The sequence below is a fragment of the Castor canadensis genome, chromosome 5 (assembly GCF_047511655.1).
Source record: "Castor canadensis chromosome 5, mCasCan1.hap1v2, whole genome shotgun sequence".
Classification (NCBI taxonomy): Eukaryota; Metazoa; Chordata; class Mammalia; order Rodentia; family Castoridae; genus Castor; species Castor canadensis.
Window position 1 is genome coordinate 174382543 of NC_133390.1, and position 288358 is coordinate 174670900.

The 288358-nt window shown below is 40.1% G+C and overlaps 1 protein-coding gene and 1 non-coding gene across 5 annotated transcripts; one reads left to right on the forward strand and one right to left on the reverse strand.

Moving 5' to 3' along the window:
• The first annotated feature begins 20005 nt into the window (after positions 1-20005).
• Positions 20006-163893, forward strand: Dok5 (docking protein 5). 4 transcript variants are annotated; one of them, XM_020176797.2, is made up of 8 exons: positions 20006-20390; positions 91826-91933; positions 115117-115231; positions 115315-115434; positions 118473-118662; positions 131449-131584; positions 157353-157473; positions 163111-163893. In XM_020176797.2, the coding sequence occupies exons 1-8, from the start codon at positions 20325-20327 to the stop codon at positions 163173-163175; spliced, it is 921 nt and encodes a 306-aa protein (XP_020032386.1). In that variant the 5' UTR covers positions 20006-20324; the 3' UTR covers positions 163176-163893. The 4 variants fall into 4 exon arrangements, with proteins under 4 accessions (XP_020032386.1, XP_073931107.1, XP_073931106.1 ...); XM_074075006.1 differs by lacking the exon at positions 20006-20390 and adding an exon at positions 20926-21132; XM_074075005.1 differs by lacking the exon at positions 20006-20390 and adding an exon at positions 47243-47362.
• On the reverse strand, positions 28249-28371 carry LOC141423687 (small nucleolar RNA SNORD22). Its single transcript, XR_012448514.1, has one exon. It is a non-coding gene; the product is annotated as a small nucleolar RNA SNORD22 (small nucleolar RNA).
• Positions 163894-288358: the final 124465 nt, after the last annotated feature.

The window sequence follows — 288358 nt, forward strand, 5'->3', positions numbered from 1 at the left end:
ACTGCATTGGAGAAAGAATTTGGAGTAGGTTTTATTCAAATTCTCTGTTATAGGACTGGATTGGCTATGAAGAGGAATTTATGGTAATCTTATTTCCTAGAAGTTGCTGTTTTTATTCAGATGGTAGAAGCTCCTATATTTTTTTCCACCTTGTATGTGTTGAACCTCAAATGTCTTTAGCTTCAAATGATCTTCATACCAACTCTGGGGTCTGAGTGGGTCCCCATAAGAGTATTGACTGCTGACTCTCTAGAGAAGCAATCAAGTGACCCAAGGACCAAGCAAAGCCAAGGCTGCAGTTTGTAGCGAGAGACGCAGAGGCTCAGTAGCGTCTGTATCAGGAAAGTAGAAGAGGGCTCTACTGCTGTGATGGTGAACTTGCTGGAGCGGGAGATGGAAAGTCTTTGTGTCTGATTTAAGGGACTTGAAAAAATTTGTGATCTAATGGCTGAGAACAGATGGCTGTGTAGACATGAAGATTTTGAGGTGCATCAACTTGGGAAATCTCCTGATAAGGTTGTTTGCAAGTTCACTTTTCTGAGCAAGAATCTCCTGTCCTTGAACTGGAGATGTGGCTCAAGTGGCAAAGTGCCTGTGCCTCCAAGCATGAAATCCTGAGTTCAAACCCCAGTACCACCAAAAAAAAATTTCCTCCCCAGAAATATATGTATAATATAAAGTCACAATAAAATGGCTAACAAGTTCTGAGGATGTTTATGAGATCATGGGTCAGCAATATTTTTTAGCATTTACATTATTAAAAATGAAAAGAAAATACAGCTTTTTTAGGAAAAAAGGAAAGATGAAACAAAAAATGAGTATAAAATCAGAAAGCAAAAATAAAGGCAGAAGGAAGAATAAATACCCAATAACTATGGCCATAAGATTAGAATCTTTGTTAATTTTCAGCTTTAGGTGACTGTCTATGGGTCATAAAATCTTTGGGCCAAAACCTTGATTAAATAAATTTGCCACTCTCTTATTAACCTGTCTTACTTTTATGGAAGCATCAACCATGACCCTTATTGTGGGTGAGGAAGAATAAGATGTCTTTCTGTCACCACACAGGTTTGTAGAGAGAAGGAAAAGGTAGGTTGGAGAGGGATGGAGAAGGTGTCAGGAGATAGCCTTTCAGGTAAAATGTGGAAAAACAAGATTGAAAGGGATACCATTTTGAACTTCAGTAAGAGTTGTGTGGTCCAAGGAGAGAAAGTAATGCAAGAATTAAGGATTCCCAAGAACACATTTGCTGGTATTTAGACCTAGATAGAACACATTTACAGATTTGGGGTGCAGAGGAGAAAAAAACAGTATTTGTCCTTACCCCTTACAAGGCTCATGGCTGAGACTCCAATAATAAAAGACAGATGAGGAAGGGAGAAATGGTGTTAATTTTCCATTGCTATGACAGATCACTGAGAGAAACAATTTAAGGGAGGAAAGATTTATTGTGGTTCACAGTTTCAGAAGTCTCAGTCCGTAGTTGGCCAACTCCATTGCTTTGGACATGAGTAGAAGCAGAGCATCATGGCAGAGAGGGCGTAATGGGGCAAAGCTGCTCAATTCATGGAAGCCAGGAAGCAGAGAGGCAGACAGAAAGGGTCCAGGGACAAGATAACTTCAAAGGCGCATGCCCAGTGACTTATTTCTTCTAGCCAGGCTGCGTCTTCTATCACCTCCCAATAATGGCATCAAATTCTGACTCTGTCAATGGATCGATCTATAGGTTAGGTTGATGACATTAGTGCCTCTCAATGATTAGACTCACCAGCTGGGAACCAAGCCTTTTGGGACTTCATATCCAAACCACAATAAAAGCGTAACACATTTGTTTAATACATATTTTATGTGACATAGAAGCCTTCTTTTCCCTAAAGAAACAGGGAAAATGGTGTACTTTTATAATTAGATTTGGTTAAGAGAGGACGACTGTAGAAACACAATGAACAAAAAGAGCGTGACCTAACTGTAACACACTGGGGGAACTTAGCAAAGCTGGTTCGTTCAGATTCTTCTGGCCTCTAAGTGTAACAGGGAGGAGAGAAAAATCTCACTCTACCATCTACAGGTTCAGTAATAATTGAGTCTATGAAACAATTTGATCAACAGGAGAAAAACCATTTTAATTATGTACATATGCATGGAAACTGACCAAACAGGAAAGTCAAAGAAGGGCCAGCTAATGGAAGTTTAGATAATATCCTGAGCTCTCCAGAAAGGAGTGGGTGGGGAAGGAGAGGCAGCCACAAGCCACAGAGGGCAGGGGACTGAGTGTGATGTGCCTGAAGGCTATGCTGCTGAGCAGATTGACCTTATCTCAAGGGACAGACCTTGTCCCAAAGCAACCTCCTCTTCATAATGATGCTTTGTAAATGTTGGTTTCCTGTAGAGATGAGCATTGCTGTTACCAGACAGCTTTTCAGATCTCCCCGTGGCTGCAGCTTCTTCAAATAACCAGCCTCAAACGGGCCAACAAAGTGTATTTGGATGGTGCATTCTGGCTTTCTACAGTCATTTTGGGTGGTATGTCCTGAGCCCCAACATTTCCTTCTCTGGAGGACATTGTAAGTGAGATGGTGATATAGACCTGATGTTAGGGTTCCACCATTCGTTCAACATCTGACGACATGTGGAATATCAGATAGTAGCCTCTGGGCTCTGTGCATGCTGCTGGAGCATCTTTATTTTATGTCGTTGCCCTGCTCATGCTTATTCTAATGGGGAGTGGAGGATAGTTAGAAGATATTTCAACATTTCACTGAGCAAGATTTCAAATACAACAGCTGTTTTGAAAAAAGTAGAGTTTCATGAGGGTACGTGATTTGTTTGGAGGTGTGAAAAATCAGGATGAAAGCCACTTTAGCTCCAAAGTGGAGTGGGCAGGCCATTGATGAAGAGGACTGGGCAGGTCTCAACCTGCTGCAGAGTACCACGCGCATTGGTCACCTCCACCCTTGGGTTGCAGACCTCTGAACTGACTGGATCATTCTTTCATTGTGCCCAGAAAGGCAAGATGCATACCAAGAAGCTAGGGACTCGTGGTTTATGGACATGTTTACTAAACATATGCATTCTTTTGGACCTGGTGGTGTTACCATCTGGTAACACCTTTTGGTTGTGAACATTCCAAATTCTTGGTGAGTTGAACAGAGAATTGGACCTAACACACAGAAGTAGAAAAAGAAGCAAAGATTTATTGAAAGCAGAGCAGACAAAGACTTGAGTAACAGAGCTTGTCATAGGCCTGAATTCCCCTGATGCTTGGGATGAGAGGGGCTGAGAGGGTGGTTACTCTTATGATTGACAGCTTTGATTGACAGAAGATTGGTATGCAACTTGTTTTGTACTGTGCATGTCCCTACCCACAGTCCATTCTGTTACAATTACATGCATGAGATGCAGTTCTCATTTATGAAGCTTTGAGTAAGGACTTTTTCCTCAGAGGTCAGCTATTCTATACATTCAAGCAAAATTCTGTACATTGCATGTTTGTGCACTCCAGGGAAGTCCCTTTGTGGTTTTTTGGTTAGGAGACATCTTGTTGGCAGTTGCAGATATCCTGCTGGAAGTTCACCAGTTTCCTAGCTAGCTGGGAGGAGTCACTTAGGGGATATGGGAAAACGTCTAGGGTTTTCTATTCTCTTGCCTCAATGGTGCACATGGTGCACATCTAGAATTCCAACACTCAGGAGCCTAAGGATGGAGGATCGTGAGTTGAGGCCAGCTGAGGTTACATAGTAAGTTCAGGCAGGCTGAGCTAAGCAGTGAGACCTGATGTTCAAAAAACAAACAAATGGCTATACAAGGTAGTGGGTTTGATCCTCAGTACCACAAAAAATGAATAAACAAATTAATTACTACATGCATTCTTTTCTTATCTTCTATCTGCTCATGCAGCCCTTGTAGACTTCTCATTCTTTTCCAAGTTCAATAGAAGTTTCACTTCAGATAACTTTAATTAACCTGTAATGACTTAAGAGTTTTTCCCCCAGCTTTCCCTGCTTACCCTACAGCACCTAGCTTTCTAAACCTATCTCTCCTGAATTGCAATTCCTAAGACCCCCCCAAATACTGGGGTTTGAATTCAGGGTTTTGTGCAAAACAGACACTACCACTTAAGCTACTCTTCCAACCCATAAAGGCCTTTACTTTACAGTCTCTGAGTCCAGATTGGTTGTCAGAGGGAGAGTGTTAATACACATGGAGAGGTCAAGGAAGAGTTCTCACAGTAGGTAACACAGATGAGCCTTAAATGACAGAGTCATTTAAAAATGTGAAAATCTGATAGAGGAGTGTACTAAAGAAGAGGCAGGCAAATACTATGCTGAGGTGGGAGTGAGTTTGGTTTATTTTAGGGATGGAAAGAAAGTTTTCCTGATGGTGGGTAGTACAGTAACAGGGCAAGAGAAAGGCTAAGATGTCAGTGAAGAGGAAGGTGAATGAGGACCCAAGCATATCTGACCTTGTAGGCCATTCCAGGGGAAGAGAATTCATTTTATGTGCTAAGAAAATATAAACAGTTGAGGTCACTTCAAAAGGAAGGAAAAGCCATCCCAGCACTCAGGAGGTTGAGGCTAGAGGATTGCAAGTTTGGGGCCAGCCTGGTCTACATAGCAAGATCCTGCTTCAAGCAAACAAACACCACCAATTGTTAGCTTTCATTCAGTGAAAATTCTAGTGCAATGTCCTTGTTTTATCATTCATAGTTATATGCTTGCAGATATTTAAATATACTGATTTGAGAGTTAAGATTTGCAGACTATAAGGGAAATCAAAGAATATTTAAAGGATATTAGTTTAGTTTAGATTCTCCCTGCAGAGTTTCTGAAAAGAGTTTTTTTTTTTAATTGTACTAGTTCCTTAGAGAGTATATTGAATTTTTGATTTCATTTTTAAAAAGCCCAGGAGCACCTATATTTTTTAAGAATTCTGGTGGTGAGTGCCAATGACTGTCAGTGGCTCTCAGACATTTTTTAGAAAGATATTATTATAGTGATGATCTTATTTCATGTTTTAGTCATAACAATTTATGGTCTATTCTTTGTAAAAGGGATAAAATGGAGCTAATTTAAATGTCCATCAATGAAGAAACAAGAACTGAAATGTGTTTTTGTCGTAAGATGGACTCTGATCCAGCATTTTAATAAATTACATTTGTGAGTACCAACTTGTTAGGTCTCCACAGAAAGAGGTGAGGGAAAAGGAAGGTTGGAGAAAGATAGGTCTAGAAACATGATTTTTAAATGCAAAATAATTAGTTAACCACATATATTTTATGTGTTAGAAAGAGACATATGGTGTCACCGACTGGGCTGCAAATTAGGAAAGAAGGGCATGAACTGGGGAAGGATAAAAGGAATTTTCAAGTTTATGGGTAACATTTTATTTATGTTAAGAATGATTTGAAAGTGCTGAGAGTGGAGCTTAGAGATAGAGCACTGGGTTAGCATGCACAAAGTTGTCAGTTCAATCCCAAGCACTGGAGGGAAAAAAAGCTGAAGTGAATATGAAAAAAACCTAAAGTCTGCTAATTCTAAGGTCTAATCTGGGTGCTTGTTATTTTATATTTTTAACTTTTTCCAAAGTCAGTAATTCGCAACAATATCATTCACTTACCATTACCTTGGATGCACACTTTATAGAGGGCTCCGCGGGTCAAGGACCGGTCTGTGTCTCCATGGAGAGACCATGATCTAAAAATATATGATGAACATAAAAATGGACTCTGCATCCTGTACATCAAAGAAACAAAAATGTAATCTTGTGAGAAATACCTTTCCCTGCTCTGAGAGTGGCTACGATTAGAAATGACTGATGAGAGCAAACCTCGGTAAGGAGGAGGAGTAACCATCACCTCGAAGAACCCAAAGTTTCACCTAAGTTAAGATGCCTCATGACTCAGCAGTTGTGTTCCTAAGAATTCGCCCAAGAGCAATGAAAAAGATATGTCCATACAAAGACTTGTACAAAAAATCTTCTCAGTGATGGTGTTCTTAACAGCATAAACTGGAAACAAGTCAGATTTCACCAACAGGAGCGTGTATAAGAAATGCACACAGTGGAGTTGCTCTTCTTTGGATGTGGATTGTCCCCCAGATGACCAGGTATTAAAGGCTTGTTCCCCAACTTAGTGGTGGGAACTTTAAGAGACAGCCACTTTGGAGGTATTTTTATTTATTTATTTTTTATTTTTGTGTACTGGATTTTGAAGTCAGGGCCCTGTCAATCACTCTACCACTTGAGCCACACCCCCAGCCCTTTTTGCTTTGGTTTAGTTTTTAGATAGGGTCTCTTACTTTTGCCCAGGGCGGGCCTCCTATCTCTGCCTCCTGAGTAGCTGGGATTACAGGTGTACACCACCAATCCTAGCCCCTATGTGGAGGTTTTAAGTCATTGGGGTCTTGCCCTCAAAGGGGATTTATGAGACACCTCCGCCCTCCCCCCAGCTCTCTCTTTGCTCCCTGGGCATCAGGTGAGTAGTTTTTCTCTGGACCCACCACCATTGTGATGACCTACCTCTCCATGGGCCCAAAGCAATGGGGATAACCAATCATGGACTAGACCTCCAAAGCTGTGAGACAAACAAACCTTTTCATTTTGTAAAATGATTATTTCAGGTATTTTTTGATAAAACAGGAAGATAACACAGGAACATCATAAAATAATGAAAAGAAATTAGCTATTGAAATACAGAATGACATTGGTGATTCTCAAAAACATGTTAAGAAGCAGGAAAAAAAGAATAACCTCTGGTTTCATTTATGTGGATTTCAATTCTAAGAAACTGAAACAGTGGCTGCTCCCTGGGCAAGGGGGAGATGGCGGAAAAGGGACACGAAAGGACTCTGACTAATGGAAATGCTCTCTATATGGACTGAGGTGTTGGCCACATGGGTGTGTGTATGTTGAAACTTCTCCACTGCATTTTAACTTCTTTGTATTTTATTGAATGTAAATTTTGCCAAAAAAGCTCAGCAAAGAAAGAGAAGACATCTTATGGCAAAAAAGGAAAATATCTCATGTAGCATAGTATCATGACTCCAAAATTCCATATTTTGGATTTGTTCCTAGAAAAAGAAAGCAAGCTCAAAAACAGAGTAATATTCACTTACTGACCAAATATTTTTGAACACCTTATGTGCCAGGCACTCAGGGTAGAGGGACAGCTAAAAACAACAAAAATAATAAATGAACAAAAATAAGCAATGTGTAGAGTTCAATGAGAAAGAAAGTCATTTGACATAAAGTCAGCTAAATCCACATAGGTTGCACCTGTGCTAGGTGTGGGAAGGGAATGGGTCATGGTGACACAGAGTTGAAAATGCTGACTTTGTCAGGTCAGAAAAAGTTTCTGTGAAGCAAAAAAGTGGGGTTGCAATGTAGGCAAGTAGGAGTGTGAGAAGTAAGAGTGGAAGATTTTTGCATGCACAGGGAATAGCATTTAAAAACATCCTGACACCAGTTTGGGTCTTCTAAGAAGCAGAAGATAAGATGAGGTTATATTTATGAGGGACCCATTATGAAAAACACCTGTGAAAGAAGGGAGTGCATAGCCAGGACTGTCCAGAACAGAGCTCAACACACAGGGTATTTATGTTTACCCATAGTTATCTCTGTCATGGGAATTGGCTCACGGGGTCATGGAAGTTGACAAGTCCCAAGATCTGACATGCAGGGACCCACAGTGAAGAAACAGGAAGAATCTGAAAATAGGAAGCAACCAGTGCCCCAACTCAGCAGGTAGGTGGATGAAGCTCTTCCCACTCAGTCTTTATCTTCTCTTAAGGCTTTCACCTGGTTATATGGGGCCCAACCATATCAAGGAGAGCTATGGATCCAAACGTTATCTGACAGGAACATCCTCACAAACACACCAGAATAATGCTTAACCAAATATCTAGACAGCTGCACACCCAGTCAAGTTGACACATAAAATTAATCATTACAGGAAAGAAAGCATAGACTGGGAGAAGCTTCAGGCCAAAATGCTTCCCTAATACCTGTAGAAGGGGAGAGGGAAGGAAGGAAATATTGGGGAGGAAGAGCCTCAGACCTCAGCAGAGAACTGAGAAGGTCTCAGGCTGAAGGAACACCTGAGTCAAAGTTGCCCTATTCAACTGAATAGTCCTAACTCCAGCAGAAATGGGCTGATTTTAGCAGTCCTGCCTCACTGTCTTGGCTGGGGGTAGCTAAGGAGAATGCTTACTGATACGAAGAGTGCAAGAGAACTGAAGTTTTGGCAGCTGGCGGATGTCACCAAAGATGGTTCTGCATGTGGTTGTGTGGCCATCACAGACCTGCTACAGTGAAAGGCAATGGTGACCAGGACAGATTGTAGAGGGGCCAATGTGGTTGGCATACACGAAGCAGGGTGCTGAGAAAAGGGGGATGCCCAGATAGCCAGGAAGAAGCCTTGACCTCTATGCTGTGAATATACACTAAGGTATGGGTGTGATATTAAAACACTGGGAAGTAATTAGACTTATTTGAAAAACTCCCTGGCGGCTCCATGGAGAAAGGATTGGACATGTGTCAGAAGAGCAAAGAGCACTTTATTGGTCCAGCCAAGAGATGCAGGTATCGTGGTCTAAGGGAATAGAAATGGAAACACAGGGGAATGGAAGCATCTAAGGAGAGTGTGAGCATTAAAAAGAAACAGTTGGTGACAGATGCAACTGTGGTCATTGAAGGAATTGCAAGTACATGAGATGCTTCCCAGGTTTTCTGGATTCTGCAGGTGGACTGATAGATGGTGGTAGCAGTTTTTGATTTGGGGTGGGGGGTAATGTTGGCTGGCTCTTCAAAAACCATTCTTGATATTTCTTTTTTCATTATAGAGCCAAACCTGGCCAAACAGTTATTTCTTCATCTTCCCTTGTAGCTATGAGGTAACAAAATAAGTAAGGGGGTTGTGTTGGAGGACTTCTGGGGACATTTATTCCCAAATAAAAGGGGAGAGACAAAAACTAGCATAAGACAAATACTTATTGCTACAAGGGAATAAAAAGGAGTCATAAAAATTTCAGTAATGGAAAGGGTAAAAGAAAAGAAATCTACAAAGAATAGATGGGACAAACAGAAACCAAGTATCCAGATGACAGACGTAAAGCCAACCACATCCGAATCACATTGCATTATCATGGCCTAAGCATTTCACATGAAAGGAAGAGATGGTCAGACAGTGTAAGCCATGTATGAGCTGCCTAAAAACAACCAAAAGGCCGGGCACCATGGCTCACGCCTGCCATCCTAGCTATGCAGGAGGTAGACATCAAGAAGATTTGGGTTAGAAGCCAGCCCAGGCTAAAAGTCAGCAAGACCCCATCTTAATCAATAGGTGAGTGTGGTGGTTCACACATGTCATCCCAGTACATGGGAGGTATAACTAGGCGGATCACAGTCTAGGCAGGCTGGGACACAAATGCAAGACCTTATTCCAAAAATAACTAAAAAGCAAAAAGGTCTGGAGGTCTGGCTCAAGTGGCAGTGTACCTGCCTAGCAAACAGAAGACCTTAAAATCAATCCTCAATATTGCCAGAGAAGAACAAAACAAAACAAACACACATACATGCACAACCTACTTTAAATTTTAAAAAAGACACAAATAGGGTAAACGTACAATGGACAAAGACACATGAGGCTAACTCTGGTCAAAACAAAGCCGAAATGACTATTAGTATATTTAACAAAATAGATTTTATAACAGAGAATATTACCAGGGATGGAAATAAAGGGGTCAATTCTTAAAATCCTAAATGTTTATGCACCTAATAATAGCATTTCAAAATACATGAAGAAAAATAGCAAAAAGAAACAGACAATTGCACAATTATAGTGAGAAACTCAATACTCTTCTCAATAACCAACAAAGCAAGTAGACAGAAAATCATCAACTTGACCTGGTATTTACACATGTCTGCCCCCTGTCACAGCAGAAGCAACCCATAAAACCCGCAAATCCACAGAGAACACTTTCCAAAATAGATCATATTCTGGGCCACAAAGGAGGTCTCAATAAATATAAAAGGACTTAAATATACAAAATATTTTCTTTCACAGTAATAGTATTAAACTAGAAATTGATAACAGAAAGGCTGTTGGAGCCGGGTACTGTGGCCCACGCCTGTAATCCCAGCTACTCAGGAGGCAGAGATCAGGAGGATTGAGGTTCAAAGCCAGCCTGGGCAAATAGTTTGAGAGTCCCTATCTCTAAAAGAACCCTTCACAAAAAAGGACTCAAGGGATAGGCCCTGAGTTCAAACCCCAGTACCACACACACACCAAAAAAAAAAAAAAAAAAAAAAGAAAAGAAAAGAAAGAAAAAATAAAGATTTCTGGGAAATCCTCAAACCAAGTAATACTTTACCTAATTCAAGGGTTAAGGAAGAAATCAAAATAGAAAACATTTTGAATTTAATATGATAAAATGTGACTCATTAAAGTTTGGTGGGTAGCACTCAAACAGAAATTAGAGGGAAATTTATAGCATTACATGCAGTATCAGAAAAGAAGAAAGTCTGCAATCAACTCAGCTCCATGTTAAGAAGGAGAGAGAGAGGGAGGAGGAGGGGGAAGGGAGAAGGTAGGAGAGAAGAAAGAGAGGGACAGAGGGAGAGGGAAGGAAAGGGAGGAAGTAAGAAGGGGGGAGAGAGAGAGAGAGAGAGAGAGAGAAGAAATCAGTAAAATAGGTAAAAGGAAAATGATGTGTAATAGCCCAAGTGGTAAACAACCTGCAAATCCATAGTGGGTGAAAGGATGACCATGATATGTTATATCCATACAATAGGATACTACTGTACAACTAAGAAAAGTAACTTTTGAGTCACTCAGTAATGTGGATGAATCTCAGAATAATCATGCTGACTGAAAGGAGCCACTCAAATAGAACACATATGTATGATTCTATTTGTAGATAAGTCCACAAGATGTACAAGTAACATAGTGACCGAGAGACAGAGCAGAGTTGCTTGGGGACTGGAGTCTAGTGAGGCAAGTATTATCAAGAAGGCTGAGGATTTTGGAGGGTAATGGATATATCTGTTATCTTGTTTGATGGTGATAATTTCACTGGTGTATACTTAAGTCATTTTATACCTTACATATGTGCAATTTGTTGTATATCAGTTATATCGCAATAAAGCTGCTTTTTTAAATGTGTGATTGCCAATAGATATGAAAAGTTAAGTTGGCTGTATTTTTTTTCTATAGTTCATACAATGGGTGTGTGTGTTAAAATTCATAGAATTTCAGATTGTTAAAAATGTAGCAATAAATGGCTTAGGTCTGAGATTCTGACTGCTGAACTTTGTGGTAATTTGAGCTATACACAGGCTAATGATACAACAGGAAACACCAGAGGTGGATAATGTTGGGAAGACTCAATTTGTTTTGGGACACGTTAAGATTAGGGCATCCTCACAGCTTCCTAACTGGTCACTATAGCTTCTCACATACTCTCTGATCCAATAGCCACCTGTATGACAATCCTTCTTCTGTGGCAATAGACTTTCACACATGGCTGCGTTGAAGAAAGTCTACATTCCCCCCTCTTTGCAAGACAAGGCCATGTGACTAAGTTCTGGCCAATGGGCTAAAAGTGGAACTGACATGTGCAGCTAATTACAGCCATCAGTCTACAAAAGGAGTCCCTAAAATTGTAAATGGCTCCTATCACTTTCTATTGTACCTGTGGCTGTTTGTTTGTTTTTTTCCTTCTGTCTATAACATAGAAATGACGTTTTTAAAAACAAAAACATTCCAGACAGAATTTAGTAGTATTTTCAAAGTGAAGTTGAGATGCTTCTTCCCTGGAAGCCAGTATTGCCAATGGCCAGCTCACATCCAAGCAGGCTCCTCTGTGTCTTTCCATACGTCATTTAGTCTTCTGTTTGAGGTCCCTCCACTCTGAAATGTGGGTGACATTGCAGGGCGTGGGGGTGTCTTGAGGAAGACTGCCCTCTTGATGCATTTGTTGAAGGACCTCACTCGAACTGCACCAGAAGGGCTGGTCCCATTTGTCTCTGTTTCAGATCAGGTTTTGAGGCAGGGAACAGTCACTGGGTAAGCGAGGGGAACAGCCCGAGGAACCTTTGCAACCCTCACTTCTAATCTTCCCACAACAACAACCAGGTATGTGCTCCATTTTGAACAAGGTCCCTGTCAGCATGGCAAGCCTTTGTCATCTCGTTAGTTCTCCCTGACCTAGATTTTCTTGAATTGGTTTTGCAGTGACCTATGGGAAGAAGGGCTCTTCTCACTAGAAAGACGCTCGCAGTCTGCCTGGGAGAAGCCCACTGTCACAAGACTCTTCTCTGTGTGCCAGTCAAGTTCACTAGACGTCTGTGTTTGCTTTTGTGTCCTTAGATATAAAACTCAGGACACACGATTCACCTGTGCAAAAAGAAACAGTCTTTTTGGCACTTTAAAATGGTATTGGAAACTAATTTTAAAAATCACCCAGGAGAAGATGAAAATCTCTATTACTCCTGCCAAAAAATAGTAACTCCTACTAATATTTAGTGCAGATATATCTAGCCTGGTTGTTGGTCTGTATAAAAAACACATTATTTAAAAAAACAAGACCTTTTTGAACAGACAACCTACAATGTGTTGATCACTGTGTAAGAAAATCTTTTATCCTCTCTGGCCTCGTTGACCACCCTCTTCCCGCTCTCCCAGATCCTGCCCCCTGGCCTGCCTTCTTTCTGTCCTCACTCACCTTGGCCATCCTTCCTCGTACCACTCCCTCTCTAGCCTGGCCTAGTTAACAGCACCTCCTGCTTCCTATCTCAGCCCCCTGACTCCCCCATCTCATTCTATCCTTGCATACCTTTTCTCCCTGCATAATTGTGCACTTATTTGTCTGTTTCGTAGCATCTCTTGCTCCCCGTGACAGCCGATATCACGAGGGCACAGAGTCTGATCTCTTTCCATCCACTGTATCAGCTCCCCTGTGCCTAGCATGCCTGGTTCACATAGCAGCTCAAATAGCATTTGCCGCATGAACGAATAGGTGACATATTTTCTGTCCATTTTCAGGGTTGTGATATGGATTTGTAACAGAATGGCGATGTGATTTTCCTGTTGACTTCGTTTTAGCAGAAACCTTTGAGGCCTAGCAGTGGAAAGCATTTAGAAAACATTCTAAATTCAAGGTGCTATGCCATCAGTGCAAAACTGATGACGAGAGTATCGAAACCATTTTGTCTGCAGCCTCACCATGCACCTTCTGCCTAAATAAGACGCGGTGGATAGAGAGATTAAGGAAAGGATATTCCTTGCAGGGAACTGGGCTTCTCTGCTTGTGGAGTAGAGAGGAGAGCTTAACCTTACCTTAAGCAAGGGAATCATGCAGTCTATTGAGTGCAGAGGACACAGAGACAGGTGGTTCACCCACCTCTCAATAGTCTAAAGATGAGACCTGGGGTGGGCTAGCTGCTCCTTGGTGGCAGAGCTTAGTGTGGTAACCACCCTGGAAGTGAGGTCACTGTGTTACAGAGGCAGCACTGCGAGACTTTTTCCTCCATTTAGTTACATACACACAGAGGGAACAGCCAGAGGCTGTCACAGGATAGATGCCACCAAGAGGACCACCCAGAAGGGCAAAGAGAACCCAGCATAGCCTTGGGCACTTGGAGTCTTGGGGGTGGACCAGGATAAAGAGTAGCCTGATCTAGAAGGGAATGGCAGGGGTCTCAGCAGGTGGTCTGTAATGAACTCACAAAAACAAAGAGAGAGAGAGAGAGAGAGAGAGAAGGTGCACACAAACATTCCATCACACACCTGCTCCCTATAGCACACCAACTCTTAAGGGCAAAACGTCCCTGTAATTTTATTACAATCCCACTGTGGTGTGCATTTTAAAAATTATTTATTTACTCATTGTTTGCAGTGCTGGGGTGGAACCCAGGCCTTATGCATGCTAGACTAGCACCCTAGCACTGAACCATATCCCCCAGACCTTGTTTTTTTGAGGAGTTACTAGTTGACCCCTCATTCACAATCCTCCTGCCTCAGCCTCCCAAGTGCTGGAATTACAGATGTGCAGTACAATGCCTGGCTTAGTGGCCACTCTTATAACTAAATATTTTTGCCTTAGTATGCATTTCCAGAGTTGGAATTGTTGAGGACAAGGGTAAACAACTATTGCAGGTTTAATTCTTTAAGAGCTATCATCACAGTGCTCATTTATATCTGTTGATTTTCATGCACATTCTTGTAGCAGTTTTATCTCTCTTTCTCTGAAGACTTTTGAGTAACAGCCTCTAGAAGTGGATTTTTGTATGAGCTCACCATTTCCGGTCCAATCCCTTTTAATGCATTTTCTTGTTCATCAGATAAGCTGATATTTAAAATATATAAATCAGAGCCCCTTCATTATTTCTTTCTTTTGAATAAGGTGCAATCTCCTCTCTGTGCCCTGCAGGGATGAGGATTTTGCTCATTTTTACCTTCAGGACTACAATTTGTGTCATCTCCTCCTCTCTGGGTTTAAGAGGAACTACTCTGTCTGCAGCTACTTGAACTTGCCAAGCTCTGTCCTGCATCTCACGGCCTTCTGAAGAGCTGGAATGTTCCCCAACGCTCCACATAGCTGCTTCTCATCTTTCCTATGTTAGCTTAAAGGTCTCTCCCTCTGAGAAGTCATGCCTGCCTCTCTTATCTGAAACACCTTCTTATTTCCCCCCACGTGGCACACCAGTATTTTCCATCTTGTGGCCACCTATAACTATTCAAATGTTTCATTTACTTGTTTGTTTGTCTCTCTCCAACTGGGATATAAACTTCATGGGACTGGAACCACACTTATCTGCTTGCATGCGTGTGTGTGTGTGTGTGTACATGTGTGTGTGTGAGTGAAAGCTCATGGTGGATATGCCCTGCCCACAGCGGGTTTTTGATAAACTTTTGTTGAATGCAGGAAGGATGCAATGAATAACAAAACAGACCTGTTCCAGGTTTTCTCAACCTGATTGGGCATAGTGTCCAAGTCATACTTTTTCTGGGTAAGGCTGGTAGAAGGAGACCTGGTGCAGAGCAACCACCCCCTCCTTGGTGACAGTCAAATCACTTTCATTAGCGCTGTGTCACCTTGCCAAAGGAAAGACATATGCTTCTGTGACACTCCCACTGAGAACAGCAGGCTGCAGGGCAAAGCTCAAGTTATTTTTGGTAAGGGTACTGGACCAATGCCATGCCAGCCTTGGCCTGGGTGCTTTGTGGCACTTGGTGGAAATACAGCCTCCTTTGGCAACCCTTGGGAGTTGATCATCTGCTCTGGAAAAGTGCACAAGCCTCTGAAATTCTGCACCTATGTTTCTTTCCTGAGTAGCTTGAGAATAAGTTGTTGATAATGGTAATTGGCTGAATGGAACGCAGTGCAGAGCAGGAGTAGCTTATGCATTTGAGCTCGGGTGAATTTCAGCTTTGAATGTGGTGGTCCAAGTAACACTGCCTTAATTGCTGGCTCTGCAATGCTATGGGTAGAAGGTTCTATTTTAGTGCATGGCATAGTTTTGCATCCTATCAACCAGCTGTCCATATAGGAGACTGCTACTGTCTGGATTCTCTTCTGAACACACACTCATTCCTTTTTAATTAATATTTTGATAATAAGGACAGTATCAGGGCCATGACCACCCTGAGGCAAGGGAATGAATTAAGGAAGCACACATTCTCAGCGTCATGCAAATATAAGCTCGGTATTCACACAGCCCAGATAGTGAGAGCCTGCTTGAGATTTATGCCCTTCTACCTCTCATATTCCCCACCCCCCAACCTCCTGGCCCAGTCCTGGGAAGTATGTTTTCTATAACCCTAACCAAATGGGCTCAAATAAACAACAAAAAACAAAAGTGACTGGAGTCACTGGGAAGTCCAAGGGGTCTTTCTAATTCCAGCATCATTGTAGCTCTAGGATTACGTTCTCCTTGCTTGGCGTTATTCTCAATGGGGCTCTCATCTTGGAAAATGCCACAGGTATTTTTGGAATTTTCTTGAGTAATCTGGGATTACTTAATCAAGTCACAGCGGGCATTGTGCCTTAGACAGGACTCTTTTTGTGGCAAGTGTTAGAAATAAGACCCCTGAAGACCACCAGAGTCACAATTGAGTGCACAGAAATGGAGAATCACCTGGGCAAGGCAAAATTGACTGCTGCAGAAGGGTGTGCAGGCACACGGGCACAGCAAGCACGAGGAGCAGGCAGGCTGTCCTCTTTTTATTCCTAACAGTGGGTTTTGACCCTTTACTTGAATTGGTTGAGCTCAGGTTCACAATCTGCTCACCATTGGCTGAAATTTGACACAGGCTGGGGGTGGGGGGCTAACATTTGCACTTTGGCAGTGAGTTTGGCTGGCAAATGGGGCTTAACAAGAATTCTCAAGAAGAGCCCCAAACTGCAAGCAATTAAGATGACCACACACTTTGATAGAAAATACTGCTTCCCTCTCCCAAGTGACAGAATATCTTGATCTTGGGTGGTTTAAGCAGGAAAGGGAATTCCCTTGTGTGGTTAAGTGATGTCAAGTGGCACTGGTGCAGTAGGACTGACCCACCTATTATAAATTCTGCAGCGATAGACCCATGATCAACTGGAGATGCTAGGGTTTGTATATGAAGTGTCCTCTAAATAGTTCATGTGTTAAAGGCTTGTTCCCAGCTGGTGGATGCAATCATTGAGAGATGATTGGATCATGACGGTCTGACTTAATCAGTGGATTAATCCCCTGATGGATTTATAATTGGATGTCATTATTGGGAAGTGGTGGAAGCTGGGAGATGGAGCCTGGTTGGAGGAAGTAGGTCACTGGGAATGTATTCTTGGGAGCTGTATCCCCTCTGTTTCTCTGCTTCCTGGCCACCATGAGGTGAACAACTTTTATCTACCATGTCTTTTTACATGAGGCTCTGCCTCACGTCAGCCCAGAATGAAGCTGCTGACCGTGAACTGAAACCTCTGAAAGCCTTTTTCCTTTTAAATTGTTTCAGGCATTTGTCTCAGCAACAAAAAGCTAGCTAATGCAGGAGACTATACTCTTCCTTCTCCTTGGAGCCAGATGTGGCCATGTGGCAAAAAAAATTGGCCCATGGGATGCAAGAGAAAGGTATTTGCAACATCTGGATCACATTCAACCCTACCTGCTCTCTTTCCCTTTTCTGGGCTGTGGCAATAACTCGATTGCAGAATGTCAATCATGACATGAGGAGCCAGAGCTGACATAAGAGCCTGGTCTCTGGATGTCCTCATGGGACCAACCTTCCTACCTGACCAGGACAATCCTGGTCAGCCTGGATTGTTGTATAAAAAATAAGTAAGTTTTATGCAACTTCAGTCATTGCCTTTTGGGGTCTAATTGTTATAACAGCTTCATTTGCACTTTAATTGGGGGCCTAGATGAGGGATATCTGACAGTGTCATCAGGTTAAGGTCTGCTTCCCTTTAGTTCTTGGTTCTGCTTTTTTTGGATGCCCCACCCCCATAAGTCCTCCTCTGGGATCTCATGATGGTACCCATGGATCCTGGGCTTCTATCCAGGCTTCACTTCAGTCAACAGGGTGAGACTCTTTGTCCAAGGACTAAGTGAAAGTAACCAGTTAACTCCCAGGCAACCAGCTGAGGGCAAGTGCCCATGTCTGAACCAACCACGAATCTCCCCAACAAGGCAATTGCCAGGACTGTACACATGGGAGCAGGGACAGGGGTGCTCAACATGGAAACGGTCACCACTATTGGACAAAGGGAGACAGGAAGCCAAGGAAGCAAAGAGGAAGGTATACTACAAATGAGAAGTCATAAGTGTTGAAAACTGAATTACAAACAAGGATTGAAATAATCATTTTTTTGTCAGGCTTATCTCCAGAGAAACTAAATTGTGTGTGCCTCTGTCTCGTAGGATAGAGCTGAGCAAGGTGCGTGATGTGTGACTCCATAAGCATTCCTATATGTTGTATCTCTGTGGATGCCCCCTTTCCCTTGCCGTTGCCATTTTTATTATATGATTTGGAGAAGTGTAAGTGGTTCACCTATGAATAGCATGTCATGGTCCGTATATTTTGCATGTACGTTAGTTTGATTTTTACCAAGCAAAATCACATACTGGATTTAATCTAGTTTAATAATTTATGGATGTGTATTATACTAAACATTAACTGTCAAGGGATAGATTTCCCAGCCCATTTTTATCAATTATTATTTCTGTTATTGTGCCTTCAAGCTTCTTATGCCTTAATTTCTTTATTCCTTGTTTCTATGACACTATAGATTTGGTCTACAAATGATGTGTTGGACAAATACCTTCTATGAACAACTCTGTTTCATGGCAGCTGTGGACAGTTTTCTTTCCTTCCTTCCTTCTTTCCTCCCTCCCTCCCTCTTTCCTTCCTTCCTTCCTAGTTCTTAACTTTCACAAAGAGCTCTCTGAATGATCTTACCATTTTCTCCTGTTTGGGTAAGAGATTAACTTAAAGTATCATTTTTATAGGATGGCAACATGAAGACAGAGAAGATGGATTATACGGAAAACAAGAGAACTCTCCCTGTCAGAATATTTGCATTTTGTCTGTCCCAATTTAGTCTCAGTTCTCCATTGACACATTCTTGGGTGATTCTCCTCTTTGACTAACATCCATCAAGCCAGAGTGACTAAAATGAGTATTCCCTTTGAGAAAGGCAAATTTCAGATAATCTTGGAGCTGAAAGGTCTCCCACGTCATTGAGTCAAACAATTCACTCCATGGATGAGTCCTTTTCTCAGTAGCCCTAGCAAAGGTCACCTGCAGAGACCAAGAATGGTCTAATTTCTGACATCCGCTCTGCACAAATGATTAGAAAGATCTTCCTGGAAGACCAGCTAGTAATCTCTCTTCCTTATGACATCAGCTCCTCCAAAGAGGCAGAGGATGCTGTTTTAGAACCAAGTTGTGTGTGTGTGTGGGGGGAGGAAAGGATCACACACACCTCCCTTCTGTCCTGGATTTGGTAATGAACAGTTGTGGAACAGTGGGCAAGTCCCAATCAGCTTTAGTTTGTGTGAAACATGGAGATAGTACCTCACCCACTCAGTCCTTAGCAATGCCCAGCAGATGTGCTCAGTGGGTCAGTTTGCTTCAGGAAGGTAACACAGTCAGGAGCGCTGGGTGTCAATCTCCCCTCCCCCATCTTAATATGATAGGCGTGTTTACAGTACCCACTAGTGCTTATGAGGGTGAGCTCTCTTGTCAGGATCTGGAGGATTAAATAGATTTGGTATTTACACAAGGGTGCCCCACTTCAAAGGGGGCAAGGGAGTTTAACTATGTTAATCCATGCCAAGGGCTCAGAGCCTGGCACCCAGTGACCGGATAACCACTGGGAATTTACTGAGCACCTACTTAAGGTTGGGCTCTGGGGACACAGGTAGTAAAGAGGCCAAGTCTTAGCCTCTGGGAAATATAAGAGTCTCACGGAATGGACAGACCCAAACACGAAAACATATGGCAACTAAAACCACCCAAGCCCGGACCCTGGATACCAGGGAAAACCCCAGGAAGGTCTGAGCTTAAGCCATGGACCATATCGCTCGTCTCATATGCCAAAGTCAAGGCAAACCAAGGTAATACGACCTCTTGGGATACATGCACCCCTACTCAAGTCTTCCTGGGAAAAGGATCAAGGATGAACGGAGAGGTTGGGGAGGCAGAGGCTGAAAAAGAGGGAAATTTCCTTTCCTTCCAAAAGAAGCCACTGCGCGACAGGAGAGCAAGCGTCCTCTCCGCCGGTGTCAGCTAGGTGCGGGGGTGGCCCTGGCGTGCAATGAAAGGGGAAGCTGTAAGAAAGGTGGGCGGGCGCCTCGGGGAGGGGTACGAGCCGATCCAGTGGGTCTGCTCCAGGGTGGCCACAGCGGGGTGCTGGGACCCGAGAGCTCCTCCCCCCCGACCCCCTCCCGCTTTTCTCCTCCTCTTCCTCCCCGCCCCCTCCCCCTGTGCTCCCCCTCCCCTCCTCCTGGGCCTGGAAGAGACTGGGCTGGCTCCTCAGCAGCGCCACTCCTCCTCCTGGCAGGCTGGTGTGGAGTCAGCTGACGCGGAGCTCCAGCCTCGCCTCCCCGCCCGCCGCGATCCCCCAAAGTGGCTGCAAGCTGGCCACCCACTTTCAGGATTCGGGGGACAGGGAAAGTGATGAGCGCCTTCTAACGCCTGGCCGAGCTGCAGCTCCAGCAACGTCACCTCCCTAACTTTCTCCCTCCGCCTCGCAACCCCCACCCTTTCTCTTGACTCTGTCCGCGACCCTCCCCAAAGCCACTTAGGGTGTGCGCGCCTGGGCCAGGGTGGTCGCTGGCTGTCTGGGATGGCTTCCAATTTTAATGACATCGTGAAGCAAGGGTACGTGAGGATCCGGAGCAGACGCCTAGGGGTAAGTATCGATCCGATTCTTTCTCTTTTTTCTGCTCACGCGTCCTGTGGTCTGGATCCTCTGCCAGCATCCCGGGAGGTGGACCCAGGTCCCCGGCCGCGCGCGCTGGGGAATTGCGCCGTGACTTTCGCAGCCCGCAGCAGAAATCCACATCTCTCGGGATTGCCGCGGTAAGGCCAGCGTCTAGGTACGCAATGGATCTATCTTTATCTCTCGGATGACTTGGCTTTCTCGTGGTGACCGTGTGTTCGGCTTCAGTAGCCACTGGAGCCCATCGACTCGGAATAAATATTTCCCGGTAGCCATGGGAGTTGGAGCTGAGCAGCGGGCGGGTGGGGAGTCTGACTGATGCCCCCCGGGCCCCTCGTCCCACTTGCCACAACTTAACTTTTCCAAGAGACAGATCGAGGCCGGGAACGAGGGCCCGAAGGTCTCGGTGGGAACAAGGTCAGTGACCCTGTGACCCCAGGGAGAGGTTTCTGCCAAGGGAACGGGAACAGCCTCTTCGGACTCCCGGTGTTGGACAGTGACCGCTCTGCCCCAGGTGTTGGCCCAGGCGGGTTGGGCTAGCCTGCGGGTAGATGTCCAAATCTGAATTTTCCCTCCTCCTTAATCTGGGCTGTGGATTTCCATTTTAGAGTCCACTCACAAACCCACTGGCAGATTGTTTGGTGTGGAACGGTACCTGACATTGAGAATTAAGTGCTTCATAAAAGTGAGCTGAAAAAAAGAATGAATGAATGTAAGGTATCTGGGGACCGATGTGGACACAGGATGGCTTCCTTTCTTAAAACTCCCTCTCTTTGCCACTTTCTCTCTTTGGTCTTGATTTGGGGGACCTAGGAGAGAATGGACCTGCCTATATTTGGGCTTAAGTGATTGGGGAAGAAATTCTTAAAAGGGGAGATACTGGAATGATTGCTTTTTTAAAATTTCAAACTACCTCATTTCTCCTTGCCTTGAATCAAATACTGTAGCTGTTTTCATTGATGATTTGCATTTCGGGGAGGAGGTGGGGTAGCAAAGTTTGCTTAGCCCAGTCTGAAGCAATATTGTCAGTGATGATGTGGAATGGCCTCACTGAGGGAGACTGATAAGTTGACTATCTTTATCTACAAATATATGTCATCTGGCACCTTTCCTTTATTAAGCTGTTGGACTTTTTTTTTTTTTTTAATGTGCCAGGTAATTTTACTGAAAATTGAAAAGAAATTTATTTCATGGTAGTAAACCAAGCTAAGGACGAATGTCTGGTAGGGAGAAACGACTCTAATTATTATAAAACTCTTGCCTGATTCGTTTGGTGTTTTTCTTTCTTTCGTTTCCCCCTGCTGGTTACCATATTTTAGCAATTATGTCCTTTTAGCAATTATGCTTTGGGGAGTGTATAAATATATAATTAGAGAGAAATGTAACAGAACTAACCATCTCTATGAGTTTTGCAAAAGTTCATTGATTCTCTTCTCTGCCATGCAAGATCAACCCTTGCTGGGGTACTTAACCAAGGGACTCCCATGTAAAGGGCAAGGAATAATAGGAACTTTATATTTTTGATAACCTTATGGGCTGGTTGAGTATTGCAATTTTAAAGGAGCACTAAGAGCTTCATTCTGATTTTACACTTACCCCATCATGTCAATTGAGGGAATTGGCAGTGGACATTCATTCTCTGTTAGAGATCATTCCAACAAGAAATGACATACATTACTAATGCACAAAATATGAATTATTCATAAGGATCAGAGTTTATGCCAAATTGTGACGTGATAATTTATCAGAAAAACTGGTTACAATCACCTTTGAGTTTTGATAATTGAGACTTTTTTCTATGTTATTATAATTAACACGATATATTTTTATGTGTGTCAACATTTATGGGTAGAGATTTGAAGAGGAAGGAGAGGAAACATAGTTTAGTCTGCCTTTGTTTTATTTTGTATAGTATTTTGGGTTCTGAACTGTATACCTCCTCAAGACTGATTCATGTCTCTGACGATACATAGATATGAGAATATTCATTGAATTATGGTTATTGCTCATGGAGAGAAAAGATCAAAAATGTGATCGAATGAATCTGGTCTTATTTGTTAACATTGTTTTTATCAATAGTTAGTATTTTAAAATGTTCTGGTGGAATACTTTACAGAAGAGGCTGATTACATAGTTGTTAGAGCACAATGCAAATTAAAGTTTTGGCAGACGCTGTTTTTTTTTTAATTTTTATTTTATTCATATGTGCATACATTGTTTGGGTCATTTCTCCCCCCTTTCCCCTGCCCTCTCCCTTCCCCTTCATTCTCTCCCTTACCCCCCCTTACCCCTTGCTACCAGGCAGAAACTATTCTGCCCTTATCTCTAATTTTGTTGAAGAGAGACTATAAGCAATAATAGGAAGGACCAAGGGTTTTTGCTAGTTGAGATAAGAATAGCTATACATTAATGGTGAAGTGGCTCAGTGAGATGACTAGGGACCTTCTGTCCAAAGTCAGGAATGCTATTGGCTTTAGTCTAGGCTACATATAGCCTAGAACAGCACCCGCCATGTATATATTCTAGGCGCTTGTGTAAGTCTTAGGGAGAGGTGGGCCAGTGTGCCTGCACACAGTAGGCATGCAGTAAGTGCATGTTGCATGCAGTAAGTGCATGTCACATACAGCGAACTACAGGCGTGACCTTGCAATTCGTAACCCTCTTTAGGGACTAAAGTGACTGTAGTTTTATTAGTCAAATCCAGACAAGCTTCTGTGGACTGCAAACCATGTTTGGAGGGTTTATAATTAACTAAGAAAACAGCATTTCATGGTAAGCAGTTGTTGTGTCAGGAATGCTCTGTCGGGTTTGGAACAAGAGGAAATGGGAAGAAGTTCTGCTTGTATTACTTGTTAGTCCTGTGACCCTGACCCTTGACCTTCACTGGTCTCAGTTTTCTAATCCAAACAGTGAATACTATTTAATGGTGTTTTTGGGAGCATTCAATAAAATAATAGATAGCTATGAACAAGCACTGGAAGTATAGAGCACTGATTCTGATTATATTATTGTTTTTAATATAATAAAGATGAGTTAGCATTGGTGGAAGTTTATAGGGTTATTGATTTCCTTGTCTTTCTATTTGGCAGTGCCCGGAGGCATGCTTTTTATTATTTGAGTTTATTTTAACTGATACAGGAAAATTGTTCATATTTGTGGGACAGGAAGTACTCTGGGAACAGCCTCACTCAAATGGATCACAGATACATGTCATATTTAATTGAGATCCTAAATTTTGTAAGTGATAAGTGAATCACATATGCAGAAACTGATTCTTTTCTTTAAACATCCAAAAGCTTAATGAAACCCAACTAATTTAATCAGAGGCCTCAGTGTCTGCAGCTCTATTTTCTCTACCTTAGTCTGCATTGGCTCATGGAGGTCTCAGGCTGTGCCCTGGGTACAATATTTGTTCTGGAATGTTGAAGTCACTATTTGGGGAGCTGATGGAGACTGGAGGGGAGCAGCTTTCTATAATTATCTAATTCTCCAAAGACACTAAAACTTTCTGCTTAGATGAGTGGTGCAACAGGTGGTTCACACATCGTTAACCTGCTGAGTGTGTTATTTAGATGGATGGTCTTAACAGTCTTCACATAGCTTCTTCCCTTGCAACGGAGAGAATTTTCCCATTGCTTGGGCTGGTCCACAGTGCAAACCTCGCTGCTTAAACTCAGGCCTATTGTCTTTATCTATACACAATCCTCAGTTACTTGTCTTTCAGTAACCTTTCTCTGTACTTGTCTATTAAGAATTATCAGCTTGGTACACTGAAACTCCACTACTCTAGCAAATTCTGCTGTCTACCCCAGGAATCCACTTGGATGTCTAACTGAGCCTTAGACTTAATGCATCCAAATCCTTCATTGTTTCATTCCTACTTGCTTCTCCTAGAGTCATCTCCACCTATGCCACTAGAAGTCCCAAAGTTTTCATTGCCCAGGTCAAAACTCAATCATCAAGCAGGCAAGTAAGCAAAAAATCTTGGTGTCATTTCTCTTCTCCCCAAATCATGTACCACCTAACCCTACCACCCCTCCATGTATTAGTCTGGATATTTTATTTATTTGTTTATTGCCTGTATATCCCATTGACCATGTGAGTCTCCTGAGCCCTGGGATTTCTCTTTTCCTTCATCATACCGCCTACAGCAGAGCACTAGAGTGGGCACCTGATGACGATTGTGGAGTGAGAGAATGAAGGAAGGACTCCACCACTATGCAGTGTTTAAGAGCACAGGCTCTGATGGAAGACTGCATTGAACTCCTAACTCAGTGACTCGGCACATGACTTCTTGAATTTTTAAATATTTTCAACCTCAGTCTTCTGTAAAAGTATTCACAATGCCCACTTAATACATGGTCATCATAGGGGCCACCATAATGGTTGACATTATTGGCAGCCAAAGCACAGTTAATATTCATTTGTTCTTGGCTCTCACTCCTACTACAGTAGCTTCTACTGCAGTAACTCTTATCCTCAAAGAGATTGCTGTATAGTTAGGAAACCCAGCTTACCATCTGTGAAAGAATTTATGTAGGAGCAAATATATGGCGTGCCCTTCATGTTAGGTGTAGAAGGAATGCTTGACTTTATAAGATTTTCCACACTCCTTACATAAATGGTGGTGATGCCCAGTAAGCAGATGCACGACCCCACAGAATTGCAACTTGAATGAACACACTGGTTGAGGAGGTACTTCTCCTTAGTTTGGGGGCCTTTCTCTTGGATGAGTGGCAGAGAATAGATTTGAAAATGCTCAGTTAAGGACCAGATTTGAGAAAGAACATTTTCTAACTCTTTGATTTCCTGTTTAACCTGGCCAAGTTTGCCAGAGAAGTTTTAGTATTTCATTTGGGATTTTTTTTATTTCAATGTTCAGGAATCTATACACCTTATTTATGATAAGTGAAATCTATACACCTTATTTATAATATGTGAAAGTCATAGAAACAGAATTGGATCTTTATATGGCTTTATTGCAAAAGTTTATAAAGGTATACACACATACACACACACACCCCACTCAGTGAGATATGTGAAGTACTGCTTTTCTTCCTTAAGAGAAAGAAGGCTTGGGCTGACTTTGCCCATAGTGAAGTTTCTGATTGGAGGGAGAACAAGCACACAAGTGCGGGTCAAGACCTCTCAGTGTTCTGGTTCCAGTTGACTTAATTTCACTGATGAGGTTTTCACATCAAGAACTTTCCAGCTGGTATCTCAGCAATCTTCACCCATTGTCCCTGTGGACAACAAAATTGATATGCATTCACTCAGCCTTTGATCATCAACAAATGGCCAAGTTACAAATGGTCAAGTTAGTGGCTTTGTGTGTAGAACTAAATTAAATTACAGATATGATAATATCACCCACATCTGCGTGTGTATTGCTTAATCATGTACGTGAGATGAGTAGAAATATTTATTTTTTTTAAGCAGCTTTGTAACTTTTGTGAGGAATCATTTATCTTTGGTATTTTAAGAATTTAGTGTTCATTTGAGGTACATTTGCGGTCACTCTTTTGTCATTCATTAAATATTCTTTGAGTGCCTACTAGTGTTAAGCTTGATGAACCACCTTAAATAAGATAGATGTAGTCATGTCTTCAAGAAACTGGCAGTCAAATGGAGGCTTTGTATTGTTAGCAACAGGTTAACATAGTCATAGAGGTTAAGAGTAAACTAGGCTGAGTAACAGGTCAAATATTCCAGAGGAAAGATATCTCTCTATTCCGAGTTTGTGGATTATCCTCTTACTCCAGGAATGTGATTTCAGTAGGGTGGAAATCAAACCTTTGGAGATTCTAAGCCAAGAAGAAATTATGCTGTCTTTCTCCAGTAGCCTGTTCCTGTGAAATTCAAAATAAAGTTGTGAGTATCAAAATGCCAGAAGATTTATGTGAATGTTGGGATTAAAATAGTGCCTTTCTAGAATGCAGATGGCCAAGTTTTGGGTAAGTAGCTGGAAGCTGGTTTTTGGAGCAGTTGGAGGCCCTCCTGATTTTACTAGAGTGCTAAGCCACCGTAAGTGTCTTGCATCTTAGACACATGAATGCTAAGCAAATGAATATGTTGTGTTCTGGGGTGGAGGAGCAGCCGAGCTCCAGGGATGGGACAGAGGCTGCTTCTCTGAGGTGACATGTCCTAGTGAGTCAGATTCTTACAGAGGTCTGCACCTCTCTGTACCAGGTCGCCCCCTGTCCTCTTCCAAAAGGTTAAGAATTACTATCTCATTTTTAAGTGGGACCTTCTATTTTTAGACCCATGCAGTTTGTAAGAAATTAAAATGGAGAGAGATACCCCATGACCTTTACTCAGTTACCCCAGTGGATACCATCTTCCAACTCTGTAGGACAGTGTCATGACCAGGACACTGATACTGATGCATCCATATAGGACATTTCAGCCATCTGTAATCCTAGCTACTCAGGAGGCAGAGATCAGGAGGATTGTAGTTTGAAGCCAGCAGTTTGTGAGACCCTATGTTGAAAAAACCCATCACAAAAAAGGGCTGTTGGAGTGGCTCAAGGTGTAGGCCCTGAGTTTAAACCCCAGTACCACAAGAAAAGAGAAACTGAATAGGACATTTTCCTTACCACAGTATCCATTATGGTGTCCTACCCTCTCCCCCAAACCTTCCCAAATCTCTGCCCATACTAATCTGTCTTTCTGCTGAATAATTTTGTCATTTCTGGCATGTTACATAAGGAAGTGGACCTACACATATGTATCCTTTGGGATTTTTTTTTTTTTAACTTAAGATAATTCTCTGAAGAGTCATTCAGGTTGTTGTGGGAATCAGGGTTGTTATGTTTATTTACTGCTGAGCAGCATTCCATGTTATAGATACACCAGAGTTCACTTCGCTACTCACCTGTTGAAGAATAATTGGGTCAATTCCAGTTCAGGCTATTATAAACAAAGTTGATTTTAAACATTTTTGAACAGGTTTTGGTGTGAATATAAGTTTTCATAGCTCTGGATAAATACCCAAGACTGCTGTTGCTTGGCTGTATGATAGTTGCCTGTGTAGTTAGTCATTTTCACCGCCAAACTGTCTCGCCACTTTACATTCACATCAGCAGTGTGTGAGTGACCGTTTGTCTGCGTCCTTCGCAGGGTTTGGTGTTGCCAGTATCTATCTTTCCGTCCTTCCTTCCTTCCTTCCTTTCCTCCCTCCCTCCCTCCCTCCTTCCTTCCTTCTTTCCTTCTTTCTGTCTCCCTCCCTCTCTCTCTCCCTTCCTTCCTTTTCTTTCTTTGCAGTCCTGGGATTTGAACCCAAGGGCCTTATGCTTGTTAGGCAGGTGCTCTACTACTCGAGCCACGTCCTCAGTCCTCATTCTGGTCATTCTCATGGAAGTGCAGTGATAGCTCATTGTAGTTTTGATTTGCATCCCTCCAGTGGGCTAGTAATGCTGAGTACCTTTCAGGTTCTTATTGGCCATCTGTATACACAGCTCAGTAAAATGCCTGGATTGTCTTTAGACAATATATAAAGAGGGTTCTTTCTATAGATTATGTATATATATATGCTTTATGTACCTCAGTCTCTTTTCAGTGGTTTACAAATATTTTGTCTCAGTCTATAGCTTAACTTTGTTTTTTCTTAAAAATAAGCAGTTTTATTAGAAGATGAAAATGACAGTATGGTAATTTGAACAGCTAGATTGTATAAGGAGAGGTCTGAAAATTCCTTTTTTGATGTTATCCAACATCCAAGACGTGATTGCATTTATATGCACCTTGGTCTTTCTTCAGACATGGAAAAAAATAACCACATTTCCAGAAGTGATAGTTTTTCCCTTTCCTATGTGCAGAAATTCTAATGATCCTTTAGACAGTTCCTTCTAGAGCAAGTTTTCTCTTCTCCCCAGCCAGCCCTAGTGGGTTCACCTTTACAGGCTCTGGGCTAGGACAGGAAGTAAGCCATGTGAGTGTTTCTTCATTGGGTTGTAACTTAACTTCCTACCTTTTACTCTGTGAAAGAAGAAAGAGTGTTCAGAGAATAAAAAATTATTAAATCTGATGAAATCCAATTTACCACTTTTTTCTTTCTTGAATTATACTTTAGTTGCTTAACTCTTTGGCTCCAGATAAAGATTTTTTTCCTAAAATTTTTATAGTTTTGTCTTTTGCATTTAAATCCATCATCAATTTGAGTTAATCTTTATGCAAGGTGTGCATTTTAGGTTCAAGCTCATTTTTTGCCTATACATGTCCAGTTGCTCCAGCAGCCTCTGTTGCAAAGGCTGCCTTTGCCTTCTCCATATGTGATGTGCTCAGTTCTCATCCTCCATTCTGTTCCATTGTTCTGGGTGCTTATATTTGTGCAACAGTGTCTCTGTACAGGTCTATATTAGCAGCTCTACAGTGAGTTTCGAAGTGGGGTAAACTGATTTCTCCCAACTTGTTCCTTTTAAAAAGTTTGCTATTTTAGTTTTTTTGCCATACAATATAAATTTCAGATTAATTTCTCTAACTACTAGAGTCTCCCTGGGAACACTGTCTCCTTTTTTTCATATATATATTGGAATTGATTTATTAGTTTTTTTCACAACAGAAATAGCAAAAGTTTGTGACTCAGATTTTATTCTGACTCTTGTCTTGGCCACTTTCTGGCTCTGGGAAAAATTGCTTATTTTTTCTGTTAACTCCTGCAGATATAAAAACAAGGACAATCTTTACTTCTTATCAAAGGTAAGTACGTCTAACTTTTGGTTCAGTGCCTGACTCATAGTAGAATCTGAATAAATGGTCATAGTATTGATTTTTGTTTTTTACAGCTAATAGGTTGAGGTGCATTTGTTGTGCATTTGCTGTAGGAACTGTGATCTGGTATAAAGTAATTCACTCATCCCCTCAGGAAAGTCCTGACTGTGGTAATGAAAAGCAAGTAGTATCCTCCCTAATGCTTGCTGTTGACTTCAGGATATGCTTTTCAAACATCAGGTTTATTTAGGAACTCTAATGAAAGCTGCCTTAGAAAACATACTGTACATATACTAGCCAAACCAGAAGACCTTTGAGTAAAAGACCGGCAAAATGTTTTCACCTACTAATTCTGGCAACGTTGCCAATATATGGGAATTATGTATCTAGAGAGGTAATTTTAGGGAAATATGTAACACTAAACCATAAACTGAGAAAAAGTGTAATTTATTATTCAATGTAGCTCAAGCAGTTTTGGTTACTCAGTCTTTTTTTTTTTGTGTTACTGGGTATCAAACCCCAGAGCCTCATTCATACTAGGCAAACACTTAACCACCGAGCTACATCTCCAGCTCTCTAGTCAACCTTTCAATAGAGAAAAAAATCATCCTTGATCGCCAAGTCTTCAAATTAATATTTCACTGCATTAATTAAATTTACCTTATATTAAATTTGACATAATACTGTTTTGGAGTTTAAGAGAACAACTATGGCTTACTTTTTAAATAAGCTGATTTAATATAAAAGGTGAAATGATTTAATAGATAATTAAAGTGCAGTGTAGATGTTACCAGGAAGTAGTAGAGCTCAATGGATTTGTCAGATACAGGGCAAATCCAAATGGTAACCCATGCGTGACCGAAGTTTGGGAAACTCAGGCCCCTTGCTCTTACTTTTTAAGGTACATAATCTAAAATTCCTTTCTTTGTAGCTGCCATATGGCTTTATTTAATTTTAAATGTTAACAGCTTAAAAATCTGGCATTCAGGCTAAAACATCTCATCCATTCAATGACATCCTCTTAGGCACTTCTGACATCCCAGGGGGTATACATGCTTCCTTTCACCCGAAAGCCTGCACAAACTTACTTCCAACCTCCCCCGAGCATTTGCTTGACTTCCTTTCATTCAGATACACACTGCATACGTCAGTGGCTAACTGAGGAACCAGTGTAAGTCTTATGAAGGACTAACTCAAATTGAACACTTGTGTTGAGTTCAAAGCTTGTACTTACTACAGGGTTCGTTTTTCAGGAGGGCTATTAACTCTTCAAAAGAGTTTATCATCTCAACATTGTATTCGAAAACTAAATTTATTTTCGAAACTTATATAAACAGTCCTACATCTTTGACTCCTCTGGCAACACTCTCTTCATATGAATTATTTCTGTGTTTCTAGGCTTCTGTTTACCAATATGCAGACATTTCGGTGAACTTGCAAGAGATCCACATGGTGAGCTTAGGCTGTTTTCTATCAACAGGGGACCTAAATCCTCATGTTATGCTGAAGTGAATCTAGTCTCCAATATCCATTAATTCAGATGTAAAGTGTATTGACCTGTGAGGGGCATTTCCTGTTGATCTTGTCCCTTGGCTAGGGCTTAGTTGATTTGAATCCATCTTTTCTTTTTGGCTGGCTTTTGGTATACAGATTCTTGCCTCAGAATAACCTGCCTGGGTCCTATATCCATTGTTATCCCCCAGATGCCTCTAGAACATCACACTATTTAGGTCTATGCATAGGATTTTTTTAAAAAATAATTTTCTTTTTTGCAGCACTGGGGCTTGAACTCAAAAATTAATTTTCTTACTTTTGTGCTAGATATTTTGCACACACACACACACACGCACGCACACACACACAGCACATGTATGGTAATTTCTTCTCACCCTAGGATATAGGTCTATAGGATCATAGACTCTGGCTGTGACTCTCATGATGGTATCCATAGTTCTTAGCCTGTAGTAAACATTCAATATTTTTTGATTGAATATATGGTTTTGCTTAAAGTCAGAATAATCAAATGAGAGCTTCACAAGTAAGAAGACAAATAGGAAGCTGTGAGTGTTTTCCACCTAGTTTTGTTGTAGATTCTGTTCTGAGTAGGAGGATGTGCTGGAATCACTCACAGTTTTTTAGTGTGTTACCTGCAAGTTCAGCATCAGGTCTAAAGCAATGCTGAAGGTTTGGATCGACACTCTTAAAATTGAAATTTTATTTGATCATTTTGAATAAATAATATGAGTTCTTAGTATAGACTTTGAAGGCAGAAAGTTTATACATTAAACAGTAAGCTTTCCTCTCATCTCAATTCTCAAGAATCATCTGGTTCCCTATTCCAGACTCATCACTGTGTATTGAGCGGTTTCTTCCAGAATAGTCTACATGAAGTTTTACGTGTGTGAGTGCATGTGGCTGTATGCGTGTGTGAGTGTAATATGTAATTATAGACTCTTCTGAACGAGTTTTCTTTTAAAAATTAAATATTTTAACTGTGTTTGAATTTTTTTTCTTTTGGCAGTACTGGGGATTGAATCAGGGCCTTGTGTTTGCTAGGCAGGTGCTCTACCACTTGAGCACTGCAGTCCTACAGTTTTCTTATTTAATATTATGTCAGTAATGCTTTCCGATAGTTAGATAGGATTCCATTGTGTAGCTGTATCTTATATTTATTTGTGCTTCCTCCTTATTTATTTATTTATTCATTTACTCATGCTTTCTCCTTATTACACTTATTAAGTATGTTGACTATCCATTTTACTGATCATGACCCTGAGACACTAAAAGGCCAAGTTTTTGGTCAAGTCTCACAGCTATATGTGGCAGATCCTGGATTTGAACCCAAGCTGCATCTCTTTTGTGGAGCATTGGGGTAATTCCATTTTGTTTTCTTTGGACATTTCTGTGGACATTATTGGGGCTGGGAATGTAGCTCAGTGACAGAGCACTTGCCTAGCATGCACAAGACCCTTGTTTTGATCCACAGTAACACACACACACACACACACACACACACACACAAGAGAAGTGGAACTTACTGTCCAAAGGTGGTCGTAACGGACACTGTGTGAGTGAAAGTTGCTGTGGAAGTTGTCTTGCTCTGCTGTGTGAGAAACCCCATGTCCTCACCTTTAACAGTGTCTTGAGAGCTTTACCAACATTTTGTCACTCTGTGAGCTGAAGAATAGATCGATCTCTGGGTAGATTTTGTTACATGAGAATGAGTTTTTAGATCCTTCAGTTTTACAGTTGTTTCTTTTTTTTAAAGAATAATGCTATTCAACTTGAAAAGTAGCTATTAAGTAAGCATTTAGAAACATATAAATCATGGTTTATTTCTTAAAACAAAAAAATACCTTCCTGGAAAATGGCTAGAGAGAAACTGTTCACCTAAAAGATACAATAAATCATATGGTGACCATGACTGTATTTATTTTTATTCTAAAAATAAGTTTATACATTTGAAATTCTGATTGACATGTATTGGGTGAAAAGATACATGCTTTCATTGGATTAAATAACTATTGGCTAATGTATCCTAGCTACATTTTTACTGTCCTGGTCGACCTTGTAAAATGCTTCAAGTGAACCTAGCTAGGGGGAGGGGACATGTAGGAGAGTGACACAGTGTCTCCATTGGTGACTAGATACAGTTTGTGAATGTTACAAGTATGTTGTTGCTTGATAATCAGAACCACAGTGGCTTGCTTCATCTTGTAACTTGAGCCCCCTTTCTACTCTATATAAACTCCAACTGCACTAATTCTCTTCTGCCTTCAGATGGCAAGTCTTTCCCCTTCGGTTTCCTTTCCTCTGGTGGCTCTGACCTCATTATCTGCTCAAAAGACACTTCCCCAGAGACCTGTTTGACCATCCAATGCCAAGAGGCTCTCCTTGGGGCCTTTTGATTTTATTCATGATCTCTTTTCATATTTAAAATGATTAATCTCTTCGTTGCTTATTTCTTTTACTTACCTACAAGCACTGAGAGAGTAAGGGCTTTTTCTGTTTTGTTTATGGCTGAATTCTCCATGGTCAGAATGGTGTTTTCAGTACAGAGTAGTCAGTAAATATTTAAGTGAATGAAAACCTGAAATGACACTATGCATATTAAGTCACGAAACAGATAAGAAACCTGAGCATAGAAGGAGCATACATATATAGAAATCCCAAGAAATTCCAAGGGTTTTAGTCTGTTTTTAGTTTATAGCACTTGGCTACGTCCAAACTGCAGTCCCCAGGGCAGGCCAAACAAGTTGAGGAGAGAAACCTGTCTAGAATAAGGAGGTCCTGCTTTGTAGCCCTGTCCTACTTCTGGCCATCTGCTGTGACTGGAGCATGTCACTGAACTGCTCACACCTCAGCTTCCATTATAGCAAGACAGAGATGTAAAGCCTCACCCCCTTTCTCACCACCTGAAGTGCACACCCAAGTGCACAAAGCTTTCTGTGTGGCCCCAGCTTGGGCTCCCCAGTGCCCCCCCATTGGCTTCCTGAGTGGAAAGCAGCAGAAAAATCTTGATTTTTCTCCAAATTTGCTACAGCTTGCATCAGACCCCAACTAAGTGCTTATAGCTTTTAGTTTATTATTCATTTTAGATTCCAAAAGTTACCTTATTTTAGAAAAAGGAAGAATTTACTTTCTAGATCAAAAAGAAGGAAAGAGAGAGACAGAGACAGAAATAGTCAGACTGACTGAGAGGAAGGTCCCATTCTATCTACAAAAAGAATGACATATATATTATTTTTTTAAGCGCTAGTATTTTATATTACACGTGTATGGGAAAGCAATAAGACAAGACATAGAGGATAAATGAAGAGAAAATTTCCTCCCACACGGATTTGTCTCACTTCTTCAGAATAACCATGCTTAGCAGATTCTGTCATATTTGTGCGGCATTTTTATGTATAGACATGCATAAAAGTGTGTGTATGTCTATAAATAATCTGGTCTACTCATATGGGTCCATATTATTGTTATATTCTTTGTTTCTTGTAACTTATATTAGAGCAGTTTCAAGAAATTTTCTGGATGCTCATTCTTCATTCATTTGGTGACCCCACAGCTTCTTTAATAAGTCACTAACTATAGACATTTTTCGATCATGTCTAGTAGTGTTTATTTCAGCAGTGAAGCAGTGACATCCTTGGGCATTGTGCTCCATTTCTAAGATAAATCTTAAAAAAGAAGTTGCTTTTACAAAGTTGTATACGTTTACAATTTAGAGAAATAGAATGAGAGATCACAGAGAGTGCTCGTGAGTGTTTGTTTCGGCTGGTTCTAACTCAGTGTGTACTAACTTGTGTGTGTGTGTCTGTGGATGTGTGCACATGTGTGTTTAACTTTTAAAGATGCTCTTGCCCCTCTTTTTTTTGTTGTTGTTCAATCCCTTACTCCCCCAACTCTATTCTACTTATGGCACATTGGTCACTTAAAAAATTAAATCTAATCCTATCTCACCTTTGCTTAAAGCTCTACAATGCTTTTCTCTTACACGTACTCAAGACACTGTGATACAGACTTGCCTGGCTTCACCTACCATGTGTCACAGCACACACTCCAACATCATTGTAGAAGCACTCTCTGTCCTCCCATGGTTAAACTGTGTCTGCTGTTGCTGCCCTTAGGTTTTCCATTGACTGGAACGCTCTCCTCCCTCTTTGTTTCTCTAATTCCATTTCGTCCTGAAAGATGGGATGTCACTGATTTGGTGTTGATGCTTTTCCTGACACCATCTCCCATCCAGATGGTGAGGGCGGCCACACACCATAGGTAGACATTCAAATTGAAATAAAAAAAAATTAAAACCCAAGTCTATAATATACTAGCCACATTTTATTTTAAGTGGTACATGGTGACATAAATTGTGGCCACTACACTGGACAACACTGATATAAAATATCTACATTCTAGATAGAGGACTCTATCGGACTACTTTATATTATTTCCTCATAAGACTTACAGACATTTTAAATGATGTGCTTTGTTGATTTTAGCTCACCTGGCTGTGAGCTCCACAAGGACGCAGCTTATTTCTGGCTTCTTCCTTGCTTATTTTCATAAAGTAGTCCAATAACTATTTGTTGAATAGAAAAGTGAATGAATCATGAGCAAATTAAAGAATTCTCTCTACCTGCTAGCTTTATAGTTGTGCCTTACTGAACCCTCCATTCTTTTACCTGTGTCCTTTTCAACATTCTACTTAGTTAAGATGCTAATTCTTTCACCATTATTGCCTGGGACTATTTAAACTTTCTCATTGCCTAGATATGAAAAGGTTGACAATCACTGGCCTTGACCTATCTGGTGGGCATCACCATGTGCTTCCCAGACCTTTCTTCTCTCACCTCCTTCAAGACTGAAGCATCTTTACCTCAGCTGCTAAAAGTGTTGCTCACCCACAATTTGACCTCAGCTGGCACTGCAGAGAGCAGCATGGCCCAAATTCAAATCCCTTTCTAATGATTGCCCGGTTTAGGATGACTCTGAGAGCATCCAGATTCCCGGGTGGAGCAAAGGATCTTCGGAGGCCATTGTTGAGAGTGTGTCACAGCTGGCCTGTGTCCTGGAGTCCCTCCAATGTGTTAGTCCTGAGAGCTCTCCTAGGTTAATATGCTTGCTGCAAATGTCCTTCCTGAAACTCAGTCAGCTACAGGTCTATGTGTAATTGAAAAATCTACAGCCTTAGTTATTTATTTACATGTTTATATATATTTTGGTAGTGCTGGGATTTGAACTTAGGACCTCAAGCTTGCTAGTTAGGTAGTCTACCACTTGAGCCATGTCCTAAGCCCCCCATTCCCTCTTTTTTGGGGTTACTTTTCTAATAAGTTCTCATATTTTTTGCCCAGGGCTGGCCTTGGAGCTCAATCCTCATACCTTTGTTTCCCACACAGCTGTCATATTAGATGTGTACCATTACAGCCTAGCTTATTAGTTGAGATGGGTTTCACTAACTTTTTGCCTAAGACGGCCTTATCTTTCCAATCTCTGTCTCTGGGTAGCTGCTATTACAGGGGTAAGCACTGTACTCAGCCCTGAAAATCTACAGCTTTAGCCCAACTTTCCAAAGGGTTGTTGAAGTGTTTGTAAGGATCTTGCTTGATTTATTGGCCCATGGTTTCTCCTGTATTTGGCCTAGTATTCTCAAAACTAAAGTGGTTCTTTGATTTTCATAAAATGGAAACTTAGTGGCTTGTCTCATTTATTATGTTGTTAAGACACCCCAGTCTCTTCAATAGAGTCATCTATTGAATAAAGAAGTCAACACTAACTAGTTCATTCTATTGAAACTGGATGGGGTTAGTTATTAGTATCAATCGTGTTTTCCTCCAGGAAGAAGAAACTCCAAATGCAAAGGGTTAGGTGTGATTTATGTGCATATTACTTGTGTTTTTCTTCTTTTTTTCTTGAAAGGCCTGATTAGAGCTCTTTTTCCTGCATATTTGCTTATACCATTATAGAAAGGGAATTCTGGCTATAGCTTGTGCAGCCAGAGGGAAGGAAAATGCTTTTGTCAGTGGATTTGATTCTGCTTTCATCCTGGGCATTTGGTCAGCCCAGTCACCAAAGAAGAGACAATATGATTTTTTTTCCTTCTCATAACTGCATTCTTTGAGTGACTGAAGTTTTGGGGACATTTATATAATAGATGGAAAGATGGGTTACAAAGATATTTTGAGATTGATTAAAGATTTGGAAGGAAATACATTCCCCAGCTGCTGGGCTACCCCCTAATGAGATTGACAACCTTTCACATAGAATGGCAAGAGTTCTTTATCATCCACAGATAAATTTCTGAAGTTAAATTCATTTAGAGAGATAGTGGTCAAGTATATGTTGGGGAGACTGGATGTTTTATTGGCTTTTAATTTTGGAGCTTATTTTCAGAGACAGATGAAGTAGCATATTTCAAGGCAAAAAAAATCCTTTATTAGACTAATTGCTCTAATATTAACTCAAAGAGTAGATCAGCTTCCTTCAAGTGAAGGTCATGCATTCCAGGGACTTTTTAATTTTGATTTTGGTAGGCATTAGGCATGTGAAGTTAGATACAGCACTTTTTAATTTTCTTCTAAAGGGTCAAACTGAGAAATGCATGGGCTTATTATTGGAGAAAAGATCAACAGAGAAAATGTAAGAATTGTTTGAAAAAGTTTCTTGCTTGGTGTGGAGTCTTACACAGTAATCCTAGCTACCTGGGAAATAGAGATGAAGAGGATCAAAGTTCGAGGCTAGCCTGGACAAAGAGTTCACAAGACCTCATCTTAACCAGTGATTGGGTGCACTTGTCACACCAGCTACCTGGGGAAGCAGAAATAGGATTGCAGTCCAGGCTGGCCCAGGCATAAAGTAAGAACCTGTTGCAAAGTCGTCAACCCCAAAAGGGCTTGAGGTGTGGCTCAAGTGGTAGAATGTCTGTCTAGCAAGTGTGAGGTCCTGAGTTTAACCTCAGTACTGCACACCCACCCCAAAAGGCACTAATCCATTCACAAGGGCAGAGTCCTCATGTCCTTTCCAAAGGCCACATCTTTTAACATTGCTGCACCAGGAGTAGTTTCAACATGAATTTTGAAGGAGATACAAATGATCAAACCATAACAGACATCTCTAAGTGGAGGAGTGGGTGCTTGGAAGGTGGTGAAATCTACGTAATGTGAAAGATCACCTCTGATGAATCTGATGTCTTCGTGGATGGATGATTAGTGAATTCAAAGACTGATGTACTTCACACCATTGCTGTATCTTGTAGAGAAGACTCCTAACATATTGTGAATGTGTCAGAAAAGCAGAATTTTGGCACAAATGTGTGCACCTACATATTTCTACTGGTGAAGAAAAATGAAGACAGGAATGGTTTCTGGTATAAAGTAGTGTGTTTGCCTCTAAAAAAGGAGAACTAGGTGGAGGTAAAGTGAGTTGGGTGGTCATTTGCTATTTTAGTTTTATGTTTTTTATTTGTTGACTTATTTATCTAATTATCTTTGTATTTGCTTTTACAATGCACACTCATATTTTTTGTAGTGCAGTGAAACAAATATTATGACCTTCCTTGGCCAGAGACAAGGACTACTGATTGGGAAATAGTTTTTGGTAAGCCCATTTTATTTAAGATGTGTTCAAAGTCTGTTTTCTGTGTGATAAGGGCACATATTCATATATCACGTTGTCCTGACAACATTGTGCAATAACATCACCAACCTTTTCTTTTATGTATCTCTTGGGACCTCGGAGAGTGACAGATCAAGCTCATCCATATGTAAATTTACCCATTTGTCACTCTCATTGTATATTTCCTATTGCAGGGGAGGCAGCCAGGCACCTTAGCATAATTATTGTGGCTTTGTCAAAACATTATAAGACATCTTGACAATTACACTGACATTTGTTTTTCCTTTAGTGACCATTATTAATGTTGTTTTAATTAAGAGCATTGATAACTCAGGGTTTCAGCAACGTCTCTCTCAATGTCATAAATTAGGAGATTAAAATTTCTCTTCACATATCACGCTAAGTTTATGAAGGGAAAAACAGCAGCCCCAGTTGGTCAAGGGACTGAAAGATGAGACTTGGATTCATACACTCACTTAATTAAATATTGCAGCTTGTGACTATGCATTGGTTTTCCAATATTTTCCCCTTAAAGATTATATAAAACTATTACATCAATACAAAAAATTTTAGTAGACCTGTTTTCATTTTTCTCCTAAATGTAAAAATTTCTCATGGTTTCAAGTAGTATATATTTATAATTTCATATCATGTGTATGTACAGGTTTAAAATGTACAGAAGGTCCTCAGTATCATTGTGGTTTGCATCCACAGATTTAACCAACTATTAACATAAAATATTTTTTAAAAATTGCATCTGTACTGAATATATACAGATGTTTTCATGTCATTGTTCCCTAACTAATATAATACATCAACTATTTATGTAATGGTTGAATTGTATTATGTAATGTGTGACCTAGAGATGGTTTAGAGGACACAGGAAAATGTGCATGGGTCCTGTACAAATACCATGTCGTTTTATGGAAGAGATTTGAGCATCCTTGGATTTATGATTCTGTAGGGAATCCTGAAATATCCCTTGGGGATACTGAGTGACTACTGTATTGTATTTGGTGGGATTACCACAAATGAGTCTATCATCTTTAAAATCATAATTTCGGAGTCTTTTATGACTAGTTTCATCATTTACTTGACAATTAAAGCATTTTAGGGTCTTAAACCTTGACTATTTTTTGGATTGTTTCCTTGGGATGGATGTGATGAGGAGGCTAGAATTTGGATATTTTCTGTCCATACATACATATAATAAATTAACTTCCCTGGGCACCATGACAATTGACACTGCTGCCCACAGTGTCTGAGAGGACAGAGATCAGATGAGAATCCTGGCAGCATGCCACAGGTGACACTCACATCCTGTTTGCTTTGCAGTCATCTGCATTCTGGTTACAGAACTTGGCTCAGGATCCCAAACTAAGAAATACAACAAAGTCATCCCTACCACCCTCTGCATGTTAGTGTGAAGATATGTACAGCATTTCTGACTTCCATGATTTATAGCCTCTGCAAATTCTTTAATTCACTTAGGAGTTTCATTACAATCAGAGAAGAATTAAACATACACTCAGCAAGGGTGAGTGGTGGTGTCTTCAGCACCACATCAATAATGACCACCAAATAATTTCAGTGAACATCTGCATTTCACTTGGTTCAGAACTGGACAGAGGACACACGATATCAATTTCTGAATCTTGAGCAAATTTTAGTTCCTCAGTTATTGCAGTGGATGCAGTATATTTGTTATATATTTTGGTAGTGGAGAATGTTGAACTTGGTGATGTGGTTTATGTCATTTGTCAGTTATACTCCAACTATATGTGTGCAGCTGTATGTCTGCACACAATGTGGGGAAGGCTGGTAACAGTGTGCACAACTTCTTTTTTTTTTTTAATTTAATTTAATTTTATTATTCATATGTGCATACAAGGCTTGGGTCATTTCTCCCCCCTGCCCCCCCCTTACCACCCACTCCGCCCCCTCCCTCTCCCCCTACCCTCTCAATACCCAGCAGAAACTATTTTGCCCTTGTTTCTAATTTTGTTGTAGAGAGAGTATAAGCCATAATAGGAAGGAACAAGGGTTTTTGCTGGTTGAGATGAGGATAGCTATACAGGGAGTTGACTCACATTAATTTCCTGTGCGTGTGTGTTACCTTCTAGGTTAATTCTTTTTGATCTCACCTTTTCTCTAGTTCCTGGTCCCCTTTTCCTATTGGCCTCAGTTGCTTTTAAGGTATCTGCTTTAGTTTCTCTGAGTTAAGGGCAACAAATGCTAGCTAATTTTTTTGGTGTCTTACCTATCCTCACCTCTCCCTTGTGTGTGCAAACTTCTGTACACCTATATCTATTTGTGCTGTACGCATGGCAGTAGCAAACCACATTAACAATCAAGATCAAATTAATAATCATTATACCACTGACCAGATTGTTCTTGTAGCTTAAAATATTTACTGCACTTAAATCCATTTGCAGATCCATGCACTCCACAATTCATCAATTCATTCCACAACCTTTTCATTGAGTACTTACTGTGTGTTGAGACTCAGTTCGTGGTACCAGCAGGTAACTAAAGAATCAGAAAATAGATTAATGGTGCATGTTGTTCTTTTGCTAGGCATTTGCTCAACCAGTCATATAAAAGTTACTATACTTATTAACACTATTTGAATAAAGATTTTACAATTATTCAGGTACAGTTTACATGGCTTTACATTCTAGTGTAAAAGTTTTAAAATAAATAAATTGAAGAAACTCTTTCTCTTACTCCTACGCCCATAGTCACTCAATTGTCTCCAAAGTGGCTGTCAATATTAGAGCTCCTTCTGCACTTCCCCATCTATATTTCTAGTATATGTCAGCATGGACACATATGTACATATGTATGTATATCATTATAGGTTCACATATGTGTTATTTGTGTGCATTCCATTTCCCCTCCTGGAACTAACATATATATTGCATATGTTATTCTTTACTTACCTTGTGTCCCGAATACATTTTGAAAATCCCTCATTACATAAAGACAGCCTCATTTCATTTTTCTTCTGGATGAATGGCATTCAATATGATATTAATTTTGAAATCTTAAGTTTGATATTTCCTTTTATTGTTAGTGTAAATAACATCACAACAAATAACTTTATGCATAGATTTTTTTCCTTTTTAAAAAAAATTTGTGAATATAAAATAGAGCAAATTTTTATGGCTATTGAAAAATACTTTTCAAATGATAACCTCCAGTGTGTGTGGAATAATCTATTTTGTGTGAGAAGGGGGAGATATAGTTCTATATTTATATTTGCATATGTGTGCGTGTCTTTGCACAAGGAACTAATAAATGCTTTTGCAAGTCAGTGACAAAGATTGGTGCAGAGGTGGGAGTTTTCAGTTTCAAGCCATGGAACCATAATGCTTTTTCAAAAGAACTCGATTTTAGCTGTGAGGTGAAAAATTAAGGTAGAATTCATTATTACACTGCCGTTTCGATGTGTTTTGCTGCAAATGGCTTATTTGGTTCTGAAGGCTGGGGTATAGGAAGTATCCTACCATCAGGTGAAGTATGGAAAGTTGAGAAGTAGACACGGTCATGGAGTTGTCCACTGGTTAGGTCTAATTCAGAACTTTATTGCTTTTACTCCTGCTGCTTGTAAAGAATGGAAATATAATGGAGTGGTTCCCAGCTGTCAGTCATCCCCACATTACCTCACAGTTTTTGTCCTATCTATGCACAGTTTTCACTGATATTTACTCTCTATTTATCCATTAAAATATTTTACCATGTGCTCTGTTGAAATTTTGTTGCAGTTCCAATTATGAACACATAGAATTTTGTAATTTTCTACAAACAGAAGCTGTACCCCAACAATTGGGGTATCCTGCAAGGAAGTGGAGCCTGTCAGTAAGGAGCTAATGGGTGCCTGGCCCAGATTTCTGAGGGGCTGATGGAAGATCTGGCAGAAGCTGAAGAAGTTGCAGCCTTGCCATTACCCAGGCCAAACCAGCAGATCAGAGGCAATGTGCATAAGTGCAGCAGCACGTACTGCTCTGGCCTCCCCAAAGTGTACAAGAAATGTGGCTGCCTCCCTTCCACCTCCCAGATGTCATGGTGCACACCAATGAGGACCTATCCAGGGAAGACAGTTCCTCAAAAAGTAGTTCCACCTTAATTTAGTTGAAATCAAAGGAATCCATAACAATAGATAAGTGTAAAAATAAGTACAATGAAAACTAAACACTATCACTAAGTTCTAAATAGACACATGACTCAGTGAATGCAACAAGCCTAAGGGTTTCTTTGTTGAAAATGAAGATTGGCAAGTTTCAGAGGGGATTAAAACCATTATTTCCACTGAATGGAACATTCTCCTTGACTCATCAGAACTGACATGACAAAATGAATATCCTCACTACATGATTGCGTTATTTACTGCCTTCCCAACATAATTTCTTCTGCTGGTCCTACAGTTTGAGGAATATGTGGTGGTGAGTGGAGTTGGTTTGATGGTGGGCACAGCCTCCTCTGCCTCTCCACTTCTTCAATGAAGGAAATGATGAGATGGAAATTGATTTGGTAGAGGGTTTGGAAAAGAACAGAACCTCAGGATGTAATTTTATTCATCTGTAGACCTGCTTTATTGAAGATCTGTCTTGACCATATATCAAAGACTAAGATTGTCTACATCAGAGACAGGTTTGTCTTTTTGGTAGTGGACAAGAAAAGACCCTCGCCTGGCTCATATCGTCAAGGGTTGATGGCTCACTACCCTTTGGAGAACTGCAGGAGGCTGGAGAAAGCTCAAGGCTCTGTATCTGAGGGACCTTCTTGGTAATTGTGAAGTGACTTCTCACTGAGATTCTTCCATTTCATATTTGTCCCAGTGGTGTCTGTGGGATATCTCCTGGATCCTCTGCATCCTTGAATTTCTGCTTTGCCCTACACCAGACTGCACAGGTTGGGATTGGTTCTGCAGTTTATCAGCAGTTTGATTTGGAGCAAGTCATTTAAAGTCTCTGCACAGTGGGGGTATTACACTCTCCAAATCAATGGGGAACTCTAAGATTAAATTAAGGATTGGCACACTGTGATCCAAGGTCCAGAGACTCCCCTCTCTCCAGCCTGTTCTTGCAAATTTTCATTGGGACATAGTGATGCCACTTGTTAACATATTGTCTTTGGGCTGCTTTTGAGCTATATGGCCAAGTTGAGTGGTTGTGGCAGACACCTTTTGTTTTCACAAAGCATAAGATATTTTCTGAGAAAGCTGGTTGACTCTTGAATAAGAAAGTTAAAACATGTAAGTTCAACTCACTAATGTTTATTGGCTACTAGGTTGAGATATAAAGAATGAAGAAACAACAGACAAAATCCCTGTCTTTATAAGCTTACAGTCCAAAGGGGAAGGGACAGTAAACAAAAAGCAAAACAAAATGTGAGACAGTTCTGGTTATCCAGTGGTATGGAGGAGAAAAGGTAGAAAAGGGAGGGAAAGTGGGGTGTGTGTTTGTGTGCGTGTGTGTGTGCATGTATGTGTACTTGTAGGAAGTGAATTGTAATTTTAATTGGGGTGATCAGATAATCCTAATTGAAATATCCCAAAAAAGGACATGGAGCCATGTGGGCACAGGAGAAGGAATGCTCCAGGCAGAAGGAGAACAAAAGCCTGAGGTGGGAGTGTGTCTGGAGTGTTCGAGGACCAGCAGGGAGCCTGGCGTGTTCCTGAAGCAGGGTGAGCAGTGGAGAAGTGCAGAAGATGTGGTCAGTGGGGTGGGACTTCCTCAACCATTGCAAGGACATTATATTGTGTTCTGCAAGGGAAGTAAGGACTGGAGGATTATGACCTAAATCTTGCTTTGGATTGATTTTTTTTTTTTTTGATGGACTGGGATTTGAACTGAATCCTTCACCCTTGTAAAGCAGGTGCTCTACTGCTCGAGCCAAACCTCCAGTTCATTTTGCCCTGGTTATTTTGGAGATGGGGTCTGGGAATCTAAGCAGGGGTACCCAGCTTAGATTGCATTTTAAAAACACCAATCTAAGGAGGTTCATGCAGGAGCTGGGAATTTGATAGTGACCACTGCAGCGCTCATAGCGGCTTGGACTGAGGTTGTAGCTGTGCAGGTGGTGAAAAGCAGCCAGTTTCTGCACAGTGCTAAAATAAAGCTACAAGATTTCCTGGCAGATGAAGAGTGCATGGAGAAAGAAAGAAAGAAGTCAGGGATGAGTTTGAGGCTTTGACTTGGTCAACTGCAGTAGTGAGATTACTGTGAACTGAAATGTGGAAGCAGCTTTTGTGGCAGGGGTTAGGAATTCAGACTTGAGCATTTAATTTTGAAGCACCTGTTAGACAGCTAGATGGGAATGTAAATGCCTAGAACCATGCCTGCTGTGTAGTGAAATGTTTGTGTTGTTATTACCATAATTGATGCTATTATGGAGGACTCATTTGGTACATAGTTTTGACTTCCTATCTTTGTGTCAGCACTAGAGAAGCAACAATGTGTTCCTGCCTGTCTTCCTGTGGAGATAGATGCACACCTGGAGGTTATGTGTGAGAGCCCTGCTCTGGGGCGGTGAGGCTTTAGGAGAATCACACAGACTTACCTGGTCTGGACCACGATTTCTTTGAGTTTAGTCATGGGTTTTTATTAGCATATATTAGTTGTATGAAGGGGTTTCATTGTGATACTTCCCTTTCATACATTGCAGTGTACCTTGATCAAATTCACCCCCTTTATCCCTCCTACTCACTCCCCTTAAAAAATTTCAACAAGTATTGTAGTTCTGTTTTCATACAGGGGTAAAATGTACTTATAGCAGCACTATTCACAATAGCCAAAATATGCAATCAGCCTAGGTGTCCAAAAATCGATGAGTGGATAAAGAAAATATACACAATGGAGTATTATTCAGGCATGAAGAAGAATGAAATGATGTCATTTGCAGAAAAATGAATGGAATTAAAGATGATTATGTAAAGTGAAAAAAGCAGACTGAGAAAGATGAATACTGCATGTTCTCTCTTGTGTAGAATGTAGTTTTATGAAATGAATAACAGCAATGTATAATGGTCCTATTTAATGGTAGGTACCAATGAGAGGGAGAGGGCAACAAGAGATGGTGAAGGGGGGTGGTGAATATGGTGAAGTCAGTTATTTATAGCTTACTATATTTCTTTATATTCTTGTCCTTACGTATAAAAGAGTGACATTCACTTTATTTAGATTGTGCGCCTCAGGAATCCATACACCTTAGCTCTCAGTATAAAAGATGCTATAAAATCTCTCATTTGCTTCACAAATATTTGTTGAGCATTTTCCACGTTCCAGAGGTTCAATGGCATTGAAGCCAGAGTGAACAAGACAAGACAAAGAGCTTGCCTTCCAGGAGATCCTAGCGGGGCTGGGTAAGGAACAGATGGCAAAGAAATGAAATGGTAAGAATTACGTACACGGTTAAAACATGTAGGTTCTAGAGCAGTGCTGTCCAACAGAAATGCAATAGGAGGGCACACAGGTGAGCCACGCGCGCAGTCTTAAATTCCATGTTAAAAAGTAAAACAAAATAGGTGAAATTAACTTTAATATCATACTTTACTTAATTCTAGTATAGCCAAAATACTTTCATTTGAACCAATAATGGTCATAAAAATTATTAATAAAACTCTTTGCACTCTTCTCTCTACTAAGTCTTCAGAAAAAATTCCATGAGTATTTTACCCTTAATGGCACAATTCCTTTTGGTGGAGATCCATGTCAGGTGCTTGAATGCTCCCTGTGCCCAATCGCTGCTATATTGGGCAGCACAGGTCTCAAGTGACTCAGTGTCTGCTTAGATTGAGAGGTGAAGGAAAGCTGAGTCCTTATGACAAGAAGGACCTGGCCATGCAAAGATTTGGAGGCAGCCTCTGGGTAGAGAGAGGCTACAAGGTAGTAAGAGCTTAGGGCAAGAGTGAGCTTCCTAAGATAACTGAGAACACTGGGTAGGGCACTGGGGCTATAACCTGGAGGACAAAGAGGATGGAAGTGTGACATCAGAGAGTTCACAAGGCCAGATCCTGCAGGAAGTTTAAAAATTCCATGGTAGAAAGTGTGGAAGAATTTTAAAAGTGCTGAGAACCAGTGGAAGGCAGTAAGGAGAGAGGAAGATGGTGAACCTCCCACTCTGCTGTGCAATGTTAAGGGGTGAGTTCTGCTTCGGAAGGCCAAAGACAGCTTGCCTTGAATAGGACTTATCCAGGCAAAGCTGGGTTGAGTTGTAACAGACAGAGGGTGAGACTGTCTTCAACCTTTTGGTTACACAATTCATCCAATTAAACAAAGCAACTCCTAATATCATTATTTTACTCATTACACATGCATTTTATTATCAATGCACGTATCACAGCATTGTATGGTACTGAAACTTGTTTTTTATTTGTTTTTGTTATTGTTGTACTGGGGGTAAGCTGTGACATTTACAGAAGTTCTTATAATATATCATAGTTAAATTTACCCCTCCATCATTCTCCTTTATTCCCTCACCCCCATTCCTGGAATAGTTTCAACAGGTCTCATTTTTCCATTTTCATACATGAATACATAATATTTGCACCATATTCACCCTCCTCCACCCTTTCTTTATATCCTTCCCCTCACACGGGTATCAACCCCCAGATAGGACCTGTTTTACCTTCCTGTTCTCCGTTTTGGAAAAAGACATTTTTGTTTGTATAAGACAGCTATACAGGGAGTTTCACTGTGACATTTCCATTTTGTTTCTTATTTGTGCCAGATATACTTATATGCATGCATGCACATGTGCACACAAAGTTTTTTATGTGTGTATGAACACATAAAAGTTTTAATATTTTTTCTTCATTTCACTGCAGTCTATTTTGGGAATGTTTCTTGTAGGCAGGCAGGATTGCCCAGGCAAAGGCCTGCAAATAGGGTGAAGCACGATGCACATGGGAGGTGGAGTAGATCGACACCTCTAGAGGGAAGGGTGTGAACAGGGAGGGGGTGTGGGGAGTGTGACGGAGTGTTCAGAGCTGCTTCTGAAGAGCTCTGCTGGGGCCACATCACAAGATCCTGTGGACCATGGGGAGGATTTCAATATATTTCTACATGTGACCTGAGGTGAATGAGGAGTTTGAGGCAAGAGAGATGTCTAGCATTTTGGTAAGTACTTCACACTCATTTTTGTAGTGGGCCTTAACATGTACAGTGCAAGAGTGAATGAAAGACTTTAAGCAAGATGGTGACACAAGCATTTATTATGGAACAGATAACTCTCTTTTCTTTCCTCTCTACTTTCTTCAATTAAATTCTGTAAGTTGAAAACTCATGCTGATGAAGGCCAAGCTTTAATCACAGAGAGAAATGTCCTTCCAGAACAGACTGCTTGCTACCTCACCCTTGACCCTACCTCCTCCTTTCCAGAAGACAGATGCTGCCTAGGGCCCATCCACTAAGCACTGTACAGTTATACCAAGATCTGAAAACATCCACGGGAAGCTTTCAGACAATAGCATGGGTACTTTTACAGGTACTGATTTGCATTTTCTTTTGTTTGCATTCATTATTTGTTCACATGAAAATTCTTTGGAAAAGATGCTGCTATGATAAACAATGGTATTCATTTCTCTTTACTGTAACTTCTTTTTCTTCTTCATTGATAAGACAAGGCTGTCAGGGTCGGAACTGTTTTTCTGTTTACAAATGCTCAGTAATGAAGTTGTACTTCATACTTGATCCTAAGTATATGTAGGTCAAATAACATGATATATTTTTAAAAGAGCCAGTTTTAAACTTTGCACATGTACAATTTTTAGCTTCTTATTAGATTTAAGGGAGAACAAAACATTTGTTGTTACATTTCTGGGCTTGGTTACGGGGAAGTGTTTTGTTTCTAATCTCTTCAAAACACAGCCAGAGGTGTGTGCTCTGAATGTTGTGCTATTATTATGACTAACCAGAGAAACTGACCATGTCTTCGAAACATTGAGGGAAATTTCTTGGGGGCTTTCAAGGTGGGCTTGACACAAGATCTCATGGCCTGGTTTGCGAGCAACAATCTCTACTCCTAATCACCCAGTCAGCCATTCCTCCCATTTTGCTTTGCTTGAGTTTTCTTACATCGCCCTGGGTCCGGAAGGACCGGGAAGGCTCACCAGTCCTGAATTACTGTCCATGCTCTGCCTTTGGGAACACATGTCATCTCCAAATGCATCCACTTGACGTCACTTTTAGGCTTCTCGAGTTGAAAAGGCCTCCAGTTAAGATGAGAATAAGCCAGTGTGCTCAGAGAGGCTGGCTTGATGGACACCTCTGTCCACTGGGCTTAGCAAGACAGGACAGAGTAGCATCTGTGTCTGAGAATGATCAAATCTGTCAGACTTCAGTAACGACATTTACCAGACTAATAACTACCATTTATAGAGCATCTCTGTGTGTTTAACGTTGAACTAAACATTTTCATGTGTGTTTTCATTAAGCCTTACCAAGACCTTCTTAGCTGGCTAGCTTCTCTTTAGACAGTGAGAGTTCTTCAGTTCACATACTTCCTGGTGACAATGTTAAGTTAACTATCTCCTAGCTCTGGGACTTTGGCCAAATGACCTAACTCCTGGAAACTCATGTTTATTCATCTTTAAAATGGGGATAACACTACCTAGAACTTCTCTGTTAACTAGGATAGAATAGTGCCCAGCACATGGTGGGTATTCAGTGAAGGTGTTGAAATTGCTTGGGTAATGAGAACAGTGAGGTGTAGGAAAGTGGGATGACTTGTTTAACTGGCTCATGTTCAACAGTATTTCCTCTGGCCATACCAACAGGTGCAGGCAAAGAAACGCCAGTAGAAAAGTTGAGAGACATCTGACAATTTAAAAAATGTTTCTTCAATGAGCTCATGGGTTAACCATTGCTCCCTGGAGAATTCAGCAGCTATTGGCTTGGTGTTGAACAACTCTGGGTAAAGCTTCAGAGCTGGCAGAAAAGTCCAACCTAAACTGAGCAAAATGAAGGTGTTGGCTCATGAGAGTCAAAATGTCAGAGGTCATCTGACTGGAGGAGTGGCCTGGGGCTGGAGGTCAATTATAGGGACAGGATGTGATTCCCTCTTGGCTTTGTTTTCCTTCTCAGATGGGCTCTTCTTAAGGTTGCAAAATAATGGCAACAGGCCCAAGACTCAACTCCTTCCAAATTCTTGTGCAATGGCAGAGAGAGAGAGAGAGAGAGAGAGAGAGAGAGAAAGACATTCTAAGCCTGGGTCTGACTAGCCGGAATTAGGTCATTTATCCACTATTTATTGAACTCATGTGGCTTAGATAATAAGGTAGAAACAACGGGCGAGGACAGTCAGGTTACTCTGTTGGCTCTGTGTCTGGAGCTGCCGTACCCAATAGCTTTGCAAGGGAATTTTAGAGTCCTGCTTACCCGTGACAATGAATGCACACCAAAGGACACAAACGGTAGAAATCTGGTAGCCTGCTGAATAAATACTGAGTAGAATCACCCCTGAACCTTCAGAGGCTTTCCTCTCTGTTCCCTTAAGTTGCTTTCTGAAGAATATACTTTTCTGAGAGGAAAGGGGAAAAATGACTCATCCCCCTCAAGGGGAAATAGCCAGTTATTAGGCAACAATTTTTTTTTTTAAATTTTCTGACTATTGTGATGTCACTTATACTCAGATCATCATGGCTTTAAAATGACTTGGCAGAAACTTAACAAGAATATTTTTATTAAAAAATAAGAATTGTGAATTTCTTAATTTGGGGACCACCAATTTGGGAAGGTGTTTAGCCATTTCTATACTATTGAGTAATGGTGACCATAGCTAATGGCTTAAATACATAGGTCCACTAACTGGTTACCTTTGGTACAGTGAAGGTGGTAAAATGTGGACTTAGTGAGTAAATATGTCATTTTAATAATATTCTCTCATGTTAAATTCCTTTACTTTGCTTTACTATTTCAGAAAAGTATTTTTTCCTTAGATACTTTTTTTTTTGTCTATAGAGAAATTTGCTATGAAGAATAAACTTGATTACAGTGATGTGTGCTAGATTTTGGCCTCAGTTTCCACGTAGTTTCTACAAGAGCGCCTACCATCTGGAAGAAAGAAGAGGGAAGGAAAGGGAGGAAGGAAGGAGCGAGGGACAAGAGCAAACATTTGTGGTGTGCTCTGCATGTTTCAGAAGTGCTGTGTCCATGATGTATTGGACATCTAATGGGCGTCTCTTATCTTCGGGTTATTTGAAGTCATGGTGCACCTAGCTGAAGTAACTACATTCCCTAGCTTCTTAGCTTGGGCTCAGTCATCTGATAGGGCTTCTGTTAAAACCCTTAAATAAGATATGCCGGGAAGCTGGGCAGCTATCTTGGATTGTGGGCTAATAAGCCTCAGTAATTGCATTTCTAGTGCATTCAGCTCAACACAACTCCCAGTAAGTAAAATAACACTAATCACAATGAATTGAGCTTTACTGAGTGTGTGTGACCTTCCAGGCCCTATGCCAGACACTTAAGTCATTATTTCATTTAGTCCTTACTCAAAGATATTGTTACTAATAGTTACAGCAAGATCTCTGTTTTACAAATGAGAAAACTGAGGTTTAATCATTGTAAGTAACTTGTGTTTGAATGATTACATGTGAACATGAGTGTGTTCTGTAGCAAAGTCTCTACTTTAAAGCAAGATATATGCTTCCCTTTTATAATTAATTATGTGAGTTGTTAAAAATGAAAAAAGTTATAAGCTAAACAGTTGTCCTCTAGGAAGTGTTTATGGCTATTCTTAAGTTCAGAAGAAATATGATAATATAGTAAAAAAGCAGACTACTTAAAATCATTTGTGGAAACTTTTTTTTTTGGTGGTACTAAGGTTTGAACTCAGGGCTTTGTACTTGCTAGGCAGGTGCTCTATCACCTGCCATTCTTCCACCCCTTTTTGTGTTGTTTATTTTTGAAATAGGATCTCCCCTTTATGCCTGGCCATCCTGTAGTATGATGTTCCTATTTGTGCTTCCCAGTGTAGCTGGACTGACAGGTATAACCACCGTGCCCAGCCATTGGTTGAGATGGGTCTCTTGCACTTTTTGCCTGAGCTGGCTTTGAACCAAGATCCTACTGTTTTCTGCTTACCGAGTAGCTAGGATTATAGGTGTGCGCCACCATGCCTGACCATTTGTCCCAAACCTTAAAGCTGGTCAGTATCTATAGTGAATAATTGCCTCCAGGGTTCTTACCACTACTTAATAAGCTGTGGGTAAATTGCCTATCAGTGGGAATTAACCAAACTGATCCTTTTCATTATCTACTATGACCTCTCTGTTACTGACAACCCTTAAAAATCTGCCTTTTAGGCTCCATGTCAGAATTTGTTCATTTAATCTCCACGACATTGGCAAACCCTTACTCCAAGTGGGAGTTTGCTCAGTGCAGAGGAAATGCATGCTTTTGAGTTTCCTAATCTCAGAACCTTAGTTCTACAAAGTAGTAATCACCATGATATTAAACCAATTGGACTATTGTGAAAATTGTGGGAATTAATGGGTAATTTACATGTAGTAGATAATTTTAATTCCAGGTGACTGACACATAGTCGGTGCTCAAAAGTGAGCTATCATTGTTGAAGACTGTATTCCAAAGAGCCAATAACCTCAAATATCTTGGGGCAAATTTTCAACAAATAAGAAGAGGACTGGTAGGGACTGAGGTAAAATAGAGGGTTCGTCTCTATGGTAACAAAGCAGCCCATCTCAGATGCAGGCTGGGGACCTGGCTTTGTCAGTTTTTCCATGGTTCTAAAGCAAAATTGGAAATTGGATTTTCTGTGAAATTTGATTGAATCTTTTTTCAATGTTGTACGGAACCCCTCCCCCCCAAAATCCCAAAATATCCATCTGCTGGCCACCATCTTGCCATCACTGACCATTCATGTTTTCATTTGTTCACTCAACAAACTGGGGAGATTAAAAGTAATTCAAAAGTGAGTCACAGAGCAGCTATCCAATAAGGCTGCCAAATAAGAGAGGAGAAACTGGGTTATGAAAATGGGAGAGCAGAGGGCTGTAAGTTGACTTGTTAATACTTTGCAAATCCATGACACTGATGTTGACTCTTTACCTTTGTCTTCTGGAGACAAAGAGAAGATGGGTTTACTTTTAAGGAGCAGCATTTTAAGTGGGAAAAAATCTGTGCATCCTGAGAGTTACTGATTTTTTAGACTGAACAGGGAAAAGGCTATGAACCTTTGTTTTATAAAGGGGTTGTATTAGCTTTTCGTCGCTGTTAAATACCTGAACAGTTTAAAGGAGAAAAATTTGTTTTGACTCATGGTTTCAGACTGTAGTCAGCTTGTTCCATTGCTGTGGGACTGTAGTGAGGTAGAACATCATGGTAGCAAAAGGGTGTGGTAGGACAAAGATGCCCACCTCCTAGTGGCTAGGAAACACAGAGAGAGCCAGAAGAAGGCTCCATCTCCTAGTTTCCACCACTTCCTAATAATGGCAGCAATTTATTTATTCATCAGGGGAGGAATCCACTGATTAGGTCAGACCCTCATGATCCAGTCACTTCTCAATGATTGATTCTAGCAGCTGGAAACAAGTCTTCCATACAAGAACCTTTTGGGGGAATTCTACATATCCCAACCGTAACAGTTATTTTTAAAAACAGTGCAGGTTATTAGAGAGAGATTTGTTTGCAAAATTTGGATGACCTTGGAATAAGCCCCTATTTGAAACTTTGTGGCCGTGAATGCTTATTCTGAAGGGATTCAGTAGCTGTACCCAACTTTTTATACTTGCTCTTCATGCAAGGTTCAGTTGGAGAGGTTAATTAAGAAGTTGGTGATTGGGTTTCTGATTACTTGAGGGTTTGCCACTTATCTACCATAATGCACCATTTGTTGGACGTGTACCTTTGAATATAGGGCTCCTTATGGAGTCTCCCCTGGGAAATCACATCTTCTGGCTTGACAGGTACCGACTTGACATTTTTCTCCTCTTTCATTATTCTGAATAATTCTGCACAGCCCTCCTCATCCTGGTTCAGTACTTAGCATGAGAATTTGCCTTTCCCACTTGTCAAAAGATGTCAGCAGCTTCTAGGAGTCCAAGGTAGTACTGCAGTTTTCAGACAGAGGAGGAATTCCAAGGATTCCAGAAATGGCAGCTGAACTCTTTTCTTGCTAACTTTGGTTCAGGTGTGCTTTAAAAATTCAAAGCTTAATGGGGTCTTAAATATTCTTTTGCCCTTTTGCCAAAGAACTTCAAGTTATTTTAAAATATGTAGAGGGTTGCCTAGTAACCACAGTTTTACTAGCTTTCTGAGAGAAATTTTACTTTTTTTTTTTTTCCTTTTACTGCAGAAGGGCAGTCAGAAAGGAGCAATGGGAAATGCAGTTCATAAGGAAATGAGTGAGGAATGAGGCATCTCTTTGGGACTGGAGGTCATATAAAACTGACTTTAGAAGGAACAGGTAATATGAGGTCTGTGTCTGAGGCAATGAGGAGCAAGTTGAAGGAAATCTCTTCTATGTTACCTTTGCTTATGTTGAACAGTTTGAAGTGTCTGGAAGAAAGCTGAATTATGGAAATGCGCTCTCTGTCTTCCTCCTTCTCTTCCTTCATCTTTTTAAAAACCACACAGATAATCAGTGCTTCGTGGACCTGGCTTCAGGCTCTGAGTTTAAAGTTAGTTATAGCTGATTTTCTTTTTTGTCCTCTTCTTAATTCTGCTTTTTAAAAACTAGTGGGAAAGACCACTGGTCCAGATGACAGTTTGTTTTTCTGAGCCCAACTTTGTAACTTACTGGTGAATTACTTCAACATTGAACATTGAACTTTGAACTTTGCCGAATTGGGAACATGGGAATTTCATGAAGTACAGTCTTGGTGCTTGGCATCCCTTTCCATACTTCAGGGCTGCTCTGCTTCTTCTTCTTTTTTTTTTTTCTGTCTTTAAAAGAAAAATACACGCTTTGACCTGTGAAGAAGAAAACGGGAAATGTGACTTAAGTAAGGAATCCACTTCTGCTGTGTGACAGGAATCTTAGGTATCACTCACTTCAAAACATGTGTTAATTGCTATCTCTTAGCTAGGTCTGTGTTCGGGGGACACTGTGATGAATGAGACAAGTGAGGTTCTTGCCTCTGGAACATTCTTTCCAAGTTGATTAAGTCTTCTAGAAATAGGAGGGCATTTAACCTTGAAAGAAGTGTTTTTTAGGGAAGTTAAGATGCATTAATAATTTTCCAGGGCCTGGCTGATAACGAGAGGTTTAGATATGCCCTACCAGAGTATGTTTTAGGGAAAGCCCAGCTGCTTTTTAGCTTTTCAGACAAGCTGACCTTGGTCTTCTAAGCAGATGTTCTCTGGAGTGTCTGTTAGGATTTTTGTTTCTTTGTAACCCCAGGCCTCTCCTTTCTGTGCTGACTGACTCTTCAAGTTACACCCAGGTCAGGCCTCCTCACTCTGAGTTAAGAACATATGCTGCTGTAATGTTTCATTATTTACTTTCATTACGTGAATAATACATAGGCATTCTCAGTGTGGGGAGTTAAAACTGTACAAATACATACCAGGACTAATATCTCCTAGCAGTATCCTCCTGCCTTTGGTTCTTTCCTAGGGGTAACCATTGCTGTCAATTTGCCTAATGTAATTACAGATGATTTCTTTGCATTTACATAAATTTGCATATCCCTAGAAATACAGTTTTTTGCTCTGAGTATTCTTTTTTGTTTGGCTTTTGTGTGCAGTCTACAGTTCTCCGCTCTACCAGTTGAGCTATTGAAGGGTGCGCTTTTGTTTGGTTTTTGAAACAGGGTCTCACTGTAGAGCCCAGGCTAGCCTCAGACCTGTGATCTTCCTGCCTCAGCCCTGGGCGTTGGGATTATAGATGAGCACCACTGTGTCTTGCTTGGTATGTATCTTCTCTTCTGAAAAGGGTGTTCTATAAGATTTTTAAAATTTAATTATCTAGCAGGAAATCAAATCCCATGTACACAAACAGAGCTATAAGAGGGTAATTTTGTGTCACTGTAGTGGTGAACACGTCAAAGCAACATATATGCCCATAAGAAAACTGAAAACAATCTGTCCCCAGCTTCCTTCCTTGTTTTCTTGCCTTTTCTCCATTCTGGAAGCTTTCTTCATGACTGGCTCTTGACTGTCCCTTCACCTTCAAATGCATCACCCCAGCCTTTGCTAACAGTCACATCTCCTTTCTCCCATGTTGGCTCTTTTGTTTGTCTGGTGTGAGGATGCTTATCATTACAGTGCACCCACTATCATAAACAAAGGTAATCTCCCCATTGCGCAGTCCTTAATTTAACCATATCTGCAGACCATCTTTTACCATATAAGGCAACATCTTAACGTGGGATTAGGACAAAGATATCTTAGGGGGACCTTTTCTTGTGTATACATCACATTAATACCAATTACTAAATTCTACTTTAAGATCTTATAACTGAAAACCTTCTACCAATGTCAGTTCAGATACAGATTTGTAGAGTTGTGAGCTTGTGTTTTCTCTTGTTAGGAATAAGACCCCCGAAGACCACTGGGGTCACAATTGAAGACACAGAAACAGAGAATTGTCTCGGCAAGGCAAAATTTACTTCTGCAGAAGGGTGCGCAGGCACACGGGCACAGCAAACATGAGGAGCAGGCAGTCTGTCTCTCCTTATATTCCTGACACACTGACCCTGCCTCTTGACCTGGATTGGCTCAGATCAGAAGTACACAGTCTTCATGATTGTCTGAAATTCTATGATAACTTGGGAGAAGGGTTAAGCTACACAGCGTGTTGGGCAATTTTCCAGGGCAAAGGGGCTTAGTAAGAATCCAGAAGAACCCAGAACTACAGACAATGCAGGTAATTAAAATGGAGACACACACTTTGATAGAAAAGATGGCTTTCTCACACTCTTGATTAATTCATTTCAGAAAGTTAATTTACTCAGCAAGAAAATAATCATTTCTTTTATTGGTTGCCAATGAACAATGGCATGGTTTGACCTCAGGGAACAGGAAAGGTTTGAACATGAATACGTTTTGCACTTCCTGAGGAGATGCTTGCTGTTCAGAAGGTTGGCTAGAGCTGTGGAGACCTTGGGTTGCCAGCAGCAAGCCAGTTTTGTCAGGTGATGGCATACCTGTCCAGAGAAGGCTTTAAGCAATTCTCTGGTGCTGCAGTAATTGGGGAAGGCTTTGGCTAACAGCCCTCCCTGACATAATTCATCTCTTTCTGACTTTTGTTACTCCTGATTCTTCAAGTGGACAGGGAAAGATAAAAGGAAGTGTGTATAATAGTAAAATGTTCACTTGGTGTGTCGAGCACCCTTAGGCTAAAGATAGACAGCATCTCAGGATCCAGCTCCCATCTTCTTATTTCCTTGTATGTAATTCTGTAATTGGGCAGAAGCGTGTCTGGTTATATAATCCTGTTATAGTGGGAAGAGGAGCTATATTGAAATATGCATGTGGAGATACATGCATATTGTATGTCAGCTACAGATACATATTTAATTACCGTAAGAAAAAAAATCTATGAGCTTGGATATGATGTGGGGTTGATTTTATTCAAATTAGGATTCTAATTCAGTCTGAAAAGAATTGAGCAGTGTTGACTAAATGCTGCTTCTTAGGAGATCCTATGTGTGTATGCATTCTGTAGACCTGACTTATTGAAAGACATGTTTACAGCAGATGGAAAGACAAGTAAGAGAAGAGAATAATTCAAATTTTACCCTTTGGAAATACTCTTGTTTTATGGGACATTTTCTTTTCTTGGGTCTTTGGTAGAGCATGCTATTGTTTCTGAGCTGTATCTTCTTTAACAGCCTTTTGAAAAGCTTTAGCCTGACAAATATTCAGGTCCCTCCAAGTGTTGGAAGTTAAATCCAGCTCAGATAACTTGACACCAGGTATGTGCTCTATATAGACCCAACGTCTAGTCCAGCAACAAACAATGAAAAAATTAACATAGTTAATCGCTCATTTATTCAGTTACCACATAGTACTAAAAACATGAAAATAATTTACTGGATCTGCAAATACAGAAGGTGGAATTAGTTCCTGTCCTCAAAGACATTATGGTCTAAGGGGAAGAGCCACAGTGAACTATTAAGTCTTTAACATCTTCTCATTTGTTCTGTACCACTGCCTCCTGGGTTCAAGGTCCCTGGTATCACCAAGTTTCTTAAAAGCCATGCTTTCACTTCTACATACAGAAAATTTTAGGATTCATGTTTTTTCTATGTAATAATTTTTCAATTTTGCTTTGTTTGAGAATTTAAAAATAATATTGCTGTGTACAAAACCCCTAAAGAATTAGCAGAGTTGATTTGATTCAAATGTAACTTGATACTCTGTGTACATTATTATTCCCCTGAATTTAATACACTTGAGTTCTAACCCCTCTGCTTTTCCTCAGGGTTTATTAGCATTCAGTGAACTCACCTGGGCTAACCTGGCCTCAGGTTCATCACCTGAGTAGCGTAGGTTATGGACTGTCACAAGGATCGGATGCTATTTTGCGGTGCTATGTGAAGCAAGGTAACGCCAAACAGGTTTACATTCAGATGTAAATCTAAAGTAACACGGGATAAAACAGTTCAATCTCTGTGTATACTGGAGTCATGCAACTTGAGTTTTAATTATATAATCTTTGATGTTACATTGGTCTAGTCTGAAGGCTTGCTTTGCCATTTAGAAGTCACTGTGTGGTTTGTGATAATTTATTTAATACCTCAAAGTCTGAATTTCCTCATCAGAAAGTAGAATAATCATCAGTTTTCCTTAGAAGACTGATAATGATAACGAAGGTGCTGATAGGAAAGATGGCGTGCTGATGGTGGGGATGGTGGTGTCTGTGCAATGGACTGAGTGTTTATACCACCGATGTTGAAATCCTAACCCCTAAGGTGGTGGTGTTAGCAGGCAGGCCTGTGGGAGATGACCAAGGCCCTCAAGCATGGGATAAGAGCCCCTATAAAGGAGACCTGAGAGAGCTCCATAACCTAGCTTCTATGTGAGGACACGGCCAAGAGACCACCAGGAAATGGGTCTTCACCAGACACAGAACCAGCCTCAGTTTTGGACTTCCCAGTCTCCAGAACTTTGAGAAATAAGTTTGTTGTAAGCCACCCAGTCTGGGGTTTGAACTCAGGTCTTCATGCTTGTGAGTCAGGCACTCTACTGCTTGAGCCATGTCCCCAGCCCTTTTGGCTATAATTATTTTGGAGATAGGGTCTCTCTTTTTGCCCACCCTGGATATCAGTCCTTCTATTTATGCTTCCTTGCTGTAACTGGAATGATAGGCGGGTGCCACCACATCCAGCTTTTTTCCAGCTTTTTTGTATGAGTTGGGCTCTTACAAACATTTTTACCCTGGCTGGTCTGGAGCCACCATTCTCACAATCTCAGCCATCCTCTGTGTAGTTTGAAATGGAAGGCACAAACCACAGATGAAGTCTCACTAACTTTTTACAGGTCTGTCCTCAAACCCTCCTGATTTCAGCCTCCCAAACAGCTAGAGTTACAGGTGTTTGTCAGTCACTGATGCTTGGCTTGGTGTCTTATTATAGCAGCCTGAATGAAATAAGGCAGCTTAACAGTTACTAAGACTTGCTTTTAGCCAGGGACTGCAGTAAGTACTCTACATGCATTCCCTTCTAGTGTTTTCAGTGACTCTGTGGTAGCTACAATCAGAATCCTATTTTTTAAAGAGGAACTTAAGACTTAGTGGAGTTCGTTAACATATCTAGGCTACCTAGGTAGAAGTGAGCGCATGTAAAATTTCAATGTAATTTGGCTAGTTTTTGGTACATACTTTGTCTCAGTTAATGTTTTTATTGTGCTCTGGTAGTTGGAACTGCATTCTCTTAGATGAAGAAGTCCAATGTTACAAAGACTAAAAGAGACACAGTGTAGGTTAGAGGTTCAACCGCTTTCTAATAATAAATGCTGAAAAAATGCAAGGCATTTAATTAATATTCAGATCTATTTCTTTTTAAAAACTTCTTAATTATAATCTTTATTGTTTTAGTTTGTATCACTACCTCTAAAATTTAAAACCATCCAGAAGTTATGAAATTTTTTATTCTGTCAGGGTGTAAAATTCGGTAGTAACCATAGTACAGTAGATGAGAGATTGACAAAATTTCTGTAGTATCTACAGAAAGAAATATATTCCCATTGTACTCAAGGTTTCAAGTCTGAAGGTGACTTGCAGTCATTTGTTTTAATTAACTAGCATGTTTTTAAAATTAATATCATTAAGTCTATAACACTAGCCTCTAGTAATTTGGTTAAGAAAGAGAAACAAACTTTTAAACATGGTGCTGTACCAGTCCATTTGAAAATGAATGATGCATTCAATAACTGAATTTATGAATTTGGCTCTATACTATGAAATAACCAATTTGCCTTGTTTTATCTTTGAATTAATATTTGTTTTGACTTCAAGGAGATATGAAGCATTAGAAATTGCAGATAATCTGTGGCAAATCTGACTTGAAGCTTTTAGTAACACCTCACCTCATTTTCTCAGGAGAGAATGGTTTGAACATTTTGGTCTTCAACAATGGAGTGTGTTCTAATTCTGCAGTGCCCAGAAGTGCTCACCAATGCTGCTTGACTTGTGGGGCTGCACAACTGGACTCTCGTTCCCTCCCCTTCCTGCCCCAGTTGATTGGACCCAAGACATCCCAGTAGAACTCCTAACCCACTTCCTCAGATCTGCTTCTCATAAGGCCTTCCCATCTCATCAAATGGCCACTCCCTCTTTCTACCCTTGACTTGAAAGGTTTTTCCCTGCAAAGGAATCAGCTTTCTACCTTCCCTCACCTGGCTCTCTGGTTCTGAGTGTCCTCTGAAGCAGCATGTGACTTCTCCCATGGCCCTTGGCCTCCATCATCTGGTTTCATGGTACTTATCACTAGTTGTGTTCTTTTTAAAGACATGACTCTGACACCAAACACATGCTATCTTTTTTCCACACAAATTCTCCAACTAACAGGGTTGGAGTCAGTTCTGATGCTGATCTGATACTGATCTGATACTGGTACTGATGGGATACTGATGCACAGATGACACGCAGAGGAATTTCAGGTGCTCAGGGTTCTTGAGCCTGCTCTGAGAATGAAAGCACAGACAGACTCTAACAGCAGAGGTTGGACAGATTTTATTTGTAGAGAATTTATTTGTAGAGAAGAGAAGAGAAAGACTGCATATTGGGGAGTGCAGGGGGACCTGGAAACCAGTGATCCTGTGGGTCAGGGTAGGGAGTGGGTTTTATAGCCTTTTTGCTTTGCCTGATGGTGGAGATGCCTTTTAGATGCAAATGGGCATTTCCTAGGGAGGAGAAGTGTCTCCTTGACCACTTACCACCTTTTGGGACCTCCTGCAGTCCCTCCTTCAGTCCTTCATTCCTCCTCTCAATAGGGACTATGAAGTCTATTCAGTAACTGCTTCCTGCTGACAGGGGGTGATGAAGGGGCCCACAGCATCAGGGCTGACCACCAGATGGGTTGTCCAGGGGACCATGATAGTAGGTTATTTTCATTTCCATCAGATGCATTTGTAGTGTGATGGATTCTAGGCGAGAAGAAACAAACTTGACAAGTAAGTTTAAAATGCAAGGCCCAAACACAAACAAGAGAATAATGGCAACTATAGGTCCCAGAAAGGGTAGGAACCAAGTCCTGGAGGGAAGCCAGGATTTTATTTGGTCGCATACCTGTATGGAAACCTGTTTCAAGAGATTGCTCCCGGAGCCACTTAGCCTCTTGGAGAATGTAATCTGCCCATTCCTCTACAATGCCTGAAGTGTTTATGTATGTGCAACAGGAAGTATTGGCAATGGCACATACCCCTCCTTTGTTTGGCCAAAAGAAAATCTAGGGCCAGGGGGTGGTCCACTACCATACAGGCAAGGGACGACAAAGGCCTTTGCATGTCCTTAATGACAAGGCCTATCTGGTCTGAGGTGTCCTCCACCACATTGACTAGGTTTTTTTGCGGGTTACATGATTGGCAATCACCCCAGGGCTCCAAAACTATTAAAGTAACCTCTCTTTTATCTTTATGGGAAGCTGTTCCTGTTCATAGTTAGCATTTCTCTTCTTCCAAATGGCTGCATGAGCATGCAGGATCAGGAAGGCATACTTAGAATCTGTATAGATGTTGACTCTCTGTTCTTTTGACAGTCTTAGGGCTTCTGTTAGGGCCACTAATTCTGCCAATTGAGCACTTGTATTAGGAGGAAGAGGACCTGATTTGAGGGTGCCAAATTCTGTCACAAATGCACAGCCTGCATGTCTGACACCATTCTTGACAAAGGAACTGCCATCAGTGTATAATTCTAGATCTGGGTTTTTTAAGGGCCGATCCGTTAAGTCAGGTAGGGCAGCATAATTTTCCATAAGTACCTCCTCACATGAGTATTCAGGATTTCCCTCTGCCTCTGGTAGAAGGGATGCAGGATTTAGGCTCTGACAGGTCCTTAAAGTTATTTCTGTCCCTCCCAGAACCTGGGCCTGGTATTTAAGTAGATGGCTGTCAGATAGCCAAAGTTCTCCTTTTGAGTTTAAAATTTCCCCTAGGTCATGTGGGGTATAAACTGTTAGGGGGCGGTTTAGGATTAGTTTCTGAGCTTCAAGTACTAGAAGGCTTACTGTGGCCATTGCTCTGAGGCATCCTGGTCATCCCTTGGCTACCTGATCTAACTCTTTGCTTAAGTAGCCTACTGGCTGGGGAGTGATGCCCTGGAGCTGAGTCACCACTCCCAAGGCCAGTCCTTCCTTTTCATAGACATATAATCGACACTTGTCTTGTACTGGGAGACCCAGGGCAGGAGTTGTTATAAGAGCCTTTTTTTAACCTGTGGAATACATTTTCTGACTTGTCACCCCATTCAATAAAGGGCTGGGTATCCTTCTGTGCTTCCTTAAGGATTTGATATAAGGGCCTGGCTAGATCTGCATATCCCAGGATCCAAATTCTACAGTATCCTGTGACCCCCAAAAAGGCCCTCAATTGCTTTAGAGTTTTAGGTAGAGGAAACATCAGGATTGGACGGATTCTGTCTTCTCCTAGAGACCTCATTTCTTTCTCCAGGACAAGACCTAAATATGTAACCCTAGACTGACACAATTGGGCTTTTTCTTTAGAGATCTTATAACCTCTGTCTGCTAAGAAGTTTAGTAAGGACTCAGTGGCTCGTGAAATGACAGGCTCATTTGGTCCACAGAGCAGGAGGTCATCTACATATTGTAGCAGAGTAGCTTGTGGATATTGCCATTTTGCCAAGTCTTGGGGTCTGTCTCTGAATCCCTGGGGGAGGACAGTCCAAGTGACCTGTCCAGACTCTCTTTTGGGGGTCCTCAAAGGCAAAGATAGGTTGACTTTTAGGGTATAAGAGAATGCAAAAGAAGGCATCCTTTAAATCCAGGACAGAGTAGTAAGCGATACCTGGAGGTATTTGGGCTAAAAGTGTACAAGGATTTGGAACTACAGGGTAGAGAGGCAGTGCTGCTTCATTGATCAAGCGGAGATCCTGGACTAGCCTCCATTTGTTAGGTCCCTTCCTGACACCGAGAATAGATGTATTATATGGGCTGGAGCATTCTATTAGCAGTCCCTGTCTCTTTAAGTCTTTGATTATGGGAATTAGCCCATCCTTAACTTCTGGCTTTAAAGGATATTGTTTTTGATGGGGAAACCAGGAGGGATCCTTGAGATGAATTAGGACTGGGGCAGCTCTTCTGGCCCATCCCACAGTGTGTGCATCTGTCTGGCCCATCCCACAGTGTGTGCACTGTGGGGTCTACTTGTTCCTCTATTAGGGGCAAGCAAAAGTACTCTCCTGGAGGTAAAAGGAGCTGTACCCCCAATTTAAATAGAAGGTCGTACTCTAGCAGAGGAGTAGGGGTTCCTGGGACAATTCAGAAGGAGTAACAGAAATGGAAATCTCCCCAGGAGCAGGCTAAAGGCTGAGTGAAATGACGTTCTAGAGGCTGGCCTGATATGCCTCGAACAGTAACTTTCTTGGAGGACCTGGGTCCGGGAGAAAGGAAGAGCTGAGATGCTGGTTCCAGTAGTGATGGAGGCTGACCTTGTGCTTAACCCAGGGCTCCTCTGCTTTTACGATGGTTACAGAGCCTGGATGGGAGACCCGGGGACCCATCATCGGGTGGGAGACTCCGGCTTCAGTTCCCAGGGGAAGCAGGGACAGTGTGCCTTCCAGTGTTTTCCCTGACAAATGGGGCAGGGTCCTGGAGGTAGCTTTCTCGGGGGGCACTCCGTCCTAAAATGGCTGGCCTGTCCACATTGAAAGCATGTCCTCGGGTTTGGACTTGGCCCCAGGGAAGCCTCTCGGAGCACTGCGATCAGAGCCTCCTGCCTCTTATCCTTTCTCTTTTCCTTTTCCAGGTTCTTCCTTTCTTCTTCTAAGTCCCTGTTATGGTGTACAGATGTGGCTACACGGACCAATTGGTTCAGATCTCTGCTCCCTTCAGCCACCAGTTTCTGAAGCTTTTTACGGATATCTGGTGCTGTTAGAAATTTATGTTTTAGGGCGATTTCCTCTTCCTGTGACTCTGGTACAATGTTGGTATGCTTTTGTAAAGCATTCTTAACTCTGTAGGAAAGCTACTGGGGTTTCTACAGGTCCTTCCTGTACAGCCATGACTTGGGAGTAATTAAAGGTTTTACCTCGGCTCTCCTTAGACCCTCAAGAATGCAGTGGATGAAATGGTTATGACTCCCTTCATCCTTGTCATTTTCAGGGTCCTACTGAGGGTCATACCTAGGCACTGCCTGATCTCCTGTTGGGATTGGGAATCGAGGTTCCCTTCTAGGTATCCAGTGTCTTTGTCTTTCTTCTCCCTCCCCCTCCTCCTCCTCCTGTGAGGGCCCAGTCTGAGTCAGGCCTGTATGGCCACTTTTATCTAAGTGATAATTGTCTCCAGCTATGACTGCCTGATCTAGAACCCGCTGTTTCTCCAGAGAAGTGAGGGTCTGAGATAGCAATAGCATTGTATCTTTCCAGCTCAGTTCAAAGTTTTGGCTGACTTCTCTAAATGCCTGGATGTACTGATCTGGGTTTTCTGTGTAATTTCCTAAATCCTTTTTTATTTCTTTAAGTTCACTCACTCTAAAAGGAACATGAGCCCCATGCCCTCCAGGAATTAACTGGAGGGGGAACAGTCCTGTGGGACGATGTCTAGTGTGTGAGGTAGCTGAGTAAGGGGGAAGAGGGGGAGCTGATGGAACATCAGATTGGGTTTTTGGTTCAAGGGAGTTTGGGGGCTTTTTGCAAAGGGTTACCATGGTCTGGGTATCTAGCCTGTATTTGCTCAGCCATTCTGGGTGATCTCTTAGGACAAAGAACAGTTGAATATATGGAACTTCAGCCCATTTTCCCTTCTTTTTACAGAACATATCTAATTGAAGAATGGTATTATAATTAATGCTCCCTTCTTCTGGCCATCTTTCCTCATCTCCCAGAGAATACTGTGGCCAAGCCTGGGTGCAGTAAAACTTGAGTTGCTTCTGCTGATGACTTTTTGGATTAAGATCTTTCCAATGTTTTAATAAGCAGGCAAAGGGGGATCCTTCCTGGATCCTTGAGTCTTGATTTCCCATCTAAAAGAGGGAAACAAGGGAAAATTGGTCACCTTAACAGAGGTTTCTCCTTTTATCTAAGCATCCCCAAGTGAGGAGAAACTCTAGTGGAAGAGGGTGTCCCGCTCTCCCTTGCTTCTTCCACTGCCACTCATGGGTAAAGTCGTGGAACATTTACAGATATCTCAGTTGCACCCACCCCCTGAGATTATCTTTGACCAAGCTCTTACCTATTTTGACTTGCCTGTTTGCCCTGTGACCCAAGGCCTAGTTCACTTCTACCAGCTGAACACTTATAATTTAAAAAAATAAGTCTATCAAAGTAACCAAGAGGGCTTGCATATCCAGAAGGAGGACCCCTGTAGAGGCATGGATGGGGACTCCTGATGAAGTAGACCTTTGTCCCCCTCTATATTCTGTGAGGCATACATTCTCTTTATGAAAAGAGAGAGTGAGAGCATCTGGAGGCTTTTGTTCTGGTAAGGGGCTAAAACAGAGAAGACCTGAGGTTTTTGCCTTTTAACTGTTTTTTTTTTTTTTCTCTCCCTGAGGGCAGGCTGTGGAACCTGTTTAACCAGTTAACCTGATGCTTGACAAAGACAGTTAAACCTAAATTAGAGACTAGCACTTTCTGGTGCCTGTAAGGATTTTTTCCCAAACTCCTTGAAGAAAGAAGCTCACTGCTATTTACAGCAAAGGTGGGGAGGGGGCAGCCATCCTGAACTGCCTGGAAAAGGGGAAGGAGAGGCTGAGGGTTGGGGAAAGAGGGTTTCCAGGCTCAATGCATGAGGGATTATTGGTCATCAATGCTGTCCAGGTCGATCCTGCCCAAAGGCAGTACTGGAGCACTGGAAGCAAGGGGTGACCTCCACTCTTGGGCCACAGAAACCATGAAGGAAGCGTAAGAGATCTGATTGTCTGTTTGCTGCAGACCTGGCTGGAGGGGTCTGAGACTTAGCCACTTTGGAGCCTCAGTGCAGGTCAGGGAGTTGTGTCTTCAGCCTTTGGGTGACACCGGGGAGTGCCCCGGCCAGAACACCTTTTGTGGCTTGAAGACAAACTTTCCTTCCAACGGCTGTTTTCGGACTTCCTCTTAAGCTGGTCAGATCTTGAAAGAGAGAATGAGAGTTTAAGGAGAGGAAAAAAGAAAAAAAGCCTCGGTACACTGAAGTTGGGTTCCGCCCATGTAGCATTGGCAGTACAGTATAATCCCCCATCTGGTGTCCAAGTTCCCTCAGATTGCCTGCCTTACAGGTGTAATGGGCTCAGAGCTTTTCGTCAGTTTCCCAAGGGAGAAATCCTCCTTAACAAGGTAGAGAGAGAGAGAGAAAAGGTCGACCTGAGAGTTCCACCATAGCTAGGCCATGGTTGGGGGCTCTCCTGGAAAATAGACTCCACCAGAGTGCCGGATGCTCACAGTCACATTCCTAGGTAGCCTTTCCCAGTTTGGCACAATCTATACCAACCTCGGGTGATGGTTTGTCCATTCATATGTCGCCAAATATGATGCACGGATGACAAGCACAGGAATTTCAGGCGCTCAGGGTTCTTGAGCCTGCTCTGAGAATAAAAGCACAGACAGACTCTAACAGCAGAGGTCAGAAAGATTTTATTTGTAGAAAATTTATTTGTAGAGAAGAGAAGAAAAAGACTGCATATTGGGGAATGCAGGGGGACCCAGAAACCTGTGATCCCATGGGTCAGGGTGGGGAGTGGGTTTTACAGCCTTTTTGCATTGCCTGATGGTGGAGATGCCTTTCAGATGCAAATGGGCATTTCCTAGGGAGGTGAAGTGTCTCCTTGACCACTTATCACCTTTTGGGACCTCCTGCAGTCCATCCTTTAGTCCTTCAATACTGATCTGATACTGATAAGATGCAGTCAGTTCTGATACTAACTCCCGGAGCCTCTGGGAGATCCCTCAGGTGAAGGTGTCCATTTACAAGTTTGTTCCTGCTTCAAACACCAACCACAAATGGGATATTGGGGCTACCCACACTTTATCCTGACCAAATACAAATTTGGTGATGCCTATGTCTCCCTTCTCAGATTCATTAACAGAGTAGAACAACTGATTCATAAGACTCAGGAAAACACTTTACTTGCTTTTCCTGTGTTATTATAAAGGATAGAGCTCAAGAATAGCCAAATATAACAGGTACAAAGGGCAAGGTACAGGTGTTCCAGGAGTTCTCATGCCTTCTTTGGGGGTGCCACCCTTCCTGTACCTTGTGTGCTCACCAACCAAGAAACTCTCCAACCCCTGTTGCTTAGGGATTTTTATGAAGGTTTCATTGTATGGGCATGACTAATTAGGTTATCCATCAGCTACTTATGATGAACTTGATTTCCAGCCCCTTTCCTCTCCTAGAAGTAGGGTTGATGTTAACAGTTCCAACCCTTGAATCACATAGTTGGTTCCTCTGGCCACCAAGAGTCAGGTCTTTTGAAAGGGGTAAGTTATAAATAATAAAAAAACTTCCAGTCACTCCAGAAATTCCAAGGATTTTAGCTGTGTGCCAGTAGTCAGGGACAAAGGAAAAATATGTATGTCTTCTTGTGTCACACAGTCAACAGTGAGGTATTGGTTGACTGTCTCCTCCTGCTAGAAGTAAGTTCTTTTTAGCAGGTTACTTTTCCCAGTTTTGTTACTGCTCTTATTTAGCACCCAACACAGTGCCTGCTCTGGCCAGTAAAGTCCTGAATAAATTGCTTAATTGAATTAATGTGGCTATCAGTTAATTCAATAATTAATGGAGGAAGGCCCCAGATAGAGGCAGACATGAGTGAACATATGCTCTGGGAGAGTCAGAGGCAGGGAAAGGAAGAACATGATGCTTCCTGCAAAGCATTCCAGGTTTGGTTTTAGTCCTTGATGACACTTTTACTTTTCTCTGTAGGAAAATCCCTGAGCTTTGCCTTTCTCCTGGAAAGCATTCTACCACTGAACTACACCCCGTAGCCCTTCCCTTTTCTTAACGGCTGAGGGGTTTTTCCATTTGCCGCAAGCCAAAGTACCTGAGCTAATCTAACTGTTGTAAGCCTGCAAGAGTGAAGGAAGTATGTCTGGCACAGAATTGGTGCTCAATAATATTTTTGCAAAATTTCCTATTGACTAAAGAGAGAAAGCTCCCACACATTTGATTCTTAGCTATTGTGGAGTGAATTTGCAAACTCATTAAACCACCAACCATGGCCTCTGAGTGCTCTTAACTTCAAACTTCAATAGAAATCTTCCAACAATTAATTAAATAAATGTACGTAAGGTCATCATGAGGGAGGGGAAAGAGGGGTCATTTTCTTCTAACCCCAGAATTGAAGAAGATTTTGGATATTGTCTTGCTAATGGCTGGATTACCAGGACTAAAATGTTGTGAAATGCAGGTTAGCTATGGTTTACCCCACTCACCTCTCCACCTTGCCCCCACCAGATCTAACCAGACCTTCCATTCTGAGGTGGTGGAGTGCTGAGGGTAAAGTAGTGTGGTGGAATGGGGAAGCAAAGATTTCATGAGTGAATCTGGGGTGGAGAAGGGGGTGGCATTAGCCCTTAAGCAGGAAGTGTTGAAGGGCAGCCCTTTTTCAGGTCAAGATGCATCTTGGGACTCTTCTCACTTTCCCCTTGAGGCAGTCTGGCCCACTTGTTAGCACGAATGTCCTCAAGAGAATGTAATGAAAATTAGCAGGACCTACCCTTTGAAACCTCTGCTGTTCCAAGCAGCCCCTAGCTCTCTTACTGAGCACATGCTCACCTTGAGTCATCTGATTTTAGGAATACCTGTTACCTGCGACTAAGCCAATTAAATACTGTTGAGACCTACCCTGTCTCCTGTCACTAGACTGTGGGACTGCTAGGAAGATGCTGCTTGTGTTTTTTTCATTATTCAGTGGGAAAATTTAGACAGAGGAGTTACGGAAGGTATTTGTACAAGGTCACACACATAGTTGAAGAAGAGATGGACTTCAGACTCACCTTCCTACCTTTCTCCCATCCCCTCCTCTCCCCTCCCCTGCTATTCTTTTCCCTCCCCTTCTAACTATTTAGCATTCTAATCCATTGGAAAGGAGCCATGCAAACACTGAGATGACTATTTTTGTAATTTAAAAATTGTCATTTTTTAAAAAGGTCATTTAGGCTCTCATTTCATCTTTACTGAAATTATAGAGGGTTTCCAGAACTTTTGATGCTTCCCATTTGGTGACTCAATTTGTGTTGAAAATTTCTCTGCAGATTTGGGGCTAAATATTAAGAAATACATTAACTTTAGAAACATTGTGTGTCTGAGTGTGAGACCTTTCTCCCATGCTGTCCCCGTCGCAGGCCGCATCAGCTCCTTGCACTACTGCCCTTTCCCAAGTTAAGTTTGCCCTTTCAGTTTGGTTCTTCCTCTCCCTCTTCACTGATCTCTGTCCCAGAAGCCTGTAGGAAAGCACACCAAGACTTATTTTTTTTAACCATTTCCTGCATTCTTCTCTTTTAGGTTTGATGAGGTCAGATTTCTGAATTACCACATTCACCGTTTTCTCTTTTTTCTGCTAATGATGTAGGATAAAGACAGGCTGTTTAAAGAAAACTGTCAGTCTGTGGGGCATCTTTTCTTTTCATTGTGAAGGGCGAGATCCCTAAGCTGGGATCAGACAGCTTGGCGCCAATATCCACAGAGTTCTAACCAGTGAATATTCAGGAAAGAAATATATTTGTTCCCTTTGATCTAGAGCTGGCTGCAAAGGGAAGGCAAGCTTGAAGGCAAAGCAAAAGGGCATTGTTAACAATGCGAGGAGTCCTGACTGTCTCCTTAGGATTCAAACTTTCTTACTGTGGTCTGCAGATTCATTATGAACCAAAATGAGTATTTGGCAGAAACCAAGAATACATGGTTTGAAAAAAAAAAGGCAACTTGAGAATACAAAAAAAAGACATTCAATTGCTGGATGTCTCCTAGAGCTATGTAATTAAATTAAACTGTGTTTTTCAGAAATACCTGGAGCAATTCCGTCTTCTGATAATAGATATCTCTTTGTCCACATGGCTATGTCTAAACTCCCAGAAAAAGCATTGGGGCTGTCTGTTAAGGAAAGCAGCCCTTTTTTCTCTTCTTTTCTTTTCTTTTCAAATGTTACTGTGACTGCCAAGTGAATTTCTTATTCAGAGGCAGAGGTGATTCAAGATCAGTTGCTCTCCACAAACAGGTGCTGTCTAGGAAATTGTATTTGTCATAGACAGTGTTTATTAAGATACTGAATGCCTGGTTTATTATTTTACTGAGAAGTGGTTCAAAATAGTTGAGGTACCTGTATAGGCTTGATAAGAGCACTGAAATAATTGTACTTTCAGCAGAAAGAATAGCCCACAGATGTCTTATGTTAATATTTTCCTCTAAAATGGAAAGCCTGAGCAACTTGCCTAAAAACATGGATTTGGCCCTTGAATGATATGTGAGGTCTGTTCTACCCATACAGTTGTGATTCTAGTTCCAACGGCAAACTGGAAATGTGCTTTCTTTTTGGGTGTGGTCTCATTAAAAGTTTTTTTGTGGACAACTGATAACAGTCCTGTGGTTTGACTCATGACATGAAGGTGGATTTTTAATACGACCCTGTGCTGAGAATGGCATGGAATTTCTTTACACTTGTAGTTCCTCGGTTGCTTCCAGGAAGCAACCCTTAGCTGCTTCCTCTTGCAGCCACCCACGTTGTCTTGGGACTCATGACTAGTGCAAGTCCAAGGCCAAGAGCAGACCTCTCAGATGGAAGTGTTATTGGCGGGCTCCAGTACCCACTGTGGGGGATGCGAAGCTCAGAGAACTTTCTGTTAGTGTCCAAGGGGAGGTGGGAATCAAAGATGTTCCCTTAAGGACAGATGGGACTGTGTGGACATGGATTTTTTTCCCTCTTTTTTTTTTTTAAAGAAAAGCATTAAAAAAGAATTTAACAAAGAAATGAAGGAATGCAAGAACAATTTGTGTCCATCCATTGGTGTTAAGATACAAAAAGTGTGGTACACCCTTGCTATGGAAAGCTTTGTATCCACCAAAAATAGTTATAGCTATGCATATTCAAGCGGAAAGACACCTTTGACTTTGATAGATTTGCTTTCAAGTGGAAAAGTAAAGGAGAAATTCATATATAATACTTGATGTGACCCTCTTTTAGTTTTCTTTCTTTCCTTCCTTTTTTTTTTTTTAAATTAATTTTTAGATTATGTTTCTCTATGTAGGCCAGGCTGGTCTTGAACCTGTGGTCCTCCTGTCTCAGCCTCCCAAGTGCTGGAATTGCAGGCATGCTGATGTGATCCTCTTTATCATGTTTTTAAAAAACACACATTTATACACAGATAAAAAATTAGAATTATATATCCATTTGAATTGGGTTTGGTTGCATATATCCCAAACTCACAATATCAGTGTTTCCATCTTGCTCTGACTGAGCCCAGGGACTCCGTGTTATTATTTTGAGGAGTGACAATCAGTGGAGAAGGAAAGCAAGTAAAGCAGGAGATTTATTGAGATAGAAAAGCAGCAGAGAATAGAGCCTCCAGTGCTGGGAGGGGACAGAGGGCTGACAGAGAAGGGACATGGTCTAGGGTTTTTATCCATTCACCCCAGACTGTTGCTCAATCTCTATGCTAATTAGGTGTACAGAAAGCAGCATTCTGGTTGGCTGTGCCTGCAATGTTCTAATTGGTTGTGTCCTTTATTCTGTGGGGTTTTGAAATTTCTACTAGCTGGCAGAGTGGTACCAGTGGTAGAGCGCCTGCCTAGCATGCATGATGGCCCTGAGATCAAACCCCAGTGCAGCCAAAATAAATAAATAAATAAATAAAAGTAAATAAAAAGAAATTCCTACTAGTCCTCCTGGTGTCCTTATTCTGGTCTGCCCTGCTTTTCCTTCTTTCTGCCTTTTAAGTTTACAGGGAGGTTCTAATTGAGCTTTCCAGGGGACCTTCTGTCCTCATTATACTAACTTTACTAACTGCCTAACCTACTTGCTCAATAGTGACTTATTTTGTTTACTTTCCTTTCAAGGAAAAAAGGGCAAAGATAGTATAAAAGTTCCACCGTCAACAGGAAACCAAGTTTCTTTATGTGTCTACTCCACCATTCTAATATATGGCTTCCACCTAAAAATTACCTCATTGTCTAAAGGTGGCTGCAGGAGCTCCATGCATCATGTACTTAAAGACAAAAGAAAGGAGGAAAGGTAGCAAGGCAAACTTAATTTTGTCCTCTCCTATTTTAAGCTGTACTTAGAAGTGCACAAAGCTTCTTATAGCTTTTCACCTAGTGTTTTGTCCCCTGGAAGCCTAGAAAATAGTCCCTCAGCTGGCACATTCCCCCCAGGGTCTTGTTGCTGTTGAATAAGAAGAAAAGGGCTATGGAGAGGTTACTTTCTGGAAATGATGTGAGTGACAATGTCTGATCACAGAAGTGGAGACAAGCAGCATGAAGCTGTCTGTCATCTTCTTTATACACTAATGTGTTGCTGACTCTTTAAATGAACATCTTTTAATTAGTGAAAAACTAAAGAAGAAATAAAAATGTAAGGAGACATGTGATTACCCCATCAGTCCAAGATTGGCAGCATGGTAGAACTGCTAGGTCTCTCTCTCTCCTTGGACCTGCTGTTTGTATCTTGGAGTGGATGGCTTCACTCCTGAACCCATGCTGAGTCCTGAATGGGGTCAGACAGTGGTACGTGCACAGTTTGGTTTTCGTATTCTTTCAAACTATTTGCAGAGATATAACTTTAATCACAAGTACAGATTATCAGCTGCTTGTTAGTTTCCTTGTGGTTAAAAAGTCCTTTAAGTGTTAAAGAGGACAAACTACTTATGAGACTAAAGTATGTGGAAGGCTTTGTTGAGCTTGTGTAGTCCTGGGGAGAGGAATATGGGTTCTTCAGTCACAGTGGCTTTTTAATTGTAGTTTTAATGTTCTAAACTCAGTTTCTCTAAAAGGGTAATAATAGGTCATTTCTCTATCTTGGAATTGTTCTAAGAATTAAAGAAGATAATTTGGATCAGGTGACTGACTGGTCCCTTGTAAATGCTCAGAAATGTGAAATGGGTGGTTTTATTCCTAGTGCACTGTGCCCTGGACATTTTATAATTATTTTGGATTTTATTCCCCCACAAGTTGATGAGGGTAACTTTAAAAAATAACAGTTTTATTGAGTTACGATTTGCATACTATAAAATTCACCCTTTAAGTATACATTTTTGAAAGTATATTCATGGACTTATGTAGTCACCATCACGAGCAAAATTTAAATGTTTCCATCACTCCAAGGAGAAATCCTCTCCCCACTAATGGCAGTCACCCCCATCTGTCGCTCCCCTCTGTCTCTCCAAACAAACTACTACTCTTCTTTCTGTTCCTGTGAATCTGCTTTTTATTTTTTGACAATTAAATAACTTGGATCCCATACATGTGATCTTTTCCCTATGGTTTCTTTTTCTTATTATAATGTTTTTGAGCTTCATCTATGGTGTAGCATGTATCAGGTCCTTCATTCCTTTTTAAGACTGAATAATGTTCCACTGGATAGGTAGACCATGGTGGTAGATCTGCTTATCTGCTGACGTACACTTGGCTTGTTTCTACTTTTTGACTATTACGCGTAAAGTTGCTAAGCACATTTATGTAGGGACCAGTTCTTATTGCTAGGCTCAGAACTGCTTCAGGCTTCAAAGCAAATGTGTCATCTTCCATAACAGTCTGTGTTACTTCAGCAGTCTCCTAATGGTGGAAATTCCTCTTTTACTATTACAAAAGGTACTCTAATGAATCTCTGTGTAAATCTGTTACCTCCCACATTTGAGTGTAAGGAGAAGCTAAAGTTCCTACAAGTAGAATTTCTGGATCAAAGGATGCAGGCCTTTGGGGGAAAGAATTTAGCAAATTGTCCCTCATGGAGGTCCTCCAAACCACACTCTTGCTATGAAGACCCCAAGGCAAATTTTCTGTCTGGGTCTAGCATAAAGAGCAGTTGTGACTCTCTGGAGTTGGTTTAATTTTATCTTATGGGGAATGTGAGTCCTAACTCATCATGCTTGTGTTATGTTTCTTGGTTAGAGCCAAGTCTGTGGTCCTCTGCCATTAATGAGTATATGAAATGATACTGCGGAGTTTCATTTAGTATCTTTCCACTTACACCTATCAGTTCACGCTGGAAAAGCATTCCATTAAAGCTTCGAATTTGCATTCAGATGAGTCTTAAATCAATTTCAGTTACAGAACCTCAGCGCCCCAAAAGACTGAAAGTGCAAAAGAACCTGGAAAGTTCTAAAATTTTGGGTGAGTTAAGAGTAAAATCCAGCATGGATAGGATCCTTAGGGATAAACTGATATTATAGGGGAAAGATATCACCAGCTTTTCTTCATTTCATAATAAAACCAGACTCCTGCAGTGTGCTAGTTTCCCACACAGATGCTTCTCAGCCTAGATAAAGGGCATAGACGTTATACCTCTTGCCTCCACTTGTTACTATTGCAGACGTAGTCTGGCGGGGTGGGGGACGGGGGATTTTAATTTGTTTCTAGTGGGTTTCCACTTTTCTTTGGATCCATTCTAAGGCAAAGGCAATTCCAGTAAATTTTTGCAGAGTCAAGTTTCCAAGAAAGCATAAAGAGGGGTTGATGGGAATGCTGTTGGCTACCAACAGTGATATTTATTCTTTAAGTGAATATCTGCCCCTCACAGAACTGACAATCTAAAGAGAGATCATTACACAAACAATCGCCTAGAAGACAGCTGGTTTCTAATGGGGGAAGGTCAAGGTGATTTGATTGCAGATGTGAGGGGCCTCTCACAGAGTCCACTGACGCAGCAAATATTTACTTAGTACCTACAGCTGGCCAGCATTGGGCTGAAGATGGCGATAATGCAATGAAGAATACAGACAAGCCCCCCCCCCGTGACGTAACAGTGTCATTTATTAAATGTTTATTATAAGCCAGGTGTTGTCCTATGTTGCTTTAAGTGCACTAACACCGTTGATCCTCTCACAGAGCAAAGAGGTAGGTACTATCACAGTTATTCCAGGAAGAACAGAGACATTAAATAACCTGCATAAGGCTGCAATTTGAAATCAACATTGAAACCAGGCAGTTGGGTTCCCGAGGCTGCATTCTTGGCATGCACTGTGCACAACTCTGTGCTCTGTGTGAATATTCACATAGGAGTGTCAGGCAGGAGATGTTAGGGAAGGCTTTCTAGAAGGAGCAACGAGATACAAAGCCAAGGAGCCAGGTAGCAGGCTGTGGAATGGGAAGGTTGCCCCTTACCCTCAGGTGCAAGAGAGAAGGCAGCGGTGGTTTCTGAAAGAAAAGAGCCTGGTGGCGTGGGAGGCTGCAGGTGGGTCCGGCTCAGCAGCCTGGCAGAAGTCTTGTAAGTGGCATGCAGACTTGAGACTGCTGCTGTTCTGTTGTTTCTTTCCTTCTGATGGATCTGCACCAGCCACTTTTTCTCTTGTTTTCCGTGTCTGGGTGGTTGGCAATGACTGTTTAGAGTGAGGCTCATGTTTGGGCAAGATGCCAGAGGGCTCTAAGACCTGCGGCTTGAGTGGCATTTCCTCGGGCTTTGGCCAAATCTCTTGGCCCAGAACTAATTACTGCCACCTGAGTTTGAAAAGTGTTTGAAGTTCTGAATATTTTTCTCCCAGGACAGTAGGTAGTAGGCATGTCTCAGCTTGAAAAACAAGTTGGCATCCTGTGAACCTGACCTTAAAGCGGTGTCTGCTTTATCAGAAGGTCTCAGTCATCTTGATGTTTGGCTTCCAACTTGACAAATACTTGGTTTTACTGCATTTTAGAACACGTGTTTTATACAGTCACCAGGTAGCACTGACTTTTATCAAATCATTCCTTTTCAATCTGAGGTACTGCAGACAGCCCTGATTTCACATGTTGACTCCATAGGGTATGTGACCTGGTCATGAAGTCTCTGAGGCTGTCTTTAAAAATTAATCTAGATAGAGGATACATTAGTAGGTTCTGGGTCACACAATTTGGGTGACACTTGAATGAAAAACTACATGTGGAATAATTGATTGAGTGGCTGTCATTTAGGAAGCAGTGAGGAAGGAAGGAGGAGGAAGAAGAGAATGAGAGGAGGGGGAGGAGGAGTTGTCACAAATTCTTAATATGCTGACAGCATTTAATTTCTCGTATCCTTAAGAAACAAAATGAAGCAAAAGTTCTTTGCAGATACCGTCACTATCACCTCCCTTCACAGGGAGAAGAGATTTGAAAACAGGTTTCTTCCCTGCAAATTGTCCATGAAAATCTGCAATTGCGTGCAGCTTGACCACCCAGGTTTCTTTCTCTTCCATTCTTGGCTTAATGTATTTTACAACGTGACTATAATCCTTCACCTTTCTACCCTTTCCTGGTAACATCTGTTCCTTGTGTTTTTTTTTTTTTTTTCTTAAACAGGCTTTCTCAACCATGGAATTCATTTCTCTTCCTTTCTTTGAGAGTGACATTCTAATTTTCTGTACTAAGCCCTTGCACGGAATGGCTTTTACTCTGTGTTGCTCCAGTGATGTGGAGGTGTGGGGTGTGAACCCCGCTGAAATGTTTCCTTCAAAAATCGTTACCGCAATTGGTTTCAGAAGAGGCATTTTAAATGAAAAAGTCCCTAATTTGAAGTTTTAACATTTTGCCACTGTAGACAGACGTTTCTCCAATTTTTAGAACCAATTCTAATTATAGAAAGGTTTGTTTTAGTCTATATGGAAATTTATTCATTTTGAGGTTTTATGGTTTTTGAACAAAACCCACTGGTGTTTGAAAATACTGATGTGACAAATGGCTACCATCAAGGGAGGACATTTCCATGGTATAGAAAAATAGTCTTTTGTGGAATGAACTTTTTAAGGAAAAATCATGTATAATCATTTAAGGTAATGTTTCTTTGAAGCATTGTCCATCAATATGAGTGATTATTTGTATTCTGTGTGTCCGGGGCTTGCTTCTCCCTCTCTCTCTCTCTCTCCCCCATGCCCTTGGATGTCAAGGATTTTAAGGCTTGTTTAGACATGCCAGGTCCATTCTAGTATTCTTTGATATCCAGGTCCATTATTTATGGAATTCCGTGAATTTCATGAATTTGTAGTATGACTTTTTTCCATTCATTTATTTGCTCACTTGTTTATTTCTTTAGTCACTCAAAAGTAAAAAATGAGAACTTAGTGTTCTTTAAGGCCTTTCAAGATTTGACATGATTAAGATAAGTTAAAATGTTTTTATAGTGTAAGGAGGAGGGCATAGAGGCAAATAATAAAATAATAAGCAAACTATCAGACGAGACAGGCGCGTTCAGGGTGGTATGGCCGCAGACAAAGCAAACTATCAGACAGTGGTCTGAAGTCAATGTGTGGAGGTCTGGGGGTTACTTTAGATGTGGTTAGTGGGAGAACTTTTCTGAGAAGGTGACATCATGGCAGATGGTGAGAACATTAATGACCCCGATTCCCTTCATAATCTTTGCTCTGAGAATTTTTTGTCCCCATCCACTCTGACTCTGAGTTTAGCCCTGTGAGATGAAATATTAGCACGAGGGCTTATGATAGTGTTTTAGATTTCTACTTCAAAGAAGAGTGAGGAGATGTACCTTCCCCTATTCTTCCCACTGCAACTGTAAACCTAAGTCATTATACATAAATCAAACCTAGGAGGTCTCTGGAAGGTGGAGAGACTGGCTATCTTACTTTTGCTTCCACACCCGTAGGTGAAGACACTAGCAATCCAGAAATGCCAATAGACACAGACAGAACAAAAGCCCTGACAAATGTTTGCTCTCTCTGGCCAAAGTATCAGGAAACGGGGCAGGCTAGCAAGAAAGAAAACTTTAAGATAATAACTGCTCTACTCTAGCTGAACACCACAGAAAAGCCATGGACCCATCCTCACCCATGAAACCAGGTGGGAACCTTGTCTTTACTCTGTAGGATTGTAATGAATTGTCCCAGGGCACCATCCATATAGAATCTATGAAGGCCAAGTGGAGAGCTGGGACAAGTTAGTGACAAACCCTTCTCTTCCCACTGCTCAGCAATTCTCCCCACTTCTTCCCACTGAGGTGTGTCAGAGGAGACCTGGTAGGGTAGAGTTGCTATCTTCTCCCAGAGATAATGACCTCCCCACTCCATGTGTAATCAGCGGAGGCCACATGAGCAGATAGAGCTCCATCACCCACCAACAATGAGGGGTCCCCTCAAGTACCACTGATTCTGATAGGAAACCTGGGTTTCTACTGCAGAAATAATGAGGCATCTTCTCCTATTGCAGCATTAGAGGAATCTAGCTGGAATCAATTTAATTAAGATCCAGAATCTCATAGCACAATACCCCAAATGCCTATGTTTCCATAAAAGTTACTCATAATAAGAATCAGGAAAATCTCAATGGGTGCCAATAAGGAGAGGAGAGAGATGACAGGAAAAGATACTGAAGGAACCCCAATGAACATTTACAAATATGCCCAAAACATGTGAAAAAAAGCCAAGAATCTCAGTAAAGAAAAGGATTTTTTTTCCCCCCATAAAGGAATAAGACATAAAGAAGAGCCAAATTAAAAGTTTGGAACTGAAAAATACAATAATCAAAATGAAATGTTGAGTGAATATAGAACCTAGTGGAGTAATATAGAACCACAGTGAGACAAAAGAGAGAAAATAGGCTGAAAATCAATTCACAAAGATTCAGAAACCTGTCAGATTCCAACAAAAGATCTAACATTCATGTTATCAGACCCCAAAGGGACAGGGAAGGGATGAAAACAAAGAAATAATGACTATAAGGAATCTCAAGTGCTAAAAGAAGAAAACTACCAACACATAATCTCAGATCTCACAAAAATATCCTTCAGGGATGAAGGGGAAATCAAGACATTGTCAGATGACAGCAAAGGAGGATTTTCTACCAGCGTATCTGCCAGAAAAGAATTACTAATGGAAGATTCCTAAACAAAAAGAAAATGAGACAAGATAAAATCTAGAGTCACATCAGAAGGGAAGAAAGAACTCAGTGGGTATAAAATACAGTATAATAGTCCCCTAAAGTATTTAAATTAATCTTTGAAGGTCAAAGCAAAAATTATAACAATATCTGTCATAGCTCTAAACATACCTAGAGCAAATATTTAAGACAGTTACAAACAGAAAGGTTGTAAGGTTTATCTCAGAGAAATGGTAATATATACCAAAATCTGTATACAAATATTTAGTCACAACAGCCAAAAGCTAGAAACAACCTGAGTGTCTTCCAGGGAGTGAATGGGTAACAAGCTTAGCTACATTGGAATCGTGCTAGGTGAAAAAGCCAACCCAGACCGGCATAAATTGTATGATTGCATTTTTACAACATCCTTGAAATGTCAGAACTCTGTAAAAGGAGATCAGGGTGGTACTTGTCCAGGGATCAACACCATGGCAAAGTGGTTGTGGTGACGAAAGGGTGATTGAGGCATCCTTGTGGTGATAGAAATGTTCTGTATCTAACTGCGTCAATTTCTGTCTGGAGTGTGATACTGTACTAAAGTTTTGCAAGATGTTCATTGTAGGTGAAATTGGTAAAGGGTACACAGGATCTCTCTGCAGTATTTTCTACAACTGTGTGTGAATCTATCATTATCTCTAGTTAGAAAGGTTAAGTAAAAGGTGAAAAACATTTACATTTTCTGCTTACTCTCCTGCTTGCTCCTATCAGAAAAAGTCCTGGACTTCAGAGACCATATCATACAGAGGCAGGTTATTCCATGCAAGCTTAAGGTCACCTGTGATTTGACTGTTCATGTGTGAATAAAACCACCCATGATTAGTGAAGCCAGGTCAGATCAGCACAACTGCCCATTTGGCTGTTGTACTCATGAAAAGTGATAAATGGTGTTGTTTTAAGCTAGTAAGCTTTGAGATGATTTGTCATACAGCAGTAGCTAACTGTTGCAGAAACTCCACCTAAGACCTGAAGGATAGGAAGGTATCAGCTATGAGAAGTACAGGGAAGGAGAGTTCAGACATTTTCTCTTATCCCTGGTCAGAGGGTCAGAGAACAGACTGTTTTGGAGGCTTGAAGGTCTTGAGCAAAGCAAGAAAAGCAAGTAGTGGGAGATGAGGTCTGATAACTAGGCAGGGATCAGATTGTATAGTGAGTGGCAGGGTAGGAAACTGGAACTTGGTCTTGGTAAATTTGGTTTGGTGATTACTCAAAGACTGCTGTGGATGTTGCTTTGGAAGCCCTGGTGAAATCCTCTCCCTCCCTCCCTTTCTTCCTTCCTTCCCTTCTTCCTGTCTTGGGAATCGAACCCAGGGCTTCTCTTATGTTAGGCAAGCACTCTACCACTGGGCTATATACTCAGCTCTATTGTTTCTTTTTCTTCTCCTCCTTCTTCACCTCCTCCTCCTCTTCCTCCATCAAATACAGGATGTACACTACCAAAAGGCAGTCTCTTGCAGATAGTCTATAATCATAATTTCCCCGTGCCGTGCCCTATCCCCACATCCTGGGTACTTGGGTATCTGTCTCTGCACACTAGAAACCAGGCTCATGTACACAACATATACAGAATTGCCTTTCGTTATGCTTAATAACACAATGTTTTGTAAACTTCTGTGTTTAAGAGGCATGACAAACTCAATGTATCTCTCATCAAACTCAACATCCTCCTACTATTCTTGGTTTTCTTCCAAGCTTTCTCAGCTCGTGGGAAGGCCATCCCTCTACTTGCTGGAGCTAGAAATCTTGGGATTATCTTTGAGTTCTGCTTAGTCTAATCCCTATGTCCAATCTCATCAGTAAATCCTATTGATTACATTTTCAGAATATACCCAGATTTTGAGCATTCCTCACCCCTTCTCCACTCCCATCCTGGTCTAGGTCACCATCACTCCTCCCTCACAGATGGTGTATTGACAAAAGCCTTCTAGTTAGGTACCCTGTTTTTTGTTACTGCTCCACGGTACACTTCACATGCTTGGATTATATCATGTCCTTGTAAACTCTTCAGCTCACTTAGCGAAAAAAGCCAGTGTTTACAGTGAGACCCTGAAAGCCTGCTCTGTCTGGCCCACATTGGCTACACTGCCAATCTGGCTTTTTTCATCTACTGGCCTCCTTATGCTTCCTTCCCGCACCAGGCATGTGTCTGTCCCAAGGCTGATTTGCTTCTTCCTATGTCTAAAAGTCCTTTCCCCCGTAGCTCACTCTGTGTACTCCCTTGTCTCTTTCCATCCCTTGTTCAGCTGTCACATTCCCTGAGAGACCTCCTGAGTACCCTATTTCAAACCTCAGTACCTGCCACTGCAATTCCCATCTACTTTCCTTCGTTTGTTTTCCTCTATCGTACTTAACTCCTCATGCTGTAACACTTATGTCGTATAAGATACACACATGCACGCATGCACGTGTACACACACACACTTGTAAGCATGTATGCCATATTGATTTTAGACTAATGAAGGTAGTAGATTTTCTCCACTTTGTTTACAGCCATATCCCTTGGGCCTCAATCATGCCTGGATGAATATCTGTTGAATGAATTAATGAATGATATCACCTCCCGATTTTCACCCAGTAGATCAGACTTTCCAGTGGCTCTCTTGCTTATTTTCTCTATAAAGCTAACTGGAAATAGAAGCCAGACCAATAAATTTAATTCTCTTGGCTTCTTTCTGCCATTTTTCTCCTCACTTTCCTGTGTCTCATTTTGCACATCTGGAAGACTGAACACCATTGCAGAGAGAGAGAAGGAAAAGGATACCTAACTTTCTTTTTTAGTACTGACCTTCTTGACATTGGTCAGTTATTTCTGATCAGGGAAGGGTTTCCTATATGTGGTGAAATTAACAAATACTTAAGGCAACAAAATCTATGTTGTCTTCGTTTGTACCACCCATTTGGATAGTATGAGCACCTAAGATCTTTTAAGGCATTAACTCATTCAAGACAACCCTATAGAGAAGATCGTATGTCTAGGCTCATATACACAATGTACATAGAATTGCCTTTCGTTATGCTTAATAACACAATGTTCATGCCAGACACTGATTCATGAATGTTTTCCCAAAATATTACTTTTTCCCTCCACGGTTATGGGGATCCAACCCAGGGCCTCGTGCATGCTAGGCAAACATTCTACATTCCTTTTAACTCTAGAGTGAATATTTACTACTAAATTTTCTAAAGAGTATTTAGAGTGAATATTTACTAAAGAATGAATATTTACTACAGGACATATAGTTGTAATTGAAAAATTTACTATGGTATATCCTGAAGAATCAGAAGCAGCTAGCCTGAGAAAGGTTATGTTAGAGAATGCACAGGTTTCCACTGAAGCATCGATTTTCCCTTAGGATTGCTTGTGCATGCATATGGGGTGTGTGTGTGTGAGAGAGAAAGAGAGAGAGATTTGCACTAGCACAGTGTGGGGGGGAAGGAAGAGATTATAACCTTGCATGAACAACTTGGCCATATGTACTGAATGAATACACTCATGAATAAAGGAGAAGAGAAACATTACAAAGTGAGGACTGCTTCCTTTGTGTATTTAATTGTTTGTAATAATTTGCTGTTAGCATTTTCTATGGCTATATATAAGTGACATTTTACACTGATAAATTCAAAATTAGAATAGAATATTGGGGCATGGTTGAACTGTGGAAAATGAGATGTACTTGAACAAAGTGAGTCATGCCTTTGAAGGGTATATCTTGGGCTTGTTCCCTTCTCTCTTTCTCTGTCTCTCTCTACTCTGGCTGCTATGAGGTGAGCAACTTTGCTCTGTCACACGCTCTTGCCATCATGATATTCTGCCCCAGCACAGGCCCACAGTAATGGAGCAAGTTGACCGTGAAGGAAAACCTCTGGAATCAGGAGCTAAAAACAACTCCTCCATTAAATTGTTTCTCTCAGGTTTTGTCGCAATGAAGAAAAGTCTGACTAACATAGAAGATCTTCACGGGTCACGCTAGACTAGGTCGTACCAGACTAGAGAAAGACTGTTGGCTTCCTTCACCACTGGGGTTGTGTTGGGATGAGGGGCAGATATAGTTCCTGGGGTCTCTTAGATTTGTCTTGCTCTGGAGATGTTCTCTAATTCAGCACAGGCTCTTTTGGCAGTTACAGTGAAAACACTTCAACTTTCAAGTTACAGCTCCAAACTGGAGAATGTACTCAATCAACCCTCAAATACTTATGCACAGTAGTGTCCTCAATAATAAAATGATAATTTATGAAAAAAAAGTGACATTTTACAGCATCATCTTTAATGGTGGACATTTACGATTTATAGATATGCCATAATTAATTGAAGCAATCCCCTGGAAGTTTTGGAGTATTTCCAGTTGTTGCTCCCAAAACTCTATTTCCATGTTTGCATATTTTCTTAATTGCTTCCTCAGGGGGAATTTCCTAGTAGTATTTCTGGGTCAAAGTGCGGGCATCACTTGGCCTCTGGAAGTGTTGTGTTGCTTTACTTCACCATCAATAAAGGCTTGCCTTAGCTGATTTGTTGCCTGTAGGTGCTTTTCAAGTATTTTAAATCTTCTTTATACATATTTTATTTTATGACTAATTATCTCAGTTTTGCTGGTGTTTTTCTTTACAGTGAATTTAAAATGTACCTTGTTAACCAGAGTGCATTCTTCTCCAAATTAGCATTTCTTTCCTTATAAATGAAAGGTATACACAAATAATAGGCATAGAATCATGTTGTTTACTCATTAAAAGATTTCTTTCCTTCATAAAATACATGACTCTGACCCAGCTCATTATTTTGGGAAGTGGGGTTGGTAACAGCCTGCAAATTTGGATTCAAGGAAGCCAAACAACTCCCTCTTGTACTCTTCATGTACTAATCTCTGAAATCCTGTCATGACAGAGTCATTCATAGGACTGGAATGTTTTTACCATCTTGCTCTTACAGATCATCCAGGCCAAAGCTCTTGTTTTTAGAAGCTCATGTATTGTAAGTCAGTGGCTGACAGGATGAGGAGGAACAATTGTTGGGTGCAGTTCTATTTCCCCTTTCTCCTTGGATAAAGCCCCCTCCTTTGCCTTTCAGATTATATTAATCAGCACCATCTTCTACTGACATTGGGAGCTGGGGGGTTCTTGGATTGTGGCATTTTACCAGTCTCAAAGTGACAGAGGAGCCTGACTCTGGAAGGAAAGTGTTGGCCAAATGGGAGGGTCAAACACTCATGGAAAAGTGACCAGTCAGCTGTGGGTAGTGGATGGCACAGGCCAGCAAGGAGTCTGAACCTGGACACCAGTTTGCTGTGACTAAGGAAGCTTAGGGGTGAGAGTTAGAGAGGCAAGAGAAACCCAGGAAAACTGAGAACCTGCATGAGATACTTCCAATATGGTTAGACATACTTAGCATGCTTGGGTTTTTAGACTTCTATCAAAGATGCTGCATTTGTAGTCACTTAAGGAGAAATAGTGTGAACTCCTTGTCAAAGCAAACACTTTTTCCAGACTGCCAGGAGTCCCAGGAGTCTTGGATTAGTTTTCTAGGACCCCCAGTTTTAAAAACACTCCCTTAAGACCTGTCCCTGTGAGTGAATACTTGCTACCATCCAACTTAAAACCACAAATTCAAATGTCACACTGAAATAGATTAGCCATAAAGGAGTCGTCCAGATGAAAGAGCATATGGTTACAACTAGATGTCTCTTTTTAGATCACGATAAGTATGAAAATAAACTTCCTACAGATGGCTCGACCCTCAGTATCAGTTTGTTCATCCCTGCGAATTTAGCTTTTCTGGAAAAATCCTGGAGTAATGGTTAAGAGCTTATTTTCCAGAGCCAGGCAAACCAAAATTGGATTTTTGACTGGTTCCTACTAGCTTCAGGTCCCTGAGTAAGATGTTTATCTTTACCATCTGCAATATCAGCACCTACTCCATAGGATGATCTGGAGGATTCATTGAAGTAATGCACACCAAGGGCTCAGCCTTCAGCAATACCCTGGGGAAGAACTCAGCGAATGCTTGCCACTGCTGTTAACATCTGGATGACAAAAATACTTGTTTTGAAGAGGTGGTGGAAATTAGGTTAGAGCATGAGAAGGAGAGGGTATTATAGCACTAATGTCTTTAGACATTGGGACCAATGATCTAGAAAGAGAAAACTGATGTGAATACAGAAAAGGAATGCTGGCAAAATAGGAAACAATCATGACGTATTTTTCCTGTCCTAATGTGCACTTAAACTTCATAGAATAAGGTAATGATGGAAACCTAGCCACATCCCATGGTGAAAGACAAGTTGTTCAAATCTCTCCATGAGAACATGCTCTTTGGGATGGCACCTGCATTGACTATGGAACAGTAATTCCCAATCTTCAATAGGGAGACTAGAAATTTGGTGGAGGGGGTTGAAAAAGCCTCAGGTCAAATTGAAGTCAAATTTTGGCTTGTGGGGAGATAGGGGTCTGAGATCTCACACAAGGCACATTCACTCTGTTCCCCCAGGAGGGATCTGTCAAATAGGTTCTGTATTCACTGAAGGTGATAAGAGCTAAAAGAGTTGAGAAGTCCTACCACAGATCAGAGGTCAACAAACCATGGCCCACAAGCCAAAATTTGGCCTACTGCTTAATTTTGTAAATTAAGTTTTACTGGAAGATAGCCACATGCCTTCATTTACATGTGGATAGTCCATGCCTGCTTTCATGTTAGCTGCCAGAGCTGAGCAGTTGCAACAGTGACCTTATGGCCCTCAAAGGGGAACATACCTATTTCCTGGCCCTTTATAGAAAACGTTTGCTCACATTTGACAGCACATCATAATAAAGACCTAAAGGATCAACCTTACCTCGATTTCTCATCCCTGGAGCTTATGTGTATGTAGTGTATTATTTCCTTTCAACAGGAGTTTTTTGACCAAAATTTGCTCTGTTATTTCATCTTTGTAATGGTCCATGCATCCTCCAGAAGTATAATTGCCAGAAAGCTGATGTGAATACAGAAAAGGAAAGCTGACATTCTGTTAATGAATTTAATGATTGACTTAAAAACAAAATCTGCCCTGAACTATTATGTGGATGGGGTTATTTTTGAATTGTCAGCCTTTGAAACAGTGTCAGTGCTTTAACAACTAGTCTCTACCTTACCGTGTTTAGTGAGTCCTTCTGGTTGTTTTCTCCTGATAATACTGAGTCATTTAGGGTCTGGATGTCAGATGGCTCTTCCTGTGTTCTCAGGGCAACGAATGGCAGCAGTTGAAAAATTACAAGCTTATTAAGGCTTAACAAGTCTAACTTCACCCTGAGTGTGTGTGTCTCGATCTCAAGATGACGTTTACACGACTCTAGCTCAATATCACCAATGTCCCTTCCTGGAAACCCCTCACCTCATAGGGCCTCATGGTGAAGCACTTGTTGGAGAATTTGTCAGAAGCCCTAGGTAGTAGGTTTGATACTGAATGGAAGTGCTTCATGAATATTTATGAAATTCGCTTGCAAATTAAAAGGAAAATGCCTGGGAACATGTTAAAGAGCAAATTTGTCTGGCCTTCCCTCAAGAGATTTTGATTCAGGAGACCTCATCTAATTTCTAGGAATCTGAGTCTGGACCACATTCAGAGTCACTGACGTGTGTGATGGATGACAGAATAAAGGAAAGATCTCCACTGCACACACTGTTCTCAACTTCTGTACTGACTACTTGGGTACCATGTGTTAGTATGTTAAAATTGATATCCTAAACTGCTTTTCCATAAGCGAACTTCAAACTTTCTTTATCTCCTGATGAATGGACATGTTTTAATGTATTTCACAGTGGCTTTCCAGCAAGGCTGCATGTATGTGAATTTGCTTTTATTTGACTATGATGTTGTACTTTTGTCTTTACTGCTTAGTAAAAACAAAAGAAACAAAGTGAGAAACAACAGTCTCCTAAATTTAATACAAATAGGCCAAAGATGGAAGTCCTCAGACAGGCTGAAACTGGGGAATCTGTAGCTTACACTCAATAGACTTTGGAAAGAAGCCAGTTCAGTCCTGGTTCAATTGAAAATAAAATGAACAGATTTAAAAAATAAAATTAGAAATGCTCTCATTAAAAATTGGGTCTGAAAATTGAGGCATGATTAGGAAATTTGGAGTATCTTTCTAAGTAAAAATATCTAAGTAAAAATAATAGTGGTTGTAGTTTTTGCATACCTCTGGAATGTTTGGTTTCTGAGCACATTTTTAGGGGCATGCACGAAAGCAAGAGGTTCCAATAATAGAATGACAGTGAGAAACCTATTTCCTGTACCCTTTATTTGAACAAGAAGACTGACAGTCTTTCCCACCGTAATTACAGTCCTCAGGTGGTGGTACAATTTTCAGGGAGTCAATTGACTCATCTGTTCCTCAGATGTAAGCAGGATGTTGACGAGACTGTCTTAGCCAGCCATAGCACGAAGAATGCTAATTTTCATGGATGAATCTCCACCCTGAAGAGGATTTTGTGCTTGAATTCTTACCAATGGCTCTTATAAACTTGCCTTCTTAAAGTTATTTAATCAGATGGTTAATTAGACTGTGATATTATGGCCAAAGGGGGATGGGGAAGGACTGCAGAAGAATGTAGATGACAACTATTAGATCTGGCTGTAATTTTCAGATCTTGGTTAAATATCTCTATATGTTTCCACTAAAAATAAGTAAACATTTTGCTGGCAGAGTGGCTAAAGTGGTAGAGAGTGCCTGCCTAGCAAGTGTGGGGCCCAGAGTTCAAACCCCTGGACTGCTGGGGAAAAAAATTATTGAACATTTTATTTTGGAGATAATTTTAGATTTAGATTCAGTTGTAAGAAATATTACACAAAGATTCTATATTCTTTTCCTACTTTCTCTGGTAGTAAAGTCTTCTAAAATGCAGTACAATATCATAAATAAGATATTAACATTGATGCAGTCAAGATAACAACAGTTTATTGCCATAAACATCCCTCTCGTTGACCCTGTATAGCCACACCCAGTTCGCTTCACCCTCCCTCCGCATCCCATTACGAAACTGCTACTTAGGTCCTTCCGCTCTACTCCGACAGAAATCAGAAGTAGATGAGAAATAGCTCTTCTAGTGTTGGCGGACATGGGCCTTGAGTATCAAATACTTATGGACTGGGCTGACAGATTCAGAGAATTATAGCTCCAAGGCCTGACAACTAGAAGCTTATGGCTCCAGGCTTTAGAGACCAGATCACAGCTCTAGGTGTTGGAGGGTTTTTACTCTGGGCTTTGACTACCAGTGGCCAGGCTCTCGGTAGCTGCTGGGATCCTCAGCTCTTAGCAGCAGTCTGTGCCAGCTAGTGTTACAGCTTCCAAACCATAGGTTTGGGACCCACGGGTCCTAACAGCAGCTAGTGTCACAATTCTCAAGTTTCAGGTGTTGGGATCCTAGCCTCTTACAGTGACTAAGGTCACAGCTCTTGAGCCTAGGTTATTGGGACACCTGCAGTTTCCCTTTCTCACCTTCTCTATATTTCTGCTATCCCTCATCTCTGCTGCTCTGCTCCCCATTATTTATGTTCCCAGCTGCTCTCTGGAACTCTTCAGCCTCTCTCTTGTTGCTTCTTTTGTGACCGCTCTGCTGCTAGTTCTGCTGTTTCCTCTTTATGATACCAGCCCAGCCAGCTCTACCAAAAGCTGGCTATTATAAAGACCAAAAGCAGGCCGAAAAGACCACGCAAGAGAAACCTTTCCGTGAGCTTAACGTTGCAACATTAGGGGCAGCACGGGGGGTGTCTTGGACTGACTTAAAAAGTGAGCCTAACAGCCTGCTATACCCAGAAAGGGAGAGGGTGAGAAGGGTGTTTGTACAAATCACAGGACTTCTGTTAGGCCCCCTGGGGGATATACACCCCTGCTGGCTTGAGTAAAAATGGCTGCAAGAGTTCACCAAGGCTTATGATGGCAAAAAGTCCTGTGCAGGCTGTTTGCAAGTCATGGCTGGGACAGTGCCTCTGGAGCAGGAGTTGTGCTCCAGAAGGGAGTGATTGTGGTTGCATTGTAGCTTCCTCAAGGTGTCCATGGAGTGTTCCAAGGAGCCAGCCTGCCATGAATGCAATCTGACCTGCTGCCAACAAAGGGGTTCCTTGGCTAACAGTCAGTGCGCTAAGACTCAGGACACCTGGGCACCAAGGGAAGGGACTAACAACGATCAATTAGGGAGTCAAATTGCCAGACCTACAACATCTTAGCTTAATTAAAGGAAAGATAAACATTAAGAGAGATGCTTACAAACAAAGGTCTATCATATCATTAACATTAATGATGCATTAATGGTATTTAACAGTGCTCTACTCTTAACCTTGGAGAGAATTGGGTCATTTTATTTATCCTGTAACCTCCAACAACCACTGATCTGACTCCTACTTTATACTTTTGTCATGTCAAAAATGCTAGATCAGGCTGAGGATACAGTTCAGTGGTAGAGTATTTGCTTAGAATGCATGAGGCCCTGGGTTCAGTCCCTAGCACTGTAAAACTAATATGTTGGGTTCGGCTTTTTTTTTTTTTTAATTCAGAGTAATTCTCTGGAGATTCATTCAAATTGTCGTGCATGGGATACTACACCTAAGTAGTACTGCTAAGTAGTATTGCATGGGACGGATGTACCACGCTTGTTTAACCATGCACCTGTGGAAGGAATAGAGGTTGTTCCTAAGTTTTGGCTTTTATGAGTAAAGCTGCAATGAATACTCACGTTCAGATTTTTTTTAATGTGGAGATATAAGTTTGCATTTCTGTGTGATGAATTCCTGAGTGTGCAACTGCTGGTCATATGTTGCTTGTGTGGTGTTCAAAGAAAATGCCACTTGTTTTTCAGCGTGATTGTATCATTTTACATTTCCACCAGCAAGGTGTGGGTTGACCAGTTTTTCCACATCCTTGTTAGCATTTGGTGGCAATATTGTTATTTTTAGCACGTGTTATTTCAGCCAATCTGATGGGTATGTTGTGATGCCTCCTTGTAGCTTTAATTTACTTTTCCCTTATTGGTAATGGTGTTGGCGTATTTTCATGTTCCTCTTTGGTGAAATGTCTGATCATGTCTCTCGTTCATTTGGTTTTACCCTTTAAAATTGGATTGTTTTGTGACCATTGAGATTTGAGAGTTAGTTATCTATTCCAGATACCAGTCCTTTGTCTGATATGGTTTGCAAATATTTCTGCCAGTTTAGAGCTTGTCTTTGCATCCTCTTACCAAGGTTTTACATGTAACAAAGGTCTTTAATTTTGATAAGATCCAAAAGTCTTCCTCATACGGATTGTGCTCTTGATGTGAAGTCTAAGCACTCTTTACCCAGACCATGATTTCACACATTTTCTTTTCTTTTCCTAGTAATCTTATCTTTTAGTTTGTATATATGACAATTTTCAGTTACTTTATGTTTAGGGTGGGTATTTTAACTTCCAAGTCAATGTAGGTTTCTTTTTCCCTCTTCTTTCCATTTTTTTTTTTTTTTTGCCTATGGCTGTCTAGTTGCACTAGCAATTTATAGAAAAAGTTTTGTTTTTGAGAGTGACCTTTACTGAAAAGGTGATATTCCACCACTGAGTTGCCTCTCCACCCCACCTCCATGTTTTTATATCCTTTACTGGACTCTAGAACTATGCAAGATGAAAGCCAATCGAATTGCTTTGACTTAATACCTCCGGGTGTTTAAGAACTAGCCTCTGATTTAATTACAATACAAACTTTTATTAAGCAAAACAAAAAATGACCTTCTAAAGCCTGTTCCCCTGACCCAGAGAAACACTGCTAGTGTTTTGGTATGTTTTCTTTGTCTTTTTTTAATGCATTTTTAATACAGTAGTGATTACAACATAAAGTGTTCTATCCTGTTTCCTCTCATAACATGGCATGAACGCTTTTCCCATGTCATTAGAAATTCTTTTTGGAAATTATTTCAAGAAGCTACTGATGTTAACCTATTGCTAGATAACACATGTATTATAGATCAAGTGTACTTCACAATAAAAGCATTACATATGCTATCTGTACTACTGTAGTTTTATATCATAACTACCTATGTCATATAGTAGATGTATGAATATTTTAGATGTGTATTATATATATATATATATATACTACATTACATCTTTACTCTATTTATGGATACCATATTTCCTATACATAACAGCTACTTATATTGCCCTGTACATCAATAACACGTTGTATTAGGTATTGCAGAAATATTGTAATTTACTTTGTCACTCCTGATTGTTGAAAACTGAGTAGTTTCTAATTCTCATTATTATAAAACATACTTGTAACATTTTAGTATACATTCAGTGGGATCAGGCACATCTAACATACTGTATTCAGAGCTAAACTTCAAGGAAGAGTATACTCATTTTTTTAACCACCCCAAACAAGAAGATTAATGTATGTTAGGTTACTGGGATGGAAGAGTAACAGGGGATTTATTAATCATTGCTGACAAGTTGCTGCAAACCTTAATTCCACACCATTTATCAGGTATTGATAGAATTGCAAGAGGCTTTTTAAATAAACTGTGCATGAATGACCGAAAGGTTTATGTAACTTTCTTTCTTTGTAGGGGTCTATGATACACAAGGGCTCTCTCATTTTAGACTGGCAGTGAGATCTCCAGAATATCACTAAGCCCATGATTTTCATATCTCACTGCATTTGAAATTACAGCATGTGTCATGAATAAACATTCATGTTATTTGTATTGATTTGAGATTTTTAGCTCTAAGACTTTTTCTGAAATATGCCTAGTGATAATTGTTACCAATATGAAGAAATATCCCTTGAAATACTTATTTTTTTTGATTCCAGTAATTGTCTGGTCATATAGTTTGGCCATTGTGGAAACAGTTTTGGTTTCTTAAATTTTATTTTCCCAAAGCAGTATTATATTTCTGGCTTGTGAATATTTTACAGGTGAAAACATCAAAAAGTAAATGTTTATATACAAGTGTCAGTAACTGGTCAGCGGAGATGCTGAGCTGTCTTTGTGTTTCCTTCCAGATTTATCAGCGATGCTGGTTAGTATTCAAGAAAGCTTCCAGCAAGGGTCCAAAAAGACTGGAGAAATTTTCTGACGAACGTGCTGCGTATTTTAGATGTTATCATAAGGTAAGACTCCATTACTGCAGCATTGAGAATCAATTTAGTCAGAGGTAGCTTGAACTCATTGTTTGTTTGTTTTTTGGCAGTATTGGGGTTTGAACTCAGGGCCTCCTTACCACTTGAGCCATGCCTCCAGACCTTTTTGCTTTTGTTTGTTTTTAGATAGGTTATTGTGCTTTTTGCCTGGGCTAACCTTGGACTGTGAGCCTCTTACCTGAGCCTCCCAAGTAGCTGGGATTATAGACATGTGCCATTGTGCCTGGCCCTGGACTGGTAGCTAACAGACAGTAGACACTGGTATAAATAAGTAAATAAGTAAATAAATATTATTAATAGGGAAAAGGATACATAATAGTTTTTTTTTTATATGACATCTTTTATTTAGTTTACCAACAGAAATCTGAGGCATATAAAAGTCAGGAAAGAAATTTTGATTTGAAGGGCAAACACAACAAGGGGATTGGACTTTGAGCACATGATAAAAGCGAGAGCACACAAGGGAGGGGTGAGGATAGGTAAGACACCTAAAAAATTAGTTAGCATTTGTTGCCCTTAACGCAGAGAAACTAAAGCAATACCTTAAAGCAACTGAGGCCAATAGGAAAAGGGGACCAGGAACTAGAGAAAAGGTTAGATCAAAAAGAATTAACCTAGAAGGTAACACCCACGCACAGGAAATCAATGTGAGTCAATGCCCTGTATAGCTATCCTTATCTCAACCAGCAAAAACCCTTGTTCCTTCCTATTATTGCTTATACTCTCTCTACAACAAAATTAGAAATAAGGGCAAAATAGTTTCTGCTGGGTATTGAGGGGGGGGAGCGGGAGGGAGCGGAGTGGGTGGTAAGGGAGGGGGTGGGGGCAGGGGGGAGAAATGACCCAAGCCTTGTATGCACATAGGAATAATAAAAAAAAAGTAATAAAATAAAAAAAAAAGAAATTTTGATTTGGAGGAAACAGGATGCAGAATCGTGCCAGCAAAAAAAACCCCAAAAAGCCAGAACTGAAAAGTTTTAGGGCAGATTCAAATGTAAAATCAAAATGGATTGAAAAATTCTGCCTTGAGTGTAAAAAGTACCGAAAGGTTGGGGACAAACTCACACTATTTCAGATTTCTACCTGCTGGCTTTGGAATTTAATATGCAAATCTTTGGGGAGCATGGTAAGCCATATTCTCTTTCATCTGTAATGATCATTTACCAAAGTTCAAAGCATTAGAGCTGAAGAATTATCTACATTAAGCCTCCAGCCCTTGATGAGTGGCCGAGTCTATTCATTCTGTTCATGCTTGTTCCTCTTTCAGATCTGATGTATTTAGTATTAATCTCTTGGGAGTATAGAAAAAGCTGGAGTCATTCTGAGATGTGCAGTTTTTATCTCAATGCTGTGCAATTCATGAATCTTGATAATAAAATACTGAGCTTATAAGCAGTGCACCGTGATCAGATTTCAGAGTTGATTCTAAGATAAATAAAGCAATTTCCAGAAGAGATGAGGAGATGGACATGGTGCCATTTAGACACAGATGGCATGGCATGAATGGACACACCTGTCTGGTAGGAAATCTGTAACATTTGTGAGAGCACATTTCAGTGTTCGAGATTTTGTCTTAAAAATGCCAGCTTTGCATGTTGAAATCTTTTTAGAAGTTTTAACATAAAAAAAAAATTTAAATTGCTACATTCTTCCCTGAGAATGTGGCTAAAGGGAATGTCAGGCAAAAATTGGAAAATAAATACATGAATAATGCACAAGCAGAATGATCCATTTCTTTACCTCCTATGTGAAGTGTTCCTTCAAGCCCCCCCGAGCTGTCAGAGATGGCTATGAATTTGATTAGCTGTAATTGCAGCAGCATTAGGACTCCAGTGGCTTTAAATACAGTTCCCAACCTTCTTGTTGAACATGAACTCCCTCTTTTCTATCAGGAAGTAAAGTTGCTCACACTAACCAGAGGAATGGAGGGTTTCCTTACATAGCTTTACTTTGGGGATGGAAAATAATTGGGACAAAATCTAAGTAAAAGGAAGACTGGCTTCTGATTTTTGACCAAGAAAAATGTCGTGGTGGGAAGTACACAGACCTGGATTTGGGAAACTCGGTTGTAATCCTGGCTGCATCCCTGCATGTGCCTGTTGAGCTGCTTGTCTTAATGTACAGGTGATTTCTAAGGCATGTCACATCTTAGCTTCCTATATCAGGGGGACAATTCCAACAAGTTCTCTAGTACAGCATTTCCCAAAATGTATACTAAAGATGGTGGCAAAAGAGTTTTGTGATTAGCAAGGTTATATGGTCAAAGACATCCAGGAGCTGAAACACTGATGATCCCATCCTTGAGATCCATAGTCCACTGCACCTTATCACAGGCTCTGGAAAATTCTACACACAAAAATCTGAGGAATGTTGAGCTAGCATTTCCAAAATTGATTGGGTCTGGAATTTTTTTTCATTTTTTTTGAATAATGTGTTCCACAGAACAAATAAATGTAATTCTATGGACAACCATCTGGAATATGCTGTGTTTATGACTTCTTTAATTATTGAATTATTATTGCTGTTTCAACAGTAAACAGCTAGGGATGGTTGTTCCAGCTTCATTAAAATCCTGGGGTTAACCTGTATGTGAGGTAACATACTTTATGAATATATTTGGAAAGTGGAAGACCCTCTAACTACAGGGAATAATTGGCATAATTATTTTTGTCATTTTGCCAAACCCCTTTAGGCTTATTGGTTCTGTCATTCTGTCCTTTCCTTAGAGAATAATTCTTTCTTGTGTCTTTCAAAGTCAGTGCTAGACTTTGTTCTTGGTTTCTGGGAAAAAGAAAAAAAAAAGTTTCTCTAGGTTCCTAGAGAAATTATTTCTCTGGAATTTCTGACAACCCATCTCTCTCTCTCTCATGTGTATGTGTATGTGTATCAGAACTTTTTCAGTACTAATGACTTCTTCCTTTTTTGCTTCGTTTTTTCTCCTCTAAAATATTTCCTCTTCTGATGTAGTTGTCTGCAATATGTGTTTTCACAATCTTAAAACATCCATAGCCTTTTCTTTAGATGCTCAAATGTCCACTTTGGAGTCATCCCCTACTTGTGTAAGAAACTACCCATCAAGTCATGGTCTGCAAGAGGACAAGATGCTTCATATTTCCATAAATTAAATTACAACTTTGCAATGATGCTTTCTCCATATGGTAAAGTGGTAAATGCTCCCATACTGATGATTCTAAGGCACAGGCAGAGTGAGTGGATAGAGGAGATTGACTGTGATACAGAAAACCTTCCTTTTCCCCATTTACATATTTTTCTTGGTCCAGAAGTACGAGGTCCAAAACCCTCCTGAAACGTTCAGAACAGAAGTAACGTTTTCCTGACTAAGCTTGGCTCCTTTCTACGGTTCCCTGTCTTGTTGTATGGCACTGAGATCCAGTCTGTTATATAAGGCAGAGGGCAAGGAGTCCCCTCTTCTTTATTTCCTCCCGTGTCCAGTCCAATGCCGGGTTTGCATGCACTCTTTCTCATGCATGGACGCTCTTCCTTTCTTGGTCCATGTGGCAACAATTTATCATCCTTCAAAATCTCCACTTTGTCTTCACTTTCCCTGTGACTTTTCTTTGCCACTCTGAGTTAGCTCATCTACCAGGACTGTTTTCGTGGATGCCCTGGTTACACTGGAAGCCATGATTTATTTTCATGATGAAGGCAGATCCTGCTGAGTTGGTACTAACCCAGTTGTCACATCCTTCTTCCGGAAATGTGTGTCTGAGTTTTAGGTGGACTCAAAGCTATCCAATGTAAAGACCCCTATGTGGTGAAGTGTGGTCATGTGACTGAATCCTGGCCTCGGGGGGATAAGCAGGGAAGATGCCATCCTCCTTCATTTCTTTCCTGCTGATTAGAAAATAGGTGACCGCCATCTTGGTCCAGGATACTGTAAAGTCCATGGATTCAGGATGGTGCATAAATGGGCTATGTCATGTAAAGAAAGCCTAGAGCTTGGTGTCCAGGCTGGTCTGTGCTCGTTGACACCATAGAACCAGGTCTATCTTGTACTACCTATCTCTAGATTTCTTTTATCAGATAGTAATAAACTTCAATCTTGTTTAAGCTTATATAATTTTGATTTTCTCTCATCTACAGCAGAACCTAATCCTAACTATTAGAGACAAAACAAGAGCTCCTCATCCTCCAAAGCACTCTAGGTGAGGAATTCTGTCAGTCAGGACAGAGACATAATTGCTCTCTGTTGGATTGTGAATTCTTTGAAGATAAGAACTGTGTTTATTCATCTTTCGTCCTAAGGTCCCAGTACAGTGTGTGGCACCAAAGTGGAAGCTTTGTACCTCAAGGACACTTGGGAAATGGTTTGTTCCCTCCTCACACTAATAGCACAAAGTGGAAACGTTAAGCAGACCTTTGGTATTTTGAGAATAAAAAGACTGTACATCATATGTGAAACTCTGTCATCTAAACTTGTGCAAGTTCTGTCTTACATGCACAGTATGGTCTAATAACAGACAACTTCATCGTATTTATATATCTGTTTACACTTCCATAATCCATGTAAAACATACACAAGGGGATTACAAAAATCAAATGATATCAAAGAGCTTATAGTGAAAAGTCCCTGGTTATTTCATCCTTCTCTTCCTGTTGTGGAATTTATCTACTATTTTAGAATGTGTAAATTATAAATGAAACTGCCATCATACTGTATTTGTGATGAATCTGACCTCTTATTTTATTTCAGCTATTTATATTAGTTTACCTGTACACATACGCTGTGATGGAAAACATCACAAACACTTGAGCTGTCATAAGACTTTCATCAGTCACACATATTCTCCATGAAATACTATTTTAGTCAAGAACACCACTGAATCAGCCAAGGATGAATTTGTTCTCTGTGCCTCCTCTTATAGGAGTTGCCTACTTGTGATTCAAAAACTGTGTATATTTATATATCGGATGACAGGTTTCCAGGAGGACACACAGAAGAAAAACAGGGAGAAGGAATAAACATACCAGGTAATGTAGCCAAGGTTAGAACAGGATTGGAGGTAGGGTCAACCCCATGATGTTGCCAACATTGGACCATATGTCACCTGTAAGGTGCAAGGATTTCAAAGATATGTGGTTGAAATATATTTTTAAATATCTTTGTTATCACTCTGAGAATTATACCAAAATTTGCTGCCATTATCATGGACTCCAAAGCCTTGCACGGTTCTGCTTAGCACATGGCTCAGACAATATCTGATGTCACTTGCCACCCTTCTGCACTGGACTTCACTCGCTCGTCCCCTCTCAGCTGCTTATCTTGCTATTCCTTCAGTCAATAAAGCTTTCCTCATGGTATCTTCTCCTTTGGATACTGACTTAAATGTCATTGCCTTGCAACAGCCTTATTTGAACATGGTCCACCCAAATCACATTTCCCTTCTCTTCCCTTCCCTTTTCCATTCCCTTTCCTTCTCCATTCCCTTTCCTTCTCCATTCCTTTCCCTTTTCTTTTGTGGTATTTGTGACAGTAACTAATGGTAGAACTTAGGACCCTGTGCTTACAGCAAGCACTCTATTATTTGAGCCATTCTGTAGTTCCTTTTACTATTTTTAATTTGTTTTTCAGATAGGCTCTCAAGGTAAGTGTGCCAGGACTGGTCTTGCACTGAGATCCTCCTACCTTTACCTCCCAAGTGACTAGAATTATCAGCTTTTGCCACCACACTTGGCCTCCAAAACACATTTCTCTAGTATGTTAAATTCATAGTCTTACTACTTAAAAATTTTCTCTTTTACTCCTGTTCTAGGAGCATGTATTTTTAGTGGTGTATATTAAATTGTACATGGTAAGGGATTCCATCATGATATTTCCATACATGCAAATAATATCTTTGATCATATTCACCCCTCTATGTCTCTCTCTTATCCCCCTCTTAATTTTGTTGATGTTCTCTTTATGAATGTTTACTTTTATGGATCAACTTAGTGTCAATTTGAAGAGCTTTTTCATTGGCTTTTGATCTGTGTTTTCCCTTTTATTTCCTAAAACAATGTAGTGTAAGGTGTACATTTAAATCCGTGATTTGCTTTAAGTTTTATTGTTGTATAAGGTATGAGATTTAGTTTGAGTTTCATTCTTATTTACTTGTGATTTAACAACTGTCCTAGTGCCATTTGTTGAAAAGGGTATTGCTTCCCACATGGAATCGGCTTTTTCATCTTCATCAGAAATAATTTAGGCATATTTGTGTGCTTCTATTTTTGGATTCTCTGTTCTTCCATTGATCTTCATATCTATCTGCCTGCTAGTATCATTCTCTCTTCATTGCTATAGCTCTATAGTAATCCTTGATATTGAGTAGAGTGATTCATTCCACTTTATCCTACTTTTCAAGGTTGTTTTAGTCATTCTTGTACCTGTGCCTTTTATAAAATTTAAAAATCAGCTTCTGTATGTTTCTAAAATCCTTTGTTGGGATTTTGGGGAACATTATATTAAACCTATAAATCAAATTGAGGGAGAACTAACATCTTTCCTATGTTAAGCCAGTCCAAGAATAGGGTATGATTCTGTAATTTATTTCATCAGCATCTTTTAATATTCATCTCTCACACCCTGCACATGTTTTGTTAAGTTTATATCTGATTAGTTTATTTAATTTGTATTGAATTTAAAGTATTTTTGAATGAAGTACTTAACTTGCAAAAAATACCTCTTTTTGGCCTTTAGTCTGAAGGCCAAAAATCATTTACTAATCCTTATGTATGATTAGTTGTTCTTGCATTTTGGTTAAGGATTCAGGTTTCTGAGGGCTTGTGGAAATTTAATCTGCTTAGTTTGATGCCAGACTATTAGTTTGTTTGACTTACAGTTTTAACTTATATTTTTATATTAATATAACAAAATAAAAACTAAACAATCTTTACGTATAAATTTCATTAATCACAGATGCCTTTATTTCTTACGTTAAGTTCTTACTTTTTCCTTACACGAATTTCTTACTGACATACATATCTAGGGTTCAATCTCTCTGGTTCACATGTGTGTGTCAGTGTGTGTGTGTAACACTTGAATGTAACCCAAGTGCAAAGAGAAGCTCTCTTAAATGATGCCAAAAGAAAAAAAGTGTCTTTTCTCCAGACACTGGGAGAAATCATAGACTGTTATTAGCTAATGGAGTCACTACTCACAAAGTTTTATTGGAAAGCCTAAAAAATCCACTTAGCTTAACTATTTTGCAGATTTCTTCTTCTTTTATCTCTTCAAAGAATAAAACTCACACATGTTCCATAAAACAAATTTAAACAATTCTGAAATGTATGTAATAAGATAAGAAAAAAATATGATGTTGGGCCATAGTTGCTGTCTTTGGGAAAAGAATAGTAATAGCTGATAAATCCTTTTCAGACTCTTTCCTTTGCCTACAAAAATAGAAACATATTCTCATGCATATAAGGATTATACTTTTAGAACAGAACTGAAGTAATTAATTAGATATATTTAAGGAGCCCATAAATCCAGGTTTCCCCAGCACACTCCTGGAGAGCCTGTGGTTTGTGCATTGATTTTACTGGCAATTCCTTTGACATCTAAAATATTCTGGCATAAGAAATAAATTATATGGTCACACCAATTTTACTAGTCCCTCTCCCCCACCATATTTTGACTATAATTCTCGGGTGATGATTAGTGGCTATACCTCATTGATTTAATGACTCTATAATATTCTTTACTATAAATGTACTGCTGTCTCTGTAAGCATACCTGAATTGACAAAGGGGCTTGCCACGTTTTATTGACATAAATTCTGTTATAGTCAAGAACTTGTGCAGATGGTAGTCTTAGAAGTGAGACTGTCAGTAACACCCTGAAACTTTCTGTTCCCATTGCAGATTGTTTGTGGAAAGTTTGTTCAGAATCACACCCATCGAGAGCTTATGAAAGTGCCCCTCAGGCCAGATTCCATTCTATAAGTTTCAGATGTAATCTTTTCTGTTTATACACCTGAACAAAGAAAGACACAATGCACAAATGGATTAATTCAGTTATTTCACACGTACAAATAAAGATCCACCCATAAGGGAGACAGTCCAAATTTAAAACTCATGTGGTATTTGTCCAGTTTATTTTAAGTGACCAAGGGCGTGTAGATATTTTGGGAAGGAGTGAAACCACTTAATATAGGGGTTGGGATCTGACTGTCTAGACTGGTTCTTTTAAGGAATCTTTTTAGAAAATGCTGGCTTAAACTGCTGTGTTCAAGTGTTCTGAGAGACGACGTGTTTATGCAATGTTCTGTGCTCAAAACTTGTCTTTCCTTGTTTGCTTGTCTCTAACTATTGATCTTTATCTTTAACTCATTCTTGCTTTTCTAGAGAAAACAATATGAAACAATTAAAAGTTTTGGAATATATTATACAATTAAAATGGAAAAATTTGCATGAGTATTCTGAAATTTTAAACACAACAATTATGTAATAATAACAAACATAATTTAATTGGCTATTTTTTAATATTGCAGAAAGCATTGCAGATGCAGAAATGGATTGTGTTCATATGACTTTTATTTTTAAGACAACCTATGAAAGTAAAAGGGCCTGTGCCTCTTCCTTTTCAGTAGGATAATGGCTTTAATTTTTTTTTAAAGAATGAAGTAATTTGAAGCTTGTGCAGAGCTGTGCAATTTGCATACACAAAGTGAATTGTTCACTTAATTCATTTGCTCCCACAAGGGAAAAAATAATTAGAATACAGCCTACAAAAGCAAGGCAGAAAATTGCCTTTAGGTAGCAGTCTCATTCTCACATGTAAACATAAATAAATCACTGTTCGTAAATCACCATCAACAGGAGAACGCAAGAAACTGGAGATGAAATCTGCTTTCCTAAATGGCTCCGAACTGCAGCACACGAGGGGTATGCCTCATGTCCCCACACACTGCCCATGACCTGTGTGATTCTGACAGGAACGCTCCAGTTTCTCTAGGGAATGTGCTCTCTCAAATCCCATTGTCATCTTCCTTTGGAACACCTAGATGAAACTTCAGGTCTCTCCATCTACTACAAAATGATCCATTTGGAAAATTGAATTTTGTAATTTGCAGTTGTTTACCAAGTCTTTCAGGCAAAACTTATTAGTAGCAAATTAAGCTTTCAAAGTATGACCACTTTTGTTTATTGCTGGCTGTTAAATATTTATTTCAATGAATGCTACATTTATGATGAACATGACATCTGGAGTATAGCTTTCAAACTGACAAATTACTTTGCTGTCTATTTTTGGAAATTCTTAATTGAATGACATGTGTAAAGATGAATCAGAAATTTAGGAGTTGGTTATTTTTTTCCTTTAATGGAACCAAGATACTTTGTTTATTTGGTACTCAGAAAGCTAGATACCAGGAACCGCACAGACAGTTGATAATTCCTAAATTCCTTCCTTCCCAAGTGAAAGTATTAATCACTTATTGGCCAGTTCTCTGCTGGGCTCCCCCAACCTCATTTCTTGATCTCAGGTCCTGTTCCCGTTATCTGTAAGGGTAAGATGACTATCTCTGACTTTCTCCAGACACTGTCGGCATGGACAGTGAGTGACCCTTCCAATAGTTGCATGCTGCAGTACTCCTGTCCACTACATACCAGTAGCTTCGAAAAGCATCTTCAGACATTGCCAAAACTTTCCCCAGATTGAGAACTACTAGCTTGTGGAATAACCTTTGCAAAGCACCACCCCACTTGCCTCCATTTCAATGGAGTCATTGGTAATGGTATCGATAAAACTGCCATGTGTAGCTGAAGGGAGGGTGGGAGTGAGCTAGTGCATTTGGAGAGGAAGTGTTTCCAGGTGGAAAAGAGCAAGTACAAAGTCCCTGTGCGGGGAGTGCATTTGTTCAGTGGGACAGAAAAGACTCCATAAATGAGAAAATTTAAAGCTGAGATAAAGTTGGGTGTTTAAGATGATGAAGTCCATTGCTTGTTGGCTTTACTAAATGATGGCCTCTAGTAAGGTCACTTGAATAATGAGGCTGAGTTTACAGACAGGTGAGTAAGCACGCTCAAAGTCCCAAGGAACTGCCCTCCAGACACACAGAACTTTAGTGTGCAGCTCTGTTTCTTCCCATGATAGAGAGCCATTTCTCTGAGAGGAACTCAGAGTGTGTGGGAAGAAAACACACAGTTGGAACTTATCTTGATACGACTGCAGGAATCAGAGTTTTTTCAGAATGACTTTTAGGCAGTGCCATCCAACATAATCACCCACTGGAGCCAAAAAGCACACCACCAACAAGGTAGCCTTCTGTCATTTCCTGCATTGCTCCAGGAAAGGTGAGCTGGACCGCCCTCACCATCTGCCCAGAGTGTCTGCTGAAGGGAAGATGCTGCGATTCGGGGGATGACTTGAGCGCTCTGCTCATGATGGAACACAAGTGCCCCCAAATGACTTAAGAAGCAAAGCTTCACCTATCTCCCTTATCAGTAGGTCCTAGAAATGTAACCTAAATGGACCCTCATATCCACCTGTGCTTGGTTTTCTTCCCATCCTAAATAAGCGTACTTAGAACTTGCAGTTGTGCTAATGGCTAGCTGGCAGCATCTACTGACATGCCCAGATGATGGCTATGTGAATGCCAGTGGCATGGGTCCCTCCCTGAGCAGGCTACCTGAGAGTACAACAGCTCACCTGTGGACAAATCTAAATTGGACACGGAGAATAGGATGCCCAGGTGTTTACGGACAGTGTGGTGGGCATTTCTATCAGCTAAACTAAGCATACAGAGTGCATTCTAGAGAATGGAACCTGCTCACCCTATTGAAAGCAGTGGCTATGCATTGTTCGAAATTAAAAATTAATTATTACTAATGGCTCTAAATAATAATTGGGATCTGTGTTTCCAAAGCAAGTTGATAAAAAGTAGTGTGAATGTGGCAATGATAGATATGTGGGTTTAGGTTAAAAACCAGAAGGATCTGGCTAGCACGTAGAGTGCCTCAAGTGGAAAGAGTGCCTGCCTAGCAAGTGTGAGACCCTGAGGGGGCTTTCTGTGGACACTAAGAGTATTTGCTGGAATGTGGTTGAAGAACAGGGTGCTCCCTGTTGCCAAAGCATCACAAGTTCCAATTATAAATAGGAAAATTGGTATCTTTTTGAAGAGGGAAATGGCAGCTACCTCCCCATGATCAATCTGAGTCTCACTAATGAAAGGACCATCTGACATTGTGGTTGCCACGCTTGGCTACAGTCACTGCATCCAAGGATTCAGCCATCAATGACTGGAAATAGTAGGAAACATTACATTGCTGTGTACTGTGCAGTTAGGCCTATAAAGGCTGTGTCTGTACTGAACATGTGCAGACTTACTTCCTTTTCTTTTTCTCTTCTTTGCGGTACTGGGGCTTGAACTCAGGGCCTTCACCTTGAGCCACTCCACCAGCCCTATTTTTGTGAAGGGTGTTTTAAGATAGGGTGTCACGCACTATTTGTCCTGGCTGGCTTCAAATTGCAATCCCCTTGATCTGTACCTCCTGAGAAACTAGGATTGCAGGCGTGAGCCACCGGTGCCTGGCCTTACTTCCTTTTCTCACTCCCTAAACAATACTATGCAACGTTTGCATAGCATTTACATTGTATTAGGAATTACAAATCCTCTAGAGGTGATTAAAGCATATGAAAGGATGTGTGTAGATTTCATGCCAGTGCTACATTATCATGCATAAGGGACTTGAACCTCTGTAGATTTTGGTGTTCATGTAGTCCTGGATCCAATTCCCTATAGATGCTGAGGGATGACTGCATTCACCTCCAGAGGGGATGCAGTGTGAAATCCACTGCATCTTTTACAATGTATTAACAAAACTGTTTATCTGCATCTCACCTAAACTTTTATTTATATATCTATCTATCTATTTACTTACTGAGGTACTGGGTTTGGAACCCAGAGCTTTGTGCATGCTAGGTTAGTGCTCTACCACTGAGCTCCATCCCTAGCTCTTCATCTCCACTTTTGGACATAGCTTCCATTCTAAAAGTGTGGGGGCACCATGGGAAAAACAGACAAATGTAGACCATGGAACATCCTACAAGAACATAGGCATGATCTTTTCTAAAGGAAAGCATCATTTACAAATGCAGGGGGCTCTTCCAGAGTAAAAGAGGCCCAGCGAACAAGAGGAAACGCAATGCACATATCCTTGGATCCTGGGCTGGAGTGATGTGGGTGGGTGTGGACATGGCTCTATAAAACTGTTTTGGAGATTTTCAGGGAACTTTGTACATGGGATATAAATGAAATAATACAAGGAGTTTTGCCTGTTTTCTTAGCTGTAAGATGGTGGTGAATCTTGCTGTTTGTAAGAAATATTTGCTGAAGTTGTAGAAATGTTTTACATGAAGACTTATAGTTTACATTCAAATACTTCAGCCAAAACCAAATGTTAATGCACAGACACAAAAAACCCAAGTACTTGTTGTGTTTGCATAGGAAGACAGACATAAAGCAAATAAAAATCAAGATGGAAAGTGCTAATAATCCTGTATAGACAGAGGATACGTTGCTGCTTATTGATTTATTCTTTCAGCCTTTCTGTGTTTGAAAATCTTCAAAGTAAAATTGTGGAGAAGAAAATCATACAGACAAAATTCCTGGAGAAAAGACTAATAAGCTAAAGACAAAGAAAACATTTTTTTAAATGGAGCATTAAAGGATTTAGAAAGACTAAAACATGAGTGAGATATTTCCCAAAATGTCAGTCATAATATATTTTTTTTGAGACAGGGTCTCACTATATATCCCAGGCTAACCTTGAACTCTCTATGCAGCCCAGGCTGGCCCTGAAATTGCAATCTTCCTGCAGCTGCTTCTGGCACAATAATTAATTTAGATAGATTTAACCTCTGTAGCAAAAATAATTAATAGGTCAGGTATACATGAAATAATCTAGCTATATGTTTTTTATAATCAGTTACAGGTTTCTATAAGACATACTTCTAAAATTAAAGCAAATAAAAATTTAAAAATAAAATGTTCATTCACCTAATGGAATACTAAACAGAAAACAATTTAATATATTCAAAACATGGATGAATCTTATAAACATGATGTTGGATGAAATAATACAGACACTGAAAAATGCATATGGTGTTATATGGTATGATCCCATTTACATAAAATTTTTAAGAAGACTGACTTAACTAATGGTAGTGGACAGTACTGACCAGGAAGAGGTGGTATTAGCTGAAGGTGTTTTTATACACTGATTTGGGTGGTGGTCACAAAGGTGTTGTACACATCATGGGACTGTCGCCTGGAGATTTCTGTTCTTTCCTGAATGTGTTTGGTCCACAAGACCTGTGCTGGGACTGTCAGGCAGGATTTTACTTCCAAAGTAGCTTGGGCTGCAAAGCAGTGGTGCTGTGTATCCACATCAAAGAGAGTGGTTTAAAGAGTGGTTTAAGGACATTTTAAAGTTCAAGTAGGAAATTTGATCTTAGTCTGCCTTCTTTTTTTATTTTTTTGTGGGACTGGGCTTTGAATGCTGAGCTTCATGCTTTGCAAAGTTGTGGCTGCTTGAGCCACGTCTCCAGTCCATTTTGCTCTGATTGTTTTGGAGATGGGGGTCTCACAAATTATTTATTCAGGCTGGCCTCAAACTGTGATCCTCCCAATCTCACTCTCCCAAGTAACTAAGATTATACAGACATGAATCACTGACACCTGACTGGGACTGCTTTCTTTTGAACTGACAGATACATTCTCCTTATTTAGAAATTAAGATTTACATTCTTTGTTTTCCCATTCTGAGTGATACATCTTTAAGGATGAAACTTATAATTCATGGAAATACCTTTTAAGATAGTGTCTATTAAAGATCTTGAATCTTCAGTTTTATTCATTTTTCATGTATACATTCAGCCACTTGTTATTGTTTGTTTTCTAAGGAGTACATGCTATGGAGTATAGAATTAGGAAAAACATCACCACTTATAATAAACTCAAAGTTCTAGGTTTACGAGTAGCCCCACCTCTCCTTTTTATCTGTGAGATCATAATTAGGTTACTTCTTTGATTCTCACTTTTTTCATCTGGGTAATTTGTTTAGTAGGAGTACCAGAGAAGATGCATCATCCACAGAATTTAGTATCTTGTTGTAATCACTCAGTGTGCTGTGGTTGATTGACATGAGGGCCTTCCTTCTGAGAAGTTCATGTGTAAGTGACTTTTGGGATGGGGAGTAGGGTTGGATCTCTTTCTTCATTTAATTAAAGTAGCTGCACTTATGTATGTTTGTATATTACAGAAGATTTCCTTTGAGAAATTAAACAAAAATGATTCAACTGCTAAAGGAGAACTGATAACCAGTGTTGTAGTAGAGTTCCTTGATTATTGTATATTTGGGTAGTAAATCTGGCCTCCTAAAACAAGAAGCAATATTGTTATACAATATTGATTTGAGATTTGAGAGAAAAATTCCATGAAAATTCTTGGCAAAAAGGAAATCAAACAGAGGGTGTATTAGCCAACATCTGCTGAGGCAGTAATTCCAATGTCTTGGTAGCTTACAGCAACTCGATTTTACCTCTTGCTCTTCATCTCTTACATGAGGGCGGTCCAACTTGGCTATGGGTGCATGGAGGGCAGTTGGAGTAGATTGACTCAGCTGAGATTCACATATCTGCTGAGAGCTTCGGGAAGAAGGGGGTGAATGTTGTTCTTGTGGAGGATGGAAACTCAAGAAGGGAGGAGCTATCTAATGACATATGCATTTAAAGTGTTTTCTTGAACATGGCTCAGCTCATACTATTTTGGCCAAAGCAAGTTGTATGGCCAAGTCCAAAGTCAACCGGTAAGGGAACAAATCATTATGGATAAATAATTCAGTCTATGACAGAAAACAAAGCTGGCTGTGAGCTGCAGTATTTAGCTTCGGTTTGATTCAAACACTTCCACATCTTACAGAGATTTTTTTTATCAAGTCCTATCTTTTCCCTATCTTTTCTGGGCTTCAGGCTCAGAAGTATACTTTATGCATAAGTAAATTTCTTAATGAGACATCATCTTCATTTGCCAACTGAATTTCCAAGGAGCCACTATCTTCTGTGAATTCTTAGACCATGGTAATTTCTGTAATGAATGACCCCAGGATATCCAAAATTACATTAAATATGAAGCTCTACTATGTTGGACTTTTTAAAGTAAACAATCAATTTCTGGAGAAAATCAAGCATTTCAGAGGTCCTAATATTGACATTTTCAGTAAACCATATAGACGTTTCTGGTCTTCTTTTATAGATACTAACTCCATTTCCAGAGAAAGCCTCTGGAGCTAGTAATTTAAAACATGTTCTGGAAAAAGAAAAGAATGCTGAGTGGTTGAAGGGGTCATATAATTACATCAAACAACCAGATGGGCAGCAGCCCAGAAAATAAATAGAAGTTATTTTAATTGTCTAACTTGACCTGTTATTGTTTTAATATGGAGATTAACAAAAAAAGTAGGTAAAAATACTTATACTCAGTTTATTTACCCTTACAAATCACAAAGTTGGACTCGCCTTTCTTTTCTGCTGTAAAAATTCTGAAAGAAATGAAATTAGTAACTGACTCTCATATTCTCTCTCCTTATGGCAGACCTTTTGTCCATTAAGCCATAATTCTCAGAGATATTTCATGACGCTGGAAATGCTTTGTCGTCTTTTTTCACTTGGAAATATATTGTGAAATGGGTTAAAGAGGCACAAAGAAAACAAATGGCCCTATTCACGTTGGTGACCTTTGGGGTATCAGTGGGAACCAAATCTTTGCCAGGTTTCTACTGTAATCTACCAGGCTTCTGCCAGGCAAATGAGATTTTATGATCTTATTGATTATCCCTTGGGCTGTTGACTCAGTAGGTACTTAAATGCAAAGAAAGTCAATTTCATAATAGTAGAATTAGATTAGTGGTAATAGATTTATAATGCTCGCTCTAATGTCTAGTCATTTTCCTTTTCTTAATTTTTCTCATCAGTATTACCTCTACTTTTATTTACTTAATATTATGCTTAAATGAACTTAGATTTTTTTGTTTTAATAAATTCACTGTAAGAGAAAACATTTTTACCTAATAGAAGCCAATAGTACTGGCAATGAATAAAAATAACATTGAAAAAGAAATATAATGAAAGAGAATAATATGAAATTATGGATATTTTTGCTGCCTTCTGGTAGTCTTTTTGAATTTGTATGTGGTAAAACACACACACACACACACACACACACACACACACACACACACACACATATCCTAATATAAACCCTTTTAACAAAGTTTTCTTACTCTTTCTGTGGTGCCAGGGATCAAACCCAGATCCTCACATGTGCTATGAAAGTCTGGAACCCAATCCCTGTCTTAACAAATTATAAATGTGCTGTACACTATTGTTAATGCAAATTCAGCAGATTTCCAGACCTTGTAAATTTTACATGACTGGGGCTCTGGACCCATTCAATAGCAACTCCCCATTCCCCCCTTCTCCCCTGGCAGCCACCCTACTTTCACGAGTTAGACTACCTTAGGTACCACGTGTGAGTGGAATCTTGGAGTATTGACCCTTCTGTGATGATCTCATTTCACATGAGATAATGTCCTCAAGGTGTCATATCATGTGATTTTCTTCTTTTCCAAGCTGAACAATGTCCTGTTTTATGGATTTATCATGTTTTCTCTATCTATCTGCCTGTTAATGGATGCCTCCTGGTTATTGTGAATAATGATGCCATGAACACAAAAATGAGAATGTCTTCAGGATCCTCTTTTCAGTTCTTCAATCCCAAAGTGGATTGGGTCTTATAAGAGTTCTATTTTAAATTTTTAGAGGAACCTCCACTCTGTCTTCCATAGTTCCTGTGACATTTTACATTCTCATAATTGGATCCACAGGGCCTTCATTATGTTTAGGTAATTCCTTTCTACTGTATTTTGTTTACTGGTTTATTATTATTAAAAAAGGATATTAGTTTTATTAATGCTCTTTTCAAATCATCTATTGACATGATTCTGTGATTTTTATTCTTTTTGAGTGGTACTGGCATTTGAACTTAGGACATCACACTTGCTAGGCAGGTGCTCTACCACTTGAACCACACTCTCGGCCCTTTTCACATTAGTTATTTTCTGAATAGAGTCTTGTGTTTATGCATGTCTCTAGCTGCAACTGTGATCCTCCTATTAATGCTTCCTGTGTAGCTAGGATGACAGGTGCACACCACCACACCCAGATGGTTGAGATAGTCTTATAAGTGGTTCAGTTTTCTTTCTTTTTTTCCCTTTTGCTTCCATCAAAGTACTTCATTTTACTTTTTTGTTAGAAAGGGTGGTTTGGTGTTTTTGAGCTAGGATCTCAAATTCAGGCTAGGCAGGCCTGAATTCATGATCCCATAACATCAGCCTCCTGAGATTATAGACATATGCCACCAAGCCTGACTGAATTCAATTAAAAAAAAAAACCTTCTGACAATTTAATCACAATATGTCCTGGTTCATCCTAGATGGTGTTATTGGAATTCTTCTATGTGGATGTCCTTTTTCTTCCTTAGGTTGAGAGGTTTTGGCCATTATTTCTTTAAATAAACTTTTAGTCTTCTTTTCTTTCTCTTCTCAAATTTCCGTGATATGTATGGTGGCCTCTTTCATGGTGTCTCATAAGTCCAGTAGGCTTTCTTCTTTATGTTTCATTTTTCTCCTCTAACTTTAATTTCAAGTGGCCTACTGTTACGTTCATTAGTTCTTTCTTCTGTGATGAAGTCTGCTATTGAGCCTCATAGTGAATTTTTCATTTCAATTATTGTCTTCTTCAGCTTTGATGTTTTTATTCCCTTTTCTCTTTATTGGTGTTCTTACTTTCCTTATACATTGCTCCCCTGAGCTCTTGAACAAACTATGACATTCATTTTGGATTCTTTGTCAGGTAGTTCATATAACTCCATTTCTTTATCAATTTTTGGAGATTTATTTTGGTCCTTTGGGCCATATTTCCTTGTTTCATTATGAGCAACATTGTGTTGGAGATCAGCATATTTGAGAAAGCAATCACCTCTCCCAGTTTTTATGGACAGGTTTCATACAGGAAAAGACCTTCAAGCAGCCTACCTTGAAATTGTAGGGGCTTTTTAAACTTTTAGGTGGGTGTGTCTTCTCTGGACTTGTGCATGTAAATTCTCAACTTGAGACATTTGTCAATTTCTTTTTTTTTTCCCTGTAATCTTTTGTTCTTTCTATTTCTGTCTGATATACTGTAGGTCCTCTGAAAATGTGACATACTACCCAGATTTCTTGCTCTCTAGACTTTGAGAGGATGCTGGGCACTTTAAGGGAGCTGAATTGGCATGATAGAACAAATCACTCCTGTTTTCCTCATGAAACTCTAAACATTTAACACATGTTTTGTTCTCCCCATTTCCCTCTCCAGTGGGGGAAACCAGGAGCTGGGAGTTTTCTCTTGAGCATCCTGTGCTGACAGTGAGGGAATGCCATGAATTTTCCCAACAGCTTCATTGTGAATGACTTCTGCATTCTGCTGAAGTCCAAGAGCCTCTTAGCTAGTTTCTAGATTTCTCATAAAGGGAATTGGCCTGAGTGTTGTTGAGTTTTGTTGCTGAGTGTTGTTGGTGTTTTCATTGGGATAAACAGGGTGTGGGGCTTCTTTCTTCACCATCTTCCTCGTTTCACCTCTGTTGTATCTTTTTACAAGAAATTTTATAAGTGCTAGAGGATATTTTCCTCATACAAGCAGATGTTACTAGACTGAAAAACAGAATATTTTTTCACGTTGTGAAATATTGCATTTGTATGCCACCTAAAATTAAAATGATCTCCTATGCAAAGCAAATCATCTTCCCTTTCCAACCCAAAATTTGAGATTCACTAGGATAGTGGGAAAGTCCTTGAATCAAAAGACCTGTGTTGGGAACTGCATCACACACACACACACACACACACACACACTGAGTCACTTTGCTTTTCTTATCTTATGTTCCATATCTAATGGGAGTAATTATACCTAGCTGAGTTATAATGAGAAGTAAACCAGGAAATGGGTGCACATTGGAAGCCTTAATAATTTGAATGGTTTTAACCAGATTTAAGGTAGTGTTATGTTAAGAGAAGATTGTTAGCAAATATATTATGGTTTCATAGTAGGAAAGACTGGATGGAAAATGAAGGCTGGTAAAATTGCCATGTTTCTGACTGGATTATTAGGACTACTCATGGTACTGCGGGGAGGGAAAGGACAGGGAACCTTTGAAAAGATCAGAACTTTCCTTCAGTGGCTCTCTGGGGAGATGCGGTCTTTGATGAGCCTGAACAGAATTCACTCAACAGCTATAGAGCATCCCCCACTGTCAGGTTTGGGAATGGCCTAAACTCCTCTCAGTATTTAAATCATGGCTGCTAACTGTCTTTTTACCTGTTCTACTGCTGGGATTGCTCAGTGTACTTTCCACTCCTGTCCAAGCTCCTGGGAGAGAGTCTTACTCTCCGGAGGCAGGACCATGATCGACAGCTGCGCCAGCAGTTCACACAATGAGATAGCAAGGTGTCAGGATGCTGGGACTCCACGAAGTGGACACAGAGTGGGGCCGACAATGGAGAATCCAAATAAGGTGAAAAAGTGTGATTTACCTGGAGTTCAGAGTGGGTCTATTTTTTTATCTGCAATAGAAGAATGAAATTCATTGCTATTGAGGTCCTGGAAGGAAAGGACCATCAAGAAATTCAAAGTGAAGGTCAACTGAAGGACTTTTGCCACTCACACAGTCCTGGCTGCCCATTCTCCTCGGGATGATTTTGAAGACTCGTTACAGTCACTTCCAAGGGTTAGGTACACATCTGTAGCCCCATTTCAAGTAACATAGATATTAAATAAGAATCTGAGACCTTACTGAAACCCACGTTTGCTTCAGAAGTGATTATTCTGGGAAAAATAGCTTCTTTGTATAAAAAGTTTTCTCATTGTAGAATGAAGCGATGGGGAAATTTACACATTTTTTACAAGCGCTTCATATGACTTTTAAAGATCTCTGCAAATGTTAGTTGTCATAACTATTATTTTAGCACATATGCTAAGGAAGTTTCTGTTAGTATAGATTGCAAGTCTTGAGAGTAAGGTGTGTGTGTGTGTGTTTGTGTGTGTATACACACGCAAGCATTCACTGAGGTGCAGCCCTGAGCTAGACAAGCAGACAGTTGCTTGGGTAGACAGACAGTCATCCTTTGACACATGCAGTCTTGTGTCTTGTGCCTGCCCTGTGAACACTCACTTGTTTCCCCTGAGCTGTGCGGGGGTGATGTTGCTCAGCTTATTACCAAAACCAATTTCCAAGATGGGTAATTGTGTTCTGACTCACACAATTCCCCCTACATTTCCTGACTGTTTCAGGTGACTTATGTCTTCCTCTTTGCCCTTAATGGATATGTAATGAAGTGACATATTTCAAAGTCAAGGCTGTGTTTCAGGCTAGTGAGAATTTCTCTTAAATAATGTCTCAGTAAAGGGTCGGCATAAAGCCTGGCGCACATGTGCCCTGCCCCTACCCTCAAGAGAGCCATGTGGAAAAGGAAAAGGTCTTCAAGTAGGAGCCCATTTTTTTCAGGGTTTAGATATCCTCTGTACTCAAGCTTTTTAGAGTTAGTTACTAGTATTGCAGACAGGGTAAGAACCCAGGCTTCAGGTCAGCATGCTTTGTTCACATTTTTTAGATGAAAACTTGGTTGTTTGACTTTAACCTTTCTTGGTTTCAGTTTCTCATTTGAAAAAATGCTGATAATAATAGCATCTATGTTCTTACTTTTATGAAGAGTAAATGAGACATAATGTAAAAATACCGAGCATGGTATGTGACATATGTACTGGCTCCTAGTGAGATTGTTTTCCATTGATGCAATTCATCGGGATGTCATTGCCAGGAGACTCAAGTCTAGCTGGGAACTGGAGAGATAAATGTATTTATTTTAACGATCCACAGTAAAGTAGAGCTTCATGTAGTCTGTGTGTGAGCACAGAAAAGGGGCTAATTAATTTACATTGAGATCAGAGCAAGTTTACCAGAGGAAGTAGTTCTCAAAGGTGTGTTTGTGGGTGAGTTTGGATTTTATTCATAGAGTTCTTGTGTATTTGCCGAGTTCCCACTATGTGACAGGCTTTTGGTGAGACTCAGAGAATACATGGTTAGCAAAATGTATACTATCCCTGTCCTCTGGGATTTTCTTTCCTGGCGCTAGATCAATAACTCTTATAGCCTTTGGAGAGTCATGAGGGAAAAACACAAGATGGCACTGGGTGGTAGAACCTCGAGACTGGTTAGTATTGGGTGGGGGTTTCCAATAAGGCCTCTGTGGGTAAATGAGACTTAAACTAAGACCTGTAAGGAATGAAGTAGAGAGAGTAGAGGTGGCTTTATGCTTGGGGAACCATAGTGCATTCTCGAGCTAAATAAAGTCCAGCTCAGCTGTGGGATGTAGAGAGCATGGGGAAAGTAACAGAGGGCATGCTGCTGAGGTTCTAGGGGAAGACACAGATGTTTTGGTGGCCATTTGGGCTACAGGATTTGGATTTCTGTCCCAAGAGCAATGAAAAGTCTTGAAGTATTAGGTTTTTGTGCATATACATTCCAAAATCAGACTTATGTTTTGAAAAGATCATCTGCACAGTGAATTGCTGGGAATTAAAGTGGAAGTAGGGAGACCAATGAGTAGTTTTGGCAAGATGGTAGTGGCTTGTCTTGGGTTATTGGCATGAAAATAAACAAATAGACAAAGTCCACAGTTGTACCTGGTGAGCCCTGATGGCCCTGGCATGGGTGGAGGATGAGATGTGCTGCTGAGACCTTGGCAATTGTGGGGTGAACTGGTTTCTGAGGTGTGATATTTCATGCTTAGTAATTTGTATTTATACTATACGAAAGACCATCCGGGAAATGAACTAATCAGATTAGTGTGTGCATGGAGGATCTTTCTTTCTCCTCCCACTGATTTCTTGAGCCAGGTACTTATTGAATTTAGGGTAACAGATGGGAGAGATAGTCCAGCATCACTACAGGCAAAGATGGATGGGAGGCAGATTCTTTCGTATAACAGCACAAAAGAAATATATTAAGGGGAGGTTAAACTTGTCAGTGAAGAAAGCTTATTTATCTTGTAAAATACTTGTCCTGAAGCCACCTTCGCCTTCTTTCTGGCAGGACACCGACACAAGTTTACTAGTCTCCAGAGCAGCAGACAGGATTGTCATTGTGGAACACAATGACTCAACACCCATTATGGTGGGGGAGAGTTTACAAAGCGCTAAATGAGCTAAGGGGTTGTGAGAGAGGGAAGGACCCAAAGAAAGTGTAAATGGGGACATCTTTCCTGTAGATGAGAACAATATGGTTCTGTGCAGGGTTCTCAGACACTAAAACAGAGGTTCCATAGTGATTGGGAAGCTAGAAGTCAGAGGGAGTGAAAATATGTGGGAAACCAAATTCCTTATAGACTCTCTGTGTTAGAATGTAGCACTTGACCTGGAACAGTGGATGTTTTTGAGACTTTTGACACTGCATCTCTGCTGGCAAAGAGTGGGATAATTTCATGATGAATTATGCTGTCCTTTCCTTCCTTTCCCTTCCCCTCTCCTCCTTTCATCACTCCCTTCTTTTCTATTCTTTTCCTTTACCCTCTTGTCTTCTATTCATTCTTTCCTTTTCCTCAGGGTCTATGTGTTTAAGGTACACTGTGTGTCTTGACTGAGTATCTCAGAAGGAACCAGTGCTCAGAAGAGATGATGCTGTTGGTGACTTTTGCAGTTGCAGAGAAGGGCTGAGCAGTGATGAGATAGACTTGAGAAGTATTGATAAGGTAGAGTCTTGTAACAATGAGAAATGAAAAAAACCCTAAATTTTCTACCTTTGTGACATTTTAAACTCATGCCACTCATGTGCTTTGGGAAACTTAATGAGGAAATTTGCCAGCCTTCCTTGCTGTCTGTTAAGGATAACATTGACTTCCCTTACGTATGTCTTAGCTTTCAAATACAAATACACGAGTCTCTTCTGTGAGGCTGTGTTTGTTGGTGATGTGCCTCACTGTTTTCTGTACTCGACTTTGGTTTTGTAGGTTGGAAGTGGTCACTCAGAAAGTGTGACCAAACTTTCAATTGTTCATTTTTTCAGGTTACAGAACTCAACAATGTGAAGAACGTAGCTCGATTGCCAAAGAGCACCAAGAAACATGCTATTGGGATTTATTTCAATGATGACACCTCCAAGACCTTTGCTTGTGAATCAGGTTTGTCTGAGGCAGGGGTCTGTGGCCATTGGCCTTTGACAGGGTGCTGGGCACACGGGTTAATCTTTTGGTCATTTCCATAGATCTTGAGGCAGATGAGTGGTGCAAAGTCCTCCAGATGGAATGTGTGGGCACGCGGATTAATGACATCAGCCTCGGAGAGCCTGACTTACTGGCCACCGGGGTGGAGAGAGAACAGAGTGGTATGTACAGAAAATTCTTACCTTTTCTCTCTTATCAACTGTTTTGCCCCTTTGTAACTTCTTCATTACGTAAAAATTTCAAGTAATAAAAATATTTAAGAGGGCTGGACACAGTGGCTCATGCCTAAAATCCTAGCTACTTGGGAGGCAGAGATCAGGAGGATCACAGTTTGAGGCCAACGTGGGGAAAAGTGTTAGTGAGACCCTGTCTCAACTGATCAGCTATGCTTAGTGGCTTACACTGTAATCTCAGCTATGCAGGAGGCATAGATAGTTGGATCTTGGTCTGCAGTTAGCGGGGTAAAAATGTCTGAAACATTACTAAAGCAAAAAGGGTTGGGTGTGGCTCAAGTGGAGAGCACTTGCTTGCCAAAAAAAAAGTATAATGAAGTCTTTTACTTAATGTGCGACCTGTGTTAACACGGCAGTGCATGTTTTCCTTGACATTTTTCACGTGTCAGATGAGGTGTCTGCATTAATATCAGTCAGAAATTTGAAGAACTCTATGGTGTGCCAGGTCAGCAGAAAATGATTTACCAGTAGTAGCGTATTTAATTTTCACTGCAGGCAGACGGCATTATGACTCCCCCATTTTACAGATGAGAAAACCCAAGCTTCAAAGAGCAAAACACCTTGCTCCAACTCCAGTAGCAAGTTAGCATCTAATTCCAGATTATGCTGTTGGGTCTGCATTTACAATGTACAGATTTTAAACTGCAATGGGTTTTTGTCTCACTTTTTCACTTAAAATGTTACTGAATTTTTTCCAATGCTTTTAATAGAATTTAAACTACATGAATATTTCAACGAGTTAACCACCTAAAAATCTGTGATTTTTTTTTTAACTGAACACTTGAGCCAACTCGGCTCATCATACCATCTAGGAATAAATCATTTTAAATAGTAATGACCGAAAATTTTGAGCCAAAATCAATGCTGTTTTTAGTCCAAGCCTGGAGTGATTTCCATGTTCAAGTAGCTGAACCTTATGACTGGGTAGATTGGATTTCAGGGTTCTTACTTGATCTATGAGAATTTTTCACAGTGGAAGGGTCTCCAAATCACCTGGACTGATGGCAGACATGGCAGGGGTGGAATTGTATGACCCTCTCCATTGTAAAAATAGTGTCCACTCAACTCGAACTGTGCCTGTGCCTTCAAGTCCTGTTTACACTCTGTTACTACGTTAGGCACAGTGTATCTGCCACAGTCCATCCCGACCCAAGTGGTACTGACTGAGCCTGGGAAATGCTGGTTAACTCAGGGGATCTCTTTGTAGATTGGGAAATTGAGCTACAGAGAGGTTAAGCCAGTTCTCAGAGTCATTTACCCCATCCTCAGACTTCTCCTTCTATGGTTCACAAAATCAGGAGAACACTGGGCAGAGAAGATGTACCCAGCACCTCACTGCCTGGGAACCAAACGTGAAGAAGGAAACATGACAGCACTTGATAATCGTTTTAGGGTGGTCACATCGTCACTTACTTTTCACAACTTTGTGGGCACTCAGCAGTGTCCTGATAGTCTACAAACTGAATTTAAGAATTGACTTTGCCTGTTTTCCCTTTCCCCTGCCAGTTCTCTCTGCCTAGCTCTCCTCTTTTGCAAATGGGAATAGGAAGATCTCTGGCAGAGAATGACTGGGGATTATTATAAAACTCAACTCTGTCTTATAAAGTGCTTTGCAGTCTTCTTTGTATGACTTCAAGTGATTGTAATTATAATGGTCACTCTACCACATGCACTCTAGGGAACTGCTCGACCTCTGAGCTACATCCCTAGCCCTACTATGGCTATTCTAGCAAACACACCTCTTCTAACAAATAAATGAGTGATGATTTCCTCACTTCTTACTTGATGAAAACAGTCTTTCTTATTTGGTCCAGAACTCTTGGGGGAGACATTTATTCCATTAGAATGTATTTTGAAGATAATAGCCACTAGAAATGTTGAATAATATTTATTTAATATTTAAATATTGGGTAAATATTTAATTATTGGGTGTTTGAAATCATTTAGAAAATTTGAATAGTAGATGCATGAATACATTTTTAAGAACACAATCTTGTCATTACTATTTATTAAAATCTGAAAATTCTAATGATTACCTTATTATAAAACAATTAATTTAGAATAACCTTAGTATAAAATTGTTAGTGCCATACTCTTCTGTTACATGTGTTGCTCTACCATAATGCTGGCTAGGTGAAAATACGTTTGCTATGGCAATCATCTTTTTGTTCATATTTCACTTACAGAATTTGACTAAAACTTCTTATATTAATGAATTTTCTAGAAACATAACAGAGATACTGTAACCATATCTGAAGGGATGAAAACTTGGTGGTAGTCATCAGCTAAGCAGTTTCTTTGGAGTACTCTTTGTGACATTTTTAACAATTGCTCAAGCAAACAAATGAATATTTCTTTTCCGGTAGTTGGCAAAAGGAAGCTCTTTGTTAAAACTAGTTCAAATACATCCATTGACATTTCTCCAAATGGCTGATCAGTTAATTGCACAGAATTAGTGTGGAGGTTTATTTGAATGATTTGGGATATAGCTTTGATCATTTAGTTATAGAAATAATAAGTCGATCAATACAAATTTAGTATCACTAAACCATGAGACAATTATTTTTGCACCTGCAGCCTTTATGAATGCAAACGTGGGTGTAATTAATGTGAGCTTGGTAGGAAAAAGAAATTGCCTTTAATGGTTTCATTGCTTTGGTCTTTTATTGGCATACAAATTTCTTATTACACAAATTGAAAATTCTAAAAGTGGTCTTTGCTCCTGTAAATAGTGTTTAGTGCGTGCTGACAGCCAGACTGTGTCATTATTATGTTATTTAACAGGATCTGCATTTCAAAAATCATGTTCTGGGATTGATCATTTATGAGAAACGTTTGTCTGTACGAATAGTCAAGTAAATCCTAGAATGTGAACTTGAATTGTTTTTAAATGCTTCTATGTTCCTACAATGACTTTGATGTTTTGTTCCTGGGGATTTTAGACTAACCTTTTGTTTTTCTCCCAGAGAGATTCAATGTGTATTTGATGCCATCTCCTAACTTAGATGTACATGGCGAATGTGCCTTGCAGATTACATATGAGTATATCTGTCTTTGGGACATCCAGAATCCCAGAGTCAAACTCATCTCTTGGCCGCTCAGTGCCCTGCGGCGATATGGACGAGACACCACATGGTTCACTTTTGAGGCAGGAAGGTAAGTTTAATGGCTTTTAATGACTCTTTTGCCAGATTTCCATTTTTCTTCTCAAAGCTCTTTGGGAAATTCATAATGCGAGGGGTATTATAAAATATTCATATATTCAACATAGCTTCCCCACCCACACCAGGGGGGGAGTTTCAGGTTCACAAAGGTGCTATGAGTTTTTATTACACAGTGTGATTCCCTTTCAGAAACTGGAGTGGGTCTGGATAAAAACGTGCCATTTACGAGGTTAGGCTAAACAGAGACTAATGTCTTGCTTCTTGGAAAACTTCTGTATATTTAAGATCTGGTCCCTCGTCTGAACTAAGGTGATAGATCATAAATACAAGGGGTCACTGGTGTTTTCCAAGTTGCAATTTGTTGAGTTCCATCCACTTGCACAGTGTAGTGACTGACATCAGTTAGGGAAGAGGCTAAATCTAAAACTTGTTTGTGACCACAAACAAGTGCACAAAGAGCACTTTTAGGGCCTCTGGTCATTCCTTTTAGAGGTTAGCATGGGGGAGAGGACACAGTGCCCTATACTGGTGGATCACCACCTACAAGAAGTCCCTCTGGTCAGCGTCTCCCTTACTTGCCCTGAATACTTCTTCCCTCTGAGTTCAGGCTCTGTTTTGAAACAAAACATAAATGTTATATTTAAGATTTCTAAATGATAAGTTTTAAGAAGTACAAGTCCTTCTGTATGTGGCCTGAAATTACCCTCAATTTGAAAACAACAAACGTATGACATTAAAAAATATTTCAGTAGTTCTTTGCACAGGAAAACGGAGAATAAACCAGAAGTTCTAAGCACCACGAAAACCCTCATGCATGTGAGCAGATGATGGTGCCGCTCCTTTCAAATTAACGTTTGCTCTATTTGAAACAGAGCCCAACTTGATGTTCTTGCAACTATCCTCAAAAGACTTTTTTTTTTCTGTACTGGGGTTGAACTCAGGGTCTTATGGTTGCCAGGGAGGTGCTCTACCACTTGAGCCACTCCACCAGCCTCTTTCCTCAAAAGATTTTAAAGCCTTCTTTCCCATACAGGTTTTCTCTGGTCTGCTCTATTCCCAAGAACCTAGAATCTAAAAAGAATAGGTCAGTCTACCAGACAACAAAAGTCATGTCATTAAAAAATAGAACTTTAGTGTTTGGAGCCATATTCTTGTTTTTGTCAGAATTACCTACTTACTATCCTTATGGGGAAATGCCTACAGAAAATTAAGAATTTGTCTGATCAGATTTACATATTTTCCCCTTTGCTTCTCAGAATGTATTATTCGCTAGGAATGTAGAAAATGTTTTAGAGTAGAGATAGACTTTCTGTCACCTGTATACTTCCTACCATTCCCCTTCTATGCTCCCTATTGATAGGTAGCAGAAATCTGCATTGGTCAGGATTTTTGCACCTAATAGGGGTGTCATTTATTCAAACATTAATTTTTTCAGTGTTCTTAAATTTATTATTTATAGCAAATAGTAGTAATAGAAAAGGAGCATAACTTTTTGTGGTAATAGTTGTGAATTAAAATCTAAGTAAATTTTTGTAGCATCTTACAACTATTTGAAACTTTAAAAAATTACCTCATTAATTTTCCAGGTATAAAATGAATATGACTTGTCATCCAGAACTTTAATTCATGTGGAACTCTAGTAGGACTGTCAAAGATCTGGGAGATTAAATAAAAGGCTTTGTCTTTTGCCCCAAATGTTGCAGGAAACTAGAGAGATTTGTAAGGAGGTATATTTGGGGTTGTGTGTGTATATGGGGTGTGTGTGTGTGTGTGTGTGTGTGTGTGTGTGTGTGTGTGTGTGTGTTTGGGTATGATGGAAGTGAGTTCATATTTTTAAAACATCACTGTGACCACATTGGGGCAATAGGATAGGGAGTCAGGTATGGGTATAGGGAGGCACTGAAGTAACTCAGGCCAAAGACAAGTACATATATTGAAGACATAAATTTCAGAATTATTTTAATGGTCTTTGACCAAAAGCTATAAAGTGCTGACTTGGAAAATGAAAGTGTTTCATCCTGTGACTTTGATAGCCCCTTTGTGATCTTTCCTTTTGGGAATTTCATCCAGCTGTTAAGATAGTTATAAAACCTACAACTGTGGCCACACAGTGTTGTGCCTCAGTATCGTGAGAGTGTAGAATATGTGTTGATCTTGAATAGCATTCCTTTTGTCATTTATGTATTTTTTGCAGTACTGGGTGCTTGAACTTAGGGCCTCATGCTTGCTGGGCAGGCAATCTTGAGTCATGTCCCCAGCCTTTGTCTTTTTTGCTTTTAATCATTTTTTAGATAGAGTCTTGCATTTTTTTTGCCCAGGCTGGCTTCAAACTTCGATCCTCCTACCTCTCCCTCCCACATAGTTGGGATTATAGGCTCGTGCCACCATGCCCCAGCTTGTTTGTTGAGATAGGGGTCTTTCTAAGTTTTGGCCAAAGTTGGCCTTGAACTGTGATACCCCCAATTTCTACCTCCCAGGTAGCTGGGTTTACAGGTATGAGCCATTGTGGTCAGCTCTTTTTTGTTTCCCCTCTCCCCGCCAGTACTGGGATTTGAACTCAGGGCTTGACACTTTCTAGACAAGTGCTCTACTGCTTGAGCCATACCTCCTGCCCTTTTTGCTCTGGTTATTTTTGGAGACAGGGTTTTGCTTTTTGCCGAGGCCAGCCTGGACCACAGATCTCCTGTTTTATGCTTTCTACTATAGCTGGGATGACAGGCAGGTGCCACCACACCCAGATTTTTTCCACTGAGATGGAGTTTTGCAGACATTTTTGCCAGGCCTGGCCTGGATCTGTGATCCTCTTGATCTTATCCTCCCACATAGCTTGTGATGACAGGTGTGTGCCACTCTGCCCAGCTATTGGTTGAGATAGGGTGTCACAAATGTTTTGCCTATGCTAGTGTAGAACCATGATCCCCCCAATCCCAGCCTCCCAAGAAACTAGGATTGCAGGCATGAGCCGTGGCACCGGGCTCCATGCCATACTTTGAATAGCATTCTTACATAATGGTCTGCTTTGTGAGGCTGGTAAGAACTTGGATTTGAGTGCTCATGAAAAAAAGTATGGGACGGAATTCTTGGGATCTTACTCATTTCTCAAGAGCACCAGTTTAAAAGTCAGAGAGATCCAGGTGGTAGCTCTTGCCTTGGACAAAGGGATTAACTTCTGCTTATACAAGTAATAACACCCCTGCAGGGTTGTAGCATGTAAAAGCAGTGACCTTGTGACTTAGAAGGGTGCTGTGCCTGACGAGCATCTTTGACATTGTGTTATCACTACCTTTGGAGAGGACTTGGATTTGACGGATACAGAAAGTGTTAAACACAGGTATTATTACAAATCTAGAGTTTTGTCTGAAACTCAAAGATGAGTTTTTGCAGCTATCATCAAGGTACTTAGAATAAGATCGTTTGTGTTCCCCCAAGCATAAAGGCTTCGCATCTGCCTTCTTTTATTAGTGAAGATAGTTTTCCTTTGGCTATTTTTGGATATGTTCAAAACAAGGCACTTTCATATTAACTAATATAATGTTCTCCTCTCTTATGGTAAGAAGTGAGCAGGAGTGAATTCTTTCCAGGTACACAGAGTTCACATATCCGACAAGCATCTGTCAAGGTATAAGACTATCGTCTGCAGAACACAGCAACAACTCTTCCCAAAGACCTTGGGCAAATTCTGTTCACATCATTTTGCCTCATCAACATCAACAATGGTACATTTATAGATTGCAGGACATGAAATAAAATTATGGTTCTGCCACATACTGGCTGTGGGAATTTTACATCTGTAAACTGGACTATTTCATAATTTTGCTATGAAAATAGATAAAGACACAGATGAGAACACCTGCAGTAGTGCTCAGCAAGCAGTAGGCTGTTGAATCAAGCCAAACTGACACAGCAGAGAAGCTCATTGGCTAACGTGAGGAGTGGAGATGGCGTCAAGCTCTTGGCTTGATTCAGTGTCCAAGTGAGACCCTAGGTTTCAATTCAATGTCCCCTTTCTTCTAGGATGTCATCATTCTGGCTCCAGAAGGAAGCCAGGAGCTGTGGGATCTACCCACACTGTCAGCCAACAGAAGAGAGGTGGCTCACTACCGGATGTTGACCATTCTGTTCTCTGTCACATCCAGGCACTGTACTGGGCACTTTGCACAAAGCCCACAGAACACAAATAGAATGGGGAGAACTTCCCAAGGCACCAAGTGTCTGCTATTGCCCTTGGAAGAGGAATGGATGTGAGGTTTTCAAAAACTAACAAAAGTGTCCAATATAGCATTTAAGGATTGCTCCAAGCGAATAAGGCCAAAGATTCTTTTGACTGGAAATAGCAATTCCATGTACAGTGGTGCTGAGTGTATTTTCAGGAACATTTGGTAACATCTGGAGACACTTGTGACTGCCACAACTTGCACAGATGGTGCTACTGGTGTCTAGTGTGTAGAGGGGCAGAGGTACCAGTGAGCATCTCACACTGCTTAGAACGAGTTTCCCACAATTGTGAATCATCAGGCCCAGTTATCCAGGGTTGAGGAACACTGCTCCCAGGTGTATTAGCCATTGAAAATAATCACTAAATTTTATTAAATTTTATAATCTGAAACTCACTGTGCTAAGCATTTTATGAGTGCTTCCTTGAAGATAGTCACTGATTGTACAAACAAGGGAATATTATTCCCATGTAACTAGGAAACTTGGGAAAAGGTATGAGTCAAGTCTCCAAAGACAGAGTCAAGACTCACATTCACTTCCCAACTCTATGTCAACACTATTCCTTCCTTCCTCTCTCCCTCCCTTCCTCCTTCGCCCCCTCCTTCCTTCCACCTGCCTTCCTTCTTTCCTTTTTCCTCCTTCTCTCCCACGTCCCTCCCTCCCTTTTTTCCTTCCTTCCTCCCTTTTTGGACAGGGTGTCACTATGTAGCCCAAGGTAGCCTTGAATTTGCTCCTCCTGCCTCTGCATGGGCCTCCATACCTGGGCCAAACTCTGTAGATCTCTAAGAAGGCTTACTTTCTACTGAAGGCTCCCTTTGTTGTTAGTTAACATCTCACAGCTAAGAAAGAGAATGCATATTTATATAATGAAAGCTTGTTAAAACCATTTTGGATCATTTGTCAGAATATTATCTCCTTACTGAAGCTGCCTCAGTATATGCAAAGCAAGCCTCTATCAATAAGTCACAGACCTGCAAAGATATTATAATTTATATGTGCATCCCAAGTGTGCACCAGTGTACAGATGTTCTTAGTTTGACTTGAATTTGGGGCCTTCCTATCTGTTCTTTTGGAGTAGAGGCACACATGACCAGGCTGGCCCATCTCTCCATGGTAGCTGTATGATCACCATTGGTGTTAAGAGTCTTCTACATCTTTTTCTCTTTTCCTCTGGGATAAATAAGTCTGTTTATATTGCCTTTTTTACCCTTGAAGAAATACAGGGTTGAAATATAAAATTTACGTTAAGGTGCAATTGCACAATTAATTACCTCTGGAGATAAAGAACCATTGCCTTTTTTGAAGACCTAGACGTAATTGCTTTTTTTGTTTGAGGCATTTTAGGCTCGTTTGTTTCTTTCCCTTTCAAGGCCTCAAAACTTCAGGTAAGCAGATCAGACTGTCAGGGGCTCAGATGGGAAGATGTGACTGACATGAAGTTCTAATGCAGTTACATCCCCCTGGATCCTTTCTGAAATGTTACTGTTTGAGGAAGGGTGGCAGGTTTCCAGTGAGTCTCCCTGTTAATTTTACAGCTGGCTGCTGAGTTAGCATGCCTCCGTGTCAAACTCCGCCTCACCTCCTGACTGATTTAAATTAATACCTTGGGTTTTGCACCTGCAGGAGTGAGAAAAGCTCAGGTGACATTTGGCAGAGATATGAAATAATCTCCACACATGAGTGCTTTTCCTTACCAGCCAGAGTCTCTCTTGTGTTTTTGACATCGTTTTGAGAGAAACTTTCAGGTACATGAAGAATATGTAAAGCATATACAAAGGCTCCTTAAATTCTGAGCACAAAATTGTGAAAAAGGTTTTAGGGTTTTTTTTTTTTTTTTGAGGGGGAAGGATGTAAATATATCTGAACAGCCTTGGAAAATACACCATAGATTTCTGTGTAATTTTTCCTAAATGCAGTCTAACAGGGAGACAATTTTTCATTGGGGAAGGGAATGGTTTCCCCTTTAGCTGATGAGTTTATGGGCTAAATGACAGTTGTGTTGGTAGCTTTAGCACATTCTCTACTTGTCTTCTTGATTCTAAGTACTGGGTAATTTCTCATTTCTGAATAGTTATAGACAATATCCTTATTAAAGAATCCAAAGTAAATGAGCAGCTGGCTGTGGTGGTGCATGTCTATAATCCCAGCTACTTAGGAGGTGGAGGCAGAAAGATCATGAGTTTGAAATCAGCACAGGCACAGTTAGCCAGACCCTCTCTCAAAAACAAAATACAAAAAAAATTGCTGGGCTCAAGTAGTAGAGATCTTCCCTGGCATGTTGGAGGTCCTGGGTTCAATTCCCAAACCACACACACACACACACACACACACACATACACACACAGAGTAAGTGAAGAATACAGTATATTCAAATTTCCCACTGTGTTGGGTAGAGTGACTCAGATACGATGATCTCACACACAGGCTTGCTCAGGAGAAACAAAATTCTCTTCTTTTACAAGATAACAGAAACCACAATTATGTCATTTATGCAGCCATCATTCCTCATGAGCACGTATCTATAGAAGGGTTTAGTCATAAAAGTAAAGCACACCCTTATGACAATATTCCAGTAGAGTTAGCATGCATGAAATCAGAATGCAGAGTTCTGCTTCCTGCTGCACAGAGTGACTCATCTCTTTAATTCCATCTCGGCGGATGCTTCCTTTTTGACGACAAGCAGAGCAAGGCCATGGGGGTGTGAAGCCTAGCTAAGTCCTATCTACCTCTGAGCTTCTGTGATTTTAGTATGTGAAGTCCCTACAGGAAACAATGACTTCTTCTAGCCTCAGAGGCAAAAGTAGGCACTTGTCAACATGCCCTGAATCATGACTCTCTCAAACAGATGTTAGATAAAATTCCACAAAGAACAAGGAAAGTGGGAAGGGCGATAGAAAGTCCTGAAGAAAGTGTGCAAGGTTGAAGAGTGTGAGCAGGACTGGCTTTGCTGAACCAATGAAGTTCGAGGGAAGACCTACAAGAGGTAAAAAAGCTAGGCATGGTGGTGCACACCTGTAATCTCAGCTTCTTGGGAGGTGCAAGCAAGAGGATTGAGAATTCAAGGCCAGCCCAGGCAGAGTTAGCAAGATCCTATCAAAAACAAAATACAAACAGACGGGTTGGGGAGTAGTTCAAGTGGTAGAGACCTTGCCTAACATGCAGGAGGCCCTGGGTTTAATATCCAGTACTGCCAAAAAAAAAAAAAAAGAAAGAAAGAAAGAAATGAAAAAGTAAGAGAGTAAGCCATGTTGGAATCTGGAGGTGGGCCAGGAGGCCAATGGGACTGAGCAGAACAAATGGGGTTGGGTGGGAGGGAAAGCAGCATAGGAAGAAGGTATAGACACAGTAGGGTCCAGCCCAGTCATGGTTTTGTTTTGAAGGTGATTGTGCAGAAAAGTTGGTTTTCATCTTAGTTAGGGAGCCACTGGGGGCTGCACAGAGTTGGACAACCGCAGAGCTTGAGGGAACGGTCCCCAAGATGCCCTCGCTTCTGACTCCAAGTGTAAGTTCATGGGTTCCCAACACCAAGCTAAGGTTTGATAACTCAGTCTTCCCCCAGCTACACAAATCCACTCCTGAAAATCCTCAAAATCACACTTGATCCCACACTGGGCTTCTGAGGTGTGGCTGCCCACCTTTTCTTCAAGACAAAATGTGATTGGATCTCCTTCCTGACTCTTTCCCTGTGGCCTCAGCACATGAAGATGCTTAGAACAACAACAATAACAGCAACGATCGTGATTAATTGCTCAGATGATGCCAAACCATTTACTAAACACAAATCCTCGTCTCCCAAATTGAACCTTTGAGGTCTGGGTGACCTTATTCCTTCATTTGAATTATGAGTCTCCTGAAACTTTGAGAGACCGACGAGTTTGCGCAGACCATGATCCCCGCATGGAGGGAAGCTGGAATTGAGACTTCCACCTTCCTCACTTGGTCCCTCCAGACAGGACTGGGCTGTAGGAACTGTACCTGCGTTTCCCAAAATGTGGGATGATTTTAGGCGTGATGTTAAATGTGAAACTCAGAGTGATAAAGTCATTTCTTTTCAATTATTTGATCCTTTTGATTAAGTTATGGGCAAGTATTGCTATTGGTGCTGGCAAACCTTACACAAATTTCAACACACATTTTCTCATTCACCTGTACTAAAGAAGGAAAAGTTCAGCTCAGACCGTTGACAAGAGGATCTGGAGAGAGTTTAGTAACATTGCTTTGTTTTCATTCTACTTATTTCTATATCTGCTTTCACTTTCAACTTAGGGCAGCTCATAGTACTTCATGATATTGGTCTGGTGATTCCATTTACAACATATTTGTTTAAGAAAAAACAAAACAAAACAGTGAGTTGATACTAAAAGAATGACTTAATGGCAAAAAGATTGGACAACCATAACCAAAGCTGAATGTGAATGATAGATGGTCCCAAGAGCTGTCCCGTGCTCAGAAGCCTAAGTGGCAGAGGAGGTTTTGATGAGGTATCTTACACTTACCCTTGTTTTTCACCCTTTTGCTCACAGCAAGTGACAGAAAAACAATCCCTGAGCAGTGGACGAGGTCACCCTGATTGCCTGCCAACACATTGTGCTTTGACTTAAGTTGATATCAAGCAGGTACAGGGCAGTAGTTAGAACAGGAAGGACAACAGAGAGCCACAATTTTAGAAGGTTCTCGCCTCCCCGGGGCAGGCGGGGCAGAGCATGGGTTCTTCTCAACTCAAAGCCTCCTTCTCTATGCAGCCTCCTACTGTTCCAGCAAAAGTCAGTTTCTCCTTTTGTCCTCTTGGTTTTGGTCTATCTTAATGGTTTTCAACAGGAGGCATTTCACCTCCCAGGGGATATTTGTCAATGTGTGAACACATTTTTGGTTGTCACAATGGGGGGTGGAAGGTGGAGAGATGTGCCTGACATCTATTGTGTAGAAGAAAAGCTGTGACTAGATTAGGAAACTTCCCTTTCTACTCAGTTTCCATCCCCATGGAACAATGAACTCTCCCTTTTAAAATTTAGTTGTCCACTCTGCCTCTCATATGTGATGCTTGCAGTAAATCCAGGTGAGGGTTAGCATGGTTCTATTTGTTTTACAGATGAGAATGCAGGTTGAGAGAGGTGATGGAGCGTGCAAATGAGGGGCAGGTCCAGCCAGGCAATCCTCAGCTTAGGTTCTTAAATCTTATTATTTTGCCTTGACACATCTTTGGTGTATGGGTGTATTAATGAATTTCCCTGGGGTTTCTGACCTATTGGTTTCTGAAGGATTTCTGATTAATTGAATAACCCGTGGTATCAAATGATAGGGATATCATTTAGGCAGAATAATTTTCATGAAATTCAAGACTGTAAGTGTATTTGTATGGCTATGATGTCCCTATGTCTGAATCCTTATCTTCACAGATGACATTAGAAAAGCCAAATTTAAACTCATTATTTTACCTGGTTGTCCAATATGCTTGTTTCTGAGAGGGTAAGGGCATCGGAAACTGTTAGTTTATTTGGGACATCTTTGGAAAAGCATCCAAAATAGGAACCAATAGGTACAAAGAAGGAAGGGATCAGGACCACAGGCAGTCAAAGCATATGATGTGCTATTCCTTGGGGGGTGAACCCCTTAAAACAGTTTTATTTTCTATTTCTATAAAAATGAGTAGACATTGCCGTATTTGGTTATGTAAGACCATTAGCCTGCTTGATGTGTTTTGTTTTTTACTTCCTTTCTTTCCTTTTTTATTCCCCTGTTTTCTTCTTGCTGCCTTGGGCCATTATCCCATTATACTGTTTTGATGAAGGCCTGCCTGTAGTAGCATTTTAATGCTTTGTAAAGATGCTTATGAAACAGTTCCAATTAAGTCACGTGGGTGAGTGACCTGGATAGAAGACTTGTGGGTAGATGTTAGAAGAGGCCTTAGGGAAGAGCACGTGAAAGACAGCTTTTGTTCATTTGAGACTTACTGGTGATGTTATCCAAGTGAAGGACACATGACTTCCAGCAGATGGACAAAAGTTCCAACAACCAAATCAAAGACCTCATTTCTGTTTTCTTTAGAGCCCTTAGTGCATTTTGTCTCTTTAGTCCACTCAGGGACCTCTTGGTCAGTTCCAGTTGCTCAACTTCATCAGTTCCATTTTGCCCCTTACAGCTTAAGAAAATGGAGCAGGTTTCTGATGTTTAAAATTCAGGTAACTTCCCTTAATAATCAAAATTTCTGGCTTCTCTCAAATAATCCAAAGCTGTGGACTACTATTCCCTGCAAATACCTGCCTAGGCCTGGCTGGTGACTGCCATCATTAAACAAGACCTATGTTCCCCATTAGACACATTCCCTTCACCCTGTGCTCAACTGGGGGGTGGGGTGGGGCGGTGTCTATACAGCTTTATCCAGTCACTTTCTGTACCTGAGCTCTGGTGGAGTTTGTGGATGTGACCACTCCTGGTTCTTTCTGCAAGTGGGGTGTGTGTGTGTGTGGTGTGGTGTGTGTGTGGTGTGGTGTGTGTGTGTGTGGTGTGTGTGTGTGTGGTGTGTGTGTGTGGTGTGTGTGTGTGTGTGTGTTTTCAGAACCCTCAGCACAGGTGAGGGTTGTCTATATAAGTTACAGAAGAATGCATGATACTGGAATTGTTTTGATTTCCTTTTTGATCACAATAGTCTAGTGCTTTAAATATCATTTAAGAAGGGGTGTGGATTCATAATTTTTATCAAAAGTGGACACTGCATAAAAGTGATTTTCTTACTTATTAAGGGGTCATAATACAGATAAAGCATCCTACCACCAGCATTAAAAATACAATAGAAAAGAAAACATGAACATGCTACAGAGTGATGATAGGCCCTCTAATAGACAGGCACATTGAGTCACAATCTAAACGACTTCTTAGGCCACTGGATTGCCGGGCCTGAGAAACATAGCTGTAAGATACTGATTAATCATCCTACAGGTGTTCTGAATAACAAGTACCTTCATCCTTTTTGGAACCAAGATTGTCATAAGTAAATGAACAATGACCTCTGCCCTGGGAGAGGTTACATGCTCTTCTTAAAGAGTCAATTAAGGTCAATTCCTCCTCTTAATGAATTCCTAATTTCTTATTTGATGGGAAAAGGATGTATGAAAACCATAAAAGTCCGCAGAATTACATGCCAGGTTTGTATGGTGGACATATAAGCAAAAAAGTGGCAATAGGGGTTGAAGTGTTGAAGGATGTCTGCACAAAGAAACTGAATTTTAGATTTAGTTCTTCTTCATTAGAATGACTTAATAATTAAAATCCTATGATCATCTTCATGAGCTCATTCTTTATATTGTCTTACTGAAAGAGCTATCTTTTTTTTTCCATCTTTTACTCATGAAATTCAAGCTGGGCAAATCTTGACCAGTTACTTAGACCCTGCCATACAGGCAGAAAACTGCCATATGGTCATGATATTGGGCTAGCTGTGAAAAACTGGACAGGGGTAACACCTTCCTTGATCATTGCATATACTGGAGTAGGTAAAAGAATTAACAGTGGATTGAGCTGAAAATGTGCTTAGATTCTAGGTTGTATTGTACAGTTTTTGGTTTTTTAGTACAAAACTCAGTCACTAAAGCTAGTGTTCAACATTTCAGGAAGAGATTCAGCCGTGGAAGGAGGGTGTTTGAATAATTAGGTCCTGTAAAACAAACAAACAAAGCGATTCTCTTAGTTTACTAGTGCCATATGTATGCATCAGAATCAGAGCTCTTTTAAATGTCCCTCCCTACATATGATTTTGTCTCACTTCTTTAAAAACATTCGGAATAATTAAATATATTTGAGTGTACATACATGCACACTAATACATATTTAATTGGAAAAGCATTTTTTGCTTCCTGCCTTATTGGATATGGCAATCTTCCCTTATTAATGAAGTTTGTTTCTGATTCTTCATGGTCTCATCTGGATAAGATCCTCTTCTCAACATTTGACATCAATTATCAGACCCATTCAGCTTCCACTGAAGAATTTCCCTTGTGTGCCACACATAGCTCAGTACAGTCACGTACATTACAAAAAAAAAAAAAAAAGGAGAATTGCATTTCATCCATCCCATTCTGTGGAAGCTGGGCTAAAATGTCATCTGTGGTTTTAGAAATAGAAAAATCCTTAAAGCTATTGTTGGTGAGGAAAGTTAGAACAGCATTAAAGAGAGGCAGAATCCTCCTTTTACCTCCCAGCTAACCAGCATGATTTCTGAAAAGAAGTGGGTTGTCAGAAGGAGGAATGATGGAACACAGGTTTTCTCCCTTGGAGTAGAAAGGTGAAGTGTAAAGAATATACTGAGATTTAAGAAATGGCTCTTGCATTTCTTTCTACTTTGCTTTGTGCTAAAAAACATTCAGCACATGTTAGCCTGGAGTGTTGGTTCCCTGCCCATAATTATAATATGAATTAATTGGACACTTTGAACATTTTTATTCTAGTTAGCTTTGTTTAGTAAAAGTGAACAAGACTCCTAATTGCATAAAAAAATGAGCATAAGATCTTGGTACACTGCACTTCTGGAAGCTGGATTTTCAGAAGCTTCTTGTTTTTGTCTTTGCAGGATGTGTGAGACTGGTGAAGGGCTGTTTATCTTTCAAACACGAGATGGTGAGGCCATTTACCAAAAGGTCCACTCTGCTGCCTTGGCAATAGCTGAGCAGCACGAGCGCTTGCTACAGAGTGTGAAAAATTCAATGGTACGTTTGGAATTTCTTCCTTCTTGCTCACTATAGAATGCACTCTGGGAATTTTTGTGCTGAACAATATGGCCAGTATTATATTTGAGCAGATGGTTTACTCAGCAGTGTATGCTGTGGATTAAATGCTATCCTTTGAATTCCTAAAATGGCCAATTGGCAAAACCATAACAATACATTCCTGGTCACTCTTGTGTCTACTTTGTGATTAAGTTATTGTGTATGTGTGTCTACATTAAAATCAATTTAGATGTGCATCAACATATATAGACACAACAATGTGGATTACTAACCTGTAGACACATATGTGCATCTATATCAGATGCTATCATTTCAAATATCAACAGGCTGGAGAGAAATAAAAATGAGAGAAGAGGGCTGAGGGAAATCTGGAGTGAAATGTGAAAAGCTCGAGTCAGGGATTCAAGTCTGTATGTCATACATTTCAGTTGGCAACTGTCAGAAATCAATTGCAGTTAAAATGGCAAGACTTTCTGGCTCAATGAAAACCTGACATGCTGCACACCTCCACACACCTGCTGATATTTCAAGATGATGCTAACACGTGATCCTAAGAAACTTGCCCTCAGGAGACCCCTCTTTCCACTGCATTTGTAGGGCCATGGATTGTATACAGTATCATGATTCCTCAGTTTCTTATTAAGGAGAGTTAGTTCAAGAAATATTGGACAAATGCACAACAGTTAAACAAAGCAAGTCTGTAGTTCTAAATGTCTGGAAAGAAATAAAACCAAATGGAGTGAGTTTGGCATGGTAAGATTAGGGTCATTTGAAGAATTATGGAGCAACTATGGGAGAGTTGGACTTAAAGCGAGGCCAAAGCACACCAGTAATGTGACTGTCCCACAGCAGCCTCTGATTGGTCCTCAATGAGTTATGCACACTGCAAGCCTGGGTCATGAAAACTTGTTGTAAAGGGCGGACAGTAAAATGTTTCAGTCAATGTGGACTAATTCTGCCATTGTAGCCCAGAAGCAGCTATAGAAGAACTTGAAATTAAATGAGAAAAGCTGTGTTCCAAAATAATCTTTATTAATGGACGCTGAAACTGAAATTTCAGATCATTTCTCATACCATGACATATTGTTCTTCTTTTGATTTTGTCCCCAACCATTTGAAAATTTAAAAGCAACCAAACAACATATTTTTGCCTTGAGTCACACGAAAACAGGTAGCAAGGCTGGATTTAGCTTGGGCATCAGCTTTCTTACTGGAAAGGTCCACACACTAGCTGTGAGCAGAGCTGATGTGCACCTGTGTGAGGAAGTGTGGCTGAACTTGTGAGCATAGGTGTGACTTCAGATACAAATAGGCATGGAGTGAATTAGGGGGTGGATTATTCAACATGTGTGGGACACAGGGTGCTGAGGTATTTGGTTAAACATCATTCCAGTGTAGCTGGTAGGGTGTTTCTGAATGAGCTAACATTTATATTGGTGGTTTAGGTAAATCAAGCACATTGCTCTCTACAGTGTGGGAGATCTTCACAAAGTCAGTTGGAGCTTGACTAGAATCAAAGGTGACGTAAGAGAGAATTCGCTTTCTTTGCTTGATAGTCTTTAGCTGGGTCATTTATCTCTTTCTGTTTTCCAATTTGGACTCTTCACTTCCACCATCAGCTCTACTGGATTGCAGGCCTTCGGACTGCAGATCTAGGGACTGATCCATCCTCGTAATTACGAGAGTCACTCTTTCCCTTGTTCTTGTCTGTTTTGGGGAAACCCTGATGAATCTGGCCAACACAGATAACGCAGCAGGTACCAATCATTAACATGTTTAGGAACACTCCCAGGGAGCAGGCTTCATTCCACCTCCAGCGCTGAGTCATTCCAGCCTTGTGGGGGAGAGTAAAGTTCTCCATGTCTCCCTTGCTCAGGTTTCTCCTTTGTAAAATGGGAAAGGTTAACATTTATCTTCCTGTAGGCTTAAGTGAGATAGGCTTGCAGTACGTTCAACATAGAGCCCAACATGTCATAAACTGTAACTTCTGTCACTGATAGCTAGCTAAGCCATCATTAGTATTGCTATTAATAGCAGAGCAAATTAATTGGTTTGGACTGATGAAAATGGCGGTGGCAGATGATTTCTACCAGCAACAGCCACATTGTTTTCATCTTTCTCTCTCAAGTAGAGTAAACCCGAGGAAAGGATGGGGAAGAAGGAGGGCATGATACAACTTAATAGTGTTTAGAGGACCAGAAATTACTATAAGAAACTATAGGAAACAGGCATGTTTTACTAAAGAATCTGTACATCATTGAAAAGCCACAGACAACAGTAAAGACCAACTTGAGCAAAGCCCGTCATCCATACGCCTGACTCACAAGCATATAGTGTTTGTAACTCTGGAGTATGGAGTTTCCAGTAATTTAATTATGCACATACACCAAGTGGATTTGTATTGAACACATTACCTATGACTAGCTTTTTGCAAAAGTGTTATGTTATATCTACATATTCCTGCCTCATTAAGCATATGCAACATCTGTTTTATGGTTATATATATTACACTGTATGGCTTTTCCAAAGCTGCTTAAAACTGTGCTTTAGCCCAATGCTCAGTCTGTGTGTATCAATGATTATTTGTTTAGGATAATGTCTTAAAAATAAATTTTTGAACCAAAAACTGTGTGTGGATGCTCTTAAGGATTTGATTTTCTTTCTAATGACCTTCCAGAAAGTCCAGAAAGACTTTCTCTTTGGATGAATAGATTCTTGGTATCTGTTTCCCCATATGCTAACATGTCTGTATGTTGCAGTACAGATAGGTAGATCAGTGGATGGATGGATGAATGGAATGGATGGTGGAGGGGGAGAAAGAGATGGAGAGGAGACAGAGACAGAGACAGAGACAGAGATAAACACACAGAGGCAGAGACAGAGAGCCGTGAAGTAGACTGTGAGTCATTTAAAACTTACAGGGAAACACATCATTACATTAAACTTATATAGCTAGCCCATTAGATTTTTTTATACTCCTAAGGAAGTTTCTGTAAGATTGCCTTGTTTGTAAAGCCATAATTAGAATAAATTGGTCTTTGAAAGACAGGTTTTGTGCATACATGGTTTTCCATTTTTGACTCCCTCATTATTTCCACTAAAAATTAATCAGGAATATGAGTAATTCATTCAGATCATTCCTCTGCAAATTTAACTAGAAAATAATGTCATTTGCTCTTAATTTGCTGTATGCTTCATGAATTCTATAAAATAAATGTGAATATTTATTTTAAAGCACCAGCATCGTGCTGTAGATGAAATGAGTAAGCTTCAAGATGGGATCTGAATCTCCAGGAAGTTAGAAGCTTAGCGTTAGGGTACTTTAGTCATTGCCTGATTGAGGGGAACAATCAACACCATAATAGAATGGGACAGATGAAACAACACTGTTGCACCCCATCTGGGTTAGTGTTCAGGGTTTCTTTAATCAAGAATGGATCACACAGGCCTGGCTGTATTTCTTTATCAGTGGCCTTCACGTCACTGCTGGCTTGCATCTCTGAGGTATCCAAGGTCATAATTGGAGGCAAGGAAAAGTCTACCTCTGGCCTTAGTCTAATTATTAAGAAGTCCTCACTTGCTATTCATTGCTACTGTTATAAAGCCTCTAAGACCACAACCACAGAGAATTGCTATATTGAGGGACCCACAACAGTCTGTGGTTACAGCCTGGATGAAGGTGACTGGATCATGCCTGTGACCCAGAATCTTAAAGTTCATGAAGATGAGGCTGTGAGTTGGACAATAGTAACAACTTTTGTGGTTGGTTGAATAATGGCTCCCCAAAAATGTCTGTGTTTTGATCTCTGGAACCAGTGAATGTCACCTTACACAGGAAAAGAGGGTTTGCAGATATGATCCAGGATCTTGAGATGAGAAGTATCTTGGATTATCCAGCAGTGTTACCAAAATAGCCATTGTAAGAGGGAAACAAGTAGAGGGAGAGCCAGACAGGGGCCAATGTAATGGTGATATCAGAGCCCCTAACAGTGACTTAAAGATGCTATGCCACTGCCTTGGAGGTCGATGATGGGCCATGTGTCAGAGGATGTAGGTGGCCTCTTGAAGTTGGAAAAGGCACGGAAACAGACTCTCTCCTAGAACCTGTAAAAAGAACCAGCCCTGATGATGCCCAAGGAAACTGACTTCAGACTTCTTGTCCCTAAAACTGTATGCAGTAAGTTTGTCTTGTGTTAAGATTCCAATTTGTGGTAATTTATTAACAGTCATAGGACACTAATGCAATGACATAAATCATAATAAAATAAATATATATTATTTTTCCACTTTGTAACAGTCAATGTTTTTAGGCTTTTTGTGTACTATTAACCCTTAATGAACCTTGACTTGAAGGCCCAAGACCAGTGGTCTAGAAGTACTGGGGCTCAGAGTTGGGACAGGCTGTTGGGGCATTTCCCACTTTATACTCTACCTAAGTATAACTCCACTTTATACTCTACTCTGAGTGAAACCCCTAAATGTATTTTCTTGTCCTGCAGAAGATTAGCTCACTGCAATTCTCAAAACTCCAAATAAGTAGACACTTAAAAATTAAGAATTTTCACATAAAACTCAAGTTTCTATATTTTCTTGAAAAGTGAAAAGATCTGACGATACTGATCTCACATCCCAACATGATAACCATTGGATAAGTCCACTTATACCTTCCCTCTGCAGACAGAACAGGGTTCTTCCATATTTTCCACAGTCTCTCCAGCTCTCTCTTGTTGGTACTTGCAACTTGTTACCCATGCCGTAGCCAAGTGATGTCTTATCTGAATTAGTACCAGTGTTAGTTTTGTGTCACTGGAGGCAAAGTAGCAACAATCATGTGCCCTAAAGCAATGCACAATTCTTTATTTTTGTGGTGCTGGGGATGGAACCCAGGGCCTTTGCACATGCTAGGTAAGCTCTCTACCACTGATCTACCACCCCAGCCTGCAACACATATGTATTGTCTTGTGTTTCTGGGGTCAGTTTTGACTTAGTTTCTGTGGGCCCTCTGCTTCAGTGTCTCACAAGGTTGCAATGCAGGTACTGATTGGAGTTACAGTCTCATCTCAAGGTTAGACCAGGGAAGGATCTGTTTCCAAGCTTGAATTATTGGTAGAATTTAATTCCTTGTGTTTTTTGCCCTCAATGTCACGCCCATGTCCTTTCCACATGGTCTTTCCAGAAAGGAGGAAGTCACAATCCCATGTATCACAATCATGACATAGCCATCCCATCACTCTGGAATATTCTAGGGCAAGTCTCAGTTCCTACCCACACTCACAGAAAGGTGACCATGCAAGGGCACATCAAAAGGAAGTGATCACAGGACCACCTTTGTGTCTGTCCCCTAAAACATTTATTTAGTGCTTTGACTTCTTTCTTTTTAATATATTTCTTATTTTATAGAGTTGCTGGTACCAATTATTTAGTGAGCTCTATGCCTGGCTATTTAGTAGTAATAGTCACTGCCATTTATCCAGCCTCCCACAATAGCCAGATACTTTACTTACCTTTTCTCCATCGGCACAACAATTCTGAGAAGCCATTCATTCTTTCATTCATTATTCCCCATCACTTATTCATTCAAAAATGTTTGAGGACCTGCTATGTTCTGTTATGTGACACAGGGCAAGTGTTAAATAGACCTGTGAGGCCTATGTTCCCATGGGACTGACAATGGAAGAGAATATTTTATTCATGGTCCTTGATCTGAAAGGAATCACTGTACCCTGTCACAAAGGGTGGCGAAGTTTTGTGCCTGCAGCTATGGAGCTCATTATTACTGGAACCAGGAATGCAGGCTAGTTTTCTCTGGTTCTTAACTTCCTTCCCTTGGCCATAATGACACACTCTTAGTCCCTTAAAGGATTGTAAAGGTTTTATAGCCACAGTGAGCAGTCTAAGCATTTCCCAATTACCCTGAATATCAGAGTAAGTTTCAGAAAAAAGACACACACATATATACACACATACATATATATACATATATATGTAATGTATGTGTGTATATATACACACTTATATCCAAAAAAGAAAAGAAAACTCAGAAAAACATCTCATTTCTTTTAGATAAGATTTTATATCTTATAATTCCTCCTCACTTTCCCACTTTTGAAATTCAGTGCACTCAACGCATGTGTTGTCAAGGAGGTGTTAGAAGAAGGGGTTGTCCCTGGAGTATTAGGGGAAGGACAAAGTGTTAGATGTGCCAGTGGCTGTGCTGGAGAAGTAGGAGAGGCCTGGGGGACAGCTCAGGTCCTCCCTGAAGCAGCCTAGCTATTTTTGCCACCTTTGAGATCAGTGTCTATGACAAAGTCTAATTTTGGAAAGAGGAGTGGCAGTGTGTGGGATGTTCCTCATTCCACGACGAGGCTTGTCAGTTTTAGAATTTCCTTCAAGATGAGAGTCTCAGGATGGAGAATGCCTGTAATTTTCAAAGGCTACAGTGTGGGCTCCACTGAGTGTGACATTCAGGTTCTCCTCCATATCAGGATCCCTGTCTATGTAGTGGCTTGAGAGTGAAATCTGAACTGTTCTTTCTCACCTTTTTGCTTGCTTTCTTGGTAATGGATTGATTTACATGCAAATTGATTTTCCCAAATAAAATTTAATGAATTTCTAGAATTTAAGTGGCATTCTTCCATAATTCTTGAAACCAAATTCATTTATACTCAACCTAATTTTAAAAATGATAGGCTACACATTTTTTTAAAAAAAGAGGGCATCAAAGAAATCATAAAACCAATGTGATTACCCTAAAATAACCCTTGCATGCTGGGGTTTTAGAAACACTTTTTTCACAACTCCACATTCCCTACTGCCCCCTCTTCAGCCCTTCCTCCACAAAAACTAGTTTTTGCTTCTATTTTTGGACTCTGGTTAATTGACTTAACTTTAACATACTGTGTAAAGCAATGAACAGATTTTTCTCCCTCCTGAATCAAAACCTTTTTATATCCTGGCTTATTAGTTATTCAAAAAACTTATGTGGAATATCTGTCTACTACAACTTGGAAAGCAATTTGGTAGGTTGTATGGAAAGCACACAAGAAAGCATAAAATATCTTTGTTGTACTTAAATGATCTTAAAATTTAGATATGGACCTCAGATTGATGCCCCTCAAAATATGCAGATAGTTCTATGGGCTCAATTAGCTATGCCCCCTTTAGAGGACAGTTTGTTCTTTATTTATTAAAATTAAATTAATACGTCTTTTTACACAGCAAAAGCAGTTCTAAGAATTTATGTTAAAGACATAGTACCAGAAGTGGAAGTTGATGTGTGCACTAATGTAGACAGGGGAGCCCTTCCTTTATTCGTATATTCTGCTTTTTAACAAATACTTGCTGATCACTTTTGTCCTCTGGACAGTATATAAGATGTGAAGAAATAACCCTGAAGAAGATGAAGTTCCCACTCTTAGTAATTTGTAATAGCAGAAATAACTACAAAGAGAGTGAATCTCTTCCAAAAGGGAATGGGTCATGACACATGATATAACAGATTTCTATGAGGTGGATAATGAGAAATAGAAGAAAATCATATGTAGCAATGACTACCTGAAGAGAGTCCTGTATAGCAATAGCAACGGTGTGTGAGGGAAAAGAATGAAGATGAGGCAGGACAGTAGGCAGAGTCTGACTCATGCACGGTTTGATAAGCACAGAGATTGAACTTCTGGTGAGGTATAAGTGTACATGCTAGGTTGGCTACTTTGGGAGAACAAGACTGGTTGTGGCATCTGGGAAGGGATTTTTGCACACCACTTAACATTTTTCTGTGTCATCTAATTTTTTTGAGCTATGGCTACATAAATTACATTTTTAGAAATAGAAACAGTCGCTGAGTTTCTGGCCTAGGCAAATGATGTGGGTAAGGGAGTGTTCTCCCATTAGGAATGGCAAGAATGATTTTTAAAAAAGATGTGGTCAAGAATAAAAGATCGAAAGGGAAATTGTCAGGGCCATCTAGACGCCTGTCAAAGGTCAAGAGCATCTTTTTGGAGCATGTTATGTCAGAGCTGAGTTTTAGGATAAACAAGTGTTGGCAGCACACAGCTGCCACTGGTGTAGTAATATGTGTGACCTTCATTTAGAGTTGCTGTGTGTGAGGGACGAGTCCAAGGACTAGACATGAATGAACACTTAATCTTCAACGTGGTCATGATGGTATGCGCAGTGTTTTCTCATTTTGATACCTAAGGGGTTTGAAGTGTAGACTCACATCTAAGAAGCAGTGAAGCCAAGATTGAAATTGAGTGACACGGGCTCCAGTGTCCACACTTGAGGAACTGTGTTCTACTTAGTCAGCTAAAGTTGAATTCACTAAATGAAATCACAGAGTGTAGAAATTGAAAGAAGATACATGTAATTCCTGTGTTTACTAGTAGACATAAGACAGACTAATCTATTCATTTAGACAAAATAGATGCAGACAAAACTCAGGGTTCTGCCTTACATTGGCTGTGACTTTTTTTTCTGTGTATTGGGAAAAGATTTTTTTTAAAAAAGACCTCTTTCTGACCACTTTCTTTTCAGTCTTTTGTAACAAAACAAGAACTTGCAACTTGTAATGAGTGTGTTTTATTTATTTATTTATTTGTATGTTAATTTGTTTATATTTTGAGACAAGGTCTCATTACATAGTCCAGGCTGGCCTTGACCTCACAGTCCTCCTACTTTAGTTTCTGTATTGCTGAGCTTACAAATGTGAGTCACCATGCCTGGCTTAGTTTTAATAATTCTTTTACCTGATTATTAAATGCTGACCCACCTTTGGATGGCTCCTCCCTGCAGCTGTAAGCCCCTGTAACCATGTGCTAGCTCTTGTTTTGCTCGTGACTGTACCTATCTAGAAAAAGGGAACAAACTGAACATTACCAACAGTCATTTGTAGATGTTCACTCAAGAGCAGACATAGACAATGGTCAGTAATATGGCTTTTCCAGTGTCAATCATGGCCAAGAGGATAGATTAAAGTGGCGATGAGGATATAACAAAGAAGAATGGAATCAGTGCAATGCAGTTTCTAAACTGTTTTGAGAAATTAAATTAAGTGATTTGTTGGCAAAGCTTCTCCATAAAGGGCCAGACAGTAAACATTTCAGGCTTCATGGGCAGTCACTATTGCTACTGTTTTTCCTCCTCCTCCTATTTCTTCCTTCTTCTCTTCTTCCTCCTCCTTTTCTTTTTTTACTATAACATGTAAAATGCATTCTTAGTTCTGAGCCATATTGAATCAGGACACTAGGCTTTGGTTTGCAGGTTGTAGTTCCCTGATCCGACCCAGTTCTAAACCTTGGTTCTTAGACAATAGATGCAAATGTACTTATTTAACTGCTCCTTCCCCTCCAACCCATATGAATTCACTTTTTCTCCATACAGTTTACTAAAGGCAAAAGCAATCATCCTATCTTAAATCAGAGGCCACTTAAGATTTTATTCAGAGCTAGTCATTTTAGAGATTCCAAAGGCACCATTCAAAAGGGCTTCTAGCTTGTGTGGCTTTTTTTCCCCCCAGTGGTAATGAAGAGTCAGCCATGACTTGCAGTTAACACCAGAAAAGCACGTGGGGAGGGCACTCAGAGGTGGAGTCATGATGGTTGTCACCAACTATAAAGTTTTCAGGATTCTGGGAGAGCCAGGTGACAGTTTCTACAGAACAGAAGTTGACCACTTAATAGGTTTCTATCAAAGTATGCATGGAGCTGCCCAAGCATGAAATAAAAGTCCACCACCATCATGTACCTATCAAGGGAGAGTGAAACATTATCTGTCAGCTCCAGATTAGGCAGCATGGAAACAATGGTCCATTGGTCAGTGTCTCAAGTGACCAGATCAGGGACAAGGAGTTAAGATTATGATCACAGGGAGATATTGTGAGCTGGCATGTGAAGGCCACTTTCATTTGGTCTACCAGGTGTTGGTTTGGATAATATTTTTTAAAAGAAATTAAATTTGTTCCCAATGTTTAAAATGAGAGATTCCACATGAAATATAAAATATAAATTTTAATCTTTTGAAAGATGAGAGCATCTAATTAATTCAGGGCCTGCCTGAGCTAACACTTAAGGACAACTGTCATGTTGAAATGGTGAATGCTCTACAGCTTTCCACAATCCTTACTGTCTCTTATTGTCTCAAGAATGAACATGTTTTTCTCATTCATTCTACTTGCATGACCCATTTACACACTCAAGTTTGCAACCCCGGGTTTAGGGAAATAACATAAACCATTTTGTGCTTTATATTTTTTGCCAAGACACTTGTTTTCTTGATATCTGTTTTTAAATGAAGATGGTGGCTATTGATGTATTAGCAGAGGTGACTCTTAACTGGGGACAGAGTCAGGGCAGTTGTGTACCCAAGAGCTTGTGATGGAAAATGCAAAATGCAGGTGCAAATGTGTTGTGTGGGGATATATCTAAGTATAAGAGCATGATCATTGATTGAAACCAGTTGGATAGTGTGTTTCAGAAAAGTAAACCAGCCCTTTGGCATTTTCAATCAATAAGGCAAAAACTGCACCATCAGATTTTAAAGGCTTTGTTAGGTATGATCAAGATGGTGAGCATGGGATTTTTTCTAAGTGTGGACACTTTTGAGAGTGAATGTGGACTGCAGTAAGAATAAGGATGGCTACATAATACGTAGGCTCAAAATGAAAATGCAGGGCCCTTGTTCAAGAACTATTAAAAACTTCAAGGTGGTGGCGACATGGCATCAAATCACCCATGGAGCCCTTCCAAGCATGGGACTCTGTACAGCTGGAAAGTCTGTGTGCCCATGAAGTCAGCCATAATTAAACATGATGCCTAGGTAAATCATGTAGAAAGGATGCTACCAGGCAAACAGGGATGTGTTGCCCTAAACTGTTGGTTCTCATTGGGTAGCAATTTTGTTTACAAGGGATTTCACAATATCTGGGGTCATTTTTGCCTGTCAATGCTAGCAGCCTTACTAGCATCCATTGAGTAAAAGCTTGAGGTGCCCTGTGGCATGGGGCAAAGACTAACTTGGCCCCAAATCCCACTAAGGATGAGAAGCCAGGTGCTAAAGTCAGGAAAGTTGAGCTTAAAAGGAGCTAGAATTTGGTAGGTCAGTGGGTATGGAACTGAACTCTACTTCTGAGCTATGAATCTGGCCTCTTTTTGTCTGGTTACTTTATATTAATATGTGGATAATAATAACATTGTCTGTGCCTTTCAGTGGTGTGTGGTTCTATGAGCTGGTACATGTAATGCACTAGGAGAGGAAACAGTAAGGTTCTACAAATGTGAGCTAGTCTAGTAATTCTCTTACTCACACAACTGGTATGAGATGGGTCAGGATGCAGAGACTCAGTCTGAAGCAATGGGGATAGAAGCAGGCCACACAGGGAATTTGGGTGATAAGACTGTGTGCTGTTGTTTCCTTGAGACCCTGATGGAGTTTATGCATTAACAGAGAATGGAGCAAGCACGACCACATTGGACTATGAAGTCAGACCCTGCCTTCTGTGTGGGGCTACCACCAGCCCTAGTACTCAGCCGAAACTTCATAAATATGCATAGACAGTTATACCTGCTCTGCAAAGCAAAATGCAATCAAACAACAAGACAAAGTATGATGCATCTGCATGGTGAAGGGACTCTGCACACTAGCACACCACTCACTCTGAACTTGGGTCCAAAGTGGGCAAAAGTGGGCAAAAGATAGGAAGCACGAACCTCCTCTTCTTTCTCTTGTCACAAATACTGCTGCTTCCACTGAGTGTGAGCCTGATGGTGTCAGTTTGACCATGTGAGATTTTTGCATTATGCATTAACTTTAAAAGCTGACCTCTGAGAAAGAGCTACTTCATCAGGCTGTAAGTCTCAGGTGGGCAGGTACAAGTCCTCATTTGTCTGTAATAAGCTCGGTATGGGGCTTAAAGATTTATTGACAAAGTGAGGATCAAATAAATTATATTATGAACATAGAAAGCAAAATAAAGCCAGAATATTAAATCCAGTGTTCAAACAAGGCTCAGAATCCAAGCAAGTCAGTGTTAACCAGCCCATTTGAAATTTGGTCCCTGAGGATAGCTCTTCTATTACAGGTGGGGAGGGGATTTCCTTAGTAAGGAGGCATACAAAGTTACCAGAAGCGAAGGGAGCAGTGATTTTGTTTTTATGCATATGGTTGAGAATTCAGATGGCTCTGAGTAAATTGATGCAAATCACTTTTATTCCCATGAAAATAACCATTGGAGTGCATCTGGCACTCAGCAAAATGCTACACTTAGAAATTTGGCCCCAAGTGGTTGTTTCATGAACAGTCTGCTTGTCAAAGCTGTAAGCCACAATGGAGGCATTGTTTCAGCCAACATTCTGCTCACCAAGTTGTGTCTTCTTTGCATTTCTTTCCTTTAGCAGGAAAGCAACCTTTCTCTCTTACCTACGTTGTCTTTTCTTTCTTCTCTCTCTTTCCCTCCCTTCCTCCTTCTCCACCCTCTCCCCTTCTTCAACTTCTCCACCCTCTCCCCTTCTTCAACATTGAAGAAGCCAGTGCCTGCTTGGCTGGCGCTATTTCCTTGACAGTTCAGTAATAGTCTGTGATGCCTTCATAACAGATTGATGGCAGGAGTGCCGATCGCCTTTGCTTCAAATGCCAGAACAAGGGAGAGGACCTGGAGAAAGAAAGACAGCTCTTTGGATGGTTCCTGCCAAATATTTGCAGGGCTGAAATCAGGATTCAGCAGTCAGATTCCAGGTGTGGTCAGGTCTCACTAAAAAGTTGGGGAAGATCATGTGTTTGGAAAATAGTTAATTTTTACTTGAAAGAAGAACCCTGGGACAGTGGGGGCTCAAAGGACTTCTGATAAAACCCTAGAGAGCAGAGGAATTCTGTTTTATTTGTTTTTAGTATTTCCAGCCCTTAGCATGGTTCATGCCCAGAGAATATAAATGGATGGAATGAGTGAAGGAATGAACTAAAGAATGCTGAGTGCAGAATTAATCAAAAACAGTGTGGGAAAGGGCAGGGAGTAGAAGGAAGGGAACTCGTGAGCAGAAAACCGAGTTAGAAGGCTTAGTCTAATTGAGGGATAATTAGAATTTGAGCAAGCGGGTCCATCTGGTTCTTTGCTGAGAGCCTGCATGCTTTATTTCATTTACTTTTCAAAACCATTCTTGGAGATAGGGAATGATTTTTTAAACCTATTTAATTTATTTTTACATAGACACACATATGTTACTAATTGCAAAATTGGGATCATATACATAATGATTTGTGCTATGTTTTTGTCTTCTCCTTATTTATTTGTATGCATCTGTTTTCCCTCTCCTCTCTTTATTAATTGTTAAGAAATTTGTATGTCTCTGCTTTGCTGTGTTCCCATACAATCCTATATGACAGAAAAACCTATTTACATACACATGTAGACACATGTAGACACACACATACACAGATACACACATGCACAAGGGATAATTTTTTGAGCCATTGTTTGTTTTACAAAATTACCACATTATTTGTTTGCTTGCTTGTTTTTGTTGTCTGGGGTTTGATTCCATGGCCTGACCTGCAAGGCTGTGCTCCACCACTGAGTTACAGCCTCAGCTCCAGGACCATATCAAATATTTAAAAACTGCCTGCTGATTTTCTCACTTAATAGTAAATATCCAATGGAAATAGTTACAAGTCATGTAGAGTAGCTCAAGTTTGGGTATTGCAAACTGTGACCCAAGGGCAAAATCTGGCCTGTGGTTGCATTTTTGTAAATTAAGTTTTGTTAGAACACAGCTATCTTCCCATTTTAGCTGTTTTCACACTGAAACAGCAGAGTTAAGTAGTTGGTGATGGGGACCCTATGACCTGCAAAACCACTTGCTATCTGGCCCATTTACCAGCCTTTGTCTTATTAATTCTTTTTAGCAGCTAAATTCTATTTCACAGTCTTGATGTAACATGATTTATTGAGTTTATCTGTAGGAATATTAGAATTATTTTCCACTAACTAACAATTCTCCAACAAATATCTTTGTATACCTGTTCTTATGTGCTGTTAACCTTATTTAACTGAGTTTCACAACTCAATTGTGGAGAGTGGATTATGAGAATCCTATGAGGACTTTAGCACAGCTGTGCCCAATGTTCTGTAGGCTGAGTTTGGCACAGCCCTGGCCACAGAATAAGGCAAGAATAAGATGCAGAGCAGCTGCTTTTCCTAAGATGTTTCTGCAGGCTGAGATTGGCACAGCCCCAGCCACAGAAGAAGAAAATGCAGCACAGCTGCTTTTCCTAAATTGTTTATGTTCAGAGAGGTAGAATGCAGGTTTCTATTGTTGCAATGTCATGCCCCTCCCTGAGAGCTGTTGCTCCACCTCCTTGTTTACTACTGGGTATAAAAGACTCACTGAAAGAGGATGCTAGGATTTGGTTTGGGCTTTTGGGCTTTTGGCTTTTGGCTTTTGGGCTTTTGGACTTTTGGGCTTTGGGACTTTTGAGCTTTTGGCTTTTTGATGTGAGAGACTTTGGAAGGGAAAAGGATTGCTGAAGGGAAAAGGATTGCTGAAGAAGAATTGCTAAAGGGGAATTGCTAGCAAGTCTGAGGGCCAAGATTTTAAGAAAGCTAAAGAGAATATAGGACAGTGCAAGTCTGGGGCAAAGATTTTAAGAGAGATTATGCTAAAGAACAGCTAAGAAAAAACATGGGACAGAGCGAGTCTATGGAAAGAGACTTTAAAGAACAGAAGACTTTAGAAGCAAGGTTTTAAAGAACTGTAAAGGAGTAAGGCCTTAAAGAATAAAGACAGAGAAAAGAAGCAGAGTAAAGACAAGAGATTAATACAGAAATACCTGGCCCCAACTTTCTCTGTCTGTCTAGCATGTGTCTTTTCTGCATCTCCCATCACCAGCCAGTTAGCACCAGTTAGGTTCAGTAATAACAAGGGAGCGAGAGCAAAAGTTTGCTCCACTTAATTACCTGGATTTTCCAAACTCAGGAATACAATTGCTGAAGTAAAGGATATAAATGTATCTTTGAATTTTAAATGGGTTTTGCTATATTGCCTTCCAAAATACTGGAGCACTTTGCATCTTATCGGTAATACTAGTATATTTCCCAGAGGAGGTCATGGAGGCTCTGTAGCTCACAATTTGTACTTGGAGGGTGAGAACAGGGTCATAATATCTTGGACTTGCACTAAGTGTGATCTGAGAGTAAAGAACAGGCCTGGGAGACTTCTCAGAGGTGAATGCAGAGACAGCTCGGGCCTGAGTCAGCGCCTGTGAAGTGGGTAACAGTGCTGGTGCTGTGCCAGGCAGAGGACAGGGAGATACATTGGATCTCAGCTTTGCTCTGTGTCAGAGTCACCTGCCAGGCTGTGCAGCCTCAGACGGTGGGCTCTACCTCCTGTGCTTCACCAAGTTTGGGCTTTGGCACCTGCATTACTAGTAAGTGCTCAGGTGAAGCCAAGGCACCTGGTCCAGGGAAAATGCTTTGAGAACTGTGTTCGATGGTGAGTCTGAGGTCCTGGGAACCAAGAGAACTCCTTAGTCCTAGGGAGGAAAATGATGCATGCTCTTAAGAAGAATGACAGTCCCAAGAAGAGATAGGAAGAGAACAGGAATCAGAGAGAGCATGGCTTGGACTTGATGCTTTGTGCCTTTCATAGGGACAAAAGCTTACCATAAGGCATATGTCACTTGATGCACACTCCACTGTGCTGGAAGAAGGTCAGTTCAGGCACAACTTCCTACTTGCCTCATTATAGTGGACAGTAACCAGCCTTCAGAGGAACTGGTTACCATCACTTAGCATAGCGGTCAGCATTTTACTCAGTTTGTGTTGATTAAATGAACCTGCTTCTTCAAGTGGAAAGAGCCCCAAAGAATGCAGTGAATGTATTTATCTCAATAAATTATGCCCAGCACCAAACCACACAAAATGCATTGTGGAGAACCTTATGAAGGTATTTGATAAACCTCAGAAACACAGAGTTGTCAGACGTGGTAAAAAGATTGTATGCTACCAGAGCACAGGCTTGATTTTTAAGGTTTTTTTTTTTAAAGAAAATTCATTGTATAAGACCATTATTTTCTTTTAAGGAAGACCATTTGGTCTGGATTTTGTAGAAATAAGCCCTAATGTTTTAAGATTCAGTTAAAAATATATTTCCTATTCATGACATACTTGGAATACTTCTTTCAAGTGAGAAACTTGAAATTATGATTGGTTTCTCTGGGAGCTCTTTTCTGGTCTCCTTTTAAGTTCTGTTTTTTGTTTTCTAGTGTCATTTGGAGGACACCAAAAGGTTGGGACTGGAGGTGCAGGGTGGGATGAAGGGACCATAACACTACACTGTGCAGAATGGGAAGAGATTGCCTCTTCCAAGCCTGTTCCTGGAAGGGTGCCAAACTCTCCCATCCTTCAGAGCTTCATACATACTTACAAATCTCTGTAAGTCAGTGAATGGAAGAGTGTGCAAATAAGCAAGGAAGGGGTGGTTGATTTTGAGGTGCACTAGTTTCAATTTGTACATGGTATCAAATACAAATCATGCTAAAGAATTTATGCTACAAAATAAGTCTTTTTTTCTTCCCAGAGCAAGCACTTTGCCAGCTTCTTATGTATTCTTCCAAAAAGAGAAAATAACATTATTGGTATCAAGCATATCTATTTATTAATAAGCTAATTCATTCTACAAATATGAGTCTAGTGGTGCTCCCTTATCTGCGGGACATATGTTCCAGGAATCCTGGAGGTTGCCTGAAACCATGGCCAGTACCTAACCCTATATGTAGATGTACACTATGTTTTTTCTTAGATATATCATAAAGTTTGATTTATAAGTTAGGAACAGCAAGAGATTAACGGCAACTAATAATAAAATAGGACAATGGTAACAATATGCTGTAATAATGGTTATTTAAGTTTTATGAGTTATTTATTTCTATAATTTTCCCATTTAATATTTTGGACCACAGTTGACCATGGGAATCAGAAACTTACAGAAAATGAAATTGTGACTGGGGGAAGTGTGACTGTACTTGTTTTGTGTCAAACCCTGTTCTAGGAAGCAGAACAGCAGTCCTTGTCTCCCAAGGACTTCACTATATTGTTTTGGGAAGAGATAGCCAATCAGCAATCAATAATTAGTAATGAATATGTATTTCTTAAGAGTCCACAAATGTTATAAAGGAATTGGCAGTCAGTATAAAGCAGGAGAAAATGACCAGGACTTGTGTCATCCTGGTAAAGTGATGCTCAGGCAAACAGCTGAGGAAAGTGAGGAGGAAGCCTTAAAAATTTCTAAAGGCCAGTTGTAGGCAAAAGGGAACTTCAGTGCAAAGACCTGGAGGCTGCTCTGTGCCTTGTATGTTTGTGTGTAGGGAGGCTGGGGATTCTGGAGCAGATAAAATAATAAGAAGAGTATAGGAGGTGACTATGAGCCAGGTCCTATCTGATTTTGCAGTCATGACTTTAGATTTTTCTTGGGGTAAGTTGGGAAGTCATTGGGAGGTTTGAGAAGGGGTGAGATAGAACTGACTTTGTTTTTGAAAGGTTCACTCTGGAAACTGATTGAAGAAGTCTGGGGTGAGGAGGACAAAGATACAAGCAAGAAGATGAGTTAAGGGGCTCCACTGACACGTGGACAGCCAGATGAGTGTGATGGTGATGTGGCCCATGATGGCGGTGATGGTGGTGAGAAATGGTGGATTCTAGATACAGTCTGACGATCAGACCAGGTTGATCTCAGCTAATCACTGAGAAGTCTTGTAGAACAGAAGGAGAGGAGACAAGACAGTCTCAAGATGGGTTTTGTTTTGTTTTGTTTGTGTCTTTCAGAGCAACAGTTAGGAAGGAGGCAGCATCTACCATAGGTGACAACAGTGCAGGTTCTGTCATGATCCTGGGACATGTCTTCTGGACAGCTAGGTGGAGGGAGAAGTGGGCTGTTAAGTGCACAAGTCTGAGGTTTGGTGGGAGATGATAGTTAATGCACATGTGGGAATCATACATTGTGCTGGATGCATTTAAAGTCATCCCATGCTAAGCTCTTCCTGGGCATCTGGGCAGAAAATTGCTACCCTGTGCCTTTAAAATAATTTTTTATCAGTTCATAAAAACTTATCTCTTTTTATTTCAGTGGTTACAGATTAATTTTGTATATTAATGTGGAGGTAAGACTTCTTTGTTTAAGAACAAAAATGAAATTACCAACTCACCTGCTTTTCTGATACAGCAGCAACATTTAAAAGTAATTTTTGAGTCAGTTGAAAATCCATTTGGATATGCAAATTAAAATTTAAAATTCATTTAAAAACTGGTCATTGGAATAGTAGTTGATATAGTGGGTCGTGGAATGAAACTTGTGGTTAGCAGAAAAAAATGTGATAAAGGAGACTGAGTCAAATTTAAATCTATTGGATCTGAGAAACTCAAAAAATGGCTAAGAAAATGAGCAAAGAAAATATGGTGTGGGTAAAAGATGATTTACATTAGATACTCTTCTGTACACCACGAGCATGATAATGACATATCAATAATAGTAGGAAAAAACACAATTTAATACAAGTCTTAAAAATGGGTAAAAATAGCAGAAAAACACAAACTTTTCTCCTCTTTTTTGGTTCCAGGTAAAGTACTTCTGGATCCAAAGATTGAGCTGTCTTTGAGCATGCTCACTCCCTGCCTGAGTATGGATGGAATCTGGGATCCCTAGGGCTTCTTGCTTTTCCTCTGTCCTACAATAGCTCCATGTGGATATTTAGCTCCTATCTCTCCCTGTATTATCTGAGAGCATGTTTATGCTTTGGATCTCACGTGTGTTTTCTTTTTTTGTTGTTATTGCCTAAAACCTTTTTAAAGCTTCTGCCCTCATGCCAGAAACACAGTCTAATGTCAAATGTTTAGGTTTAAATACAAATCTGAATGTTCTTATTATGACCTTGTTGAGAAACTTGCTAAAAAGGTATATCAAGATACAAAGCTATTTATAAGTTTGCTCACATTTGTAGAATCCCACAGTGAATCATTCATGGTCTGGGAATTAGCAAGTAGGAACTATTTTTCTCTCTCTTTCTTTGCTGACAAGATATTAAGGGTTAAGAGGTTAAGTAGTCATGCAGTTAGTAGTAGTAGATTCTAGACATTAGCATAGATTTTTGACTTCCAAGTCTGGGCTTTTACCATAGAAGGAAACTTTCTCAGAATGATCGTTCCAAAGGTGGCAAACAACACAGGACAGTTGTCCTCACACTGTAGTCCCTGGGACTACAGAGTCATCTGGGGAATTGTTAGAAATCCAAGTTCTGAGCCCCACTAAAGAAACTCTGGGGTGGAACCAGGAATCTGTGGTTTAACAATTTCTCCAGTGATGCTTTGCTTGGTAAAGGTACACAGCCTGATCCAGGGTCCAGAAAGCATAGGTAGATTATCCTTGCAAATGTTATTTTCACTGGAGAATAGGGAGCCCACCTGGAGGCACTGTTCAGGAACCAGCTGGGGAAGCCAGTAGGCATGGTAGGTGCTATGAAGCACACAGCTGAGCTTGAGTGGAAAGGGCTGTTTCCATGCTGGCCTCATTTGGAACTCTCTGTCTTAGACTGTTGTCCCTTCTGACTCAACTTTGCCCATGCTTTATGCTTCAAATAGCCCTAGAAATGTGATGAATTGTCTTATCAGAACTGTATGAGCTTTGCAAGTTTCCCAGCTTGAGAAAATATCCAGGTGTGGATTGGCTTCCGCCTCACAGCTGAAATCTTGTCAAACATGTCCTTGTGTGGTCCCTTCAGAGTCCAGGTTGAGTGACTGGAAAATTGCAATATGGTGGGCATATGCAGAGTTTTCTTTGTCAGAGACTCCACTTGATTTCCTTTCAACTGGGGGAGGTAACGAGTCTGATGAGGATGGAATTAGGTTTAGAAGTTCTGGTATCTTCCATTGTGGTGATTTGGGTTTGTTTCTGAATGGGTCCAGTATGAGGTCACAAACATAACACATGGTGCTTGTGAGTGACTGCAGTGGCAGACGATTACATCCTGCTGTGCTGTTCAACTTTGCCAGATACAATGCTGTGCCACAGAAACAGCTGGATTCCAGAGGAGGACAATATGGCACAGAATTGCACCTGAGGCTGGCTGCTGTCCTCACTCCTGGCCTCAGACTCAAAAAGAAGGGCATGGGTAACAAGTCGGTGTTGGTCAGACTGAGTGAAGAGTATTGAGTCCAAAAATGGGTTGGCAGGTGTGGGGGACAGTTGTTTTTCTTTCTCTGCTGACAAGCTGTGCATCATAGTCTGGTCATTAGAATTTTTTTCTCTCCCAAGAGGGTTGATATGATTTTCTCATCATTATAGGAAAGAACCTTGGCATGCAGCCCTTCCCTCACTGTGAGTGTCGGGAAGGCTTTAAAAGGATCAGACTGAGCTGGTGACGAAGCTAATGACAACCTGCTTTAGCCAGTTGTCATTCAGACCCCTGTTTAAATGTAACTTCTTGTGATACCAGTTGACTGGAAATAGCTACCCACTCACTTACCATGTCATGCTTTGAAAAAATACCTGCATTACTCATACTAATATCTGATTTTATATTTTTGATTATAGCTTTATTGAGCTATGAACATGCTATACACACCTTACCACATACATAAGTACCCTTTTAAACTGTAAATATAATGCTTTTAATATATTCAAAGTTTGAAACCTGCACCACAATCAATTCCAGAAAGCTTTTTATCACCCTCACCCCATCTTGCCAAGTGTGGTGGAGGTGGAGGCAGGAGGATTGTGAATTCCAGGCCAGTCTGGGCTACATAATGAGACTGTGTCAACAGCAACAAAATCTGGGCACCAGTATCACACGCCTGTAATCCTAGCTACTTGTTAAGCTGAGATCAGGAGGGTTGAGGTTTGAGGCCAGCCCAGACAAAATGTTTGCGATCTCCCATCTCTACAGAAGAAAGCTTGATGTGGTGGTGTGTGTCTGTCATCCCAGCTACAGCAGCAAGCATAAAATAGGAGGATTGAGGTCCAGGCTGGCCAGAGCAAAAAGCTAGACTCTATCTCCAAAATAACCAGAGAAAAAGGGCTGGAGGCATGGCTCAAGTGGTAGAGCGCCTGCCTAGCAAGGGAGAAGCCCCAAGTTCCAACCCCAGTATATCAAAAATAAATAAATAAGAAAGAAAAAAGAAACCCCATCCTTTTTAGGGATCAGCCCCTAGAGTGAGGCAACCACTAATTTACTTTCTCTCCTTAGGGGTTTGCCTATTCTGGACATTTCACATAAATGGAATAAAATGCAATAGGAGTTTGTGGTTTGTAACTTGCTTCTTTCACCTGGCACAATTAACTTAGGTCCATGTAGTTATAACCTGGAGCAGAACTTCATGGTACCATGGGTCTCCTAGTTCACGGTCAGCTTCTCTCTCCAGCAGCACAGTGTTTTTTGCACATTCAAATCCCAATAAAGTACAAAGGTTGAGTGATTGCTCTGAGTACTCCATGCTACTGGGCAGTGCCAGGCTTCATTTAGACTGAGTTTGGAAGAGATCTACATGCACCCCTGCTGCATAGGGGAAAGATTAAGTGTTCACATACACCAAGACAATTGTTTGACTTTTGCAAAGCCTTGTCTTCCTTCCCTGGTGGAATCTTCAGCTGACACAGATCAAATGAATGAATGAGTAGAGCTAAATTCACCTGCTTTGCTTTGAGGCTATCCTCAACAACTGTACTCATGCACACCGCAGATCTGTCCCCAAAGATTTCAGCTCCTCACTTGAATGGCAAAGTGTAGTGTGAGATAAGTCTTATTACCGTGACCCCCACAGTCAGAGACAGCCCTCTTAATTTAACCTGGACCCAAAGTTGCCGCATGAACTCAGTCTTGGGCTAGCAGTACTTCTCATTTGGTGGGATGATTAGAATTTCTTTCTGAAAACTATTCTTGGCTACTTGGGTAAATGTTGTGTTCATTCATTTACACATTCATTCATTCATCCGTCACACATTTATTTGGCCTTTGGAGGCCTCAGCTAAGTGCCAGAGCTTTAAAAAGCTGTACTCCCTGCTTTGCAGGATTTCATGGTTTGCAGTTGGAGGCAGGCTAGTTTAGCAACTAGAACAAAATGATGCAATGATTGGAATATGAGCCAGGCTATGTGATATCTGATAGGAGCATCCGAGGAGGGGAGTCTTCTGTAAGGAGATTGTCAGGGAGATGATTTCTGAGGATAATCCTTGGGGGCAGGTGGAGAACAGGTAGGCATTAGCAAGGTGAGAAGTGGAGAGAGCTTTCAGGCTTGGGAGCAGAAGTATGATGGCATACACTTCTGCTGGAAGCAGACATTGGGTGATTGGTGTGGGTCATGGCGAGGCATGAGGCTGGATGGGTCTCAGGATCAGAGCACCCCTGTAAGAAGTGGGGCTGTTTGCCTGAGAATACTTGATCTCTTGGCCGATTAACTTGAGAGACTGGGGGTAGATGCTCCCCAAGTTCTTCCAACTCTAATGTTTCATGATCCTATCTGGTTATCTGACACAGGAGACACCATGGATGGCCTATGATTTTCTTGTGGTGGTTGTTTTAATATAGAAGGACGTACATGTATTAGAATAGATGGGGCAGGAGTATGGGTGAGGTATAGTACACAATTATTTCACTCCAACCTCTTTCTACAGATGCGCTTGATACATCAAGAAAGATTCATCATCAAGTCGAGGTTGTATTGTTGATAAGGGATATTTCCTAGCAAGGGAAGCCCAGATTAGTAGGGGCAGAATTGTGATCTTAATTAAGCTGTAAAGGATTAAAGCCTTTATAACTACTGCACAGGCAGGGGATCTTCCAGCTAAAGTGGACAAGGTAAGAGATAAACAAGGCACAGAGGATGCACCTGGTCCTGTGTGGTCTTGCTCATGTGGTTGCATAGCCATCAATGCCCACCTTTTGAAATGAGCTCTTCTTCCATCTCCACCATCTAGACTCCCTCAAATTAGCATTTCCAACTAAGCATTTTTCTGCATGTTTTCTGACCCCCTATTAACCTCCAGCCTCCCTTGGCTGCCCAAACTATTCCCCAAAGTAACAGAAACTACTATAGATTGGTACAGGGTTGGAGGGAGCTTTCCCTAACCAGACTCTCCCACAATTTTTGAAAGGAAGTTTTTTTCAGGAATATATCAATGACACACTATGGCAGAAATTCTCATATTTCACAATCTTAAGATTTGAGGTAATTTTAATTTTTCTAATGTGAAAGTATTACATAGCTTATGAAAAAATCAAATTATATAAAAGTACGTGACTTCTTTAACAAGGAGGAAGTCTATAATTCTCTATAGATACTCCCAAGTACCCAATTTTAATTTCTCCACATGGATGCTAACTTATATTTCCCCCAGTGATGTATGTGAGCACCTTTCACTCTTCCTTCCCCAGTTTGAGTGATTTGGGGGAATGAAGGGGAAGTTTGCTGCCAGTCTGTCACAAAGTGACTTCCTGAGTCTTCTCACTCTTAGAGAGTTATTCAGACATGAGAAGGCATTTATCATCATTTTTCTCTAAGGACAATTAAAATACTCCTTTCATAAAATTAGACATTCTTTCAAAGGGTTGAAGGAGAAACAGTGAGCTAGTCTTTGCTCTGTTCTCTACAAAACATGTCATTGATGTCACTTTATTCTTGTTCCTCCTTAAGCTTTCTAAAAATACCACCAAATCGTGCTGGGCTGCTTAAATATATATGCTTCAACGTGATGAATAATTTGAAGACGGTGTTATGCCCCCAAGTGTTTCCCTATATTAAACTTTTATTTATACTAAATATAATCTCTTCATATTAAGAAAATCAAATAACCAGGACTTCTGAATTCATCTTTTTCCTTCCTTTATTTCTTGCATTCCATGTAAATAAGGTTGAATGTCACCGGTAAATAGTTGCCTTTTTCTTCTCTTTTTGAGATTTTTTTTTTTTTTGCAGATTCAGAGAGAACCACTGAGCTTTCTACTAGCTCAGAGCTCAGTTTTTTTCACCTTTTGATCTAAGAGTGCATTTTTTTTTTTTTTAAGAAAAAACTATCCCTATGAAGCCACTAGGGCTTTATAATTCTATTTGGGGATACGTTTTGGTAATTGTACTGTTATGATAGGGACCAGGAATTCAATCTAGCAAATGTAAAAGCAACACATAAAATTAAATTATCTTTTGAGTGAACAGTTATTATCCTTTTTCACTGTGAGTCCAGTCAACTGCAGTGAGTTCTGGTCTCCAGGGTTTGCAGCCTCCTATTATTTTGGTTTTCCTTAGTGAATGTGCAGACACTGTACCTGAAACTTCTGTGGAGGAGGAACTTGTCTCTAACCATCACCATCATTTCCATTTCTCTTCCTATACCTACTGTCTGCCAAGCAAGGCAAGGTGTCATCTCACCAAATTCTCACACAACTTAGGAAGATAGGAGTTGAATGCAACCATTTTTCATGAGCACCTAAACTGGCATTCCACTAGGTATGGTGTTCTGCAACTCACCCGTGCTTCCTTCATGATACAACGCAATTTCCTTTTCAGTTTATCTCAGTCCTCCATCTTCATGTGAAGCACTTGTCAAATGTTCCATTGTCTATAATGAACCAGATTTTGACCAAGGGACACTTCAGTTTCCTCCAGATTTTAATGACTACAAATTACACCTCAGTAAACATCCTACACAGATCTGTAGACATGTGACTGCATTTTTTAAAGACTGGGATGGGAATGCTTGACACTCAAGTATCCAGGAAGTCAAACTTTGCAGATAGTCACTTCTCGAGCAATGGCTTAATAAAGTGTATCATGATTGTGTCTGAGACAGGGCTTAGATGAGGGTGGCTGGAGGGCTACTTCATCTGGCGTGCCCATCCTTCTTGTGTGTGTGGTCCCTGTATACCTTTCCTTTTATTCTACCCATCCTACTAGGCCGTGTCTCTGACATTCCCTTCCCTGTGTGTTCCACTCCCCTTGTGTGGTAGGACAGGACGTTGGCTATTCTGTAAGGACCTGGGGGACTCTGACTGCTTCTTCCCTTTTTCTCCATCAGTGTGTGGAACAAGACAAGCTGAGAAAGGCACTTGGGCAAGCTGACAGAGTTGGTTCTCAGGCTAGTGATAACGCACCCACCTGAAAGCAGCTTAAAGTGCACAGAAGCCATGACTCATGTGGTGAAGTCTGGGGCTGGCCTCTGTATGCAGGCAGATCCGGGTCTTAGTGGGGCTTGTCAGAGCCTTGCTCTTCTTTTCTTGAGTGTTTTCTCTTCACTGACAGGTTCTCCCTTTGTTTTTCTGAGATAAGCTCTGACCCTACCCTGCGAGAAAGCTCTTTCCTTCCATTCAACATTTGTTTCTTGCGTACCTACTGTGAGCCGGGAAGTATTTTTGATAGTTGCATAAAGTCATGAACAAAACAGACACAAATCCTTAGTTTGCCTCTTTTGATTTCTTTGTTCTATAAACAGTGGGGGTTGAATTATATCAGCCTTTGGTGGGTCACCAGCTCAATCCTAGGGTCTATGGTTACCTCAGCCCCATCAGAGCTGGAAGGACTGAGCTATGTTGGAGAGAAGTTCCCAAAGGAAAGTCAATACTGTGTGCAGATTGAAGGATGGAGCCACTTAGCATGCAAGAGCAACAGCTGTCGGCCACCCCAGTGACTCTGTGGTTCTGGGCCTTGGCTCTCTGGCATTGTCCCTGGCTCAAGTCTCTCTCAGCTTTAGCCTTGCTGACTTTACTCCATTCTCTTTGACCACAGCTCCAGATGAAGATGAGCGAGCGTGCCGCCTCGCTGAGCACCGTGGTGCCCCTGCCTCGCAGTGCCTACTGGCAACACATCACACGGCAGCACAGCACGGGGCAGCTCTACCGCCTGCAAGGTAAGTGGGTTCACTGTCTTGGGGTGTGGGCGGGGGAGAGCCTGTGCTCAGGGCAGGGGGTCAGCTGGGATCAGATCACTATTGTTACATGCTGCTCTGGTGAGTCCCTTCCTCCCTGGGTGAGGGCACCCAGCAAGGCCTCATGACAGGGGGCACTTCATCTTTCTAGAGCCCAGATCCTCTAAGATTTGCACCTATCACAATATCCTGTGTGAAATTATTGAAATGGAGATTCTTAGGCCCTCAGACCCAGAGGTCATGGAGCCTAAGAGGTGGGATGTGGCAGAAAAGTCTACCTTTTAAATAAACCCCTACAGAGTCTGGCATCCAGGCTTGGAGAAATACTGCATGGTTTAATAGCTAACAGCATCAGCACCACTGGGGAATCTGCTAGAGATGCAGATTGTCAGGTCCTCCCCAGACCTACTGAACCTGGGCAATCAGCCTTCTAGGTGCTTCTCCTGAATGGTCCAGGTAAGAACCACTCCTCTGTGAGACAGTGTCCTGGGCAAAAGCAGGGAGTCATGGCTTCTGGCCACACTGTATCACTTCAGGCAAATCTGAATGAGCCACTTTCCAGAAACCACAGTCTCTGAAGCAGGGTATAGACCTGCTCATTGGGGAACCAATAAGAAAAATTAAGCATCATATTTAAGCCCTTTCTTACTTTTTAAATTTGCCTTTTTATACTTTTATAATAAAAAGGAACGATGTGTTTATACCTCATTTATAAGCAAACCAGCAAAGAAACCTATGTGATCCTCTCTGAAGAACTTTCACTCATGAGTGCAAGATGCCCCAAACTGAGAGCAGGTGCCCTCCTTGACACCCAGCTTCCATAAATTCATTGAATGCAGGACAGAATGAGTGACACTGAAAACAGCCTCAGTCATCCATGTCTGCCTTGTGTCCAGGTCCACTAATCTTCTTTAGCTGCTCATGCAGGACCAAGAACTTCCTCCTTGTCACTCCTGCTCTGGACAAAAGTTCCTGGAATGCTTTGTCCTCCTGTCATCTGAGTTAACGCTTGCTCACCTCCAGGTCTCACCATCAGTGTCCCCTCAAGCTCTAAGGAGCTGTTCCCACTAGCTTACTATGAGCAAATCTTTCCTTTTCCCCCCCTCCTCTCCCTTAAAACATGAAATCAAGGACAGATACCTGGTGGCCCTATGGGTACCTATGATGAAGTTACCAAGATATAATTTCTTTTTGTTTTGCTTATCCTTATGGGTGGTGACTCATCTGGCTAAGTCCTCTATCTTGATGGATTTCAAGCCTTCGTTTCCTGGCAGATCTGTTGGCTAATCTTGGAAATCAGACAGGTTCTCATAGGAGAATTAATCAAACTGGTTGAGAAAAAGGCTCGTTTCCTCCCTAAATTTAGTCCTAGACTGCCACCTGCTGTTCAATTTTGGAATTTTTATTTTATTATTTCTGATAGAGGAAGGAATGGCTTGGTTTTGACATGTGACCCATGCATGAAGACATTTAATTTACCTTCCTTGCTTACTCCAATCCACTTGCCAATTTCATATAGAAATTCTCTCCTATGGTTAGGTGCACAATCAACATGTGAGAGAGATTTAGAATAAAAACCAGAAGACATTTATGAAAGAAAAACATTTGACAAATCTTTGTTAAACACCATATTCCCTGGATTCTTGGATTTAAAAAAAAAAAAATTCACCAAATGTGTTCTATGAGTGCTGGCAGACAACACTCCTCCAAAAAAAAGTACAGTGCCCATCAAATTTGGTGGAAATGCTGCAGGTTAAACTTCTTTTCTTGGAAATTTAGAATACAAATCAGTATTTTCAATCCTCTGAGATATCCTGCAATAAATAATGGGTTTAGTATTACTTAAATCAAATCTCTGCAATTTTTTTGAACAAGAAGCCTCTTTTCTCCTTTTTTAGATGAACAAATATTAGTATACTTCCAGGGAAGTGCTGAAATCCCTTACCCAGTCCTTATAGGGGAGACAGGTGCATTCAGTGGGTGTCTTTTCTACAGCTACTCTTTCTGAGGACCTGCTGAGGACGAGGCTGTGCATAGGCACCTGACCTCCAAACAGATGACATGAGAGACTGTATTCTCATTTGCTACTAAGAAATCAAGAATTTTAAGGGTTAGTGCCGTGTCCAACATCTCGTAAGCAGTTACGGTTTAAGGGTTTCCTTTCTTTATGCATCCACCCCTCGCTCACTTACCTCCCTCACATTTACTGAGATCTACTTTTGGCCAGCCCTATGCTGGATAACAGACATATATGGGGCTAATGCCCAGGCTGTCTCTTCCGTCCTGGAGCTCAAAATGTAATAGGAGAATCACAGGCAATAGTTAAGTAAACATTTAATTTCAAATTCCATACATGTCAATGTAGAAAAGAAATGTTTACCATATATATAGAAAGAAGTGTTTATAGAAAGTGAGGCAGAGTTGCTGGCTTGGGGGAGACCTGACCTGGGACTTCGTCAGACGGAGTAACCAGTGGAAGCCCCAGCATTGACCTTAGGACTTTAAGTCTAGAAGAGCCAGCCATCCTGAGAGCCTGGGAAAAGCATTCCCCACAGAGAGATGAGCAAGTGTAAAGGGCCTGAGGCAAAAATGAGGGGTGGAGAGAAGGGCCTCAAGAGCAGTCAGTGCCGCTGGGGCCTAAAAAGTGTGAGGAGAAAGCTGTGGTGATGTTGAAGTGGCTATGATGTGCTTATGTAAAGTGTGCAGAGAAGCCTTAGAGAGCTAAGCACAGGCGTGGTAGGCTGAATTCACATTTTAGTTCAAGGATTGCAAGAGAGTCAATGGGACAGCAGCTCCAGCACCATTGCACATGAGCTGTGCAGTGTCTAGCTTCAGTGCTGTGGGCCTGTCTCAGGCCCTCACCTCTTCCTCAATGTTTTCACCTTACTCTAAAGATGCCACTGCGCCAGAATTTTCAGAATGCATTCACTGGAATTGCCTTAAAGATAGCATCACTTATTTCAAAACGAAAGCAAGGGAAAATACCCATCTCTGTCATTTATTAAATAGGAGATCAAAGAGTGGCACCGGAGGCTGTGCCTCTCTGCCAGCACTTTCTACCTACTTTATTTGGTTTCCCCAGCTGCTGGAGTTGGTAAGAGCAGGACTATCCTCTCCATCTCAACAAATGAAGAAATGGAGACCTGTAGTGATCAAGTACTGGCCCAGGATCACAAGGCTGATGACACCGGCCTTCTGAGTCATCTTATGACCGTGGCTGTGGGAGCAACCCCATACCCATGAGTGGTTCAAAGGCAACATGCCTGAGGTCAGGGTTGTCCTCAGGATTGGTGCCAGGCCATGCAAGTTACGTACCCATTTTGAGAGTGATAGATTCTTAGAGCAAGAGACTACTTCGGGGATGTTCATATCGTTTCAGGAGTGTGACTTCTAACACTCACATACATTGGATATGCAGCAGATAAGAGAGAAGCAATAGATTAAGATCTGAACACATGTGAAAGGATGACAAATAAACAGGGTCTCAAAATCTTTTCTATAGGGTTCAAGCAGAACATGAAGTGAGTTGGTCAGGACAGCTGGAGTATCAGGTCCCTGGCAAAGGTCACAGTTAGCAGCAGCCTCATCTGAGGGCAGTCTGCAGCCCCCTGTTAGTCATCTTGTAGCAAATGTAGGGCCAGTTTGTCTTCCAGTTTCCAAGAGAACAGGGAAATTAGCACCTTTATGGGAAGTCTGATGCTAATTAAATATCAACAAGCAATTCCACTTGTTGTAGGAGCCTGAATCTATGCATGCTGGGGAGTGTCTGGGCCCAGGTGCCTTCTCCAGGCCAGTACCAGTTTGTGACCCGCACCCCCTGGAAATATATGGGAGGGGATGAAAAATTCTTTGGTCATTTTTGTCCTTAAGCTAAGCACAGCTTTCAAACCAAGCTGGAAAGATCCAGTTACCCATCTTGCTAGAAGCTGTGAGGGCTCTCAGAGTGGATGACATCTGTCACTCTTCCTGGAAACTCTTGGAGTTTAAGCAGCTGTCGCTGAAGGTGCAGGCAAGGGACTTGCCCGTAACGTGAAGAGGTGGATTTTTGTGTCTGTGTATAAAAATCAGGCACATTCAAAGCTTTCTAGTAAGATCTCCTATGTCTGTTTTGTTTTGAGGTTGTGATGGGAGTAATTTTCATAAAACTTTACAGTTCACAAAGCACTTTGTGCTTTCTTTAATCCTCAATAGAAATATGTGGATGACAGAGCAAATGTTTTCCCTCGTTCTGTTGAAGAGGAAAATGAGTCAAAAGTTATGTTCTTAATAATATTTAAGAATGGGACTTGAATATAAAGGGGAACTGTTGGGGAATCATGGAGAGGGGAAGGGGAAAGGAGAGGGTATGGGGGTGGGGGGGCTTGAAGAGGATTGCAGTACCTTACACATTGTATGTATGAAAGCAGCATAACAAACCCCACGAAACTGTTTGAAAAGGATGGGGAGGAGACTGGGGGACTAAGAGAACATAACAGATGAGGTGAATTTGTTCAAAGTACACTGTACAAATCTATGGCATTGTCACAATGAAGCCTCCTTGTACTATTAATATATGCTAATAAAAAAATAGGCAAAAAAAAGTTATGTTCTTCCTTGCCTACTATGTTCATGCTTTGGTGGGAGGATCAGAGAGGCCTTTGCTGAGGTCCTAGTACAGTCAGGGCTGTCCTTGCTAGTGGATTTTAGAACATCAGCTTAAGGCTTGAAGACCACATGCCACCTTCACCCTTTTTGCTTGGTTCAGTGATAAAAACATTCTTTTTTTTTAATGTGTAGGTGGGGGATACAGGCTCCCTTGGCTGCGGATCTATCTCTCTGCACCTTGTGCTCACTCCATGCCCACCTTTGCTTGTCAAGATTCAGAGTTCTTTGCTTAGTAGTGTAAATTTCTCGGGTTGAGGTAACCTCCAGCCAGCAGGGGGCAGTAAGGCATCTTGTTTTATAAAATCAAACTGGGGTTACTCAGAGGCCAAGTCCAGCCAGCATGCTTTCTGCTTTCTTTAATAAAGTTTTATTGGAGCACCCATGTTCATTCACTATATATTGACTGTGGCTGCTGGCATCTGATTAGTATCTGCCCTTTACAGAGAAAGTTGGTTAACCTCTGTATTATGTCACAAAGGTACTAATTCTTCTTGACTTTGCTTGGTTTGGAACCTAAACTTGATCTAAAGAAGTCTAGACAGATTTTAAAAAGTCCTCTTTTATGTTTAGAAGATATCTAAGTAAAAGCATTGTATTGTCTTATTGCTGATCAGGTTTGCAAAGAGTATTCACCCCCAAAGTTTCCATAGTTCTGTGTGTTTGTGTCTCTCTCTCTTTCATTTCCTCTAAATACCCTGGGTGTAGGGGTTGATGCAAATGAAAAATCAAGGAGGAAAATAGCTGCTAATATTAGACAGGTTACAACTGAATGCAAAGGCCACCTGCAAATGATATGTTAATCTTGCAATATCTTAAGACTCGAATTTGCGTATCACTGTGAGTGGCCTTAGGAAAAAAATTCCATGTCAGGAGTATATGTTACTGCTTTCTGTTAAATAAAAACTTGTTACTAGCTAATTTGATCATGGACTTTCTTAAAAGATAACTGTTGTTTTTAAATTCTTTTTGGAAAAGATGTCACCAGCCCTCTGAAACTTCATCGAACAGAGACTTTTCCTGCCTATCGGTCTGAGCACTGACAGTAGCTGTGCCAAATTGAATTGTTAGTGCACCTGTGATTCGTCAGCCACAGATCCACGCAGGAGGTCACAGAATGACAGCAAGGGAAGCCACAATAAGTGAAGAAAATCAGCTTAATGTCCTGGTTAATGTGTGGTCATTGGGAAACTGCAATACAGTATATATATATATATATATACATATATATATATATATACATATTATGTATTTTTTCTCCTTTTCTTTTTCTTCCTCCTTCCCTCCCCCTTGAAACCTGCTGTATAGATATCAACTTTCCCCCCTTTTTTGCAGCTGGACAAAAAGAATCAATGCCACAAAATGGTTTTCTATGGTAGATACGATGTCCATTGCTCTTCTCTGACTCTTCCTTTTGTGGATTTGTGGGAGTTTTCCTTTTGAGTGTTTTGATTGTCTGACAGTCTGTATTGACAATAAAATGGCTCTTAATTATTTGTTATTTGTTTTCAGGCTGTTCCTCAGTTATTACTTTGTGGTTCTGGTTAGTCACTGGGAATTGTATTGGTTATGTTACCGATCAGTTAAGTCAGTGCTTCGACTCATCTCACCTGGTTCATAACCAGCCCTCCAAGAAACCCTTTTGTATTGTTTACAGCATTACACGTCTCGTGCTCCTCGCGCCCTGTTCCCCCTGTTTAAGAAGCCCGTTTTCTTTGGAGTACTTCCGTAAGACATTTTAAAATAAACGATCGTTCCTCACTCGTGGTCTTCGGCCGCTGGCCGCACAGTGTTCTCTGTATCATCAGTGCTTCTCAGGGGTGTGTGGAAATTTTCCTTATAAACTGTGAGCATGGCTCTGCATTGTGCTTGATGTAAATTCAAGCATTTATGTATTTGTTCACTGAGTTTTTAAGCTGCTCTTACTGAGTGTCCACTGACTCCTGGCACTGTGCTAGAGTCCAGGAATCTATACTGAATTCTAGAGGATCCAGAAGATCTTAATTCCAGAGGAGGACAGCAAGGAAATAAGGTTGCAAATACAGTACATAGTGACACTTGCTAAATGGGTCCCCAGTGGTGATGGACTTCTAAAAAGAAGGTTACTCTCTTTCCCAGGCTTGCTCACTGGAGAAAGGCCAGATGGGAATTGAGTGTCCAGACAACTTGAGATTAGAGTTTAGGGTTCCTAAAAAGCTGTACACACAAGAAGGGATGGGACACATCTTATTCACTGCTCTATTCTAGTAAGGTTGCCGGACAAAACACAGGATACCCAGTTAAATTTGACATTCAGATAAACGATGCTCATGGTTTTATTATAGACGTGTGTGGCCCAAATACTGCTTGGGACAGGATTATATTTTTAAGTGTTCATTGTAGATCTGAAATTCCAGTTTACCTTGATGGTGTTGCAGGAGTTTGCTAGCTGAGATACAAGACTCTTGAGGCAATTAGCAGGAAGCAATATTTTATTGTGCCAGCACAGACTCAGCAGACTCATGTCCAAAGGCTGAGCCCCGAGAACAAAGGGGTCTCACCTTATAGACCCTTGTAAGCAGGTTACAGAAGCAAAAAGCAAGGTCTAATCCATATATGGTTATATTTAATTTTATTGGCTACTTTACTCTAGTGCTATGTGACCTTCCTCATGTTCAGATTTCTCAGGTTTTATCTCTCTGCTACACCATCCCTACCTCCCTGCTACTTTCTCAGGACTCAGGCCTAGACTGTTTTCTTCTGATCCTCCTCCCTGCTATAATGGTTCTATATTTCTTTTTGCTGAGTCTAGCAATTCTAATACCAAGCCCTAGAGCTGTGCCTGGCACACAGTTCATGCTTGATAAATATATTGAACTAATAGAGGAATAAACTCATATCCTTGGAATGTAATTCTTTTTACATGGAGAGGTAAATTCATATTATCTGTAAACATTTTTCATTCTAGGCCCTTCCAAAAGCATTATTTTCCACAGGATATGCTTACTGGTATTTTAAGAAAAAATAAAATTCCCTAAGGTTCAAAAAAGAGCCATAAAAAGGTTCATTGTCATTTGTACTTCTAATAGCATGAAATTTCTCAAAATGGAGGTAGACACCAATTATAAACCGATATGTTTGGCCCTGCTAAAACCCACGTTTGCTAAGTCCCTTGTTTCAGAGTTAGCTGGGATTCCAAAGAGAGCACTAGTCAGGATGTTTTCTCAGGGGCTGAGCCATACCTGGGAAAGGAGGATTGAATTCAGCTAACAATTGGTTAATAGATTAAGGACCTGTGAATAGTTTAGTGCTAATGGCTTCACTTTTATGCATCTGTGCTCTGGGTTCTCTGTAGCTGCTTTTCACATCATTTGGGCCCTGCCTCCTTCTTCCAGATACATTCATTTTAGTCTCTTAAAATTTTGGTTTGCCACATGCCTGTGATAATCCCCCACTGTTCATTTTTGACTGTAGTTGGTTTTTCCTTTTCTTCTAAGGCTGTCTCATAAGAGATTCTCCCGAATTCCCATGGCCTTGGCAGCCAACAGGGGAGATTAAGTTGAAGAAGCAGATAAAGGAAATGGAATTAAAGAAAGAATTGTTATTTTAACGAAGTCAAATTGTTGAAACAAGTCTCAAGCTAATGAGTGTGCAGAGAAATGTTGCCGAATGCAGTTAACTGCAAGTGAGAACTTTTTTAGCATATTTAGGGAAAGAAGCATTTTGACAAACACGAGCATTCTATTAGATGATCTTAACAGCTTTTACTTATTATCAAGCTCGTGTCTAAGTAGTTTAGTGGTATCATTGAATCTCTGCAGTACATCCATGATGTAAGTATAATTACCATTCCCATTTCACAGATGGAGAAACTGAACCTCAAGCAGTCTAAATTATTTAATTACTATGCAGTCATCTTCTTAGCTATTGAGTGCATTTGAACTCAGGCAGTCAGATTCTTGAGCCCGCTCCATAAGCTCCTAAGACAGGCTGACTCGGGGAAGAGCAAACTTTTCCCACTAAAGGTCAGAATGTAAATATTTTAAGCTTTGTGGTCATAGGGTCTTCTACAACAAAATCAGCCACAGGCATACATAAAAAGATGGGCGTGGCTGTTTTAATAAAGCTGTATTCACAAACACAAGTGGAGCTGACTTCACCCACGATGCAGTTGCCAGCTCCTGCACCTGCTATAGAAAATAAGGACTCCCCATACTATCTTTTATTAGTTTTAGATTTTCAGGCAGAGACCATGAAAAATTGAACCCTTTAATTTCTGTCCTTAACTCAGGGGAATGGTGATTTGGAATTATTTTGATTTTTGTTTTTCTAATTCAATGATGAATGAACAAGTCTGAGAAACGTGAGTTTTGTGAAGCTGTGGTGGACTTGTTTATAATTAAAACTAAATTTAAAGGCACTCGTGCCAACACTACCAATAGCCTGGAATCTGGAGGTTAAATTATGTAATTCTTCTTGGACACAGGCAATGTTTTAGTTATATATTGGGAAAAGGAGCATTGGGAATAGTATTGGAAGGTGACATGAGAGATAAATAAGGGAGTGGTTTGCATGCTCCCCTTTTAGCACAGTGTTAGAAAGATCTTTTACCCAAAACACTCTGTAGAGTAAGATGGCTTGAGTTTCTGAAATTCATCCTTTCATTTACCAAGTATTAATTTAAAACCATCTGTGTACACCAGTTTGTACACTACCACAAGAACACTGTCTGAATTCACAATGCCTAATCCTCAGGCTCAAAGTTGTTAAGCCACTTTTGTCAGAAGCAGAAAACTAAAGAGACATGTTAGTATTTACTTTTTTTGATAATTTTTACTTTTGAGAGGGAGACTACTCTCCCAATGCTTAGCAAAGAAAATTCTCTTCCCCTTAGCTCCAGAACTCATGCATGCATTTTCATATTTCCATTAAGACAACAATCCTCTTATTTCCCTATTAACCTTAATAGGTTAAGGTTGTAAATTCTGTAGGTTCAATGGGAGGAGGTTGGAAAGTTAGCCATCAGCAGATATGAGTGCAAATTCCTTGGACCAATCTGCTATGGTTTTGACTCAGCTAAGGTGGAACTGCCTGAAAACCATTTTCCTACATATGTGCAAAAAGAATGTGTTGCTTACATTCTGTTCCCAAGTCTCCAGCTATTGACAAGACATTCATTCAATAGATGTGAAGTCAAACCTGTGTATCTAACACTTTGAATCGGCATCTCCGAGTAATTTCAGTGCCAGTGATAAACGACATGAAATCCTGTTTTAAAAAGCCTGGAGATGACAGAAATAGGGCCCCTCAGGTTAGACTTGGCACCTGGAGGCAATCAGCAAGGTGTTTCTATTCAAGACACCTGTAGGAAATCAGCTGCGAGAGCCAAGGAGTTGGAGGACTCCAGGGGAATGCCCGAGACGCTTCCCTGGCAAGGAGCCATAAGAACTCTGGTGCACAGGCTCAAAAGCGACTATGGGTTGCACACAGGAAGTGAAGGTGTGTTGTGACTCTTCCTGGCAGTTTTTCTTGTCGCTATAGCAACTGATAAGGAGACTCAGACGCAGTTTGACCTTCATTGTTGCCCCTAGATGCCCAAAGTACAAGGCCACCTACACTGCTCTTTTCCATAGGAAAAGACCAAAGCTCAAACTGCAGAAGATCCATGGGGCCAGGAGGTAAGTGAGCACCTCGCTGCTGAGGAAGGTTCTGCGTCAGCCATCCCCTCTGCCTCCTTCCTCTCCAGCTCTTCCATCCTTATCTCAACAGCAGTTTCAATTACTTTGGCTTTTGTAATGCTTGTGTGGATTTTTAGACATTGCAGGTGGGCAGTTTTGCTCTGAGTTTTGACAGACCTTCACTGTTCCTCTGCACTTTTCTGATGTATTTATGTTGGAGATTCTAAAAGGCCAAGGATGGATTTAATGGTTTGCTTGTGTTTCACTAGAGAGTTACCTCTGTAGGCCCAACTCTGTTGCAAGACAGATGAAGGACACTAAAGTCCTCTACGGCAAGGATGTGCAAAATGTAGTCCCAGTACCAGAGCCTGCCCACTCTCAGCTGTTGTAAACAAAGCTTTATTTTCACAAAGCTAAGTCCTTTTTTAAGTACCATCTAAGGGTATTTTTTTTGTGCTCAGTGACGGAGTTGAGTGGTTGTTTGTGGCAGGGACCATCTGCCTTCCAGAACTGGATTCCACAGCCCTGCTCTAGTCACCTGGTCCCCAAGAACCAACTGGGTGCCTAGGCTCCAGCCTACTGTGTGCATGTCTGGCCATAGATGTCACCTGGACACTATAATCCTCTCTGGAATGGGGATTGTGGACATTCCTCAAGCAGGCTGCTCTCTCTCTCTCTCTCTCTCTCTCTCACTGTAGGAGCCTTGTTTCTGAGGTTCCTTTGGTCTAAGAACTTCTCATCTTCCTTTACTCTTTCAAATGTGACATTTGGACAACATAAGGGAAGTTAGTGCTTAATTAAATTTCTTAGGGTGCAAAATAGTTATCCCATTTCTAAATCTAAATAAATAAAAATGTTCTCTCAAGTTGAAGGGCTTCAGAAAACCTACAACACATTCTTGCACAGATTTGCCTTCCAAACACTAGAATAATGCAAGGAAAAGTCAATCTATATGTTTGAGTTGTATCAAAAATCTTGTGCTGCAATTAGCATTGAGTATTCATGAACTTTTCTGAATGCTTTTTATTTCCTTTAACTCAAGAACAGAAATTTGACTTGACAATAAGTACAAAACCCCCAAAATATTAAATTTGGGTTGAAGACAATAAGCTTAAAATTCTGTATCAGGCATTAAGTGTAATAAAATATTTGTCTTGTTATCTTTATGAGTGAATAAATAAATAAATAAATAATAAATACCAGATACTTGCAGGTGAAGCTGCTAGCTATATGCTTTTGTTTGTTTTGTTTTGAAGTACTGGCGATTGAACCAGGTCCTCACTCAAGCTTGCTAGGCAGGTGTTCTACCACTTGAACTACTGCCCCAGTTATTTTGCTTTTTAATTTGTTTTTGAGGTAAGGTCTCTGGAGCTGGCATTGGACTGTGATCCTCCTGACTCTGTGTCCTGAGCAGCTGGGATTTACAGGCGTGTACCACTACACCTGGATGTAGCTGTATTTTTTTAAAGTTCTTCAAACACTTCATGGGAAGCACTCATAACTGCCTATAGTTACATTTTTGTGTGGTTATTGTGTTCTCTGACTTTCTTGCCTCTGTAAGCTCTATGAGGGCAGATACAGTCTCTATGTGGTTTAGTTTTTACCTCTAGCACCAAACATAAAACACCTGGCTGACCTAGCAGGTGCACTATTAATACTCACCTCATAAGTGAGCAGAAAATGAAACAGCAGTGATTACATTATTAAATCACAGCACAGGACAATATCGTTCTACTATAGGTGAGTCCTACAGAGAGCGCATGCTAGGGATATAAGGGATATAGGCTTTAGGTGTATAAGTGATACTTCTCTTTCTGAGACTTCTACCATGTACAGGGTGTAATATTTAAAGCCATCCCTGCTATAGACTCTAAAGCACTGGCACTTGAAGATGCAAATCTGGGCAGTCTGATTCCAGAGTCTACTATGCTCTACGCTTTTGGTTCCCAAACTGGGTGCCATGGTGCTACAGTGATCTCATGGGGTGTTGTGGGATATTTAAGGATTTTTCAGGCATCAGTGATACTGGATATCTGCTGGACTTTTAGGAGCTACTGCTTGGTTTCACCGTAAGACCACATGGAATTCATCTCTATGATGCCATATTTTTGGCAAAAAGCAAATACTGTGTGAAACTCAATAGGGATCAGGAAATGAGGGTGGTAGTGCCCAATCCAGTTCCCAGGATTGAGGGATGCCAGGAATCCCTCACGTAAATTAGCACATCCACATCCCATTAGCAAGTAAATGTGATTACTTACAAATGAGATAAAATATATTTTCTTTTGATTTTTAATGGTTATCAATATGTTATCAAGTTGTTTGTACTAACAAGTTAATAAATGGAACTGCTTGGTATTTCTTTTGGCCCAAGTATGCCGTGAAAAGAATTTTGGTGAATCTAAGAGCATGGTGGGCAGAGAAAGCACCCCATTAGGTCTGTTTTGCATTCCCTGAGCTGCAGGCTCTGTGGCTTGAGCTGTCAGCCTGTGTCTACTGCACACAAGGGCGGCGGGGGGGGGCTCATGTGTGTGCAGCCTGGGCAGCCATACAGGGTTCCATGCTCAGAAGAGCCCTGCGGTTGGTTTAGTTCTGTGCGTTACCTTGAAACTCCATGATGCTTCCTCATGGAACTGGTGCTTTGTAAGTAAAATCCCAGGAGACAGCGGGCATGCTTTTGAGCAGAGACGATCCCACAGTGCGTGCTCACTGTGCCCTGCAGGTTTGTTTGCATATAGCATTCATGCTGCCCACAGACACAACACTCCAGAGGACTGGAGCTGTGTGAGAGTTCAGTGAGGCCCAAAGCAAGTACCAGGAAAGTGTCATGGTGACCACCCACTATGACTTGAGGGGACTCAGAGCTCACAGACCATTTCTCTGAGGACCAGATCTTTCCTAATATCAGAAAGAGGGCAAGGACGCCCTAAGAAATAAAAGCCACCAAACAAATGGATTCCTTCTTAGCTACTTCCTGCACAAGGCAGGAGGAAAACCATAGAGTAACCCAGGGCTTCTCTTGCTTCTAGACCTTTCTCCTTCATCATAAGTTGAAGCCAAAAGGTGGGGCGTTACAGAGTGTACTGGGTCACAAAGTGAAATCAATACATACAGTTGGGGTCTCTGTGTACCCTGCTTCTGCTGTTCCTGCCAGAACAAAATACATATGCACCTAAGAACACGAAGTATGAGTGATGTTCGTTCCTATATTAACCTTTAAAATGGACATTGTGCAATACAAAGGTAAACGGTAAAATCCATGTGCCTAATTTAAATGTTTTGTTTTCCTCTATTTTCAGTGATGTGTACTGATATTAAATGACAAAATACAATGACAAGTTGAGAGTGAGTGAGGAAGAGGGGAAAGTGTTAGGAGCAGACCCCTTCCCCATTACAGGTGGCTTACTAGAAACTCTGCACCTGGCCTCAAAGAATGACACACCCTTAAGCCATTACCTCAGGAGGCTCAGAGGGCCATTTGAGGATTTTCCTGCCCTCTCTGGGAGTTATCCCACTAACCTCCTATAACTACCCCAGTCCGTGACAGTCTGGCTCTGGCGTAGGCTAGATTCTGCCTTCCACAGGACTTATTCCCAAATAAACCCTGTGCTGACATTTGAGCTATTTCCACCTATCTTTTCTGTGCTTCTTTCAGTCTGACAGAAGGCACTCTTGAGTGTCAGTTCCCCTTGTGACACTTTTTCTGACTTTGGAACAAGGACTTTTTGCACTGCCAGTCCTAGGTCCCACAGTAATGGAGCCTGTTCTGGGCAGATGGGTTCCTTAAGGATAAGGTAAAGCTCACAGGACACGGGACAGTGTTTGCCTCTCCTTCTCTGCCTATCTCCTGCTTCTGCCAGTGACTCCCATCCAGGACCCACTCTTGCCTTTTAAGACCTTCAGAACAGTCATTTAGTAATTGACCTCTGGGGATGACAGAAGCCACAAAGTTCCTATTTGAAGCAGATGCCCCAAGCCAGTCACAGTGACTGCACAGAGCTCAATACCACAGACCTATTTTCCTCATCACTGAATTTCTTTTAGAGTTGAACCTTCAGAACAAAGAAAGAAAGAGGAGCATTTGGTTATCAAAGAGAAACAGCCCCCAAATTTACTTTCCTTTAGCTGTCATGCAAATTTCCAGCCCCAGGCCTGCAGGATAGCTTTGAAGATAAGGATCACAGAGCGTCAGTCCTTCAGTCCAAGGGAGGCTTCAATGGTGCTTCTGATGAGTCGGTGATTTACGTATGGAAGGAAGAAAAGAGCAGAGAACAATAGCGAGAACTCTCTCTGAAGGCATGAAAGCCACTGTCTAATTCTGGTCCTCTCTTGCCTGGAGGAAATGTCAGTTAGAAGACTGTGGGTCAGATGGGGCCAGTCTAGGATTTCCTCTAGTACATTCCATGAGACACCAATTCAGGGCCCTGGGAGGGAAAAAAGATTTGTCCTGAACTAAATTTTTGGTTAATGTTGAGACAGACCAGTTTCTGTGGACTTGACATTCAGTAAACAATGAAGGAGATGTATATAGGATGCAGAATTCTTGCTGCTTCTTGACCTACGACTGTTTGCCTGGTGGTCATTATTGAATAGCAGCTTCCAAAAAATTAAGGGTAGGCCAGGGCAGACGTCTGCCTTTCCGACATGTCCATCAGATGGTGTTTTAAAATGCAAGTTACGCTAAACATCCAGACACTTGCTAATAACCCTCAGCCAGGAGGCACGGAAGCAGTGATGTGCCCAAACAGGGTACAAGCTGTGCTTTCAGGACTTCTGATCGTACTGTGTGGGAAAGATTTCTTTGAGGCAGATGGAGAATTTTCTAGTAGCAAGATTCGTCTGAGGTTCCAGTGGAGAAAGAGGAGGCTCATAGCTGTCAGTGGAAAAGAAGAGCAGTTGGGTGTGGGACTAGGAGCCCAAGAATTGCTAGATGTTTAGGGCTTTTTGCTTCTGTATTTTGGGTTAATTAGAAGCTGGAGAGTAATTTTAAAGGAATCTTGTACTGGATAATGCCTTGTAGATAAAAGAATAGGAAAAAATGCTAGGCCAAAATCAGTTGAAAGCATTACATTCAATCCCCTCATGTTAAACTGAGTTGCCAACAGACGCTGAACTGTGTTAGGCATTAACAATATTACTTCACAAAAGGGGAGGGAGAGAGAGAGAGAGAGAGAGAGGGAGGGAGAGGGAGAGGGAGAGGGAGAGGGAGAGGGAGAGGGAGAGGGAGGGAGGGAGAGAGGGAGAGAGAGGGAGAGAGGGAGGGAGAGAGGGAGAGAGATGGAGAGAGGGAGAAAGAGAGGTGCATGTGTGATGTGGGCACCTGCTGGTTGCTGACTCCTGCAGTAGGGAAAGGACATTGCTCTTCCATCATTTTTGCTCTTCTGATCTCTTAATATTTTTGCTTCTGAGACCCTCTAAGACTGTACAGCTCTATAGCCTTAGTTCATCCTCTTTAGCTAACAATGTGGGAAGGTTTTTGTGTTGTTTGTTCATATATTCATTTTTTTGAGACTGGATTTTGCTGTGTAGCCCAGGTTGACCCCCAACTTGGGTTTCCATGCCTCTGCCTTCCAAAGGCTGGGAATACAGGCATGTACCACCATAACTTTTAGTCAGTAAATACCTTTTTCCAGATGTTATTAATGAATGGAGAGATGTGATAAAATGAGACCACAGCTTTTTGAAAAGACTGAAAATTCTATGACCTTGGTCTTTGTATGAAGGTCCCTTCAATCAGTATTTTGCTTTTTGTTATTCATCAACTTTTGTGTATATAACCAAATTGGTATAAAATTGCTTTTTAGCTGTAATATTATTTGATAGGTAACATCTAATATTTGTTAAAACATGAAAGACATGTTCAGGTGGCGGCTGCAGATTCGATCCAACATTTAAGGAATGACAGATAGTTGTTAAAGCTGAATGTCTCTGAAAGAGTATTATTTATTTATTTATTTATTTGTGGTGCTGGGGCCTGAACTCAGGGCCTATACCTTGACCCTGAGGTTTTTTTTCGAGATAGGGTCTCTCAAACTATTTCTGGGCTGGCTTTGAAATTCGATCCTCCTGATCTCTGCCTCCTCAGTAGCTAGGCATGAGCCACCATCATCTGACCCTGAAAGAGCATTTTAAGGATAATAGAAAACAGTGACTATCCTCAGAGTGGGAGGTCAGTCTCCTAAGGGAGACTGTGGGCCATGGAATCATATAGGCCTAGGTTTGCCTCTTATTAGCTGCATAAACTTGAACAGAGAACTAATTCATGCTTCAGCTTTCCTGTCTCTAACATCATTGAAACAATTTCTCACTCAGAGTGTGAATGTGATCACTATGTGTGATATCAAGTCTCTAGCATGACCTTTCTCGTAGTAGGTCTCAGGAATGGTTATCAGCTCTGAGGCAGTAGTTAGGTAAGGGAGAAAAAAATATTTTTTCCTTGCCTGCCCTGAAGTTCATGCCTGAGACCCCTATGACTACACAGAGATTAGCAAGAGAAAAGCAGACAAAGTCATTTAGCAAGTTTTAAGTGACATAGGAGACTTCAGAAATGACCCCAAATAAATAGGGAAATCTGTATATTTTTATGGGTAGCCATGCAGAAGTATGGTGGGAGAATGATAATGATCTAATGATAATACTGAGAGGAATTTAGCATGACCTGTTTGTCCAGATTCTTCTCTGAGTCCTCCTGTGATATTCAGATAGGACAGCACACCTGTCACACCAGGTTCTAGAGAAGGGAGGGGGGCAGTGATGTTCCTTAGACCATGTGGCCTGCTTCACGGACGGACAAAGATATGGGGAGCGGCTTCCTTATTCTGAGGTTTTCCCAGAAGCCAAGGTGCTATGCTGTACAGTGTTGTGATCTGAGCCTAGCAGTTACCAACTTTGAGGGTTGGCCTGAAGAGGCTCAGGTTCTTGGCTTTTTAGATGGTTCATCTGAATTTTCATGTTTTTGAAAGGATATTTCAAAGCACATAGAATAAAGCATTTGCCCTTTCTCTACCACCACAACACTCTTAAACAACCTTCTTCACAGAATTCAGTGAACACTAGGTCCATCCTTTTTTTCTAGTGTGATTTTAAAACCAGAGTTTTGGACCCCAGGTCTGAACTCCGAGCTTCCACATGTCAGGTTCAGCCACTCACCACTATATGCCAAATAAAGAGGCATGGTAAGGGGCAGAGGAAGGAGATTTATTTCACGGCCCAGACATACAGTAGGAAGAGGCCAAGTAAGCACTCAGCCCATCTTCAGCCATCTTTGGGGTTCAGACTGAACTTTAGCGTTAAACAGACAAAAAATTAGGGTAGAGGCCAAAAGGTATACATGGTTAAACAGTCGCAGTCACAGGTGTACTCCAGTAATTGAGTGGGGCCTGGTTGACTATTATGTTGGTCCTTGCTCTTCGAGGGTTCAGGCCACTTGAAGGAAGTAATCTGGTTCCCATGAGATGATTGCTTCTGCTCCAGGGCGCAGCCTCACCATTACAGGTCATTGTCCTCATTTGGAGGGTGGTCTGTCCTGCAAGGCTCCATGTTCCTTATGGGAAGTTTCAGTTCCTTGTCACAAAGGTATTATGGATCATTCGTGTCTTTCCTTAACTCCAAGATGACTGCAGGAGGGAACGGGTCAGAGCAGAGGACCACAAAATGGAGACAGATGCCAACTTTTCTCGTCTTTAGTTAATTCATGGTCCCCAGTGAGGAGTCAGATGCTTAAAGCAGTTTAAGCATCTCTTACAGTTTAGTAAATTTTGACAAATGTACAATCATCTCACTACCACCACAAATAAGAAATCAGGATTTAAAACATTCCCTTGCCTCAAAAAGTTCCCTCCTGACTCTGCAATCACCTTCTCATTTTTTGGTCCTGGGAAGCCATTTACCAGCTTTCTTGACCTATCGTTTTGTTGGCACTGGGGCTCAAACTCAGGGGCTTGCACTTGCTAGGCAGGTGCTGTACCACTTGAGCCAAGCCCGCAGTCTTGACCGACAGTTTTGTGCTTTTTAGAATTTCACAAAACTGGAATCATAAAATATGCAGTTTTTTTCAAACTGTGGGTGATATAAACTTAATTTGTTACAATCAGCATTTTTTAACTGAATTGAGATTGTATCAAAGTAGATGACTCTTAATAACGGGATGTTTTGTGGTATTTTGTTTTAGGTATGTGTATATGTGTTTCTGTGTGTGTGCTGAATCACAATGTAAACTGTGTTTCTTATTGTGTGTCACAGTTTTTAAAAAACACCAAAGTGACCCTAAGAGTCCTAATGGGAGATTAACTCTAGAACAGACCTGGGTAAGACTGGACAAGGGGAAGGAACATAAGAGTAAATATGACTTACATATCCACTTCTAGCAGTTGCTAATTATCAAATTGCTGATAATTATTAAGTGTTTAATGCCAAGCCCTCTGTGGAGGCTGCAAGGCAGAGGAGGCAGAAGACATTCAGTTGAGATGGGAAGGTATGCAACTCATGAAGGTAAAAGTCCAGACCTTGGGATCAGGTAGACTCTAATCCTGGTTTTGACATGTCCAGGTTCCTTGACCCTTTGCTGAATCCTGGGCCTTTCTGAGGGGCAGGTTCTGACTTTATAAAATGGCGGTCTTGATTCTTATTTTCCAGGATTTTGTGAGGCCAGGATTCACCATGGCTGATGATGGGATCATTCTCTGTGGTAGGGGATGTCCTGCACATTGTAGGACATCTAGGTCCATCTCTGGCTTTTATCTCACAAGCTGCCAGTAGCATTGTTCCTTCAGTGGTGAAAACCAGAAATGTCTCCAGTCATTGCCAAGTGTCCCCAGGGGGTGGGCAAATTGCCCCCATGGAGAACTACTAAAATAAGGTGTGGATAAAATATTCCTGCTCACAAATATCTTCTTCCTCCATCAGTTATAAAATGAAAGTTCTCATGTATATAAGGATACAGTGCCCTGAAGAATGTGTGTGTGTGTGTATGTGTCGGGGGAGTGTGCAGATCATCTGCCCAAGAAGCAGACAGGCCTCAGCTCATGGGGCCAGTTGATTGATAATTGATGTACTGATTGGCAATGATTTAAAAAGATTTTAAATGTAGCAGGCATTTTCTATAGAGGGCTAATGCACTTATGAGGAATATTGGAATTGATACGTGTGCAACCCAATGTCTGACACATGGTTGGTACTGAATAAATGTTGCTTTGCAAGCTCCAAGCCTGCTGCCCAAACAGAGCCCCATTCTGTCGTGCAGGACAGGACATGGCCTTAGGAAAATAGCTTCCTAGGAGAACGGAGTCCGCTACTTTCTTCAAAAAAAAGCAATTCTTTTCACCTGAATTTAATTAAGACCCAGCACTCCTTCCCACAGTCATCACTGTGATATCTCAGCCTCCCTCTTCTAATGATTTTGCTCTCTATAGCTATTTGTAAAACTCATTCTCCAAGCACAACGAGCAGACAGCAGTGGAGTTTCCACTAATTCAAAGACCCTTTTAACCAACTTTCAGTGGAAAAAGCCATGAGAATTGCAGACTTGGTTTATATTTTTGTTGTGGAGGAGGTTTTTACTTCAGCCTTGTAACTCCCTTACGGATCCATCTGTGGAAAAAACAATTGGTTATTAGAAAAATGTGTATTTCCCCATTTTGTGCCACATCAGAGTGCAACTAAAGATTTCGTAGTGTGTTATAAAAGTGTCAAATATAATGAGGATGCAAATATCCTATGTAAAGGGCTACTTTTATTTTATTTTATTTTCTATTGCATGCAGAAAAACACACCAAGAGCATTTGAGAGGAACACAACGACAGATCCCGCTGTGTGATGTGAAAACACCCTCCTGCAAAGTTGCCAGTGGGGAAGAAGAAATTTCCCTCTATCAGCTTATTCAGATTCTGTAATTCTGTATAAGAAATGCTCGTATTTCACTTCTCCAGGAGACAGAGATTCAAGATTTCATCCCCTTGGCTATCAAATGTGCCCATTTGCAACCCTGTGATGCAGGGATGGGGTGGCCAGCAGGGGGCAGGCACTTGCCTTAAGAACTCTAGTAGTTTGAAGTTTCATATACACCCCACCCCAAAAATGTGTACATATAATTTGTGGACTCTACAGAGGCCTGTATTCCTCCAATGTGCTAGGTTGTGGCTCTCACTTCCCCTTTTCTTAACTCCCACTCTCTTGCAGAAATTTGAACTTGCGAAGCAGAGCAGGAAATATCTGCTCTTGCATCCATTCACTTGTGTATTTGTTCCTCAAATGTGACCAACACCTTGATACCAGGGGATGGGACAAACTACACATAGAAGTGATTTCATTTCGCAAGCAGCTTAGCCCCACAAGAGGGAGCCTAAGTGGGCTTAGGTACATGGGCAGTATGGTGACAGGACTGTGGTGATAGCTGACTCTCCAGTGCTTGGAAACCAGAGCAGAGGGATCTAATCCTGCTAGTGTCCAGGGAGGGCTTCCTGGGGGAGGTAGCATTTGAAGAATGACTGGATAGGTCTGCTGAAGACTGAGAGGAGGTTTAGAAGGAGGAGGAGCCAGGGGACACCCCAGAGCAGTTTAGAGTCTTAGAGGATGGCCATAGAAAAGAAAGCCAGTGTTGTGAAATGATGGGAAAGCAAGGGAGGCAATAAAGACGATTTGGCAGATTTGGCTGTTTTGTCCAGGATGATAGAGAGACTGGTATACTGGCTCCCGCTGCCCATTTCAGAATGGTGTGTGAGGAGCCCTTCAAGCCCCTTCTACTCTCACTTCAGGTAACTGAGCAGGAAATCTTTATGGTTTCCTGCTGGAGGATGGGCCCAGATGATGCAAAGTTGTATCCAGCATGACTCCTTCCTTTGGGGAGCTTGAACAAATCATTCACTCACTCATTCATTCAGCAAATGTATATTGAGCAGTTAATATGTACTTTAAAAGGCACAGCAGTGAGTAAGAGAGATGGAATTTCCTGCTCTCACAGTGCTCACACTCCAGTGGAGGGAAGTAAAGAGCAAATAATAGCTGTTGTGGAGTCCGTGGGGAACAGAAACTAGGGATGGGTGTGGGGAATTCTTGGTGGGACATTGAGAGTTTCAGTGAGTGGCCCTGGAAAGAGGAGGTGATATTGAGCAAAGACCTGCAGTGGGTCAGCCTCAGCGACATTTGGGGGAAAAATATTCCAGGAAGGGGGGCAGGAGGAAAAGCTGCAGATGTCTGTGGAACAAAGAGGGGAGCTATGTTGCTAGAGAGGAGTGAATTCGTTGGGTGGGGGTAGGTGGAGATGACTTCAGGGTACAAAGGACTCTCCAGGTTTGTGAACAGTCCAGGCAGAGACTTAGAGGAGGACACACAGAGGGCACCACTTGTTCCTGACCAGGCCTGGTTAATTATGGAGCAGAAGATAGCTGTCCATCTTCCATCTGATCTGCTGAGGGATTTGCACTCTCAGTAAACACGTTTGTGTTAGTTGTCTCACCTCCAACACAGTGCTCAGAGGCCCCCTTTCACCTTGCATGTGTATACCTTTCTCATCATTGTGTGGAAACAGGGAAATCCATGTGATTTTTGTTTGTTTTTGGTGGTACTGGGGTTTGAACTCAGAACTTTGTGCTTGCTAGGCAGGTGCTCTACCTCTTGGGCCACTCCTCCCGTCCTCAGGAATCTATCCTTTAGAGGTATGTTGCCTGTGCTGTTGGGATACCCATGGTTTCCCAAATAGACTTGGAAGAGAAGGGGCACAGGGCAGCACTGGCCCACCACACTTTCCTTTCCATAAGCTAGCGTCTGGAAGGGATATTTCTGATCCCTTCCTCTGGCGGGGAAGTCTGATACTTCTTCACTGTTGGCAGTGATGAATATATGGAGGTCATCTTCATATCTGAATCCAGCATCCTGTCATCAATCAATCACAACATGCTTTCCTGGCAAGTTTAGAAGAAGGCCACAGTCCTTACAGTGGTCTTGACAAAGCCCTGCACAGTCTGCCTTGTCAAAACCTCCAGCCCTGCTCTATTTCTTACTTTCTCCCTCCTACTCTCCCCTGTAGTCATTTCTCTCCTCCTATTTTGGCCCTTTGCTCTTGGTGAGCGCTCAAGGCGTGTTTTGGTCCTTTGTCTGTCTCTGCACGAGTTCTCTTTCATGAGCAAGTCATGTCCCTGACTCATTCCCATGAATCGTTCTCAGTGTCCTAACCCAACCCTCTAAAAATGACTGCCTTCCCATCCCACCATGTTTCTGTTTCCCAATACTCTGATGGTGTGTCTTTTCCCTACAGCATTTCTCCTTCCTAACAGAGTGTAAAATTTAGTTCACTTTAATGATTCTTGTTTATCTTATTTCCCCTTTCTAGAATATAAATTTCACAGGACAATCATCTTTGTTTCATTTATTTATAATTTTCAAGCACTCAGGTGAGTAGTGGCCTACAGAAGATGCCCTAGTAAATATTTAAACAGGAAATACAGCAAACAGTGCACATTAATAACACTATTTTTGATAAAATTATAGGCATAAAATATGTACATATAATTTTATAGGATGTGTGTGTGTGAGTTGTGAGTATTTTTGCACAGATACACGTCAACAAGTAAGTATAAACAACAAAATATTTATTAATTGTTAATATGGAGATTCAGGGATTTGTGTTTTATGAATGACTGGTTTATGCAGGGAATAAACAATGCTTTTATGATCTGGAAAAACATAAAAAAACTAACAAATGCTAGATTTCCTGGTATGTTCACTTGGAGTTTGATTTTTGTCAGGCGAGGATAGTTGAAACGGAGAGTGGAGCTGGCTTTCCTGAGATAGTTGACTGAATTTTGTTGAGAGCTTATGAGGAAATCATGTAGGTCAGCTCAGTAGGGCTAAGGAGGGCCTGCAGTTTGGATACTTTCAGGCAATGAGGATTCAGCTGGCCTTTTAAGCAGCAATGATTGGATGGGGCTAGCAACCCCATCCAATATGGAACCCCTGGGAATGTCAGACTAAATAATTATTAGTATGCTTCTATCTCCCTTTTAGCTAAAAATGCTACAATTCAACCTCTCTGGAATCACTAAATTCTATTTTTGTGTTATTGCTCATTATATTTATATATGTGCATATATATATATTCTTGCTCAAAAGTTCAAACAAATGCATTGTTAAAAGGACAGAAATGTACCAGGTGTGGTGGTGAATGCCTGTAATCCCAGCTACTTGGGACACAGAGGATCACAAGTTTAAGGCCAGCCTAGGAAAAGTTAGTGAGCCCGTATCTCAAAAACCAACTAAAAACAAAAGAGCTGGAGGCAAGTCTCAAGTGACAGAGTACTTGCTTAACAGACCGACAATCCTGGATCCAATCCCCAGTAACACTCATACATACATACATACATACATACACACACACACACACACACACCCCAAAACCAAAAGGCAGAAACATGCAAGAGTAAAGAAGAAAATGAAATGAGCTATGCTTATTAGATATAAAACCACATTTAACATTTTGGTAATTTCTTGGTCATTACTATGTATATATGTAGATTCTGTTTTGTTTTTAAAATAATTTAATTATGCCATATAAGCAATTGCTTTATTAGTCAAAATGAATTATAACAATGTTTAGATCATTAAGAATTCTAAAACACATGCTTTTTATTTCATTGTATCTCAACAGGTGAATTTTACATGAATTATTCACTGTTCTACACTTGAACATTTAGGTTATTTCGAGAAGTTTCCTGTTATAACTGATGTTTCAATGAGAACTCATGAAAACTCATTCTTTCCTATGAACCACTGGGTGTGTACCACTTGGTCATTTTCAAAACTAGTTGAACAAAGTTACACTCTTTCAGTTGACTTTTACTATGCCTATTTGACTGTTTCCCTGCTCTGAATAAATGTTACCACTAGGAAAAATAAATCTCTTGTGTGTGTGTGATGAATCATAACAAAGTCTGTAGGTTCTAGAACAGAGCAAAAACCCCATATGCTGTCCTCCATGGGTCTTGCTCTATGGCTGCCCTGAGGGAAGAAGAATTCCTTCTATGTGGAGGATTGCTTTGCAAGGGTATGGGACATGTGTGGGCTCATGGGTCACAAACTCCTTTCTTCTTTAGGTGAATGCCTGTAATCCCAGCTACTTGGGACACAGAGGATCACAAGTTTAAGGCCAGCCTAAGAAAAGTTAGTGAGCCCGTATCTCAATAACCAACTGAAAACAAAAGAGCTGGAGGCAAGTCTGTAGACTTCTAGTTAACTTCCTGTTCCAGTCCCCTGCATGTCTGATGAAGACGGAAGGCCAGCTGGATTGCCAGGCAACACTGGTCAGGGAAAAAATTCCCACTTAGTCAAGACCTGCATGGGCGTGGGGGCAGGGACAGACTAGACATAATTATAATTAGGTGACAGAAGTCACAACTTTAGGCTCTCCTGTGCAATGACCATCATTAGGTCCCTTGGGTGGAACCTGGACTCCCACTGAAAAGAACAGCCATCTGCTCCCTCCTGGCTCATTCTGTATCCCCTAGAGGGAGGGTCAAGAGTGGCCAGGAATGGTCTTAAAAATCTGAATATTTAATTGAGCCTAAACACATGGCCCTGCTAGTGTTAGTCATAGGGTCATAGAACTGGGTCCCAAATATGTTAGTGCCCTTAGCTCATTCAACTGCACACAACTCTTTGAACTTGATTTCTTCACTTGTGAAACGGGGAGGGCAGTAATGCATATTCCCCAAGTATGATGGGGTGGGAATGCTACTGGTGGTGGTGAAGAAGAGCTCAGGTCTTTGCAGCCCAAGCAAAGAATTGTACAGAGATACACTAACAGCAAAGCAGTGGCACTGTTTCAAAAGAAAGCATGTATAGGAGGAAACACCACAAGATAGAGTGGTATTTTGTGGAAACTCCTATTTTTGTTCAAAGGGTAATATATAGCTTATAAGGGCAAACAGTGTAAAAAATCTGGATGGACCTTGCTGGAAGGGTTAGGGTGATTGACAGGTTTGAGTGGCAGAAGAACATTGTGTCATTTATTTTTGACTGCAGATTTCTCTACCCATAATGCAGTCTGTTATAATTACATGCACAAATTGCAGTCCACATGTATGAAGCTTTAAGTGTGTGAGTGTGGGGTATCTCAAAAGGTCATCAGAGGACAAGGTACAGCCCTCAGCACTGTACCAGCTCTGGGAATTTCCCTTCTGCACAAACATCTTTCACCATAATGCAGGTCTCTTGAGATAACCACAAAAAGGGTCCCCAGGATGTTCTGACCAGATGTCTCCCGAAGGGGGAATGTCTTAGACATGACTTTTATAACATTTTATCTGGTCAGTCTCCACTCCCTCTTGACCAAACTGTACTTTCTTGCCTCAGAAAGAGAAAATAGACACAAAACACAAAACTAGAGTCAACCCCCCCAAAAAAACCAGTAGTAGTAGAATTTGTAGTTATTTTACAAAAATTAACACATAGAAGCAGGGCTTGGAGGCACCCACCTGATCAGGAGGTCCAGGCAGTATGATCCCAAGTTCCTGGCCAGCATGATATATAGGCAGACCCTGTCTCAAAAATCAACCAAACAAAAATGAGTATCAAGATAACTGGTATTCCAGTAGGGGCTGTGCAGTCAAGTAGGCTCTACCTCCATTAGGGTCACCATCACTGATCTGAAATTTTGATAAGTTTTTAATGGTGTGCACACTTTGATTTTGCACTGAACACTGCCAGTAATGGAACTGGTTTTAATTCCAGTCTATGGAATTAAACATAATGTGTTAAACATATTTTCCAGAAAGCCCAGTGACACAGTGATGCACAAGCACTCAGAAGCAGAGGAAGAGGAGAAGGAAGAGGGGAAAGGAGAGGAGGGCTTGGAAAAGGAAGTTGCCAACAGGTCAAATGCACTCAAAATATCTCTTATTCTACACAACTCAGTGGGACTATGTAGCACTCTTCTATCCACTTTCTTGATAGGAAACCCAAGGGACAGAGAATTTAAACTCTCCACAATTCCTGAGCTGATCTTCGACTGCTTTTTCAACTGGAGAGACTCTAACTATTCCCGCCTCCTGAAACCAGCTTCTGCAGGTCTCCATGAAACTCCCCTTCTCCACAGGGTCCTCTTGAACCCAGGAGAATGGGATCAGCTAGTGCAAACCCCATCTTCCTGTGGGCTGCAGAGTCCGTTAAGCACATGGTCAATTCCCCATGTTTGGAGCTTTTTAGATTTTGTTCAGACAAGACACCCTGTGCTCACATGGGCTGGGGAAAGATGGCCTTGGTTTTGTTTCTTCAAGACTCTGAAAGGTGCATAATGTGATTGCTTCAGGCACTCTGAAGTTGGGTCTCCCCACGATATTCAGGTCCTCATTAGTTTTCACAAGGACAGATTACTCAGTCCCACCAAACACTAATGATGTGTTTCCCTGGGCCACTGCTCTTGTCCTGTGTGGCATCTTGACTATTGCTAAACTGTGGTTTGCAAAAAATGATAGCGCCTGTCTCTTGGAGCAGAGAGTTTGCTTTGAAGGGTTTGGGTATTGGATGCAAAGCCGGGCTGTTCATATTGATCTAATATTTTTAGAAGAACTCTTCTAGGTCACTGGATCTTAATCTTTTTTGGTTTCCCAACTATTCACCTGGCCAAATCCACATGATTTTGTGTGTGTGTGTGTGTTCAGTCAAAAGTTATTTCTTCAGATCTAAGACTAACTTTGGGTCCCTTTCCAGGGCCACCTGTGCTTGTCATTTGGTGAGCCCAATGTCCCTTTATGACTTTTGGCTATCAGTTGTCCCCTTCAGACTGGGATTCTTATAATGGCAGGAGTCATATCTGCGTTGCTCACCCTATAATCCTCCATAATTCAATGGTATCTGAGGAACAGGCAGCACTTTACTTTTAAATACTTCTCTTTGAAAAAGTTCAGCCACGCATATGAAACTGAGATGATCTATAAGATCACAGACCCCCTGAGGCCCATCACGTACATGACCATGGATTTCAGAACAGAAAACCTGCTCTGAGTTCTTTAGTACAAAAATACCTTAATCTCCCCTACAGAATATTGCTCGGGGCAATTCAGTCAGCACTTGAATGTCTCCATCATGCTGAATCAGTAGCCATTTTAGTTTCACAGATTTGAAGTTTCATTTCCTTAAATTTCATATTCCTGGAACCCTGAGTTTCATTTCTTTGCTGAGCTATAAATGTCAACCCCTCCCCTACTCTGAACAATAGCCAATCATGAAGAGTTGTGAACCCAAGCATGGACCAATCCTCTTGAGGGGCAGGGTTGTATTAGGGATAAAACCCGAGGGGACTTCCCATTTGGTGTGCTGGCTTCCCAGACTTCTTGTCTGTTGCACATCCTTCTGTGGAAGTAAAATTTTTTGCCTTGCTGAAGGACTCTTGAGTGTTTTTTCTGTTTGGTGTTTGGGAGTCCCAAGACCCAAGAGTTTATTTCTAACAGTGTGGAAGTCAGCAAGGAGGTGACTCTGGTCCTCCAAGGCAGAGATGATGGTTACCTTGTCCCATTTGTCTTCTGTTCAGCCCAGCATCACTGCTTTGTCCCTCTCATGTGGGGAAAGCCATAGCTTTTCTCAAGGGAAATGGAGATGTACCTGGTCCAGGTACTCTGCTCTTTGTTGGTATGACTATGAAATAAGCTTGGTGCTGGGATGGGAGTCGATTTCCACACTCTTCCTGGTCAGATGGCAAAGCAGGTGTGATTCTCAGTTTATAAGCTCAACTAGGCCAGACCACACATATTTCTAACTTTCCTTTCAATTAAATTCATTTCCTCTCTGAGCACCATGCATCTAGATTGGTAGACAAGACTAATCCCAGCTACTATCAGAGCTCCTGCATCATCTGAATTGTGCAAAGGTCCTGGGGTCCTTTGCTGGAGCACTAAGAAGAGGTTGCTTTTTCATCCCTGAGCTAGCTCTGTTTTATTTCTCATCATCCCCTGGGGTCCAGTAGTTTGGCTGAGTTTATGGGACATGTGGAGGATAGAGAATTTTGAAGAGGTTGGAAGTCCCTGTTTGCAACAGATAACATGCAGGTGGTCCTCACTATGAAGGAGTATAGTTTTAAGTCAAAGGACTTTGACCTCTCACTAATTCTAAAAGAAATTGCTTAATGAAATAATTCTAAAACATTAATCTCTAATTCTAAACAAATTCTAACTGGAATGTTGTTCAATTTTATCCAATCAGCATTCTGCTCATTCTTTTTGGAAAGGCACCATACAAGTAAGTAAATACATTTGTCTTTATTACATATTGAGCTCAGGGCTCTCTGGTGTACAGTGAGATGATTGGGACATTGATCTCTGCTCCAGCTATGCACACCTTTGCAGAGAAGGAGCTGTGAGCAGAACAGGATATGCAGGCTCAGTGGGGAGGAGGGGGGAGGGCAGGCACTGTGATATAAACAAACATATTTCCCTTATTGCTGGAATCACAGCAAATCAGGACCATCAGGTGACCTTGGACTTGAGATACTCTGTTCTGAGTTTGAATTACACACAAGTGAGATGTCTGTCTTCTTTATCTTCCCTGTGGGGAAATAATGACAACACAAGTCACTGACCTGGTACCACTGGGTACCAGGCCTTTCCTGTTCTCATGGCACTTATACTCTTGTGAGATAGACAGTGAGCAAATAATCAAATATAAATATGAAATGATACAGTCTATAATTTTTCTCAAATGCCACAGGAAATTGATAGAGGAGGGCTGTTTTTGTGTGTTCAGGGGAGGGCTGTATGAGAACTTAACGAACATTCCAAGTAGGCAGGAATGATACTGGAATTTTAACCCTATCTGGTCCTCACTGAGAGTTAATTCACTTAATATGTACGTGAATAAATGTGCAAAAGTGGTTATGCCAGGGCTCTTTCTCTGGCATTCACTTGTCTTGAGAACTTGTTTAGAATTTAATACCTTTTGGCCAGGACAGTGGTGAAAGTTGACAGTCATGAAGACGCTGGGGTGGGTTGTTTATCAGGATGCCAGAATGACTAGTTAGAAGGAGCCCTGGCCGCACATAGGGGAACCTTCTGCTCAGCACTGTTAAGGAAGAGAAGCAGCAGATTTCAGTCTCATGGAGGCCGGGGCTCTTTTGGGCTTTGTCATCACACTAACATGTCATCCTTCAAGGTTATTCAGAGCCCCTGCCCTTAGAGTCAAATGCTTTCAGCCTAACAAGAAGGAAAAGGCACACTGAAGAAGAATGTGGTGCTCTGAGAACATAGAGCAGTCAGGGCCTGGCCCCTGGTTGAAGCAATGTCAAGGGATTGTCACAGAATGGGTGCCATTTCATGGAAGGGACTGGCAGCCCGTGTCTGCTTATGGGAATAAAGTTTTATTGGCACTCAGCCATGCTCAGTTGTTTACACGTTATCGAAGGCTGATTTGGGGCTACAACAGTAGAGTTGAGACATGCATGGCCTACAAAGCTGAAAATTCTTCTTATCTGGCTCTTTACAGATGGATTCCCCAGCCTCTGTTGACGAAGGGAGCGAGGGCATGAGCAGTCTGCAGGAAGAGACCAATTCAGGCTGAGAAAACATAGGGTGGAAGCTGCAGAGCTTCTTACAGCAAACCAGGGACAGTGAGGTCTACCGAGACCTAACATGAAGAAGTGAAGTGGGTTTTCGGTTTGCACACGAATTAGATGCAACCCCCAAGAAATATGCTTTCTGCTATTTGTGTTTTGAATATGTCACCACATGGCCTGTAATTTCCTTACTTTCAATAGAGACTTACATGTAAAAGTATTTCTGAAGTATAAGAAAACACTGAGAGCCAACATGACAAATGACAACTGTAATGCAAACCCTGTATTAAAGGGATTATAGGGTGTGGTGGTGAAGGGGGAAAACAGGCACATGCTTATTCAAGAAGTTTTAGAAACTGTGCATATCCAAATTTTATGTAAAAACTCCCAATATTGAAAAATGGCTTGTTTTGATTTTGCAAAGGAGGTACCCAAGGCACGCTTGTCTGCAGGCCCCAGCTGGGTTGTCTCTGGCGGCTCCTGTCTGCAGCTTTGGTATTGGGATTTAGAGGCCCAGGAGCTCATCTCTCAGCTGGGAGGAAGTCTAAACAGCTCCGAAGCAGAGAGCGACTGTTTTGTGAATTTGTGTGATGTGTGGCCGTGTGGTCAACAGCAAGGCCAGAAGACAGGGAATCGAGGTGGCTGGGGTGGTCTCAGTGGTCCTCTGATGAGAACCTAGGGCAGTGCACTAGGCATTCAATAATGGGGAACACTTGAGTAAATAGAGCAAGGAGAGCAGGTGTTCCTGGAAGACCATAGCTACGGAAGACAACAGTTGTAGAGGAACAAAGGATTTGGAAAAGATTTAGTCACCTGGGGACAAGCCATATATTAGGGACCCCAAAAGGTCAGCAAGTAATTTGAAACCTGAGCTTCTATTATTTACAGTTCCTCTTTCTGGCCACAGCTGACCCCTGGGGTCAGGTTTGGATTTAAATTCCGTCCCTGTGTTTCAAAAATTGCAGTACAGACAGGTGCCACCAGGTGGCGATGTTCTCATTTGGAAAACGGAAGGAGAGCCAGGGTCTGAGCAGCTTTCTTGAAGCATGTTGACTGGGTCTCTGATCCCTGCCTAAGCCCGGGTTTATAGTTAATAAAGTGAAAACAGCATACACACTTTCCCTTCTTTATTTGTCTTAAGGTACTTTCTGCACTTCCTGTCATGCCAACTCCAATAATATTTATTTCTGCTGCAATTGCTATGCAAACTGTATGCACGGAATCGTCTGTATTATTTTGGCATCTTCTAGAAGCAGGGCTGCAAAAGAGAAAGAGCAGAACCCAGGCACTTGTTAACAGGCGTCAGAGAACAACCTCACGCTAGAGGAAGAAATGAGTTACATCTTCCAGCTTCCCCAGGCAGGGATCTGGGCAGATCTGCTGCTGATAAGAAACAGCCTGGCACCATTCTTAAAAGGTGTTTCGCAGGCCGTCTGTCTGGAGAGTCAGCCTAGCAGCATTACCCAGAAGTGAGTGAGTAGTTTGTCAAAGGAAAGTCAGCAAGGGACAAATGCAGGCGTTGTGAAGGCGCTGGGCAGACAGAAGTGAAGCCAAAGACTGGGGCGTAAATTATCATTTTTTTCTTTGTGCCCATAATGGTGACCCATGTAGATTTCCTCAGCCCCAAAATGAAAGTGTCAGAACAGTGTGGTTCATTGGAAGAAGTTGTCACCTGTCACAGTGGAAGTCACAATGGTCTACCCTTTTCAGAGATTTTCTTCCTTTTGGCTCCTTCTAGAAGGAAAACTAGGGAGCCCACCTCCTCCTCCTCTCCTTTCTCCAATCCCTTCTCTTCATCATGGTGTCTTCTCACCCATCAGCTCCTCCCGGCCTACTTCAGAGGACCATGTGTCCTCACCTTAAAGTGACAAGGAGGTGCTTTGGGGCCACTGGAACAGGCCATGCTGGTGAAAGGCTGCATCTGTGGCCAGGACTTCATAGTGCTAAGCTGTGTTATCATGTCCCCTCTGCTGTCAAGGGTGGTTGTGAATAGGACACAATTTTTTATTCTATTTGGATCACCCACCTTGCACTTCATTCATTCCTCTCCTGCACCAGGCACCTGGCACGCCTGGGTTTCCCTCTACCCTCAAACTATGTTCCTCTTCTTTTTTCTTTTTTCTTTCTGTGTAGTCTTATTTCTCACACATGTGCATTCAGAATTTGCTTCTCTTCCCTTAGAGGGGAAAACAGTGGTTTTTTTTTTTTTTTTGGGGGGGAGGCATTTCTTAGACATGTCCCCTTGATGACCAGAGTGTTTCTCTATCTCCCCCCTCCTTTCTGCCCCTCAGTTCACTCCATTCCCCTATTTAATGCAAAGGTTTGCTGCTGGCATACCTGTACACCACTGTGGAAGATGGAGTCAGGGCTGTTTCTTTGCCACACAAAAGAAAATCTATGTGAGAGGCTAGACTCAGACTGGGGTGGGGTGGGGGTGGCAAAATGGAAAGCAAACAAGAGATACAGACGAGGAGACCTGCCTTTAGCACCTGGAATAGCCTGCCTGCTATGTCCTGTCCCAACAGGTCCCACTGTACCATTGCAGGTCAGGCCCAGGTGGTATGGGCCTCCTCCACGCTGCCCCATTCTGCCCTGGAGCTGCAGCTGAAGCCACCTGACTGTGGTTGTGCAATGGCCTGTCTCTGAGACTCCTCTTGGGCTGTGGGTAGTTGATGATTCTTCTTTTTATTTTTTTTACAGATTTTTTATTAGGATATATTCTTTATATGGGGGGATTCATAGTGACAATTCTGATTAGGCTTATATTGTACATTAGTTACATGCCCCCATCGTCTCTCCCCCTCAGCCCCTTCCCTGCCCCCACTTAAAGCAATTGCAAGAGGTTTCTTTGTTCTATTTCTTATAAGTTTATGAAGTCTATCAGCCATATTCCCTCACTTTAGTTTCATTCATTCACTCTCCACTTCCCACTATACTCCACCCACTGTACCTATTTTATACTCCTGGTTTTCATTATTAATATTTGAGTTGATGTTCAAAGGGGTGTCTCATGTATGCCCACTGTGGATGTGCTTTACTTTGGTCTATTTAACCCCTTCCATTACTTTCCCTTACCCCTTTATTTCCCACCCCCCATTTTTCAACAGCTTTCAATACACATCCTTATATCCTCTACCTTCACATCTTATGTTATGTGATATTACTGATGCTTTATCATTCTCTTTTCCTTTCCATTTTTCCCAGACTTCCATAGAGTGGTTCCACTATTGCAAACACATTCTGCATCTGTGTTTGTATATGGTCATGCTTGTTTTTGTAGATATGTTTGTCTTTGGATCTATCTTCCACGTATGAGAGAAAACATGCAGCCTTTGCGTTTCTGAGCCTGGCTTACTTCACTTAACATGATATCTTCCAGTTGCATCCATTTACCTTCAAACCACATGTCATTTTTCCTTATGGCTGAGTAAAACTCCATTGTGTATATATATCACAATTTCATGGTCCATTCACCAGTTGTAGGGCAGCTGGGTTGTTTCCAAAGCTTGGCTATTATGAATAGTGCCGTGATGAACATCTGTGTACAGGTGTCTCTATTGTGTCCTAACTTACATTCTTTTGTGTAGATACCCAGGATTGGTACTACTGGATCATATGGCAGTTCTATCTTTAGGTTTTTGAGGAATCTCCATACTGCTTCTCATAGTGCTTGTCCTAACTTGCATTCCCACCAGCCGTGTATAAGGGTTCCTCTTTCCCCACATCCTCTTCAGCATTTGTTGTTGGTATTACCCTTGAATATTGCCATTCTAACTGGGGTGAGATGAAATCTAGTGTTATTTTGATTTGCATCTCTTTTATAACCAGGGAAGTTGAACACTTCTTCATGTATTTACTGGCCATTTCTACCTCTTCCTTTGAGAATTCCCTGTTTAATTCATGTGCTCATTTCTTCACTGAGATGTTGATTCCTTGGGGGGTTGAGTTTTTTGAGTTCCCTGTAGATTCTGGATATTAGTACCTTATCAGATGAGTTGCTGGCAAAGATTTTCTCCCATGCTGTGGGCTGTCTCTTGAGTTTGGTGACTGTTTCCTTTGTGTTGTGCAGAAGCTCTTTAGTTTAATGCAGTCGCATTTGTTCATTGTTTCTCTTAGATGCTGAGCCTTTGGAGTTCTGTTTAGGAAGTCATTCCCTATACCTATCTGTTCCAGTGTATTTCCTGCTGCTTCTTGGGGTTGTTTTAAAGTTTCAGGCCTTGAATTAAGGTCTTTGATCCACTTTGAGTTGATTTTGGTACAGGGTGAAAGACAGGGACCTAGTTTCAGTCTTCTGCATGTGGATATCCAGTTTTCCCAGCAGCATTTGTTGAAGAGACTGTCTTCTCCATCATATGTTTTGGGCTTCTTTGTTGAAGATCAGTTGTGTATAGATGTGTGGGTTTATGTCTGGATCTTCTATTCTGATCCGTTGCTCCTCCTGTCTGTTTTTGTGCCAATACCATGCTGTTTTTATTGTTATGGGTCTGTAGTATAATTTGAAGTCGGGTATTGTGATGCCTCCAACATTGGACTTTTTGCTCAGAATTACTTTGGCTATTTGAGGTCTTTTGTGTTTCCATGTGTATTTCAGGGTTGATCTTTCAATTTCTGTGGAGCATGTCACTGGAATTTTGATAGGGATTGCATTGAATATGTAGATTACTTTTGGTAGTATGGCCAGTTTCACAATGTACTAATGCTTCTTGCTCAGTTTTTGGGCTCTGGTTTATTCACGGGTCTAGCACAGAGAGAGATGGCAAGACCGAAAGAACACCAGGGATATGTTCCCGGCTACAAAGGCTCACACAGCCCCCAGAAAGAGGTGCTTCCCACTATCACTCCTTGGTGCCACAGCTGTAGCCTGAGAGCCTGCCTCACCCATGTGGCCAGGTTCTGACATCTATAGCCTCCCCAGGGGTCCTTTGCCAGAGTGGCTCTGAGCTGTTTGTCCTGACTATGAAATTTCTCATGAATTCAACTTCTGGCCATGGGCCTGGGCTCAGTGACACTGGCCGGGCATGGCACTGGCTGTGGTGATGGTGGTGGTGGATGAGTTGTCGTTTCTCAGGTGGCACTGCCAGCTCCAAGCTTTATGACTGGAGTCTTGTCCAATTGGGTCAAATTAAGCCTCACTCATTAAAAATATTTAAGAGCCTTCCTGAGACTGTTCTGGGCCTTGGAGATCTAATATGAGTAAAACATAACTCCTGCTCTCATGCCTCTTACTCTTGGCATGTTGCCTGAGGCACTTCTTGCTGTAGCGTGGATCAGATGATTGTGCTCTCCACTCCTCAAAGGTTTTAATCTCACTGATGGTAAAGACTGGTGTATTTATCCAACCAATGAGTGCTTCTAGCACAGCACACTTACCTGTGCCATGTGCAGAAGATAAATCTATGAATAAGCAAAGCCCATTCTTGCCATGAGTTAGATATTCTTTGTGGGAGACAAGCAAAAACCTATGGGAAGGAACTAACTTTAAATCTTATGATCACCAGAAGTCAGGAGAGGAATGAAGCGTAATACTTGCGGGTTTGCTTAGCTTTCAGAAAGGCTGTGTCTGCAAGGGGCTCAACAAATATTTATTTAAGTGCAGATTGAATAAATGGATGATGGTATAAAGTGTTGCAGAAAGTACTGAAAGACATTCAAAATCATGGTTGTTTGCATTCGTGGGCATCACCATCCTGAGTGACATTTGGTAGGAAGACCCTGAGAGCACAGATGTGCATAGGGCTGGCACAATGAGACCAAGCAGGAGCGAAGGGGAACGCTCAGTTCAAGGCTGAAGAGAGGAGACATTCGGAAAGTCAAAGAATTGTGGAACAGCCTCTTAGTGCTCCAAGGGGGCAGCCATGTGGTGGCAATTACCAGCTCGGCTCTGCTAATAACTTGCTCTGTGACCTTGGCAAAACCACTTCCCTAGCAATGAATAATAATACTAATAAAAATAATAAAAAAATAATAATAGATAAAATGTATTCAATGATTTCTTTACATTACTACTAGGTATTTTACATAAATTATTCATTTGATCTTTATACTAAGGATGTGATGGTTATATGTATTATTATTATTAAATAACCATGAAATAATAATAATAGCTATAAAATTTTGTTATAATAATGATTACACACTGCTATACACTCTACTAATATTCATCACTTAATTTGCACAGCAACCCTCCTGGGTCAGTTCTTTACACCCACTGGGTTATAAGCTCCATGACAGGTGCAGGCTCTTCGCTTATTCTTCAGGGGACTTCTAGGCCAGAGCAGAGTTTAATGAGTATCTGTTGATTTGATTTGAGTCAATGACTCCCTATTGACAGATGAAGAAACTGATGGTACCTGACATCTCTCCCAGGGTCATGCATGTGGTCTTCATGGTGTGAACTGAGTGAACACGAATCAGAGTCAAAGCCCTTAACCTTTTCATGTGTTCTGTGTTTTGAGCTGTTTTCCTCTTCTGCAGTGTAAAACTTTTGCCTGTGATGATCTTTGAGGTCTTTTTGGCTCAAAATCTATATATCCAAACTACAGCCATGAGTCCATGAATTATAAGCCTACATGCTGGTGGTAAATGAGGAAGAGATAAATTGGGGGCAGAAGGGCTCATGAATGTAGGCAAAGGAGAGATAACTGTGAAGAAACATCCCAAGTGTCTCTCTGAGTCCTTTCTAGCCTGTAAGCAGGGGATGGTTAGGAGAGGACAAGAAGCTGCCCCACCTCTGCAGCCTACAATCTGGACCAGCATGCAAGTTGGTTACCTGACTTGTGACACACTCAACAAGAGTGTGATGGTCCTAAAAAACCTTGTATAAGGCTCCTTAAAAATCCCCAGGGTTGTTTTTTCTTGTAATTCTTTTTTTTAAATTTAGAAACACTAATCTTAAAATTACATAATAAAATATGCTTATCACAGTAAGTGAAAGAGAGGAGTCCTTCATTTGGCCACTACTCTAAACCAAAGATGTGTGTCTGCCAGGAAAGGTTTGGGCAGCATGGGTCTAGCAGGAAGTCCTGCCTTTATTCTGGGGTGTGTGTTTCTAACTTTATAACCCTCAATTGTGTTCTAAAAGTCGACGAGTGACAAACAAAACCGGGAAGCTTCTGGCATCCTCATTGGAAGGTCTGTACCAGGAAGTGCCTGAGAACTGTCCTGGATAGTCACAGAAATTCAGTTCCTGAGCATCAGCCAGGCTCAGATCACATTTTACTATCTCACCTTCTTTTCTTATCTCTACAGCAAGTACTCTTACCTGATAGGATCTTGTTTATTCATTTGTGTATTTAATTGTCTGCCTAATCCTTCAGAAAAATTAACTAAAGTCACCTTCAGTTCCTAAAATGAGGACTGGCCTTGTGGTTGTTCAATAATTACCAGGTGAAAGAAAGAATGCACAGTAGAGGAGAAATACACTTCCAGATTCTGCCTTTCAATAGCCCCTCTCCACCCAGCTAGGTAACCAATAGTAACAGATGGCATCCTTTCAATAGCCCCTCTCTACCCAGCTAGGTAACCAATAGTAACAGATGGCATCCTGTGAGACATCAAGTAGTTCTCTATTTTCAGTCTCAATAAACAGATACGTTTATTTTTTCTTAACAAGAATGATACAAATATTATTGTACCTTTTGAAAATGAATTAATTCTTATGAACACTCATCGAGGTCAGTATCAATGATTTATCAGTTTCTTAATCTATGTAATAATCCATAATATCAATAGAGCACAGGTTATTCCATCATTCTGCTATATATGTGTCTTCAGAAAATGTTGATTTTTTCCGTTATAAACAACGCCGCCACAGATCTCCTTGATCACACATATCCTCATGTGCTTCTATTTGCTTTAATAAACTAGAACCCCCAAAGAGGGCTGTATTACTTTTGTATTGTTGAATAACAAGTTATCTCAGATGCAGCAGCTTAAGCAAACTACATTGATTATCTCTCCATTACTGTGGGGACAAGAGCTGCTTAGCTGAGTCCTCTGCCTGGGCACTCACAGGCTGAAACAAGGACTCTCCTGTGATGTGTTCTTATCCCAAGGCTTGACTGGGGAAAGACCCAATTCCAAGCTCACTCAGGTAGTTCACAGAATTTTTTTTTTTTGCCTTTGTAGAACTAAGACTCTTATTCTATTGTTGGCTCTTGGTTCAGGTCTGAGAGGTACCCATAGTACCCATGGCTCTCTGTCTGCAGAGAATCACCAATAGGGATGCTGGCTTCTTCAAGGTAGCTGGAAGAATGTGGTATGGTGGTACACAGCTATAATCCTGGCACTGGGGAGGATGAGGCAGGAGGATTTCAAGTTCAAGACCAGTCTGGGCTATACGGTGAGATTCTGTATCAAAACACAGCAAAACAAAACAGAAACCTGTTAGGAGGGAGTCCTGGGTGAGGCATCCCATTGATTTTCCATATTCTGTTGATCAGAAGAAAGTCACACCATCTGCCTAGACTCAAGAAGAGGACATTGATTTGGGCCACCTTGGGGTGTGTCCATCCACATAGGGTTAATAGGCTAAATAATACATATGATTAAATATGACTAGATGTTGCAAAATTATAGAGCACAAAGGCTATCAATTCCCCTTCCTGTGTGAGATTAATTATTCCTTAATTTCACTGTGTAGTACTTTTTTCTAATTTACCTATTCACTAATTTGGAGATACCTAAGGTCTAATTATTGGGTTTTACTTATTTGATACAGAAGCACGTGCTTACTTAAAAATGCTATGAGCAAACATTTGGCATAGAGCAGTACTCCAGGGGTCAAGAGATGACGTAGTTTGATTTGAACTCTACAATGTCCTGGCTATGTGATCTTAGGAGTTTCTCAACCTTACCAAATCTCAGTTTCCTTTCTATAAAATGAGATAAAAACAACAGCAATCTTGTTGTTTTAATGGAATACACGTAAATTACTTAGCCTAGTGCCTGGTAAATAGTTCTAGATTTACTGAGTGTTTATTGCAGTTGTTGGCCCATTGCTAGCAGCAACAGAAGCAGCATCACAAACTTGTATGTAACACCATCTTCACCAGTGTTTACACGTTATTGTTGTGACCCTCTCAGGCCTCAGGTTGCTAACGATGGAGCCTGTTCACTGTGTGAATGTCTCCTCTTAAGACATATGTATACAAATATCTATATATATGTATGTGTACCACTTAATATATATATATTTTATACTTTATTAAAGTATAAAAGGCTATACTTATTGAAGAACTGCATCTCAATGGCTTTGGGGAAAGTATACAGCCATGATTCTATCACCATCATCAGTGCCATGACACACCTGTCACCTCTCAAAGTTGCTTTCCATCCCCTTTATTATTGTCATTATTTTTTTTTTTTTGGAAAGAACAATTAATGCAATATCTACCCTCAGCAAATCTTAAGTATACAGGATGACATTGATAGCTAGAGGCACTATACCGTGGAATACATCTCTAGCATTTGTCTTCAGTGGTATTTTAGAGACTGATTTGAAATACTTTTGTATTAGGTGATATTGAAAAGCCCTTCCCTCTTTCAGAAGGTCTTGATGCTCTCAACACACATTAAGCTTTGTTTTTCTACTTCCTTTTTAAAAAAACAACAACTCAGCTTTCCCTTTTACCATAATAATCCCTCAGAGTACCAGCAGGGATGATTCAATGAGTTTGTGGAGCCATCTTGCTCATTAATCATGCAGAATAAGTGACATAGACCGAGGAGGTTGGGTGGACTTTTTAAATCTTCTGACAATTTCAGGTTTACTTATTTAGGTTTTATATGGTCAGGCAGTGAAGGTGGCAAAAAAAAAAAAGGAAAGTAGAAGATCTATCTATCTGTCCATCCATGCATTCATCTGGTCATCCACCCATCTAAAGAGAGATTAAGACCACAAGCAATATAGAACTTGGATAACTGATATTTCATAAATCTTGCTTCTTGATTGTTTTAAAATTTGTCTATTAAAGAATAACTGAGTGTCAAAGCAGCAGGCCAAGTTTAAGGAGAACAGTCCCTGTCTGATTTGTGATTTAATACATTGAGAATTTTAGCCCTGATTCCAGGCTTTGGGTTTCAGGTCTGCCATGAATTCTATAACCATAGACAAGTAACTATCTATTTTTAAGCCATAGAGGATAATTCCTTAGCAGAGTTGACCAATCCTTAGTGAATAAAGTAAGTTCTTAACTTGGAGGAATTTACATGCTCCCATCTGAGAGAGACAATAAAAAAATGACAGGTACACATGTAACACAATCAGTGAGTGGTGAATGGGGAGGACAAACATGGTGGAAGCTGAGTAGACTACTTTAGAGATGATGACTAGAAGGGGCCTTTTTGAAGAGGGGACATTTAGATAAAAGCCAGGGACTTCAGAAGGTTTTTATGAGATTAATTGAGCAGACAAAGCCTTTAGAATAGAGCCTGACATTTATGTTAAGAATGACATCACCTGTCTGTGGCCTTTCATATTTAATAACACAAACCCACTGCTGTAGTATCTTAAGCATTTGAGTTTTGTATCTTGCAGAAGCAGAATTAGGGATCTAGTGATATGAACATGTGACCCAAAATATCAAGGTCAAGAAAGGGAAGCTGGCGTTCCATAACTGGGCAGAGTGATGACAAGAGAAGCCATAGCAATGTCCAGAGGTCTCAGAGGGGAGACCAAAGGAAAACCATGTGTGGTGTGTGTCAGGTGCATTTACATATGCACGTACATCTATGTTTGTGGGTTGGCAAGAAGGAGAGTTCTATAGTCCTACATCTTTTAAAATACTTTTTCACCATTAATATTTTGAGGAACTGAAGGCTATTTCTCAGGGTCATCTCTCCCACCCCTCCCAGGCTGAGGACAACCTATTCACTCCATCTTTGATTTTCAAAAGGAGTCCGAAGCAGCATATGCAATGTAAATTTCATTTGGAGCCAGTTTGGGGTGGAGCAGGCATGCTACTTCTCCCATTTGCTTCTTAAATGAGTTATTTCATTTACTTGTTTACACGGTGAAACAAAATCATTCCAAAGTTGTTGTTCCCCCTCCTCCCCCCAGGACACATGACTGTTCAATCCCAGCAGAAAAGTGCTTAAATTGTGATCCATTGCCTCACTCAGGACAGAGCATTTAATTATGGCTTAATGATCTCTGCAGATGTGGAGCTCATGGCGATGTGGTTGGTCAGTGAGCAGCTGAAGCCTCTGGGTTTCCTGCTGCCTGTTTTTTTGAGAGTGAGCTTTTAATACAATCAGACTCACTGGTGATGACTTCCTGGCTCCATCAACTAATAATTTCATCGCTTTTAAATCACAAAGCTTTTGTTATCACCACGACTGTGAACCAGACAGCCAGAATCAAAGCAAAAGGAAGTACTATCACTTGAGGATGATGGAGTCCTAGCTTTGGTCTGGTCCCCGCCACAGGCATGGCAACTTTCAGAAGATTTTTTGCAATCCCCATTCCTTCTCCATGATGTCACATGTTACTTTTTCTTTGCAACTTCCACTTTATGTTATTGTCCCTGACTATAATATAATTGTGCCCTTTTTGCATTTTTACTGTAGAGGTATCTGAGGTTTTTAATGTATACTTTCTCCTCACACAAAGCAAGAGGGAAAACTTTTTCCTAAAAAGAAGATACATGAATATAAGCATGGCATACATGATGTTGAAAACTGTCTGCATCTGGTTAATAAGATAACGAAAACAGATATCAGAAAGATGAGCCAAAGAATAAAATGTCATTCTGCAGAACTTAAGCTACATTTCTACTCATGATTTTACCATGGTGTGCATTAAAACACAATTGAGCCATCAGGAGAGAATAAACTTTGCGGTAAGAAAGTTTTAGCTGCTCTTTGTCAGCTGTCACTGGGAGCTTGGTTACTGCAGCTGGAGTTGAGCTTGTCACATCAGCGTCTGCTAGGAGGGTACCAGAAGCTACAGGCAAGGACAAAAAGCAATGACATCTAAATGACTCCTCAAGAGACTGTTTAAGACCTAAGGGCCAGGAGGATGAACTGCTGGCAAAATGGCGACTTCTTCTAGCTTCAGCTTCTTTACTCAGTAACCATGTTCCCAGATAAGCTGCTTGGTGTCCATGTGGTGAGTTAATTCTAAAGACTTTGCACAGATATTAAGTGCAAATCACTGGTGGCCAATGATTGCCAGACATCACTGGTGAGCACTGATAGGCAATAAACATTAATTTCCTACCACTTTATTTGCACAAACATATCTCCAATTTGATTTATATTGATACAGATCTAGGTTTGCTCAAATAAGAAGTAAATAGTAGAATCCAGTACAGAATGAATAAATGAACCACATTTATTAAACTGTTCAGGAATCTGTTTCTTCTGTCATTTCCTGTACCTCCACTAGAAATGCAGTTGGTGAGAAGAACGTGTTGAAGGCAAGTCAGGGACCGTTCTTTAACTGAGAACTGACTGTGACAGTAAAGGAATTAACTTGGTCCATGCTACTTTGTAACACTTCATCTTCACCGTGGTCCTGTGAGAACAAGAATATCTCCCCCATTCCAAAGGAAGATGCAGCTGAGGATGGGCATGGCAGGAGCTTGCATAGCTAACATGTAATGTACCAGGAAAGGTTTGGTGACTGCTAGGCGTATTGGTTTCTTATTGAGCTTGTAAAAACTATCAGATTCTTAATGATGTAAAAAAATACACAAATTTCTGGAAGTTAAACATCCTAGAATCAAGGTGCCCCCAGATCCATGTTTTTCAGGAGACTCGGGTTAGAATTGGTTTTCTTGCCTTTTCTAGGTTCTAGAGCCTACTGCATTCTTTGACATGTAGCTAGCTACTTCCTCTGTTTTCAAAACCAACAGCCTTTCGTCTTCACATTTCTCTTTCTGGATTCTGATGTGCTGTACATCTTTGCCTTTGACTGTCCAGTGGATTCACCTGGGCAACCCAGAGAAACATCCCCAAGATTACTTACTCTCACTTGCAAAGTCCCTTTATTTTCATGTAATGTTACATATATTTATTTATACATTCTGGAGGTTTAGATGTAGACATCTTGAGAGGGAGGGCAAATAGTCAACCTACTATTCTGCATCTAACAAACTGTTATGAGAGAAAGACCAATCCTATTCTTCTGGGTATTTGGTCACAAATTTTGTGGAAATTTCTAGAACTGTCTCAGATTATTCTAAAACCAAGAATAAGTCTCAGTCATTAGATTTATTTTTCCTCTATTGTGTAATCTACAAACTTTACACTTACAGTTTCAAAGCCTTTCAACTAAGCCAACTTTTAATAAGTTCTCTTAAATTAGAAACTTGCATCTGAGGACATTAAGTACAAATGCCTGGAGCACTGAAACTTTTGGTCTGTGTAGGTACAGACTTTGATATAGACACTGTCATTGGTCTGTCTTTTTCCTTACCTTTGACAATGCAGACTCAAATCCACTGCCTTTTTTGAGTTCTTTGCTTCCACTTCCCAGCTCTCTCTGGCTCAAGAGGCTGTAGCTGACCTCATTATTTCTGCAGCCTCATGTTACTTCCCTGTTTATATCTCCAGGAAGCCCCACGCTGAGTTAGGGAATGCTTTCCTGAACAGTGCTTAAGATCATGAGGCCTGGAGTTTCACTGCTGGGTCTGTAATCCAGACTCTAAACTGTGTCATTTGGACAAATGTCTTAGCTGTCCCTATGCTCCATTTTATTACCTCTAACTAAGGACCATAATGATGGCCCTACAGTATTGCCACACCAAAGTTTATGGATGAAATGAGTTGGCTCTGCCACAGAAAAAGATGCTCAATAAATGCTACTTCTTATTAGTTTCACTGACAAACCATGACAGTATTTAGTGGAGACTCCACATTGAAGAGAAATCTGTTTCGACACCTACTTCTTTCTTTCTTAGGTTTTCTTTTTAAACCCAGTCTAGAAAGCGAAAAAAATCACAAAAATATTTCTTACTTTTGCATTGTTTAAAACTACTATTTAGTCATTAGAAGGGATTTTTAGAAAAATCCCTTTTCCTCATTTATCTTTTAGCTGCCTCTTCTCCTTGATTCAGACGGATTATTTCAGTATCTGCAAAGCCCATCAACCTCTGTCTTGCTCTGTCCCTTGAGCTTTCTCCACTCTACCCCATCTTCTCCATTTCTCTCCACATTTCTGATTCCTTAATCAGATCTATAGTCATAAAAAATCAATTCTAGATAAGAACTACTGCCATTCCCTCTAGTTTTATACACCTTTCAAAGTGCATCATGAGCTCATCAGTGTGAAATTTGCATGGCCATGAAGACTGGTAGTCATCTGTGTTTATGTATTGGGTGGATGTAGTAGGTAGAAGTTTGGACCCTACACATCTACCCTCTAGTTTCATGCCTGTAAATATGTTAAGTTAAATGGCAATAGAGACTTGCAGATATAATTAAGATTTCCAATCAGTCAACTTTAAGATCACTGAGCCTGTGGAATCACATGAGCCTGTGAAAGCAGACCTTCCTCCTGCCTGAGGGCAGAAGTTAGAGAGATTGTGAGCAAGAGAGTGGTCAGAAGCACTGTCACTAGTTTTGAAGATGGAGAGGCCTGGAGCCAAGAAGTGAGGGTTTCCTGTAGAAACAGAATGATTCCTGGCCAACAGGCAGCAAGGAAATCCGGGCCTCAGCCATACAGCCAAATGAAACTGAATTTCACCAGCAATCTGAATGAGTCAGAGGTAGATTCTCCCCCTCCCCAACCCTGTACCTCCAGAAAAGAGCCCATGCTGGCCAATATTTTGTTTTCAGTCTTGTGAGACCCTGAGAAGAGACCTCAGCTGAGCGCAGGCAGGATTTTGATCTGATAATTGTGGGGTGAAAATGTGTGTGGCTTTCAGCCTCCATGTTTGTGGTGATTTTGGACAGTATCAGGGGTTCCTGAGTGTGGACCTATAAAGAGATTTACCCCAGATGTGCCAATAGTGAATTCCTGGGTAATAATCATATGCACACATGTTCCTCCTATTATTACAATTGAAAGTCTCATTCTCACAAGTTCTTTTATTTTTCTAAAACATTTTATTAGTGTATAGGAGGTTTCATTGTGACACTTACACATGTGCTTACAGTGTGTCCTGGGTAGATCCCTCATTCCTCCCTCACTTAAAATAATTCCATCAGGTTTCACTGTTCTATCTCATAGAATTATATAAAGTACACCAACCATATTCACCATCCTTCACCCTCTTCATTCCCCCTTCCCTCTGACTAGTTAGTGTCCACTCTGGAACAGTGCCTGTCTTACCTTCCTATTCTTTGTTTTATAAAGTGTATATTCATTATTCAAAGGGATTTTTCCATGGCAGTTCACACATGCATACATTATACTATAATTAGATTGAACCCGTCCCTGTATTACTCTCTTTTCCTGTCCTCTTATCCCTTTATTATTCAATAGCTTTCAGTGCATTTCATTTTACCATCTTCATATACAGATGCAATGTATTTTGATATTATTCACTCTCTATCCTTTTTTTCTCTCCTGCCTCCCCCTAGTCTCCTTAAATGGTCCCACTTTTACAAGCATGTTCTCCGTCTATATACGTATATGCAATCAGGTATACATTTGTGTGCATGTTTATCTTTTAGATCTAGCTTCCACATATGAGAGAAAGGTTGTGACCATTGTCTTTCAGAGCCTGTATTACTTTGCTTAGTGTGATAATGAGAGTGTGGGTGTCTATAGTGCATCCTGACTTACAATCCTTACCTACCAGGAGTGATATTGCGGGACATATGATAGTTCTACTTTTAGTTTTTTGAGGAACCTCTTTCAATAGTGGTTGCACTAATTTACATACAGTCCTACCAACAGTGGGTTCCTCCCTGTACCCTGCAACCTTGCCAGCATTCGTTGTTGTTTGTGTTTTTGATGATAACCATTCTGAATGGAGTGAGGTGAATTCTCAGTGTCATAGGTTTGTATTTCCTTTATGTCCAGTCATTGTCACAAGTTCTTTGTCATTTATGTCTTTAAATCAGTGGTGTCTCAAAGCATGGTATAAAAGGTGGGACAAGGATTCACCTTGATTAGTCTGAATTTCTCCTTTTTTTTCATGTCCTTTCTTTTTACTTTATAACTTAAAAAATTGTAGACAAGTTTATGCAGAGTCCTGTAAATGTAAAAAAGAGAAAATGGAGATGATAGGAGTAGAAAATAGAAAAGAGCTGGCTGGACTGCAGAAAATGATAGCTGAATTTGGAACTCAAATGGCCTAGTTTACCCCATTGTACCTCTTTTTCTCTGTCTGAGGTTAAGCAAACAGTTTATCATTTTGCCCCCATCTGTTGCTTGGATAATTTGCATAATGTACCTATCACAAACTAAATTGTATCCCCCCCATCAAATTCATAGATTGAAACTCTAACTCCCCATTGTGACTATATTTGGAGACAGGGTCACTAAGAAGTAATTAACATTAAATGAGATCCTAAGTGTAGAGCCCTGATGCAATAGTTCTGGTGGGTATCCTCATAAGAGGAAGAGACACTAGGTATGCATGAGCAAAGAAAAGACCACATGAAAACATAACAGAAAAGTACTGTCTGCAAACCAGTGAGAGAGTCCTCAACAGAAAACAATCCAGCTGGCACCTTGAACTTGCCTTTCAGTCTCCAGAACTATCAGAAATAGATTTCAGTTATCTCTGTCCTCTAGTCTATAGTATTTTGTTATGGTAACCCTAAGAGAGCAATAAAGTTTTTAAATCTGTTACTTTGCTTGATCATATTCTAGGTAATAGCTCACTTAATCTGCCCAGAATCTCCAAAGAAGGCATAACTATTATCTTTGTTTTAAAAACAGGTAGACTTAGAAAAAAAAAATAAAAACAGGTAGACTATGGCTTAGAGAGGTAAACTACCCTTGGCTAGTACAATGCAGAGGTGTGAAGAAAAAATGGGTTTCTATGGACCCAGAAGTCATGCACTTAAATGGTGTATATTTCGTCTCCTGCATGAGAATGGAGGCTGTGAACTAAAGCCCCAGTAGGGGCTGGTAAGCTAAGCCAAATAAGTCAAGCGAGCTTGCCATGATTGGCTGTGAAAAGAAATGACTAGTGATAGTCAGTCCTGGATCCAGCTGACTATTGTCTCTTGGAAAGTTGGAAAGAAGTTTGTGCTATCTTACCATTTTTTCAAGACAAGCTAAAATTCTGAATTTTCATAAGGAATTTTCTAACATTTATGGCTCTCTATCTATAGAGGTATAGTAAAGTTGCCTATTATCTATTGCAGTACAGGTCAATTCAACATGCCTTCAGGATGGAAATGCCCTGGGGGCTAGTTTGGAATCACTGGTAGACTATTATTCTTGTTTAAGATCCAGGGTGGGTTGCCAGAATTGCAACTGAGTTCATAAAAATACATCTATAAGTTTGTAAAACTTTGGTCAACCTGGTTCCTTAAAAGATTAGCCTAGAAAAGTACTTTTGAGAGCCTGGCTCATGGTGGATTTCCAGTATGCTTTTATTCAACAAGTGAGTGAGAGAAAGGATTTTTCATTAATCTGGATGATAGAAAAGACAGAGACAGATGATGAGAACATACAGCTTTCACTTACTCCTTTGGAAGCTTGGATAAATGACTAATTCCAGCATAGTGGTCTGTTTAGTAATCAGATTCTTCCAAAATGATTATTAAGAAAAAATGAATTTGTTGGGGGTTAAGCCCCCTCACTGACTTATTCAATTGATATGTCAGTGTCTGTACTGAAGTGAGAGCTGTGCCACTTGGCATGAACAAGATGGCAATTACATCCTATTCCCATAGAACTAATGGTCTAGCAGGTAAAGGATCATACCTTGTTTCCAAATCACAATGCAGTGTCAGTCAGCTTTCCATTGCTATGACAAAATTCCTAAAAAAATTCAACTGAAAACCTTTCCTCTAAAAGGTTTATGTTGGCTCACTGCTTCAGAGATTTCAATGAATTTCAATGGCTCCATTTTTTCTGGGGCTGTGGCAAGGGACACCAGCATGTGGCAGAATAAGCTACTCACTTCATGACATCCAGGAAACAGGGGGTTTGAAGGGGTTGAGAACAAGCTATAGCCCCCAATGGCATGCCCTCAAGGACCTACCTCCTTCAATGAGGTCCCAATAGCCCATCGAGTTATAAAGCAATCAACAGATTAATTCATCAATAAAGTCAGAGTCCTCATGACCCAATCATTTCCCAAAGCTCTACCTGTGCTATTCTTGAATTGAGGAGCAAGTCTTCCACACATGAACCTGTGGGGAAAATTTCAGATCCAACCCATAACACACCTAGATTCAGTCTGCAATATGTTGACTAGTTGAGGTTTTCTTATGTGCAGAGAAGTCCTGCAATGATCTTGGTAATGTTAGAGATTCTACATGTTTCAGACCAGGCTCCCTCAATTGCATGGAAGTAGGGTACTTCTCGTGAACACACCTGTAAATGAGGGCCATTTTCTATGACTAATTTACAAAAGCTGTATTTTTCCTCTTAATGTCTTCAAAAGAGCACCATGTTGTAGGGATATATACCCCTCCCCCTCATTTCCTGGACAGTAATAAAAACTCAATTTAAATATCTCGTTTTAAATTACTCATCTGATAAATGGTTTTATTAATAAAGATGCTTTAGTTTTAATAAGGAAAAATTAACAACCTCAAATTGGATTGGGAAAGCAAGAGGAATTCACTGGTTTGTGAAACTGAATAGCTCTGGAATAGACGCAGGGACCAGGGTATTGCGTTTACCTTTCTATACTTCTCAGTTCTTCTGGGTCAGCTTGATTTATCATGTACATTTCAACTGAATTGTTAAAGTCCTTCTCAGACTCACTGAATGTCTGGAAAAGAAAAAAATGTTTTACAATAGTCCCAGGAAAGTCTTAAGATTCAGTTTTATTGGAGTGGAATTCCAGTTCCTGGATCATTGAACGTGTTCAGAGAAATGCCATATGCAGATGTAGATGTAGATGGTGTTTCCAAAAATGGACGTGACAGTAATTAAGTCTTATATGTCCTTCCAGAACCTGTTACTCCCCACTGAAATGTGGTTCATGCCTCTTCCTGAGACCAGGTGGGTGTTTGTGATTGTCTCAATGCCAAATCAAATTTGGTGGTACAGAGGCTACATGGCTTCTGAGGATAGGTCATAACAATCCAGACTGCTTTTCTTGGGTCTGCCTCTGAAGACACCCAGTTTGGAGCTCCCCGCCCTAGGATGTACAGAAACCCAGGTCATGGTCAGGCATTCTGTAGGTGTTCTGGGTGGCAAACTTAGTTCTCAGTTGACAGTAAGCATCACAGCCAGACCTGTGAGTGAGTGGTGAGACTTCAGGTGACAACAGACCCTGTCTGCCAAGTGCCCCAGATGACTTTAAGTGCAACAGAGATGAGCTAATTTCAGTGAGCTCAGCCCACATTGCATATTTGAGGGCAAAAGAGGCTGCTGTTTTGGCTTAAGCCAATAGGGTCTGGGGAAATTTTTTTGCAGCCATAGTAGCTGGAAACATTGGTCATAACTGAGCTGTGTTACCATCCGTGGAAGTGAGGTTGGGAAGTCTAAGGAGATAATGAACCTGAACCATTTTTAGGGATGGAAAGTGGAGGAGGAATGGTTGATAACATAAACATTGGGGTGCTATAGCCAGAAGAAGGGTGATGAGGCTCAGCAGGCACAAATAATAGATTCCTTTTACAGTGGTAAAGGAAGCTTCAAATATTGTCTCTAAGCTTCATGCTGTTTTTACTTCATGCTGATTTTCTTCTCTTACTCCGAGCTGCCCACAGTCAAGTCAGGACAGAATGTAAAGATATAAATTGCAATCAGACATGAAAGGTGATTATCCTTTCCACTAGAGCAGATAATTGAAGATTGGCTACATTAGATAGCGTGCATTCAGTTTCCATATCTCAGCCTGTGATGGGGCAATCCAGCAGGACTCTTGACCCCTGAGATACAGTTCTTCCCCTGATATCTATATGGGAACTGCTGTTTCTCATTCTATTTGATGTTTATATTGCTGTTTGTGTAAGTTTTCATATAAAAAAAGCAACCTGGGTCCAGAAGGCAAATGGTAAATGTTAATTGAATTATTTTGAACTCATTGTCCAAATTGTTTTACATTTTCATATTGCATTTCTTCCCTAGTATTGGTCTCCAGGCATCAGTGAGAGAATAAGGACATGTTGCTTGCATGAATTTTACTGGAGCTCAGGGAAGAAGGGGGCACCACAGTGTGGTGAAAATGCATTAGTAATTTGTGATGAGTCTCCAAATGGTAATATGCTTCATAAATGCCTTCTGATAGCTGCACAGTCACAGAATAATTTATAAATATGATCAATCATTTAGTATTTCAATTACTGATGGAAAGACACATTAACACTTTGTAGGGAAATTAAAATACTTCCCAAGTTCAACGGATAACTGGTTATCCATTGTCTTGCCACTGTTAAAGTGAGGAAGTATCTCTGTGGAATATCTTTACATATTAGATAGAATAATTGGTTTCCTGCTTCTACCCATTCCATGAAAATTGGCTGATTTATCTTCCCCATTTCCAACAAACTTGCTGTTTTTTGCATAAAACCAACTGTCCCCGACCACCTGCTTATAAAGATAAAACAAGACAAGTATATAAACCCTCTGTTGGACTGAAGGTTTGTGCTGGCCCCATCCTACTGACTTGGCTTTACTGCTTCTCAGTCTACCTTGTGACTTTCAAACTCCTCACTGCTTCATGAACACAGGATATCTCAGGGCTGGGTTGCTTTGCTCCTGCTGAATCCATTTTCTGAAGTGCCTGCTGTCCATTTTATATGTATTATATTCCTACTTCAGTTTTCTAGATATTTTTAAAGGATATTTCTTTTACTTCCTTCATGATCTGACAGCACAGCATGCATATGATATTACTTTTGGATATATTTATATATTTTAATTTTAATTTTGTCAATGTCCAAAGCCTCAATTAAATTGGGAACTCCTTGGCAATTAGACAAGGTCTAATTCTCACACTGAGTTCAGGTGAAAATGATACTAAAGTATGATTCTATTTTAAACATGATTATTCTAAAATGTTAGGTTGAAATACATAAAATTATAGGTTGTGACAATCAAATATTATTGACTACCAGCAATTTCATATGCTCAGCAAATAGAAAATACTTTTGTTTTGCAAACCTTTTAAGGAATGTACTACACATGTAAGTGAGGGAACAAGGAAACTTTCTTTTTGGAATGTTGCATGAGACACTGACACACTCCTCAGAGGTCCAGTGGATTACTCTCCCTTTTAGGGATGACTCAGGAATGCACATGTCTTTTTTTCTTTGTCAGAGAAGAAATTTGTGTTCTGGGAAGAGTCTTGTATTAGAATGCATTTTCTCATGTTCTTAACACTGTAAGATGAAAGTTCTATTTCTAGTAGATTACAATTTGATTTTTTAAAAATTTTCATCCACTCCACAGCAAATTCTAAGCAGGCATTTTCCCTGTATTTTTCATCTCTTGAGTTAGAGAACTTCAGTGAAATGAACATGCAATTTGGAATCTTTGCAACTCTCAATAAATAATACTGGTTCCTTCTCAGGAGGGAAAGGCTGGATTTCAGTTTTGAATGAGGGATTTCTGCTTCTCAGGCTGAGACTAACCCAGGAGTGTTCCTAGTTCTGATAGGTCAGTCAGCAGTTTAAGCTCTTAGGCTGAGCTGGAGACTGGAGAAGAACATTGACATGTCAGCAATGTCAACTGGATGTGAAGCGGTCCAGAGGCAAGGTCTGATGTCACACAGGTTCAATCCCTATGCTTGCCTCTACAAAAATCATATAAATATATATATAATTTTTAAAGAGTAGAAACAGAAAAGTCCCTTAAAACGAGATTCTAAAAGTGACACTAAAAGAAGGTGATCAGTTATTTATACCTAGTATGTTGATTTTCTGGTTGTATGGGAAAGGATGTGTCTGAAGAAGCCAATGTGTCTGGTAGGTTTCTGATAGATTTGCCAACCTGAGAAGAGGAAAGAAGTAGAACACAAACGAGGGCAAGTGCAAAGGAAATGAAAGTCACAGTCTTATAGGAATATCTTTAGGAAGACTAAAGGTCAAGGTGCATTAAAGCTTGTGGAATGCTCAATAGTGATATCAGGGGACAGATTGCAAAGAAGCAGAGTATCAGCTTGGGGCATAGTAAGAATTGAATGATGGCACAGCCATTCAATCTTCATTTTATCTCAGTCTTCTTTCCCCAGAAATCAGATCTTCAAGCTGGAAGTGTCAAGCAAACATCATTAATGGAAGAATTAAAGACACATCTGCAACATTCAAATAGTCAGGTGTGGCAAACTTTTTCTGTAGAGGCACAGAATGGAAATACTTTCTGGTTTTGTGAGTCTTGTCTCTGTTGTAACTACTCTACATAACAGCTCAAAGGCAGACATAGACAATTTACAGATGATGGTGTGACTTTGTTCCCGTAGAACTTAATTTATAGATACCAGAATTCAAATTGCGTGCATTGTTCACATGTCATGAGAATCTAGTTTTATTTTTCAAACACTTAAAAATAAAAAAACAATAATTATTTTATTGATTCCTATAAAATATGTGATTTGTGAAACTTGGCCTGGGGAGCCACAGTTTGACAATGTTGAAATAAGAGGTTACTTAGTCGTTTTTAATGTATTGGTGATATTCTTATTACTGAATAAAGCATACTAGCATAGTGAAAAACACAGCGATGTGACTAAGGAACGCTCAATCTGAAACAGATGGTGTTGGCTGAGTGAAGGATCAAATTTGGAGACAAACTTGCGTACTAATTTTCTTAAAGGTGGTAAATTGTCACTTCTGGGAACCATAGATCAGAGTGTTTGAGATCAATCACTGGAATATATTGGAGCACATTATTAAGCAAGCAGGCACACTAAGAATTGATTACTCTCAAGTGTGATCTAGCAAAAATAAATATCAAACTTTAAAAAGATTGGCAGATTATATTATTAAAAAAGATGAATGACATATCTAGACTATATGGAGATTGTAGAAAAACAGTTGGCAAAATATTTTCAATATATTCTACTTGAAAAAGGGAAGAAGTTGGCTGAATAATAAACAATTATATAAGGTTATAGCTATTTTAGTAATGACTAAAGAATATTAATTGATGAATCCATATTAAGTGGATTATATTAGAGAAATCCCATTATCTTATTGTGCTCAGTACTCTAAATTGTCTTTTCTTCTGTATACTTATGCCATATTCCTCCAGTTTTCAGATGACCAAATTAGCAAGGGATCAGGTTGAAAAATACCTTAGATTGTGAAACTATGGATCCAAACCCAAAGAGACAATATGCAGGAGGCATATTATATTTACATTGAAACAAAGCCCTGTATTGACAAGTATAGATGACCAAGTATGAGAACAATAGCTTCTGTCTTCTCTTTGGTGAGTGTGTGTGTTACTTATCTATAAAATGATTAGAAAATACAAACTCACAATTAGCCAGTGGTTTGACACATTAGATGAAGATGTGTGATGTGATTCCTTTTCTCTTTCCAAATCGTTGTATTGCAATTAAGGAAGCTACAGTGTGAAGGAAGATTTGGGTTCATTTGTGGGTTGGGAATTTTCCTTACCATGATGATGACTTGGAAACATTCTTGGTAACTATTTTGCCTAGTGAGATTTTATGTCTTTGGACAGCTTGGTTGGGTCAAATTTTCATAAATTGCTAGGATGCTTGTAATGGGCCATCTGCACTTCTGAGTGTTCAGTTAATCCTCCAACTGTATATTAAATTGACCAAAACATCAATGCAGGAGGCAATAGGGCTTGACAGCCCATGCCATACTGCTGATGGCAAGAATATTGAGAAACTCAGAATCTTATAATGGAGTTTCTATAAATTTACTTTGTACATTGTGCAAATTGCTTAACCTCTCTGGAGCTAAGGCATCAGTTTCATTATCTTTGACAGAAGTTATGCTTATAATTTGGGCTGAACTGGGGGTGTCCCCTACCCTCTAGTCATAATTATATCTTTTCCTATTAAGTCTAAATGGCCTCAGAATCATTTTCAACATAGATAATGATTTGGAGTAGTTAGATCTGACATGGAATTTGAAGCATATTTGTCTTCAAATATCCTGGGTAAGATGTTCTGTTTGGGTCCTTCCCATCTTGCCACGTGGGTGACTTCCAAAATTTGGGGTTTTAATACTTTATCATTACTATTTTGTTCTTGACATCTCTCCCCAACATATGTTGCTGATTCATAGAGATATTATATTCTAAATCCTTAGAGTTGGTTGATATTTAAATAATATTATTATTTGAATGCTTCTGGACTTGTTGAGATAAACTTTGTTGTTGTTGTTGGTTTTTTTTTTTTTTTTTTTTGCAAAAACTAGTCCATTTGTATATTCTCTTCTCATAATGATTCTACAGCTTCATGACTGGTTTCTAAAAATTGTCATGATCATTGTTACATGAAAACCTATAATGCAGAATTCTTCCTCCCAAAAATGTTTAGGTAAATTAATGTATGTATAGGGAAAGGGTATCTCTGTTATCTTAGAATAATTCTTTAGAACATTACTTTCCCACTTTAAAGTCAAACTAACCCCTGTCCAATATTCACTATCTCTGCAGTTCATTATAACATTCATTCATTCATTAATTCAATTAATTAATTGAGTGTGGGTTTGTAATTTGCAGACATGCAAAACCACACTTAATAAAGCCTAGTGACACCTTGCTATTTTCCATCCATATTCTTTCCTTAGGACAGCCACTCTCCATGTATTTCCTTTTCGCTTTGCCCCTTTAAGTTTCTCTTCTTCCTCTCTTATTTTGTATTTCCTTTGCAGCTCTGTGACATGTATCACTGCAGTACACTCGGGGAAGCAAAGACATATGCTGTAGCTGTCTGCCCAGATGTATGCAGATGTCTGTGTGCATAATATACGAGAGACATTTAGCAATAGTTTGAAATTATGCAGTAGCTTTGATTTGGGACTTCTGGTCCTATTCCAAAGAGGATTTTCCTTCTTTCTCTGCTTCTTCGTAGCTCTCTTCCTCTATAACATACACCATGACATAGAATACACGCCTCATGCCATGTGTGCCCATGAGATTGTACTGGAGGACAGGCCTGGTGTAATTTTAATCATTGAAAACTCTGCTAAATGGAACACCATTAATAATAGTTACACAGAGTGAAACCAATGCTTTAAGCCCAAGGATGAGCCTAAGGGACTTGAAGACTTGTGTAAGCATACAATTAATCCAGTTTGGGAAAAATTACATAGGTACTTCCCCACTCTTAAAGAAAATGAAGGATTTGGTGAAATTATTTGCATAAATCTAATTCTTCTTCTGAATTCCCTCCCTGTCCAATTGCTCAATGTGGATTCTGGGTCTTCTCTGGTCACCCCTCAGGTGCCATCTTCAAAACTCAGCTATGTTTCAACTGAAGGAATAAACTGTATCCTATGCCCAAGTTTCCCTTTGCTAATCAAACTATCCATAGTCTATATTTACCAATTGGTTGGAATTTCTTTGTTGGGAAGAATTCATTCATTGGAAGAAGTTGGGGTGATGCTGAAAGTCATCTTTTATAATTTAGGCACACACTGGAAAGATTTACAATGTATTTTCCTTTTGACTCTTTCCAGCTGCCTGGAGCAAACATTCATCTTCTGCTTCCTCTAATAGGATCTGACTTGTGACATCATGTTCTGAGAGGCTGAAGTTTAATAGGTGTGTTTTCTCTCTAAGACACATACATTATGCAGAGGCTCTAGGATTTCACTTATTTTATTTCTTAAGGCTGTCAAAGTCATCTACCTTGAGGTTTCCTTCTCTTACAACTGGCATTGCCAAGGCTGCATCCTGATCAGGTTAAGGCATATCCTAAACAAACACCCTATATAACATACATATGGGACTAGGCTTATACAAGAATGGCTTGTCCTGGCAGTTGAATGCAACACTGAGATGCTGATGACATTTATCTTTATTAAGTATCCAAAGCAGTGGTCTAGAAATGTGTACACAATTTGCATATTCACTTTCTGACATTTCTGAAAGGGTGGTTTCAATGTATTTGAAGTCCTTTGCCCCAAATGTTGACCTTGGATATGAAAATAGCATGATGCTACTTTATGGAATCATGAAGAATTGCAATTTATTATGTTCTTCCCAGGGAGAATTGCAGAACTGCTAATGATTTGAGGGAACTCATAAGGACCATTTGGAAAAAGCAAAAGGGTACTCACAAAGTATTAAGACCATGAAGTGTGATGTCTGAAAGTTAAGTGGTGGAATGCTTGCTCCTCAATGGAAAGATAGGGGTCTTCTCACCTGACTTCAAAGGAGTGGGGGTGGTTTTTTTTTAACAGTGAAATGTTGGTATACTTATTCCCAAACATGTTCTATGGCAGACATGTTACTCCTTTTTTCCCTCTCAAGAAAAGAAATGCCAGTACAAAAACTGAGGCAGTTTCAACACCTCCATGTTGCAGGGTGTCCCCTAGATTGGTCAAGATCTTTCAGTTCCAAGAGATAGTAACTAATCCAAATTCACTTTAGAAAACCTACCTGAAAAAATTTTCTGAAAAGTTTCCTTCTGGTCTCAGCATGTGACTGGATTCTGGATGCTCACAATGTCACAATGTCAGGAGAAGATTCTCTCTCTCTAGCTCCTGCTGCTTCCCTCAGTAGGGCTAAGATCATGGTTAGTGTCTATGTGATACATCATACTTTCTGCCACCCAATTCTTGGCTCTTCCCTAGTGATGGCAAATTAGTTGAAACCCAGCCACACAGATAAAGTCAGCACCCATTCTACTCTTTCCTGCAGAATTCCTAAGACTGACTCTTAACAATTCATTCTTGGACCTGTCCTGTGGTCTGGAGAATGTGGCATGCTGAAGAGGCTGGTCTCTCTTCAAACCATTTAGTCCCAAAGTGAGAAGAGTAAACTCCAAACAAGAATCCACTCTCTTACTGAAGAATGACGCTTAATGATTATTTTGTACCTGCTATCAGCTGAATTGTGTGTCCCCAAATCCTTATCTTAAAGCTCCAACCCCCTCTATGTCTCAGACTGTGACCGTATTTAAGAAAGGGTCTATAAGGAGGTGATTAAGTTAATACCAAGTTGTTAGGATGGAGCCTATTCCAATCTGATTAATGTCCTTATAGTAAGAGTAAATTTGTTCATGTTAAGAGATGTCAGAAATGAGTGGGTGCAGAATAAAGACCCCATGAGGATACGGTGGGAGGGCTGTCATTGTGATACAAGGAGAAATACCTTGTCCACTGACACCTTGATCTTGGACTTCTAGCCTCCCTTCTATGAAAAAAATGCTTTAGTTTTAAGCCACACAGAGTACACACTTTGTTATAGCAGTCCTAGCAAGCTAACACAGCATCTCCTTTTCTGGTGTTTAGTCACTTCTACTAATCCTGGGATAAAGTCATAAAGATATGTGCCTATGGTTTCTATAGGGACTTGGTGGAATCTGACCATTTTTGATTTCTGGTAAAACCAACTGCTGAAAATAGTGCTCAAACTTCATTCTTTCTAAGGTCAAATTGGAAGCTATATTAAAGAGGAACTGTCATTCAACTTTGGTTGAAGTAGTTTAGTTTCTTTTTATCCGTGTTGTGTCAGTAATATGGCTCTAGCTCTTTCTTCTCATGAACTCCATGGCAAAACGTTACTTGGCTGTGACAAAATTTACTTAATAAATTCCCTATCAATAAAAAATCAAGGTGATCCCATAGTAAAAACACTACCCAGACCACAATAATGGTTATCCTTAATAGCACATGCTTTTTACACTTGTATCAGTATTTCTTTAAGAAAAATTCTAAAAGAATGAATTTCAGAGTATGTCCTTTAAAAGTTGTGACTGATGCTGCCAAAACTACAAAATGGTGGAAAATTTTACACCCCCTCCCCCTGCTGATAGTGGGAAATATTCATGGGAAAATAAATGATAATTTTTCTGTTTAAACATCCAGCACGTTGTATAAGTTAGGTGCTACTTTTCTTCAAGCAACAAATAAAGACACAAGGGATTTGGGTGGATCCCAGAGACTAAGTGGTGGAAAGGTTTGGAAGACAGGCTGTGCCCTGGAGATACCTTGTAACTACAATATCACAGTTGCAATCATTAGCCAAGCTCTGGAAGACTGTTCCCTAACTCCCTCTATTCACTGTTTGCCACAATTTCATGCCAGCTCTGCTATTTTTATTTTAAGCCATGATGGTTATTTCTAGGTGTCCACTTGACTGGATCGTGGGGTTCTCAGATTTGACATTATCTCTGGTGTGTCTGTGAGCATGGTTGTAGATGGAATTAGCAGCTGAACTGACAGACTCAGTGAGGTCAATTGCCCCATCTATGTGGGTGGGTAATATCAACCCCTTAAAAGACCCAAATAGAAGAAAAGGCTGTGGGCCTCATACTTGAGCTGGGATATTCTCTCTCTCCTTCTCCAGTCCTGGACTGATTTCACATCACCAGCTGCCCTAGTTCTCAGGCCTTTGGATTGAAACTGAATTACACCACTTACTTTCCTGGGTCTCCAGATTGCAGAGAGTAGATTGTGGGACAACTCACCCTCTATTGTTCCCTGAGCCAGTTCCTTACAATCTCTCCTCTCTCAGTATTTAAGCCACTGCTATTCTGGGTCCCTTTTTTTAGGAACTCAAATCGTATCCCAAACTGAGCAGCAATAGTCTCCCCTTTAAGCACCCTGACTCTCATAATAGGATTTTGTCATTCTCTTTAATTTCCCCCTTAAGGATATTATTAGCTGGAAGTTTTCATGGCCTAAATAATTAACACAGAAAAAACACTAAACCTCAAAGTCACAAACAAATGTTGAAAGTCAGTTTTATCAATTCCTTGTATTTAGAGTCTGTTCATGTAGACAGAGAAAATGTAAGTGTCCCACAAAGTGCAATCTTTGCATAAGAATTTGAAAACTGGACCCCATAACCAGAATTCTGTGTTTCCAACATCTTTGACTCAGTGAATGATTGCTTTTTGTTTTGGGTTTGTTGTCTTACTTGGATGAAGAAAATGGTTTTAGCTAACACAATAAAAAATATACCATTTAAAAAAATAAATAATTCATGGTGTTTTCAATACTTCTTTCAAGACACACAAAGCTCTTGTTTCAATTATTTTTGCCATTCCTTCAGTTGCTTCTAGGACTTGTCTGTCTCCACCCCCATCCTCATAAGACATTTGTCAGGTACATGCAATTTATTCCTGGTGTATGTGGACACCACACTGTTTTCTATTAAACGTAGAATATCATTAGAGCATGTGTCAGTCATAAGAAATAAACTCAAGGCTCTTATATGTGTGTGCTCGCTTAATAAATGTAGTTGCCAGTCCCTACTGCTGCTGCTTCTCCCCACTTCAACAAAGAGGTACAGATGGTTGTTTTCACTCTGGTAACTTGAATCTTGCCACGAAGGCTCTGACTTCCCTGATTTTCCCTGGAACCTTCCATCTACCCAAAGGACCATAGTAAGCTTAGTGTGGAGGGAGACTGCTTACACAGCTCTGGACATTTGGAATCCAGACACCTTTAACAGTTGAAAAATGACTCTGTTCCTCTCAGCATTCTGTTTGGAGCCCACTGTCAAGTTCTATTTCCTCTTCTGCCTTTGATTTCTTACATACTCAGCCTGTGGAAGCCCAAGGCAAGGGGAAAGGTCACGTGGATCTCAGCCTTGCTGTGGGCAGAGCCTGAGCTCATCTCTGAACAGAGAAGCCAGCATGGTTGGTAGTTTTCCAGTTTAACCAAGAGAAATGGAAGCAGCCTGTTTCTAGTGTTAACAAAGAAGTTTATGGAATTGAAAAATAAAAGATCCTAAATTGCATAGCCTATGGAATAAATATAGTTTTGTTTCTTCTCTATAGTACATATTTGTCCTTTGAGGATTGACATAAGTGGTTAATGTTCACTGATGTGGGAGAAAGTTGTGTAAGGGACTCTATTATGCAGAGTCCACCAGTATTCCTGGGACAAGCCTGGGTAGCCTGGACACAGACTTGGAATGCCAACAGCAGCAGTGGACACCCTTCTAAAAGCCTTTCATATATCATTGCAGTTAATGAAATGTGCTCTAATTCCTTTTATGTCTAAGGAAACTTAGGCACAAAGAGGGGAAGAACTTTGGGAGTTCATAGAAGATAAGAAGTGACCACGTGAGGAGAGAAGGCTGACTTCAGTTAACACCACTTAAAAAATACACAACACGTAGTGTGTTCAGTGTTCTTTGAACATACATAAAAACACTGTTTCAATAATTTAGCTGCTAAACACTTACTTATAGGAACCTTGGGGGAAAGCCTGGATGGAGAACTCTGGCTGAGAAGAGTGGTGGGACTTGAGTGACAGGCCCCATCAGGTTTTTTATCAGGAGGTTTTGCATGATAGAGGAGTATCCAAAATAAATGGGGTAGGAAATTGAAGGTACATGCAAGAAGGCATGGGGGCCTGGGGTTGAAAGAAAAGTAGAAAACAACCCAGTTACACAAGTAGACCTAAGAACAAAGACAGGAGAGTGCCCTGGGGCCACCAGATCACCTCCAGGATTCTGTGTGAACTCTGAATGAGAGTGTGCATGGTGTCCTGGTGTCCATGGACTCTGCTTCTTGCTGAGAGCAGCTGTCTTCTTCCTTCCTTCCTCTCCACAGGGTGTCTGCTCCACCTAAGATGATCTTGGCACTGTGCTTTCTGGAGTCTTGGAAGAACTCGACAGGAATAGGAAGCTGTTCCCAAAGGCTTGTATGTGCAGCCACTGGCCATTTTGCAGAAGCTGGGATTTTAATTTGGAGGTTGTGAGTCTGAATGCAGGAGGAAATAAGCAGACCAGCGGTACTGGGAACCTCTAAGTAAGAATGGGTCTTCATTGGTTACTGTCATTCTGCAGAAAGAAGGCCTGGAATATGGCTGACCAAGGTTCAAACTGATGGTCTGCTCCCATGCTCCCATTGATTTTGCATTATGGGGAAATGTGATGTGCTGGTTGGATATTCCAGCAAATGAGATTTGTCAAAGTCTCACAGATTTGTACATCCCAGATACCAAAGGGTTCTTACAATGGGTCACAATATTTTTCTGTAAAACCCAGAAGACAGAGTTGCTGGAGGGGGTATTGTGAATACTTGCTATATTTCATTTTAAACACTTGTATAAGCTATGAAGACAAGTACCCTCAAATGTGTTTTAGACAAAATACAACCCTTTGTAGAATACTAGGGTTCTGGCTTCTGCTGGCAAATTAACTCCTTAGCTCAGAACACAGGCTTTGGAGCCAAGGTGCGAGGTTCAGATGGCACTTGCAGCACCTGCTGCTGTTAGACCTGGCAAGTTGCTTCCATTCCCTGTGATGAGCTTCTTCATTCGGGAAACAAGTGCAGTAATGGTACCTAGCTCGTGTATCTATGTAAGGAGTGAGTGGATTTGAATAGGTGAACCGCTCAGAATAGTGTTTGGCATGTGGGACACACTAAAATAAACATCTATTCCTATTTGTTACTGCTCTCGCTCTGCAGAGCTCAGAACTAACCTTCTGCATCTCTTTCATTGGCTTGGGCTTCTTGTGAATGCATCATTGATTCAGGTTGCTGAAGCTCTGCCCAGTCCTTAACAAAAATTCATAGATACAAATACTTGTACCTAAAGCTATGCATGTCCAGTTGCATAAATTGCTCCATTGTCTAAACGTACTCTAATTTAGGCCACATGTGTGCTGTCATCGGTTACCATGCAAGAGAACCAATGGAGAAAGTTACCATGTTAGGAGGATATTATACTTTTGGGGGCGCTTTATTCTTATTTTCACATGATTTTGATATATATGTACTATAGTCTTTGATTTTAACTTTTGAACTATTACATATATGGTAGGCAAATATGTTGTACATTTTATATGTAGCATGTCTTTTATAAATTTCTCCATATAGTTTATAAATACATATAGACATTTACACATTATGTTACACATGTACATAACATGTATATATAGACTTTTCCTATGTCACATCTATAAGATATTTTAATGCCAACATGCATATATAAATATATTTAGAGATGTGCATTTTATATGTACGTGTGACATAAAATGTCATTTACATATGTATATATTAAACATATGTATATATTTATATATTATTAAAGTACATAGGATAGTACCTGTTACTCCGAGTCTATTGTCCAGTTATAACAAATTCCAATTTTTAATTTTTACTTAACCTTTCAGAGAAATGAAACACTACAGAGGCCATTGCCTCTCCATCCATTCCTCTCTGCCTTCAGTAATGCTAGTTTGGGGCTGCTATGTGACTTCTACAGGCATCATTTTCATTTTCTGTAACACAACCAATTAGAGCATTTTTGCTATTAAAAATCAATATGATATTTTCTTTTTTTTTGTGGTAGCTAATCAAGTGCTCTAACCCTCTCAATGTTTTATTTTTTTTTTGTATTTTGTTTTTGAGATAGGTTCTCCCTAACTTTTTACCCAGTCTGTCCTCAAACCTCCTCTGCCTCCTTCATGCCTCCTGAGTAACTGGGATTACAGGTGTGCAGACATGTATGGCCACATCCAGACTTGTAATATTTTTTTAAACGTAACTTTCTGTAACTTGTTCTATTCACTCAACTCTTAAAAAGACATAGTCATGCAAATTCTCTCTTACGTTTATTTAATTGCTGTGCAGTAATGCTACTGTAAGAGTATGCCACAGTGGCTTTATGCATTGTTCTCTCAGCGCTTATGAAAGTGACTCACTACCTTACCTTCCTACAGGGAGCATACAGTGCCTGCAGTGCAAACCTCATGCAAGTGTTGGGGCTTCTCCAGAGCAGCCCATAAGTGGGGGATGAGGTACATGGGATTTCTTGTCTCACTTCCGGATTTGTTTTGAAGCCTCATGCATTCATTAGACATAGTCCTGATTTCTCAACTTTAAAACAAGTATAGTTATTATTCAACTATCACTTTTTTTTTGAGACAGGGTCTTGCTACATAGCCTAGACTGACCTTGAACTCATAATCCTCCTATCTAGATGCATGGGTGCAGGAATTATACAAATACATCACCATGTCTGACTCTCATTTTTTTAACGAGCCAATAAAAGGAAGACTCTCTATAGTTTTCCAAGAAAATTGAAAAACTCTGGATCTGCTCAGCTGTATGTCACAAGGTTTCCTCACACTGTAAGGCCTGCAAGTGAGAAACAAATAAATTGCATTACGTTCCTGAGGGTGACAAGCATGAGGAAGGCCTGTGTGAATAGCTGGGCCTCTCAGCCATTGCATTGCATATAGAATACTTACCCTGTTAGCTTAAAAGCATGTTTATTAGATTTTTTTTGAGCATACATGTATGTTTGAAAGACATACAAAGGAAGAAGGGAAAGGTTCTTGAATTATTTCCAGTCAATTTTAATCTAGAAAGACCAAGCACTGTTACTGGTTTAGTATTGGGATCTTCCAGATTGCTTTCTAGGGAATTACAAACACCTGTGTGTATGTATGTGCGCTTGTACTTGTGTACTTTGCAGCAAAGAATATTTGGGTATCTATACTCTTCTGTAATTTGATAAGCTCAACCTTATAGACTTGCTTTGAGTCTATATGAAAAATAATATATTAACTAGTTAACTGGTTACATTTTGTTAATAAAATACTACAATGTTGTTTTGTGTCATTGATCAAATTGTTAGGCAAGACCCAGAGAAACCAAGCTCTTACTCAGTATCTGCTAGCTCTGGCTACTATAACAAAACACCTTAGACTGGGGAATGTATAAATCATAGAAATTTATTTTTCACAGTTCTCGAGATGTGAAGGCCAACATCAAGGTGCGAGCAAGTTTGATGTCTGGTGAGGCTGTTGTCTACTTCATAGATGGTGCCTCTTACTGTGTCCTCACATGGTAGAAAGGGGAGGCATCCCCTCCCACCTTTTTTATGCGACTGGTACCAGTTATGTGGGCTCTACTCTCATGCCTTAGTGACGTCCTTAATGCTGTACTCTTAATACCAACAAGTAGACAATTTCAACATATGAACTTCAGAAGGACACAAACATTCAGACCATAGCACCCAGTATCAAGATTTCCAAATTAACTCTAGGATACAAGTTAGCATGAGGTACAGGGGAAGCACAGAGAAGCAGAAGACTGTCAATATAGTTCCCCAGGTTCTTTCTTGCTATATTTGAGCATGCTCCAGACATACTTAATATGTGGGCATCAAAGAAGTATTTGCAAAGGCTCAACAGACAACGTACATTTTCATTTAACACTCTGATATTTTTGTAGCTTAGGTAGCATTCGAGAAGAGTCTTTAGTCCCATAGGTCCATAGATTTCAAAGTTGGTTGCCACAAACAACTTGAGACAAACCAGGTGTGTCCCACTGAGAGCAGCCCACAAACAGCGTAGCCCCTTTAGTGAGCCATTAGTGAGTTTCCAAGTTGGTCTCTCAACATAGTGTCAAGGAGATTTGATGGGGTGACTTTATGTACTTATTTTTTTCATGAGGATCCACAATAAAAGGGAGAAAAACTGGCAGGACTGCTGAAGTCCTGTTTCAAACACTTCCCTTTCAAGAAAGGAATTCCTTGGGGTTAAAAATAACCATGAACTCAGGAGTGACTGATGGCTAAAACCACTTTAAAATCTCACCCTTCCAGGTTTGATAGCAGGAACTATAAACGTGGTGATCATCTTTGTTACATGTTTTCCTATTCTTCATGACTAAGATAAAATTTCTATTCATCTTTAAGTTTCATACAAGAGGTAGTCCTATCTTTCAGATATCCTTCTTCACAGGGCTTGAAGGTCACACCAACTCTTAATTGTAACCTTCCATGAATCCTTTGTCTGAGTACCGTTTTGGACTTGCTCTAAAATGGAACCACGTCCTGTTACCCTCTAAATGGAAAGGGAAGTGAGAGAAGTGGTAAGTGACAGGAGATTTAGTCATGTGCTCTTCACATGGAATTATTCCATTGGAGCTCTACCTACTCTTGGTTTTGTTCCTTGGTTCTACTTGTTGGAGGCACCTGTGATTAAACAAGTGTAGGCAGATGCATGCCAAATACCAGGGACTACTTTCAAAGAGAGGGCATTAATATGCATGTAGCTTATAAGCAGTGGAGATCTCACACGGAGACTGCGTATTTAACTGTGCCAACCCTGAGAAATGAATTTTGTTTTAAAACAATACAGAGTCTGAAGTCACCATGTGGCTCCAGGCTCCATTACTTGGCTTTAAGTCCCACTCCCAGGTACATACAGAAACTCAGAGCTCCACACTCCCCCCAATACATGACCTGCTACCTTCACCCTGAAATGCCAGGGAAACCAGCACCCCTGTGTAAGCAACTCCCACAGCTCCTGCTGCTCCAATGGTAACACAAGGCACAAGCCAGAAGGCTCAGTTCCCCTGGCAGCAGTGCTACTGAACCGAGCTCCCTGAAGCCCCTGTGGGAAATCAGGCCCTGGATCTCCTGCTGCCTACAGGCTTTATTCTTCTGAGCCTGCTGAAGTGCTAAGGGTCTGTGCTCCTTGAAGCTAGTACAGGAAAGCAGGCCCCAGAACTCTCACTGTCCCCAGGCTTTGCTCTCCTGAGTGAGCAGCAGAACCACAGAACTATTCTCCCTGAGGCCCCTGTGGGAAATCAGGCCCCAGAACTCCTGCTGCCCACAGGCTTTGTTCTCCAGTGCCTGCAGCAGCTGTCCTGGCTCCTGAAAGCCATGTCCCAGTGCAAGTAGACCCCAGGGCCTCAGCAGCCTTGTGGGCACTACACAATTCAAGCCTGCTGGCCTTGTTGTCCCACAGGTACCATCAACTTGCTACACAGTGACAGAAGCCTGCCACCACACACCCAAGTGAACCCCAGGCCCCAGACCTTGCTACTCTGCTGGCACCAGGAGGCTTCCCTTCACACAGAGCACAGAGGCCCAGAACTCTCTACTGTCTCTGACTGCATGAGAGCCCTCAATTCCTTGTCAAAGAGCAAGAGTGTCAGATTTTCCACTGAGAGGAAGAAAGCTGTAACCTACTCTACAGGCAGAACCAGAAGCCCTGTTACCCCAAGTTGCACAGAAGCCCAGTACTTCACACTGCACCACCCTGCAGGAGAGTCACATCTCTCCTGTCAAAGGCCTGGAATCCCAGCTCCTCCACCATGTGGCAATCTGCTACTCTGCTGGTGCTAGGAAGCCTGACTCCACAGTGCACAGAGATTCAGCACTCCCCACTGTGACTGTAGGAGAGTCCCTGTGCCCCCATCAAAGAGCCAGAACTCTAGCTCCCTCACTTAGGGGAGAAAAGAGGTAATTGGCACTACAACAAGAATGCTGCAAGGGGTAACATATCAAGCATACCCCTCTCAGAGGAACACTGCTGGAGCTCCAAGAGGAAAAACTCAAAAACACCAACTGCAGGGGCACAAGAGGTTAAAAACAGCCAAAAACAACTCCTGATGCATGAATCTCAATGGAGAATGAAACAGCAAGACAACCACTCTCTATCAAAAGCCAATTCCACCACTAAGGATCCAGACACCTGCTTAGAGGAAGCAATATCAAATAATTAATTCCAATAAAAAATAGTAAAATTGATTAATGACCTCAAATAAGAAACAACAAAATTTAATATTTGACCTCAAAGAGGACATGAATAAACAAATGAGCTCAAAGAAAATACAAACAAACAGATGGATGAAATTAAGAAGAGTATCCATGATGTGAAAGAGGAAATCAATAAAGATATAGAAACCCTGAAAAATAATACTAAATGAACAACTCAATATCCAAATAAATATCACAATCAAAAGCTTGGTGAATAGAGTGGAGCAAGCTGAAAATAGAGTATCAAGAACTGAAGATAAAGTAGAGGAATTAGACCAAATGGTAAAAGATTATGAAAGAATGCTAAGAAAATATGAATGGAACAAGCAAGATATCTGGGGCACCATGAAAAGTCCAAACCTACAAATCATGGGTTTAGAAGAAGGAGAGGAGATACAAACTAAAGGCACTGACAACCTATTCAATAGAATAATAGCAGAAAAACTCCCTAACCTAGAGAAAGAGAGAGTCACCCATGTGCAGGAAGATAACAGAACACCAAACTGTCAGGACCAAAAGAGAAATACCCTCAGATACACCATAATCAAAACATTCAGCACACAGGAAAAAGAAAGAATTCTGAAAGCTGCAAAAGAGAAAAGACAAGTCACATATAAAGGCAAACCCATTAGAATAACAAGATTTCTCAACTCACACTCTAAATGCAAGAAGGTCATGGAAAGCCATAATTCAGGCCCTAAAAGAAAACAACCCAGACTAGTCTACCCAGCAAAACTATCCTTCTTAATTGAAGGAGAAATTGAAACCTTCCACAACAAGGAAAAACTAAAGGAATTTGCAATGACCAAGTCAGCACTACAGAAGATACTTAAAGGACTTTTACATATAGAAGAGGAAACTAGAGTGAGACAGGAAGACTCAAGAAAGAATAAACCCTTTTGACCAAGCAGACCAGTAAACAAGGAATAGGTAAAACAAAACAACAGGGAAACAAAAATGACTGGAAACAACAGGCATCTCTCAATGTTAACACTGAATACAAATGGTCTCATTGCTCCAATCAATACACACAGAATAGCAAATGGATTTTTAAAAAATACCCAGTCATATGTTGCTTACAAGAGACTAACTTAACTGAAAAAACAAAACAAAAAACCACTGGCATAGAGTCAAAGGGTAGAAAAAGTTTTCCAAGCAAATGGATCCCACAAACAAGCAGGTGTAGCTATACTCATATCCGACAAAGCAGACTTTAGACTAAAATCAATCAGAAGAGACAATGAAGGTCACTTCATATTAATGAAAGGAACAATTCATCAAGAGGAAATATCCTTAAAATATATGCACCAAACACAGGGGCACCTGTCTACATTAAAAAACTCTAATGGCCTTAAGAGCACAGATAGACACTGACACAGTAATAGTGGGAGTCCTGACTGCCTCACTGTCACCAATAGATAGATCATCCAGACAAATGATCAACAAAGAAACTTCAGAGGTACTCCACACATTAGACCAAATAGACATGGTTGATATGTACAGAATATTTCACCCAACATCTGGGCAATACACATTCTTATCTTCAGCTCATGGAACGTTCTCCACAATAGATCATATTTTAGGACACAAAGCAAGTCAACAAATTCAAAAAAATCGAAATAACCCCCTGCATCAGATCACAACAGAATAAAACTAGACCTCAACAACAAAAAAAACCCCAGAAAATACTCAAACACATGGAGACCAAACAACATACTGCTAAAAAACCAATAAGTGACCAAAGTAATAAGGGAAGAAATCAGAAGGTTCCTAGAATCCAATGAAAATGAAAATACAACCTACCAGAATCTGTGGGACACAGCAAAGGCTGTGCTAAGGGGAAAGATTATAGCTATAAGTGCCTACGTTAAAAAATAGAGCCCTCTCAAATAAATAATCTAATGATGCACTTTAAGCTCCTAGAAAAACAAGAATGAACCAAATCCAAAACCAGCAGACAGAAATAACAAAGATCAGGGCTGAGATCAGTGAAATCAGAACCAAACAAACTACACAAAGAATCAATGAAACAAAAAGTTGGTTCCTTAAAAAGATTAACAAGATTGACAAATCGTTAGCCAACATGCTAAAACCGAGGAGGGAGAAGACTCAAATTATTAAAATCAGAGATGAAAAGGGGGACATAACCACAAATACCAATGGAATCTAAAGAATCGTTAGAGAGTACTTTGAAAACTTCTATTCAAGTGAACTGGAAAAGCAAGATGAAATGGATAAATTCCTAGAAGCATATAACCAATCAAAATTGAACCAAGAGGATATTAAGCACCTAGTAGTCCTATTACATGCAATGAAATTGGAGTAGGAATAAAGAGTCTCCCTACAAAAAAGAGCCCAGGACATGAAGGATTCCTGGCCAAAATTTACCAAACTTTTAAAGAAGAACTTATAACAATACTCCCCCAATTTCTCCAGGAAAGAGAAAGAGAAAGGACACTACCAAACTCATTCTATGAAGCCAGCATTACACTCATTCTGAAACCCAATAAAGATGTAACCAGGAAAGAGAATTATAGACCAATATGTTTAATGAATATAGTTGCAAAGATTCTCAACAAAATACTGGCAAACAGAATTCAACAACACATCAAAAAGATCATACATCACGGACCAAGTCCATTTCATTCCAGGGATGCAAGGATGGTTTAACATATGTAAATCCATAAACGTGATACAGCATACACACAGAAACAAGGACAAAAAACACATGATCCTCTCAACAGATGCAGAAAAAGCCTTTGGCAAAATCCAACACCCTTTCATGATAAAAGCTTTGAAGAAAATAGAAATAGAAGGAACGTTCCTCAACATAATAAAGGTTATATATGATAAACTTAGAGCCCACATCATACTAAATGGAGAAAAACTGAAACTGCTCCCCTTAAAGTCAGGAATGAGACAGGGCTGTCTGCTTTCTCCACTCCTATTCAATATAGTTTTGGAATTCCTAGCTAGAGCAATAATACAGGAGCAAGAAATAAAAGGGATTCAAACAGGGAAGGAAGAAATCAAATTATCCCTATTTGCAGATGACATGATCCTATACCTAAGAGACCTCAAAAACTCTACCAAAAAATTACCAGAAATCATAAACTCTTTCACAAAGTAGCAGGATACAAAATTAACACACAGAAACCAGTAGCTTTTCTATATACCAACAACACACAGGCTCAGAAAGAAATTAGAGAAACAATCCCATTTACGATAGCCTTAAAAACTATAATAAAGTACCTCAGAATAAATTTAACAAAAGAAACCAAAGACCTTTTTGATGAAAACTATAAACTACTGAAGAAAGAAATCAAAGAAGACATCAGAAGATGAAAAGACCTTCCATGCTTGTGGATCCATGGAATCAACATTGTGAAAATGGCCATACTACCAAAAGCAATCTACATGTTCAATGTAATCCCTATCAAACTTCCAGTGACATTCTGCACAGGAATAGAAAAAGCAATTGTGAAATATGTATGGAAACATGAAAGACCTTGAATAGCCAAAGCAATTCTGAGCAAAAAGTCCAATGCTGGAGGCATCACACTACCTAACTTGAAACTATACTACAGAGCCATCACAATAAAAACAGCATGGTATTGGCACAAAAACAGACAGGAAGGTCAATAGATCATACTAGAAGATCCAGACATAAACCCACACATCTGTAGCCCACTGATCTTCAACAAAGGAGCCCAGAACACACAATAGAGAAAAGACAGCCTTTTCAACAAATGCTGCTGGGAAAACTAGATATCCATATCCAGGATACTGAAACAAGATACCTTTCTTTCACCTTATACCAAAATCAACTCAAAGTGGATCAAGGACCTTAATATAAGACCTGAAACTTTGAAACAACTCCAAGAAGTAGTAGGAAATACACTGGAACAGATAGGTTTAGGGAACGACTTCCTAAACAGAACTCCAAAGGTTCAGCATCTAGGAGAAACAATGAACAAATGGGACTGCATCAAACTAAAGAGCTTGTGCACAGCACCAGCTCATAGAATATGAGAAAACTTTGCCAGCCACCCATCTGATAAGGGACTAATATCCAGATTCTACAGAGAACACAACAAACTGAGCCCCCAAAGAATTAACACCCCATTGAAGAAAAGGACACATAAGTTAAACAAGGAATTCTCAAAGGAAGAGGTACAAATGGTCACTAAGTACATGAAGTGTTCAACTTTCCTGGTTATAAAACAGGGCAAATCAAAAGTACACTAAGATTTCATCTCACCCCAGTTAGAATGGCCGTAATCAAGGGCAATAACAACAACAAATGCTGGCGAGGATGTGGTAAAACAGGAGCCCTTATACACTGCTGGTGGGAATGCAGGTTAGTACAACCACTAATGGAAAGCAGTACAGAGATTCCTCAGAAAACTCGGGATAGAACTGCCATATGATCCAGTGATACTGCTCCTGGCCATCTCTCCCCAAAAGAACATAAGACAGGATACAGTAGAGACCCCTGTACACCGATGTTCATTGCAGCACTATTCACAATAGCTAAGCTCTGGAAACAGCCCAGATGCCCACAACTGATAACTGGATCTTGAAATCATGGTACATATATACAATGGAGTATTGCTCAGTCACAAGGAATAATGACAAGGGGTTTGAAGATAAATGGATGCAATTGGAAGCCATCATGTTAAGTGAAGTTAGCTAGGATCAGAAACACAAAAGACACATGTTTTGTCTCATACGTGGAAGATAGATCCAAAAATAAACATATACACAAGGACAAGCATGACCATATACACACTCAGTTGTAGAACATGTTAGTAACAGTGGAGCTACCCTATGGAAGTCGGGGAAGGAGAGAAAGGAATAGAGAACGATAGAACATCAGTAATATCTCATACCATAAGATGTGAAGGTAGAGGATAGAAGGATGTGTATTGAAAGTTGTTCTAAAATGAAGGGTGGAAGTTAAAGGGGTAAGAGAGAGTATTTGAAGGGATTTAACAGACCAAAATAAAGCACACCCACAGTGGGCACGCATGGAGACACCCCTCTGAACTTCAACTCAAATATTAACAATGAAAACCAGAACTGTAAAATAGGCACTGTGTGTGTGTGTGTGTGTGTGTGTGTGTGTGTGTGTGGACTAGTGTACTAATGGGAGGACGGAGGGTGAAGAAAGGAGATTAAGGTGACAGTATATGGTTGATGGACTTCACATAACTATATGAAACAGAACTAAAAAGCCTGTTGCAATTCCTTTAAGTGGGTGCGAAAAGGGTTGAGGGGGAGAGACGATGTCAGTTATGTAAATAATATGTAATATAAGACTGATCGGATTTGTCACAGTGAATCAACCCCCCCTTTATCATTAATATATCCTAATAAAATTATGATAAAAAACAATATAGGAAGAGCAAGCAAACAATTAATTCAAAAGAGGAGCAGCAAATTTGCTTCAGAATGAATGTCTGAAATGATCACTACTGGCCTAGTGTAGAAAGCATCCTCCCACAAGCCAAGCACTTCAGATTAATTAGGGGATATGCTAGAGATTAAAAGAGCAAAATGTCACAGTGTAACTGCCACATGACCTCACATCTGGTTTTTGGAATAACAATGATAACCACAGAAATATCAACCACCGGACATGAATGACCCCACACGTGGAAATGCAGGAGAGCTCTTTTGTAACAAAAGCCTGAGTATCATCAACATCTGGAGGCCACAGCTCTAAAGTTACACTTTTTCTCTGTTCTCGGAATTTCTCCCAAAGGTCAGTCTTGTAAACCTTGGCAACCTGAGCCAAGTATCAATTTGCCCCTTTCGTATGGCCAAGTGGCTCTGGTGAAACCCCCCTCCCGCCTCCTGAGGTTGGTATGTTTGCCCATTTAGACATTTGCTTATGGGGTGTGCTGTGGTCCACCAACTTACATAATGGTCAGAGGAATTCTCCAAGGGGCACAGAGAAATACAGTCCACTCACTTCCACATAGGTCTTGTACAATTCCTTGACCATATTGCTGTCACTCTAGGATTTGAGGGGATAGGAATCAACATTTGTATGAAAAGGGAACTAAAAACAGAGACTTTGGTCTTAAAGTGTTCAACTTAAGAAAAAGCTTGGTTGTAATTATTAAATTACAATAAACAAAAGCTGAGCATGATAGGGTACTCCTGCAACCCCAGTATTTGGGAGGCTGAGGTAAGAGAATTGAGAATTGGAGGCCAGCCTGGGCTACATGGGGAACCGTCTTGCAAAAACAAAAACAAACAAATCATAACAAAACAAGTAAGTGGATACAAATTGACTAACGGTAGGAGAGGGGCAATTTTTCTTCCTTGAATTTATCAGGCACTTAACAATAAAAGGCGATAGGGACTTCTTAAGAAGGCAGATGGTGACAGTGACTTGCATTGATTGAGCACCTACTACAGAACTGTGCTGTGGACATTTTACAACCAGGAGACTGAGGCTCAGGGTTGTCAAGCAACTTTCTGGAGCCCATGCTGCTACTACAGGGCAACATCATCAATATTTCATCCATTGTCTCCATGGAGCTAAGGTCTTACCACAAAACCACAGTGGTTGCATTCTATTCTACTAATTCATTATTTGGTATTTAGGTGAATGTTCAGCTAGGAATGTAAATCATTTAGTGACTGAAAGAACCACACAAGGTACCTAATACAAGTTTATATTTGTAGTCAGGGAAACCTGGCTACAAATCTCTGTTGAGATGTCCCTTAGTGACCTGTGAGTGACTCCTAATACACCAGATGTGCACAGAATTTCATTGAGCTTTGAGCCATAGCACTCTTGCGATTAATTTGGATCCCTGATTTCAAATTTTTGACTTTTTTGGATATTGATCCTATACATTTTGTGACTCTGACATGGTCTATAAGACTTCATATCATCTCATAGTCCTAATCTGTGATCTGAGGACACCCCAAAGAGCTTGGCCCCAACAGACCACAGCAGTGAAAGATAAGCTTTTCTTTATTTCATGAAATAAGGGTCAACAGGGCATTTGGCCAGCCTGAGATAAAAAGTCAATTATAGGGTGTTCAATGGTTTTATGTGCTATCCTGAGCTAATATCATTGACCTGCTGGCATTTTATGAAACATTGTCTTTGCTGCCAACTTTGCTATCATAACTTTCATTAATTTTTTCAGAAACATTTGGTTCCATGTAACAGTGACTTAAAAAAACGTGTGTGTGTGTGTGCACGCGAACTATTTGGGAGGACCACAGTAACTTAAAGAGCAGAAACTATGTATAGGCTTGTTAAATAGGGTCTCAATTCCATTTATTTTGTTTTTGGTGGTACTGGGTTTGAAATCAGGGTCTCATGCTTGGTAGGCAAATTCTCTACTACTTGAGCCACTGTGTTTTTGTGTGGGTTTTTTTGAGATACGGTCGGTCTCATGAACAATTTGCTTGGGCTGGCTTTGAACCATGATCTTCCTGATCTCTGCCTCCTGAGTAGGTTGGATTGTAGGTGTGAGCCACTCATACCCAGCTCCATTTGTTTTTGTAGAAGTAATTTATTCTCTATCTTTGTGGACATGTCTTTTTTGTTTCTCCATGAACATGGCAGAAAATGGCCATCCTGAATGTAAATTGCTACAAACACTATGGAAATAGTATGGAAGCTTCTCAAAAGGTTAAAAATAGTAATCTCACTTCTGGGGACTATATCCTAAGGATGACATCAGTGTGTGGAAGAGTTATCTGCACTCTCATCTTCAGCAAAGCATCATTCATAATGGCCACGGCCTAAGTGTCCATCAGTGGGTGAATGCAAAAGATGATGTGGCATATTTGAATATGCAATGGAATACTATCTGCCTTTAAAAAGAGGGGAATTCTGTCATTTGTGGCAATATGGATGAACTTGGAGAACATCATGTAAAGTCAAATAAACGAGGCATAGAAAGACAAAAACCACATGATCTCATTTATACTGTAAATTAAAAGAAGTTGAATTCATAGGAACAAAGTAGAATTAATGGTGGTTATCAGGCTGGGAGTGGGAAGACTGGGGACATATTGGTCAAAGGGTACAAAATTTCAGGCAGATTGGAGGAATACAGCAGCAAGAGTTCTGTTATACAAGATGATCATTATAGTTAATGATAGCATATTGTGTTTTTGAAAATTGCTGAGTAGATATACATATTCTCCAACAAAAATAAGATGATTAGCTTGATTTAGACAGTACACAATATATGCATGTTAAAACATTATGTTATATGCTATAAATTTATATATTATATATAATTTTTATTTGTCAATTATAAAATAAAAATAAATTTAAAACTAATTAAAACAGGGGAAATAAAAAGAGAAAATGGATACTTTAACCTATTAAAAAACCCCTTTTTCAAGTTTAGAGCCCAAATGAGTCTTAAATCCAATTCCAAAATCTGCAGGGTGGAGAACTAAGGTACCAATCCTGGGTCCAGATGGGATCTTGCCAACTCTTCTGGGGTTACTGGAGATGAGCTCATGAGAAGATGCTCTGGGGAAGTTTTCCACACGGGCTGAGTGATCAGTGCCTAGGTCACGTTATGTCAGCTTTGGCCATTTGTCTAGACATTTTCTTGCACATATTTGGTTTGATGGCATGTAAACCCACTGTTAGGGTTTGCCTCCACACCACTCCTAAACATCCTCTTTGTTGATGAAGAATGTTGTCTAGAACTCTCTTCTATATTAGAATTGGGGTGGGGAGAGATTTAATGTAGGGAATGTAAATATTATAATTAAAGGTATGGAATTAAAGGTATAGAATGCTTGGATTTGCATCCCAGCATGAAAGCTTGCTAGCTGTGAAGCTAGAGTTATTCTATTCCTCCATCCCTCTGTATACATCCATAAAACAAGAATAGCAGTGACTACCAGTGGGAGTTTTGGGGGAAGCAATTGTTTGAAAAGATGGATGCTCTTAGAACATTTCTTGCTATATAGCAAGAAATATAGCTATATAGCTATATAGAAATTTCCACTATATAGTGGAATTGTTTGTTAAGAGATATTTAGCAAATTATGAGATTTTATAATTATGAGATTAAATATGCTTAGGGATTTTGTGCATTAATTAATTGAAATAAAAATCAGAGAATTGTAGAGAATATATTGTGACTTAGACATTGAGGGAAAGCAAGCAAAGTGAAAGAGAAGAGACTGTGGTGTGACTGCAGTTTTGTATTGATATGACAGTGGAGAAAGTGGAGAAAGGTCCAGCAAAGCTTTAACTGTGCAGTACCTCCTCCTTGCTGCAGTTATAGGATACCCTCCTATCCCTTCACAAAATATGGTCATGAGAAAAACTCACGCAAATTAAGCAAATTGCAATTCCATATAGCAATGAGTACATGGTTTTAGAGGAAGGTTGGGAGAAGTTTGAGAGACATTTGGTGAAGAAGGCAGGGTATCAAAAGCAAATAGGTTGAATTATAAATGTAAGGTTTTGTTGGGGATATCATGACATGGAAAGTGATGATCATTTTGATTTGGTCTTAGCATTTTGCCCTGTGGCTTTTCTACATTAATTTATTCTCCTTCTGTTCCTGGCTGCTCCCAAGGAGAGTGGAGCCTTTCTAAGCAGTATAGAAAAATGCAACTGTAGTTACTATAAAAGCAATGGATCATTTTAGATAAAAATGAAGGCCAAACATGATGGATACTTTATATACAAAGAGTTGGCTGCAAACCTTGATATCTGAGGTAGTTTGTTAAAATGAAATACTATCTGTTGACTCTATTTGTAAAATGTTACTTCAATTGGTCCTCTATGTCAAGAACATGCAGCCCTGTTACAGTTCATGGAATCTTGGGGGAGAAATAAATGAAGTGTTTGAAATACAAGTGCTTCTGTCTGACACTGAGCACATCGTATCATAGCTCTTCCTGCATTGACTTTTCTAATTTCTTAAGAGAATTGTTGAGGGAAAACAATTCTGATTTCTGGTCCTTGTTATAAACAAATGATGTATTCAACTGTCTGTTTCTTATTGTCTTAAATATTTCTATTATTTAACATTGGAGGTTGGCACTCCAGATATTGAAACCCCCAATCAGTTCAAAGAATTCACTGAAAAGTCATTGTGTAGCATTTGTTTTTAAATAAATTCTTTTCATTGAATTATTTTTAAGAAAATGTGGTATTTATATACAATGGAATTTTACTCAACCACAAAGAAGAATGAAATTTTGTCATTTGCAGGTAAGTGGATGGAACTGGAGAACATCATCTTAAGAGAAGTTAGCCAGGCTCTGGTCAAAAGCCCCATGTTCTCTCTCATTTGTGGAAAATAGACCTAACAAAAATGTAGCAATATTACAAAACACTGATCACACTAAGGGGAGGTCCCGAACAAGAAAGATAGGAAAACTAAGAACTTGAATTGTGTTGATATACCTACTATATAAGAATGAATATAGAAATCTTAAAGTGAATGAAACTACCATAAGAAAGGGACAAATGTAGAATGAAGAAAATTAGAGGAGATAAACCAATTGGGGTTATAATACATATAAATATGGAAATACCACAAGGAAATTCCCTGTGTAGCCACCTCTGTCTCAAGCTAAGATGTTATGTTTTCCCTTTTATCTCCTACAAAATTGGAGAGCAGGAGGGTGGAACAAGTCCTGCTCAGGAGGTAGGGCTGGAACCAGTGGGAGTGGGGAGGTGTTGTGGAAAGGGGGTTGGAAGGTGAATGCGGTGCAATAAACTGTGTACACATGTAAGTAAATGCAAAAATGACAGCTGTTGAAACTACTCCAGGAATCGGAGCTGGGGGTGTTGAAGGATAATGGTGGAGAAGGTGAATTCATGTTTATTTGATACATTGTAAGAAACCGTGTAAATGCCACAATATACCCCACCCAGCACAACAATAAAGGAAAAACAGAAATATAAAATGGAATAAATTATTTATAGATGTCCACTTTCTAAGTAGAATTTGATTCAAATACCAAGTTTTGTTGTTGATTTTCAATCTGGTAAGACAAACCCTCAAGCACCTTAAATAATTTTCTTCCTTTTTATTTTTTTTTATTGTGTTGGGGGTACATTGTGGCATTTACAAAAGTTCTTACAATACAGCAGATACATCACACTCAAATTCACCCCCTCCACCATCTTCTTCATCTCCCCCTCCCCTGGAATAGTTTCAACAGGTAAATAATGTTTTTGTTCACTTGGTTTTAGTGACATTGAGAAGATAAACTTTGAAAACAGAATATGCTTAATTGTGTGCTTGGTAAAGCTTTGCTGAAAATGTGACTAAGTAATTGTTCAGATTCCTGAATTATTCAATATTATTATTATTTTGGCAAGGACCTAACAGTCTGGATTATAGCCTTGGCTCATCGATTCTCACAAAGGGATTTTAAAAAATTTTTATTTTATTCATATGTGCATACAATGTTTGGGTCATTTCTCCCGCCTTCCCTCCCCCTTACATCCCTCCCACTCCCCCCACCCCCCACCCCGCTCTCCCCCTACCCGGCAGAAACTATTTTGTCCTTATCTCTAATTTTGTTGAAGAGAGACTATAAGCAATATTACTCTCCAGCCACCCTGTGTTTGCACCACTTCTCTCCAGGACTAAGTTTCATGGCCACTTGTGAAACAGCACACCCTCTGCGGAGCTGTCTTCCCTGCCCTGTTCTCTGCTGGTGCTCTGTCTCCTCCCATGTGTGGTGGGTCTCCATGTCTGCTTCTGGGAATACATGAAGGAAGACATCACTGTCTTCCTGATTCTTCTGTTGAGGACCTCGAAGTGCAGAGAAGTTAGTGAGGTTACACATGGTCACACAGCTAGAGAGTGGTGGATCCGGAATCAAATTCAGTGTCTGACTCTGCAGGCAAAATTAAGAAATATTGGGAAATTGATGGGAATTCTCTAGTGCTCACATAATTGAGAGATGTTATATAGAGAGAAAACAGATGATTTTTGGGTGAGTCCCATCACCTGACCAAGATTAGAAAAAGCTTAATCTTTTTTATATCTTTACTCATCAAAAATATATCTAATTATGACTTAAATCGGATTAAAGGAGAAGGGTTCCTAAGAATAGTCATAAATACCACATGCTAAAAAGAATGGCAACATATATTGATTGGATCTTTCTAAGTACAAAGTTACAAACTGCTGAGCTGGAGTATCTCAGTTCATCTTTACGGTAGGCACTGGTGTGTCCCCTTTAGAGATGAGATGGAAGACCAGGCTGGCATAGGTACTTCGCCTGATATCTTTCTTATGGTAGATATCAGAGTAGCTATTTAAATCCAGGCAGTCTGGTGTTAGAAAATGCCTTCTTCCCTGCTGCTCGTTTTCTCTCATTTCCATTATGTCTTACAGCCTACTAAAGGTCCAGTTAAAGTTTACTAGCTAAAGTCTGACAGATTCTAGAAAAAAATGGCTTTTGAAGACCACGAAAACATAAGGCTATTCGCAAATAGGAGCTAGGTTCCTAACGGGTTTTCAAGTACAAGGTTTTGTGCTTCTTTCATTTATAATTCTTTTTTTCTTCACCCAAACCTCACCTAAGAAGTACTTGTTTCTTGGACTTACATGCTCATATATTCTAAGCTAAGCTACAAACTCATTTCTCTGTGGGCAGCATCTCCCTGAGGGCCTAGGGAAAACTGTGTGTGTGTGAAAGAGACGGGGGTATCTATCTACATAGATATGCAGATACAGATATAAAGTGTACATATTGTGTACATGTATGCTATACAATTATGTGTGTATACATATATATTTATAATTTCTTTGAGGAAATTATTAGAAAACAGAACTATCAAGTCTTCAGATGGAGCTGGAAACTTGGGATTCAAGTTTTGGAACTTGCTATGGTTTTGTGAGATATTTTCTGACAATAGAACACACAATTTTTCCTCAGGAAGGAATTACTTTTGGTTGTTTTTGTATCTGTATCTCTATATTTATTTATATACCTATTTAAACCATACCTATTGGAACTATTACAAATATTGGTTCGAATGGCCTCTGCTTATTTCTGGAAACTACACATTTCTTTATTACATTTTGCATAGAATGTTAGCAATGCTGCTTTCTGGATATTCCCATTTCTCATGTCCATTATTTAACTTAAAATAACTGTCCTTGCTATTAATGTTTAGCAATCATTTCTTGTATTTTTAGCAAGCATTGTGTGTCAGGCACTGTGCTATATTATGCATGCATCATAGTTACATATCCATTTAGCCAGTCAGTGTTTATTGGGTGACTGTTTTGTGTCAGAAATTGTTCTAGGTGCTGAAGGTACAGAGGTGTATGAAGCAGATACAGTCCTTGTCTTTGAAGTGCCAACTACTTTATTTCATTTTACAAAATCCTTTGTGGGTTCTCTGATGGCCCTCATTTGATAAATAGAGAAACTGGACCCAAAGAGGTTTAATAAAAATTTTAAAGTGTTAAAACTGGCAAAACAGAGAAATTGGACTCTCAATCCAAAATTAGTTGGCTGTGAATCCCAAGTTCATTTAATCATCTTGGGTAACAAATGGCAAGAGATAGAATAACAAACAAAGACATTTTTAAAGTGTAGTATCAGACTAGATGGGAAGGAAAGGTACCAAGGAAGAATTAGAAGCTAATGGGTTCCTATCATTGAAAAAGAAATCTAATGCTTTTTAAGCATTTTGATTGTAGTTCATAGCAATGAAGGCGTTTGACATTGCCACCCATGGTACTCACAATATGTATTTAGAGATGTTCGTGTGTGTATGTGCGTATGGACATGAGTAAATACACACACACACACACATATATGTCTCTGCAAAACACTAGTGCACATGAAATAACATCTGTCTTACTGCGCACAATACTTTCTGATGCTTTCAATTTTGTTTTGTTTCACAACATGATATATAACTTGCAGTTGAATATTAAACAGAAAGTTAAAAACAAATTATGGTATACACACATGCACTTGCAGTATGTATGTATATCCATGATTTCCCATACCATACACACATGCACACACGCACACACAATGCCCATACCTTATTATACTTTTAAAGAAATGCAGAAAGTTATAGGGATACTGTATTCTAGAGAGTGAATGTTTGTGTATTGTCAAAAGTTAGATGGAAACCTTATCCCTGATGTACTGGTGTTTGAAATGGAGCCTTTGAGAAGGGATTAGGTCCTGAGGGTGGAACCCTCATGATTGGGATTGGTGCCCTCTTAAATGACATCCCAGAGAGCATCCTTGCCCTTTTTACCCTGTGGGGACTCAGTGAGAAGATAGCCATCTAGGAATCAGAAGGTAAGACCTCATCAGACATGAAATCTTTGTGATTGTAGACTTCTCAGTCTTCAGAACAACAAGGAATACATATATTTCTGTTGTTTGTGGAATTCTGTTATAGCAACCTGAATGGACTAAACATGATAGATAAACAATATGGAAGTATCTAAATTTTTTTTCAATTCTAAGGGCAAATGATTTCACTTCTACAGATAGTCTCACTTATTTGCTAAGCATTCGAACATGTTTGCTATTACCTATTATATGTCCATACAATTATCATGTTAAAAACCAAGCATGGTCCTTGACCTCAATGCTTAAAGACTACAGGAAAAACCAATGCTTAAGAAAAAATTGTGCATTAAATATGTGATTAAAAGTTATAAGAAGTGTTGTGAAGGAAAATCTAAACTCTTGAAACTATGCGAGGAGTCTGAATTATTTTAGAAATGTCAAAGAAAACTTCTACACAAATTGAGTGTAAACATAGCTTGCTTATAAGCTATGGGGGGAGTGGGAATTATCCAGGTGAAGTGTGGTTAAAAAGAATTAAAGGAAAACAAAGATAAAAGAAAGGCTTCAGGCTGGAAGTAACTTGTGTTAGGAAATGAGAAAAGTCAGAGAATAAAGCCATGGGGGAACCTGGAGAGATGGAGAGGCTAGGCAAGCATGAGTCAGAATGTTACTGTTGAACAGACTATGCTAAAGATTTTTTATTTTATCCTAAGTTTAGTGGGAATGTGTTGGTGTTTTCTCGGTAGGGGTATGTCATTATTTTATTTTACTTCAAGAGATCACTGCTGCTCAAAAATGGAGTGAGAAAAAGTAGAATGAAGGCATGCCTGATGTCATTGTGGTTCAGGGAGCCCATGTTTCCCTGACCTTAGTGTGATCAAACATCTAAATGAGCACCTCTTCAGCTGCTGTATTTTCGTCTTGATCACTTGACTTTCTGTCATTGGCTTGCTCTACTTGAGGAAATCAATTGCAAACCTTTTTATGACCCCAGCTGATTGGATGGTGCTGCCTTCTTCCTCTGTCTTTTTCACCACATTAGATTGAACACTGGCTCTTCTGGCTTTTAGGAAAATGAGGAATGGGAAGAGTCACATTGCTCAGCAGACAGACCAGGCTCATGTAAGTTAGATTTTCTTGTCTATAATATAGACTTTCAAGAACTTTGATCAAAACTCCCTCTGTCCCTCCCAGCCAGAAAAGCTATTTATCAATTATGTGCATATGCATAAAAGTTTTCAGTCCCTTTGATTTTTATAGAAAATGGAAAGTAACTAGAAATAAATGAATATTTGCCTTTTACTTCAAAATCGCTTATTTTTCAGAGCTGCTTCAGAGCCAAATATGATTAGAGCCAATCCCCTGCTCCTCCAACATCTACGAGACTGAGAATTGAAATCCTGCCTAAGATCTTGACTTTGAAAGAAAACATAATGATGCTGTTATTTATTTTGGCAGGAATATAGAACTATTTTCGAAACTTTTTTTTTAAAGGATAAAAGCTAAAGTTATTTTGGGGGTTATTAATCAGAACTCTTTTGCTTGCAAGTGAATGGAATCCCTCCTTCACCTCTCCAGGAAGAAACAGAAAGAAAGAATGAAAACAAACAAACAAACAAACAAACAAAAAAACCCAGTTTCCCTTATAACTTAAAAGTCCAGGGTAGACACAACTTTAAAGAATCTATGGACTCAAATAGCACCATAGGAATTTTTCCTACTCTGCTGTGGATGCATCTCTCTCTTTCTCTCTCTCTCTCTTTCTCCTGCTCTCTGTGTGAGTTTGATTCTTCTTAGGCTGTGTTTTTCCATATGGTGGCTACTAGCTACTCTAGAATTACTTTTTCACATCTTTTCAATCAGCCACTTTCCCAAAACTTCCAGGAAATATTCCTACAATGAGTCTTACCTATCTTACTTGTGTCACGGACCTGTCTTTGCAACCATCAGTATGACTAACGCTGATTGGTCAGGGCTCTGTCATTCTTTATCCTTCTTTACCTACTCTGTTGCTGGAGCTGGGAGGGGTCAACCCACACCACATGGGTTCAAAGAGGCAGAGCAATCAATACTCAAAGGACAATCAATTTTCAGTAACCAAGGAAGAATAAATAAAACAAGAGATTCCCTCTGGGGAAAATCTTCATGTAAGCAAACCACTTATGCCTCTGGATCTCATTGTATAGAACCAAGCACTGCCAACACATTTTAAAAATGAGTATACTACATGAGATCTCTCTTACATAAAATGCACTTCCTGCTTTTCTATTGAATTTTACTTAATTGAAATTATTAGAGTTTGATATAACAGAAACAAGATGGGATATGGTATTGCTTTTGGGTCCTTCAGCTTAACATAAAGAACCATGAAACTGAACAGTGGCAATAATTAGCGAAAGAGCAGAAAGTAGGGATTGCCAAATACAGTCTCTACTCCAGTGCGGCCAGAGCCTTCCACTCTTCATTATTGACCTCGAGCTTTAGTCAATCCTGATAAAAAAAAATCAGTGTGTCATTTCTATGCAGACATTGAATTTGAAGTGAACTTTTTGAGCAAATAAATTAGCAAAGATAACAATATGAAGTATTAACCGGAGACAGCCAATACTAGAACTCTCCATGGAGGAATGAATGACCTTTCAGGTCCTGTCCTTTATCTCAGAGTCCTCACTCACCGCATAGTTCCCAGCTTCTGTTCTCTGTTTTGTAAGGGCTCCAAGCTTAAAGCATCACAGAGCACGCAAGACTCAGAGTTTAACGTTTGCTGGTCTTAATGCTTCTGGCCTGTGACAGTTCAGCGTCATGATGCCCATGGTTCTGGAAAGTTCTAAAGGACTTGGACTCAGGCATGCCAGCGTTTGAGTCATGCCTCTGCCACTTTCTCACTATGTCTCTGGACAAGGGACTTCATGTTTCTGAATCTGCTACCTCATTTGTGAAAATGAGGATATTTATAGCTCTTCTCTTACAATGTTGTTGTAAATGTTATATAAAAGAGTTCACTTTACCCATGCTTAGCAAACTGGCACATAGTGTATTCCCACACCAAAATCAGAAAGATGAAAGTCTGATGTTACAATTAGAGCACTGTACACTGTCTCCCATACAGAATGTTGCCAGTTTCTCTTGATTCAAATCACAGGATGGATGAGCCAACTGTCCGCTCATTTTTTGTGGGCTATACGCTCCTGTCATCACAGTACGGTCATCTTCTTTGCTTTTATTTCCAATGAGGAAGAGGTGGTGGTGAGTAGAAATGGTTCCTAAACTCACACAATAAGGAAAGACAAGACTGGCAAATCAGCTTCACCAATACCATAGTCAGAGACATTTCCTTAGGTTATACAGGGACACTCCTGACAATCTTATTTATTTAGGAACACCTCAGATGTGAGGATTGAGAGCTTTACTCATCCACTTATTTTCACACAGATTGAAACATAGATGAGCATAATGTGTAGCTTTCGTTTATCCATGGCAGTGGACACCAGCCCAAAACTTGTATCATTGGCTCTAATTGAACGGTGCTCTGGAGTTGCAGTAGTGTGACTGTGTTTTCTTTCAGTAGACTTACCTAATTATGGGTTGTGGGGGCTCATGCTGACACATGTAAGAATTTCCTAAGTATATCCCAATCAGCAGCAGAGGAAATTGGCCTACAAAACTCTGCCTGGCAAAAGGATAACAGCAGACTGGAATAAAAAATACATCAAAACTCTGCAGATGGATAATTGAGTCTTGACTATAAGCAGTAGTCTCTTACGATCTTTTGCCAGAATATCCAAACATTCAACTAAACATTGTTTTGCTATGCCAATGGAAAAATGATCAGTAAAATCTCTGAGGAACCACTCTATTCCCTTTCCCAGAAGACAAACTTATTGCTGGATGAGGTAGATAGATGGCAGCTGGTTATTTGAACTGTTCTCTTTTTAATCTGAGAAATCTTAGTGCATCAATTAAGACTTGTAAATATGTACTTAGGAAAACAACTATAGAACCTGTTCCCAAATCTCCTAAAATTAAAATAAATTTTTGTGTTTCTATATATAGACATGCATATTGATTAGCACTTAAATTTAATCTTTGTAAGTTAGACTTTAATTGCTATTTTGTCCTTCTTTTAGTACTAATATTTATTTCTTTATTTCTTATCTTTCTGATACTATATTAGGGTTTGATAACTTTCTTTGTCTCAGAAATATGTACATTCAGTGATATCTGGAAAAGCATAATTTGGTATCAAGCTTTTATCTAACCTTATTTTTATGCTTGCAATACTGTTCTGTATGCTTAGTATAATAACAGTATAATACCAGTCTCTCTTGCTGTAAATAGATACAGACATAGCTGGATATTTAGCTGTCTCTCTGTGTCTGTCTCTCTCCATCTGTTTCTGTCTCCTGTCTCTTTGTGTATGTATGTATATATCAATTTCTATCTGTCTATCATCTATCTATCTCTACCCAAATCTACAAATCTTTCTGTCATTTTCTGGTGCCAAATTTTCTCTACCATTCACTAGAGGCATTTTCTAAAATGAGCATGAACCCATTCTCCTGGCACAATATCCATCATGCTTCCTGTGAGAGGATGGGCTTGGTGAGAGAGAAGGAAGGGGGATGCAGCTGCACTTTGGTGGAATATCTGCTCCTGAGTTGATTATCATTCCAGACACCGAAGGCTGAACTGCTGGACTTAAATGACCCCTGGTCTTTAATGAACCTTGAGAGGATGTGGTTGTGGTCTGGGGCAGGAGCCTCCTTCTTCACCAGCCACTTGCCTCTCCTTTGTTTCACAACTGTGACAATTTCTTCTCTGCTGCTTTATCTCCTTTCTTCTCTGTCATAAGATGATTCCCAGAAACCTCAGGATGCAGTCGCACTTCAGGATGTTCATTATGTCGAGATGCCCTCAGCTGCAGATATTTATTTTCTGCAGACCTCAGTCTGCAAACAAAACAATAAAATCTGTGGCTTGTTATGGCAGCTGGGCAATCTAAACTGTATTTCTCTTTCAGATAACTCAGTGTCTGTATTTTTTTCCCTCTAGGCCTTCTGTTTCTCAAAAGTGAAATTATAGGACACTGACCATTTTTCACTGAGCCTCTTCTTCAATAATCTGGACCCTTGATTTTCCAATCTTTCCCCGACCAGCACAACAATTCCACTTTCAAATGAAAATGGGATTTATGGAAATGACTGGTTTTCAGCCAAAGATGCTTGAGAAGTAATGAGTGAGATTTCACAAAGCTGAGAAATTACTTGGATCCTTTAAAAATCTCCCATTCCCTTTCACCAAGGATGAACTAAGGGACCAGTTCTCATTATTTGAATGCAAATCAGATTGGATCTGGGACCTGATTGCACAATTTGCATTTAATCCATGGATATCTTAAAGTGCTAATCTCTACCACCACTATTGTTATTTTTAGGGTCATTGTTGTTCTGAATAGCTGATCAGTAGATAAACTATCTGAACTCATAAAGGCATCTTTTATTTTTCTAGCAATTATTTGGTAAAATGTAATGAGTGACAAAACGACCAGAAGAATAAAGAATGACAAGAACAACGTGGAAAGAAATTTCAGAGTAACCCTTCCTCTTTGCACGTAATTACTGTTATAAGCATCTCATGGCTTATTCAGTAAAATCTTGTCAGGAATAATATTTACTATAAGTGCTTGACAGTTAAGGTAAGATATTCACTGAGAATGAAGAAATAATGTCAATAATTTCTCTTTGAACATTAGTCTGCTATCACTTGTGATTATTTTCAGGTGCATGAGACGTAACATCTACTATTAACCAAATGGGCATTTATTTTTCTCACATCTTAAGTGAGCTGAAAAGAAAATTTGAGGATGGAATGGCAGTTTTGTGGTTCTGACATAGATCCAGGTTATGTCTGCAGTTTTGCTGTGCCTTTCTTAACCACGTGGCTTTCACCCATGGTCCCAGTGTGGTAGCTGTGGCAAATGCCATCATGTTTGCATTCCAGGCAAAAAGAAGAAGAGCAAAGGGGACAATGCACATTCCAGTCTGATGTGTTGATTTTTTCTCAGGAAAATAGTAGTTTTCCATGAAGCCCCAGGCAGTAGATTCCCACTTACATTTTACAGATAAGGACTCAGTCACAGGTCTCTCTCTTTCTGCAGGAAAGTTTGGGAAGGTGTGTCTTTTTCCTGAGTATGTTGCTACTTAGAACAAAATTGCATAAAACATTCTTGCACATAACTAATCATCTCTGCTTGACATATAAAATAAACTTGGCATTGGTTGGGGCAGGAAAATGCTCAGTCATTTCAGATTAGATCCTAAAATATTTTATTTAATAAAGTAAATGTCAATAAACAGAGGAAGAATAGTGAAGCACTTTCATGAGAAGTGTGGGGAGTGCCTAAGTTTTGCCCAGGACAGTCTGCTTATATGAAGGTATGAGGTCAGAGAGTGTGTGTGTGTGTGTGTGTGTGTGTGTGTGTGTGTGTGTGGTGGGAGAAATGAAGAAAGGTTCTAAGGACTTAGGCCTCTGTTCTTAAGGCAGCTGAGATAGTGGGTTTCCTGGTTCTACCACTGACTGGCTGCATAGTATGAAACTGGTTATTTGTCTACATTTTACCTTGGTTTGTAAAATGAGGCTTATGCCAAAAGCCACTGCATTAGGTGGTTGTGATAAACAAGTTAATACTTGCAAAATGTTTAGTACAGAGTCTTTTACATAAGTCTCTCTGTTGTGGGAGAACTTTGTCCAGCTAAGCTTTTGGGGACTCCACAGTTATCTCTTTATCAGAGTTGGTATGTCTGAGTCACTACCATGGTATCCCCAGGCTTTTTTTACTGTCAAAGTTCCACTAGTGCTTACTGAATTAATAAATGTTAGCTGGTGCTCATGTAGTTTGAACTCAGTCAGCTCTACTTGCTTGTTGCATTTTTATGTACAATATTATGATTCCTCTGAAATCTGTGAGAAGACCCAGCAAGTAGACTTCCAGCAGTTCTAGCTTGCATGACAGAAGTTTTTAGGGCCTTTCACCAAATGTCTTCTGATTAAGATTTGATTTTTCATGAAATGTGAGTTTTATATGATAACAAAGGGAACGTGAGCTTGTTACATTAATTTATGTATTCATAGCTTATTGTATTTTATCCTCTGAAATTAGTAAGTTGTCATTCTGTTGTGTATCTTGGTCTTTTGGGAATTTTAATTAGCGTTGAGTCTGCCAAAGGGCCTGATTGGTTTTGTAAACAAGAAGGACAGATCTTTGTGCATTTGTTGGGGAATGTATCTGGGCAGTCTCTTGGGTACTAAACTTATTTTAATTTTCTGTATCTCCATCCCATTGCAATTGATTTGTGAATTAATCAACTAACTAACTTGGAACCAGTCTAGTTAGAATCTAATTTCAGGACTGGGGCATGGTTCACCTGCTTAGCAAGCTTGAGACCCTGAGGTCAATCCCCAATATTGCCAAACAAATCTAATTCCTGCTTCAAAATGTATTAGCTATATAGCTTGGGTAAGAAATTTAAGCTCTTTTAAACTTTCTGTATTCCAGTTTCTTTACTATAAATAGGGATTATATTAGTGCCTCTCTCAAGATTAAAAGTGTTATTTTTGTGCTCACAAAAATAAGTATCATCCACATTGCCAGCGTGGCCTCAAATTTGCCTTTCTAAGTTAGGTGTATTAAATAAAGTTTACAATATTTGAAATTTTGAAGGGTCATCTGTACTTTATTTAATGACTCTGATCACTTATTTGATGTCAGGCAGATCATTAATACTGTGGCTTGGTGACAGGGTGCTAACTTGGCTTGTGGGAGGCCCTGGGTTCAATTCACAGCAACACATACAAAATACTGGGTTCCTCATTGATTTGGAATGTCTTCTGAAAATTGTCATCTTTCAGGCTTTCAAATATTTTGAAAGCATGGATGTGAAAGGATGGTCAGGATTGATGCTGGTTATGAAATTTGATTCTCAAGTAGCCACTGTTGAGTGACAGTAGGAAGGCTCCAACAATTCACCTTAAAATTTAGATGTTTGGGGTTGGTAGTGCAGTTCAATGGGGAACCACTGGCCTAGCATATGTGAGGCCTCTAGTTCAATCCTAGCACCACAAAGGTAGGGAAGGAAGGAAGGAAGGAAGGAAGGAAGGAAGGAAGGAAGGAAGGAAGGAAGGAAAGAAGGAAGAAAGGAAAGAAAAGAAAGAAAAAGTCTTGGTGTTTAAAAGACACATCCTAGAACAATACCACTTTGCCTCTCTGAACATATATTGAATCTCCAGATCAGAAAGTATCCAGGGATTATCCCAAAATGATTGCTCATAATAGAGATGTTATCAACTGAAGTTCAGTTTAACTGAGTGCAATAATTTATTAATAACTATTTGAAGAGGAAAAAGCAGGACAATGTAGTCTAAGACTTTATATCATATCCAAATGTGTTCATGTCTTATTAAACATGCAATACAAAATGTTCTTTGTTAATATAAAATATTTCATTGAACATCTTAATATACGAATTATTGATAGGCTCATTTTTACAGTTTCCTAGAGGAATTCTACTCTGATTTTCATTTCTAGGACATGGTATCCTTTTTCTGGCAAAACTATTGTCAGGTACTCAATTTCTCTTCTCCCTGTCGACTTTTTATGACCCTTACATAAAATTAACATTGGCTTACCTGTCTGTTTCCAGACACTGAGAAAAGATGAGGTGTAAGATTATTTCTTCTCTGGTGATTCATATGTTTCTTTTAAGGCAAAAATATTTTTAAAGACCAATTTTCCAAATGTATTTTCTTAACACCTACCCTCCATTATTTCCAGTGCTTAAATTCTTAAAGATCAATGTTTAAAATTATACATATCACATACTGCTTTCTGAAAATAAGTGAGTTCTTACAAAGGCACCTGCACACCCATGTTTATTGCAGCACTATTCACAATAGCCAAATTAAGGAAACAGCCAAGATGCCCTACTACGGATGAATAGATTAAGAAAATGTGGTGTTTATACACAATGGAATTTTATTCAGCACAAAGAAGAATGAAATTTTGTCATTTTCAGGTAAATGGATGGAACTGGAGAACATCATCTTAAGCAAAGTTAGCTAGGTTCAGAAGGTCAAAAATCACATGTTCTCTCTCATATGTGGATTATAGACCCAAAACAAATGCAGTAATATTATTGGACATGGGTCACACACTAAGGGGAGAGCACACGGGAGGAACAGGGAAAGGGAAGGAAACCTAAAACTTGAATGTGGTTGATGTGCTCACTGTAAAGGAGCAAATATAGTAATCTTAAACTGGCAGAGACCAATATGGGAAGGGGACCACGAAGTAGTGAAGAGGTCTGGTAGAGATGGGTTGCAATACACAAATGCATGGAAGAAATACTAGTAATCTCTCTGTATGGCTATCTTTATCTCAAACTAGCAAAAACGCTGTGTCTTTCTTATTATCTCTGTTTTCTCTTCAACAAAATTGGAGACCAAGAGGGTGGAACAGGTTCTGCCTGGAAGTGGAGGTGCAGTGGGGGTGGCCCAAATAATGTATACATATGTAAGTAAATGTAAAAACAATAAAATAAAAAAAAGTCATTAAAAATAAACTTATCAGTTCATTGCTTCTTTAGAAAAGCTAACATTGTCTCCCTTGAGAATTTTATAAATTGAACTAGAAAAATGCAGATTTTTGGTCAGGTGTTCATTTGTGTTAGGTGTTTTTCTATTTCAGGATAAAATTGTGAATGCTAGAGTAGCAACAACTGAAAGTCTTGAGATAATTAACTTAAATATTGTGATGGGAGAGATGTGTTGGTTTCACTTACTTCATACAAACCTGTTATCAACAGATGACATACTGAATACTAAAAATATTCCTGGTGTGATGAAGTTCGAGTTTCAATATGAAAATCTTAGTGAATTTCAATCATAACAACATGTCTGTCCTTATTAGCTTAACAGTGTCCAAATAGTCATCATTAAGGCCCTCTTATGGTCAACTTAAGATGACAGACATTTTAACTAGGTTCAACCTCCTGTTTACTGGAAGGGTAATTTAAATCAGTCAGAGGTGAGCATCTAAGCAGTAATACCATACTTTATAATGATACACGGAGTGGACTCTGTGACATGGAAAACCATTTGTGACCACTTCCCTTGTAACTTTGCATTGTGTTTATATCTGCCTCTGTGATCCTAAGCAGAGTATGTGACAAAAAGATCTCTAATCAGTTTACCCTTTTCAAAGAGTTATTTTCTCAATTATATATGTATATGTGTGTGTATTTCTGACTGAAAATATCTTGGGACTTCAAAAACAAAAACTGTTGTACTTCAAAGTACACCAATGAAGAATAAAATGAAAAATGATAACTTTGGAAGGAAATATTTTAAAATTTAATGTCTAAGGGGTTTGTCTCCAGAATACACAAAGAACTCTTACAAGTCAATAATAAAGTAATCCACTTCAAAAGCAGACAAAGGATTTGAATAGATATTTCTCCAAAGAAGAAATGTGAATGACCAGTAAGTAAAGGAAAAGGTGCTTAACATCACAGGTCACAAAGAAACTGAAAATCAAAGCCATAGCGATGCACTATTTTATGTCCACTAGAGCAGCCATTGTCAATTAAGAAAGATTTGGTGAGGATGTGAAAAAGTTGGAGCCTTCCTACACTGCAGGTGGGAATGTAAACAGGTTGACAGTTTTTCAAAATATTAAAAACAGAATTATTCTACCCTTAGATTTGTACCCAAGAAAACTAAAATGTGAGTTTACACAAAGCCTTCCACATGAATGTTCCTACCCCATTCCCATCAGCCAAAGAGGAGAAACAACGCAAATATGCACAAACATTGAATGATAAACAAACTGTGGTGTATCATACAACGGAAGAATATTTGTTAGTAAAAGGCGTGAAGCACTGACACAAGCTGCAACAAATGTGAGCCTGCAAGACATGATGCTAAGTGAAAACCCAGATATCCTTATTGTATAATTCGTTTACATAAAACAAAGGAAGATCTGTAAAGATGTGAAGATTAGTTATTTCCTTGGGCTGGGTTGAGTATGGGCACAGGGCTAGTATTTGAGGTGATGCAAATATTTTCCAAAATTAGATGTTTATACAATTCTGTAAATATAATAAAAATCATTGCAGTATACACATAAAATGAATATGTATTGCGTTTTGTAAATTGTATCTCTGTAAAATTATTAAGGAGAAATGACTGAGAAGAAACTTCAGAAACACAATTCCACAAACAGAGATGAAGTCAGCCATAATCATCGCATGTCTCCAAATTTTAATTCCTAGGATCTGAATTTTATGTTAAATTTATGTCCGCCATTTTTATAAAAATATTTTGCTGTTACTTAACAAGGATATTTGATCACCTCTATTATGTTTTTGATACAGATGTGGTAAGCAGCAGGTGATCTGTGGCCTTGGGGAATTTACAGGGTAGTGTGTGCCATGGGCCATACTTACACCACTCAATATCCAACTATAATTTGATGAGCACTGTGATAGGAAAGCAAGGGAAGTGGTGACATCACAAACTAGGGGCCACCCTGGACTGTGGCATCAAGGGAGAGTCCACTGAGAAAGTCTCATTTTTTTAAATGTCTGTGTGTTTGTCTTCATTTTTGGAATTTTGATATTGCTGTGAGTTGCATTGTATCTCCTTTCCCAAGATATTTTGAGTTGTAACACCTAGTTCCTCCAAGTGTGACCTTACTTGGGTCTTTATAGAGGTAAATCAGTTAAAACAAGGTCATAAGAGTGGGTCTTAACCCAATATGGCTGAAGTTCTTATAAGAAGGGAAGGGGATATAGGTGGTTGATGGACGGTGAAGGGGTTATGAGTGAGAATATGTGTAGCTATGGAAGGAAAATGAAGGTCCATTTTGCTATAATTGTTCCATGTCCTGACATCAGCAATGCCAGGATCATGACTGCGATATTGCACTTCAGTACTGCAAGATATTACTATGGGTGTCGGATGCCCATGGTTCACACCTATAATCCTAGATACTTGGGAGGCTGAGATTGGGAGGATCACAGTTTGAGGTCAGCCTGGGCAAATAGTTCATAAGACCATACCTCCAAAAATAACTAGAGAAAAATGGGCTGGAAGTGTGGCTCAAATAGTAGAGTTCCTGCTTTGCATGCATGAAGTCCTGAGTTAAAAAAAAAAAAGATATTACTATGGGAAGAAACTGGGCAAGATGTACGGGAGATATCTCTGTCCTATTTCTTGTGACTTTATGTGAATCTATAGTTATCTCAAAAATAAGTTAAAAATATGCAAAAACAGAACAAAAAATTCCTGTATACCCTTTGCCTAGATTCCTGAAATTTTTTATCCTTCTGTTTTTTTAATCCACCCCATGTCCATTGTGTGTATCTGTATACACAAACATATACATATGTTATATTTATATTTTCTTAAATGTTTGAGAGTAAATTGCAAACACAATGTCACTTACAAATATTCAAATGTATACTTTGTAAAATATCCAAGGCTGTTCTCTTACATAACTGAAGTATTAGATACAAAAATCAGGAAACTAACAATAGCAACACTAGTATCTAGTGACAAACATTTTCTGATCCTTCCATTTGTCCCACTAATGTCATTTCTTTGTTCAGGATTCAATGTTGAATTCTTCTTTGTAGTTATTATTTCCTAAATCTATTTAATCTCCTTTAATTTGGAAGAGCTTTTCAGTCTTCTTTGCCTTTCATGACCTTGCTGTTTTTGTCCCTCCTTTGGGGTTTAACGTGTTTCCTTGAGGTTAGCTACAGGTTACACACTTGTGGCAGGAAGGCTTCAGAACAGCTATCTTGTCCCTTCAGTGCTCACCCTCAGAAGGCTTTGTCACCTGATTACGCAGGTACTGCCAGGTTCTCTACTGCAAGTGCTACTTTTCCGTTTTTAACAAGTGTATTTTGTGGGCAGTTAGTTTGAGACAATGTAAATACCCAGGAAGTTGCCTTTGGTTAGTTATGGGGATCCTGTTTTCCAGGTGGGATGGCATTTCAGAAGGAGAGGAACTGCCAGTGGGAAGCCCCGAAGGCTTCGGAACTGGAGTTTTGGGTGGAAAGAAGGGTGAGACCCACATACCATCATATTGAGGGAGGAAGACAAGCTGAGCCTTGGTGGTCTGCAGGTGCAGTACCGTGCTCAACCTCTAGGATGCGTTGAGAGCTGGTTACATTTTCAGTTTAGAAACGCTTAAAAGTTTTTAAATGGAGGAGTGATACAATCAAATGTGTGTTGTAGAAAAATCATGGCAGTAACAAGAATAGATTGGAGGTAGGAAAGGTGACATATTTTATATTCAACCCTTTCATCTTTTATTTTTGGTGCATGATGTGATATGGATACCTATTTCTTTTACTTCATAGATGACTACCTTTCTTAGTATCACTTAATTTAAAAAATAAACATTTCGTTTTGACTTATATTGCAAAGAAATACACATTTATTCTCTCAAAGATACATATTAAGTATCTACTATATTTCAGGGACCACTTCAGAAATTGTGAGTCATAAATGAATAAAATAACAAAAATCCTGACCTTTGTAGTTACATGGTATAATATTTATTTTAGAATAATTGATAACTGAGATCAGTATTTTAATTTTTTTCCAAGATTTAGTCTAGTTTATATTTATACATATTTGTGTATGTATTTTTATAATTTTCTTCCAAGATTTAATCTATGTATACATTTATAGCTGGAAACACCTTAAATGTCATAATGCAGAAAGTACTACCATTAAAATCTCTTGATGTATATTATTACAAATATCAATGCAACTCTAAATTTTCCCTTGAAATTGTCTAATACATTTTGTAACCTCCTTTTTCACTTAATATATTTTAAATGCCTTGCCAGATTCGTAACTGTTCTTGTATGATATAATTTTGATTTCTTTATAGTATTCTATTGTATTACTGCACCATAAATTATTTAACCAATCCCAGAATCTAAAAGAGAGTGATAAAATTGAGGAAGGTGAATCATTTGTACAGTAAAGAAACTGAATTTGTTTTCCCCTAGAGTAGGGATATGAATCAGTTCTCTGACAGCCAATTCACCAAAATTGTGTGATCTGTAGATAGAGATTTAAGAAGAAAGGAGAGACATAACTAGATATGAAAGGAGCTTTATTTTGGAAATACAGTGGCATTATAAGCCAAGAAGAGAGATGACCACTGGGCATCTGCTATGTGGATCACCAATAGATTTTAGCAAACATGATAACTGGTATTTAATTTTAAGTTGTTCTGTTGACTCGAAAATTCTTCAAACTACTGAATGAGAAATAAAATTTTTACAGAGATGTGAACCAAAGGCTCAAGTTATATAATTTCAGTAAAATAAAATTTTGGAGCACACAATTATTTTATCCAGGGTAATTTCTTTCTTTCTTTTTTCAGTACTGGGGCTTGAACTCAGGGCCTACACCTTGAGCCACTCTATCAGCCCTTCTTTGTGATAGGTTTTTTTGAGATAGGGTTTTGCGAACTATTTGCCTGGGGTTTGGCTTTGAACTGCAATCCTCTTGATCTCTGCCTGTTGAGTAGCTAGGAATATAGGTGTCTGCGATCAGTGCTCAGCTAGGGTAATTTTCTTAAGTTGTTTCATAAGATCAAAGTGAATGTATTACACTGCCCATTTAGAGACAGGGGTCAGGAGTTTGAGTCTCAAATCAGAAATGGCTGGGTTGGAATTGTCATTCAGCTACTTGCTTACTGAGCAATTTGGCATCTGTCTCTTTGTAAGAATTCAGTGTCCTTGCACAGAAGCATAGGTAAATTGTGAACATTCAGTACACGAGACTGCAGTGGGGAATAAGTGGCTGTGTGCATGAGTGTACTTGCACGGTGCCAGGCCGGCATGACAGCACAGGGGTATCGGCTTATATGATGATGGTGGTGGTGGTGACCATGCAACATACTCTGAGCAATTTGTACATGTTGCCAAGTTGCCATCTGTAAAGTTGTGTCACATTGTATTTCCATCATTATATAGGAGCCGCCATTTTCCCTCATTGATGCTGGGAATTATGACTTGTAAATCATTAATGATTTGAAGTGAAAAATCAGATGTCCTTCAGTGACCATGAAACATCTACTCTGTGCAGGTCATTTGGTCAACACTGAGGTCTATGATGAATTAGGCTCAGTCCCTGTTCTCAGAGAGCTTATAGTCTAGAGAATGTTCCTTTGTGCTCAGTGATTTATAAGAATGCCATGTTCTTCTCTTCTCTTCTCTTCCCCTTCCCTTGTCTTCTCCACCCTCCCTTCCTTTCCCCTCTGCTCTCCACCCTGTCTTCCCTCCCGTCTTCTTTTATTCCTCTTCTATAAGATAATTAATCTATAATTAATTATAGATATTATCTATAAGATAATAAATATTTATTTACAAAAAATGAGTTTTATCTAATTAAATTATAATGCATACAATCCAATTATATCATAATTTTATCTGTTTAAGTTTGTTCAAGCTATAAAGAATCTAGGTGACTCGAATTTCTTTAATCAAGCTCTTTTCTGTCAAACCATTCCCTTATGTAACAGTGAGCATCCAATTTTGTTTATGGATGTATACGGTACTGAATTCTTAGATTTCAGATTGTTTTTCTACTATTGTGGTACTTGCCTTCTAGATGATGTCTCATGGTTTCAACTTTGTCCTCACTGAGGCTGCCTTCTTGGAAGAAAGCTAACATCTACCTATTAGAGAGCATTTGGACTACCACACATTTCCCAAGCATTTTCCTCTTTCATAGGAGGGGTCTTCTGTGACTCCATCTACCTGGATCTCTGATTACTCTATAGTAGACATTTCTCAAAATTTTAAATATGTGATCACATTTTTCAGAACTGATGGCCTTCCTCTCTACTTTACTCCCCCTTCCTTCCTTCCTTCCTTCTTTCTTCCCTTCCATCCTTCCTTCCTTCTTTTTTTCCCTCCCTCCCTCTTTCCCTCCCTTTCTTCCTTCCTTTGTTTCTTCCTTCCATCTTCCTTTCTTTTTATTATTTGAAATCTATAGTAAATAGATAATGCTGTCATCTGGAAGACGTGCTGTGTCAGTGCCTTGTCTATAGGACAAGGAGTCACAGGTCTGTAGCTTTTATTGAAATTATTGGTAAGGGAGGGGGTGGGGAAAGGGGGGAGAAATGACCCAAGCCTTGTTTGCACATATGAATAAAAAAAAAACTACAAAAAAATAATAAAGCAAAAAAAAAAGAAATTATACTATACTCAAAGGATTTGTTATTGGTTTCAAAGATCTTATAATTACTAGAAAGGCAGACTTGTCCACAAATATTAACATATCTGATGCTTGGGTCACATATTCACAAAGTGATCTGATGTGTGCTGGCAAGATGGGATGCATATTTATTGTGAAGTCATGTTAGTGTGGTGCCTGCCATCTTCATAGGCAATGGTGAGGGGAAAAACATTCATGCAGCAAAACGCAGATAATATGAAATGCAGTTCAAAACCCTTCCTCTCACCCTCTTTCCCACTGCTATTCATGCTGGGGTTATTTTCACCACTCTAGTTGCTAGTTTTTCTGGTGTTTACTCCATCACACTAATTTATATACATTCATACCTGTATTTCCTGATTTATCAGCATAAAGCAATGACAGTGACATTCGTTTTGGAAGATAAGCAATTATGTTCACTTACATTCTCCATCTCCCCACAATTTTGTTGATTATATATTTTCTTTTTGAATTTTTCCTTTTGTTACCCTTTCAACATTAAATACTATACTCAAGCTTTTATATCTCTGCTCATTATTTTTAGAGCATATCATAAAGTGCCTACTCTGAGGAAATTTCCTCTCTCCAACACACAGCAGATGCTATAGGACTAGCTCTTACTTCTGTCGACTTGACCATGTGATTTTGATTGCACTGGACTATCCTTAGAGTCTCTGTCTCTCTTTCTCACATGCCTACTCCTAGTTATGACAGTGGCTGAAAAAGGCTGGAATATGTGTGGGTTGTTGGTTTTTTTTTTTTTCAGCCTCACTCCTGGGAGGTAGGCAAGGGGGAGGGTGTTTTGGATAAGCTTTTGAGTGGTGGATAAATAGTGGGGTCTGCCATCAAATGTAGGTCCAGATGCTTCAACAGATTTTGTTTCTATGTCTTCTCACCAAGTTATTCACAGGTGACTTCTTGGCTAATAACATTTGTACTCACAGTGACAGGAAGAAACATAGCTGTGTTCTGTACATCCAACTTAGATTCCTTTATTAAGTGCCATGCCCAACACTGGGGATCCAATCACAATTACATTTTTTATTAGTACAAGAACACCTCCAAACTTCTCCAAGTTGTATCCACACCCAGAGAATGTTGCATCAACATCAGTTGCAGAATTCAGCCCATTTTCTTTCTAACCTTTCTCTTCAGAGACATCACTGATTGCTTCCTTCTCCTTTTTGTCTTAATAATGCCCTGTATTTGACTTTTCTGTATTACACATATCATAAGTGAATCTCTATGAAGTATTCAAGTACAGACTTGTGTCAAAATTTATCTTTGCATGACCAACATCTAACACAGATCTTGAGTGTGAATCAGAATATACTTATTGAAATAAACTATTGCATTGCTTTTAAATTGTTTTGGCTTTGTCTCTGTCATTGGACTGGGAAAAACCTTTTGATATGAATTGTATATTAAACATTTTTGTATTTTCTTCCTCTTTCAGTCACGGGAGTTGGGGTTATAGAAGTCTGAGTTAGGCTTTTTGCATAGAACAATTAAAGAAGGGCTGTGCAAATTGAGCCTGTTAAATAGAAATGTCTCTTTAGGGATATATATCCCAGTTGAACCTTTAAAAAGATAACCACTTAAGCTGAGTTGTTTCTTGTGTCTTGATAATTTTCTTTATATAAGAGTTGATCTGCTAACTTATTTATGGTCCCACAGGCTCTATGATTATGCTATTGCTTATCGATTTCTCTTATTTGGGTATGTCCTTAATGTTGAAGAAGATACAAATGTAGATGGAACTGGAGATCGTCATGCTGGATGGGATAAGCCAAACTCAGAAACACAAATGTTGCATGTTTTCACTCATATGTGAAACTTAGATTTGAAATAAAAATATTATTATTAATAATATCATATGACATGATTGTTAAAAGGGGATGTTGGAAGGGAAAACAGTATGAGAGGGTGGAGGAAAGGAGAAGGTGATGGGGTGAATACGACTGAAATACACCACATATGTATGATAATATCATGATGAAACCCATGATGAAAAACTGTTACAAATAGGGGAAGAGGAAAAGAGTAATACAGACATGGTGGATTTGATCAAAGTGCTTATATGCATATATTTAAATATCAGAATGGAACCCCTTTGTGCAATTATCTAATGCTAATAAAAATAAAAAGGAAGATAATGCACATATACATACCAAATGGCGTCACGCATAAATACTATCATGCTCATAGTCAGAATCTAGACTGTGCATGTGAATCAGTTTACTCATGTCTTCATAACTTTCACTTGTTTGGGAAAGGTGAGGAAAAGCAGGGAAACAATTATGTCGTGCTTCTCACAGAAGTAAATTTAAGATTGGGGATCATGGGCAGCACAATGGCAATGGGCACCTTATGGAGAAGAGGTGACATTAAAAGGGAAGAAATTTTCAAAAACTTCAAAGCAGATATTCACATCAATTTATATTGACTGTTATCATATTTGACATTTTATTCATTTACATTAAGAGCATGCTAGACATTATTCTGTGATTTACCATACATTATCCCACTTTGCTTCTGTTCCCCTAGGACAAACGTATCATTACTAATTCCATTATAGATGGGGAGACAGATGCACAGGGAGGTGAGAGTCAGTGTCAAACAGCTGATGCTGGTGACACAGGAATCAAATCTAGCCAGTTCAATTTCAGAGCCTGAGCTGTTATCCATTGTTCTATGTGGTCACTTGAATCAGGTGGATGAAGCAGGATGTGGGCAGAAGACCTCTGGAAGAAGGGTTTTCCAGCCAAGTATATCAGATATACAATGGGGCTTATTTTTGTTTGGTTTTAAAAATAATGATCAAGCAAATTATCCATATTCATTTAACAATTGTAAGGGACTATATCTTTTAGCTTGCTTTTTAAATTTTTTATTAGTATATGGTCATTGTAGCGGGGGATTCATTGTGACAATTCCAAATAGGCTTGTAATGTACATTGGTTAGATCATCCCTATCATCTCTTCCCCTCCACCCTCTCCCCACCCCACATAAAGCAGGCATTCTCATTCATTCAAAGCAGAATAAATAATAAATAAATAAATTTACTGGCTTTCATAGTTGAATAAGAAGGCAACATCTAGCTTTAGGCTGGAAGCAGAAATGCAAACTGTTAAAAGTTACTTGCTTCTCTTTCTCTCTCACTCAATTTTGTATCTTCTCTGTTCTCTCCATTTCTATACAACCTTTCTATTTTTATTTGCACCATGACTGTCAGGACAATCTGGGGGTGGATGCTTCCAGGTCTAATGCAGTGGAGAAGGGTGAAAATTATTACTCCATCATTTCTCGTAAAAGCCCTAGTGTTCACTATGATTGATCCTCCTTAAGTATCATGGCAGCCCTGACTGTTCTCAGCCAATCAGCACATCGGGTGGCTAATTGGTTCCATCCTGGGATTGAGAGCAGAGCTCTCCTCTGATCATGTGTCATGAGAACGAACAGCGGGAAGTTACCCTTAAAAATCCATGGGTAGTCTGATGAAAGAGGAAATGAATACTGAGATGGCAGGCTACAAATATTCATTGCAAATTTTGAATTAAATTTCTGTGGGAAGATAAATTTCTGTGTGCCTTTTAAACTATGGCATCCTGTATGATCAGTGGAATTTCATATCTGAATACCTTCCCATAATTGAACAACATCTAGGTTTAAAAAATTAATAAACCACTAGATTGGCTTGAGGTCAGGTTGAGAGATTCTGTAATGAAGTTCTTCATTGTAGCACCTGAAGATTGTTTTCCTACAGCAGAGAATACTTTCTAGAACCAAAGTTGTGATTACATGTCCAACAAGAGACAGGCAGTGCTACATCAATTAAGATCTCCCTGGATTATGGAGGACAGACACAATGCACCTTGGCAGAACAGGTGAATCAATTTTCCACCTCAGTGGGCCAAGGCAGAGGGAAATATTTCTGATATAAACAAAGCTCATAGCCAATATATGTTCATCTGGACCACAGTGTCCTCCTACTCTCCTTTAAAAATCATGGTATTTCAGTCTTTCTGGCTCCAGAGGCTTGCATTTTTTTGTTTGTTTGCTTGTTTGTTTGTTTTTGTTCATCAAAGTCCACTTAAAAGTAATCTGCTTATTCAAATGGAAGTTCATATCAGATGGGGTGACATTAGAGGATCTATCTTCCTGCCTTGCAGCAGTGCTAGTCCAGAATTAGAGTGGGTGGCAGTGGGTAGAGAAAGGAGAAGGCAAGAAGGAAACAGTCATTTGTCATGAGGAAAGGTGACCGTCTTTCAACCGGAGGGCCTGGTGACTTTTGTCACGGATATTTTGTAGCTTCTGTTTTGAAGAGCAAATCAGATGACATGAGCAGTGACTAGAATTGAAAAGAAGTCCAAGTTTCTTCTTGGAAAAAGAAAAGAAAAAAAAGGCAGAGGAAACATAAGTGATACTTATAGCTAAGTATGGTTTCAAAAAAAAACTGGAGTCAGCGCTCCACAGATCTCGCTTGTCCTGTAACCTGATTCTACAGGGCACCTAATGTTAGCAGATTTGCCCAGTCTTCTAAAAAGGGAAAAAAACTCAAATACAAAATATAAACAGTTCAAGGCAACCACATTGTTACCAAGGAGCAGTGGTTAACAATGGGCAGGAGGTGAGGGAAGAGTCAGGTTATTTGGTTAAGGAGCCAGATCTATGATTGGAGCTTCCGTTTAAATCACTCATGATCTGTGGAATATTGAGCAAGTTATTTTCTCTCTAGGAGTTGATGTCTCCCTCTGTAAAATGGGTATAAAAGAATTATACTTTTTGTATGTGTGTGAAACTGGGGATTGAACCCAGAATCTCACACATACTAGGCAAACACTCTACCCTTGAGTTAACATCCCCAGGCTCTTTTTAATTCATTTTGAGACAGTCTGGCTAAGCTGCCCAAGGTGACCTTGAACTCACTATATAGTCCAGGCTAGCCTTGAACTTATGATTCTCCTGCCCTAGCCTCTGGGGTATCTGGAATTACAGGCACATGCCCAGTGCCTGGGTAGAGCTACTTTTTTTGTAGTGAACATTTAATTGTGTCAGGTGTAAGTATACTTCTTAGTTCAGAGTGGAATGCACAATTGATGATTAATACATTGTTTCTTTCATTGTTATTCACTTATCGACTGCATGTTATGTGACAAATATTGTGCAGAAGTTTTCTGGAGCTATTTCAGGAAAACATCTCTCCCCATGTGGTCTGTGGTAGGTGTTATCCCATCTCTCCATTTGTCAGAGAAGTGACCTTAGGCTGGAAGAAAATAATATTCTCAAGTCACATATCATGTGAGTTATGGAACAGCCAGAATGAAACGCAAGTTTCTATGGTTATGTCTTGAAATGTTTGCTTAAAAAAAAAACTTGGAAATCCTGACAGATGTGGCCTACAGCTTGATCACAGCTGAATTCTTCATTTGCATGTTGGGTTTCTACCATGAGCTGGCAGAGATGGTGAGATTGAAGAACAGGTACTTTTGTAGGCTTTCTAAATGAGTAAGCTGTGAAGATAGCTGAGGACAAAATCAAGGCATTTCTGGCATCTTAAGGAAAATTGAGCTTTCTAGAAAATGTCATGTAGTTAACAGAGGCTACAAAGTACTAGGTACTCATAATTATTACACTTTTAACTGTTTATATAGAGTGACTGTAACAAAGCCAGCTTAATGGATCAGGAGACATGCTAAAGGATGGCTCAGCTTTTGTAAAATCCTCCTCCCAAATTCCACAACTGTCATCTCATGGCTGGAGCTGGAGTGAGCCTCCCAGTGTTATGCAATTACTGGAACCTGTGTTCATTTACTGTTACCATACAACAAATTACAACACACTCTGTGGTTTGAAAGAGCACATATTTATGACCCTACCATTTCTGTGGCTTAGGAGTCCTGGCCCAGAATTCCTTAGACCTCTGTAAGGCTGCATTCTGAGTGACAGTGCAGCTGAGGACTCACCTGGAAGCCCAACTTTGGAAGTTTCTACTTTCAAACTCATGCAGTCAGCAGACTTTCTCTTCCTGTAGTTGGGTACTCAGGGCTCCAGGTTCTTGCTGATTGTCAGCTTCAGGTCACCTGAGCTCCTGGAGTCCTCTTGTGGTTCCCTGCCATGAAGAACTTTCCAAAATGGTGGCCTCTCCTGCAGGATATGGGCTACTATCTCTGTAACACACTTATACGATCATGTGTCAGCTTGGGTTGCTATGTTCTGTAGCTTTTACAGGGAAAAAAAATCACTTCAGTGGATAATTAGCCTATGTGGCCTATGGGCAAAGAAGAATCAAAGTGAGGAGAAGAGTTAGAAATATCTGACTTTAGTTCACACCAGACACAATTCATCATGACTCCGTGAATAAAAGGAGCTGTTTTCCAGTAATAAATCCTAAGGTGGAGAAGCTCCACACTCAAATAGTTTAGGTGCTCAATGATGACATCAAGAACTCAGACCCTTTCCTACTTCCTGCTTAGTCGCCCTTGGCCTGCTATCTTCTACTCCTTGTGGTCACACAACAGCTGTGGAAGCTCCTGAGAACTCATCATTGTTCAGGAATAGAAAAAGAGCCTGCTTCTTCCTTGTGTCCCTCTTTCTTTAGAAGCTAAGGAACATTTTGAAGAATTTCTGGCTTCTTTACATTATCTCATGTAATAGAATTGGGTCTAGTTCACTTTTCAAGCCAATAATGGCTCAGATGCATCAGTTCTTATCTTTGGAGCTGTGGCTGGGCCACTTTCATAGAATGTACAGGATGAGGATAAACAAAATTGGAGCCCTGGTGGCAGGGAAATGTGTGTGTGTGTATGTGTATGCAAATTTCCATGGATGTATGTGGTTACGTGGATGGGAGTGTGTATGTGGGTGAATTTCAAAGACGACAGCTTGACTTAGGGAATAACTGTCATTCAGGTATATATTTAATGTGTGAAGGGATCCCATTCTGGGGTCAGAACATAGGTTAAATTGTGACTCATGCTAACAGACTTACGTCATAACTTATAAAATGGGGATACTATATTACCCATTCTCTCAAAGTTTTGGGAGATTTAAATGCAAAGTGTTTAACCCAGTGTCTGCCCAATAGCCTAAGTGCCTAATAAATGATGTCCTATCATGAGTTTGCTCTAGTGGGATGAATAAAACAATGGAGGAAGGTTCTTTAACAACTTTCTTGGGGTCACTCAATATGCTGGAACTTTAATACAAAAAGCACACCTGAAGAGATCACTTCTTGGGCCCAGTGGCATTTCCTCTCTATTTAAAGCTTTCATAGAGCTTTTCTGAATTGCCAATATAAGTTCAACACAAACACCCTTGCACCAACACCAAGGTCGTTTTTTACTTTTATATATACTAATTCTCCCTTGACAGTCTCATCTCCCAAATCGAGTGCCATGGGCAATTGTTTGTTTATGGCACCTCTACATCTTCTTCTCTCCAGCATTTCTGGCTCCAGAACGATCATAAACTATGTGACTGTGGTAGGTGCTTAAAGTGCCTTAAGAAGTAGTTCATGAAGTTTAATTGAAAGTATTGGGAAACATTTTCTGATTGATATTTGTCTAGGGCAATGGGGAAATTATATGTTTAATGACTGCTGATCATTAAAAAAATAAGTTAAAATAAAGCGAAAACTCTATCAACCAAAAGCAAGCAATCAGTAGGAATTGCACAAGATGCTAAAAATAGTGTTGCAAAATGTGGGGAGGACAGTTAGAGGGCAAACAAGATTGGGTTGAAGCTGAGAGTGGGTGAGGAAGAAGGCAGGAATCCCACAGGAAGTAGCCATGCTTTTCAGTCAGAACATTTTCTGTGTGTGTGACAAAAACCCAGCTCAAAGAGGATTGAGCAGAGAAAATGCGTTGGCTGTTGTTTGGATGACTGGATCAAGAGTCAAATGAAGCTGCCATCTGGCCCTACCTCCCTTTTCCCCCTTCTTTGCTCTTCTTTCCTCATGATGGCTTTATGCTCAAACTAACTATTCTCAAAATGGTGGCAATGAGTGATTGGACTCTTCAGCACTTCATTGGGTCCTCCTTACAGTGAAGGGAAGAAAAAGAGCAGGGGAGATTGTTTTGGTCAATTCAGGTTTCTGTGGCAGACACCACGAATTGTGTACCTGCAACAACCCATACTGATTCCTCACAGCTCGAGGCTGAGCTGTCCAAGAGCACAGGGCCAGCTGTGAGTGTCTTCCTTCTGTCTGTGGATTGCTTTATGCTCTCATGGCAGACAGAGAAAGAGCTCTGGTCTCTTCCTCTTCTTGTTAGGGGCAATAGTCCCATCATGGAGTCTCCATCCTCATGACTTCTAGGGACCCCAAGTATCTCTTAAAGCCCTATCTCCAAACACCATCCCATTGGAGATTAAGACTTGAACATTGGAATTGGTAAATTTGAGGGGGATACACTGTCATATTGTCTATGACATCCTTTTACTTGAATATTTTCACAAGAATCTGAGGACTGGATCTCTGCCTCTGATGTGTGGTCAGATGAAGGAAAGGACAGAAGAGGAAGTGAAGGTTGTGTTTCAGCTGGGCTCAGGACAAGGACCTACCCTTGTGGAATGAGAAAGCTGAAAGTGAAAGTGGCCAGGGCTGTTTCCTCAGAGGTCAGGGTGTTCCTTAGAACAGACAGCATTGGTGGGCCCTGGTAGCTGAGGGACTCATCAACCTGTGGTGCAAAGGTTCTCCCTGGTGCTGTGAGGACTTTGTGAGCACCTAGGGAGTAGCCCAGTGAGCCAGACTGTGCCCTTGAAGGCTCTGCATCTCTAGATGACCCAGTGAGCACAAAACACACTTTCAGGGAGGAGCAGTCCCAAGTGGTGTTGGGGACTTTCCACGTGACTATGGGCCAGGACCTGTATAAATTTTCTATGCTGCAAAACAAGTGACCACATACTTAGCAGCTCAACACCACCAATTTATTACCTCATGGTTCTGTAGGTCAGAAGTCCAAGTGAGTTCAGGGGAAGAATCATGTAGCAGGAGACAGATTAACAAGGGAAAAACAAAGCAAAGATTGGTGACAGGTGTATCTCACAAATATATGGGTGACACCTGGAAAAGAGACATTCTCAAAGAGGTGGAGTTTAATTCCGGTTTATATAGTTCCCTCAACAAAGGACAGTAAACTTGAAGAGAAGTGACAAGATCAAGTACAAGGACTTTGAGTGTCTAGAGGAGGCAACTTGAGAGAAGGGAAATAAATGGAAGAAACAGCTGATAAGTAGAGTTTGCTAGTGTAGATTCTTGACCAATAACTGTCCAAAGCTGTTACCTCTTTGTGGCCCGATCTCTGAGACCTCTAACATCAACAGCTGGAGAAACTTTCATCTTTTAAAGGGCTTCTCTGATTAAGTCAGGCCCACTTGGACATCTCTGTTTTGAAGTCAACTGTACCATGTATACAGTGTAACCTCATCACAGGGTAAAATACATCACACTCAGTTGAGAGATTATGCATGGCTTGTCCACCAGGGGAGATAAGAATTGTAGGGCAGTATTTAAGAATTCTGCCCACCTCAGGGACACCAACAAGAAGGTTGTTGTAGAAGAGACTTAGAAGACAGACTTCATACCTAGGGAATCCCTTTAGAGATTAATTATAATCTGTGAACACGTGAGAAAAGGTAAAAGTGAAGTCCACTAAGATCTCTGCCATTATAACTTGAGTACTGGTGTCAATGGCAGGTGGCATAGCACTGTGGTTATAACCAGAGACCCTGGGGCCAGCTTACTTAGGTTCAAACCCTGGTTCTGTCATTAGTTAGCATGCTGAACCTGAGCCAGTTACTAACCTCAGGACCTCACATAAAGATTTCCCAAGACTAGTTATATAAAACAACTGTCATAGTCACATAAAGCTTTTACTTAGAGGGAAATGACAGAGTGCAGCAAGGGAGAGCACAGCCATCATGGGGTCCTGGAGACACTCAGACCCAGGTCTCCTATCCCCCCAAAACAACGTTCCTAGAATCTGCTTACAGAAGTTGACAGTGGGTTTTAAGCTAAGCCTTTAACTTGTTAGGCCAGTTGTAATCCATCAGTGAAGAACTGGCCATGGTGATCACTACTAGTGTTTCTGGCTTGAAATGGCACATCACAAAGCTTTCTGTCTTCATCTTGGCCAGAGCCAAAGCTGCAGCTCAGAGAAAAAAGGATTGAACTTTCCTTGTCCACCTATAGGTCAGTTCTGTCCTTTAGAGCTCACTTTCCTCATTGGTGAAATGGGGATAATAAAAATACCTATCACACAGAATTCAGCATTTGTAAAGGACCTAGTTCAGTGTCTAGGATGTTATTTTGAGACTATTCTTTGGATCTTACATAATGCTAAATACAGTGAGGCTTGGAAAGATCCATGTTGTTTGAGCAACCAGAGTTTTCTTTTTTTGAAACCTTTTTCTGGGGCAAGCAAACATATTCTTGGTAGTCTATAAATCAGAGGAAAAGAAGTCAGACTCGCATATGGCAAAGTGGACTAGTGGAATGCCAGTTGAATTACAACTCTTACAAAGGATTTCTGAGAAGCCCAAAATTCAGCAACTCAATAACAACCATTTTATCCTATGAGTCTAGGATGCTTGTTGTCTTTGACCTGTGGGCTGTTTTTAAATAGGTTGTTCCTTCACATACTGTCAAATCCATCACAAATGCTTATGTCTGAGAAACAAGTCCTGTGAGATTTCTAGAACCCTTGCAGAGTAAGCAAAGATCTATCAGACTTCCTTCCTCTTCCCCCTCCCCCCATTGTTATGCTAATTACCCTCTGGGTGGAATATTATGCCAGCACTTGCATGAAAGAGAGCTCTTAAAGCTTAGTTACCTTGTTACCAAAAATGTTTAGGTTTTAGCTAATGTTTTAAGTTTAGCTTTCATCAGTTTACAGCCCTTCAGTCAGGCACTGAAGTGATGAATCAATTAAAGAAATGTAGAGAGGAGGAAGCAGGGAAAGAAAAAGGCTACATGAAAGAAAAGCAGAGATGGGTGTTTGCTGGCATCTGTTAAGGTGGGGAACATCTGTGACACACACACAGATGTGTGTGAAATATACAAACTGTAAAGCTCCACCCACACTTTCATGTGAAATGAGACAGAAAAGACTTGCTAATTATTGCCAGTCTTTAAAAAATCTGCTGGAGCTACTGTCTATACTAGGAATTTATTACTCAATGAAGAAGAAGCGGGCAGAAATGTACGATTATTTTACCTCTGTAGCTTGCTTTTATTTTTTCCTGTACTGATTTTCCCAATTACTATTTTTCCCTAAGTTTTTTCTTTCTCTTTTATGACGTGTTACATCTAAGCATGGATGCTGAGATTATGAAGGAGAAATAAAAGAATGTGTGGGAACATATTGGCATGTCAAAACACATGGGCTGGGTGTCTGATAACTGGTGAGACCAATGGGAGGACATGATTTAGAAAATGGAAAAGGACTAACTCCTAGTAAAACTGTACTCCGACAAGTCTAAGATGCCACAGCCTTATTTTATGTGTTGCTAAGAAAGCACAAATGCCATTTTAATGAACATAGGCTGTAAGATATGGAAGTTCGTTTTGGTATTACATATTTCAGATATGAAGTTCTATTGGACATGGTGGTATCTTATTGTGCTTTTAGTTTTCATCTCCCTGGTAAACACTGTGTGAAATATATTGTCTTTTTTTTTTTGTCTCTCTTCTCTTAGTCACTTCTTTATGTCAACAGCACCCCATTCTTCTGGTAACTTTTCTGAGCATAAATTCCATCTCTGTCTCTGACTCTACCTAACCACGTTTCTGCTCATGTCCACGCCAGTCTTTCACCAAGTGTGGCTGACATTTCCCCATTGCCATTTATAATTATCAGGAGATTGTGTCAATCCAGGCTCTTGTCATTAAATGGAATATATTTTCATGGCTCATTAGCCACCTACTTAACTGCTTTTGCAGAGCATTTGTTTGCATCTCTGAACTTTATTTATTGAATTGTATAACTTTTAAAAATATTGAGTTGTTTTAGTCCTTCATATGTTCTGGATTAATGTCCTTTGACAAATAAAAGTATTGAACATGCATTTTTAATAAGGGACACCTTGTATTTTTATCAAACAATACTGGAACAATTGAATATTTATGTGGAAAATTTATTAAATTCTGACTTATATCTCAAACCATATCTGCATATTAGCTGGGATACTCCAGGCATGAACACAACCCTTCTTGAAGAATCTTGAGTAAAATAGCTTTATAATCTTGAAAGATTGTCACAGTCTAAGATAAGACAAAAAGCAAAAACATTAGCAAAAAACAATTGTATTTTTAACCTAAATTAGTATTATCGTTTTTAGATAATTTGGCTCATCTAGATTTTTAAATTTTTCCATATAAATTTTAAGGGTGTACTACAAATTTCTAAAATAAAAACCTAGCTGAGATTTTGGCTGTAGTATCATTATCTATATAAATTTAGGAAGAATTAGATATTAATAATCCAGGAATATGGCAAATCTCTCCATTTAATTAACTCACCATTTTCTCTGCATTTTCAATGTGTAATGTAGAGTTTCTGCACATATTTTTATGAATGGATTTCCAAGAATTTTGTTTTGGGATACTATTGCAACTGGTATTTTCTAAATTTCTCTTCCAGTTTTTAGTAGCAAGTGAAATACATGTCTTAAACCTGAAGTTGCAACTAGCAACCTTGATTTATTCCTATATCAATTCTATAGTTAATGTCTTGAAGAGTCTTTTTGTATGTGATTATGTCATTAGTATTTAATATTGTTTAATTTCAAATCCTTATACTGTCTTTTGTTTTACTGTCTTGTCTTATTGTTCTAAATAAAACTTTGTAGAAAAAGTTGAGTAAAAGTCTAGGAAGCATGAAATGAGATTCTTTCTCCATCTCTTTTCTTCCCTTTCTTTTTTCTTTTTCTTCTTTTTTTGATGATATTGGGAATTGGGCAGGTACTCTCCCACTTGAGCCATAGTCTTAGTCCTTTTTGCTTTAGTTATTTTTCAAATAGAGTCTTAGTTTTTTTCCTGGGTCAGCCTGGACTGCCATTTTCCTATTTATGTCTCCTGTGTAGTTGGGATTACAGACATGAGCCACTGCACCTGGCTGCACCTGACAGGGTCTCTCTATGTAGCTAGGCTGACCTGGAGTGAAACTCATGAGGCAGGAAACTCTTCCTGCCTTTGCTTCTTGAGTGCTGGGATTACAGATGTGGCCATGAAGCTTGGTACCTTCATGTATTTTCTGAAAGAGTTTGTATAAAATTGATATTTTCCCTTTAAGTATTGATTAGAATTCACCTGTGAAGCTATTTGTTTCTAGAATTTCCTTGGCAGAAAGGTTTAACGTTAAATTCATATTTGTTAGAGATAAAGGATTATTCAGATTTTTCTAATTCTTCTTGTGTTAGTTTTGGTAAATGCAATTTTTTCAAGGTATTTGAGAATTAGAATTAAACCTCCAAGGTCATTTTTATGAAGTTATTTATTATATCCCTTATTTTCTAGTTCATGTCTGAAGAGTCTATAATGTCATTTCTCCTACTGATAATATCAATAATTTGTTTTTGTGGTCTTTCTTCTTTGATCACTAACTAGGCATTGGTTGATTTTATTATTTCAGAAAAGAAATTGTGCCTTATCGATTCTCTCTGTTATTCATTTCATGAGTTTCTGCTTTTAGGCTTATCAGAGGGGTTGTAGTGTATGTATCCCAGCAACCATTCCCTCTTCAGATAACTGTCCCTTCACTTACTCTCTGGGACACTTAGTTCACTTGCAAACCTCCCAACCCCCTGTGCTACTAGTCACAAGCTGATCCCATGACCCATGGCCACACTGACTGGCAGTCGGTCTCTATAACTATTGGTTGTCACTCTGGGAGTGCTGCTAGCCAGCTTAGGGAGCTCCTGTAAGCCTTCTTGCCAACAGGAGCTACAAGAACACCAGAGAGAGAGACAAAGAAGCAGAGGAACAACTGCAGGGGAGGGATAGCAAAAACTTTGCTATTCATTAAACCTCCTTAAATGACTTTGCATTTTAAAAAAGGCATAAGACAATGATTTCTTTTCTTAAATCAGTTGCAATTGAGTTTTTACTGCTATGGCTCCTATGATTGATGATGATATTTTTGTTATTATAATTGTTATGTATTTGCTGGAAATAGTGGCAGCACATTTTGGAAATAGACCTCTTTGCTGCACTCTGCTTCTCTGGCCACTGTAGTGGGAACAGTGGTTTCTGTGTCAGCACGCCTTAGGTAATTGATTGCACATCTCTGTGTGTGCAGTTGGAAAAAGAAAATTTTCATGATTCCATTCAAAAGGCACTTCTTTGCTTCATCCCCAATCTCCCCTTGCCAATACATTTTTTAAGATTAATTAATTACTGCACCAGTCAGTGGCAAGGCTTTTCACCTAAGGAGCTGGAGTCCCAGCTGCTTTAAAGAAGCATTGTTAATGAAGCCTTGGGATGAACGAAATATCATGCTTTCCATCACCTCTTTACAGGGTGTCTCGGATTCCTTGTACTTTGAAAATGGTCATCATTCTTTAATGACAACTTGTCAGCATTTAGATGATGATTTTGTGTTAAAGCAAGTAACCATGCTGGCAAGCTACAGAGGGAGCATTGGTGTAAAAGGCATGGAGTAGTCTCTCTGCCTGGAATGCAGAACTTGTTTTCATTTGGTTCATACAAATCACCCACCAAAGCACAGAATTTCCATCTGCTCCTCAGAGCCCAGGGTACTTCCATCCTACAAAGTGGATGCTGTTCTCAAGCTGCTTTGTTGTTTCTAGGTTTACAGAGCACTAAATTTGGGGGCCAAAAAGTAGACTGGGGAAAAAAATAGTTGAAGCCAGTGATAGAGTCATGCTATCCAAGCGTAGTTGCTCGGAGTGGCACCACAAGCTGCAATAGATTGTCAGACGTAAGAGTCTCAGGACTGAGCCCAGATTTGCTGAATGAGAAGCTGCATCTTAATAAGATTGCTGGTTAGTTTGCAAGCACATTAAACTTGGAGAAGGGTATATACAGAGCATATGTTCCCAAATTTAGCTGAGTATTACCATCACCTGAGGAGCTCCTTTGAAAAATACATATTCCTAGAGCTGTTAAAATTATTGTTTCATGTACCCTAACACCAAAGATACTTTTGGATAGATTTGGGAGAGTTTCAGGTATTTGAATTTTTAACAAGACCCTCTAGTAATTTAAAGGCATACAGTTAGATCCACTGTAGAGCAAGTGAACTGGTACCATGAAATATGCAGAAAAGTTTAGCAAAAGTAGCAAAAAGAATAAAAATTGAAATAATTCACCTGCTGGCGTAAGAGCACTTATGTGTGACCATTTGTGTGAATGCATGTATGCCTGTATACCTATGTGTACACATATCCGAGTATACATGTATAGATATATATGGATGTATGTAAAGCAAATATGTATGTATAATATAGGTAGATGCTTGGATATGTGTTTACATAACACACATATATATAGACATTTGTGTGTGTATACGTTGCAATTCTTATTTGGCCATTACCTTAAGAATAATAACACAGCAGAAATCATAGCTAATACTTGTTGAGAGTCCATTATGTGTCAGGCATTATTTTAAGCCTTTTTATTAACTTATTTAATTATCATGACAATTAGTAATTGTTCCCATTTGAAGGTATGCACTATATTAATATACTTATAAGTTTGTGGATGTTCATAATAGGCATATGTTTGTAAGTGTATATGCATTAATTCTGATACCAGACTCAAGTGAAAATTTTAAGTGATTTTCAAGAATGCTGACATTTCATGTATGCACATTTATAATTTTTATGTTTGATTCTAAAGTGGATGTTTTGTTCATTTGTTCACACACACACATACACACACACCCTGCAAAATGAAATGCTTCACTAACGGCAGGACAGGTTGTGAGCGGCAGAGGAGGCAGTCCTTGGATCCCAGATTTCCAGTGTTCACGCTGACCTCTGGGCTTCTTAAGGTCGGGAAATATCCTTCTGGTGTGTACTTTTGGCTCCTGATTCAGGTGTTTAGCATAGTGGGGTGCTTCATAACTTTTGTATTGATCATATAACTTTTTGATAATCAGCAATTGATTCTTGACTTCTACTTCTCTGAATGAGGAGAACTGTCAAGAATAATGAGAATAACTGTTGCAGAATTTTAATTCTACTGTAGAACATGTTCTAGAATTGTGCCTCTCCAACTCCAATGGGCCCAGGAATCACCTGGCATGCTTGTTACTTGGAGGTTCTGACTCAATAGTTCTGGAGGTGGACCTGCGGCTCTCTATTCCTAATAGTCTCTGGGCGTTCTCATGATGCTGGGGCAGGGATCACCTGAAGGTATATGATGGAAAGGGAGTGGATCCAGAGTTCATATCCCAGCTCCTGCATCACTAGATACATACTTCAGGCAAGTCCACTCTGAGACTTACTCTCGGACATTCCAGGCTCTAGGAATACAGTTGTGAACATGACTTCACTTGTCTTTTTTTTCCTGTTAGTTTTAGTTTTCCAATGACTTATGCCCTTACTATAATACCAGAATCTTTCCCCAAAGGTTTGTTGAGGATCAAGTGAGCTTATGTAAATAAACAACCCAGTGTACTCCCTGTCATGCTGCAAGTACTCAATGTATTATTCTTTTTGAGGACATAAGCTCAGACCCCCGCCTACTCTTTCTGTATGCAGGTTCTTCAGGGCTAGCCTTGATGTTGGCAATATGATAACCAGCTGGGAATCGATGAAGGGGAGTAAATCAAGGTTTTCATGAATAATACATTTGGTTAATATTATGCAGAAAAATAGGGAACTGACTATATATAATTTAAAGAGGCTGAGTGACTTTTTGGAGTAAATTCTTGGTCATGAATCAAAAGCTGTGATCTCTAATCTTCAGGTTTTCACTGAAGGATTTTGAAATTCTAGAAAGATCCCCATAACTTACCTTCCACTTGCTGTAAAATAAGGTAGTGTGGAATGAACTCATGTAAAAATTGACTGTTAAAATACTAATTCAACTCAACATGTATTTATTGAACAACTATAAGGTAGTATTTCCTGTTGGACACATCAAAATTCTTAACTCATAGTCTGTCCTCAAAGAACTTTGACATTACCAGGAAAATAAGAGTTGCATTGGTTTTAATCATTCACTCACTCATTTGTCGTGTATTTATTAAGTGCTGTGTAGAGGAAACAAAGATAAACATTCATGCTCACACGTCTCTTTGAGAAGCAGCTACACATATGAGCAAACAATTAAACAAAACTGTTTCAGCAGAAATGGAAAAGCACATGAGGAAATGGCAAAATGAGAGATGCGGAATACAAGAATCCCAGAATTTTACACTTTACAGAAGCAGCATCCAGGCACGTGAGTGTTTAGGAACAGATTACCATTGGGGTAGTATAACTAAGAATACTATTAGAATTGGAATACAAAGAATTAGAAGACAATGGCAGGCATTCTTGAAGGAAAAAACCACATGACAGTTCTAATGTATGAGCGACTTGCTCGGTACCAAGGACCAATAGGGTAATACATCGCCATCAGAGAACTCCTAGCAGGCAGCAAAGGCAGGCATGCTCAAAAGTAAATGTACAAGGTGAAGACAAAGCATACAGGTCGAGGAATTACGTTTTGTAAAATTTGAGGACTTTTTATTTTTGAGGGGGAAGGCTGATGATTTAGGGAGATCAAGAAAGGTTTTTTTGGGGGAAGGTTGCATCGTACAGTTCAAATAGGAATTTTCCCGGAAGAAGAGAGAGGCAAGTGTGCTCCAGTTGGCAATCAGCATGAAGGGAACCAGATTTGTGAATATGTCCCCTCAGGGATTCTCATCTGGTGTTGCTTGAACCAAAAGTGTGAGTGAGGCAGGGATAGATGAGGAGGACACCACAAAGATGGGTAAGCAGGGTCTTATGTCCTGAGTTCAGGAGCATGGTACATGGAATGGGAACCTTGGGGCAGGAGGAAGTGGGCATACCCAAAGGAAAAAGGATTGTGTGGGGCAGTGGTGGGATTCTCTCTTAGCTCAGGCTCCCTGGAAGCATGCACAGAGATGAGGATGCACAAGAGTCATTGAGCAAAGGTGCTCCCAGAAGACACTGGTCAGGGAGTGAGGGAAGCAGAAGGGCTTAGGAAGGAGATGGGAAGGACGCAGAGGGCAGCCCCAGTCTGGTCTTAGAGGCCGGGAGGACTGTGGGTTCTGTCTCAGACAGGGTGTTTGGCTTCTTTTCTCTTGGGCCAGTCAGTTATTGGCTAAAAGCTGCTTTTGGGAAGAGGCAGAACATACTGGTTCCCTGCTGCAGAGGCCGAGTGGCTCCAGAGGCAAGGACAGTTTTCAGAGTAGAGATACAAGGACAGCCATTTGTACATAAAACTCAGTGGAGCTGGGCAGGGGAAGTGAGTGCATCAGAGGAGAGATGGGTGGGGAACACAAACATTCTGTGATTAAGTTGTAGTGGGCACAAATATCAGTCCATAAATGCAGAACTAGATCTTTTTTGTTAGGGGGTGGTACTGGGAAGGGCCTCCTGCTTGCTAAGCAGGTGCTCTACCATTTAATCTATCCCCCCAGCTCTTTATATTTCTAGTTATTTTCGAATAGAGTCTCAAGTTTATGTCCAGCTGACCTGGACCACACCTTTCTTATAGCTGGGATGACAGGAATACACTACCACTCCCAGATTTTTATTAGTTGAGAGATTAGGTCTTGCAAACTTTTTTCCTGGGCTGGCCTTGAACTGTGATCCTCCCAATCTCTGCCTCCTAAGTAGGTAGGATTACAGACGTGAGCCACCATGTCTGGCCTTAATTTATTCTCCTACAAATTTTTTATTTAAATACTTCATTTTGCCTGGATAGTAAAATTTAATCATAGACAATTTGGAGATTCTTAACCTTTCAAAATTTTGGATTATATAACGCCCAAGTCTTGGAGGGAGGGATTGGCTTCATGTTCTTAGTGTCTGTCGATATGCTTATTATATGGGACATCTGGTTCCTAGTCACCTGTCAGCACAGGTAGCTGTGGAGAAGTCCTCATGTCCAGAGGCCAGGGTCCTCTGCTGTCTCAGCACCTCTTGGGCTGATGGGATCTCTCCATTGTTTCTAGTCTGTTCTGCCTGTGTAAATTCATGTGGGAAATTATTTAAATGCCCTGTCTAAATGTATGTGTTAGTCAGTTTGCAACTGACTGAATTCTGCACTAAATAGTTTATAAATAATTTATTTCTCACAGTTCTGGAGGCCAAAAAGTTCAAGGTCAGGATGCTGACAGATTTGGTGTTTGGTGAGGACCTGTTTCTTCATTCTGATTGCTGTCTTGTTGCTGTACCCTCATGCAATGGAAGGGATGGGGGAGCTTTCTGTGATCTCTTATGGGGACACTAATTCCATTCACGAGGGCTCTGCCCCAAGACACGCTCTCTTCCCCAAGTCCTTATATCCTAATATCATTACCTTCAGGGTTATGAAAACATGTTGCTCGGCCTCCTAATCCATCGTATTGAGGCTACTGTTATTATTTTGATACTTTCCCCTGGATCCATCCTGCCTCTCTGAGAACTTTACCTATGAAATAAAGCCAGAGGCCCTCTGGTTTGGATGCTTCAAATCTTTTGGGAGCTGGCCAGTCTCTAGGAATAGAGCCCACCACTCCTTCTTCTGGGATCTACGGAAGTCTACACTACAGTCCTCAGCCTCCAATTTTCATATTTCTTTCAGCGCTGGGGGATTTTCCCACTAGGGGGAGATGAAAAAGTTATGCCTTCATTTCTTTTTTCCTCAAAAGAAACCCAGTAGAAGCTACCTTTATTTCTACTTTCTGCCATTATACCTGTGCCCTGAAGTAATTAATAGTGAATAATAATGTGTAGAAATTAAGGGCCATGGAGGAAAGAGAAATACAAGAGAAAAGGAAGTGATTCATACTGCAAGATTGTCCTAACACCCAAAGCTAGCAGCAAGAACATTCTGCCCAATTTTACCCATTATCTAATTGTTTCCCCCTTTCTTTTATTTCATTTACTATATGTAAGTGTCAATCTAGGATACACAGTGGAATCACTTGAGAGAACTCACAAATAAACTAATGCTTGGATCTCAAATCAGAGTATCTCAGTAGGTCCAGATATTACTAATTTTGAACTCTCTGATTGCAACAGTGTCTGTCAAAAGGACTGGGAATGATGATACTATGGATTTTGATTGGCCAGAAACGCTGCCATGCAAATTCTAGATACAACACTCAACAAGGAAGGATCCCTCCTCATCCTAACTCTAGGGATGGTTTGACCCGATGCAGAATGTTTGCACATTTAAAGCCCCCCTCTGTGTTTCCAAGCCCTTCCATCTGAGGGCTCCTGTCTGTCTCAGGGACATTCTCATTTCAAGTTGTAGTCCTGAACTTGAATTGAGTATATTATTTACCAGCATTTCACACACTTAATGCCATATAATAATATATTAAAGGTAAAGAAAATTCAAAGGTTAAACAAACTTGAATTGTTTTAGATTATTGCATTAAGTATAAAGTGAGAGTGAGCCAGGTAACTTACTTTGTTCTGTATCTAGCATGTGTGCTAGATGATAGCCCCAGGGAATCTGTAGAAGGCATTAACTAAAGCTATGTGATTTGAGGGCTGGAGAGGTGGCTCAAACAGTATAGCACCTGCCTAGCAAGGGCGAAGTCCTGAGTTCAAACCCTGGTACCATGAAAAAAAAGACTCCATATGCTTTAAGTCAGACAAATCCAGGTAAGTTTGTCATCTTTGGCCAGAGCCCTAAATCTTTAACTTTTGCAGCCTTGGTAGGTTTGCCTGTCTACCAAATGGAGATAAAAATTCTCACCTCATGTGAGCATTGGCAGGACTGACACTATTATTATTATCATTTTAATTCAGTTTTCCTTTGGTAATTCACATAATTAGATACATACTCTTTAGAGGAGTAGAGTTTTTTTTTTTTTTTTTAATGAAGGATCAGGGTAAAAGGTCCAGCATTCTTCCTTCTGAATGCCTAGAAACCCTATTTGCTGTGTCTTTGCATTTGAACCTCTAGCACATCTGTTTTAAGAGGACATATGTAGGCTGTGTGTCTGCATGAACCACTCACACCCATGAATTTCTTATGTCGACTCTAATCTGCAAATGACAATCTGTTTCTAGGATTCCAGATTGTGTTCAACATTGATTGATAATTATCACATTGCAGAGCTGGATTCTTAGTGTTGAGCTGCTAAAAGCCTGACAGACATATTTTATCCTGGGCTCATTTGTCACCTCTGCTAAGTAAAAAGTACAGAGTTTTGGTGACATAGTCAGTGCCACACACTGCTGTTCAATGTTCTTTCCTTCTGCTGCTTGCTCTGAAATGGATTTTCCATTCTGAGTGCTCTCAGAGACAGCCACAAGCTCAGATCCCTCTGCGTTCATACTTGGGGCCATATATGATGGCAGGTCACAGTGAATTAGTGGCAATGATTAGTCTAGGCCAGATGGGACTTTGTCAGCTGCTGTGTATAAAAAGGAAGATCTGTGTTTTGAGAAGAAACATTCCATGGCGGGGGGTGAGGGGGGAGAAGAAGATATGGCATGGTATTACGTTCTGCATTAATTTTGAGAGTTATAAAAAGACCCAGGATAATTTGAGATCACATTGAGATAGAGCTAAAACTCTATCTCAGGTGTGTCACCTAGTTTAAAATATCTTACATAACAGTGCCTAGATGTTTTGATTTTACCTGATACTAGTTTTAATAAAGGTACAGGAGTCAACATGGGGAAAGGAAGGGCTTCCCTAGCTAAAATCCCATTTCATTAATTTGTCAGTTGTTTATGAAGTGCTTATTTTAATGTTGGACATGATGTAGTGATACCATGTTGAGAAAATGGACAATAACACCACTACCACCATTCTTATCATTATTACTACAAACGTGAAAATGGCTAGTGACTATTGAGTGTCTCATATGTGCTAGATTTCATACTAAATAAACTTCATCTCAGATAATTAGTGAGGATCCCTGCCTAAATGAAGCTCTCCATCTAGTGAGACAATTATAGAAGTAATATGAAGTATGGAAATTTTGTGAATGGGAAAGTAGAGCTTTGTAGCTAACCAGGAAGATTGGGTTCCAAACCAAAAATGCAGTCCTTGTGAATTGGTGAAATTTGTAAACTTGAGATACATACGTTTTGGGAATTCAGTTTTCTCTTTGCTCTGCTATAGTGTTTGTTTTTTCAAAAGCTAAATATTCATTACATGAATTTAAGATAAGAAAGACAACACTACCAAAGATCTGTCTTGCCATTTGATCTTCTTAGTTCTCAGAGCCTGGGGGTTTTGATGAAGTAAGAGTGCTTCTCCAGGGTCATAGGTGACCCACAGGGTTATTTTGCCTTCTGGTACACATTAAAATTTGTGATTTATTTCTGTCTTGACTTCTTTTCATTCTATATTTATATATTTAAGGGTCAACTATGTCTAGCATTGCATTAGAAATGCAAATTATCAAGTTTTTATTCCAGATCTATTGAATCTAGTATTTCAAAGATGGGGCCCAAGCAATCTATATTTTAAAAGGTCTTCCACATGATTCTGAGGCACACACTAAAATTGTCTAACCACTGGAATAATGATTCAACTGACTACCTGGAACTTAGGCTTACAATAGTACATTATCAAACAAATATCTCTCTAGAGGAGTTACATGTATTGCCCCTTTCTATTAAAGCAACCATTATGACTTTCCTTATATCACCTATTGAATTAAGTAAATGCATCTGGGTTAGTTATTTAAAATTGTTGGAAATATATCTTAGTTATATTCCTTACTTAAACTTTTCTTGTATATTTAGTTTTTTTTTTTAATCAAATGATTCAGGCAAAAGTGCCAACTTACCATGGACAGAATACATTCCTCATTCGCCTGTCTTTACAATAGGATCTTCATTTCACATCTTTGTCTTCACTCCTGCCTTTATCCTTAGAACCTGTGGCCATGTGTAGTAATTGTGACCGTCTTCACGAGGCCCTAATATGGTGGGTTTCTTTCTTTGGATCATATATACCTCCATTTGTATCCTTTTAGTTGTTCTTAGAGTTGTTGTCATTTTGTTCAAGTGTAATTTATGAAACTGAGGATATACCTTGATAATTATGATTAAAAAGAATGAAACATGTAATTAAAACAGCACCAAATATAATTTTATGCATAAATGCATTTTTGAAAATCTGCAAATATTGAATCTAATCAGTATAATTTTTTTATAAATGTAACGAGTGCTAAATTACTATTGATTGTTAATTTTTTAAAATTGTGCCATCTGGGATTTTGACCCTGGGAAATTGTAACAACTATTTCTACTGCCATTGAGTTATTAAATGTAAAGATGATGAGACAGATTCCTTTAGAAGAGGGCTAACTTCACAATAACAGGATGGCAATTAACTTCCAAATTTGGCAGAAAACACACCACATTTTTTCCCTTAAAAGAATATATTAAGATAGAAAAATGAATTTATTTGTCATAGTTTGTCTCTTGAAGCAATAAATAAGTCTCTTAGGGGCAATTATGGAGCATGGCTATCCATTTTACTTCAATAACTGCTGGTTAGAAGACTCACCATTTATTCACGTAACTAAATTTGCATTTTTATATTCCTAGAAAAATCACCATGTAGTGGTGCCGTGAGTTTTGGGATTTTTTTTGAGAGAGGGAACAGGCTATCTTTAATTATATGACAAGGTTGGCTTTTTCTTATGAGAATAAGTTTGAAGACTTTTCTGAGAACCAATATGCAGAATGCTAGAAAATGTGATAAACACTCAAGGGATAACAAAAATGTTAGTGTAATTAACACATTTTCTCAGGTTTGAATGTATGTATACATAAAATTGCATGCCTATAAAAGCATTGGTGAAAATAAAAACTCACCAATCTGTTCTTAATATCTACTGATTTACATCTTTCTTTCATTGCATTTAAATACAGATACATTTTCTTAACCTACCCTGTATGATATATTATACATTCTTTCTTTAAGTTTTTACTGATAGCATATATAGAATATTACTCTATTTAAAATAATGAATTATATAAAAGTAGCATAATTTATTTAATTAGTTCTTTATTATTAGAGTTTCACATTATTTCCAGGCACTGTCTTGTAAATAAGAATGCAATAATTGTTCTTATAAGAAAATAATCATATAGCACTATACCTATTACTTTAGGCTACTGTCTCAACAGGATAAGCATTGACCATATGTTTTTAAGGCTTTTCATTTGCACTTTCTAGCTTTTGTCATCACTGTCAGATTCTTATGTATGTATGTATGTGCACCTCTGCCTTATCGGCTGGAGTAGTGTTTTTTTGGATTTAAAAGATACAAGTGGTTTGTACCTTCTGAATTTGAGTTTCTTCTCTTAAATAACAAAACAGGGGTTAAATTTTGGAAAAGTTTTAATCAACTTGGACTATCAAAAACTGAGAAAATCATTCACTCACTTATGTGTTCTTTCATGTGTTTATGGGTAAGTCTTGATGGTCCCTGATCTCTCTAGGAATATTGGGCTCTTCCGTACCTAAAATCTCATGACATTTACATGTGTGACCTTGTATTAATTGAAAATATTGCAGTTACTATTAATTTAGTTGGTTGATTATCATATTTCATAAGGAATCTTAATTCTCTTAAAACTTTTATTATAACAATTTATTTTCTTCCTTGTTTTTCTCTATGCTTTTTATTTTTAAATTTTGGTTTGTTTTATGGGACTGTGTACAATTTCCTGTTCAAATATTCAGCACCAATCAAACAGAGAATGGGTACTATTGCAAGCCTTCCTTTCTTCTATTTAAAGTTGCCTGCTTCCTCCCACCCCACCCACATGCCGAGGCAGGGACACTGTGGATTTACCACTGAATAAACTTTAAATGGTGTGACTTTGAGAAAGTTATTTGTCTTCTTTGTGATTCTGCAAAATGGTTATAAAAATAGTTCCTGCCTTGTATGCTTTTATTCATACAGAACTTAGAACAGTGCCTGCCAAGCTTTATGTCTCACTAAATGATTGCTATTCCTTAATTTTCTCCCCTACCATTTCATTTCAATTGTGTTTCCTATGATACATAGTAAAATGTTTGTTACAACTAAGATGTTTTGTCTTTTAATAAGGAAGTATTGTGTATTTTGTGTTATTTGTGAATGTAGAATTTGGATATTTTACCATTTTAGACTTTTGGTATACACATGGTTGTTTTTATATATTTCTCATTATTTCCTTTATGTATCATGTCACTCATACAGAATATAATCTGGAAGGATGAATAAACATCTTTTTTCGGTTCTTTTTCACTAAGATTAAAATTTACCCCATCTCATCCCTAAACAGTGCTGGGTTTGCCCTGGACCTCACCACACAGCTCTTCAAAAATCATGCTTTTACGTAGATTTTTCTCGTAGTTACTTCCTCTGTGAGGATTTTTCTGTCATAGGTGGGATAATAGCTTATGTGTTCTTTCTATGATCACTTACTACTGCTAATTTATGGTGTAGCTTTTGAAATTGCAAACAGTTGGCCAGTTCTTTATGGTTTCTGGTATGAAATAGATACTTTCTATATTTATATGCTTTTGGAATCTGAATGGGAATTTGAGGAGGCTGTATGAGTAAGCTCAGATTGTCACTTGAACCAAGAATCACATGACATCATTTTTCTTTCAATAATATTTTAATTCCCTTCCCTTTTATTTCCTAGTGACAACAGAGGTTGTGCCAATAGGTGCTTTATACACCTTAGCTAGTAAAGTAAGCAGTCCCTGTGCTTACATGAGTATAAAAGAAAGCCAAGCCTCTGTCTCTACTTGCATCAGCATATCTGTCATAAAGACAAACAGAAGCCAATATAGGTTTGAGTTTGAAAAGGAAAAAAAAGAAAAAGAACTTTGATTTCTTTAGATTAAATTTATTATTTGGAACTGAAATCTTGATTACCTTAATGAGGGGTTCCATGTTCAAAGAAAGTAATTTAAAAGGAATCTCCCTTTGCTCTTTGCTGATGCAGCTGAACTTCAGGGTGCATTTGCTCAGGAGACTCCCTTTTAAATCTTTGCACCTGGCAGCTTACTCCTCTTCTTTTATAAAATAAAAGATAGAGATAAGCTTTTGGAAAATTTTCAAAAGGGGATAACTTGAGGGAAGTTACTATAACTATCGTCATAACCACGCTGTAGGAACAATCATTTGGGATTCTTTCCCACTCACAGAGATTGAGAAATTCCCCCTGAATAAATGAGCCTGTGCTTTTTGCTCCTTCTTTTCTTCTTCTTTCTTTTTTTTCCAAAGCAACAGTCTCATCATTACATGTGCCAATAGGTAATTCCTTTTACAGAAGGTGAATGTTACACTATTTGAACCTCTAAATCTGTCAGGATTACTCATCATAGATGAAATTTGAAATGCAGTCTTTGGTTCTCACTACAGATTGTATTAGATGTTATTTAAGAAAGATGTGTTGGGTGGCAACATTTTGGTATAGCAAGGGAGTGAGCTCGGGCTAACCTGAGCACATTTACCACCAGTGCTGCCATTTAGAATATCCGTAGGACTTGTACCATGGTGTCAACATTTATAGAGCTCAAGTCTTCCTCACGGTACAGTCGAGATATTAACAATACTATATATCATATATGTCTGTTTGGAGGGCTAGCAAATCATACGTACAAGAGTTTAGCACAGCGTTGGGGGATTCATCAGCCTCTAAACTGAAATATGACAAAACAAACATTTCTGTGTTGTTTTTGATGCAATGGTGGCAAATTACCTTCTTCCTCACCACCAAGTTCATAGTCTGGCAAATGATCCATGAACACAAGTCCGTTTTCATTCTAGCTTCTTTGTTTCCACAAATAAAGAATGTGAGAATGGCTCTCATTCAACCTTCAGCCCAGTCCTTTTTCACAACCACACTCACTATGCTTTGCCTTCTTCAAAGAGTTTTCATTGCTTACCAAACAAGAAGAGATAAACCTATATCCTGCTCATACTATTAATGCCGCTGCCCGCCTATTCTACTCCTGGATTAGAGAATGGGCCAAGGAGGATTTTCAGAAGACCGGCAAAGTTTCTAGCTACCCAAGAGGTAATTTCCTCCTACTGATTGACCAGTACTGTTTTTATGCATACCGATTAGAACCAAGTGGACATGCTTTTGGAGCACAGAAGTTCTTAAATTTTCAAGTTGGTCTGTCACTTGTATTTCCAACTGAAGTTCATTCACTTTTTTTTTTTTTTTTTGTAGTACTGGGGCTTGAACTCAAGGCCTACACCTTGAGCCACTACCAGCCCTTTTGGTGATGAGTTTTTTCAAGATAGGGTTTCTTGAACTATTTGTCCAAGCTGACTTTGAACCGCATTCCTCCTGATCTCTGCTTCCTGAGTGGCTAGGATTACAGACTGGTAACTCAGCAAGTCCACTCACTCTTGATATCATTTCCAGCCTAATCAGGTGCACCTGCCCAGGATATTTCTGGGTAATTCCCCACAAGGTGCTGGTTGCAGTGCAAGGCACTCTTTCAGGGAGTAGTGTTGATTTTGTTTGCATAGACTTTTTCTTGCTCCTGTGTAATTTATAGGAAGACAGGGCTGACTTCTGAGGCAACCCAGGAGTGATGCTGACATCTCGAGTCTAGTTCTGGCCTCCACTTAATATAACTGAATTTTAACCATATTCTGGGCTTATCCAACTTCTATGACAGCAATAACATAAGTACCTTTAAGGCATATCCATATTTTTCTTGGCTGTTTTCCTAAGCATATGTTTGACTGAATTCACCAACTTAGTACTCTCTCTCTTGCCATTAACTCAACTTGATATGCACTGTACCCAAAACTAATTACTCTGCTGTTTATTTCTCATTTTGATTCCTCCAACTCTGTTGCTCTACCATCCCTGCCTTAATTCTGCCTTCTTCTTTCTTCTTGGAATAGCTTCTGGTTTCCATCAGGTTTTAGTTCTTCACTGATCCCACGAAATGCTAATTGTTCCTTCATCAATTAACTAGTCTGTCTCCTAACCGTGGGTTTCTGAGGTTATGCACATTTACAGTTTAGTGACCTAGAGTAAAAGAAGAGGACACAAGTGCTGACTTACCTTTGAGGCCTTCTGAGCCTTGTTTTAAAGATAATCAAATTACACTGTAAGAACGATGACATTATGGTACTTCCTCTCCTCAAAATACTTTGAAAGAAAAATAAGCTGTTTCTTAATTTTCATTTCCTCTCAGTAATTCCTAACAACAAATAAATGAAGTAATTTATTGTAGAGAAAAAAAATTCTCTCCATCAGCCAAGGAAAGATGAGGCACAATCTATTTCAGTGTCAGTAAAAGTTGAGGAAGACATGTAAGATCAAATTCCCTTATTTCACAGTAAATAAACACAGTCCCATTTTTTCAGCTATGTAGTGAATGCTTGACAACCAGTGACGTGACGTTATTCATGAAGGTGGTGGACACAGTCTATGAACTAGGCAGCCATAAGAGGTGCCACAGTGCAATGGGCCCCAATGCCACCACCTCCACTGCGTGCCTCTGAATGGGTGGCCAGACTGCCCTGCAGCATGAGTGTGAGGCGTGGTAATGACAGAGTACTCATTGCATGGGCTCTTACAGGACACAAATCTTTCTTCTAAGAGTCTCAGCTATGCTGTTTATTTTTATCTTTATAGACACCTCATGACTACATGAGGGTTGAAACAGATTGTCCATGGGGGCACAGCATGCAAATATCACAGCTAGGGTGGAAACTAGTTGGGACACCTCCATATTCCCCAGTCCACATTCTTACCTTGTGCACAGGATGCGAGTCACAAAAAAAAAAGAGTCTCCATCTCATGTGTGGTAAGTAAAGTGAGGGAGGGAGGAAGGGGAGAGAGAGAGAGAGAGAGAGAGAGAGAGAGAGAGAGAGAGAGAGAGAGAGAGAGAGAGAGAGGAAGAGAGAGAAGAGAGAGGAGAGAAAAGAGGGGAGAGCAAGAAAGAGGGAGAGGGAGAGTGGGAAAGAAAGAGGGAGGGAGAGGGAAAGGGAGAGAGGAAGGAGAGAGGGAGGGAGGGAGGAGGAAAATATATGCATTTATTCTTAAAATAACATAAATAACATTTCTGTCTTCAAATTGTGGGTTTTTTCTTGTGGTTTTTATTGATTCTCTTATAAACCTTTTGTCCCAAAGATAAACAAATATACAAGCAAAATGCAACCCAAACAAAAAGATTAGGTGGTCTTTTTTCCCCCTTCTTTCTTTGTGTTAAAACAGTTTATTTTAAGGCAGTAATGAATTTCAGAATTGTCTTAATTAACAAATCTGCCTAATTTCTAAACTAGCACTCAGGTAAGTGTCAGGTTGCCACATATACACATATAAATATGTCTAGAACATAAGTGAAGAACTGTATTTTTTTTTTATTATTCATATGTGCATACAAGGCTTGGGTCATTTCTCCCCCCTGCCCCCACCCCCTCCCTTACCACTCACTCCGCCCCCTCCCTCTCCCCTCCACCCCCTCAATACCCAGCAGAAACTATTTTGCCCTTATTTCTAATTTTGTTGTAGAGAGAGTATAAGCCATAATAGGAAGGAACAAGGGTTTTTGCTGGTTGAGATAAGGATAGCTATACAGGGAGTTGACTCACATTAATTTCCTGTGTGTGTGTGTTGTCTTCTAGGTTAATTCTTTTTTATCTCAACTTTTCTCTAGTTCCTGGTCCCCTTCTCCTATTGGCCTCAGTTGCTTTTAAGGTATCTACTTTAGTTTCTCTGTGTTGAGGGCAACAAATGCTAGCTAATTTTTTAGGTGTCTTACCTATCCTCACCCCTCCCTTGTGTGCTCTCGCTTTTATCATGTGATCAAAGTCCAATCCCATTGTTGTGTTTGCCCTTGATTTAATGTCCGCATATGAGGGAGAACATACAATTTTTGGTCTTTTGGGCCAGGCTAACCTCACTCAGAATGATGTTCTCCAATTCCAACCATTTACCAGCGAATGATAACATTTCGTTCTTCTTCATGGCTGCATAAAATTCCATTGTGTATAGATACCACATTTTCTTAATCCATTCGTCAGTGGTGGGGCATCTTGGCTGTTTCCATAACTTGGCTATTGTGAATAGTGCCGCAATAAACATGGGTGTGCAGGTGCCTCTGGAGTAACCTGTGTCACAGTCTTTTGGGTATATCCCCAAGAGTGGTATTGCTGGATCAAATGGTAGATCAATGTTTAACCTTTTAAGTAGCCTCCAAATTTTTTTTCAGAGTACAACCACTTACACCAACAGTGTAAGAGGGTTCCTTTTTCCCTGCATCCTCGCCAACACCTGTTGTTGGTGGTGTTGCTAATTATGGCTATTCTAACAGGGGTGAGGTGGAATCTTAGTGTGGTTTTAATTTGCATTTCCTTTATTGCTGATGATGGTGAGCATTTTTTCATGTGTTTTTTGGCCATTTGAATTTCTTCTTTTGAGAAAGATCTGTTCAGATCACTTGCCCATTTCTTTATTGGTTCAGTAGTTTTGGGAGAATTTAGTTTTTTAAGTTCCCTATATATTCTGGTTATCAGTCCTTTGTCTGATGTGTAGCTGGCAAATATTTTCTCCCACTCTGTGGGTGTTCTCTTCAGTTTAGAGACCATTTCTTTTGATGAACAGAAGCTTTTTAGCTTTATGAGGTCCCATTTATTTATGCTATCTCTTAGTTGCTGTGCTGCTGGGGTTTCATTGAGAAAGTTCTTGCCTATACCTACTAACTCCAGAGTATTTCCTACTCTTTCCTGTATCAACTTTAGAGTTTGTGGTCTAATATTAAGATCCTTTATCCATTTTGAGTTAATCTTGGTATAGGGTGATATACATGGATCTAGTTTCAGTTTTTGCAGACTGCTAACCAGTTTTCCCAGCAGTTTTTGTTGAAGAGGCTGCTATTTCTCCATCATATATTTTTAGCTCCTTTGTCAAAGACAAGTTGGTTATAGTTGTGTGGCTTCATATCTGGGTCCTCTATTCTGTTCCACTGGTCTTCATGTCTGTTTTTGTGCCAGTACCATGCTGTTTTTATTGTTATTGCTTTGTAATATAGTTTGAAGTCAGGTATTGTGATACCTCCAGCATTGTTCTTTTGACTGAGTATTGCCTTGGCTATTTGTGGCCTTTTGTGTTTCCATATAAATTTAACGGTAGATTTTTCAATCTCTTTAATGAATGTCATTGGAATTTTGATGGGAATTGCATTAAACATGTAGATTACTTTGGGGAGTATCGACATTTTTCCTGTGTTGATTCTACCAATCCATGAGCATGGGAGATCTCTCCACTTTCTATAGTCTTCCTCAATCTCTTTCTTTAGAGGTGTATAGTTTTCCTTGTAGAGGTCTTTCACATCTTTTGTTAGGTTTACACCTAGGTATTTGATTTTTTTGAGGCTATTCTAAATGGAATGTTTTCATATATTCTTTCTCAGTTTGTTCATTATTAGTGTATAGAAATGCTAATGATTTTTCTATGTTGATTTTATATCCTGCTACTTTGCTATAGCTATTGATGATGTCTAGAAGCTTCTGAGTAGAGTTTTTTGGGTCTTTAAGGTATAGGATCATGTCATCTGCAAATAGGGATATTTTGACAGTTTCTTTAAGGAACTGTATTTGTATTAGGCTTTAATCATCACAAAGGAAAAGCTGGGCTTTACAAGGGATCCACCTACATAAATAACCACTGATTTCTTAAGTTTGTCGTAGAGTTTTCCCCTGAGAAAATTCCATAACTTTGAAAGTAATACAATGGTAATTAATTGTCCCAAAGAGATTAATTCTGCATGCCAAGAGTGATAAAGGAATGCACAGAAGCCCTACAAATGCAGTCTTCATGCAGCATAAGGGGGGCAGTGAGACAAGCCTACTGAATTCAAGTTTCATGCTTATTTTATAGATGGCTATTCCTCCTCCTTTTCTGGGAATCAATTATTGCATTTGAAGCCCTATTCACATCACTTGACCACTTGCAGTCACTTTTTATTTGACCTTCATGTGTCTGATTTCATATTATACCTAAACTTTTATCTTAGGAAATTGATTTATGTCTCACTACTCCCAAAAATGTTTCACAACATCCCAGTGCTCTTCTCAACAACCATTGATAGCTCCCCATTGCTTTCTTAATGCATTTTAATCTTTGAGAAAACTATTGACTCTCTTCACAAGCATGACTTTGACCAAACTTGTTCTATTCCTGTTTTTCTGGCCTCCAACAGGCCCATCCCCCTCCAATTCACTGTTCCTCAAAATTAATTGCTGAAAAAAATTATTGGGATGATGAAAGTTGGAAATATTGACTCCTAGGCCTCTTCCCATGAATTAGATTCTCCAGAAAAAGAGACGTGGAATCTCCATTTTCAACAAGCACCCCAAATCTTTCAGGCAAGTAGAAAATATATTCCTCCAAACTTTTGTCAACCCTTAAACATGATTAAAATGTCCCCTTTCCCTCCCCTTTCTCTTTGCTTAACACTGACCATTTTTCTTATTGATGTCCCACCACAACAGAGTTTGATCATGTGTGCTCTTGGCATGGTTTTCCCAAAGCAGAGTTTATGACCTGATTGTGAATGCAGGTAGTTTACTTGGGAAGTTACCTTGGAAAGCAGGAGTAGGAACACGAGAAGCCAGTCAAGGAAGGGAATAAATGGTATTTGGAGATGGGGCTTTTGGGAGATGATTAGATCATGAGGGTGGAGCTTCATGAATGGGATTAATGACCTGATGAGAAGAGACAAGAGAGAGAATAACTTCTGTTTATATGTGAAGATATAGCAAGAAGGCCGCCATCTGCAAACTAGGAAAAGCAGAAAGTTGACCCTCACCAGGACAAATCACATTGCACCTTGATCTTGGCCTTCTTGCCTCCAGACTCTGAGAAATAAATTTCTGTTATTGAAATTTGTCAATTAGACTTTGTTATAGCAGCCTATGTGACTAAGACCATGTGACTCCTGGTTCACTCGTGGTTATTGGCCAGATTTTCCTCCTCCTGACTTGTTGGACTCAGGGCTTCAGTGTCTCACCTGCTGTTGACCCAGATATCCCTGGTTCTTTGTCACACAAGCCTCTCCATAGAGATTTTCCCAACATGGCAGCTGGCTCCATCAGAGTGGGCAAGAACGAAGGCAAGTCTTAGTAACCTTTCTCAGAAGTAACATATCCTCACTTCTGCTGAGCACCATTCATGAAAATTGAGTCACTAGGGTCAGCCCCCACTCAGAGGAGTTGAATATCAGGAGATGAGGATCCTGGAGTTATTTAAGAGGCTGCCTACCACAATGGTCTTGCCTAATTTTTTCAGGGTGATTTAATTCCTATATGTTCATATCTTTTGGCAGCAGCAACTCTCTGGTAGTACAACTCCCATTCAAGATGGTATGATCTTTATTACTTTATATATCTTATACAATGGTCTTAAGAAAGGATGATTAAAAACCTAGGCTTTGAAACCAAGCTCTGTAGTCAACTGCTAGCTCTGTCCTATGATACCTTTGTGACAGTGGGTAAACTGATGAACTCTCTGAGCCTCAGCCTCCTCATATAGCCCCTGTGAGCCACTGTGAGGATTAATGGAAACCAAGAGCACAGCCTTTGG

What these genes read in the sequence shown, in the direction of transcription:
- Dok5 (XM_074075004.1), top strand. Translation starts at nt 47,631, where the DNA reads ATGCTGCCTAGGGCCCATCCACTAAGCACTGTACAGTTATACCAAGAT. An exon ending in AGAGTGTGAAAAATTCAATG is followed by an intron (nt 131,585 to 157,352) that starts GTACGTTTGGAA and finishes CTTTGACCACAG; the next exon opens with CTCCAGATGAAGATGAGCGA. An exon ending in GCAGCTCTACCGCCTGCAAG is followed by an intron (nt 157,474 to 163,110) that starts GTAAGTGGGTTC and finishes TTTTTGGAAAAG; the next exon opens with ATGTCACCAGCCCTCTGAAA.